The following is a 288,358-nucleotide window of genomic DNA, read 5'->3' as shown; positions in this document are numbered from 1 at the left end:
CATTTTGCTTCTAGTCAAACAGTGTTTTTCACTTAGAGAAACTGGAGCTCACCTAGCAGAGCAGAGAATGAACACATTTATAATTGGTTATCTACATTAGTTTAAGCTTAGCTAAACATGGTTAATAATAAACACCGGATGAATAAAAGGAAATGGGAAATGAAGGCAGAAAACAGTAGTATAGCAGTAATTTTTTAAGAGTCTTTAAAAGCCACCAGAAGTAGATGGAAACACATACAACTCCATTAACAACAACAACAAAAAAAAAGCATGAAGTAGAGTGTGACTATTTCATAGATTTCATAGACATGAGGGGCTGGAAGTGACCTCTTGAGATCACTGAGTCCAGCCCCCCTGCCAGAAGCAGAAAATCTGCAGGGACTGACCAAATGATCCCAGCAAGATAAATATCCAAATGCCTTTTGAAAGAGTCCAGAGTAGTTGCTTGCACCACCTCTCAGGGGAGTTTTTTCCAGACTTTGGACATGCGGACTGTAAAGAAGCTTTTCCTTATATCGAGTCTGAATTGGCATTCTAGAAGTGTGTGGCTGTTAGACCTAGTTATCCCTTTGGGGACAACTGTTCTCCCAGATCTTGATGCACCTCTCTTATATACTTATAGGCAGCCACCAACTCCCCACTCTTTGCCAGGCTGAAGAGTCTCATGTCCCTCAGCCTTTCCTTGTAAGACTTGCTCTCGTAGCCTTTGATCATATGGGTGACTCTTCTCTGGACTCTCTCTTATCCACATCCCTCCTGAAGTGGGGGGGCACAAAACTGGATGCAGTACTCCACCTGTGGCTTCACTAAGGCCAAGTAAAGTGGGAGGATGATGTCCCTGGTTTTGCTTGAGATTCATCAGTGGATGCATACCAGAGTTTGGTTTGCTTTGCCAGCCATGGCATCACATTGGTGGCTCATGTTCACCTTGTGGTTAATCAAGACCCCCAAGTCTCTTTTGGTCACAGTGCTAGCAAGTGTAGTACCTCCAAGCCTATAAGTATGATCCTGTTTTATTCTCCCAAGGTGGAGTACCCTGCACTTCTCTACATTGAATGCCATCAGGTTTTGGTCCACTCACTTTGCAAGCACGTCCAGGTTGGCCTGTATCCTCAGCCTGTCTTCTAGCATGACCACTTTCCGCCATAGTTTAGTTTCATCTGTGAACTTTGCCAGTCTGCATTTGACACCTGAATCCAAATCATTAATGAAGATACTGAAGAACCTGAGCACTGAGCCCTGGGGGACTCCAGTAGTAACCTTGTGCCACACTGATTTGCTCCCATCAACTAGTACCCTTTGAGTCCGACCCCAGAGCCAGTTCCCTAGGCATTGGACCATGAGATGGTCAAGGCCACAGTTCCCCAGCTTGGTCACGAGGACATCATGAGAGATCAAGTCAAAGCACTTCCTGAAATCCAGATAAATTACATCAACCTCATCTCCTTTGTCCAGGCAATGCATCACCTTGTCATAGAAGGAGATGAGCTTGATCAGGCAAGACATTCCAATAAAACGACACTGGCTGGCATTTAGTAGGTTACCTTCCATTAGCCTGTTGCAGATGGATCCCTTGATAATTTTCTCCAAGCTCTTTCCAAGGATGGACATCAGACTGATAGGTCTATAATTCCCTGGATCTTCTTTCCTCCCTTTCTTGAAGAAAGCCACAAGCTTTCAGATATCTTGGCCATAGGGTATGCTATGATGTCCACCAGCTCTTTCAAGACTCTTGGGTACAATCCGTCCAGGCCCACGGACTTATGGATATCAAGCCTCTCAAGGTGTTCTCTCACTTGATCTACAACAATTGTAGGCCCATCTTCTGAGCTCTGGATGCTTTGCGTCTTGTCTGACAGTGTGACACCCTTGGGCAGGTGGAAAACTGATGCAAAGTAATCATTTAGGAGATTAGCCTTTTCTTGGGTGTCAGATGTCAGCTGCCCCATTTGATCTCATAGGGGTCCAATGTTGCCTTTGTTCTTTTTCTGACCTTGAGTCTGATGGCTAGTGTGAGTTCAGTTTCTGCCTTGGCTTTTCTGAGCTGCTTTCTACAGATGCAGGCAAGTGTTGAGTGGTCCTCCTTGGTGATGATTCCAATTTCCCATTTGGTGTAGGCTTCTCTTTTAAAGTTTCAGGAGGTCTTACAGTTCCCTGTTTAGCCAAGGAGGCTTTCCTGCCTGCTGACTGCATTTCCTGTGAAACAGGATGGACTTCCCTTGACCTTCTAGGACTGAGTTCTTAAGGAATAACAATTCCTCATGGACTCCCCTTCCCAAAGGACTATGGTCTCTTAGTGCCTGACTAACCAGTTTCCTGAGTTTGTGAAAGTCTGCCTTCCCAAAGTTGAGGATTTCTATTTTACTGAGGGATTTGCTTACCCTGTGTTGAATGGAGAATGTGATCAAGTCATGGTCACTGTTACCAAGCTTCCCCTCATCCTCAGATTGCTCACCAGAGCACCCCCTTTGGCCAGAACCAGATCCAGCAGTGCTTCTCCCCTAGTCGGCCCATGGACCTCCTGTGTTAGGTAGAGATCATCCATGCAGGTGAGAAAGCTATGCAACTGGTTAGATTTGGCCATGTGCTCTTCCCAGAGGATGTTGGGGAAGTTGAAGTCCCCCATGATAATAATGTATTGGGAGTGTGCGGCCTTAGCCAGTTCCCTCTTGAATTCTCAATCCAGATTTTCTTCTTGGTTGGGAAGTCTGTAGTAGACTCCTACTGTTATATTCCCTTCCCCATGCTCTCCCTTTATTTTAACACAGAGGGTCTCAAGGCATCCTACTTGGTTAGTGAACCCAATTTGTAGGGAGGTGCACTGCTCCTTTATGTAGAGAGCTACACCCCCACTCCTCTTTCCAACACGGTCTTTCCTATACAGGGTATAGCCTTCTATACCCACAGACCACTCGTAGGTGGAGTCCCACTAGGTCTCCATTATCCTTATGAGGTCGTAATCTTTCTTGCACAAGAGGAGGGCCAGTTCCTCTTGCTTCTTCCCGAGCTCCTGGCATTTGTGTACATGCAGTTGAGTCTGCCATGGGAAGCCCTAGGTTTCCTTGTGTTATGGAATGTGACCTTTCCTTGAGCTGTTATCAGAGTGGTCTCCCTTGGGCTACCCAAGCTGATGCTGCTGTGATTGGCATGACCTGGGCTAGAAGTGTTTATTGACTGCCCATCCCCTAGTGATCTTAGTTTAAAGCCCTGTCAAGTAGGTCAGCCATTCTGGCTAAGAAGAGTTTCTACCCTTTCCAGGTGAAGTGGAGGCCATCTTTTCCCAACAGTTCACTACCTCTCTTACTGAAGTGCAAAGTGGGGTCAAAGAAGCCAAACCCCTTGTGATAGCACCATCACTGGAGTCTTCTGTTCACCTCACCGATGCGCCTTTCCCTCTGGGGCTCATGACCCATGACCGGGAGGATCGAGGAAAAAACTCTCTGAGCCCCCTGATCCCTGTAGTTACACATGATCCATGATCTGAGCCATATCATTTGTATCCACATGAATTAGTAGCATGGGAAGGTGGTTGGAGGGTCGGAAGATTTTTTCTGTTACATGTGAAGTCCATGTCAGTGTACTAATTAAATGAGATTGTATTCACTAATTAGAATCATACTTAGAAAGGAATTTTGTATCTGTATAAAGGACCTGTATGAGACCTCATTTCAATTTAAAATCCCATTTAAAATCTAATTTGAGATTTTCCATGAGATTAAAGTGGTGCTTGTACCTTGTGCTGGCCTTTTTGCAAAGAGATTAATGTCACCCTAAGGGCATAAGCTAGAGATAGGATAGGACCTCTTTAAATCATCATTCTGTTCATGACACCAGCTACTGTCCTCTTTACCCTGTCTGTTTCTCCAAGCCAATAACCACTCAACTTTTTATTATGAAACCTTTGTGTGTTTTGTTTACTAATAAGAAAAGATAAAAATGATGAGACATTAAAATAAAAATGTCACCCACAGGGAAAATATAAAGAAAAGTATGATGAGTATATAGAGAGAGAAAGAAATCCCACAGGTTAAAGAAAAAAACCCAGTGAAAATAAATTAAACATATTAGAGCAGATAGTTCTGTGTTATAGAACTGGATAGGTAAAAGCAGCTGTCAACTTTACTATTGATGTGATGCCACAGAACAGTGCTGTTGTTGCCCTGTGGGGTCAGTCTCAGGATCTCAATTTTGCGCTGTTAGACAGGAGGGTGTGACACAATTGCACATATACAAACACACAAATCAATTAGGTACGTACACACACACACACACACACCCACACACACACTCAGGCACATACACATTTGCAAAAGGGAGAGAAATAAAACTTACTACCTAAAATAAAATGTTAAAGCTTATCATACATCTTAGCTTACTTAGACTTGTCTATAGGGAATAGAGAGGGAGAGACAAAGTCAGAAATGGTTGGGGAAGGGGAGGGAATGCATTTTAAAAGGAAAAAAAAAGAAACACTGGGCCTTTTGCTACACTGTGATGAACCTTAGTGAAGCCATAGCTAACATTAATTTTTAGAGTCTCAGAGAAAAAAGGAATAATATAAATCATCATTTTCCCTAGTGACAATCCATATGAGTTCATATTACTAGCAAAAATAGGGATTTAACCTTGATCTGCATTGAACTGTGCTAGCCCAGATGTCTAGATAGATTCCATCTATTAGATTCCTCTGTGAAATCCTATGAAATATGAACTTTCATTTCTACCCAGGAAAACTTTTACAATCTTTTCTCCAATGCCTGATGAAGGGTGTTTGTGCCCAAAAGCTTGCAATTAAAGATTTTTTTTTTGGCAAAAATCTTGTTGGTCTAATAAAAGATAGCATCTCTACTATGAGTCCTGGACATTTAAAGAGTTATTTTAAAACCAATAGAAATGTCATAAAGGAGCAAGGATCCTGCAGCAAATCCTAATGCAGGATGGCAAAGGGAACCTTAAATTGCAATTCAGCAACAGACTTAAGCAATTTAAAGAACTGAGGAATCGCTTTATCTTCAGTGGAACTACCCATGTAAAGTTACTCAAATATTTCCATGCTCTGCTGAACTGGGAACTAAGGGCTAGATTCTGTTCCACCTATTAGGCATTTACGTGAGATCCTATTTCACTCTATTTTGCCCTGAAAATTCATGAATACATCTCCTTTCCAATATACTACCATCTTAGCCTAGATCCTAAGACATAAAAAGTAGCAGGAAAAAGGCTATCCAACTTTTCTAAAAAGAGTTTTTCAGCACTCTGAGAAGGGTAATATAGGATCACACTTAAATTTTGCAAGTTCTCATATGCAACTAATAGCTTCTGGCCTGTAAAGCCCAGCTAAGAAATATCAGTTTGTAAATACTGTACCAGATACAAATAATGGTCAACAGAGTGCATGATGTCTGACTCCATTAAAGCAGAGAGCTCTAACATTAATCAGGTCCCCATCAACTGATCAAAAGTATTAAAGCTGTTATCAATGACCCTTTGCCAGTGGGATTTCAGAATTAATGAATTCATCTTTCAGTTCATGTATGACTGTCCTGACTATACCAAAAGAAACATTTATCTGATTCACTCTTGCCTGAAATCTCTCCATGCTTGTATCTCTGAAATAAGGAACATAAGAAGTTCAACCAAGATTTGGAAATGGAACTGGGGTCAGAAGCTTGGCTCCAAGAAATCTGGTTGAACGAAGATATTCTGACTTTGAAAATGACTTATTTGGTGTAGCAGAAAGAGGATGCTAGTATAGGGGACCCTGGCCAATATACCCAGCATGGGAGTAATCAGTATATTTATCTAATCGTGTGAGCTCTGAGTACACTTTCCTTTTACAATGTCATCACCGCCCTTCGTGTCAGAGGAACTTGTAGGATGAAATGCTGACTTTAGTGATGATGTAAATGGAGTTTTATCATTAACTTCAGTTGAACCAGGAATTCAGTCACAGTCTAGGATTACTTAGCATTTGTAATAACAAAACATAATAATCTAATGCAAACAGTTCCATTGTTACAGCAAGGAGAAAAGACATTGTGTCATTAAGTTCTCTTCTTGCCCTATATTTAAAGCTGATACAAGAATCAAACATGACATTTAATACAGCTTTCATTTGAAATAGCTATTAGTGGTTCTAATAACTTGACAAATGCAGGACAAGTGACATTATATATCGCTTAGAAATATATTCACAACTGAATCTGCAGATAATCTGCAGGAAACTTCCCATTCATACATCCTTGAAAGATCAGGATAAGACTAAGGCCATTTCTACATGGTACATTTATGAAGGCAAATCTACTAAATAGCAATAAGTTAAATCCCATTAAATCTCAGTGAGTGCATCTACATGAACCACCCACTGCACAGTTGTTATTGAGCAGCCATTTAGGATTTGTATAACCAAGTACTAAATGACTGCACAGTAACTGGTGTTACTATACAGTAGAGTTCTGCCACGGTTGCCTAGTAACACTTACTGTGCAGTAGCTCATTACTACTCCCCAGTAGCTCGTTACAGCTGCGCAGTAGTGTCATGTCATGATTTGTGCCTGGCAACGCTACTGCACAGTAGGTAACAAGGTACTTTGCAGTCATAATGAGCTGCTGCACAGTAAGCATGTCATGTAGATGTGCCCTGTGTGGATGGTCTCATTTAAGAGTAAGGTAGCTTTAGATTTTGTAATTTAATTCTTTTTAAGCTGAAGTGACATAAGGTAATTTTGCTTCTAAATGAGAGCATCCACATGGCAGTTTAACATGCTCTAATTGATGCATATTAAAATTGTGAAGTTAAGCCTAAGTACAGACAGTCAGAAAGTCCAAGGCTTAATTGATTCAATCATCACAGGTTAGTCAAAGATACATAGATTGAACCAATAAGCAAGTGAACAGATATTCACTTTTGATTCCAGAAAGGCAGCCACAAGCCTGCAGTGGCTCAGGCAAGAAGCTGGGGTGTCCTAGAGCATGCCTTCCTGCTTGGTTGGAGCAGACAGCTTGGGCCAAGGCTAGCACAGCCACTCTGCAAAGGAGGGTTTGTGGGGGGGGGGGGGGTGCAGAGCATCTTGGGATGCTGGGGGACTGAGTTAACTTGAATCTGGAGGGGATCTAGGACAGAAGTTTAATAAACCAATTTAACTTAAATCAATTAAGTCTAATACTACATCCATCCAAGTTTATCTTAAACCAGTTTTGGCCATTTTGAAAGCAGTTTATGGGCATTGAACTTCTGTTGTGTTACAGATTTGAACTGGTTTATGTGTAATTTGTGTCCCTAGCTTTAATGATTCCCCCTAACTGTCCTAAGTTTCTTTTTTGAAGAAAAACCCTCTAAGTATTAAAAGTGTTTGTTATGAACTGTTTTATAATCAGATAACAAATAAAATAAATCTAGGTTTTAGGGTATCATACTGCACTTCATGGCTTAAATCAAGAAATGAATTAAGTACATTATGAACCCAGCCCTATTTAGCACAGCACTGTTGTAGATGCATAAGTCCTTAAAAACAATGCCTCTTGAATTGAAATCTACAGAACTTGTCTCCCTTCCTAATCCTGAAAGTACCTAAATTCACTAAGTACCTCCCTAGGTGCCTATAATTAATTTACAAGTCCCACTCATACAATTTTACCTGTTTTAAGACAGTAGCTTTGGGCTTGTAGATATTTCTTGCTGGAGCTGAATCAGCTCTGTCTAAATATCTGTCACAAGTTATCTAAGTGGGCTGACTCTACAGGATTCAGCAAGTATTATTTTTCCAAGCATCTTAACAAATTTAACTTTTCATCAAAATAAATGTCTGTAGCTTATCTATACTGGCAATAATAATTTTGAAATGTCAAATAGTGATGTGCTTTTTTTAAATCTGCAAATACCTCTAAGGATATTTGCAAACGGTAGGAACTCATATTAATCAGTACAGTGGGTTTAAAACCCTGTAGGAAATGGTGATCACCTATATGCCAACAACATAAATTATTTCACTGGTGATTAAGTCAGGCAAGAAAAGAAATGCGTTCTTTTTTGGTCCCATTTAGTACCTCAATATGGACTGGGAGAGTACCACTACTTTTTTCTTGGGTCAGTCTCTTCCCATCACTAGCAAAAGCCCTTTTGCTAGTTCTAAAAAACAATATATATATATATATATATATAGCACAGACTGAAATAAACTGTCTTGAACATCTATCAGAAAAAAGGAAGAAATAATTAAGGTTGGTAAATATTTAAATAATTGCTATGGATGATAATTATCGCAACATGTGAGCCACATGTAGGGCTGCTGGTGGGTATTGATCTGTAAAGCAATGCAATCGTGGTGCCCTGTGACCAGTGGGGTCCCTCAAGGCTCTGTCCTTGGACCCATACTGTTCAACATCTTCATTAATGATGTGGACATTGGAGTCAGGAGTGGACTGGCCAAGTTCGCCGATGACACCAAACTTTGGGGCAAAGCATCCACACCAGAAGATAGGCGGGTGATCCAGGCTGACCTGGACAAGCTCAGCAAATGGGCAGACAAGAACCTGATGGTGTTTAACACCAAAAAATGCAAGGTTCTCCACCTTGGGAGGAAAAACCTGCAGCACCCTTATAGGCTCGGCAGTGCTACGTTGGATAGCACTACAGAAGAAAGAGACTTGGGGGTCATCATTGACCACAAGATGAACTTGAGCCTGCAATGCGATGCTGCGGCTAATAAAGCGACTAAAACGCTGGCTTGCATCCATAGATGCTTCTCGAGCAAATCCCAGGACGTCATTCTCCCCTTATACTCGGCCTTGGTGAGGCCACAGCTGGAGTACTGCGTCCAGTTTTGGGCTCCACAATTCAAAAAGGATGTGGAGAAGCTTGAGAGAGTCCAGAGGAGAGCCACACGCATGATCAGAGGTCAGGAAAACAGATCTTACGATGACAGGCTGAGAGACATGGGACTCTTTAGCCTGGAAAAGCGTAGGCTCAGGGGTGATCTGATGGCCACCTATAAGTTTATCAAGAGTGACCACCAGGATCTGGGGGAACGTTTGTTCACCAGAGCGCCCCAAGGGATGACTAGGTCGAACAGTCACAAACTCCTGCAGGACAGTTTCAGGCTGGACATAAGGAAGAATTTCTTTACTGTCCGAGCCCCCAAGGTCTGGAACAGTCTGCCAGCGGAGGTGGTTCAAGCACCTACATTGAACACCTTAAAGAGTAAATTGGATGCTTATCTTGCTGGGATCCTATGACGCCAGCTGACTTCCTGCCCTCTGGGCAGGGGGCTGGACTCGATGTTCTCCCGAGGTCCCTTCCAGCCCTGATGTCTATGAAATCTATGAAACCTAGGCAGCTTCTGCAAACAAAGTATACATACCAAAAGCCACATTATGACCCCATAGTATATTTACTGTCACCTGTTAAAGGAATCATAAGTATCTTGCCAGTCTTCTCCATTACTTCTGGGCTTTGACTTGCAGTAGAGTGTGAAACACAGGATATCAGTGCTGTGAAAATACTTGATTCTCTCATCTACATGGAAATTTATATACACACTGAGATACAAATCTTACTCTAATGTTCCTCCTGAAAAACTGTGTGATGCCAGTGATATTTTTAACAGGATATGGACCAGCGATACTGCTTATAAAGTAACCCAGCTAAGGCATCTGTAGTACTGTATATATAATGGATCATAATGTTAAATGTATAATAGAAAATAATATAGAATAATCATTGGAGTATATTTCATAAACATTAGAGCTGGAAGGGACCTCAAAGTTCAAGTCCAGCCCCATACCCCAGGGGCAGGAAGTCAGCTAGGGTCAAAGGATCCCAGCAAGATAAGCATCCAAATGTATATATGATAACATAAGACAAAACATAGTACTAACATGTCCACTGAGAAATTATATCTAATTATATCATGTAATTGCTCTGTGGGCCTGATTTTAGGTGGTATAAACAGGTGCATATTCACCTTTATTTAAGCAGGCAGAAGACTGGAGATGAAGCACAAAAGAAGGATTTAAGCCCCTAAAATAGGATTTAGGAGGATTTTAGGGACCAGCATCCAAGACTGTAATCTACAGAACACCACCCCCACCCAACTCTGGAGGTAACTAATTTTACTAAGTACCTCCACTAGGTACCTACAATTCTGCTTCTATGCTGGTTCAACCTGCATGAAACAGTTAGGTGTCTAGCCTCCATTAAAAGGATCCATAAATTAGGCAATCAGGCATGTAAAATCAACGGGGAGCCCAAAGTAGTAGAACTGGACCTCCCAGAGAGAAAAGCAGTTGCTTCTTTTTAAAACATGGCCAAAGGAAGGTGCTGTATCCACCTTTTTTATAATAGGCTAGTGGTTAGAACAGTTACCTAGGAAGTGGAAAACATGGTCAATTCCCTCCTTTATCTAAGGGGTTTCAAACCTACATACCAAGAGTATGCCCTAATTTTTCAGCTACTGGCTAGTTTGTCTAGTTCATTCTTTTTGTTAAAACTAGATCACTATGCATCAAAGAATACAAGTTTAATGGGGCCAGAAGAAAAGGGTACAAGAGAAAGTATGTGTAGCTTAGTGGCTCTGGCACTTAGTTAGGAAGGGGGGAAACATGGTGCTGGTTCCTGCTTTAGGACTATTTCTGATTTTTTATCTACTTGGTATGTCTACCTGAGATGCTTTACTACAAAGTAGTATAGATTATTGCACAGAAAGCATGCGTGTCTACACACACACACACACATGCTTACTGCACAGTAAGCTTCACTACTCATACGTAAATTTGCTACCTGCAAATGCAAGTAGCAAATTTACTCATGAGAAGTTACTGCACAGTAATGCATGTGTAGACACCAACCAGGAGCAGATTTGCTCCCAGTCAGACCTGCCACTAAGGGACCAGCCTGAGCTCAGCCCCAGGACCCCAAGGCTGGGAGCTTCTCCTGCCCCAGGGCTGGGCTGCCTCTATGCCTTTAAAAACCTGCAGGCATTTTGAGCCCTAGGACACAACAGCAGGGAGCCTGGGGGGACTCTTGGCTTCTGCTGCCCCTACAAAGGCCACGGGCTACCTACGCCAGCCTGCCTGCTCCTAGGTGCTGCTGTCTGGCTGCCAGGCCCACACTGCCCAGCCCAGCAAGCTGCTGCAGGTTCCTGCCAACCCCTAGCAGCCTGCCTAGACCATGCAGGTGCTGCGAGGCATCGCTCAGTGTGGAGCCCCTAGTCCCGTGCCGTGCCCCTGCGCTGGGTGCTAGAGGCAACTGCTCAGGCCCAGCAGCACAAGGACAGCTGCATGGAAGCCCAGAGAGCCTCTGTGGGAGCCCCAATAGCATTGTCACGACACCATATGCCACCACCAAGGGGCCCAACTGGTCACAGGAGGAGACTGGTGATTTTGTGGCACGGTGGGATGAGGTAGAGGTGCAGTGGTAGTTCATGTGGGGTGTGCACTCCAATGGCTACATCTATGAGGAGGTGTGAGGCCAGATACAGAATCACACGCACAACTGGCCAGTGCAACAGTGCCACATAAAGGTCAAGGCCTTGTGGACACAGTAAGTCAACATTACTGACCACAATGGTTAGTCAGGGAGTGCCTGTAAGTCCATGCCCTTTATGTGGCAACTGGATGCCATGCTTGTGCCCCAGGCTGCAGCTGTGCTTTGTACAGCAACAGGTAGCCTAAGCCCCTACTCTGGCTTAGCACTTGCAGTGACGTGTTGCTGGGGGAGGGCCCCATGTCACCACCAGCAGCACCAGGTCCTCCCCAAGGGAGAAGGAAGGTGGCCCTGCCCAGGTACACGCCATGCTCCATCACCTGACGAATCCACCAGAAGCCTCATTCCATCACCACCAGCAAGGACCAACCAAAGCCACTGGGCATTTCAGCCCTGCCCACATGGTAAGCCCTGCACTGGGCGGAGGGCCCTCCCTGCCCCAGCCTGTGCCCCTGGCCCCAGCCCCAGCATCCCCTCCCTACCCAGCCTGGCAGTGCTACCCTGGACCCTGGGTTCTTCCCCCACAGCGTGCAGGGGATAGGAGACTGCAAAACTTTAGTGAGCAGCCTATGCCCCTGCAGCTAGGCAGTCATGGGCCTCTCAGATGCCGAGGAATGTGTTGATGCTGGCAGTGATGTCCTTCTTGGCCATGGGGCATAGGGACATGTAGCGCAGACACAGGTAGCCCTCCAGGTGCTGGTGGAGGTTGCAGGGCAGACCAGGCTTGCCCCCTGCACCACTGAAGCTCAAGGTCCCATGCCAAGTATGTTGGCTTCAAACAGTTCCATTCAGATTAATGTGATTATCGTATAGATCCTTGACATTGGAAGCTTCAGCATCTTCATCCTCACTTTGATTTTCATCATGCAACAGAATATTATCCTCCTGGAGAAAGGTGGTCAGTCCCCCAATGCCTCTCACCATTCTCCCACAAGTGCACACACCATGGCGAAGCCAGTGGGCAGGGGTCTCATCCAGGGGCAGCGGCGGCAGCTGGTCCTCTGATGCAGGTAGCTCTCCTTCTGGCAGCTAAGTCTATTTTATTTTGTCGCAGACTTTCTTTCACACTTTCACAGACGTGGGTCTTAATCAAGTCCCACATGAGCATAAATTTGGGTTTTAACAGCATGCCAGGGCACGTATTCCACACTCATTGTATCCAAATCTGAATGCCTTCCTTGTCCATCCAGCCTTTTGCGTGAACATGAACAACAATGCCAGTGGGGAATTCTTCTTTCTTGGAGAATGTTTTCCTTTTAAAGATAAGAATTGGTTTGAGTTTTGTCCCATCAGCTGTGCTGGCAAGAGTTACGGTAAAGTTGGTTTTCTCATGGTCCATAGTCTTCAACAGTACACTTTTAGTGCCAGTCATATCCATGGTTCTGTTTGTTGGCATATTGACGCACATGGGTGTTTTGTCCATATTCCCAATTTGGCTGAGATCTTATTCATTTTTCTTTTGGAGGTATAAGATGGAGCTGTGGAATTGGGTTATCTTATCTTCAAGGTCAGTTGGTATTCTTTGTGATATCTTGGTTTCTTGGTGCAGGGAGAGGGAAATCCATTTCAATTGAAAACACCAGGTTGGGTTGTCGGTAACGTATTTCAATCCTTTCTCCATAGCCCACATCTTTGCTTGCAGTCAGATGATGTTTCTTGTTATGATTCTGCCAGACTGTCACTGTTCGTTGACCCAGTCAGTGAGTTCTCTAAGTCTGGCCACTTGCATTACCTTCTGCTTTCTTCACACTTCTTAGAAGACATCATCTTTATGTTGTTGATATTTTTCTGCCAGTCACATACCAATTTCTCATTCACACCAAACTGATGGGCTGCAGAACTGTTATTATTCTTAAGAGCAAAGTTGATGACTCTGGTCTTGAATTCGGCTTCATATTCATTCATTTTGGTGGCATCTTGAATACCGAGTTGTACAAGGAGTGTGGGGTACTGGTAATTAAGTTAATTCAGTCTTTGAAAATGTAATTAGTGTGACCACACCTCATGCAATTAGTGTGACTGTGCCTCAGGCAATTAATGCAACCACACCTCATGCATTCAAATTATCACTAAACTATGTCAGTGACAATTCTTTGCTTTGATACAGTGTATAAGTCAAGGTGGAAAATTAAAAGTAAAAAAAAGAAAATCTAGCTTCAAACCTCAACTTGTATACTGTGAAATATGATACCTTCCCCCTAAAAATTTAGTTGCCAGGAACTGGGGTACATGACTTAAACAAGGAAATGTGGGGAGCAGAGGACCCAGAGTTGTACTCTTTGAGCTTTCCATTGAGCCGGGCAAGCAGCCAGTGGCATCCACTGAGTCAACTGAAGACCTATGCAGCTCAAGGAGTCAAGCAGGATCAGCCCTCAGATGCTTTTACAAGTGTTGCTACCTGAGCCAAAATGCCTGGCACCTCATCTGTTCTTGAGTAGGGTAATCCCTCATCTTATTCAGCAGGCACCACTGGCTCCCCACCTAGTTGGAGAATAGAAGAGAGGCAAGGCAGTGTGGCTCACCCACAAGTGCTCCCTGAATCAGCTGAAGGTTTATCCTGATGGAGTGAAATTTCCTGGCTCCTCTTCTCTTTTCCAGCTGAATGAGTCCTCAGCTGACTTGGGAGGTACTGCTGAACCAAACTGCCTAGCCCCTCTTCTGTTCTCCAGATGGAAGCTCAGCTAGCAGCATCCTGCAGCTAGGGAGTTAACAGAGTAGCCAGAGGATTTTCTCCCCTTCCCATCACTGCAGCTCCCTGTTTTCCTTATGAAAATACCATACTTAAGATTTTCAAGGAAAGATCTTTTATTCTTCAGTCCACCTTTCAAAAAGAAGATGCATGACTTTGGTAATGTGTAGTATGCAGGAACATACAGTATTAACATTGCCTCTTCCTGAAACATTTTCATAGAAAAACAGGCCTGTATTTTAACAGTATTTTAACAGGCCTGTTCAGTTCTCTGAAAGAAGACTTGTAGATACCTACCCTCAGGATGAGGGTCCAGATTCTAGATGATGAATGTATGGAGACATTTGTCCACAGCCCAAATCAAATGTGTTAGCTCCATCCAGGTGTGTAAGCTCCAGGAGTTGACACATTCCCCTGCTTAGTATTTCTTGTTAGTTATCCTGTTCCTATTGGCATCTTCCTACTCAGTGGGCACATCTATGTGAGATGCTAAAAAATACAGTGGATTAATTCAACTGTGCATTAGTGCATGTGACAGAGGGCAAGCTTGGGGCCGAGTCTCACGTCAGCCTACCTACCTGTTTCAAAGGGGCAGTCCACCCAGTCTCACCTGCCATGACTTTGCTGTTCCCATATTTGGTAGAAAATGCAGGAAACTACCCATTACATGCCCAATGGCAGGGGGCACTATCCTCTGCTCCAAACATCCCCTACACAGTGGTCTATGCCTTGCAGATGGCATCCTAGTTCTTAATATCTCTGGGCCCACACTGTACCCCATAACACTAATTTGGACCCCAACTAGATCCCTTCCCATCAGGCAACCTACTCCACCCTCATTCCGGGCTGCGTAGCTCCCTGCACTCTTCTCCGTCTTGGGTGTGGCTCCCCCAGGAACTTTGGCCGCACAGGCCCCGGCCTCGTCTCAAAGGCCAGTTGGAACCCCAGGCCCCCGGCTGTGGGCATCCATCACAGAGGGCCCCTGGCCCTTTGATCCTTCTGGTCCTGGTCCCAGCACTGAGCAATCGAGGGTGCCTCAAGTCAGGCTTCTGAGCAACTAGCTCACACTCTCTTACTTGGGTCCACCTTCTTGGGCCCTACTACAGGGTTACCCACCCAGTTGTGGGGGCTGGGGTTATTAAGGTGCCCAAGCCACCTTTTGTCAGGATAGTAACTGGCCTGGCATTTCCTTGGGGCTTCCACACTACCAGGAGCCCCACCAGGCTACCCATCCCTGGCAGGGTATAGTTTCAAGTTCTACCCAGGACCAAGAGCCCCCCACTCTTACATGCCAGATGTTTTATACAGCAGTTCACCCAAGTGATGTCTCTGTCTGGCTGACAGCAGAAAACTGCTGTGTTTATATACGTGGCCTGTGTTTTAATACAGCTACTACAATCAGGCACCTACTGGCTGCCTGATTCAGCCCGTAAAGTGGCAGGCACTACAAGTGCACTGCTACAGTTCATCATGGCAAAAGCTGTGCTAATGCGCAGTAGAATTAGCCTACTGAGCATTAGTGTCACTTAAAAGATGTGTGCCGGTGTTACTGTGCCTTAGTGCTGATTACCGCACATTTAGTACCTGTTATTAAGTACCAGTAACAGGTAGTAATTAATGCACTGTAATTACGGTGCATTATTGCATGTGTAAATGTGCACAGTGTGTGGGATTTTTGTGGTGCCCTCTTGTGGAGCTTAACTCCCCTTATGCTTTATAGAAGAAGCCTAGACACCAAATACAGTGTTTTGGAGTCTGCCCTGGGGGGGCAGGTACCTAAAAATTAGAGGCTGCAACACATAATTTATAGGTGTCTAAGTCCTTTATTGGATCTTACTGTTGTCCCTATACTCTATAAAGTGACATATCCAGGAACAAGACATGTAGGAATAAAACTCCATATAGTCCTGAGAATATTGGCATCTTTGCTAGCAATAGAGTTACCTCTCAAGTGCTGTGTTTTGTTAAAAAACCTAATGAAAAAAAATCAATACAACTCTTCTATGAAAAAGTAGGAGACAGATCTAATATATAAATCTTTGTAGGTTTAGCTGTTATGGGACTACTTCATAAAGTACCCCACACTAATTTAACTGGCGCACAGCATATAATTTGCAAGTATTATGTTACCTGTATAAGCCATACATATGGCTCAGAATGTTACAGTATAATCAGTCTGTGGGAACCATAATGTATAGTTCTGGAATAATGATGGGGCACATAAATTATGCAAGATATTTCTAATCCCCTCAATATTTCAAGAAATGAGACAGCCATTAGGTAACACGAAATGTCTCCTACACCTTTCTGACAGATGGGACATGAACATTATTACTTCTAGATATTCCTCCAGGGCAGGTCACCCTTCCAGTTCACCATAGTAATGTGCCACTAATTCCCAAGGCTTCATCACTCATTCAGATTTAAACATTTCATTGTGGTTGAGAAACTACTATTTTCTACTTGCTTGATATGAAGTTAATTACTTTTCATCATAGCTGTTCCAAAGGAGTAAGGGTTTGGCTTAAAGTTTACAGTCATTGCATGTGGTTATCAACCATTTTATTGAGACTGGTTTATTAAAAAGGCTCTTATTTACTTTTTTTTTTTTTTTTAAGTGTTCTTTTCTTTGAATGTTGCCATTATGTCATGAAGCATGTAAAATGACAGACTTGGAATAACTGACTTATGGTTAAGCTCTGAAGGGGGACTCAAAAGAGATGGGCTTTGCCACAGACTTACTGTGTGACCTTAGGAAAGTCATTTTATCTTGCTGTGCCTCAGGATCCCAAGCTATCAAACAGCGATAATAATGCTGCTTTTTCTGTTCAGCTAGAAAGGTTGCTGGGACATGGCTAGGCTTATAATGCATATTTGCATATAACTTACACAGTGGGACATATACCCACATCTCAGCTGAAGTGTCTAGCTGCTATAGAATGCAAATAGCAAGTGCTATGTTAACTGGTGACTAGATTGTAGCTAGGACTGCATATGATCCTTTATCTTGAACTTAATTTCATTAAAAAAGAAGCCACTGTAGAACTGCTTTATGAATGGCTTTAAAACTAGCATGCTTTACATATTAAACTACAAGTTTTGCAGTTCTAATGACTGCTTTGATAACACATGCAAGAAATAATGGCAAAAAGTTATTCTGGAATTCCAGGAAATAACTGAAACCTTGGAAAGTATATGTAAGATATGTGGATGGAATTATTATGTATTCCAGAAAGGGATCAAAGCTTATGAATAATAAAGGAAAAAATGTGAAGAAAATTATGTGTACTGTCCCTGAATTACACTGCTGTTTTACCAGTGCATATCAACTTTCTAAAGCCCTAAGCACATCGACATAGATTTCATAAGCTTTAAGGCCAGATGGGACCATAATTATCACCTTGTCTGCGCTCCTGTACATCATAATCTACATAATTTTACCCAGACACCCTATAAAGGACCCACTGAGTTTGGTTAGATTAGAGTCCTCAGGAAACAAAAAAAAAGTTGTGTACATGCAGAGAAAAGAAGAACCCAATGATCACAGGTGAGTTTACACATTAAACTTAAACTATACTAAATCTGTGAGTTGGTAGGCAGTGTTAAAGTTATAATGTGCTGTGAGCAGTTGCACCTTAAGGGTTAATACCGTTTCTTGCCTGCATGGCTCTCACTTGCCATTAAAAGGCTAGTAAGCAGGAGTATTGCTAGGAGCCAGGACACATGGGACATTTATACGCATAGGTTTTGGTCCCACGACACACCAGAGATCAGCTACTTTGGAGCAGACTCAATTAATCCACACGCGAGCTGATGTGTACTGCGCTGCATTGCATGAGGTTGTATCAGCGGTGAAATACATGTCAGTGTGCAGAAAATGGCAATGGCATACCTTTGAACCATCTATGTATTTTAGTTCAAAAGCACGCCACCACCCTTCTCTCAGCACTGACGCGCATTTTGCTGCTTATACAACTGCAAGCATTGCAGTCGGGTGCTTTGCAGGCCTTGCATGTGCAAAAACGCCCATTGGTTCTATTTTTGCTTGGGGTGGGGGGGGGAGGGACAGAGCTGGGAACAGTGCATCCTTGGATGCTGGAGGACTGCAAATTGCTCATTTTACCTCTGTGGTTCAGAATGAAATTACCTTCATGCAAGCTAGATAGTACAGTCCAGAGTTAACCTTTGCCTGAAGTGGCATAACTTTGAGATACTCAGAGACCACGTAGTATGAGTTGATGAGCGTAAAATGTGAGCATTCACGTGTTTAAAGTGCCCTTAGAATAGTCTAAGTGCAACATGTAACTTCATCCCAAGATGCCACCAAGGTCCTGAGGCCATTGCAATAAGGAATTGATTAGGTGAGATACTGTTTCGATGAGTCTAACAAGCAAGCTGTGCCTTATGCTTAATGTTTCTACTACTTTCACTTGGAGGAAATTTCCTTCCTTGACCCTGACCAAAGTTATGACAAGTAATAGTCCAAAAAGCCAAGCAGAAGTAAGCAAACTAGCTTCACTTGCTAGTACCACTGCTGAAAGAGACTTGGGGGTCATGACTGACCACAAGATGAACATGAGCCACCAATGCGATGTTGCAGCTGGCAAAGCAAACAAAATCCTGGCTTGAATCTATAAATGCTTCTCAAGTAAATCTCAGGATGTCATCCTCCCGCTGTACTCGGCCTTGGTGAGGCCGCAGCTGGAGTACTGCATCCAATTCTGGACTCCGCAATTGAAGAAGGATGCCGAGAAGCTTGAGAGCCATTCACATGATCTGGGAATAAGCTTGAGAGGCTGAGAGCCATGGGACTCTTCAGTCTGGAAAAGCGCAGGCTCTGGGGGGACCTGGTGGCTGCCTATAAGTACACAAGGGGTGTTCATCAGGATCTGGGAGAACATCTGTTCACCAGAGCGCCCCAAGGGAAAACAAGGACCAACAGTCATAAACTCCTATAAGACCGTTTTAGGCTGGACGTAAGAAAAAAATGTCTTTACTGTCTGAGCCCCCAAGACCTGGAATAGACTTCCTCCAGATGTGGTGCAGGCACCTTACTCTGAACTTATTCAATAAACACTTGGATGCTTATCTTGCTTGGGTCCTTTGACCCTAGCTGACTTCCTGCCCCTGGGGCAGGAGGCTGGACTTGATCTTTGAGGTCCCTTCCAGAATGTGTATGAAATCTATAAGAATCAGAAGTATAGGACTTACCATTACTGTAAAAGTTGCTAAGTCCAGTGGAGAGTTTCCCAACCAAATATTCACAAGAATATTAAAAATTTTAAATAATATTAAAAATGATAACCTGGCCACAACATCATGCATCATTCTAGGTGGGTGAATTAATGCATAAATAGTGAGTGGTTTCTTGAATAAGGCCTGATACCCTATTCAAGGTAGATAATTTTTAAGAGATTCCTATATGATCTGTTATTCCTTCTGAATTAGGTATTGCCAGTATTTTTGTGTTCTGATAGCTAAATATAATAGGCCTGATTCTCCACTGCCAAATACTTTGTCAACTGAAGTTGTATGAAGTGGTGGTACAAAACTACTTTCCAGGCATATCTACCCAAGATGTTGTGTCACTGTATTGATGAGCTATATCACCATAGTTCATTGCTATGGCAATGTAGGGTCAAGCAGGCATGAACCATGACACTGATGGTATTGCACAGTAGCAACAAGCAGTAGCTCATTTCTATTGCGAAGTAACATTGGAAACAACTCATGCAGTGCGGGGACTGCACGGTAACAACAGTATGTACCAGATACTCTGCAGAGTTCTAAATGACTACCTAAAATGCATAGCAGTATGGACTTTAGACTCATGTGTCTACAGAAGAGATCAGGAGATTAGATTTTGATCAAGGTTAAATAAGAATATTAGTTAAATAACTATAGACTTAAAATATATATGCAAGTATTAGGAAACTGTCCAGAATCATTACAAATCAAAATGTGATTGCTTATTTATGCTTAAAGGTTAATGAAAACGGCAACTTTAATCACTTTTTCTACAATATCTGCCCATAAACCAAACATAACGACCCTTACCTCTACACCAAATTTTCTATAGCAAGTGATCTACTACTGGAATTTTCTATTCATGGAACTAGATTATAAATAGGGATATAATATCTTCAATAAGTTGCAGAAACCATATTCTCTTCAAATATCCTGACTTTGCTAGAGGCTATAATGACAACAGTGAAATAGCTTAGATACCACTGGGACCAATTTGCTGGTGCAGTGCGCAGGGTCCAGTGTTTTCCTGTTTTAATTAGTGAATGGTGAATACTTGCTATTAACTTTGGTTACTATAGAAATTCCAGATACAACCATATATCCACTGACTAGTGAAGTGCATCTAATATATAAACACACTTCACTAGAGGGGGAGCCAGAAACACCTGAGGCATTTATCACATACATACATACATACATAATTATGGGGTGGGGAGAAGGCAGGCATGGAGGTGGGGGGGAAGCTTGCAAATCCTAACCCTCCCCTTTCCATGCCACCACCGCTTCTCAGGAGGCGGGGGTGGGGGTGGAAGGGAGGAGCTTGCCCTGCCATCCCCTCCATCAGCACCCCACACTGCTGCCACCTCCAAGGAGCAGGGCTGTGGAAAGCAATGCCCCACTGGCCTCACATTCTTGCTCTATCCCCACCATCACAGAGGTGCTCCACCACCTCCGGAAAGCAGGGCCTGTGGATGTGGATTGCTGGCCTCGGCCCCCGCTCCATCCTTTCCATCTCTGCTGTCATGGTGGTGCTCTGCTGTGCTGCCTCCTGTTCATAACACTCTTGGAGCACTCTGATTGGTTGGTTCAGTAACAAATCAGAGTGCTCCAATAAGAGCTTTACAGATAGACAGATGGACTAAGCCCTTTATATTAGATACACACATACACATCATGTGCTCTATGCAAATTGTTCCTGTTATTCTATTGCAATTTATTTCACATTTCCAACAATATACTCCAATTGGCAGTGTCAATGCCATATGTTTTTAACATTACTGGGAAAACAGACAAGGAGCGATATGTGACATTATTTTCCCCTCCTCAGTGAAACTGGTATAAAATGTAAGTTATCCCTTAAAGCCAGAAGAGGAAATGTGTGTGAGGATAGCGTGCGATTTCCTGTTACTTTTCCTGTCACATGGAAAAAAAATAGATGCATCTGTCAGCTATTCAAATATGTTTAAATTACAGCCCCTCCTCCAAAAAGAATTTTGCAGGTTGGACTATATCTACATAAAAAACACTGCTTTAAAAATGCTGCACTATTCTACATAAGCGAATGGTTTGAGCAATCATTTCTTTCCTGCATTGCTGTTGATATCACCTCTGACATTTTATACAATAATCTGAGCCCCATCTTGCATGATTGCAGTCAGTGACAAAAATGTGACTGCCTGTGAAGAGAACAGTTTTGAGCTGTATCCAGACAAAACTTATTTTCTCACTTTAACTGGATATATTTCACTAGTCTAAAACAATGTTTTGTTCACAGATATTACTCCTTCAGTTTTAGTCATTATGAGTCATATGCTCTGTGCTTTATTCACCACTTACAGGAGATCAGCATCACAAGGTGTGATAGACATCTAGGCTGCTAGAATGGGGAAGGGTAACTTTTGGCATGCTGCCCTGCCAATATTTCGATCAAACATTTCACATCGAATATATATCACTTTTTTTGTTGAGTATTGGAAGGAGCATAGCTTGGGAAACAATGGGAGGAGCAAAGAGGAAAGTAAGTATCATGTGATGGAAGTATCACAATATAGTGCCACTTTATAAAGAAAATAGATGGCTAGTTAAAATTTCACCATCAGCACTACTTTCCAGACCACAGGTTATGCCAATCTCTGAATCAACATAACTGAGTATCCATGGCCTATGAAGTGTAAAGGCCATGCTGAATCTGATAGTGATAGCACAAACTTCTTGTGGGTGATCAAACTTATTGGTATTAGACTTATCTCCCCAGGTCTTGAAGCATGTTCATGAATGGAAGACAATGAGATTGTTGTGGGGTTAAGCCATGAATAGTGACAAAAGCACAGGTTTCATAGATATACACTGTGATTAAGTTACTTTAATTAGTAGTGGTTTGGCCATATACGGACATCGATAAGTTTATTATAATGGTGGCTAATTGCACTGGCCCTTTTAGCTCAGCAGCATGTTTTAAGATTCAGGGGTCTAAAATCTAACTCTAGTTTCTCCCAACCTGGCTAGAGATGTGGGGTGGTAGCCCAGATGGAGATTTGGGTAGAGTCTCAGAAGAGACTCTGGTGAAGAGCATCATGTAATCCACTTGGCATGATCCTCTGTTGCTCTTTAGTGGAGGAAGGGTTATGGACAGTTTGGTAAATGTACTATTGAATTGACTAACAGCGAGGACTTAGATGAGACATTTGAGGTTCAGAATTTAAGATCCAGAGTGCTATAGTTCAGTCCTCATTGCCAATAACACAATCAGGGGTACATTATAACAGGTGTATAAAGCAGTAGCAGGTGATGTAACCTGGCCTCCTGCATACTGCAGGCTACAGAAATTTGCAGAATTTTCACCTTGCAGCCCGTCAAATAACTTCTGGTTGAATTTAAATGTATATTTTAAAAAGACATCCAGTCTTGATTTAAAGATGCTAGCCAATGGAAAATCCAATAATTAATTACCCTCACTATTAAAAAATTCATCTCGTTTTTATTTGAATATTGCTGACATGAACTTTCTCCCTCTGGATCTTAACTTTGTCTGCTAAGTTAAAAATACAGCTTGGACTATCTTTTAGAAGTATTTTCTTGTCATTAGCCTCAGCAAATTCTCTCTCTTGCCAAAGGGGCATATATGAGACTAATTTTGTACATAACTTCATCTACAGATAAAGGGAAATCATTTCTTCTACTATTTGAGTAACAAAAAAGTAAATATAGTGCTACTTCAGCATGACACTGCAGCATTTAGTTTTTGAAACATTATATTGTCTTTCTTCTCATCTTTTAATGCATGATACCTTTTGAAACTGAACCCTTCTTTGGACAAGTTTAAGTGCTCTGGAGGGAGAAGGTGCTTCCTTGGTTTTAGGGTGGGCAAATTTATAAATCTGAGAACAAAATCCTGTGGAAAGTATACGTGAACTCAGTGTGCCTAATGCCAAACTCTGTAGGTTAGATCATCTTAAGACCTAGGCAGAGATTTGAGGAAGGGGTGTGTGAGGGGAGGGGGGGGTCACAGAATGGCAACCTCCAGGAAGCCTGCTCTGTGGAGTCTGCTGCTACTTTTGCTTGGGGAGACAGTCCCCTAGTCATAGCAGCCAAAGCTAACACCCACTAGCAGGAGCAGCAGTTACTACCATCAGAGTGCTATGGAAGGTAACCCTCTGTCACTCCCCCACCCCAACTTGTTCCGTAGAGGTTGGCATTATATCCCTCCCACAGCCCACCCCTCCAAGGGTGCTAAAATAGCTAGCTATGCCAATGCATAGAAAGAAGGGACCTTGCTTTCTTGCCAGAGAAGAGTGGCCTCCAGACATGAAAGAAAGTAGCCTTTCCCCATCCCTTTCTCTCTCATCCTTTAAAATCTGCAAAACATTCCTCTGTAGATCTTGAGGCTCTCACTTTCCAAGGAGAAATGCTCTCATCAAGAGAGCTGTGGGTGGGTGACATGGGTAACTGCTCAGGGTACCATGTTCCGTGGGACTGCCAAACACACACACACACGAGCAGCCTGCACTCACAGCAGTGATCTCTTCTCCCCAACCCAAGCTGATCTCCACCCCAGGCAGGAGGAGTGGTGCCCAGCTCAGCCCTCCTCCTGCCACTGCTCAGGAGGGACCCGTCCACCTGCCTGCCTGGAGCACCATGCCACCCTACCTCCTTGCCACACTACACCTCATGTCCCTGCCCACGTGCCTGTGCCTCTGCCTGTAGTAGTGCTGCTGACCTGGGGATAGCACCAAAATACAAGTTCATTCAGGGTGCCATTTTTCCTAAGGCGGGCTCTGCTCATCAATAACACCCCACTCTCCTCCTACACAGATTTTTCCACACAGTGGAATGGTAACGACATCTGAATTACAACATGCATAGCCCCTCCTTCAACACACAAAATTAGTTACTGATTTTATGAATTCATAGATGGTGATGTAGGAGAAGATCTTGTTGGAGGCTGGAGGAAGCTGAAGAAGGTTGTATGAAATCTTGAGCTAGGTCTGGTAACAGACTCTCTTCAATCAGGACTGTTTCTTTTTAAGATTCATAAATGCGCTTTCCGTCCTCTCTTGCCTCTCTGCTACATAATGAACGTTTGGAGAATTGAGCTCAAAAAGTATTAGGAATAATGTTACAAAATAATTATCAAATATCATGGATCCCTTCTGAACTCAGCAACTTTCACCTCAGTATGAAGAGTAATGAGACTGAGAGAGACAGAGGTACACATATTAATTGTCTGTAGCATAATGATTTAAAACTCATTTCCCCTGGGCACTCCATCTTTTCCCAGCTGAAAGGGCAAGCTTAGCCCATTGCAACATTAAGCAGCTGATGAATGACCTTGTTGTTACACATGTGAGTCTAGGATTGATCATGTCCAATTAATTCCTGGGAGAAATCAATTGTTCCTACCTAGATCATTTACATTAATAAGAAAGTCCTAATGAATCCACTGCCTATAAATGGTGGAGGTTACAGTTACAACCCACCCTGCTATTTCTGAGTCCTAGTATTTAAGAAGATTTGCCAGTTCTTTTCATGAGAAGAGGGCATAATGAAAGAGTGTCTGATATTTTTCTGGCATTTGACAGTCGGACAGAATTTTGCTCTCTGGTTTTTTTCCTGGTAATTATATCATACGATAATTAAAGATGACTTCTTTGTATATTGGTTTAATCCAATAGAAAACTTGTAGCACTTTACTATTCCTGTAGCATCTTGCAGAAATCATATTGCCATTTTCTGTAATTGCTAGCATTAGAAAGCAAAGACACAACTTTCCACAGAAATGCAGGACCATATAGTAGGATATCCTTTGCAGCTGGTTATAAATTGCAGCATAGCATGAGAGGAATGGTGACATGAATGTTCAGGTTTAAGACTAGGGCTATTTGATTTCTGGAAACAATCCTGAAGAAAGCATCAAACTGAACAATGTTGCAGTGGGATTTAAGAATCTCCACAGTTGCTACAAACCTAACAATGCTTTACAAGATTCTGGAATAAGCTGTTTCCAAGCTCCATGCTGAGAATGCTACATTTTTGAGCAGCTATTTTGGACTGGCTTTATAAAAGGGATAAATGCAGTAGGAAGACGCACTGAGAACTAGATTAAGAATCTGATTGCTACATTCTTTATCCAATGCATAACAGAATCATTTCTGGTAAAATGTTCTAGTTAGGGGTTACAGTAAATTGATCACATAATACTAGAGGAATTTATCATGTAATAGAAGAGGAATTTAAGAGCTGAATACATAATATTATTAATAAAACAGGTCTGCAAGTAGAGACAGTTAAGGATGCAGTTTATGTTACTACTTAAGAGAACTGTCTGCCAAATTCAAGTCCTGGTAAAACCAACATTGAAAGACTAAAGGGGTGAAATTTCTGTGAGGCTTTCCTCATGGAGATTTATCAATGATGAGTCTGTTAGGAAACTTGGATTTGCCTCTCTCACTTCAGGAACTGGATGTGGAGATGGCCTGAAAGCTCTGCTGATCCCTTAAAACAGGTTCCAGAATAAGGCAAACTACCACCCTGAATTTTCCAAGGTAGCCTTGAATTTTAGGGCTGTATCCTGCAGAGTTAGGGGGAAGGTTTATAAATGCATTGCTACAAAAGTAATTGCACAATATATAATTATATGGTGCTTAGTACAACAGAATTGATCTTCGTATACTTTTTGAGTTGGAAAATGTGCTTTCAGACCTTACTTTGGAGCCAGAACAAAAGAAGAATTAGCTTGTTTGGCCTCATTACAAAGAAATTTAATAGAATTTGCTTTGGAAACCGCTGATTATTTTGCTGGCAGTGGCCACACTTTGGACCCAACACCCAAAACCCCTCACCTGCAAGTCTTCACCCCCTGGAGTGGCCAGCTGCCTGCATTTACCCTCTCCACTAATCCCTCCACCCCTTTTCCATGAAGGTAAGCATACATGCAGTGGAACAGCAGGCTATGCAATAGAGGATAGCGTTGTGGATAGGATGGGCAACAAAAGCCACCTTGCCACTGATTCCCCCATGCCAGGTCAAACCCTTGCAGACTGGATCTGGCCTATGGGCTGTAGCTTGCCAATGCCTAAAGTTAATATTTCATTTCAGAGTACTGCAAGAGAAAGGATGATGCCTAAGAAAGTTTTATTATTTCAGATTTTAGAATGACATTTTACATGTTTTTTTCATGTTAACTCACCCCCAAAACATGGAAACTCTGCAAAGGGGCACGGGTGTCATGTCTTTAAATCCAACTCTGCCTCTACAAGTTGAATGACTTGGTAACAATGGAAGGATATTATCTGGTAAACAGGAATGGAGGGGTCTGTCAGTGTGTTTCACAGCTTTTTGCTAGCAAGCAAAGTAATTCTGAGACTTAAGAATAAAGGGGTTTATTTTCAGGAAATAAATTGGTGAGTGTTGCTAGTGATTAAAGGGGTATAGGTTCTAGCCGTGTTGGTTTAAGGACAGAGGCAGACTAGGTTCTTTGGGTAAATCTGATATCTCTTATTAGACAACTCAAAATAGTTGGAAAATTCTTCTAAATACCCTTCATCAGGCTGAGGAAGCATCTGCAGTTGGTGTGTGCTCTTCCTGGATGGAATGAATAGTAAAGCAGTTTTACCACTCCATCCAGGAAGAGCACAGACCATCTGCAGATGCTTCCTCAGCCTGATGAAGGGTGTTTGTGCCCAAAAGCTTGCTAAGAATTTTTCCAACTACTTGAGTTGGTCTAATAAGAGATATACCCAAAGAAACTTGTCAGCCTCTGTCCTTAGACCAACACAGCTACAACCTACACACTAGTGATTAAAAAGCTTTTTGCCCATCAGTTTCTCTCTTCTCTCACTAATTCCTGTATCTGTCTCTCTTTCGCTGTCCCCTGCTACCAAGCTCCTGCATCTACCCCATTTCTTGACCCTGCCTCCAAAACTGCCCAAACCTCTTTCCTTTTTTTTTTATTTTTCTCATGCTGCTCCTGTGCTTCCCTTTTTCAGAAAAATAATGTGTGCACACACACAGCTGTAGACATACATAAATCTTTACTAAATGTGCATGGAGGCTTCACTTAAGTAAAAGGATACAGGTTAAAGTGCTTATATCCTTTAGACATAATCAAGTTCATATATTCATTCACAAACAGCAGCCATTTGCTTAATTATTTTTCTTTGTTAAACATTGTTTTATTTTTTGTTATTTCAGTCTCTTAACATATATCATACAAGAAGGTTGTTCATGAAGTTTAAGAATAGATTTGACAAACGTGGATATAATGGTTTAGATAGGGATGATCCTGCCTTGAGCAGGGAGTAGACTAGATGACCTCTTGAGGTACCTTCCAGTCTTATTTTTCTATGATATCTATGATCACATATTAAACTGTGTGTTTTTCTGTTGTTTATTCCCTGCCCCCCCAACAGTCCTCAAGTAATTGAACCATTACAAAATTATGGCAATTCCACCAAATAAATGAAGAAAAGATTAGTAATATCTCATCAGATTGTGTGCTGTTCTCTCACTAGTAAAAACAAACAAACAAAAAAGGTGTTTTTTCACCTCTTAGTACATTTAACAAAAAAATCACAAGCATTACAAAGAATAGGCTGTTATGGTGAATCTATTGCTACAACTGTTTATTAGCAGTTAAGGAATTGCTTCCTAAATTACTATGCGAAGAAAAGAAACTTATTTTTCACGTAAACAGGATGAGGATGAGAATTATATTACATAGTTTATTTATAGTTTATAAATCAGAATTTCCTGGAAGAATTAAAAAAATGCCATTAAATGTAATAAATAGATAAATAAATAAATAAACAACAAGATTAGTCATTTGTCATCTCTAATACCTTATTTCAGAATTCAGCTGAAATTATTTAGATCCAGTCCTATGGATTGTGTGAGAGAGAGGGGAGTTCAAAATATCACAGAGCTGTCTAAGTAAGGAAGTTTGAAATATCACATTTTTCCTGTATTATTTACTTTTTTAAGAAGATAAGGTAATGTATATAAATTGAGCATAAATTGATGCAGCCTCTTTCAGACTGGATAAGAAATCTGAAACTATTAAAGATTGTGCACTGCCATGTTTATCAAAACCATATGGACTATAGTAGTCTGCTGTCTTGGAATTTGGTGTTCCTCTCCCCCTGCTTCCCCTTGCCCACCCTCCCACCCTGCATGTTACAGAAAGTAACATTTTTGTTATTTTGCTGCAGCCGGGTGCTTACAACTTGATGGCATTTATATGCAACTTGTGTCTTCTTTAGTTTTCTGCGCTAGAAGGAGTTAATTAGATTACAGCAGGGATGTCAAACACACAGCCTGCAGAGTCCTGTCATCTGGCCCCTGATGCTACCCCCTGGATCTTAGAGTAGACCCACAGGCTGCAAGGGCCTAGGATTTGCACCATATAGAACACCCGCCCTGGATACTCTGGGATACACACCACATACAGTGCCAACCCCAGCCACTTGGGGACCTATGCCACAAATAGCACCCCTCCTCTGCTCTGGGATCCATGCTATGGTGTGGATCCTGGACCAGTTAGAACAGTCATTGTGTGCAGGGGGCCTATGGGTGCTGAATCCAGCATGCGGGGAGGGGAAGGAAGGGGAAGGAGTAGTTCGTGGCCCCAATTCAGCCTGTGGACTAATCCTGTGCCACTCATTTGGCCTACAGGGCCAGATGAGTTTGACCTCCCTGGATTATACTATATGCTACATGTACTGCTTCATGGAGACAGGCACTTTCCTCATCTTTCATGTGAACCCTACGTGTACATGGGTTTCCCATTGAGGGAATTTTTGGCAGGGCAGCGTGCTGTGGAGGGACACAACAGCCCACTGGCTGCCTCTGTCCCCTATAGAGTTAGATCCAGTCAATCAATTACTTAACTATGTACAGATTTATTATCACAACAAAACCATTCAAGGGTAAAGACATATATAGATGTACAAGTGTAAAAGTTTACAAAACAATAAACGCTATTATACACACACACACCCCCACCCACCCAGTTGGGGGGAAGGGGGGAGGCTCCCCTGTGGGGACCCTCTCTCCAGGGTAACATACTACTACTCTGCAGTCCCAGAGGGTTGCCTCTTGTTCTCCTGGTCAAGCTCTGTCCCTGCCAGGTTTTTCTGCCACCTGACTCTGCTGCCGCTGAACTGGATTAGGGCCACAGGCACCACTGTGTGTAATGGATGCTTTGCCTTGTGCTAGGGGTTGGAGGCCTGGACAGCCTTGTGCAGCACCGGGGCTCGGTCTATTCCCCGACCTTCTGGGCTGCGTCATCTATATTGAGCTGCTGCCCCATGCCAGCAGCTGTAGACCCGAGCCACCTCAAGCGGCTCCCAGGGTCTGTCACCCCCCGTGCAGCGCCTCCTGCACCGAGCTCCCAGCCTCATTCTGGGGGTTGAGGGCCTGAGCCGCCCCAGGGGCTCCAAAGGTCCTGCTCCATGCACCAGCCTATGCACCGTGTCTCTGTCCGCACACCAGAGGTTGCAGACCTCAGCCGCCTCACACAGTTCCCAGGGTCTGGACACCGTGCACTGTGCTGCACACAAGGACCTAGCCACTGAGCCATCCCCCACTCCCCACTGATAGAAGTCTTCAGAGGCTCTTCCTGGGCTACTGCTTTGCCCTGCTCAGCAGCTCTCCTCAGCTCTTCTACGCCCCACTCTTTTCAGTCCTTGATGCATCTGCCCTTGTGCTGGGCACGCAGCTCCTTTTATATGTTCTGGGGCTCTGCTCCTTAAGTCTTCCGGACTTGACAGTTTACAGTCCTCAGTCAGGTCCAGAAGAGCTCTTTTCCCCCCTCCCCTCAGAAAAGGGGCGTGATGTTATTTCTCTTTCTGCCTCCTGATTGGTGGATGGGCTCCACCAATAAAGACAGCAGGATCTCAAGTCTCAGATTCAACCCAAGCTCTAACAGTAAGCCTGTGACACATGGATCCTGAATCTTAGTGTGACACTGTCAGAAAACTTAAAACATCCAACAGAATACTTGTTATCTACTGTAATACTACAAATAAATTGTTGCAAGTGCTGGCAAAAAAATTTGGGAGGTGAATATGACCAATACGCAGCAAGCATTGCTCTTTATTAAAAAAAAGATCAACTGAACTCTTTAGATGGAAGCTGATGGTTTTACAAAACCAAAAGACAGTTTTATTACATGTCAGTAAACATGAAAGCCCTCCAAACATCAGACTTATAAATAATGAAAATTGATGCAATAAGGATAATAGTGGGAAAAAACCATTAATAATATCCAGGACACTGGATGCAATCCCTGCTGGAATCTGCTGCTGCTAGACAATTTAAAGAAATTCCTCCTTACAGGAATCAGTTGATGAATTTGTTATGGATTCAGATATTTAGAAATAGCTGCTTAGGAAGTTCAGAGGCAATACTAATTCCAAATAAAACTGACAGAACTTTGCATATATCTCCTGCCCAAATTCTATTATTTGTTTAATATGAATAGAGAAGATCCAGACAGGTTTTGCTTTCATTTTGTTGTCAACTGTTAAGGACAAAGGGACAATCAGATGTTACAGGCAGTTTAAATCAACTTTTCTCCTCTGTTTAGAGAACTTTGTACATTAAGCTAGATTTTTTAGAAAAAGCTTACCAATGTTAGGCATTAACAAGCTTATCCAATGTTATGCACATCAAGCGATTCTAATAACATCAAGTTAAGCATTATTATCCCCGTTCGGTAGGGCTGTGTGAAATTCCACCGACTGTTTTGTTTCAGTGCCGTTTCAACTCATATTGAGCAGTGCTTTGTAACAAAATGAAACTCAAAACAAAACAGTGTTCCATCGAAATGGTGAAATGGAAGTCGAAATGAAATGGTGCTGTTTCACACAGCCCTACTTTTCTGCTCATGGAAAAACAATTGGCAGGAATTAATAGACCTGCAAGAACTCACTAGTTGCCTACTCAAACTATGCTTCTGCCACAGGCTTTGAAATAAGGAACTGTCACGGCTTGGGGTCTAGGAGCAGCCGTGATCCTACTAGCGCCCCCTACCATGTCAAGTACATAATCCAGCACCCTCTATCTCGCCCGTCACGTCTTTGATGATATCTGGTTCTATACGGGAGGCTGCCTTTGATTCCCTTGTCCACGATACCCTGCTTACACTGTCCCCATTCCACAATGGAGTGACAAGGTGCACCCACCCTTTAGGGCTACGCGTGCCTCCTACCTCCCCATTAGCATGCCCCAAGCCTCGCAGCTCTTCCGGATGTTATCAGGTCCAATTCCTACCTGCACCTTGCCCGTTGCCCTTGGGCCTGTCACGCAACCGATGCCCCTTCCTCTGGTGCCCCTGGGCTTGCCACGCAACCGACACCCCTTCCTACTGATTAGCCCTATCAGGCTCAGTAATGGTATCCTTTCCCCTGGGCTAGTGGCCCAAGCCTTACCTAGCCCCTGTGTTTCCATCCACAAACTGTATTAATTAGGCTCAGGTGGCCTGAGCCTTACCTGGCCCCTCTGAGCTCCTGTTAACAATCTGTATCCAGTTAGGCTTACCTGGCCCTTTTTGCCCCTCGAGGTTCTCACTGAAGTGGAGCCTCTCTGGGGATCTTTCCTGTCCGTACCTTCTTGGGAAGTTGGTCAGCCACATGCACCCCCCTGTGGGGTTTCTCTCTATACATGTGCCCCACCTCTCTTAAATACGCGCCCGTGCCTACAGCTTCTCGGCACCTTCTCCGGGCTCTATATGGCCACTGACCCGCCCTCGCAGGGCTTGTCGTCTTTACAGCACCCACCCTAGGCTTCCTCTCATGTGGCTCCTATTTCTGGAGCCCAACACAGGGCCCTACAGGCTTCACTCTGGTGCTAGGACCCTTGGTCAGGGTCCTCTGCCTTGCTTGGGCCTCTGACTATCGCCCATACAGGGCTACCCGCTGTGCCACCTCGGCACTGAACAGCTGTGCCTTCTCAGGCACCACTCATGTGCCCACACAAGGCACCTAGAACCCCCAAGCCGCTGGGGAGCCCCTGTGAGGCCTCCTCGCACCCCTACAGCCTCACCCAGCCCTCCGGTGTTTATACAACAAATTAAACAGAACCATCAGCCCACCGGCTGTAACCCAACAACAAGCTTCCTCGCTCAAACATAGGATTTAAGCTCCCTTGCCTCTCTAGTGATTGCCTCCCCATCAGGGTTCCTTCCACCCTTACCATGCAGTAGCTGCTAGGGCGATCAGACAGCAACCATCGGCTCGGCTCTACTGCCAAGCTCCCGCACACCAGGCTGCCAGAAGGGAACTGCCCCTTAGGCTCTGGCCTGGGGCTGTTTATAAGGGCCCGGCCCTGCCCCCTTCTGGTCACATGACCAGCTCAGTTGTCCCGGCAACCATCACCTGGGCTCCCCTTGTGATTGGCAGCCACCCTTCTTCCTATCTAGGAACAGGGCACCTTAGTGTCCCTGTGACAGGAACTACAATTTAGCTAGAAGTTCCTACTTCTACATCCACTCAAGTGAAATTACAAGCATTCATAGCACAGGCATTTCCTCATCATCCTAATACATATAACATTCAACAAAATAAACATCTTAAAAAAATAAGAGAAGAATCCAAGTGCAACACACACATTTAACCATCACAGTGGGAAACTTTGCCCATACTATCAGGCACATTGATTCTTAAGGTATTTATATGATATACAGCATCAGGAAAATACTACTTTTCTCAGGTTCAATTGACTAAAAATAAATAAATAAGTAAAATCCTTTGGGACATTAGTCCTCTCCCCCCCCCCATAGTTGAGATATTTCTTTTAACAAAGCAAATGCATTTCATGTTATATGAAACACTGCCTTCATGAAGGGTGGCTGATTTTAGCCTTGTCACTTTCCAGCCTTATTAAGCAATTGCATTTTTATGAACATTTTCTATCTGAGCTGTTCATATTACTGCTTAGCCCTTTTCTGAAGGGCAAAATGGAAAGAGCCACACACAGGCAAACCCTGTAAGAAAATAAAAATGCCATTAATATTAGTAAAAGGTTGATCATTTAAGGTCAAATCAGTGGATTTTCACCAGTGACAATGATAGGAAACTTAAAACAGGAAATACAGGGTTCTTGTAATTTACTAAGAACCTCCAGATTTTATAGATATAATTTTAGTTGAGTTTATCTTTGTTGTCAAATTCCCATCTATTTTTGAAGGAGCTCAATAGGGCAATAAGGAAAACAGGCTTACCATTATCAAAATTGAAACTCTGTTCTTATAGTAATATTTCAAGAGGGTGATGTGCAAGACCTTGAACGTTCTGGGGCAGAAATTCCTTGCTTTATGACAGCCTCAATATGACTGAAATTGGACTCCCAGTATTATTAGACAAATCAAACTTCACTAAGGAAACTGTTCTTTGTAAGAGCTCCTTTTATTATAATGACTGTAGTGCCATCATAATTAAGAGTCCACATTATAGTTTCCTCTTTTCACAGTATTATGCTCTCCAATTAATTTGGCTAGACTAGCATTTTGGAGCAACCGTAGGTTAAAATGCATTCGCTTACACATACTTTAATGAAGCTCTCATTTTATTGGTGCAGTGTTATGACATTACTCAGAGGGGGCCAGATAATATTTTGCCTCCTCTGCTTTTTTTCACCCTCTGATAAGCAGGGTATTGTCAATACATTTATTAAGCAGCAAGTTTAAAACAAATACAGGGAAGCACAGGAAATTATTAACTCAGGGAACTCACTGCCACAGAACATTGTGGAGGCCAGTGATATAACTGGGTTTCAACAAGAGATTAGACATATGAATGGAGGAGATGGCCAATAATTAGGGACATAACCTACTGAAGATGACCAGGATCTTACAGCAGAAATAAACTGTGTGGAATGATCCCTTGCCTGATTATCATTGTCTAAAGCACATATACTTGCCCCTGTCAGACAGGATAATAGGCTAGACAGACTCTTGATCTGACCCAGCATAGATTTTTTAGCACAGTTAGTCTGAAGTCCATTAGAAGGCAGGGTAGATGGGCACCTTATAGACTATATATAAATTGAGTTAGTTTATATAGGTCAGGGGAGGGCAAAGTATGGGCTGCGAACCAGATCCAGCCCACCAGGTGGGTTTCATCTAGTCCACGAATACCCAATTAATTGTACTCTGCCCAAACCGCATGCTTCACTCCCACCCTCCTGAGCAGAAGGGTCCCTGGCTCTGGCCCAAAGGCTTCCAGGAGAGGCTGCTGCTGCCAGTGCTGCAGCTGCCAGGGGACCTACTCAGCCTCTCCAGACTCCAGCATCTCCTCCTGTGTCCCTGCTGCAGTGCTCACTTCAGGCACCTAGTTGGGAAGCTACAGCTGGGCAGGAACGTGGAGCATGGGGCTGGTGTGAGTGCAGAGCCAAGGGCACCGAGGTCAAGTGGGCAAGTTGTGGGTGTGTGAGGGAGGGTGAAGGGTGTGGGGACCCCCCCAAACCACCCCCATGATGAACAGCCCCTGCACCAGCAACAGCAGAAGGCAGCGTGTCCTTGGGGTGGTCGTGGACTGCACAATTCAGCTGCCAGGCAGCACGTGGCTCCAACCAGCTCTGGGAGCTTCATGTGGAGGCAAGGAGTGGAGCCAAGCCAGCCCACCTCTATTGCGTGGGGCCTACATGCAGCTCCTGGCACTCACACCCAGGGGAGCCCCATGCTATGGAGCCGCTGCCTTCCCTATTTCCTGCCGCCATGTGCAGCTCACGGGACTCCACCAGAAGTGGTGTGGAGCCCCTCCCTTTGCTTTCCCATGGAGTCCCACCAGCAGTAGCATCTGTGCGCCACGGGATGGGAAGGGGGGACAACACCACACTTACCATAAGTCCGGGTTTTCCCGGATATGTCTTCTTTTTGGATCCTCTAATCTCCGTAAGGGCAATTTTAAAAAATATAATCAAATGTCTGGGATTTTGCTCTGCTCTGCATCAATATTTTTCCCAGCACTTCACAGCTTGCCCTAGCAAGGAGCTGCTTGGGGCTCAGACAAGAGGGGAAGGGTGCTTGGAGGCAGGGGGCACCATGAGCATGTGCATGCTCACATGCACATGGCTGACTTGCAGCTAGGCAGGGTGGTGGGAGCAGCCACTGTAGATGTATGCAGGTAAGTCTGTAGGGAGCAGGGGTTGGAAGGCCAGGGCTTGGAGACTATCTGGGGGATTGTGGGGTCATGTGAACTTGTGTGCGTGTGTCAGGGCATGTGGAAGGAATAGGTGTGGAAGAGGGGGGGCAGGTGCCTGCCGGTGCTGGGGGAAACTGTCTGGGCACTGGGGCTGCAGCATGGCTGGAAGAATGGAGGGCGTGGGGGGAGAGGGAGGGGATGCCTGCTCTTCCAGCAGGGAAAGGCAGCAGAAGCGAAAGGGGGGAGCTCTTCAGCAGCAGCAGGGAGCTGGGCTGGTGGCACCAGGGCTGGTGCCCAGGGCTTGCTCGCAGGAGCAGGGCTGTCAGAGCTGGGGGGAACAAGGGGCTGTGGGTCAGGAGTGAGGGGCACCAGCAGGGCTGGGGGACCTGTGGCTTATGAGTGAGGGGCATTAGTATTTCTGGGGGCAGGGCAAAGGGACTTCCACTAGCAAATATCAGGGGTTGTGGGGTTGGGACTTCTGGTCCCAAGATGGCAACCAGGGAGCAGGGCACCTGTCTAGGGGCAGGGCTACCATTGCAGCCCATGACAGCTCACCAAAACACATTAAGCAGCCTTCCAGCTGAAATAATTGCTCACCCTTAATATAGCTGTTAATACACCCTGCCTTCTGCCTAACCCAGTAGGGTAGAGGTTGAAAACTGAGGGTATGTGTAGCCCTAAGGGTACTTGGGAAGGCCCTAGAGGGGTACGTGTGGGCGAGGACAAAGCGCTTCCACCCAGCACCCCGCACCACCACTTCCAAGGAGCAGGGTCCCAGGGGGACAGGGCAGCAGTGCCCCTCTGCAGGCCACACAGGCACTGCCCAGCCAGCCAGATGTGAGTGGTCACACACAACGGCCACTGCCACCACCACCACCACCACTCTGCAACTGGCCATGCCCTCTTCCCCACCCGTTCCGCATCTGGCCGCCAGGGGTACTTATTAAAAAAGGTTGAAAACCCCTACAGTCGGGCAATACTTAGTTGAGCACTCCAGTAACCAACTGCACAGTAATGAGCCAGGAGGCCACAATCTGTCTTTGCATCTATACCAGATTTAAATGGTTCAGCCAAACAGATTTCCTTTACATGTGATGTGTAATAAGATGGCAGGATGTTGCATGCTGCAAGTTAAGTTCCTTCCACTTTCAGAGATGAAATTCCACTTCTTACTGAAATATATATTTTTTAAAAGGGAGATTAGTAATAGCAAATCTCTCTGGCTATACTACCTATTCAATCTTAAAACTCCATGGGGCAATTATGTGCGTATTATGATAATAGCCGCTTTGCAGTTTCCCTCCCATCTCTGTGTAACAAATCATGATTAAATAAGCCAAAGAACTGCAGTGGCAGAACCAAATGAGGCCTCTCACTGAGACTCTAGAAAGGAGATGAAACCTTACTCTCATTTCAACACAGCAGATGTCCAAATGTCATTGAGGATGACAAGCTGAAGGCAACCTTTGTCAGTTTTTGTAACCAATGGCAGATGCCAAGCCTCAATCATGGATCACAGCCAGACCTTCTACTCTTTTTGGTGCTCATTAAAGCAAGTTTGTACACAGATACACTTTATTGAAAACAAAAGTTACTATGAGTAAGATTCAGAAACAGCTGAAGAACCCAAAAGGTTTAATGAAGTTCTCTCATATGTTTTTCATCTCTAACAGTCCAGTTCTTGCTATTAATGAAAAGGAAAGTGAGGACTAATCATCTAGTCTAGATGTTCTAATCAAACAAAGATATTAAGTGTCTCATTCATTCCCATACAGCTTAGAAAAAGAAATGTTCCACATCACAGGAAAATAATAATTAAAAAAAATAAATAAAAGGAAACATACCCCCCCCTTTTTTTTAAATAAGTCTTTGGCTTTTATCCTATTTGGCGCACAGCCACTTCCTCCACCTACTTGCATATAGGCAGATGTGGAGGCTCTTTAGGAGCATGTTGCAGTTCTGGGAAATTAGCAACCACTGGACAACAGAAGGCTGCTCTAAAGGCAGGCCTAAAAATTCTTGCTTGACTTCCAAATACTCTGGTAACAGTAGGATAAAGACACATCTCCCCCCAAAACCCCTGTAGCCATGGCATCATGTAGCTCAACCCCCCTCCACAGGTAAGTCAGTTTCTGTATTGCTGAGGAGCACTTTCCATCAGGTAGGCCCAAAACAGGGACCTGCTTCTTTTTGGTGAGAAGCAGCATGAGAAGAGCCCAACGGCAGAGCTGGGGAGAGAGAGAAGCTGCTGGGGGCACCAGCAGAGGTGGCTTTACAGGGGTGAGGAGCCGCTGGGGGCAGTGGCAGAAGTGGCTTGACAACGGGCAGGCACAGAGATGACTTGGCAGGGGGCAAGGAGCTCCTGGCAACAGTGACAGAGGTGACCTGACAAGGGGTGGGCGCAGAGGTGACTTGCCAAAGGGCAGCCAGGCCCACCTCAGTCCACAGCTTTTGCCGGTGGGAGGTCTCGTCCAGGTGTAGGGCAGTTTTGGAGGCATGGCCCGGGCACAGCTTAGGTGTGAAGGAAGCTCAACCCGGTCGAGGGGCTTGAGACGGCCCCCTGTTCCTGGTCCTCCTCCAAGTCGAGCAGCAGGTCGGTCCAGACGCTGAGGCCGCGCACGCAGAAGCCACCGTCTTGAGCCCTCCGGCGGAGCAGGCAGGCGCGGACAGAGGCCCGCAGCGGCTCCCCCGCCCGCCACAGGCCGCGCCAGCGCTCGCGCAGCTCCTCCCAGGGCCCGTCCCAGCGCCCGCGCAGCGGGTCGTACCGCAGGCGGCTGGCGCGGCCCTCCAGCAGCGCCACGTAGCGCCGGCCCAGCGCCGGGTGCCGGGCGGCGACCTGGGCCGCGAGCGGCGCCGGCAGCGCGGCCAGGCGGCCCGGCAGCCAGGCTAGCAGCGCATCGTCGGGCGCGTCGGGAGGCAGCAGCAGCGCCGCCGCCGCCACCCGCGCCGCGGGCAGCTCCTCCAGCAGCGCCGCCGCCCGGAGCGGCCGCCCCGCGTCCTCCCGCAGCCGCGCAAGCAGCAGCTGCGCCTCGGTGCGCGCCCGCAGGTCGGGCCCGGCGGCGCGCGCCGCGGCCTTGCGGCGGGCCAGCAACGCCGGGGCAGGTAGCAGCGCGGCCAGCAGCGCCGGGGAGGCGGCGGGCGGCGCGGCACGGTTCTCCAGCAGCGCCAGCGCCAGGAGGCGCGGGCAACGGCCTAGGTGCGCGAAGGCGAGCGGCGGGCGGGCGCGGGCCAGGCGCTGCGCCAGCGCGGCGCGGACCCGGGGCCGCGCGCGGAAGCGGCAATGCAGCTGCTGGAAGTAGCGGGCCCAGCGCAGCGCGCGCTGCAGCGCTGCCGCGTCCCAGCGCCCCGCCAGCGCCGAGCGCGCCGCGCCCAGCAGCGCGGGCAGCTGCTCCGCCTGGCCTAGCAGCGCCTCCATGGCCCCGCGCGCCGGCCTTCCCGCCGCCGCTTCAAATCCTGGCGCCGCCTCCCCACCCGATCTCAGCGGCCTGGGTTGCGCGGGGCCGCCACACTGGCTCGCTGCCGCGTCAGTCTGCTCGCCGCGCACTTCCGGAGCCAAGCCCCGCCCCGCCCTTAGCAACAGATCCCGCCCCGCCCCCGCGCACCCTTTGATCCTCCTGTGCCCTCTGACCCCGCCTCGCGCGGTTGCTATGGGAGCGCCTCCTGGGGCTATGCTGCGGACGATACAATAATTCTCAGCGTTATCGGAGCATTTAAGCCCTTGTATAATGTACACTCCGGAAAAGTGTTCCAAATGTATGAGAGACGTATGAAAAAGTTTGCAGAAGAAAAAAATATATATATTTTTTGCAATTTCTCAGTTGGTCCAATATAAGGTGTCACTTGGTTTTGGAATGTCACCATGCATGAGGGATGCCTGTGGTAGCTGTGTTGGTCCGAGACAGAACTCTAGAAGTCTTGGTTCTAAAATGGGGCCTTTTATGAGAACCAAGCACCAGAGATCGTACTCTGTCCCTCCACCCCACCCTTTCCAGGGGCTGGGCTATGGCTCCTTTCCTCACACAGGGCTGGGTTGGGACCTGTTTGTACCCCCTCCACTCAGGGGCAGGCCAGCCCCACGGGCTAGGCCATCCTCACCGTGGGGCTGGCCTGCCCCTGTATGTGGCTGGGTGGTGCCTGCCCTGGGTGCTAGATTGGGACCACTGGCATGATCTAGCCTGCAGAGGGACTGGACACTGCCCATCAAACCTGCAGGTGAATCAAGTTAAACACGGCTGGTTTAGAATCATTGCTGGTCAGGGAGTGGGTAGGAGTTATACAGGGGTAGATCCAGGGGGTACCACCATGCTGTTATACACCTCCCCCGCATCTGCACACACACACACACACATTCCCGGATCACCCAAAATTTAAAAACCAGCTGCCTGGTGGCAGCAACAGCAGCATTTCTATTTAGGCAGCAGTGAGGGAGTCACTTGATTTCATGGCATTATTATCCATCTGATTCCTCCTATACTCCAGTCCATGGGTGTAAACAGCCCTCTCTCCTTTTTAATGGTTTTTAGTAGTTTCACTAACCAAGCTAATCTTTGTTCTGCAATTTTGCTGTCTATTCGCTAGTCCTGGTATTATAACTTCTATTTCACAGCCCTGTAGACTGCTTTTAAAATTCTAGCTAGAAACCTCAGCTCTGGCATGAAAATAACTTTTAGACAGTGCATTTTTAATACTTCACAAGAAGCTCCAGGAGGCTAGATTTTGTTTTATGACTCTGAAAGTGAAGTACATTTAATTTTACTGACTCCAGGACATTTAATAAAGTGTCTTTTCATTATTTTTACCTTGTCTGTTTTGTTATTTGGTTTTTGTTTTTGTTTTTAAACATAATACATAAGAAATTAATGCTCTTTCCAATAAAGTTATATTTGCTTTTGCTTGGATCCCAAACTGAATAATATAGCCCTAGACCTCTAGCTTATTAGTAAAGTTCCTAGTTTTTTACTTTTTTTCCCCCCCCAGGTTAAAAACAAACAAAAAAACCACCCCACAAGTGTTTTCTTATATGCAATGATGCAGTATCTGCACCCTGCTTTTCAAAATCCTGTATCTCCCCATAGACTTAATGCAGGGATCACAGAGTGAAATTCAGTGTCCTGCTGTATGCAGATATGTCAAGTAGATGACTAGATGATCTTTTCTCTCCTTAGATCATATTATTATGGGTCTAGTAGGGGAAGGCAATCATCTTGGGCAGAGAGCCGCTTACCCAGTTTTGGCAGGCTGTCAAGGGCCGCATGGGTAGCCCAACCCCTTGGCGGGTGTCCCACCCCTTAACAAGTGCTCCACCCCCCTCGTCACCATCTTGAGACTAATGTCCCAGGGACAGCAGCAGTGGGACCCAGGCTGGCAAGGGTCTGTGGAGCCGGCCCAGCTCCATAGAGCTTCTGCTGGCTGGGACCCTGTACTGCTCACCAGCACTGGCCCTGGGACACTGGTGCGGGCCCCGTGCTCCTGCTGGCTCCCCACCCACTCATACCCAGTGTCCCCAGACAGGCCCACGCGGGGCACCAGCCATAGGGTGGGCAAGGGGCCACTTTTCTTCATGCAGGGAAGGAGCCTGGGGAAAAGCTGCGTGTGGGGGGGAAGCAGCCCCTCCCTGCCCCATGCCCAGCACGCCACACTGCAGGCGCTTGCAACCCACGTGGGGCTGTCTGGAGCTGGCACAGGCACCCCACATGGGCTGCAAGTAGCTGCAGCACAAGGCACTGGGTGGGGCTTCTGGCTGGGGGATGGAGCTGGGCAGGCCGCTGTTGTTGGAGCCCCCCAGGCTTCCCCTGGGTCCTACTACCCTTGGTTCCTGTCATTTTTGACAGGAACCAAGGGCAGACAAATATTAATTTTCTCCATTTTTTAGGGGCCCTACGGGCCAGATAGAAGGGCCTCCAGCCCGCAGGCTATATGTTGCCCACTCCTGAGTTTAAGGGTTTAAAATCTCAGAGAATACAATCTTTGTGGGTTTTTACTCTTATTCCTTGCTGGAAGAAATATGCAGGTTTATACACCATGAATAAGTCTATAAATTTCACTTCAAAGAAATCAGTCACATTTGTAGCAACAGAAAGCTAACAAAAACAGCTTGGGAAAGTCTGACTGCATTGGAAAAACACCTAAGTAGTGAAGTATCTGGAATATTCCCGTATTTGGGAAGATGGTCTGGGCGCTCCAATAGGTCTCTGGAGCATTAACTGAAAATGATACTTGACTGATGAATTCTGTTGTTATTTCAACATGAAGTCTGCCCCAAACTGGGTTGGGGAAAAAAAAAAAAAAAAAAAAGTCAGAATATCAATTGTTTTATTTGGATGCAAAAAATTTCAACTAAAACTCCAGCACCTACAAAAAAGCTGACAGTATTGTCTAATTATCAAAGGGAAGGCTATTGAGTTTTGCCAAACAACTTATTTCAGCTGTTTGTGATAAGCGGGGATGCTGGCTTTCCTCCCCTAAAAAAACAGCAACAACAACAAAAAACAGACAAATAACCTCCCCCACGTTTTCTGATTAAACTGAAAATCTGCATTTTTCTTTGAATAAAACAAAATACTACTATTGTATATATACACACACACTTTGGCATTTTATTTTGTATTTCCCCCCCATCATGGAATAATCAGAGCTCACCCTGTCCCCTGCGCTCACCAGGATGTGGGTCCAGCTCTGGCTGGTCTCTCCTTGCTCCCACCCCACCCCACCCAATGGTGAGGAGCAACCCTGATATGCCAGTGCCCTACCCCTGCAGTTGCTCCTCACTGCCAAGCCATAACACTCCCAGTGCCCCTTGCTCCTGACCCCCCAGTGTGGAAGGGGGTGGGTGTGTGGGGAGCAGGGGACAGATGCAATACATGGGGGGGGTGGCCCTCCCAGATTTCTGCATCCATAGCAGGGCCCATCCAGGTCAAACCTGCTCTGGGCAGGGTCTGCCTCCATGGCCTAGTGAGCAGAACCCAGTACAGAAGGTTGCCACCGTGGCTGTCACAATGAAGCAAGATTGTTCTTACTTTGGGCTCCGGATACACATGCCTGATCTTGACTGAACCACTAATTCTCTGATTTCTGCTGATCGGATGTGACCATTTTATAGGTAAAAGTAATTGATGACAGATAATTTAAACTAATTATCTGTCCTGCTTGCTTATCTCTTTGTATCCAATACAGAGGTTCTCAAACTACCTGAATGGAGCTTGTAGACCACAGTCTGCAGAAAGGTGACCTAAGGCTAAAGCTGACAAACATTACACCCAACTTCCCAGAACTTTGCTCATAAAAACAGGCACATCCATCACATTAGAAAGGTAAGACTACTGATACTCAAATATGAGTTGTGTGCTTTGATTTGTAGAACAAAAAAGTTTAAGAGGTCCACCAAGAGACTCTGCAGTTTAAGTGGTCTGCAAAAAGAGTTTGAGAACCACTCCTATAGAAAAAGAAGTCTCTTAACACAAACCTTAAATTACTGTAGCTAGAACCATCTTGTACAGTGGCAACTGCTTGTAACCAGAACTTCCTTCTAATGGCCAAGCCTTGTTTCTGTAGTCGGTGGCAAATGCACCTGGCATGCCCCATTCTTCCAATAAGAAGATTCTGCAGTTTGTCCCTATGAACTTTGAGAACAAATATGCCAGGTCCAACTGAGACAAGCACCTTTCACTCAGATCCACTGTTCCCACCTGTCAAGTTCTCCCATGTAGCTGCAAAGAGTTGTTTATTATTCACTGATTTACATTTATTGGAACAGGACTCACAAGGATATGGGCCCCAAAGCACAAATCCCCATACTGAAGCATAATGAAAAGAAATAACCTAACTTGAAGGACTTGTGAGCCAAGCACAAATCTGACAGAGGAAGGAAGGTGGGGGGAGGGGATGAAGGAAGCGGAAGAGGGACAGGTTTCCCCAGGTCCCCTTCCCATTCTAGTAAGAGGGTAGGGGCCTCGTTACATAGTACAACAGGCAATGGTCATGTGACAACAGCTGCCAAAGAGTTCTCATTTCTACTCTCCACTCAGAGGACTCCTTTGTTGTCCCAGTTTTCAGTGCTAATATAACAGGCATGCATCTTTTCCATTTGAGAGTTCATCAGACCTTTTGAAGTCTTCTCCTTCAAAACTAGAGACATTAATGAGCCTAATGTGTTGGTGTAATTCAGAATGTTGATAGGTTGCTTGAGAGAGAGTATGGTTCTCTGTTTTGTATTAAATAAAACATATCAGGTTGTTATTTTGTTTACTAAGAAAAAGAGTAAGCTACAAGGATGTACTTATTATGAAATCTGTTCTGAAACTGTTCTAAGAGCACATAGAAAAAGAAACACTTTCTCTCCCTCCCGGTTTTCTCTGTAAATAAGGAAGTGTGTGGTGGTAGCAGTAGCCAAACATTTAAAATAAATTCATCACACCGATATATGCCTTAACATAATGCAAAATTTGCCTGGTTTTAAGATCAAAGAACCCTCCCCCCCCCACAGAAGAGCAAGCAAACAAAAAAAACCCACACAACAACTTAAAAAAGCCCCAGAAACCCAAGGCCTGGACGTGTTGTGTGTGGCATTTCACATGCCTACACACACGTCTTGAATACCTATAAAGTGGCTAAAATCTCCATTTGGATTCAGGTAGATAACAGTGAGCATGAAAAATAATTCTGTTTTTTTAAAGGAGATTCTAAATATATTTAATATCCTTCAAAAAGGAAATATTCTTTGGGCAAGTGTTTGGCAGTCACTGTATCAAACTGTATTAACAAGAACATTTCTCCTACATCTTAACCTGTATCAGTGTGGCTCCCAGTTGCTGGATGAGAAATTGCTGTAGATTAAAGAACTGAAGAAGTAAGTTCACATCTGTAAGCCCCTCATTGTGGTATGTTCAGAGATTACTTGACCCAAGCAATAATTATTTCAGTTTTTCACACAGCATTCTTTCACTCCTGTGCACCCTTGCCACATAGGAATCAACATAGACACAGATCATACAGGGTAACTTACAGTTCTGAGATCTTTTCCCAGACCCTGAGAACGTATTGCTCATTTCATGCTGCTCTCTATGCCCCAGCCCAGCCCAGCCTTCTTTCTCTCTCATGAGTTCCTTCTCCTAGTTTCATAGTGTTGCTGCCTCCAGCCTTACAGGCCTAGAACTTCATGCCAGATGCCAGAAAAAAAAAAATCCCTGATTTAGTCCTGGTACTATTACCCATGCACCTTCTTTTCTCAGATTCCACCCCAGGAGCCTTTTAGCTTCCTGTGGCCCAGCTAATTATCCACTGCAGCTGATTCACTTCTCCTAGGCAGCCTACAATCAGTGCCTACTGCTTTCAGTTGGGCTGTAATCTCTGCCAACCTGCAGGCTCCTACAGCCAGAAGAGTGTAGGCTGCTGCATGCTTCTGCCAGTCAGCCTGCTACACTCCTCTCCCCCAGATTTTTGTGAACCATACTAGCATTATTTCACAAGTCCCACATTTTCGTGGGTTACTGCTTTACCTAAGCCTGAGTATTCATGCAAAAGATTTATATGAAATTTTATGAAACTGGTGATTTTCATCACTTTTGTTATGGAGCCAATAAAACTTACCCATGCAATGTTGGTTGGTTTTGTAACACAAACTGATCAAAGTTGCCAGGGGTCTGGGATATGTTGTTGATTTTTTTGCTCTCAATAGTTACATCTGCTGTAAAGTGGGAAGACCCTTACCATGCAAACAAAAAAGGAAGCCTGTTCTTGGTTCCCTCATACCTAGTGGTACAAAATGGGAAAGAAAGCGTTGCTATAAAAGAGATTCTTTTCTTTGCATTATTACACACAAGCCTGGCTTGTGAGAGATGTTATCATGTCTCCCATTAATGTCTTATCAAAACTTCCAAAAACTTTTAGCTAGTCAGCAAATAAATTCCATTAATAATAGTATGGGGCCAGCCATGCTGGTGAGAACTGGACAATTATTTTTGGAGCTCTGATCAAATCTCATCTTGTTTCATTGCAATTATCTGCCATAAAATAAAACATCCTTTAACCAGACAGCAACAAATAATATTTCACTACTGTAGTATACTAGAGATGAGACAGATAAGAGCCAGGATTCAAACATCCTTGAAATTGAGAGACATCTGGTACCATGTCCTAACTTTCTGCTGGTTTTGTATCTGGTATCTACATGGGCTAAACTAAAGCTTTCTTTGTTATATTTATCTTCCTGTTTTGTGTGTGTGTGAGAGAGTTCAGATCTGCAGACAATTAAGTAATTTATGCATACAAGTTCAAAGGACCAATAGAACCCATCTGAACCATAAGTAAGTATAGAACAATAAGTGAGCATAACTCCATGTTAAACCTATGACAAAGTCTGTATCACCAGTTGTTGGTACAGTGCAGTGCTAGAGCAATTTAAATAGAGCTAACTTAGCATATAACTTTACACATAACTTTCTTCAGCTACTTTGTTTATAATGTATTATGCTTTAGATTCAGCTCAATCATGAATCTTTGTCTTGAAAGACGTATTCCACACTACTAGCCTAATAGGAAGGCTAACATTCCTGTTACCTTAAGGGAAAACTTGCAGCAGATAGAGCCTGGCAGCAAAAGAGAAGATGGCTGCAAGGGACTAGACAGCGAGAAAGCCCTGTTACTTAGGCAGAGAGCTGCCCCTTAAGGAAAGAGGAGCACCTACAATGGGTTAAGGAAACACTGAAGAGAGTGAGCAGGCTACTGTAGGCAGCCGATAGAGCAGAATGTAGCTGGACAACAAGGAAGCAGCTGTAGCTGTAATTGTAAGCTTCCTTGGTGACTAGATGGCACACCCAGATGAGTCAGCCCTGTGGGTGGCAGGAAGAGTCACTTGACCTGCAGGGACAGAGCTTAGGAATTATGAGAGCCCGTGGCTGGAAAGAAGGTAGTAGTTCTTTTGTGTAGGAAACCTGAGGAGGAGCTCTGTCTTGAAAGGACTATATCAGAGTGACTGGATGAGAGCTGCTTATCCTAAGGACTGTGAGCTGCCAGGAAAGAGCCCTTTTTCTCCAACGGCCTCTAGTTGAGAGGCTTGCTAAGAGTGGCCTGCAATGGTGGTTACAAGGGCCTAAAGTGGGGGCTAGAGCAAATTAGTTGCATAACTGATATGCTTAGAACTTGGGCTGTAGCTGGTGTGCTGATGTTCTAGTTAGTTATGGCTGGTAGATTGGGTTTGGGACTGTAAGGGTGGCTTGGAGGTCCCATTAGTACCTGAGGGGCATGTGATGGCTTTGAGACCTGCCAACGGTCAGGATCAAAGCACTGACAGAGTTAAAAGGGCCCAGAGCCTTAGTGGGGTGGAAAAAGGGGCCAGGGAGACTTGGAGCCCAGCATTGCCCTAAAGAGGCGAGAACCAGGACCAGGGTCCCAAAGCTCATGAGGCATGTAATCATTCTCTGGGAGAGGTGACACAGGGCAGTGGGCCAGATCAACAGGGGCCAATGAGAGCAGAGGAGCAGATGAGAGGTAGCTGAACAGGTCATAAGGCAGTGAGTGCCAAGGTCACATGTGAGCCAAGGGGAGGCTATCTGAAGGACTAGATTTGGCGAGGGGTGTCTGTTAGGGGATCTGCTGGTGAAGGAAAGATGTCTGTGTGATAAAGGTGCTTGGTGAAGGCTCTATGAAGATTAGACCAAGTGTTTTTCTGTATTTGTTTAGATATTAAGCTATATGTTGCTGCTAAGAACCTAATTAAAGTTTAAGATGTAGTAAGGCCTTGTATAAAGTAAGGCCCAGTAAATTTAGCAAAGCCTTGAAGTAGTAAGGCCCTATGGTGTAGTTAAAATTAACTTTATCAAAAGAATGCAAAGCTTGTACTGCTATTGGTCAGTCTATGGCTAGTTGAAGTAAAAAGAATCTGAGTGGCTGTAAGTTCAGAAGTGCACAGTTCAGAAGTTATAAATTGGCTGAAACATCCAGAAATCATTCAGAAGGAAGATACAGCTCTGTGAAAATGATTAATTAGCTGTTGACCTGGATCAGTGGGCCCATGGATCTCAAGGACCCCAAGGACTGAATACCAGGGTCCTTCCCAGTACCTCTCGACAGTGCTGATCGGAGACACCTAACTTCGCTGGACTTTGTGGAAAGAGAAACTTGTACATCAGGTATCGGAGGGGACTGCTGATAAGTTGCCAATGTGAATTGTTCTTGTCTGTCATTGTTTGCCTTGTTACTACGCGTAGTTGTGTTTTTGTTAAGTCAATAAATCTTTCTTACCTTTCTACCCCCGACCATACTCTCAATCCTGAACCCTCCACAGGCAGCTGGGAAAGTTGGTGTTCTAGGATACTTAGGCAGATTTCCTTAGAATAATCCAGCAGTTATCAGTGGTTCCCAATCTGTGGTACAGGTACCACCAGTGGTATGCAGACAACCTGTCAGTGGTATGCATTAACAGGTTTCATATAATTACTTTATATGACAAAAAATTGGTGGTACTTAAGGTTGTATCATTTTAAATTGGTGGTGCATAATTTGTCAGTTTTGGAACTGCTGAGTTGCATCATGGTGTGGCTAGCCAGAACAGAAATACCTAAAAAGGGTGGCGGGGGGGAGATGCAGTAGCCCTTTGGTTACCGGGGGCAGCATAGCCACTCACTCCTGGGGCCTGGTCCTGCTAAAACCAGGCATAAACACTGTTTTTATGCACTACCAAGTGTTTATAAAAGGGGTTTGGTCAACTTGTTTACTAAAAGCCTTGTTCCAATAAGCATAGAAGCTAAAATAGATACATGAAGAGTAATATACGTCAATAGGCCTATTTCCAAAACATTAGTATACCTTCTTCATAGGATCTGTCCCATAGTTTTTACAAGGAAACTCAACCTTTTCAGCCTTTCGGGTCACTAGCATTTTGGATACCATGCCTTCATAAAGAGGCCAAATTTTCAGAGGATGAGTCATTAACTCTTTCTGAAAATAAGAGGCTCATATATGGTGGCTTAGATTGGACTCTCAAAAATGGAGGTATGATAAATCATTGACCATCCTTGGAAAAACATCATTATTTTAACAAATAGGCCTATAGCATGAACGTGTACTCAAGTGCCAGGACTGAGCTCACTCTTGTATTGTTGGCTTACTGCTAGCTACCTCTCTGTACTGAGTAGTGAGCCATTCTGAGTGATCTCAAAATGAATATTTAAGAAATATACAATGTCCTTTTCCACTGGTAGATTTTGTGTTAATGGTATCATTCACAAGAGTATAGAGAGATTCTATAAACACACTTTTCATGTTGGAATCGGTTATAGTTTTCATATATAAAATACAATATAGGACAGCCGTGAATAAGCTATTTATATGTATGTCTGGGTTCCAATAATACAAGGCACTCGAGTTTCACTTGGGTTATCTTGCACTTATAGTCTGGATGAACTGAGAACTCAGCTTTCTATGTAGTATTTTACCATTGAGTGTGCATGTATATTTATGTATAAACAAAGGGCTACACAAATGCACACTGGAGAGAGAGCTTTTCTTTACTCTTACTCCACCAAAAAAAAAAGTTTCTAAGTATCTGTTGTTTCCATTTTCATGTCTCCAAAGCTTTTATGTGAATTCTTCCAGCACATTTCTCATTATTCTCTCAACCTTTCCTCTGTTGGATGGCTGGGGTTTCCAGACATATAACCTGAATGTCCTAGGAGAATTTACATAAAAACAATAAAGACAAGGAAATGGAAACCACAGAATATACACATAATTTTTTTTCAATCTTTGCTAAGAAGCTCATTGGTTCATATTTACAAAGGAATTCAGTTTTCCATATTAACATCCTTTCACTGTGAAACAAATGTGGGGAAAAAGGATGGTAGAAATCATTAGGGTTGGCATTTGTCTAACTATTTAAGTGAATATTCTGGTTGTGTGGAGGGGATGGTTGTATGTTAATCTCATTAATGATTGCAGTTTTATATGCATACATCCCAGTATATCAAGAAGTGCATGCCATGAAAAAAATCATATAAATGTTTGTATCAAGCAAATTTTAATGCATATTTTGGAAGGGATTATTTTTATATTTAAAGAAAGTTGCAGGGTTTTTCTTGAACCTTTTGTAGAGAGTTGTTTTACTGTTCCATATATTTTATAATTTTTCTGGACTCAAACACATTACTGATTTCCTTAGCAAGTTTATCGGTCTTTAAAGTGAAGTAGAAAATCTAAAGTGCCAGCCTGAATTGGGTCCATATTAGCAATAGTTGAAAAGTACCACTGACCACTTTTTTGCGTCTTCATCTATGTGAAATGCCTTGGGTTAATTTTTGTCTTATTCCTAATGATCAGGTGCTCCCATCATGCACACTACCACCATAGCTAATGGCATATAAAACCCTAGCTAGTATTTTCAGCAGCAAAGCCAAGATCAGGGCATGGCCCTAAACAAATACCGGAAAGTAAAGGCTTCTACAGTTTTTAGAGCTCTGCAAATGTGGCTACTTCTAAATGTATGGAGGGCACTTATTGTTTATGGTTTTAGCAGTTCCTTCAACATACTTATTCTTATGTGCTTCCTTTCTGTGTGTTGTTTATCAGTTAATGTAAGCTACTCTGAGCCTTTTGGATAGGACAGAATATAAATCTACATAATACCAATAATGACAACAGTCTTCCCAATTCTTGAGGCTTTTGGCTTAATGTGTTCTTTCATTTAGAAAAAAATAGACTTTCTGTGGAAAATGGGCTATGTCAACAAAAATCCAAGTGCTCCAACACCAAATATTCTAATTCACTGGTGTCACTGTGCTTAATAGGGGTTGTAGTTTAAGTGATTCATGCTCCCACACTTCTCTGTGGGCTGAGCTACCTGCCGTGATTCATCACAATCAGGGATTTCTATAATACATTCACCCCTCCTCCTCTCCCAAAGATGAGAAAGGTGTGTGCATTCCAAGATGCACATAAATCTGGGATTCGTACCAGCTTTCTGAGAAATCTGGAAAATAACAATGCTGGGGGGAAGGATGATGATGTTAAAAAACAGAAGCCACTAGGAAAGATGGGGGGGGGTGGTAATTTTCCCTACCACTACCCTCTTAAGTTCGCCCCTGGGGCAACTGCCTTAGAGACCCTGTCCTGCTTATATCACTGAGAAGAGCATTAGAATTGTCAGAAATTGCACCTGAATAAAGGTGAAGGCCGACAGAAGAAAGATACCAGTATTGGGACTCACAGATCCTTAGGCTTTTGTCTTGGGGTTGCTGCCTGTCATCAGATGTTGTTTAAAACCAGTAAATTGCATAGCTACAGGGATAAAGAATTGGCCTAAAGACCAGGTTTGTTCTTTCCTGAAGAAAAATGTCTACTAATACTGAAACTCCTTCACTTTGACTCAATTTATTCATCCAGAGACCTAATGTGGGCAGAGAAAATTACTTGAAGCCAGTGATAATTATAGAGCATATCCTCAAAGGTACAATGCTGTTAGTTTTGCAGAGAAATGGATTACTAACTGTAGTGGAAGAGGTTACTCTAACACATTTACTAGCTTTTTCATTACTGCCTGGGTGAAAAGAAACTTGCTTATGAAACAATGGTTTCATAAAGTTACTGTCTGATTTTTTTTTCTTTTTGTTTTTGTGTTTAAGTACTGCTGCTCCTACATTGTCTCCCCCTCTTGCCTCTTCTTCCAGAAGCAGCATTTCTTTTCCATTGGCTTCAGTCTACCTCTCCCATTCTTGCTTTTCCCACTCTTCCTTCTACTGTTCATGTTCCCAATCCAGCTCCCATATCTGGTGCATCCTCTTCAACCAACAGTGCATAAGGAGAACTTCTTATGCTGCTGCCCCTCTGCCATGATTCCATCCGTACCTCACTTTCTGGACAGTTTTTGTTTTGAGAGAGTGGATGTACATCCGTTGAGTGATTCTTACCATCTTTGATGACTGGCAACGTTTCTCTTTACTTTGAATGTCAACAATGATCTAATAGGCTTAAAACGAGAGATAGTATATCATGTGGCCTCTCAACAGTAGTTATGCAGGACAAAATATTACAAAGATGCATAGGTGAGTTACCATATTTACTTGATTACAATTACTTGATTACAAGATGAGGTTCCCCCCTTATTTAACATGATGGGAAAGGCCCCTTATCTTGGCATTGAGTATGAGGGTGGGGAGGAAAGGGGTACAGGCAACTACTGCAGCTTTGGCTTTTGCCCCAACTCTGCTTCTGCCTGCTCCCCAGTGCCTCTGCATACCCTGCCTCTTTCCCCCACCTCCACTCCCCTCCCCCCCTGCAGCCTTTGGGGTGGGGGAGAGGGCACTTTCCTTCATCTCCCTGCCACCAAAGCCTCTGCCCCAAGCCTGCTTCCCCCTACTCCTGCTTCCCCCTGCTCTGAACTGGGTCTACACTCAAGCCTGGGGCATAGAGCATTACCCCAGCTTGGCCCCATAGCAGCAGTGCAGGATCCATACAACTCCTAAGAGGCTGGGACAAGAGTGGGGAAGTAGTTTGCTGGCAGGAAGTAAGGCACTGCTGCTATGGAGCCATGCTCTGTGCCCCAGGCTGGAGTAGGGATGGAGCCTGCCAACGCAGATTAAGGGTAAGCAGGGGTAGGGAGGAGCAGGCTTGGGGAAGAGGCTTTGATGGCAAGGAGGCAGGGAAAGGAGTGGGGGGAGAGGTGGGTGCAGAGGCAGCATGCGGCAGGAAGGAGCAGGGGGAGAGAGTGTGTTATCTTGGAATCAAGGAAATATAGTAATTTATATGCATTTTTTTAAACATTTCATCCTATGTAAGGGTTTGGGGTGGGAGGCAGGCTTGAGGCAGAGACCTGGGTGGGGAGGCAGAGGCAGGGTGAAGGCACAAGAGGGGAAGGAGGGGACAAGCAGTAGGAGTTAAGCTTTTAAATTGCAATGCATTAATTGAAATGTGAAGTTATTACCTAAAATTATCCAGAAACACTCGGGATGTTTACAGATGTGCTCCAGGAGTGGGGGGTGGGGGCAGGTTTGCTTTAATTAGAGTGGCTCTGAAAGCTGCTCCAATTAAAGTGCCCAGAGTGTCTTCTGTTTCAGCATCCCCACACTTCCAAACGGCCTTGGGAGTGCTATATCTAAAGCTTTATCAAATGAGCTTGAGATAAAGTGCCCCCCCCCGGCCATCTAGAAGTATGAGGATGCTGATTTATTATTCCAAAACTCTTAAAATTGAACATTTTAACATTATAAAAACTTTTCAAGGGTTGTTTTGTTTTTTTTTCTTTTTCTCCAACAAAATTGCATAACAATATACTATTCCATTAGAAGTTTTCAATTTGGATGAAGTAGTATATTCCAATGAGAAAAAATGAATTGGAATGTTTTAGTGAGCAGCATTCATGCCTGTTTTCTCCTAAGCCCTTTCAGTGGTACAGAGTAAGGGAGAGGTTTTGACAGTCTGAGAGAGTTTGAATTAAATCAAGTAACAGTGTCAGGGTGAAGACTTATTGCCTCTCTTATATACTTCAGCCATAGACTTTACAAAGGTGGTTGTGGGAAGAGCTACAGAAAGGGAAAGAAAAGCAGAATGCCTGGCACAGGTCATGGATTCCTATGTGGGCTCTAATGGTGTCTTTACACATGCTCAGGAGTGGGGTGCTTTAATTAGAGCAGCTCTTAAGAGCTGCTCTAATTAAAGTGCCTTCAGTGTCTCGTATTCAGCATCCCTGTGCTTCAAAATGGCAGGGGGTGCTTTTGAAAGCTCATTCAGTAAGTTTTTGCTGAAGTGCCCCTTGCTGCCATTTTGAAGCTTGTCAAATGAGCTTTAGTTAAAGCACCCTGCAGCCATTTTAAAATTATGTGGGGGCTTAATATACGTGATCCTGTGGCATTTTCATTAGCAGCTTTTCAGGAACCAGTCTGATTTAAAATGCTTCCTTTGCCTCACCGCAGCCCCAGCTTCCAGGCATGTGCATAGGTACCCCAAGAGCTTATCTGAATGGGGAAGGTTTGTTTCTCTCTGCTTATTTTGCTTTGTTTGATTGGTGTTGATAAAGTTCCCCTCTGGTTGAAGGGGAGACTGACCATTGGCATTTTATTTTTTACCATCTTATTCTTTTTTTTTAATTTTTAGTTAGGGGATGGTTTTATCAGATGGATTTAGACCTTGTGCAAAACCTATAGTTGTATGAAGTATACAGATTCTAGTATGTCAAATAACTTGAACTAACCACCTGTTGAAGTATACTTTAGGGTATCTGTCAAAACAACAAATAAGGATGATTGGCTTTTTGTTCGTGGGTATGTTTGAAACTGACTAGCTAATGTTCTGCAATTGCTGCATGTTCTATTAACCAGCATGCCAGCTTGTAAGGTAAAGTGAAACTGGAAGTGCCCACCGTGGCAATTCCAGTTTCTCTGAGCCCCCATGGCCTGGGGCAAAGCAGCCTGCGCTGCCGATCCCTCACGGCCTGGGGCAAAGCAGCCTGCGCTGCCGATCCCTCACAGCCTGGGGCATAGCAGGCTTTGTGAAGCTCGCCTCCCTGTCCCTCAGGGCCCGTGGGAGGGGTGGTAATGCCCCGGATGCAGCGGGAGAAGCGGCTGCCTGAACACACAAAGGCGCCTGTTCGGGCCACTCAGTTAACCGGTATATTTTGTTATCTGGCACTCCCCATTCCCCATGGGTGCCAGATAACAAAGCTTTTACTGTACTACACTGCTCTATTACATAAGATATTTAAGAAAACAGTCTCCTACTGTTTCCTCTGTGCACTAGCCCTACCTTTGCTCTTGGTCCCAACCTGCAGAGGGCTAGGTGAAAGCAGTAGCATAACTGGGGCACTGCCCCCAGGCACTGACTGAGAGGCGACCCCCAGGGAGTGTGCACCAAGGCAGCTGTGGGAAGTGGGGAGCAGCACCTTTGCTGCTCTCTAGTGCTTGCCCCTCTCCTCCCCCTGTTCTCCTCCAGGGTTTTGCCCTGGGCACAAAACTTGTTAGTTCTGCCTCTGGGAAGTTAAAAATCTTGGACTTTGCTCAGGATGTCATAGCAAACTTACTTTGCTCTTGCCTGGTCATGCATCACTGACCACCTGCTGAAAATGCACCCCTTCCCCTGGTGTTGCCTCAGATGATGAAGGTCACATAGTGCATGCAGAATTCAGCTGAGAGCTAAATTCATTGGACAGTTGAATACTGTGCCATTTTGACACTATCCCATAAAGTAGCTCACCAGGCAAGGTGCTTGTGTAGTGAGTGGCAGGAGACCACCTGAACAAAACAGTGCTCCACATCCCTGCCTTGGGTTTTGGAATGAAATGGGACTGCGTATGGGGCCCATAAGTTCTCCTATGTGTAACATTGTATAACTCATATAACTTGTACTTTTTTTTTAATCTATGCATTTTCACACTTCAGAGATCAATTGGAGCATTAGGCAATCCAAAAGAAGTAACTTGGGAACAGAGTACAGTAGAAACTCCTTTAATAGCTTATTGGCTAATGGTGGGTTGGGGAGGGGTCAGTACTATGACATTAACACATGCAGCCAAGGGTTTGTAATGTGCTTTTCCATAGACCTTTGGCTGCTTTACTCTCTTATTCTCACAAATGATTGGATGGTAAGACAGGAGGGCAGGGAGTCAAACACCAGGCAAACTCTTTGTGCAGTGTTTTGGCAGATGTAGGCCAAGCTGCTGGAATTAAAAAAAAAAAAAAAAAAAAAGTCCCCCAAGGCCATGTTGTATGACCACTTGTGGTTGCAGTAGGGCCTTTGTTATATTTTTTTCCCTTTTAACAGGGAAGCAGCATGTGGTAGTGAGCTAACCCCATGACATGAAGTAAAAATTTCCTTTCTGCTCAACAAAATAATTTAAAAAAGAAAGGCAGGCAGCATTTGCTGCACTGAAGTTTGGGAACCAGCTCTGGTGCAGCACTTTCCTCATTGTTACCTCTGAGCAATTTCTTGGGAAGGTTGCTAATGACTTCAAGAACACTGGTGACCCCTGGAGTTTGACTCCAGACTCTTAATTAGTGGGTTCTTCTGCTTCCACTGATATTCAGCAGGCTTCTCAGTGGATACTTTTGCCTGTTCTTTATTTTCTTCAATTAAGAAGGACTCCATGCTTGGCAGAAAGAAAGGGAGCTGACTCAGGCTGAAGGAGGAATTGCTGTTGGCAGACTCAAGAGATCATGCCTTGCAACGTGTATATCTGTTCTGACTATGCTACAGGAAGTAAGGGAGCACATCTGAGGCAGCTGCACACTCAGAGCTCCTATATACATGCAGGATTGGCTGCTCCAATTCTCAGTTAATTGAGTCTGCTAGAGCATGGTAATTACTGCGTTCCAGCAGACTCCAGTGTCATGTGTATCAGTGTCCCTGCACTGAAAATGGGGTGCTTTAAACTAACGCTTGTTTAGCTTTAGTTCAAAGTGCCCTGCTGCCACTTTTCAGCATGGGGACAGTGATTCATGCGATGCCCTGGGTGCTTTAGTTAGCATGGCTCTTGGAGCTGCGTTTATCAAAGTGCCCCTGACTCCGCTCCCCCCAGCCTCCCAGAGCATGTCTATAAACACTCTCAAGTTCTAACTTTTGGGCAAGGTTCCAGGCATGGGCCCAAGTTCTTTTATGGCACAACCTAAGGACATAATAGTACAAATGGTCAGACCATCTAGACTTGTGGCAAACTGGTGGTATACACATGCCCTTTGAGAATACCACCCAATTATATCAACACTATGTGCAAGTCGGTGTCCATGTTAATCGAGGCACGTAATTTTTCTGACTCCTTGCTTTGCTAATGGGAAGATGTAGCCTTATTAAAACTGAAGTCCTGGCCTGTCTCCTTTATTTTGTTTAACATACTTCCAAATATTTCAGCCTGGTTTTACCAAAGCTATTAAAGGTGACCCTGATTTCACTCTTGTTTTTGATATTTTTATGCTGGTACAAATCCTTTGGCTTTAATGAAATTTCTCCTGATTTTCATTATGTAATTGAAGGAAGAAGGCAGCCCAGGGTATTTTCAAGGTTTACCTAAAGCAGTGGGAGGCAACCTTTTTGGCAGGCATGCCACAAATTAGTCCTACACCCTCCCTGAGTGCCAGTGTAATCCCCTTTCTCTGCCAATCTTTTGATCTGCTTTCAGCTACCTATTTTGTGATCTCTTCCCAGCTTCCCCCTCTGTTTTCTGTTTCCTGATCTATCTGCTGATGTGCTGCCAGTCTCCTCCCTGGTTTGCTGAAAGCCACTTGTGGCATTCCTGCCACAGGTTGGCCACTCCTGATCTAGAGAGTTCAGATTATTTTATTTTTATTTTTTTAAAAAAGTTGGGTATGATGGATCACCTTACATAAGTTATGATTTTACCTCTTGACCAGTAAGATTTAGCTTTATAGGTAGACTGTATTTCTTGCTTTACCAGATCATTGGGCATGCCTAGATAGATCATTACATGATCTGCCATTTATCTCTTATTTCTTAACCTCCATTTGGAACAATTACAGGTCATCATTTAAACAATGTAACATTTAATACAGAATTCAGCTATTCCTTGAGGAGGGTTAATTTCCTCCCTCACTCTTGAATATGCTGCCTCCAGCTTCCTTTGTACAGGACAAGATTATTAACATGAAATACCTTAAATTATGCAACCATTATGGCTGTATTATGTCCAAGAGATGTTCAAATTTCATCACAACACACACAAGAGATGTGTTTTTATAAGTCACATTTTGAAGATTAGTTGCTTATGTAACAACAATGCTATATGTATTATTGGTGCCTTCTACCAATAGTACTTCTACTGTGTCTGAGAAAACACAGCTACTTGTTCCTAGTGATTTTTTTTCACCTGTTTAGTGTTTGAAATTATACCCAGGGCTCTTGATTATACCTGAGAGTTATTTTTTTGTTTCAAGGATTTGAATAGGCCCTTTGCCATTTTCAGCTAGTGCCAAATTAAAACCAAGCAACACCTTAAATTAAAGACCCATACTGAATGTTTTGAATCCTAAAATTCTGGTTTTACTCTTATTTTCAAATAACTCTGTGATATTCACAAACAGTGAAACTCTGCCTTACTGTCCATGGCCGCCTTTCCTCATTACTGGCTTTGGGCATCTGGTTTTAAAGTTGGGCTGAAATTTGAGCTTTTTCATATTCTCTCAATGTGCTTTAGCAACATATGTCATTAATGAAGTGAGCTGGATAACTAGTCTCACCATTGTTTGTAATTCATTCTATGACAGGCACCAAGAAAGCAGCTAAAGCTCAGCCAGCTCCAATTAGGAAAACATGCCTAAGGCACAGGCTGTAGTATAAACAGAGACATGACAAGCCTTTCACAAGAGGAAAACCAAAAGTGTGCATTTGGTAAAGATATTTTGCATTCATACTAAACAAGAAACCTGCTGAACAAAACAAACCCCACACGTCGACATCAGTGAGATTCACTGAAAGAATGAAGAACTATTCAGTGAAAAGGAATAAGGAGGCAACACTAGAAAGGAAGACCCTACAAAGGGGGCTGAAATAATATTTAATCTGAACAATAACTTTTAAAAGTTCTATGTAGGAAGTATTTTTATGCTTAGGGCAAATGTAATAAAAAAATACATGTAATAAAACCTAAAAGTGAAGTTGTTACTCAACAACTCAATATGCAGTTGGCTAGCTTGCCACAATTCAGGGAGTAGTGCTACAATTTTAGAAGAGTCCCACCAAAGTAAAAAAGCCATTTTAAGAGCTTGTCCCTTGTGATCTGAAAGGCCATCATCATTAAAGAGTGGATTGTAGAATATGGCAAATTTCTCATACCAAAGCAAACAATGGTAGAACAGAAAAAAAGAAATAAATCAAAATAATATATCATCTTTAGGATTCATAGAATCTTAAAAATGAGATATATTTAATAAATATTATTTTTTAAGCATTACAGCAGTACTGTGAGGTAGATGTTGTAAGCACTAGGTCGGAACCTGGCACCTGGGGGATTAAATTACTTTCCCATGATCACACACAGGTCTCTCATTTGGTTATGAGACCAAGAGCCTGTTGGAGCCAAGATTATTTGCAACTATCCTAACTTCCCTTTTTTAACTACACTATATGGATTGAGAGAAATGGAAGTGGTGAACCAGAAAAACAAAAGCAAAGATAAAGAAAACCTCTGTAAGTGAGGGGACTATAATTAGTGATCAATAAATATATAGCTATTAAGTAAAAGGCAATCAGGACTTGTAGTAGAGAAGATATCTTTTATTAGACCAACAAGATTCTGGAAAAAAAATTCTTTAATTGCAAGCTTTCGGGCACAAACACTCTTCATCAGGTATTGGAGAAAAGATTGTAGAAGTTCTCCTGGGTAGAAATGAAAGTTCATATTTTATAGGATTTCACAGAGGACTCAATAGATGGAAAACTCCTCTGGGCAGTCAGTTCATAGCTGGTATGAAGCCTCTCACCTCTTGTGAGGATCTGTGATGATGCAAATTACCTTATTGCCTTTTCCTCTAGACCAATACTGCTACAACCTGGATAGCTATTAAGTAAAGGCTTTTATTCATAAATGGCAAGCTTCCTTACAGAGAAGTTTTAGTACTATTATACCCCCTTTAGAGAGAGAGAGAGAGATGTAAAGTGGTTCACTGAGGATGAAACAACAGATTAGTGTCAGAGTTGGGAACAGAAACCTATGCCGTGAATCCTCAAGTCCATGCAAGAAACTTAGGCTTGTGAAATGAAGAGGACATCCACCCGTTTCTTTTGGCAGTGTAACACAGCACACATGGAATTATGTTCTTTCCATTCACAATGTTTTGCTGATACTGCTTTAGTAAAAGAACAGAAAGCAATGCTGGGACCCAAAGCATCCCCTGAGGTGTAGGAATGACTATTTGAACTGAGCAGCTGGAGAAAGACTGAGGGGGAAAAAATAGGAACAGGAGCAGTGTCTATTTGAGGAATCAACAGGGAATAACTGAAGAAGAAAAATGATGAAGAAACCATATAAACTGTTGTGGAGAAAGTGTCATGGTGATCTGTATGAAAAATGTTAAAAAGAGTGCATCAAAAGCAGCAGGAAGAAAGAAAGTAGAGGAGAAAAAGAAATAGATCTACCTGAAAACAGAAGTGTGTTCCTTATTCCCCACATACTGCTGTAAGGAATGAATTCTGCCTCTCCCTTCTCCAATGATGAGCTCCACGAGAACAAAAGCCATTTTAACAGCACGTCCTTTGTGCACTGTAAAGTTATCATTGGAGTGGATTGTATAATGCGATAAATTCTTCATAGCAAAGAGAGTGCAGGTAGACAGAGAGAGAAATAAATTGAAACAATAATCTGTAGTATTTTCCTAGAATCTACAATCTGAGATAGCATAGTGTTGAATAGCTAACTTGTTAAATCTCATAATGCACTTGTGAGGCAGATCCTTTGCAGCTCTGAAGTGCAAAGGATTTAAGGAAGTCAGATACCGAGTAAATATGTACCACCTCAGATAGCAGAACCTTGTTTCATAAGAGGCTCCAGCATGACAGCATGAAAATAATGGGTGTGTAGGAGGTTAGGATGAGCAGGGGGATACAGTGATGCCAAAAGAGCTAAATTCCCATATCTTGCCCTGTGTGGGGCTGTATAAAGGATTGCAGAAATTTCTCTAGTGACTAGGCTAAAATAGCTCCCATGGAATGGGTCTGTGCCTACTTTCCAGCTGAGAGAAACAATACACCTCCAGCCCTCCCATATATGCTGAGTGCTCACTTTACCCAATCTGTTTATATACTGGGTTTTATATATGCCTGTGCAGATAAGGGAGTTTGAATTAACATCTAGTTTCATTATAATAAACAAGTCTGCATCTGTATTTTTTTTCTTGACTAAATAAAAACTAAATAAAAGTCTCTCTTGTAAGTGTAAATCTGGTCAGGAGATGATAAAAACAACATGGAGGTGTTTTCAGTATGGAGGTTTGATGTTGCCTCTCTAGAATGGGAAATTTACTTACAAAATTTTTCCAGATTTGGGGTAAGTGCCCATGATTTAGTTCAAATTTTTTGCTGTAAAGAACCAAAGCAAACTTTAAAAAAAATCTAAAATATTAAAATCCAAATAGGTTTCAATGGCAGTTTTTACACTGGTGTTTTTAGGGACTGGACCCTAGATTAAGGATTTCATCAAGAACAGTTTCACACAAGAACAAGTAAACATATGGAATATGTTACTAGGGAAGGAAATTGGAGAAAAGAATATTAATGCATTTAAGAGAAACCTAGATTTGTGTCTGCAGAAGGAATAACTTGAAAGGTAAAGTGAAAGAGCAGGAAGGTAGGATTTTGATGAATCAAGAGAGCAGGTGGTCAGGAATATTGGGCTGTAAATCCACTTTTTATTTAGGAAGAATACAATTTTTTTATAACAATGAATTTGTTTTTCTGGTATCTTTGCTCTGGAATATTTGCTTACCTTTTGAAACAACAGTGACCTACATCTGAGTTATTTGTATAACATGATTAAAATGTGTTTCATGTTGCAACATCTATCAGTTAAATTCTATAAAGAGTAGCTCATCATTCCTTCTCATGCAGCCACTCTACAAGCAGGAAACTCAAAAAGATTCAAAGAATTTCTAATGAGTCATTAGGAATCTCATTTAATGCAATTTGGCATTTTATTTTAGAGACCAGAGTAACAAGTCATGTAATTTATGTTACAGTTGAAACAAATGTTACTAGCTTTGACCCAAATGATTTTATTAGATCTGTGATAGAATTTAACGTTTAGAAGGGATCTTCTCTATTACAATTGATTTCTTTAAGTATGTTTAACAAAAGAAAGTCCTACTTAATGCATCAGAGATCTATTTTGTAGCCATGTCTATTTAATGCATGATATTCTCAGGTAGACAGCTTCCAGATACTTTCTTAAAAAACACCATTCTGTAGGGCCTATTCTGACTTTAGTATGTGCAAAGAATTCCTGTAATCTAAATGCAAATTTTATTTGACCCCATAAAACAGGGATTTTCAATCTTTTTGGGTTCAGTGTACCCCTGGCGGCTAGACACGGAGTGGGGGGAGGGGGTAGCACATGATCAGATGCGGACTGGCAGCAGCCGCTGCGTGCAACCTTCCCCTGCGTGTGGCTGTGCAGGTGGCGCCTGCGCAGTATGGTGTGTGGTGGTGCTTTGTCCCTGCCCGACGATGCATACCCCCCAGGGCCTTCTTAAGTACCCATAGCGGTACACGTACCCCTGGTTGACAACCCCTGCCATAAAAAACTATATGGATTAGAATTCTATTTTTATAATTAAAGTATTTTTAAAGTAGCCTGCAACATCTAAAAATCAAGTAAATCAATTACTACTTAAAAATAAATCAAAATTTGCAGTAAAATTCCCCATAATATAATTCAAAGAGTTCATGGTGAAGAAAGGGCCATAAACTAGAGAAAATATTTTAAATATTAAAGGCCAATCTAGGTTCCTTAAGGAAACATATTCTCTAAGTAACTATGTAATGTTGCTGTTGTAACTCTTGTTCTCCTTTGATCTTTTCTCTCCCGCCTCTGCTTTTCTTGTGTCCACAGTGGCTGGATTCTGACACCCCTGTTTATGTTAAGTATAGCACCTTAGGGACTGGGCAGACAACACACTTACATCAGTATAACTTGCATTGTACATCACTGTAAGTCACACTGGTGTACAGAGTAGATTGCCAGATAGCCAACCTAGGGTAGCTGCAGGTAGCAGGTGCTAATTCGAATTCTTCAAAATTAAGTGTAGATGGGGGAACAGGTTATAGCTTGCTTGCTTGGAGCAAATATCTACTCTGGGATAGAAGCACTGAGCTCTCAAGGCAAATAAACTCAGATTCTAACTAACTAGAGAAGATTAGAGAACCAATGTTCCACACTAAACATGTCTTCCACCCAACAAGTTTCCATGCTGAACACCATTTGTTTAATTTGGGTAACAGTTATATTGGGTATTTCAGTTAATGTGAAGTGTTGTGTTGAATCTTGGAGAGGGTGCTGGTGTTTTAGATGGCCATGGCCGAAGCAATGGAGTTTTATAGACAAGTGTCATCAACCTAAGTTTGTTGAAATGAATAGGGGCCCAACATAGCTGTTGAAAAACTGGTGTGATAAATTCTTATTGTCTAACAGTGTCTAATCCTCTTAAGTGTTTATGTGGTCCTCTCTAATAGATGAGATATTTTAAACAGAGAAAGTGTAAGCAATCTTTTTTCCTTCTCAGCCAGTAAACAATCACAGAATATTAGGGTTGGAAAGGACCTTGGGTCATCTAGTCCAGCCCTCTGCTCAAAGCAGCACCAGCCCTGACTAGATCAAGACCAGCCCCACCCAAGATTATATCATATCACCTATGTAGTTGGAATAGTTTAGATGGTATTTTTGCATACACTTTAAAGACAGATAATGGTAATCTATTCTGATTTGCATAATGCAGACATAGATTTTAATTCCTAATTATTTATTAAAGTAAGTTCTCTCAGGGGTGTTCTGTATCTGTTGTGAAAAGCTAAGTAAAAAATAATTTTCCGTGTAGCTCTGAATGTGTTCATTTTACCTCTGTGAGAATAATTTCCATAATCTGTGTCCAGGTATGCTCTGCATTCTTCATTATTTGTAGCTTATGGGCAGTCTTCAATCACATCTCATTGTAGAGTGCAGTCCAGTCTAAAATCCCATTAAAAAATAACAGGATCATAGTTGCTATGGCAAGCACCCATTTTCCACCATCATGGAGAGAGTCATAGATACTCAGCCAGATGCAGTCCACTAGTTTCTCCTCAACATTACCAAAGATTAGTGAAGGACATTAAAACAAGTAAAGATGCCTTAATGAAACAATCAAGCCCAGGACGCAGAAGAACCAATGTACTTGCCATCCATAACCATCTGGTACTTTCTTTCTCTGCCTGCATACTCTACCAGATAGCTCGACAGTTTGACATACAGCAATAAAACTTAATGGAAATTAGTTATTCTAAATTATGTATAAACTATAGAAAATACGATTTTAGTAAGGCAAATTTACTAGAGGTAAAAGCAATGTTGTATTTCCTTGTAGCCTCAAAAATGTTAGTAGACAGTGGTAGATTCCTAATAATAAATGTAGGAAAACCAATAAATGCTCAGCTAATTGCAAAATATAAGTTTTATGAGAGAGTTAATTTCTGCCATGTGCTTAATTTTTATGACCATTTAAATGAAGAATCCGGGGGGAGGGGAGGCAGTTCTGTTCATGACTGAATTTTTTGACAGTTCCTCCAATCTGAATATATATATATATATATATATAAAAAAAAATAAATAAAAAAAATACATATCCTCTCCAAGCTTGAAAACACAGTGGATATGTACCTATATATAATACATATCCTCTCCAAGCTTGACAACACAGTGGATATGTCCCATATTTACTTGAATCTAAAACTGGGTACTTTTTATCCCTATTCAAGAAGTGGGTAGGGAGGAAATCCCTTGTCTTTGATTTGAGTATAAGCAGGGGGCAGTGGCTGTGGCTCTAATTCCAATTCTGAGCCTAGGGTTGCAATGGGAGTTTGTCACTGCTCCAGCTGCCACCTGCATGCCACAGCCTCTGGTACTCTCTTCCTTTCCTGTGACAGCTCTGGTTCCAACTGGGGCTCTGTTTCAAACCAGAGTACAGAACAAATGATACCAGTGGCAGCTCTGGCTCTGCCTCTGGGGCCAGGCATAGAGGACAGCTATCAGGGAAAGGCAGTGGAGGGGGCGGGGGGCAAAGAGGGAGACAGATTTCAGGGGGCACAGGCACAGTGGAGGCACACAGGAGTGGGGGAGGAGCGGTGAGAGGCAGGATGCAGCAGGTAGGGTGGCAAGTGGCGAAGTACAGAGGAGTGCCAACACTATGAGGGGCAGGCAGGAGGGGAGCAAGTGGTGAGGGACAACCATTAGGGGAACAGGCACTGGGTGAGGTGGGGGAGGCAGCAGGGGAGGAAAGGGGATGGGGGACAGGCTCCCCTGCTGCCTGTGCCCCTGCCATGGCTTAGCTCCCTGCAGTGGGGGAATGACTGATTTAAGACAACCCTCCCAAAATTAGATTATATACATGACAAAAATAATAAAATGTCTAGAATATATGAAGGTCATTTAAAATTTGAAGTTATCTTGGATTTTGGTAAATACAGTACTGCCCTAGATCTATCCATTGAGTTCTCACTGATTTATAGAACCACCTATTATCAAACTATGGATTCTGAGTCCTCACAAATGTGCTACTGGTGCATTATGTTTGTGCAAGCCTTTAACTGGGTCAGTCAGCACACTTCTATTTTGCATCTGGACATACTGATTCATTGCCTACAGTACTAGACCTTTCATATAGGTTTTAATTGTACATTCTTTAATTGGGACCTCATTCCATGTGAGGTCTTAATTGGCAATTCTGCCTAAAGAACTGCAGGATTATGCTTATACTAAGTCCATACAAAGCATTTCCCGTGAGACTACAGAGTTGAGCACTAGTTTCATAAATGGCATAAAATTATCCAACAACTGTTAGTGTTCACTGCTTACCCTCCCTTTTATACAGTCTCTGACAAACATTAATACATATAACAAGAAATATGAACATATTTGAAGTGCACATTTGCCTACACAACACACTTATTATTTTTGTTTTAGATGATTAGGTTGCATAATCTGTTAAAACAAACAATAAGGGACAGAAAAACAGGCAAACAAGGCTTGCTGCCATAAGGCATGAACTAATGGGACACAGGACCCAGGCTCCTGTTCTGAAATGGCCCAAGACCCTTAGCCAGTACTGAAATGAAGCATATGTGATATGTGCCCCCTCATAGGCAAAAATATTCAAGAGTACAAAATGAAAAGAAAACCATAACATGAGTACAGAAATGTACCAACACTCAAATATGTGGTTATACAAAACACCAAAAGTGGACCTTCAAGTATAACCACTATGTTAACTATAATCCTCAATCAACACTGTGCTCTGGGGCTTTCTGAATCCTTACAACTGCCTTCTAATATATCATTTGCTACCTCATTATTCCTCTTTCTTAGGCCTGGTCTGCACTTCAGAGTTTTGTTTTTTGAACTTATGGTCTTCCAGGAAAACTGGAGTGCCTCCATGTTGCCCTTGTGGAAGCACAACCATTTAATGCTGAAAAGAAGGTTTCTGCCATTGCCCAGTGAACAAGAAAAGATGCACATAAACATTCTGCGCTCCCTAAGACAAAACACAAAATGTTTGTTGTGGAAAACTCCATCATGAGGGGGACTGAGGGGGCAATCTGCTGCCTTGACCCCTTAGCTCTGGAAGTCAGCTGCTTCCCAGGAGCCCATATCTGAGACATTGCAGAGAGGATTCCCGAGCTCCTCTGGCCCACTGACCACTACCCCATGCTCCTTATCCATGTGGGCACAAATGACACAGCTCAGAGTGCTCCCAGGCGGGTAATGAAGCGCTACAGGGATTTGCAAGTGGGGCTTAAGGGGTTGGGGGGAACAGGTGGTGTTTACCTCCATCCTCCCGGTTTCTGGCAATGGGCTGAGGAGGGAGAGGAGGATTGAAGTAGTGAACCAAAGACTGCAGTGCTGGTGTCATAGGGAAAGCTTTGGCTTCCATGACCACAGCCCGCTTTTTGGCAAGAGAGGCAGCGAGCTGCTGGGAAGAGATGCTCTACTTCTCTCCGCTGGGGAGGAGGCTCTTCTCAGCCAGACTGGCTGACCTGCTCCACCGGGTTTTAAACTAAGCCTGCCGGAGGATGGGGGGACTACTGCCACTGGTGGCCTGCTGAGCAACCCTTGCAAAGCCAGCAGACCAAGGCACTTAAGGGAGCCTACACCCCAGAGGCCACTTAACATGCCTGTACAAAAATGCCAGGAGCTTGGGGAATAAACAGGAAGAACTTATCCTCCTACTTAACACAAATAATTACAATGTCATAGGGATAACGGAGATGTTGGTTTTCACGTGGTGGGACTCCACCCATGACTGGACCACGGGTATAGATGGCTATACCCTGTACAGGAGAGATCAAGTGCATAAAAGGTGGTGCAGGGTTGTAGCTCTCTATGCCAAGGAGAGCTACATGTCCCTGCAAGCTGACACTGGCACCCAGGGTGGATGACTGGAGACCCTCTGGGTTAAAATCCGTGGGGAACATGGCACTGGGGACACAATGCTGGGAGTTTACTACAGACCTCCTACCCAGGATCAAGAGCTTGACCAGGAGTTTGCCAGGGAATTGGCTAAGGCCAGACGCTCCCAGTGCATGGCTGTTATTGGAGACTTCAACTACCCAGACATCCTGTGGGAAGGGCGCTCAGCCAAATCCAAACGGTCGCAAAGCTTCCTCATATGCATGGATGAGATCTATGCAACACAAGAAGTCTATGGACCAATGAGAGGTAAAGTGCTGCTTGACCTGGTACTGGTGACCAGGGATGACCTAATCAGTGACCTAACAATCAAAGGGAAGCTGGATGACAGTGACCATGAGCTGATCACCTTCACCATCTGCCGTAAAGCTGGCAAGTCAGTCAGTAATTCAGAAGTGCTTGACTTCGGGAAAGCTGACTTTGACAAGCTCAGGAGGCTTGTCGGTGAGGCCCTAAGGGACCATGACCCAAAGGGAAAGGGAGTTCAGAAAGAGTGGTTGCTCCTCAAGGGAATGATCCTGGATGCAGAAGCTAAGTCTGTTCTGTCTTGGAGGAAAGGCAGCAAAAGGGCACAGCAGCCCCCTTGGCTCTGCAGGGAACTAGTGGAGAGCTAAGGAAGAATTTCTTTAATGTCCGAGCCCCCAAAGTCTGGAATAGCCTACCACCAGAGGTGGTTCAAGCACCTACTTTGAATGCCTTCAAGAGAAATTTGGATGGTTATCTTGCTGGGATCCTGTGACCCCAGCTGACTTCCTGCCCCTGGGGCAGGGGGCTGGATTTGATGATCTTCTGAGGTCCCTTCCAGCCCTAATGTCTATGAAGTCTATGAATTGCCATGCTTCCTGTTAATTGCTGAGGCCCTTTTAACAGCTCTGCTTACCAAAAAGTCACTTTGTGCCCTGCTGGCACAGCTGAAGAAGTGAATGCAGGAAGGTGTGCATGATATTGTACTGATATTTTGTGGGTGAAAGACAGTATCAAACCACATCTTTTGCTGGTGAAGTTTTAGGTGTGTTTTTCAGAGTTTTAGATAATGTTTAGAAAATGTTTGGGAGCTTTCACAGCCAGGGACAACCTGCATAAAGCTTGTGCTATCTGTATCTACAGACTTTGGTTAGTCTATAAAGTACAAATCTGCCCTGCCTTCATCCTTCATGAAGGCCATTCAGTGTCACTGACTGATCTGCATATCAAGGTCCATTACTTCTGATTAAGCTGTACTGTGTCTTTTAGAAAAATAACCAATCTTGATTTAAAGCTTCCAAGTAATGGAAGTTTAAGCTGCCCCAAAATAATTGGTTAACTCCCCTACTGTTAAAAATATTTAGTTTATTTTCTTTGCTTTCAGCATTCAGTCATTTGCTCTCACGGTGTATTTGTCTCAGACTAAAGAACCCTCTACTACTGGCTATCTTCTTGCCACATAGAGGGGGGGTCGTGATACTCCATCGCCATAGCAACACACTATGGCACTGTAGCATTGACAGACAAAAACTGTGATGCTGCAGCTATGTCACCATAGCAACGTGCTCCCTCATTATAGCACGCTGCTATGATGACATAGCAGCTAAAAATAACTGTGTGGCTGGCATGATGTAGTATGGGCTGGTACTGCGCCATCATTTAGTACTTCCTTTTAGAAGTACTAAATAATGGTGCAACAACAATGGCACTGTACAGCTATGTGTAGATGCACTCAGGTAGTTAAACCAAGTGACCTCTGATCCTTTTATTTCATAAATAGTGTTCCTTTAGTTCCACACAGTGAGGTACCTCTTTTAGCAACAAAGTAATTTGTATAGCTCTCCTCTGAACCCTAATTTTTAACATCATTTAAAAATGTGGACAGCAGGCCTTATATCACACCCCTACTCTTGAAGTCATGGATGGCCAAGTATAGTGGATATTCCCCTAGATGTGGAAGTAATTTTGGTGTACCAATTGCATAACTTAAATGGAGGAAACATTGACTCAGGTTCTCTACAAAGTCATAGCATCTGAGAATAAGGTTCCTTCTCTACAGTTTTTGTCCAACTCTGCTCTTTCTGTCTGCCCCCACTCCCCCCATCCTTTCTTCATGTTCCTAATATTCCTTTTCTATACATGCCAAATCATCCTCTTGACTCTTTGGAGGAGGTCTGTTTCAGAGACGTTGCAAGAATGTGCATGCACAAAAGCTTTAAAGTTTTGAGGGGCTATGACTGAAGCAAAGGAAACGTGAAGAAAAATGTCAAAAGTTAGCAAAGATTTTACTTCTATAGAAACTTTCATTGTTCTACGAAAAGTTACTTATGTTAAATGTGGAAGCTAAATGTAATCATTAAAGTGGGAAACAGGTTTTTTAGTCCAGTTTTAAGTGCAAATCTCAATGCACTTGTAATTGTGGTGTCACTACTGATACTTCCATAGCGCACATATAATGTACATTTCAGATTGCTTAATTGGCAGTGTGTTTCAACTAGCCCTGCTTGTATAAGATTTGATGGAACTTTACAGTTTTTGTTGGTTTTCACTGTTGTATGGGATATTACATATTACCTTTCTAGTATTTGACAATGTTTTGTGAAATGACTGTGAACAATGAAATCAACCTACAACAGCAACAAAAGCACAGAAAGATTCAGCTTGCATCATTCTTTACTGATACATGTAGTTGGTTGCTGTAAACTCATTGTGGAAAGGATGAGAACATCTCTCTCTCGGATTATAATCCTTCTCACTACCCACAGAACATTAAAATTGATCTAATTTCCTTCAGTCATGTACACAAATACATGTCTGGCTTTTTAATCATCTAGGAAGGAGGCTTAGGCTTTGATTTTTCATGTACGATTTCTCTTAATACTATAGGAAAAAGTCTAATTTCTATCAAATGCATGGATCCTTTGGAGATATTTTTAGAGACACAGCATTGTTTCCATATGAAGTTTTTTAACTTTTCTCCCCAAATACCAGGAAATCCGTAACACGCAAGAACAGCTTGGCAGAATTGTCCTTAAGTCAAAATGATTTTTATTGAGATAGCATGGATTATACATTGTTGCTTGTTATCTTTAAAAGGACTGTTTATCAACATCAGAAAAAACTCCTGCAAAAAAACTAACTGGACTTTGCCTGTCTTCAGATATTAATTTTAATACAGAATGTGTTCTGCTAGTCTGCAGAACAATTCTCTTCTTGGGTATATAACCCAGAAGTTCAGAGGGCTGTGTAGTATCTTGGAACTACCACCGCTTCATTCCTGAGCACCACTTTTGGACAATATACACCCCAATTTTTGCCCTGTGCTTGCTAAGCCAAAGCATCAAGAGTTAAATTAATAATGCAAGCATACTCTAATGGTGCAGCCAGGGTCGTCATAGTTATACACTTCCCCTTGTTGATGAACAGCTTTGATTTAAGGAGCACTCAGCACAGCTTAGTAGTCAATCAGAGCAGAGACTTAGAGCAGCCAAACTGGATGCAATAGTTTGCATAAAATGTGTGCAGGTTGATCTGCTAAAAATAGCCATTAGCCAATTAGAGTACAGGAATATGCTTGCAGTGTTATTTTTGAGAAATAACTCCACATTAATTATATACATCAGATTTCCCAGCAGATCAGTATGGGTCAGTACAAACTGCTTTTCTTCTTTCCAGCTAGCTCAGATACTCGTTTTTAATATAGTGGTACATAAATGTGCACTGACTACAGCTATTGAGCTAAATGGATCTATATTGTAAAAGAAACAAAAAAGGGAGCTATTTGTCTGGAGCTCTCTTATGGAAAGTGATAACATGATGCCATTAGGAAACTCAGCAAGACAATCTACATAAGCTGGGAGAAGCAGAAGTTTGAACATCTGTTTCCCCCTATTGAATTCATGAAAGGGCTTCTCGGCATATAGAATAAATGAGCTAATAAACAACAGTTGGGGAACATTATCTCTGTCGTTTACTATAACATTGAAAATACACTAATAGAACTAAGTGAGGTGAGCAGGTTTATAAATTAAACACCCCCCAAAAGCCACCCCCAGACAAACCCCTAACTTCATCCCAGCTCAGTCAAGTCCAACTTGTTTAAAGTGCAATTTTAAGAGCAGTCATTTTATATGAAAAGTTTGTTTTGATTTGAAATTTTAGAGTTTAGATTTTAGAGTTGTGTGAGATCCTTATGGGGGGGGGGAAGCAAATGAAAGTTTTTTTTCCTAAAAGACACAGGGCTTCACAAGATCTAAAGCTGAAATTATGTCACCTTAGCCAGAAAACTCAGAGATTTTGCAATAAAAATGGTGTTATGAAGTGCTAAGAAGCACTCCTAGCCAGCACGGTTTTTTTCTTTCTTTTTTGGAGGGGGGTGGGGGAGTTTAAACGTAACCTTTTTCACAATCAGCCACTTGGAAGGGGAATCATAATAATAATAAAAGAAGGAGCCCAGGCACCAAGTGCCTGCCAAGGGTTTGTAATATAATATCCCAGCGTTTCAAGGGTAAACCAGTGTCAATTACGTTTGCCGTCCCCCAGAAAAAGTAAGCATTTAACTTCCGTTCAGTCTATGTGGACTGATGAAATGTAGGAAATCTGTTTCTGGAAAAAAAAAATTGCTTTCCCAAAGAGAGCACCAAGTGGAGCGATCAGAAGTATGAAGAGTGGCAGTGCTGCTGCTGGTCTGCTCAGGTTGGGAGAGCAGGACGGGCTGCAGGAGGAGAGAGGCTTTGTGGCTCTGCAAGGAGAAAGTGAGTGAGATTTCTTCCCAGCAAGAGCTCCAGGAGGCTTGGGGTGAGGAATGCTGGCCATTTGAAAGGGCTACAAGGGGGGAGCGAGGGTTCTCTGCTCACAGCTGCAGGCATCTGGCTGCATCTGCAGAGCCCGGGCTGCTTGCAAGTTGGGGCTGGGGGGTGGGTTTGTTTCACTGCAGCCTTTTAATTCCAAGAGCAAAACGTCAAAGTGGGGGAGCTTTTGTTTTCTTTCTCGTAGCCTGAGATGGCAAGAAATCCTACCTCCAAAGGGATTGCGATTCAGACACCCGGCAGGGAAAGCAACCTAGTGCCGCAGTCAGATCTGTCTCCCATCTGCATGCTGGTCCCAGGCTTGGCACTGTCACTTAGGCAATTGGGGAGGGATGGGATGGGAGGGAGAGGAAGAGCAGCGTTAGTGATTAGAGGATCATTATGTCCAGCTGGGGGATTTGCCAGGGGCCGGTTTCTTAGCGTGCATAGTTTGTGCTAAGCCCTCGGATTGATGAATGTTTGCATTGTCTCGCCTCTAATGGGCAGCACTTTGTGGTCTACACACTCATGGCAGAGCCTGATATCAGCCCATGCCTTATGTGCATGGGCCCTGAAGAGAGCACCCAGGATAGTATAGATGAGAGCACTAGTGGTGAGTGTCTGACAGCCACCCAGGCATATGGACCCTGGTAGGCTTGTCATCTTCTGCTTCAGTTGCATGAATGTCTCCTCTACTTTCAGCACATCCTTTCTGCCTGCTTAGGTGTCCAGGGCTCCCTCTGTGCTCTATTGGCTTTTGGGCACTGGTGCTGCAAGGGAAGGGGGACATGGTGGCTGTGTAGAGATGGCAACATTGTGCACTGGAAATATGATCAACTGCATCCAGTGCAGGAACAAGTGTTTTGCTGGGGCAGGCTGCTAAGTTTAGGCAGAGCCAAGCCACTCCAGTGAGGGCAGAAGTCACTTCTCCAAGGTACCCTGGTTGAAACATTAGCTTCAACCCCAGAACAGCTCTTTCAGGCTGCTGCTTGCCTTGTCAGGCAGAGAAGGGGAGGCTTTGACTCGATGCTTGGATTCTTTGCTTTATGGTGGTTTTAGAAAAGATCACTTCTTCAGACTTGCTTTCCTCTTCCTGCAGCAGCTTTGGGGGAGGAGGGGCATCTGGTAGCCTTGGCTGGCTCAACCAAGAAAGGTGAAGGCCTTTGCTGGTCACGGAGAGACGCATTGCAGGCTTCCTCTAATGCAGCTCTAGCAGAGTGCTTGCAACATGTCTTTGAAATGAAAAAAGATGCCTGTCTTTCCATCTCTATGCACATTAAACCTTGGGTTGTTTCTTCACTGCTGAGCGGAGAGGGTGCCAAGTGTAATGGTTTTGCGTTGTGGATTGTGATTGAATAGGAAACTAGCTGACATTCCTAAATTCACTTCATATGGTCCAATAGGCCATCTGATCAGAAATACACTGTGGTACCCTGGTTAAAACCTCCACCAAGCCTGGAGCAAGGAGGTGAGACAGCAAGTGTTGTCCCTGGCTACTTTTGGTGAGATTTGTGCCTTAAAGCTCTATCTATAGGCTCATCATTGCAACTTGGTCAGGATGGAGACAGGCTTAACATTCAGGCACCTATCCTATTCCCCCTAGAGTCAATTAAAGGCTGGCCATTGGTTTCAAAGGAGGCAGGATAAAACCGGATAGAATTACAGAATGGAAGTTTTCACCAAATGAATACAAAATTCTAGGATGTGGTGATTTATTAGCAATAAACCTGTGGCATTGCCCTATATAAACATGCCTATTCTTCTTTAGAAATATAAAGGTAGCTGTACTCATTAAGAGTCCATTTCCTGTTTCTACATACATTTGATAATTTCTTTAGATAAGGGAGATTGATATTTTCATTGGTTTTTTTTTTTATAGAATGTTTTAATATTCATTTTGCTTAGGCAAGTAGGAACCCCTCCCCCCGGATCCTGCTGTCTTTTTGCAGGCAAAAGTAAGAAAAGAAAGAAGCCTAACTTTCTTGACTGGGTCATGAATCAGAAAATGTGTTATTTATCACATTATGTCCAAGAAAATATAGAACATTTCTCAAGTTTTTGTTTGTGCGGGTGAGAGAGATGCAAATAACATGCCTGCTTTCCTTTTGGTGGAACAAACATGCATCAAGACAGCAAACTTTCCTTTGATAGGAACAGTCTTGGAAGCTCCTAGCCTTCCAGGAACCACCTTAAAAGAGGCTTTTATTTTTTCTTGGTTAATTTCATTTGATGCTGGCTTCAAACCAAGACACTTATAGGTCCAGAGTATCAATATACAGTCCTTTGCCAGGTTCCAGATACACTGTGTTTTAAGTACAGCACACATTTTATATCAAATATATTCATAACATAAGGGACAAAGACTTCTTGTGATTAAAGTTTACTTTATCAGTGTAGATCACATTTTGATGTAAGCCCTTAAAAATTCTAATTGATTAATGAGTTTCAGATGGTGGTTCCCCTGCCTTTCCCTTTCCTCTCCTTTTAACATGTAGAGTATGCTCTAAGCTAATCTGGGAGAGCTCCAGAAACCCTGGGCTAAATTGGTTGCGGTATAGTTTATAAGGATAATAAAATAACTAGAAAAATTGAATTTCCTTACACAAATATAATCATGCTTGCTGCATCTCTGTGAGCTTGTTTTATCTTGTTATTTTTTATAGTTTGAAAAGACAATTAAGGTTACAGATATGTGTCTTCAAGGTGATGCAGTTAATAGCGACATATAGTATCTTGTAGAATGTATGGTTCTATAAAGGTTCTTCATGACAATTTATATCATATGGCAACAAAATCAGAAGTTAATGTTAACAGTTTCTATGATCTATGTCATTTTATGAAAGTTGAAGGATTAAATGAGTGATTATTACAATATTCTAGGATCATAACACCTTAGAAATTCATTATGATGACTGCTTGAATCACGTGAAGTTCACCCTACAACATCTGATTGTTCGCTATATTTTCCCTAGTCCTTTGTTCAGTTTAGTTTTAAGTGTCTCAAAATGGGGAAGCTTCTGTTATTTCCCTTGGGAGACTATTCCACTATCTAGCAGACTTTACCATTGATAGCAATTTCCTGACATTAAGGAAAACAATTTCAGAAGTTGTTGATTGTCTCTTGCATTCCGAGGAAGATGTTAATCAATAATATATATTGACATGCACATAAATCAAAGATAATTCCAAACTTACAGTTTACACTGTACTTTCATCTAAGATCTTCTGCATGGGGAAAACCATAAATATTGGGATAAGAACGCTAGCATTTTTGTTTTTAATAATTCAGCCTTTCAAATGTGGGCAGTTTAACTGTATGTACATATCATATGTTTGTACTCGTTAGGGGCGTCTACACGTGCAAGTAATGCGACACAATAAATTCTGGCATGGTTCATGACAGAGTTTATTACTCATGAGCACTGTGTTTGCACATGCATGTGGGATTGCAGCACGTTGAGTCTGTCCAGAGCAGCCCCAGCTGGCAGGGAGCCTGGGAAGGTCAGCCTGATAGTCTGGGGCTGCTCCAACCCAGCTCAAAGTACTGCAGAGGGGCTAGCTGGGGCACGAGGGTGATACATAATTCGGAGAAGATTTGGCTTAATTTGGTGGCTGAGTCTCTGAATCCGAATCGAATCAGGGAACCAATTTAAAGGTCGGAATTTAAAAAGATTCGGAGAGCTTTGATGATTCGGGCAATCCCCGAGGGCTGCAGCAGGGAGCTGCAGCCAGCTCCAAGGTGGTAAGTACTAGGGGTGGGGGAGGGGGAGCTAGGGGAGGAGGGAGGGAGGGGACCATGGAGGTCCCCCATGCCCCCAGCCCCACCATGCCCCTGACCTCCCCAGCTCCCAGTGCTTTTGAAAAAAAAAAAGTCCCAAGTTCACCAGGTGCTGCCGTGTGGGGAGGCGATCCCCACTGCCCCACACTACATGGGGGGCTCTGCATGATCCCCCTGACCCCCTCCTTTCTCCTTCATCCCCCCCATGTGTGCCCCACCTGGGCCAGCTTTGGCTCTTTAAGAAACAAAAACTGAGAGAAGCCCCGGGACTCACTGCTGCTGGAGCAGACTCGGGGCTTTGGGGGCTCATGTAGAGCCCCCCCCACATTGTGTGGGACAATGCAGGGCAGCAGGGATCATCCCCTGCTAGCAGGAGTGGTGAGTCTGGGTTGTTTTTTGATTAAAGGGCTGAAGCTGGCCCGGGCGAGGCACCTGTGGGGGGGTTGGGGGGAGTGGGGAGGGAGTCAGGGCTTGTGCAGAGCTCCCCATGCGGCATGGCAGTGGGGATTGCCCCCCTGCAGTGGCGGACAGCAGGGATCGCCCCCTTGCCCAGCAGCACCTGGTGATTCAGGGCTTTTTTGTGCCAGGAGCTGGGGTGGGTGGGGTTGGGGGAGTGGGCGGGGGATGGGCCTGGCTGATTCAGAGATTCAACAGGAGCTTAATCTCCGAATCAGACTTGGCCAAATTGAATCGGGACAGTGATTCAAATCGCCAAATAGAATCACTGTCTCCTGAATCAGCCGAATTCGAATCCAAAGTGAATACTAGCTGCTTCACACAGGCCTACTAATTAGTCAACTCCGTGTGCAGATTTGTGATTGCATGCAGATCCATGTTTGTTTCCACAAATATGCGTGCAGCCTTTCTGGCCTTAGACATTTTCTGCACTGCAGGGGAGCAGCACGGGAGCAGGGAAGGGAGTTAACCCTGGATATCCAGGGGGCAAAGAAAACTTGCCCCCAAAAAAGCAGTGTGGCGCATGTGGGGGGCAGCGTGTGCCACTTATAACTGGAGCCTGGCCATCTGGGGCCATGCTCTGGCTGCAGGCCAAGGTCCTAGCAGCAAGTTTACTGCTGCTGTAGCCCTAGAAGGCTCCTAGGACCCCAGGTAAGGCTGCTGGGGCCAGCACAGTGCCTCCTCTCCCCCCCGGGGTAACCTGCACAAGGCACATGGCACAGATGTTCCCTGGGGACAAGTAGTGGCAGCACAGTGTGCTGCTGCTGGTTGTTCTTGGGGAAGCAAACGTTCATACTTGTGTGGACGTGGCCTCTGGGTGCAACTTAGTTATAAACCACTTGATCCTTTAAAAGTTATTTCATTTTCAACATCCTTTAATGAACCCTAAATAGAGATCTTATTCTTATTTCAAAATGAGTCAGTCGGTGCTCCAGACACTATATTCAAGTTCTGTTGCAGGGCCAGAACAGTTTTATTCTTTTCCATTCACTTCTTGAGGTGATTAGAACTAGCAGGGAGATCCAGCACAGCCCCTTGCCAGGTACTCATGAGTTCTGTTCTGGCTTTTGATCCTCAGTCTTCTCCCTTTCCAGAATGGCTGCTATCCAATACCATTACCTTCTTTCTAAGACAGCAGGGGATTGTCTGCAGTTGCAGCTGATGCCCCTGTGTGAAAGCCAGTGTGCCTTGTGTAGTGTTGCAGGCTCAAATTCCTGTGATGAAAGCTCTGGCTACTTGTTTCTAAGATATTTTCTGCCCCTGCTACCAGTGACTGAAGCTACTATTATGTATGATGTGAACCTTTACTGGATTCAGCTGCATCCATCTAGTCAGCGTACTGCTTTTTATCTTGTACAGGGAGAAATTCAGTCCACTAACATAAAGGCGGAATATAGTATTGTGAAATAAACTCCTGTAACAGGGTCAAGATACAGTGTCCCCAAACAACACAACTAGGCTGACTGTGCAAAGCATGGGGGCGGCTGGATTATAGCACAAATCCAGTTTTTCTTCTCTTCCCAGTAGCCCTGGCTGAGCTAAGATTACCTGCAAATTGAATTTCTGTTCTTGCCCCAGACAGACCAGCCAAAGCACTACAACAGTGGCTACACAGTGGCTCTGTGCTGCTGCTCACCAGACCAGTCTTCTGCACCTCCTCATGTAAGACTGAAGAGACCTTTGTGCCCAGTTCTCTTCAGCCTTCACAAGAGACATCTGAGGGCAGACCTTGTAGCACCCTTTAGGTTTATCAAGGGAGGACAACAGAGAGTTGGAGATCCGCTATTTACCAGGACACCCCTAGGAGTAACTAGGAGTAATAGGTACAAACTAGTGGACAGTAGATTCAGGTTAGATATTAGGAAGAAATTTTTCACAGTAAGGGTGACCAGAATCTAGAATGGGTTGCCAAGAGGGGTGGTGCTATCACCTAACTTGGAGGTCTTCAAGAGGAGGCTAGATAGGCATCTGGCTGGGGTCGTCTGACCTTGGTCCTTGTCCTGCCTGGGGCAGGGGGTCAGACATGATGATCCTTCGGGATCCCTTCTGACTCTACAATCTATGAATCAGACTCTTTGTTCAGGAAGTATATCACTTGTGGAAATGTTTCGTTTGTCTCAGATGTTTTTTAAGTCTTGCTTTTTGTAACTGAGTGCAAATGCAGTGCAAGGTGCTGGCTTCCTCACTTTGCATACTGAAGTCTTCTGCTACACAAAGCAAATAGTGCATAGAAAGCTACTGAGAAGGATTTCCTGTGGTGCCATTTTACCATATTTTCTTGCATACTGTATGCCCCTAAATAAGACAAGTATCTTGTTTTGGGGAAGGCAGAATGAAGGCAAAACAATTTTTCGACAGAGCTGTATAGAGCAGGGTCAGAGCCTAATCTTTAGCTTGCTCGGTTCCCCTCTCCTACTCAAACAAAAGCTGTAACCCCAATTGCTGAAGATGGGGGTCCATTGCTAGATCTGTGATTTTGAAGAGATAAAAAGTTGGCAAGGCTGTGAACTAGGGGGAGAGAGACTGGGAGTAACAAGCAGGAAAATTGCCAGAAGAAAAGTTAGCTTGATTACTGGGTTATCAAGACCATTAAAAAGGACAGACAATTATTATGCCTGTGGAGTAAAGAACAATCAGTCATTAGGTCAACTGAGTCCCTCAGCTGCCTGAATAGAAATGTCACTACTGCTGCCAGGCAGTTGGTTTGGAGCAGGAACCAAAGTGAGGTGCTTCTATTCCAGGCAAAAAAATCAGCTTTCTTGCTTAAAGTCCTACACCCCAATTTTAGGGGGTGAACCATTTTTGGGGGGTAAAAGGTAGGGTATGTGAGAGAATGCAGTAATCTGTCTGATTTCAAAGTGGAAGAACCACCTATACTTATGGTGCAAGAATTTGATTTGTGGACCTGCTCAATTCTTACTGGATTTTTTTGAGACCACAGACATAGATGTCAAAGATGTCACTGGACAGCTTTCAGCTGGTAATATTTTTTTATTTATAGTCATTATTTACCTGGATGGGTAGAGATGACAGGGAACTACATTGACTTAAATCTCTGGTTAGCTATCTTTGGTACTTTCATGGACCCTTTTACCACACTAACATGAGCATCCAGCTTTAATGTTTTTCTCTTTATAATACCACTTTGAGGTCGAAAACTACCGTTATCCCCATTTTACAGATAAAAAACAGATTTAAGTTCAGGCAAAGCGGGAACTGAGCCCAGCTCTTCAAAGCCAAAGTCTAATGCCTGCTCCACTGGATCATTCCTCTTCTTTCCGCTAAGTTATCTTTTCCATCCATGTAAGTTTTTAACACACAGCAGTGTATTATTCTTTCTTCGTCTTGTATTAGTAATGAATTTAATTGAAAAGCCACCAGAATGACAGAAAATTGCTTATTTGATTCTCCTTGCTTACACCTGATGCTCACTGACAATTATGAACAGATAGCTTAAATTACGCTGCTGGCAAAATACTGTTCTGAGCTACAATACACAGAAAACTAAATGTGCCTCTGTAGAGCAAAATAAAAACTTCACTGTCTGGTGGAAGCAAACAGGGAGGAGTGTAACCTTCCAGCTTGTTGAAACTGTTACATGTCATTAGGTGTACTGTAAACTAGCCTGCACTGAATTCTTTGCCTAGACAATGAGTCTAAGAATTTGAGATGTCTCCTTAGAATGACAAGTGGGGGGTGGAGGGGAGGGGAGGAAGACTACCCTGCATAAATATGACTTGCAACAAAACAGAAGGTTAAAATAGATAAAGTTCTGTCCTAATGTAGGATTGCTTTCAGAAGAGCAGGGGAGAAGTTGTTTCGTGAAGAGTATTAAGGCATTTTAAAGGTAAGTTTTTAAAGTACTTATGCATGTCAGTACTGGATTTAACTAAAGGGGATATTCTGTGACAAGATAAATTTGATATGATTATATAGACTGAGCTCAAAGCTTCCCCCCCCACACCTGATATTATACTGCTTGTATTTCTGATGAGATAAAACAGTGTTTGAAAAAAATATTTACTGGTAAGTTCAAGGGTAGATTGTGCAGTTCTTACTGGAAGGAGGGGAAGGATGGCTTAGAGGTGAGTGTGCCAGCCAGTGACTTTAGAGACTACTTCTGTGACTGTGAAAAGTCAGTTGATCTCTCTGTTTGCTACTTCTTCATCTGTAAATTGAGGATAAAGCTTTCCTACCTCCCAGCTTATATGTAGTGAAGTGTGTAGATGGTATCGTAATGTGAGCATTACATAGGGAGTGAAGAATCCAGTCGTGATTATGGATGTCATTTTAATGGAGCCTCATGGAGTTCGGAAGACAGTTTCCATTGACTTGAGGTTAGATTAAGGTCTGACTCTCTTGCAGTCCTTTGAAAATCCTAGCCAATGAATGTGTAATGAAATTATACATAAAACTACCTGGGGCAGGGGGTCGAACGCGATGATCTACTGAGTTCCCTTCCGAGCCAAACATCTATGAATGCCAGACAACATCTATACAGGTTTCTCTTGCTTTATGCTGTACATGTGTTCCTGGAAAACGGTGCATAACTCACATTTACATAAAGGGAACTCACTTTACAATGTAACAAATAGGGGTACGTTCCAAGACTTCAATTGTACTGACCCCCAAACTCATTTCTACCACATTTACAAGACAACTTTGGTACTCATCAACAGCAGACAGTACACACAAGTACAGGGCACTATCATAATGGAGATGGCAACTACAGAAACACATTGCAGACAGCGAGAGAGGAGCACAGATCCACACAAGACTATATTTGGTGAACGTCACTCTCACAATACACCTCATAAAGCAGCTGATTGTGGGCTTCCACCACACCATTCACATAAAACTGAATTTACCTTGCACATAAAAATTTTTTGGTATAAAAGGGTCATCTCATAAGAGCGAATTTGCATATACAGAACCCGCATAAAGCAAGAGAAACCTGTACTGGATTATGTGTGGACTAGTAAACTTTAACTGAGAAACCAAGAAAACTGTCATGTGTTATCACACAGTTTCTATGGAGGGTTAAATTAAGTTTTGGGAGAGCTTCTTGAACTGCATTTGTGAAAAGCCAGTATCAGCTGGAAAAGCAATAAAGAACTTACCAGCTCTGATTCCATACTGACACCTCAGTAGCACATGGTCAACTATACTGATAGTCTACTGGTGGCATTTAAAAGAGTCATCAATGAAGATACAGGTTGCAATCTTCAGCCCTTTCCTTTTAGGTTGATTTCCTTTTTCTAAGTAAAATATAGAGATGCTGTGGTTTGGAAAACCACAGGGTGATATAGGACAGGTCAGAGGAGAATCAAGAAGGAAATCAGTGAAATTTTCCAAGCAAGGTGAGATTAGAATATTTATTAATATATGACTTTTTCACTGTATTTTCTTCATCCCAAACTCTTCTCTAGGGCTAGGGACAGACATTACACATAAACCGGTTTAAGTGATCAGAAACTGGTTTAAACCTGTAACAGGACAGATGTTCAGTGCACATAAACCAGTTTGAAAATGGCTGAAACTGGTTTGAGATAAACCTGCTTGAATGTAGTATCAGACTTAACTGATTTGGCTCAAAACAGTTTATGCAATGTCTGTCCCTGCCCCCTTGCTGCTTTAAGATAAGCCAGACTCCTCCAGCATCCTGGCATGCTCTCTGCTCCCTGGCTGCTGCTCTGGCACAGACTGTGGGCTGCTCCCTCCTCACCACTCCTTTCTAAGCATGAATTCCCCACTTCCCTTGGCCTTGCTGAGGAGGTGTCTGTGTATTAGCTAGCAGACCACACACTGGCTACAGTCGGTGCTGAATCAACTGGTAGCTGGTAATGTCCCTCAGTTGTTTTCTTAATGGGACGATAAACACTGAGTTAGAGGTGATAAAAATTGTTATCAATTCCCTGCTGGACTAATCCACACATCTTGTCAGGGCCTGGCCATGCTCCCCCTCAGCTCAGTACTGTGGAAGGAAGGGAGGGCTGCTCTAGTGTGCCTCCGGCTTCTAGCCTGAGCCACTGAAGGCATATGTCTGCATTTCTGGGATGTCTGTCTAATTACAAAACTGATTTAGCTTAGCCAGGTTAGACTAACCTGCAAAGATTGAATCAAATCAGGCTCAGGCTTTTTGAATGTCTGTCCCTAGCCAAAAAATATAGCTCTTATCCTAGATTCCCCTCATTTGCATGCATATACCACCAGCTTACAAATGTCTTTATTCCCCTTGCACTTGATCCTATTTTAGTATTTCCCTTTCTCAGATTATAGCTGTTCAAACCCTTCTTGCATCTTTCCAGCTCAGAATTGCCCATGCCACACATTTAAGAAACAACTGTCTTCTTACTTAAACGCTGCTTCACGCAGAACAGTTCCCTCAGCTGCAACTCTTGTCCCTCCTGATACCTGGAAGCTGCACATAAATCCTTCTACATGCATGCACACTAAATTCTTTAGGACCAAACTTATATTCTCTCCTATCTAGCCACCAACAGCAACAGGATCAAGTGGTCAACCTAGAGCCTTCCTCACTTCTTTCTTTGCTGCTGGGTCTGGAAAAGCAGCAGTCAGATTAGCAGAAGGCATATTTAGGAGAGAGTTCTATAGTTCTGCATGGAACTGAAATCGCGCTGCAAATGCCTGAATTCTTTGCTCCATGCCTTTTGGTGCTTGAAGGCTATATGCTTCAAGGGCGCATGTGCAGTTTCTGTCCTATCGTTGATCCTAATGGCTTAGGCTCCACAGAAGGTGGTGTGTTTCTCTTGCAGAAGTTCCCTGGTGGTAGCCCTGTGCAATAAGACTCCAATGGTCAGAACTCTTCCAAGCCTGTGTAGAGTCCGCAAGAGACAACAGTGTATTAGACAGCCACCAGTAGCTCAGACAGAGTTTTGATGTTATAGACAGGGTTCAGCCCCATTAGCACCAGCACATCACAGAGCAGCCCATGGCTTTGGTTGGCCAGATGTATTAAAAACCTGAAAAGGAATTTGCTCCTTTTGGAAATGTTGAGAAGCAACTTCTAAAACTGTCCTGTAATATATTTTCTTTTTTTCTACAGCAGTGATGCTGTTTTCTTGCCATTATAGTTTTGCGTATATGTATTGAAAGAATAAATGAAGTAAAATAAGAACAAACAATAATGATACTGTATTCTAAAGGCGTATCTGTGTACATCAAGGTAGTCTGTAAAAAGACCATACAAAAGCTATTTTACTTTCCTTGGGTATCCTAAATCATACACTTTAATAAGTAAGATAAGTTTTTCCTATTTTTACCACTAATATTAAAGTGCTTATACAACCATGGAAGAGTGAGCTGGATTCAATTCTGGCTCGCACATCATCAACTGAATTCTTAACTGTTGGAGAGAGATTTTTTTACTCCTTCTTAACTTCCAAAGAGGAAGTGTGAGACAGAAGGGTTTAAACCTGACTCTGCCTTAGACTCCCTGTGGAAATGTTGACAAGTAGTTTAACCTTTCTCTGCGCCTTCATTTCTCTGTCTCCAAAATGGTGATAATAATTCTTTCCTACCTTACAGCAGCATTTTGAGGCCCTCAGATACTATGGCGATGAGTGATGCAGAGAACCTTTAAATACACTGTGACTTTACTGCTGGTGATGTCTAAGCCAGAAGAACCCATTTTGAGAGGAGATTCCAGGTTAAGTTAGTAGAGCTAACAGCCTGAAAAAAATCTCCTGCTTGCTTTCTTTTTTTGCTTTTTAAAAAAACCAGCTTATTTGACTTGTATGTACTTAACCAAAAAAATGTAAACCCAAGATGCCATTTTACAAATTCGGTGTTTAGAGCATAGATAAAGTTTAAGTGCATATCTTACTTATTTCAGACTTCTTTGATTTTTCAGGGGAGTTTGGTGTACAGAGAGGTTTTTATCTTTTGCTACCACTACTGTCCAAAAGATAAAATGACTCAGAAACTTAAATTTTTGCTGGCAAAGACGGTCTACTCTCTGTTGTGTTTCATTAGCTAAAAAAGCTGGGCATTTTTCAACAGAAATGTATTTCAAATGAAAGGTGAAACATATGAGCCTATTTATTCTAAATATTTCAGGAAATCTAAAACTTTTGGAAACTCAGGATTTTGAATGAGGAGGGAAGTGATGCACTGCATTCATTGATGGGGGTTAAGCAAGAGATTAACCAGATGTTTTGGCTTAAAAAAGGAGTTATAGTTACCCAGGGTATGGTTACATGAGGGAGGATTGCTTTAATTCATGCATTAAGATATCCCAAATTCAGATGTGTATGAAATATAACAGCATATTTTCAAGAAAAGATTGTGTCACTCTATAGCATTTTTGTTCTCTCTGCATATATAAATACTGCTTTTTGCTTTGTGTATCTTGTTGTATCACAGAATAGTTAATTGATCTTCCTCAATTTAATAAAAAGGTTACATCTGAGCATAGTCCTAACTTTTAGGAATCATGGCCTGACCATGCTCCCTTGGGAACCATCATCATATGCTAGAGGGGAAAGTAGTCCTAACGTGACACTGCTTTAGGTAAGAACCCTGCTATCTTTACAGGGAAAGGAAAGGTTCCTTGATGACCTCTTTTTCCCCTAGCTACAGTTCCAATAGGCACCTTATGCCTTTGACTGTTGTCATGATGTAGAAAAAAGAATGGAAAAAAATGAAGATTTTGTTCAGACCTACAGGTAGCTTTCACAGGTCAGAACTGAGGATTTCTGTAAGGTTTAGGAAAAGGCAAACTTGGACTACAACTTCACTGTGTGAATAAACAATGCCTTCAGGCTGCCATGCTATTTTTGTAGCACAATTCATTAAGCTTATTTAAAAGATTTTTTTCTATATTTCTTCAGCTGTGGAATAAATTGTTTTCATTTGGTAGCCTTGATAGCTGTTTATTGCTAAAAATGGCTTATTGCACTAGCAAAGCCTCTTACTTGTTTTATTCTTAGGCCTGATCCAAAGTAATGGACATTGGATCAGGCCTTCAATAACCGTTAACTGTGTATCTAAAAATGTTTATTTTGATTTGCTTTTAATCATTCCTTGCAGAATAGTTGATTGTGTTGGGATCATGTGTAGCTGGGTGAGTACAAATAAAATGAACATTATCTATTTGAGTGAATCACCAGCAAAATGCTCCATTTGCAAAATTAGGAATTTCATTTTATATGTTGTTTTCATGTGTTAGAGTTGCATCTGTTTGTTTGACATCTTGCATCTGAAAATAATAGCTAGTTCAAAACATTACAAATTATTTCTTTCTCTTTTCCTCCCCTCTCCTTTGTCCTCTCCTCTCTTTCTCCTTTTCTTTCTCCTTTCCTTTGTCTTGTCTTTATATGGTATATTGAGATACTTTTTTTTTTAATTAAAAAACAGGTACGACAAGTGGGTAAACAATGTGCACTGCTCTAAGCCCAAAGGCACGTGGGCCTGGGCTCTCTGACATGCATCAATACAGCCAATGGCTGGCCAGCAGACATGAGGCCAATTTGTTACCGATGAAAGAGGACTTAGCCCTGTGGCTCACAAACCTTCTGGGTAAGATAACCTTTCTCAATTAAAATGCAATCATTGAGATATATCACACTTCCTGGTAAGGTAACACTTTGTCCCTCAAGTCAGCAGAAAATACTGTTTTCCAGATTGTTTTCCCTCTCTGATAGAATAGCTGAATGGCTACCTTTAAATAATGTAGCTATCAACTAGGTCAAAAATGTCTCAAAAATAGCATGCATCCACTTTACTTAGGCAGTATTCCTATGAACTTGGTCCTTACTGGTTATTTTTCCACTGAGTTCATTTTGTGTTCTTCTGTATGCTTCAGTTAATGTCTGCCATCACATGTCTTTGATCAATTACAGACCTCATTGAGATCAATGCAGGACTAACCATCTCTCATTCATGCAAAACAGAATGAATTAACAGGGGCAGTTAAATGTCCTTTTGTAAAACAGTTGCTGAATTGATGGAGAACTGCTGCCCAAGGCAAGGCACGGCATACAGACAAAGCTGATTGGAAACCACGTGAATGAAAGGTTTTTCTTAGTGGACTGATTGCAAATACAGGAGCTTGGGTATTGATTGATTGCAGTTGTATACATCCCGGGCTACAAGATAGACACCGACCAGATAGCAAGGGATAGTGAGAGAAGCAGTGTAATGTATGGTCCATAAGAAAGGGAAGAGTCAGAGCTCCTTGGGATATAGGACTTGCTGGAAAGGCAGGCTTGGAAGGTGAACAAGGGTATGGGCTGCTGTTCCAACTGTGTTTTCGGAAGCAGGACTTGGCAATTTATCAAGATTTTGTCACAGAAGTACTTGATTTGTGTAATCAATCAGTTTCTCACCTGGGAAGACCCCAGATATTGGTTAACCAATAGGGCTATGAAGTGCCGAAATATTAACATAGCTTCTATTCCAGCCCCTATGCTTTTTGTTTCAATTCCTTATTACTTTCTAGGTGTATTGTTTTGTGTCATGAGTGTTCCATTTTTACTCTTGGTTCAAGACACAGTTTTGGGAAAGCAGGGACAAGAAGTTTAAAAAAAAAAAAAAGCATAAGAAAAATACACAGTTCCGTTATTTTCCAATTCGAGTGTATGGTTGTGCCCAATGTAAAAATGGACCAAATTAGAAACCTCAAATTTAGTTTGGCTTATATTCTTCAGTGGAAATCCAGTTAGTTCAGCTTTGACAAATTATACAATTGGCTTTAAATGTGTGAATATGTCAGGCTAGTGGTTCCATGTTTGTGCACCAGAACTTTCCCTATCATCTATTTTTGCATGTGATTACAGAGACAGAAATGTTTTTATCAATGTTTAAATGTTGCACAGCTAGAAAAGTTGCAAGTGCTCAATATGCTAAATATTTGTATCATCTTAAAAATACAGTGAATGCATGTACTTAAAAGGAAAACAAAGGTCTTTTGGTCTGTACAACTTAAGATGATTCAATTTAGAGAGACTATAGGTTTTTGGAGCAGGGAATTATCTTTTTTTTGTATTTAAGCAGCACCCAGTACATCGGGGCCTGGTCCATGAATGAGGCTCAAAGCTCTGCTAAGCTACAAATAATAATAATATTCATTTATCTTGAGTATGCATAGAACTCCTTCTTTGAGAAGCTCAGGGGAGAATTTAGATTAAATAGTTCATTAAGTCAAACTCAAGATGTAGTTTTTTGAGGTCCATATAGGTGAGGCAAGGCATTTTCTGATGAAAGCTGTATTTAAATCTTCTCAAAGATAGTATCGTGTAATAATCCAGTATATCTGCTTCATTTGCTTAACCCCAAACTCTTTATTAGCATTCACTTTGCAACATTTTCTAAGTGAAGGCAAGTATTATGACAAGGAATGGCTGAAAATTAAGTGTCAGTAGGTGGCACTCAGGAACATGCAGCATAGTCCCTTCTTGTGGGACATTAAAACAATGGTCATTTTGTTCTGCCATTGAGGAAAATAAAGACACAACAAAATGAAGTAATACCCAAAAGTCACAAAGAAGGGATTGATCCTTCAAGTCTTCTTCGCATGGCACTTGCATTGAACTTTACGGGAAATTCGAAACCTAAAGTGCCAGAGAGGAGACAAAAATCTAGAATTCCTTACTCTTCACCTCCTTTTGCTACTATGCTAGTTTTCTGTTTTGTTTACATTTAAGTCACAAGAAGCTATGTATGGATTCAACACTAAACATACTAGTTCACTATTAAAGAAGAAAGTACTAATCTGTAATGAAATGAGATGGAAACTTAATTGCATGTGGTAAGACAGAGCTCTCACACTGACAGGATCAAGAATTAGGTCTCTTTTCAGCTAGAAAGTCTCCACCACCAGAAGACTCTGAAATAACAAGCATCATTCAAAATCTTATTTTTTCAAGTGCACATCAAACTGTGAACCTTCTCAATGGTGTTGTGAGAATGCATCTTTTCTTTTATTAAGCAGCACGTACTATTCAACAGGTTAACACATTCTCTCATTTTTTCCACAAATGGACCCTCATTCATTTCTCAGGACTTGACTACATAGAGATACTCAGAAAATGAATCCAAGCTTACTAAAATTCTGAAGTTAAAGTAGGTTATTTAAAATATATTAAATCTCTGCATAGATGCTCTTATTCAGAATTAAAGTGACCTTAATTTGATTTAGTTTAATTCACTTCGAAAGTCAATTGAGCTAAACCAAATTAAATCTACTTTAATTCTGAATAAATGTTTACACAGGGATTTAATATAATTTAAATAATATACTTTAACATTAATTTGGAATACTTTTCCTAATTGTCCTTATTCAGATAAACCTTTGACATCAGATCAGCCCTGCTTTACACCAGAAAGAAGAATCGGGTCAGTGTTTTTAAAAATTGGCTACTCAACTAAGGTTTTTTTATCTGGCTGAATTAGGTTACATCTTGTTTCACCTGGCTCTTGTTCATTCATTTGCATTGTGTACCATTTAGGGTGCATGATAATCAGGGACACTTGTCTCCAACCATGATACATTTTTTTTTTTTTTTTTTTTTTTTTTAACAAACAGAAAAAGGATATTTTATGCAAGCTTGTGGTCTGAATCTTTTATGGTTGATCTGGTTGGTGAAGATGTATGTCTAGGGGTTTTTCTACAGAGGGAAATACATCATACCCAATGCTGATTATCAGTGGAAATTTAGATGAGCGTAATTTTACACCTAGTTATACGGAATTTTTTGAGATCATAATTACAAACTTGAAACATGACAATATGCCAGATGAGATCATTAAAATAAATAAAAGTCTTGACATTAGATTGGAAGAATTAGGCACTGCAACTAGAATAAGTAATCTCAGGTTGATGGGAAATTTGGAAACTTGAGGGCTGTGTACACATACAAAACAAAGTTGGGTTTTGACCATTTAACTCTAAGACGTTTTGCCTTAACTTTGCCTTGATTCAGCAGGAAGACTGCTTTCAAGTTGATTTTGATTGCCTGGTGTGCATTTGGCTTATTATCTGTACAATTATGTCTAAGCAGCATGATGGTCAGAGTGTCTCACAGGGAGATTTCCATTGACCCCACAGCATCTGCATGGAGGTGGCTGCATATTCATTACACATGTATAAATAAACATCCAGAATAAAGTGTGTGGAGGAGGCAGAGGGATTGCTAAATTCCCAAAGGAAGTATTCCAACAGTCAAAACAGTCACTGTTTTTGAGTTCTTAGATTGTTTCATAATGGGGGGGGAGAGAAGGAAGAAGAGGTTCAGTGGAGGAAGGAAGAATGGTTTCAATTCTCTTGAGTAGAGACTGGAAGATTTGTACATTTTTCCTGTTAAATATTTGTAGCTCACATATGGGTATATAGTATGCTTCTATGTGGATTCAGGGTTTTTAGTAATGATTTTTGTTTCATGGCTCTTAAATACACTTTCATTGCCTATTCTCATAAAATATTCTTGACTTTACATTGCCCCTTATAGTTATTATATATTCTGCAATAACAATGAGAGTTTTTTCACGTGCTCTGACCAATGAGTGGATCTAGGTTTTCGCAAGTACTGAGCACTCGGCAGTTCCCATTGTGAGATTATGACCATATTTTCAAATTGGAGGTCAGCATTTGAGTGTCATGAGCTCCTGAAAATCTGGCTATTTAGGCTGCAATGCCAGCTATGTATTTTGAAAAGGGATCATTGTGTGGTTAAAGTTAAGCATGCCCATATAAGAGCTTTGCATAGTTGCTACGCAACCTCTTCCTCCTACACTCTGGATAAATGCAGAAGGAGCTTATTGGGAATGGAGAGCCTCTGTGCCAAGTCTGAAACAGGGATGAGGCACCTGTACTTCTCTCAAACTGGTTGTGTTACCAGGCTTCTGTTCCAGTAGGTAATCTCTAGTAAAGAATAACTTCCATGCCTAGTTACTCCTGCTAGGATTCAAAAGGTATTGAAATTTCTGCCTTTCCAGGTATGAATCTAGGCTGCCAATTCTGAGCCACGGTAGACCACAAATAGAATTTAATGGCGGAGCTTTGTAGCGACTCCTGAACAGTTGGTATTGAACCAACTGTTCAGGAGTTGCTGCAGAGCTCCAGCATTATTGGTGCTGACATAATGTTGTTACTTTAACTGTTGTTACTTTAATGCTGACACTGTATTAGTTGGTGGTTCTCCTTAGCCCTACCCTGCTGTGCTCCATCCAGGGATTCCTGGAATGACAATTTTAATAGGAAAGCTCAACTAGTTGTGTTGTAGGCATTTGTTAATAAAAATAACTTACAGGCTTTGAGTTTTTTTAGCATGTGAGCTTCCTGTAATGCTTATGAAGCACTCAGGGGCCATGATAGGAGGGAAAGCACAGCATATTTTATCAATTTTACAAATGCTCAGTTTCATGGGACTTTTCGTAAGCTTTTCAAACCTTACTGGGCATACTTATGAGCTGAGCACAGGGGTTAGTAAAGTCACACTATACTAACATTACATCAGCATGCTGGCACTGTCCTTGTATGCAGAAGTCAGTGTTCTTGTTCTATATAGCTTTCCCGTAACCTTTTAAAACAACGCAACACAATATATAGCTTGTCTGTTCTAGTTGTACAAAATACACAACATGATATCCCTGCAAAAGAGACAAATGAATATCCTCCTACCATATATCCAGAAGGTGAGAGTGAAGTGATTGCTGGCACAGCTATGCTGGTTAGGGATATTCATTTTTTATATAGTTCTGATAGCCATAGTAAAGCTGGCAAAACTTTGTAGTATAGACCAGTTAGATATTTTCCCATCTCGCATCACTTAATTTACTTATATTTTATTTTGCCTCCATAGGTATTTTGTTGTTTTTTTCCTCAACATATGGCTGCTAATGAAAGTGTTCAAAACTTTCACAGTTTAACAAGTTAATATTTTCAATTTTTCTTAATACTTCACATTTTGATTGAGAAAATAGTGACTTTGATTAGTGCTAGTTGTTAATGTGACCAGGCTTTTTATAACGTGGTTTCAGCCAGAGCTACTTATACTTGCTGGATTTATGTCAGGATCCTCTAAGTGTCCAGCATCTTCCCTCAGCATCCTCCCTCTTCTGCAGCTCACAGCTTCTCCAGCAAATCATGAAAAGCCTCTTCTGTTCCTCCAGATCAGCTTCTTTTGACCTTCATTTATTTGCACAATCAGACACTTTTCCTTTTCTCTTACTTGCACTTCTTTTGTCCCTGCTTCTCTGTGAGTTCCTATGAACCTCCCAAGCCTTGTGGTTTTTAAGACTAGGACTGTATCTTCTTGTTTTGACAATTTTCCATGCTTCAGATCCCAACTTTTCTGTCAACTTTGGTTGGATTGTTTCCCCCGGGCTTCAGTGATCCTACTGGATGCTTGTACATGTGGCGCCATTGCCATGTACACCTGGCAAAAATGTTGCTTTGTGTGGCTTAATGGCATCATGCTCTACACGTGCAGAAGTTTTGGGGATTTAAAATGAGTTTGCATTGTTGCAAACTAAATTACACCCTGATGGAGTTCAGTTTGCAAAGATACGTTGCAGCTATTAGTCAGCTTTCCCCTTGGCCACAGGAGAGGTGGACAGGCTCTGCAGAAAAAAAGGATTGGCCTCAGTGGGCAGGCGCCTCGTGAAGGAAGAAGTAACGAGTGGCCCATTCATAGATTTCATAGACATTAGGGCTGGAAAGGACCTCGCAAGATCATCGGGTCCAGCCCCCTGCCCAAGAGGCAGGAAGTCAGCTAGGGTCAAAGGATCCCAGCATGATAAACGTCCAGACGTTTCTTGAAAGTGTCCAGGGTAGGACACTTGCAGCACCTCTGTGGGCAGTCTGTTCCAGGCCTTGGGGGCTTGGACAGTAAAGAAGTTTTTCCTTATGTCCAGCCTGAAACGGTCTTGCAGGAGTTTGTGACTGTTGGACATTGTCATCCCCTGGGGTTGTCTGGTGAACAGACATTCTCGCAGATCCTTATGCACTTCCCCTTATGTACATATAAAATGCCACCAAGTTCATGAGCCTGTGCTTCCAGCTGATGAGTCTTCATAAAGCCTGTTCTCTTGCCCTCTGATCATGTGCGTGGCTCTCCTCTGGACTCTCTCAAGCTTCTCCACATCCTTCCTAAATTGTGGAGCCCAGAAATAGATGCAGTGCTCCAGATGCAGCCTCACCAGGGGGCCCTGGTCCTTCTCTCCATGGCACTGGTGCAGTGCCCCCTAGGGCCATCTGTGCAAGCTGCTAGTGGCCTGGGTGCTACCTCCGGATCAGGAAAGAGTCGGATCCGGCTGGGTGCTGCCTCTGAGCTGGGGCAGCACCTGGCGTGCTAGCAGCCTGCCTGGTTGTCCTCAGGGGGCACTGCTGCCATGGATGGAAGGAACAGGACCCTCCACAGCTCAGGGGTCCTCAGCCCGTTAGCAGCTTGCCCCCAGCTGCAGGCAGGCTCCTCCAAAAAAAAAAAAAAAAAAAAGGACCTGGCCCCTTGCTGTAACAGTGACGGAAACCCCTAAATTTAAACGTTAGGTTTTCAATTAAAAATTGAGTGCTTCAGTTTAGGAGGCATAGAAGGCAACCCTAAAGGACTTACCCCCCCTCACGTGTACAAGCACTCATTGTTCTAAGGCACTGGTTTTCAACCTTTTTTGGTTGGGGTACCCCGGCAGCCAGTTGATGAATGGGGGTCCTCCGGCAGCTAGTCAGCAATCGTACCCCCAACTGAAAGCCCCTGTTCTAAGGTGCTGTTCTACACCAGAATGGTGCAGCGTGGGTCAGAAGCTGTGGGCAGGCGAACAGAAGGACCTAGCTGCCGCCACCATTTCTCCTTACTACAGCACAGGGGAAGCTCCCCCTGCTGCCACTTCTCACTGCTGCAGAATGACGGAAGCATCCGCCACTGTCACTTCTCCCCACCACTGTGTGCTGAATGCTGCCAGAGCTCCATATCTGTGGGCCAGACCCAATGTCTCTATGGGCTGAATACAGCCTGCAAACCATAGTTGCCAAACCCTGTTGCCATATGAATGAGAGTTATCAAAGTTTAATGAGTCTGCACTGCTGTAGGTTTATGAAAAGAGCACTGCGGCCTTGACAATAGTTGGTTGATTCCACATGCACTGCTGTCCAGCTGGTGGTCTATGGGCTGCTTGTGGTCCCTGAGGGGTGGTCCTGGGGCTCCCAGTCCAGGTGCCTCTACCCAGATTGCTCAACTGATGCTGCTGCCATAGTCTCTAGGCTCCCCATCCATCCTTCTGCTTCCATTTTTTACTTCCATTCCTAGCAATGCCATGAGGAAGTACAGCCTGTGGGTTGGGAGGAACGTGCAAGCAGTTAGATCCATGACCCTAGATCCATGTGCAGCATGGTGGGGGTTGTTCACTATGTAGTGTGGCAGTTGGGAGGAGGGGGACACAGGACACAGTGCTGCTTGGGAAGAGGCATATAGCATGGATGTGAACTGGGTGTCTGTGGCCCCCAACCCCTCAGAAGTTGGCCAGTCCTGCACTAAGGTATTTTTGGTACATCAGTCAACAAAAACGTATAGTTGAATCATGACATAGATCCAGCAACATTCATTTATGTAAGCAATTCTAATCCATGCACAAATAATCCCGATAAAGAAATGGAAAAGCAACAGTTGCAAAATTAGGGATGGAGTTTATTTTCCTGTTTATTTTTACACTTTAGCATCAGTTTTTAAAATTATACAGTGCTATTACCATCTTACAAAACCATTGCAACTGCTTTTTTGTAATTATGGTCCTTTTAGAGGGGTTTTTTTTTTTTTTTAATGTAGTTTAATGTTTTTTCCATCCAAATGTATGAAGCCATTTTTTTCCCCTTAGGCTATGAACATTATTCTTGTTTGAATCAATACATTTCAACTGTTAAATATGTCAGGGTGTCTGTTTTAGCAAAGAAATGCCACCTTTTGGAGCCATAAAATACAGCGAATTGAAAGCTGACACCTAATATATTTTTCATTAGATACAGATGTTCAATGCAAAACTCATTCTTTCAGCATCCATAAAAGGCAGCAGAGCTAAAACGTTCAGCTTAATGTGCAAAATGCAATGATCAAACTGCTAATGCAATTTAGCATTAAAATAATGTCTGTGTATTGTTAAATGGCAATACAAGATAGAAAACTGTTGCTGCTTAATAAGTGAATAGGTTTGATTTTTATTGCCTTAACAATAATAGCAGAATAAGATATATCTATACATTTTAGGACGGCATAAGCATTTAGAACTACAATTGTTTTATGTAAGAAAATTGAAAGGACTCAGTATCTAAAAATAAACCTTTCCATTATGATATAAAATATTTTAAATGGAGATCTACATTTTATTAAAATATAATAATGACTTTTAAAAATAAAACAACTTGTATAGTGTGGCCATTCTTTATATTAGTTTTCTGATCGTTTCATACCTTTTGGCAAAAGTCAAAGGGAGGAAAATTGAAAATATTTTTCATTATTCATAACAGAAAATGTAGGCCAACATGTTGGTGAAGGTATTAAGGTGCTGGGATGCTCACTTTTTGTATCTGGGGGCTATTAATTTCATTTTTGGCTCCAGCTGACTTACATGCACTACTAAAATAATGTCAGTTGTGCATAAGCTACCATTGTGACAAGCACTTGCAGTTCTGCTACTGCTCTTCTGCCACCTGCAGAAGTCATTAAGTACACTAGGGGCTACAATGTAAAATATACAGTGGAGGGAATGGAGGATAAAAATGAAAGGGAAAAAAGTCTTCAAGTTAAACAGATGTTCTTGGAAGTATAAATGTATTAGAAATATCAGATTTAATATGAGCTAGAAGAGGTGTGTATTTGGAGATCACATAAAGGTATTGTATTCATCTTTGGTTTTAACCTACACAATGAAGATTGGGGATTGCTTGCCTGAAGTTTGGTACAGTATTGTCAAACTACCCAATAACTTTCAAAGGGATAGTCAATTCCATCCTACTGCATTATCCTTTTGATTATTTTTCGCTTTTGGTTATTATTGTTTGCACTGCAGCTTCCTCCTCATTAGTAACTGACCCTGATTGCCAGTGCATAAGCTCAACATTAAATGTTGTAGATTTGTACTTTATATTCTTGTTTACCTCAATTATTTTGGAGCTGGTTTAATACAAGCGTTTCCTGAAATGAATAGGATTGTTTCTTTTACTTCTCCCTCTCTTTTTATTTTGAGAAAGTAAAAAAGCACGACCATTTTTTTTTTTAAATCTACTTTTTCTCATTTTTGCCTAGCAATTGGAAGAGAGAGATGTGAAAAATGAGTAGGATTTTTTTTTTATAAATAAAAACCCCCCATCCTTTTTACAAGTACAGACAAATTGGGTTTTAAAACTTTTGAGTGCAAAAAAGAAAAACCCCCAACAATGTTGTTTTGGTCAAAAAGCCATTTTGAGTCAAAACTAATTAACAAAGATGTCACCTTGCTCTAATTGTTAACAAACCTCTATTTTCTTTCTCAAGAAGAATTCTGCAATTTCTAAAAGAAGAAATCGGGAGCTAATAGGGATGGTAATGAAGTAGAGGTCTTTTTTCCTTGAAGTTTCTGGTTTTAACTTTTCCTGAATTGGCAGTGGCAAAAAAAAAAAAAAAAATTTCTGACTGCTGTCCAGTAGGCTAGGTAAAATAAGTTGTTGATCTTAATCTAGTACCTAAATGACTAAGATACACATTACAAAAACAACTATCAATATTAAAAAGGCCAAAGATTGAGGCTAGATCCTATTTTGACGGCAGTGACTTGGCACCACTGAATACTGAAGTGGGACATTTTTTTTTTTTTGTCCCTAAAGGACATTTGGGGAATTTTTTGTCCAGCAGAAATACTGAAAAAATGAAAGAGGAAAAAAGTAGTTTTTATTTAGAAATGCTGTCATGGGGTTTCATGGGTGTTTTTCAGTGTGGGTTTCTCATGCTCCTGTTCCTTTCAGACTACTTCTCATTTGATGTACCTTGATTTCTTCTCTTGGAAAATTAAGATACCATATTAGGGAAATCCCTGACAATGTATTAGGATTTTAACTGGGGTGTGCTAGTGCTCTGCTGGTACTTATAAACCTCTGAGTAGTGGCAATAGAATGCTGATGCCTTAATCTTCCCTGCTTTTTAGCATACATTTCATAGACATTAGGGCTGGAAGGGACCTCAGGAGATCATCGAGTCCAGCCCCCTGCCCAAAGGGCAGGAAGTCAGCTGGGGTCATAGGATCCCAGCAAGGTAAGCATCCAGTTTACTCTTGAAGGTGTTCAATGTAGGTGCTTGAACCACCTCTGCTGGCAGACTGTTCCAGACCTTGGGGGCTCGGACAGTAAAGAAATTCTTCCTTATGTCCAGCCTGAAACGGTCTTGCAGGAGTTTCTGACCGTTCGACCTCGTCATCCCTTGGGGCGCTCTGGTGAACAAACTGTCATGGAAATTTTTTTTTAAGTGTGTGCTGCCAGTACAGAAGAGGTTAAACTGACATGCGCGGTTTGAAGCTGTGAGTGGAAATTTCCAAGGCTCACCCAGTCCTTGCCCCCTGGGTGACCTGCGGAGCTGTCAATCATTGTTGACCTACTTTCCCCACAGACGCATGCTCAGATTGTGTCAGCTCCTGACTGAGAGCATGCTCAGTCAGAACCTGACATGAGGTAATCGGACTAGAAATTTCTCTGCGGAGAGCACGCTGATTGGCTACTAAATTGATATAAAAGTTCTGTGAGCCCCTCCCTCGGGGTGGTGGTGTGTGGGGGGAGATCGCGTGGACGAGAGACAGAGGCTGCTGCTGCAGGGACTGTTCTCTGAGTCAGGCTTCAGGGCCTATTGATCTCCTCCTTTGGCTCCGTGGCTTAGTTCTTTGTATTACTCGTTGTATTGCGGTTTTGACTACGTTCATCTGGCTCCTGACTTACCTTTTGAACTGATTAACGGCTTACGATTTCGGATCACCCTCTGGACCTTGTTTAACCCGGTTCTGGATCATTGACCTCGGCTTACTTCACCAACTACGATTCTGCTCATCCCTCCAACTGACGTCTCCGCTGCATCATCTTCTGGCTACTGATCTCGGCTTCCTCATTCGACTACCCGATTTGTCCATTGCTGTGGACTGGTGTCACACGGTTCATCATCACCATGTTACAGTTCGTTTCTGTTGTTTGTGATCCCCATTTATGAGCTGTTGACCAGCCCTGGGACTAGGTCTTCGGACTGAACCTCGTGGGCCAACAGACCCCTTTGTTGTTAACTGTTTGTTTGTGTTTCAAAACTGTAACTGAAGACCTTTCTGCCTACGCCTGAAGCGTAAGTCAAATAAATTCACCTGTTTTTCTCAACCCGCTCCGAGTCCCTAACTCCAGACTCTACGCCGCTAATCCCACCTGTCCGTATCTAATTGCCACCCCGGCCCACCGTGACCTTGGGGCCCGATCCTTCAGTTTTCCCCGACACAAACGTTCCCCCAGATCCTGGTGGTCACCCCGATAAACTTATAGGTGGTCATCAGATCACCCCTGAGCCTACACTTTTCCAGGCTAAAGAGTCCCATGTCTCTCAGCCTGTCATCGTAAGATCTGTTTTCCTGACCTCGGATCATGCGCGTGGCTCTCCTCTGGACTCTCTCAAGCTTCTCCACATCCTTTTTGAATTGTGGAGCCCAAAACTGGACGCAGTACTCCAGCTGCGGCCTCACCAAGGCCGAGTACAAGGGGAGAATGACGTCCCGGGATTTGCTCGAGAAGCATCTATGGATGCAAGCCAGCGTTTTGATCGCTTTATTAGCCGCAGTATCGCATTGCAGGCTCAAGTTCATCTTGTGGTCAATGATGACCCCCAAGTCTCTTTCTTCTGTAGTGCTAACCAATGTAGCACTGCTGAGCCTATAAGGAAGCTGCAGGTTTTTCCTCCCAAGGTGGAGAACCTTGCATTTTTCGGTGTTAAACACCATCAGGTTCTTGTCTGCCCATTTGCTGAGCTTGTCCAGGTCAACCTGGATCACCCGCCTATCTTCTGGCGTGGATGCTTTGCCCCAAAGTTTGTTGTCATCGGTGAACTTGGCCAGTCCACTCCTGACTCCAGTGTCCACATCATTAATGAAGATGTTGAACAGGATGGGTCCCAGGACAGAGCCTTGAGGGACCCCACTGATCACAGGGCACCATGATGAGTGACTACCATCAATCACAACCCTCTGGGTCTGACCACGGAGCCAGTTTCTCAGTCAGCGGATCGTGGTGGAACCAAGGCCACAACTGACCAGTTTGGCCAAGAGGTGATCATGGGATACCAGATTAAAAGCTTTTTTGAAATCAAGATATATGACATCAATCTCTTCTCCCTTGTCCAGGTGATAGGTCATCTGGTCATAGAAGGAAATGAGATTGGTCAAACAAGACCTACCCACAACAAACCCATGCTGGCTATCCCTTAGGATGTTAGCCTGGGCCAGTCCCTCAAGGATGGCCTCCTTAATAAACTTTTCTAGGATCTTCCCCAGGATAGAAGTCAGGCTAATGGGCCTGTATTTAACCGGATCCACTCTCCTCCCTTTCTTGAAGATCGGCACCACATTGGCCTTCTTCCAGTCTTCGGGCACTACACCAGAGCGCCAGGAGTTTTCAAAGATCCGTGCCAGGGGCTGGGCTCTGACACTCGTCAGCTCCTTGAGTACCCTGCGGTGCAGATTGTCAGGGCCAGCTGACTTGAAGGTATCCAGCTTCTCAAGGTGTTCCTTCACGAGGTCAGCATTTGTGGAGGGTAGGGGATCCCCCTCACCCAGATTTCCCTGTCCCATAGCAGGCATGGGCATCCCATGGGACTGATGAAAGACTGACGCAAAGTACCTATTTAATAGGTTGGCTTTTTCCTGGGCGTCAGTTGTCAGTTGCCCCATCTGGTTTAGCAGGGGTCCAACATTGCCCTTGCTTTTCCTCCGGCTCCCCACATATCTGAAAAAGGACTTTTTGTTGTCCTTGATGCCTGAAGCTAGTTGGAGTTCAGTTGCAGCCTTGGCTTTCCTGGTTTGCTCCCTGCAGGACCGGACCAGTGCAGAATAATCCTCCTTGGAGGTGAATCCTGTCCTCCATCCTTTGTAGGCTTTCCTTTTTAGCTGCAGGGGTCTGCTAGGTCCCTGGAGAGCCAGGAGGGCTGCTGTGCCTTCTTGCTGCCTTTCCTCCATGTTGGAATAGATTTAGCTTGTGCATTGAGGATCGCTTCCTTGAGAAGCAACCACTCTTCTTGAACTCCCATCTCCCTGGGGTCATGGTCCCTGAGGGCCTGACTGACTAGCCTCTTGAGCTTGTGAAAGTCGGCTTTTCTGAAGTCAAGGACTTCTGTGTTGCTGACTGACTTGCCAGCTTTACGGCGGATGGTGAAGGTGATCAGCTCGTGGTCGCTGTCACCCAGCTTCCCGTTGATTACTAGGTCGCCGATTAGGTCGTCCCCCGTAGGCAGTACCAGGTCGAGCAGCACTTTGCCTCTCGTTGGCCCATAGACTTCTTGAGCACTTTGTAGGGTGGGATTTCTTAAATTATTATTATTTTTTATTTTGCTCTCATAAGGTGCTTTGTGTGCATGAGGTGTTTGAGTGGAGAATTTTGTTGGTGCCTAGCAAGATCAAGCCCTAAATTAACACTGAATGGAAACGTTCTGTTCCTCCCTGCTTGGTCTCTGCTCATAGAGAATAAGAAGTGTTGTCAGGTGACCATGTGGGGGAAGATTTCACTTGACAGCCTATGTGTACTTGTTATGAAAATAAATATAAAACATACTGCTAAGCTGTCAATCTGGTATATTTTAATAGTGCTAAAATAAAACTTTGTTCCTACTTAGTCAAAAATAGGTGAAATAGGATTGACACAATCTGTTATGTTATTTAGAGTTGTCTTACAAAACTAGATTGTTAGGTTGAACACTCATGTCAAACAAACACCTTCCGAAAGAAAACATGTTTCTTTCCTTATGTTGTCTCGGTGCCAGAGAATCAGAAAGACTAAGGGCACAGACCAAAGTGACAATTTTCACCTGATCTGGCCACAGAAAGTGGTTTATAGCCATGATCAACACAACTGCGTGGCTTCAGACTGCTTCAAAAACAGCCAATCAGGTAAAAATCTGAACTTTTATTGCATGAGAGGTCAGATGAAGATGTTTTAAAACGGAGTATCTTTTGTAACTTCTGTCTGCGCTGCCTCTCAGCTTATCACTGTTTTCAGAATGGGGGGGGGGAAGGGGGCAGAGGGAGTTTGGTCTGTGGCTTTTTGAGCCCCTGCTGGAGAATGGGGTGGGTGGATTGGAGGCCTCTCTCCACCCCCCAGCAGCTGCAAAATCCTAGAATGAGCTTCCTCCCCTCCCTTTCTTTCCTCCTATTCTGAAACAGGGACAGACTGGGACAGAAGAGGGGTCATTGTTAGGGGAAACTGGCTGCAGTTGGCAGCCAGCAGCTAGACTGCCCTCTCTCCTGCAGCCAACAGTGAACTTCAGTTTGGTCTGGGGTAATACTGTAACTCAGAATGCTTCCTGCAAAGCAGTCTGAGTTACAGCAGGGAGCTGCACTTCTGTCTGCACCTTAAATGATAAAAGCTAAGTACAATGTAAATTATTAATTTAGAGCCTTATTCAAAGCCCACTTACGTCAGTAGAAAGACTTTCATTGACTTCAGTGGCCTTTGGCTAATGCCTTCATTCTTGCAAATCCAGGATTACATTTGCTGACAAAGATTGTGTCCATGTTAATTTTCTTCTTGCTTTTCAGGTAGGGAGATAACAGCAGAAACTTTCATGGAGAAACTGGATAATGGTGCCTTGCTTTGTCGACTGGCTGAAACCCTACAGGAAAAATTTAAAGAAAACAGTTTTGATGCAAACAAACCTGGTAAAGTAAGTAGTAAATAATACATTCATGCTCATAAAATTGTTCCATAATCTAATCTTTCTGAGATGTTCAGAGCTTTTATTTGTGGAATTTCACTATTGCATATCTGGGAGCACTGTTCCCCATTAAAAAAATGGCATAATGTAAATATGCATTCTTTTAAATTCTTTGTATGTTAAAGTTGTTATTTTTTAACAAGTTACGCTATTAGAGCAGTAACTCTGGTGCCTTGACAATTCTATTATGGGGCTCTTCAGCAGCAGCAGTATATCTTTAAACGGCCAGGAAACCACAGCAGAGCACTGAAGTTACTTTCAAATTTATTCTAAATGAATATGCTCCAGAGACTAATGAGAACAATGGAAATCTTTCCAATTACTTCAGTAAATTTTGAATGACTCCCAACATCTGATTCTCCTATGACCATGTAGGAGCAGGATCATAGAATTCCATATTCATTGTTTCTCAGTGACTTCCATATCCAGTGTATTTAGTTTAAAATAAAAAGATATTTTTTCTTTTCTATCTGCCAGTAATGCAAATTCAGCCTGAAGCCTACTCTTCCAACTTCTGCATCATTAGTGTTTGGTAACACCTGGGGGAAGCCTTCTTCTCTTTAGATTATGCTTTCTTTGACCTGTTCAACCTCTGTCTTCACTGTTGTTGCACAGGACTAATGTGTTTCATGTGCTAAGTGATGGGTAACAACATAAGGACTTAATACACATTAAACCAAACTGCCTTTTTCTTAAATCAACTATTTACAGAGCTACTCTAACTACAGATTGAAATACCTAGCTACATACTTAGTACTGTAGTCCTTGTCTCTTCCAGTGCTGGTGTTGATGTTTCCTAGTTTTGTGCAATTTTTACAAGTCAGAAAACTTAATGGATGATGCTGGGTTTTTGGTTGTAGCTGTGTTGGTCTAAGGATATAGGCAGACAAGATTCTTTGGGTACATGCAATATCTTTTATTAGACCAACTGTGTAGTTGGAAAAAAGTTCTTCACAAGCTTTCAGGTGTAATCGCCCTTCTTCAGACTCCCTATGCTTGAAGAAGGGTGATTTGTGCCTGAAAGCTGGCACAGAACTTTTTTTCCAACTACTCAGTTGGTTTAATAAAAGAGATCACATCTCCCCAAAGAACCGTGACTTAATTGATGATACACAGAAGATGGAGGAGAATTCAGAGATGTCAACCTTAGTTGTTGCAAGGCTAACACAGTAGGAAATAGGAACTTTTTTCTCTGGGAGCAGGTCAATTGTATAAGGAATTATCATTTTTACCAGCCTGACAACTTGAGGCACCCCTGGCTACCATTGCTGCAGCTAAGCTGTCACTTATTCATCCAGGCTTCAGAAATAGCTGTAGTTACTACTAGTCACTTAGGATCATTGTAGCTGCTGCTCTGCTGGAGACAAAAAGTCCTGTAATATATCTGTCTCCACTCTCAGCATGTCCCCTATCTTACGACAGAAGGGAAAGAAATACCAAACGGAGACTCAAGCAGCAGGTATAGTCAGCAGAGATAGATGAAAGGCATAATGCTGGCACCTGGCTTCAGCACCTTGTAGCATAACTATACCTACTAACTTGTCTCCTAACTACTGAGCTAAACCTCTTTCCTTCTTAGATTACTCCCAACAGCCTTTTCCAGTCCTTCCAGTCTTGCAAACACCCAGTGTCTTCTGAAAATCCCAAGTTCTGCAGCCTTGTCCTTAGATACCTAACATGTACCAAGTACCCTAAACACTTTCAAGCACCCACCTTCCTCAGACAGTCATGTGCCGTCCATCATCTCATTTGCATCAGAGATCTTTTCACCTACCCATCTACCCTACCAGCCTCTGAGACAAACTCACATGTATACCAGACACAATTACTGAGTTTTCTGGAGTTCAGTGTCTTTTCATACCAGCTGCTTGTGGCAAGGTGGAGGTGGTCATATATTGAAGTCTGTGGTCATATAGAAGGGATTTACATGCCTTACTTCCCCAGAAGCAAACTGTGCATGTGTCACCCTACACACATGCATGTGGTCTGGTGAATAATAGCATTGATGTGTCAGTTCTTCAGAGCAGTCTAGATTGTTTAGTAACCTGGGATCTTTGGAACAAACATATGGATTAGATGTGGGGCCTCCCTGCTTTCCTGCCTGAACCAGGAGGAAGGGGAGCTGTCTCCTAGAGCTGCCTCCTATTCTAGAGCATGGGAGAAGGGCACTCCATCCAGGTGTAGATCAGAGAAAGGGCCAACTTCCTGCCTTGTTCCAAGTCAGTGGTGCTCAACCTTTATGCCCCACAAACTAGATGAGTGGCATGAGGCCTGTCTGCAAGACTTGATCAGGCCCTGGGGCCCTGCCCTGCATAGCATAATTGGACTCTGAGAGCCCAACACCACCTCCTCCATCCTCAGTGCACTAGAATTGGGTCCCAGGGGCCTGGCATCACTTGTTCCCTCCCATCTCCATGCTCTGGGATTTGGTCCTGGGGGCCAGAAATTCCCACTCCCTCCACATACTAGGATTGGGTCCTGGGGGCTCAGTGCCATGCTGAGATTGGGTACACAGTGTGCAGAGTTTCTTATTGATCCAAAGATTACACAGTAAGGGAACAGTACTATCACTCTCCTGCCACCTAATTTATGGACCTGTGGAGCCCCACAGCCTAAATTACATTGTGCCAGGGGTTGGATCTGGCCTGCAAACCTGAGGTTGAACATCCCTGTTGTAGAGCACAGGACAGGGTGGACTGACTGTCTGGTTCCACATTATAGGGCAGGGTAGGCTTTGGGTTCTAGATCGCAGGGGGGGTGGACTTTCTGTCTGGTTTTAGATAGCAGAAGGTGGCAAGTTTTCATTCTGGTTCTAAGTCACAGGATGGGGTGGGCTTTCTGTCTGAGTCAGGATCTCAGGACAGGGCAGTCTGTCAAGGTCTAGATCACAAGGTGTGTGTGGGGGGTCCATCCAGTGACAGACCACAAGGGCATTCCCTCCTGTTCTAGACACAGACCAGGAGGGACTTTCCATCTCAGTAGCACAGCAGCAGAAAGGAATCTCAGAGTCATAGTCAACTCCCAAGATGAACATAAGTTGTCAGTGCGATGAAGTGATCAGTAAAGCTAACCACACTCTGTCATGCATTAGCAGGTGCATCATGAACAGGTCTATTCATTAGCAGGTGTATCACGAATGGGAGGTGATATTTCCCTTCTATGCAGTATTGGCAAGGTCGCAGCTGGAGTACTGTGTTCAGTTTTGGGCACCGCACTTCAAGAGGGATGTGGAAAACCTTGAGAGGGTCCAAAGGAGGGCTAGAGGGACTTGGTTCTCTTCAGCCTTCACAAGAGAAGGCTGAGAGGGGATCTATTGGCTGTCTACAGATTCATCAGGCAGGGACAGCAAGGAATAGGAGATGCCCTGTTTACCTGTTTACCCCTTAGAGTTACTAGAAACAATGGCCGCAAACTGACAGAAAGCAGGTTTAGATTAGACATCAGGAAGAATTTCTTTATGGTAAGAGTTACCAGAATCTGAAATGGGCTTCAAGGGAGGTGATGCTCTCTCCTACCTTGGAGGTCTTTAAGAGGAGACTGGACAAGCACCTGGCTAGGGTCACCTGACCCCAGCGCTCTTTCCTGCCCAGGGCAGGTTGGACTCAATGATCTGCTAAGGTCCCTTCTAATCCTAAACTAATCCTAATTCTAATCCTATGAAATTGATGAAATCTTTTAATGAAGCAAAATGTAATGCCATAGATCTAGGAACTAAGAATGTAGGTCACATACAATATAGGATAGGGAACTGTATTTTGGAAAACAGTGATTCAGAGAAGGATTTACAGGTCATAGTGGATATCATCCTAAGCTATGATCTTACAAAATGGTTGCTGAAATGGCAAATGTGATCCTTGTTTAAGCTGGGAAATGTAGACTAGAGATAGGGAGGTGATATTTCCTCTGTATACAGCATTTGTGAAACCATTAGTGGAATATTATGGCCACTTCCAGTGTCCACACTTTTAACAGTGATGTTATCAGATTGGAAAAGTTTCAGAAAAGAGCTACAAGGATGATCTGATGTCTGAAAAACTTGCTTTTGAGTGAGAAATTAAAGGAGTTGAACAAAAAAAGAAGACTAAGGGGTGTCTTGATCACAGCCTGTAAGTACATGGGGGAAAAGATATCTGATAGCAGATGGCTCTTCATCTAGCAGACAAAAGCATAACAAGGTACAGTGTTTAGTGAATGAAGACAGATAATTTCAGGCTAATACTAATGCAAAAAGTTTTATGGTGCAAATAATTGATCATTTGAAAAAAGTACTTAGGAATGTGGTGCATTCTCCAGCATCTGGAAAATGGGCATTGGATTTCATTTTTAAAGAAACAGTTTACCTGAACCAGAAGTTACCAAGTTGATGCAGATACTGCTTCCCTTCAAGAAAACATGTAACATATTGGAAAGAATCTAGTGAAGAGCAACAGAAAACAGTTTGAGGTCTAGAAGACATGTTTTGCTGGAATAGGTTGGAAGAACTGGAAGATTTGATAGCAATCTTCAAATCATGAAGGATGGCTATGAAAAGGATGGTGATAGACTATTTTAAGTGGCTGAAGGTCAAGAAGCAAAGCTTTTAAATTACAACAGTGGAAATTTAAGTTGGATATTAGGAAAAATTCTCTCACTGTTGTTGTCAATGGATTTATGACCCAGATACCTTGTTCTGGGCAGACCCAAACCTTCAGACCAACCATAACCCCTCCATTTAATAACAGGCAAATTTTATTGATACACAGTGATAACAGATAAAATTAATGTAAACAATTCTATATCTACCACTCCTAGAGCTGTCATCAGGGGGAAGGTACATCTGACCAGTATGCGAGCTTCACCCTGCGGTTCTTTCTTGAATGCCAGATGTCAGCAGCCTGGAGATCAAAGGCTGAGGCCCCTGCTCCAGTGAGACTGGCTGGTAGTCAGCCCTCTGTCTGTGGTGGCCTCAGGTTCCCCAGGACCCTTTGCTGCTCTGAAATCAGGGGGCTGGACTTGATGATCTCCCGAGGTCCCTTCCAGCCCTGATGTCTATAAAATCTATGAAAATCCCTCTTTTTGTATTCTTTCTACCCCTCTAATGACTCTATCTCTGGACATGGTTGATTGGTCTCCCCTTGGTTGTCATACTGTCTGTGTTTGTCTTGTCAGCACATTCCTTTGTTTCACAAACCCATCACATGCACACATCTTAATTTGGGCTTTTACTGGGCCTCCTAATTTGGTCTGTTCCCCAAAACCAGAACTCCTAAGGGCTCTGTAGCTGGGCATTCTGACCTGACCAACGCAGCAGTCCCTTATCTCATGTTATGGAACAGTGTGGTACAAGTCTTCAGTTACCCAGCCAGTGCATCTACTGGCTTTGGGCACAGTGGGCCTTGAAGGACATTTTTTGCAGACAGACTTTTAGAAATCTATTAACTTTTGCCATTTTGCTGGACCACTGCTTTAATGCATTATTTACTTTACTTACATGCCAATTCCCAAAAGCAAGCCTCTAAATACTATTTTCTAGCCATTAGCTATGAACATGGTTAATAGGGGTGTGTGAAGTGGGCCGTATTGGATTCAGATTTGGATTTGGCCCAATTAGCAGGACAATGATTCGATTTGCTTATTCAGATCACTGTACCAATTTGATTCGGCTGAATCTGAATCTGAAGATTCAGTTCTGATTCAGAGAATCAACAATCTGGCCACAGACACAGCTTTATGTTTTATCTACATTCCTCGAGGTACCAGGCGTGGCTCGTGAACATTGAGACGGTGGGGCAGATGGAGCATCCCACAGAAGTCCGGGGGAACCCCCCCATGTGCTCAGCAATAACCCCCCCTGCGGCCCCCTGATTCGGTGATCGGCTGTGAGGGAACCCTGGGTGCCCTTCCAGACCCAGGAGGCACCAATTGCCGAGCTGTGGGGCGGGGTCCCCCACACGCTCCACAGTGGACCTAGAAGTGGACCAGCAGTTCTTCTGGTCCACTTCTGGGTCCACCACCGAGCGTGCTGGAGACCACCCCCCGCCCCGTGCTCCCATGGGATGCTCCATCCGCCCCACCATCTCAGTGTTTATGAGCTGCCTGGTGCTTCGAGGTATGTAGAAAAAAATATAAAGGTGTGTCTATGGCCGAATCGTTGAATCTCTCCAAATTTAATTGGAGGCTTCTGATTCTATTTGGAGTGATTAATGGGTCTCCTGATTCTAGATGGATTTGGAGATTCAGCTGTTGAATCTCTTCTGAATCAAATCAGCAACCAAAGCTTTGCACAGCCCTAATGGTTAAGTGCAAGAACAGGTTACCAAGAGAACTTTTAGAAACTCTGTTGTTGAAGGTTTTTAAGGAAAAGCTAGACGAATCCTTGTATAGTATAGTTTAGACATGGATATTCCTGCCTTGAACAGGAGGTTGGACAAGTCAACCCTCTGGGGATCCCTTCCAGCCCTAATTTTCTGATTCTATTGTTAGTGGAATAAATGGGCTCTGTCATATTTAGCATATTCCTGTTATAGGTAAACAAGGTTTGGAGTTTTAAGTACAGAGACCTTGGCCTGCTGTGGCAAACTATTAAAAAAAAAAAAAAAAATCTTTTTAGCCTTTTAATAAAGATACAGAAAGCAAAAGGAAGAAAATGACCAGAGAATTTGAAATAAAGTGTTAATACTTTCATTTCAACCATATCTTTTGTTCCTTTTCCTTTTAGCTTTACAGTGATTTTATAAGAAAAAAAAAACCCAACCTGTTTGATAATCTTGTTGATGGTGTCCCTTTTATGGAAAGGAGAATTTGATTGAAGTGTTTTGGAAATATTGTTCTTGTTGGGTCTTATCCAGGTACCTTGAAAACAAAACGGGAGAAACAAATAGGAGGAGATAAAGGGAAAAAAAAGTAAGTATCGACAATGAGGTTTCTGTCTGTGGTGATGACTCTTGGACCCATGCTATGGACAGAAACAGGCAGAGCACCCCATCTTATCTGCCCCTCCGAGATCTGTCAAACTACAGCAGCAAATTTTTTAAGACATTGCATCTGGCTGCTTTTTTGGACACTGGCTCACAGCAGTATTGTAAATGAAACTGCCTTGGCTGGCTAAGCTAGATTTCCTAATGTTTAAAATGGGAGGAAAAAAAAAGGACACAGAAAAAAAGAGATGAATAAGATGGGGATGTAGCGTTGTGGCATGAGAGGGAGCAACAACAGAAAACCACACTTGTATTACAGGGCTGTTTCAGAGGAAGTGGGGATGTCATCTAAATCCTTGTTTGATAGTGCCATAACAAGCAGTTAGTGCCTGGGGTGAACCTTGTTGGGGATGAAAGGGGAATGGGTGGGCATGATTCTGATTAGCAGGTATACATGGATTCCAACTGGGAGGAGGGGAACATTATTCTGAGAGTGGGGTAGAGGGTCATGCATGGCTCCAAGATCAGAGGCTGGGGGGGCATCGCTTTGACCCATACTGGGAACTCCTACATAGTTTTGGCTGAGCTGCTCTGTGCATACTGTGCCTGCCCCAGCTGTTTCTGTCAAAGCAGCAGCAGAAACTGGGTCTGGAGTTCCCAGCGTGGGAGTGCTGCTTGGGTGTGTACTCGATGGGGGTTAGGGGTGATTCTGGTGCCTTTTCTACATTAACATCTAGGGCAGGTGCTGCTCACCCACCTCTAGTTATGCTCTTTTTTGGGATTGGCTTGGTCTAGTCAAGTCAGTTTTCAATATCTCAGGATATTGAGAATCCCCCTTGATGTTATGGTAGATGCAGGGGTACCAAGTGGTGGCAAGGGTCCAACCATAATAATGAACCTTGTACCATTCCTCCTGGTTTTGTGTCAAATACTGAAATTCATACTTAATCCTGGCTGGTTTGCTTAATTAAGGACTCGGAAAAGAGATGATTGGTGGAATACCCCGTCTCCTCATTTTGTCCACCAGTATACCAATTTTGATCCTTTTGATTTTTGTTTTGTTGTTGTGCTTCTTCATCAAACCTGATTTTAGCGTGTTCCATAGGGCAGTATCTATAGACTTAAATCTGATCTAGTGTGGTATTTGTCATTTATAATTTTGCTGACTTATACATAGAGGTGCATTGATATATTGGTCACGTTAGATTGTTACCAATAAAAGGAAAATTAACATTATTGGCTTTTTTTGTCTGATGTAGCCATATGCATGCACGCAACAAGGAATGCAGTCAGGCAGCTTGGAGAGCAGAGTCCTGCCGGTAAGTCTGTGGGAGGGAAGGGATGTGAGGATGCAGACTGAGGCCCCAGTTGTGACAGAGGGGGTGGGGCAGGGGCAGGCATTGCCCAGCCAGGGTGGTGAATGGCACCCCAGGCCTGGGAGCAGGACAGAGCCATGGGCAGCTTGTCCAGGGGGCACGGGAGGGTGTCTCTCCACCACTGTGTATGCTCCCAGGGGAGGCATGGGGGACATATGCTCCCCCAGATTTGTGCACAGGGTGAGGGTGGGATGCCTGCTATGGTCTTGGGGCCAGGGGCAGTACTAGCCTTTTTCCACTGGGGGGCTGGGCCAAGGCTGGGAGCAGGGCAGACTCAGCTGCACAGCGTGGGAGGTGGTGGCCCTGGGAGTAGTGACTATGAGGGAGCTATGGGGAGTGGCTGTAGCCCGTCAAGCTCCCCCTATCATTGCCCTTTCTAGGGGCACTCCACTCTGCTGCCTTTCCCTCCGGAGCCGTGTGCTGACTTCATGTCTTCTTCCTGTCGCACACTGCAGGGCTCCCAAGGGAAAGGCAGCAGAGTGTACTGCCCTGAGCAGGGGCAACACGGGGGGGGAGGGCTTCGGGGAGGGCTATAGCCACTCCAAAATTTCTCATAGCTCCCCTGTAGCTGCACTTTCCAGCACCATTGCTGCCACCCACACCGTGCGGCTGAGCTGGCTTGACACCCATCCCCAACCTAGTCCCCTTCCCCTCCCCGGCAAGAGGCTGGCACTGCTCCTGGTCCTGAGTCCACAGTGAGAAGTCTGCATTCATCCTCATTCCACACACAAATCTGGGGGGGCACATAGCCATGGGGAGGAGCCACCCCACCTTTATGTTCCCCCATTCCCCTTAGACTAGCCACCTGCGGCTCTGTCCCATGCCCTGCCCTGGCCCTGGGGTTCCATTCACCACCCGAGCTGGGCAGCTCCTGCCCCTGTCTCTCTCCTTCCCTCACCATGGGGGCTTTGATGTGCACCCCACCACCTCCCTTCCCTCCCCCGCCTCTTTCCCCTCCACAGACTTACTGGCAAGAAGCTGCTCTCTCAGCTACCAGGCTGCATTCCTGGTATCAGCTGTTGGATTGGTATTGGCCGATATAGCTGATTTAATAATCAGTATCAGCCAAGAAAAATTTTACCCTTACTTATACGTATAACTCATGTAATGGGTTGAGTTGGGCTTTTGTGACCTTGGACAACTTGGCTTCTACAAAACATAACTGTTTGTTTAAATTCTATGGTCTGCTGCTATGAAAAAGGTCACATCAAATAATTATAATTGTTCCTCCTACCCTTAAAATATATGAAACACCTAACATTTTATGGAAAAAATAAAATGTGTGGGTTTTTGCAAACCTTATGTGATATTCATTTGATATATCTATTTAATTATTTATTCCTAGATGTGGTTGAAAATACATTGAAAACAACTTTTTGCCCAAAAATGGGACACGTTTTTCAGAAAAGCCAAAGCGGGTTACAGTAGCCCACCTAAGATGCTGGACTAGAGCCACTATTGACCCTACATAGTTCTGATCATTTTGACAGGTTGAATAAAAAGCCAATGAGGTGGGTTTTTTATTTAAAATTTACATCAAGATCAGTTAGAAAATGCTTACACAGCTCTAAAACATTCAATTTCATTCAATTAACATCTCAATAAATCATTCCCACTAGATACCTTTATGTTGGGTTCTAGTATCGGTGAATGCCTTGTTATTTAATGTTAGATGTTATTTGCTGAAGGAAAAGTTGGCAAAGATAAACCATAAATGCTGTGTCCCCATTAGTAGGAACATGCATTCTGTGGTGCCTCAAAGGCTTTTGAAGCACCACAAAATGCATGCAGCACATGAATAGGTTCTCTGCATTGCATATTTGCAGCGTGGAGGCAAAATTGGATACTGGGAAATCCTGTATCTAAAAAAGGCACAGAGGAAAAAAATGTTGCAGTGCACATGGCAGCAACATGTGCCACCCAAAACTGGATCCTCGCTGGCCAGAGCCACACTCCAGCTGCCAGCCAGGCTCTGCACGCCTGGATCACCGCTGTTGCAGCCCCGGGAGGCCCCCAGGCCCTCAGGTAGGGCTGTTGGGGCCAGCCCAGGTGGTGGCCCACAACGCCCCTTACCCCACCTGGGGCAATTTGCTGTATGCCAGGGTGCTTGTGCCAAGGGATTCCCTGGAGACAGCTAGCAGCAGCACATCTATGTGCCGCTGCTAGCTGTTCCTGGGGAAATGCACGTGCCCGCTCATGGCAATGTGCCCAAAGGTTCCAAAAGTCTGGGCTATATTACATTCTGGAGCTGTGCTGTTTTATACCATCTGAGAGTGTCTCCTTAAAAACTGGAACTGGCTGAACTCATCCTTTTGAACCCAAATTATGGGACAATTAGACATTTGCCATCTGTTTTACTGTAATTACTTAGATTTGTAGGTCATTTTCTTTGTCAAACTGGCATAACAGACAGTGAAACAAGACAGAAAAATATCTCGTTCCAGAGCTATTTTCTCAAGGTATATTATTTCATATTTGGTATAGTAAGCATTCAAAGAAGTGGCAGGGGTAACAGCTTTGTGTCATTTGCAGGCTATTAGGGAGCTTTCATGGTGTAATTCTCTTATGTAGCAATCCCAAGCAGTAGACTCCTCTACTGGAAAATCTGACTCTTGGTGCCAAGGAAAGTTGTATGAGTGTATGAAATTTAGCATAGTAAGAATTCCACAATACTCTCCTGAATCGTTGCCATACACCACATTAATAATATATGTGGTATTCTGGAGTCATTAAGCCATTACTGAGTGGGTAGGAATAAAGAATCTTAACAGGTTTTCACACAGCTGCCCTGCTGAAGGTTACTTTTCTTCCAACTGGACCTTTAGACTCCAGGTTCTATTAAAAGTGATAAAGCACTCCTGAATCATAAATGTTTTTCTTTGTAAATAGAGGAAGACTGGTATAAAAAGAATGGCTGCCAGAGAAATTGGTTTTCAGGATCAGCCAGGCCATGCTTAAGTGAGAGGGAGGTTGAGGCACTTTTGGATGAGGCTAGCAGGAGAAGGATAATGGTGGGGGGGGAACCTAGAAAGGTACCTCCATAATCCAAAAGACTTAATCTGTTTCCAAAAAACAAGTTTTCTCTCCTATGTGAGGCGCTGATACTAACAAATGAATTAGAGCAGGGGCATCAAATGTATGGCCTGCAGGCCAGATCTGGCCCATAAACCTCCTCCATCTAGCCTTCAGAGCTCTTGGAAGACCAGGGAATTTGGGGGATGAGTAAGGCCTGTGCCTACACAGATTTGCTCATCTAAGAGCCATTTGGCTTGCAGCTACTTGTCCCACTGCTGTCCTGTGGTTTCTTGGCCCATTGCTACTTGCATTGCTATCACTGTTCCCTCTGCCTCAGCAAGATAATGTTTCCTCCCCACCTTGACCGCTTCTGCTGTTGCCACAGACACTGGCCTTGCGACTTGCCCAACTACTACTGTCTCTGCCGTAACCACTGCTGCAACTGCTTGCTCTGTGAGGACCCTGTGGTCTGGATCTGGTACAGGGAATGCAGTGAATTTGATATCCCTGGATTAGAGGAAGATTCTGTTATCAAGGGTGCGAACTGAGGATCACAGAGTCCTTCTAAAAATCTTTGAGATTGTTTGTTTGCCTTTTGTGTTATGTCTATCAAATGAATGCATACATTGTGTAACAGGGCCACTCTACATACATGCGCATGCACGTGAACACACACACACACATGCACACACATGTATACAGAGCGAGAGAGAAAGATAGCAATTAGTTTGGCAATACTTTATTGGTATATTTATAATGTTAAAGGAATTTGGAAGCCGACCAGAGTCTCTATCATCTTGAAATAAATTCTAAATACCTATATGTCTTGATGTGCGCTTTTGGTTTTCTTTGCACATGATGGGGGGGATGTGGTGTTTGCAGGAAGGGGGTGGGAAGGAGTGTGGAGGAAGGCAGGTGTGTGTGTGAAGGGATGTGGGTTGGTGTGTGGGTAGGTGTGGGGCAATTGCTGGGGAGACTGTGGCTGTGGGAAACCTTGTGGGGGGGGCTGCTCAGGACGGGTGAGTCCCCTGACCCCCACAGTGTGCAGCACCTCCACACAGCCTGTGGAATGCCTCTCCCCCACTCCACAGGGTCTCAGCCCCCCCTGGAGGGTCCCAGCTCCCCTCTGGAGGGACCCAACCCTCCCGCCCAGGGCCCATAACTTGCCTTTTGCAGCAGCAGTGGGAATGGGGTGCTCTAAGCCTGCTGCTGCAGCTCCCAGCTCTCGGGGACCACGTGCCGGGACCAGCCAGGTCCTGCCGGCCCTGGGGCCCCACTGTTGCCCAGCTAGGGCTGCTTGTGGACATCCAGGGATCTAATTTTCTCCCCGCACTGCAAGTTTCCAGTACGGGGAACATTTTTTCATTCCCACATGTGCCTGTAACCCAGTTTCAAAGGGGTTTAAGATGGGGCAGGAGGCATGTACACGCTCCTTTGGACACGCCATGTGAGTGCAAAGACTAGAATTGGGAGAAAGAGAGCGTTATGCCTTGTCCAAGCCTTGAGAATCCTAGTTTCATAGGTGGTAGGGTTGGAAGGGACCTGAGCAGATCATTGAGTCCGACCCCCTGCCATGGGGCAGTAAAGAATGTTGGGGTCAAACAACCCTGGCAAGGTGATTATCTAGCCTTCTTTTGAAAAACTCCAGGGTAGGAGTGAGCACCGCTTTCCTTGGAAGTTGGTTCCAGATCCTAGCCACTATGACTGTGAAGTAGTGCTTCCTGATATCTAGCCTGAACCTACTGTCAGTCAACTTATGGCCATTATTCCTACTCACTCCTGGTAGTGCTCCGGGGAATAGGGTCTCCCCCATTCTCTGCTGGTCCCTCTTGGTAAGTTTATAGATGGCCATCAGATCCCCTCTCAGCCTTTGCTTGTGGAGGCTGAACAGGTTCAGGTCTCGTAGCCTCTCCTCATAGGGCCTGCCCTGCTGCCCCCTGATCATGTGAGTGGTCCTCCTTTGGACCCTCTCGATGCTGTCCACATCCCTCCTGATGTGCGAGACCCAGAACTGGATGCAGTACTCCAACTTCAGTCTGACCAATGTTGCATAGAGGGGGAGGATCACCTCCTTGGACGTGCTTGTGATGCATCGGTGGATGCATGACAAGGTAAGGTTAGCCTTACTGACCGTGTCCCCACATTGGCGGCCCATGTTCATCTTGGAATCAATAGCGATTCCAAGATCCTTTTCTGCCTCTGTGCTGATGAGAAGGGAATTCCCCAGCCTGTAGGTATGCTGCTGGTTCTTCCTCCCTAGGTGCAGTACCTTGCACTTTTCAGTATTGAAACCCACCCTATTCTCATCTGCCCACCCTTGTAACCTGTCCTGGTCTAGTTGTAGCCTTCTAGTCTGCCCACTTCTCCCCACATCTTGGTGTCATCCATGAATTTGATCAAGGTGCTTTTCACCCTCTCATCCAAGTTGCTGATGAAGATGTTGAATAGTGCGGGCCCGAGGACTGAGCCCTGCGGAACCCCACAGCCCGCATCCCTCCAAGTTAAAAATGACCCATCCACCACCTCTCTCTGGGTGCAGCCCTCCAGCCAGTTGGCGACCCATTTGACTGTGTACGTGTCACCACTACAGTCCTCCAGTTTCTTAACGAGAACGGGGTGAGTGACAGTGTCGAAGGCCTTCTGAAAATCCAGAAAGACTATGTCCACTGCTACCCCTGCATCTTAGGATTTGGTGACCAAGTAAAGCGACCAAAACGCTGGCTTGCATCCGTTGCTTCTCGAACAAATCCCGGGACATCATTCTCCCCTTGTACTCGGCCTTGGTGAGGCCGTAGCTGGAGTACTGCGTCCAGTTTTGGGCTCCACAGTTCAAAAAGGATGTGGAGAAGCTTGAGAGAGTCCAGAGGAGAGCCATACGCGTGATCAGAGGTCAGGAAAACAGATCTTACGATGACAGGCTGAGAGCCATGGGACTCTTTAGCTTGGAAAAGCGTAGGCTCAGGGGTGATCTGATGGCCACCTATAAGTTTATTAGGGGTGACCACCAGGATCTGGGGGAACATTTGTTCACCAGAGCACCCCAAGGGATGACGAGGTCGAACGGTCAGAAACTCCTGCAAGACCATTTCAGGCTGGACATAAGGAAGAATTTCTTTACTGTCCGAGCCCCCAAGGTCTGGAACAGTCTGCCAGCGGAGGTGGTTCAAGCGCCTACATTGAACACCTTCAAGAGTAAATTGGATGCTCATCTTGCTGGGATCCTATGACCCCAGCTGACTTCCTGCCCTTTGGGCAGGGGGCTGGACTCGATGATCTCCCGAGGTCCCTTCCAGCCCTAATGTCTATGAAATCTATGACCTGGTCATAGAACGCCATCAGGTTGATCTGACAGGACCTGCCTCTAATGAACCTGTGTTGGTTGCCCCTAAGCATGATCTCCCCTGCTGGTCCCTCGCAGATGTGCTCCGGGATAATTTTCTCAAAGAGCTCCCCCAGGACTGAGGTGAAATTAACGGGCCTATAGTTTTCTGGGTCCTCCTCCTCCTCCTTTTTAAAAATGGGGACCACACTGGCCCTTCTCCAGTCCTCTGGCACCTTGGCAGAACACCATGAGTGCTTGTAAAACTGTGTCAGGGTCCCACAATGAACTCTGCAGCATCCTGGGGTGGAGATTCTCTGGACCTACTGATTTGAATATGTCCAGTCCCATCAGAAGTTCCCGGACGAGGTCCTTTCTGACCCTGGGCTTGGCTGCGCCTCTCCTGAGTCTGTCCAGAATCCCAGTGCGGGGAATGTCCTGGTCCCTGCTCAGAAAAATGGAAGCAAAGAATTTGTTAAAGAGGTCAGCTTTAACGTCTGGTGTGACCACCAGATTGCCAAGCATGTCCTGCAGGGGCATAATGCTACCCAGTGCCTTCTTTTTACTCCATATATATTTAAAAAAGGACTTCTTGTAATCTTTGATCTGGGTCACTAATCCCAGTTTTGTCTCTGCTATAGCCTTCCTAACAGCCCCCCTACAATCTTGAGCAATGGAGGTATAATCCTCCTTGGTGATGGCCCCTCCCTTCCATTGGGTGTACGCTTCCTTTTTAGCTTTCAGACATTCCTGAATGCCACTGGTGAGCCAGGGGGGCTTTTGAGCACTCTTGACCCCTTTGATTCGCGTTGTGACTTTGGGATTGGAGGATCGTCTCCTTAAGGAACAACCGCTCGTCTTGGACTCCCAACTCCCCTCCCCCCCGGGACCTCAGTGCGTCCCCGAGTAATCTCCTTAATTCATAGAAATTGGCCCTCCTGAAGTCAAGGGCAGCTGCCCTGCTGCAGGCCCTTGACACCCTGTGTTGGATGGTGAATTCCAGCAGTCAGTGATCGCTATTGCCTAAGTGGTCAAGAACCCACAGTCCCCACACCAAGTTGTCACCTGTGGCCAGGACCAGGTCCAGCAAGTCATTTCCTTTGGTGGACTGGGCACCTCCTGGGTTAGGTGGAGGTCCTGTATCTTGGCTAGGAACTTACATGAGTGGTCAGACCTGGCTGACTGCTCCTCCCAGCAGATATCCGGGTAATTTGGGTCACCCATGATGACTGTGTCCCTTGACTTAACTGCCTCTGCAAGCTGATCTGAGAATTCCTGGTCCAGCTCTTCCCCCTGGTTGGGTGGTCTGTAGTAGACACCCAGTGTTAAGTCCCTTTCCCCTGACTCCCTTGTATTCTAATCCAGAGCTCTTTAGTCTGCCCCCCCTCTGATCCAGTGCTGTTTATTGAGGATGTGTATTGCTCTTTGTCGTATAGCGCCACTCCCCCACCTTTCCTCCCCATTCTATCCTGCCTGTACAGTCTGTAGCCCTTGATGTTTACAGCCCAATCGTGGGCTGAATCCCACCATGTTTCAGTAAGCCCCCCACTATGTCCGGGTTTGTGTTGGCCAGCAGGAGTGCAGATTCCTCCTGCTTCTTCCCCATACTACAAGCATTAGTGTAGAGGCATTTAAGGCCTCCTGTGGGAGCTTGCACCACCCCCCTTGATCCCAAGGCTATCTGTACCCCTGTCACTTACCTGGGTATTTCTTGTGCTCACTGCCTGTCTTGGCTGGGAAGTGTCGTCATGTCCCCCTGTGGCCCCATCCCCCAGCGAAGCTATTTTAAAGCACGCCATATGAGATCAGACAACCTGGAAGAAAAGACATCCTTGCCTTTAGGGGAAAGGTGAAGCCTATCCCCACCTGAGCATGCCCCCTGCGCAAAAATGCAGGTTGTTGTCAAGGAACCTGAGTCCTGCCTGGTGGCACCAACTCTGAAGCCGCTGGTTGACCACTTCAGTGCAGGCCTCATGGTGCCATCCATGTCTACTTACCAGGAGAATAGAGAATATCACCTGCACCCGTCTCCTTGAGCTTGGCTCCCAGGGCCTTGTAGTCCTTCATGGTGTGGTCTGGACTGCTCCCCGCCATGTTGTTTTTTTTCCCACGTGGATTAGGACCATGGGGTACTGGTCTGAGGGTTGAATGAGGTCCAGGATCTTGCCTATAATGTCTTGAATCTGAGCCCCAGGCAGGCAGCAGACCTCATGCAACATGGGGTCAGGTTGGCAGATGGGATCTTCTGTTCCCCTCAGGATGGAGTCTGCAATGACGAGGACTCAGCATTTCTTCCTCATGGTGTTCCATCCATGTTCAGACTGTGCTGTATGTAGAGTGGCACTTTCCTCCCCAGAGGCATCTTCTTCAACCTTCTCCTCTAATGCTGCCAAAGCCTCGAATCTGTTTTCCAGTTGTACCTGTGGAGCTGCCACCACACTAGCCCGAGCAGCCCTGGTTCTGGTGGTCACCTTCTTCCATTCCTCAGCTGTGCACCTCTCCTGGGAGGTCTCTCTGTTGGAAGACTGATCCTGGTAACGTTAATTTGATTACTTCCTGTTTCATGATATGGAAGCACCCTGTTGTCTCTGGGCAGGGAATACTTCCAAAAGAAAATAGTTGCTAACAGCTTTTGGGAATTGGTTGCTAAGATACTGGAAAGAGAAATATGAAGATAGGAGCTAATGGTATATGGTATAAAAGAATCTTGAGGGATCAACTGGTTTCTTAGGCTAAATTCCTGGCTACTTCTGCAGGCATGCATGGGCAAATTCTTCCTCCTTTAAGGAAAAATAGTGTAGAAAGAAACTCATTCCATCTCCTGAGACGGGGAAAGCATGAGGTCAACAAAATTAGGATGCTAGATTTCAAAAAGGTGGATTTTAATGTGATTTAAGGAGCTAACAGACATGGTCTCATGGGAAGATAGATTGAAGAATAAAGGCTCCCAGGAGGCCTGGGAGCGTCTTATAGACACAGTATTGAAAGCGAAACAAGAAAGCATCCCAACAAAATGGAAGCACAACAAAAATGGCAAGAGACCAATGTAGCTGCACAAGGAGATTCTAAAATGCCTTAAATGCAAAATGAAAGCATATTGTACAAGCAACGGAAGAATGTGCAGGTCACTAAGTACTTGTAGCAGGAAATAGCAAGAACCTAAAAGGACAGAATCGGGAAGGAAGGTAAAGAACGAGCTGCACCTGGCACAGGAGGTTAAGGACAACAAGATGTTTTATAAGTATGTTGGACAGAAAAGAATAACCAAGGAAGCTGTGTGTCCTCTGTTAACAAGCGGGGCGAGCTCCTACTTGGAGATACCAAGAAGGCAGAGATACTCAACAGTTACTTTGCATCAGTGTTCACACAAAAAATTTAAGCTGCCAGGCACCTAATAGGGATTATCTGGATAAGGAAGGGGGCAAGCGGAGGGAGTAGATAACAAAAGAGACAGTCAGAGGGTTTTTGTTGAGTCTGAATGAATTCAAGTCATCAGGGTCAGAGGTGTTTAATCCCAGGGTCCCAAAGGAACTGACAGAGGAGATCTCAGAGCCCTTGGCAATGATCTTTGTGAAGTCCTGGGAGACAAGCCAGATACCACAGGACTGGAAAAGGGCCAATGTAGTGCCCCTCTTTAAAAAAGGCAAGAACTATAGATCAGCCTCACTTCAATACCTGGAAAGTTACTGGAGAATATCATAAGGCCATCTGCAAGCATCTGGAGGAGGAAGGGCTGACTGCAAGCAGCCAGCATGGATTTATGAAAAACAAATTGGTCAAACAAACCTGATCTCCTTTGACAGAGCAACTACTTAGGTGGATGAAGAGAATGCTGTCCATACAGTGTATCTGGACTTCAGCAAGGATTTTGACAAGGTCCCACAGGACTTTCTCATAAACAAATTGGAGAAATGTGGACTGGATAAACCTACTACAAGGTGGATAGATAACTGGCTCAATAACCACAAGCAAAGGATAATTATTAATTGGTCCATGTCAGAATGACAGGAGGTTTCAAGTGGAGTCCCACAGGGATCTGTCCTCAACCCAGTGCTGTTCAATGTGCTTATTAAAAATTTGAATGCTGGCATATGAATTTTCTTGAGCAAGTTTGTGGACAACACAAACACTAGGAAGGATTGTGAACATGTTGGAGGATGCGAGCACAATTTGGAAAGACTGTAAGAGGTAAGTCACATGTTACACTTAGACCATACTAAAGACACTTAAAACATGAGCATATGCACATTACAGCTCATTAACTCATGCCAAGTGCATTCTGAGTATCTCTGGGCTGTGCTACTGAGCTTGTGTTAAGGTAACTTCAGTCTGCTCCACAGAGATAAAACAAGCAACTTTCAGTCCTCCAGCATCTCATGGTGCACTGCTTCTAGCCAACCCCATCTCCATCCCCAGGAACAAAGATAGAGCCCAAGTATACTGGCTCAGCTCTGCTCTCCAGCCGCTAGTGGCAAATCAGAGCTGTGCAGGAAAGAAACAATATTAACCCTTAATATGTAACTGTTCACAGCACATTCATACTTTAACACTGCTTAGACAATGCTTAATCTGTGGTATGTTAAGTGTAACTTCACCTTTGGAAGCCTAAATCCTTATCCCCATTGACTTGGGTTTACAAATCATTCAGGACTAAATTCTTAAATGTATTTAGGTTCCTAAAGATGCAAATTCAATCACTGGTTATTTCAATGGGAGGCAGGTGTGTAGGTGTTTTTCAGAATCTCATCAGGAGTTGCTCAGTTTCTTTAGGTGCCTCAAACCTTTAAAATATGGTCCTTCGGCACTTCTGATTTATTTTTTATTGTGCATATTGATGAGAGATCTGTCTTATTTGAGCCCATCAAAACTCCTTGTGGCTTCAATAAGTACTATGGTAAGAACTGCCATATAGTAGGATCAGGTCACTGTGATCTTTGGGTGTCTTCTGCTGTAAGGGATGACACTTTTCTTTCTTGAGGGATAGTATGTGATTTTTACCTTATCAAAGAATAATAACCCTTTAAACTTACAAAAAGCGTGGGTATGATAGAAACACTGATAAATGCTGGAAATTTGTACAGTAGTAAATGGCTAGAACTACCCAAGTTGCAGCTGCTAATAGCCCACTGTCCAGAAACTACAGGCTTATTATTAGAGCTAGTATGATTCCATGAAAATGATTCATATCATTGGATGCCGTTTTGTAATTTTGTCCCATTGGCTTAGCTTTCATCTTCTTACTCTCCAGGCAGTATTTTATTTCTCCTGACAGATAGTTAATTTGTGAATTTCACAGCTGTACAAACAAACTTAAAGCATCAAGGCACATATGGTATTCACAGTGCCCACATTTGAAATAAATAGTTTTTAAAGAATTTAAGGTAAAATATCAGTATTTTAATGTACAGAGCATAATAGTCTATTCATAGTACCTGAAGCTAGAGCATATTTATGCTATGCTGTTCTTACATTCCGTTGAGGTCATTATGTTTGTATGACAAATAAAAACAGATAAGAGAGTATATCCATTTTTCAGTGTCTGCTCATGGTGTCTGAATCATGCTTGATTTTTTCCTCAGCTCACATAAGGAGCTTTTCAATTCAGCCTGAATTAAATATAAAGGTAGGAATCATGGCTCTGAACCAGATGTGTGGGAGGTTTTGATTTGGGGTTTTGGTCCTACAATAAAAATAATTCTGAGCTGCAAAATAGATCTAGATGTAAATATTCCTAAAGTCTATGTGAGGAGGACATGGGATTCAGATTTGCAATTGATGTATTTCTTATCAGTTAGAATGACTTGATTAGGCTAGAAAAAATATGTAGTGACACATGGCTCCAATATAACATATAGAAATAGTTCTGTGCTTAGAGGCACATATGTGTAGTTCTAGTTTGTGGTTCCACTGTAGTTCCAGTTGTATGCATCTGAAGGCAGGGTTTGAGTCATAGTTATTGAATTTAAATATTGTTAAGACTGTATATTTAAGATAATTCTCTTCTCTCACCCATACTGTACATTTTTTATCCAACAGTACAGGTCTCTAACTTCTTTTGTAATAGTTCCCTGTCTAGACCTTCCAGTTGTGTCTGAAAATCCATACAATGAGTCAGATCCTCAGCAAGGATACATCAGTGCAGCCACACTGATTTCAGTGAAGCCCTTTTGAATTTCATCAGCAAAGGATCTGGACCTGTGTAGAGTATGCATATTGAGGTTTATACTACAGACAAGAACCCAACACTGAGAGTTGGAAAATGGCCCTAAGTTAGGCTGAGACATTGAAGATACAGCTAAGAATTCTTCAGTTGGTTGTGTCATTTGCATTCCTCATGCTGAAAAAATTGTAGGCCTTTAAATTTTTGTGCTACCTTTATTATTTAAAAAGTTTAAAAAGGGACTGCCGTTGGCTTAGCCGCAGTTTGTCCATGACTCCAGAGTGAGATGCACAGGCAGAAGCCTGTTGTGCCCCCATTGAGCCCAGGGACTCCCAGGACCCCTCCAGCAGGACCCCGACACAGATTTCAAGCACAGACAGAGGTAGGTGGGGCCTGCAGCAGGGAGGGAGGGACCCCAATCCCAGACAGCTGCAGGGCAGCTGAGTCTGAGCCGAGGAGGGACACGTCCCCTGCCCCGGCTCCTACTTGGCCCAGCCCCCAGGAAGCCACACGACCGGAACCTTGCAAACAGGCCATGCAAATAGGGGCACTTGTCTGCCTGGCATGCAAGTTAGTGCGGGAGTTTGGGTAGGAGGGCCCGCAGCCCTGCCAGTGCACCCCAGGGTACACAGCCACAGTTAGCCAGACTACCAGCAGTAAAATACGGATGGCCACGCGCCATACCCCGAGGGTCCCCGAGGGGTCTGCAGTGCCCCACTCTGGCTCCTCAGGGGCCTCTACCCAGATAGAGCCCATGGTTCTGGGCTCTACACAGATGGCTCCTCTGGCTCTCAGCTGCAGGGGCTGCCTGACACTTTTTCAGGCTCTGGGGTCCAGGAGCATGGCCACTTCCCTTTGTGAGGTCTACTGCTTTTTGGGGTTTCTGGCACACCAGCTGGAGGAGCTCCAGGCCACAGTCCAGAGACTGCATGCCATCAGGGATGGTGGGAGGGAGATAGACTCCTACTGCCAGGCCCTTCACCCCCTGGGGGCAGAGGGTAGACCAAAGTAGCCTTCCAGGACAAGAGAGGACTTGGGAACCTCCCATTCTATCCAGCCAGGGGGTTGGACCAAGGTGGTCAAGGGCACCAAGGCCTGCTGCACCAAGATCCCCGCCCTGTTAGAGTTTGCAACAACCTCTTGCAGCCCCAGCAGAGCCTGCTAAGCTGCCAGCTCTGGGATGTAAACCGTCAGGGCTGGCAGGCTAATTCCAGACCTTGGAGGCTCGGACGGTAAAGAAATTCTTCCTTATGTCCAGCCTGAAATGCTCTTGCAGTAGTTTATAACTGTTTGACCTTTCCATCCCTTGGGGCAGCCTGTCATTGTAAGGTCTGTTTTCCTGACCTCGGATCACACACGTGGCTCTTCTCTGGACTCTCTCAAGCTTCTCCACAACCTTTTTGAATTGTGGAGCCCAAAACTGGATGCAGTACTCCAGCTGCAGCCTCACCAAGACAGAGTAAAAGGGGAGAATGACATGCCGGGATATGCTTGAGAAGCATCTATGGATGCAAGCCAGCATTTTGGTCGCTTTACTAGCTGCAGCATCGCATTGCAGGCTCAGGTTCATCTTGTGGTCAATGATGACCCCCAAGTCTCTTTCTTCCTTAGTGTTAGCCAGCGTAGCACTGCCGAGCCTATAAGCATGTTGCAGGTTTTTCCTCCCAAGGTGGAGAACCTTGCATTTTTCGGTGTTAAACACCATCAGGTTCTCTTCCGCCCATTTGCTGAGCCTGTCCAGGTCAACCTGGATCACCTTTCTGTCTTCTGATGTGGATGCTTTGCCTCAAAGTTTGGTGTCATCGGTGAACTTGGCCAGTCGACTTTTGATTCCAATGTCCACATCTTCATTAATGATGTTGAACAGGATGGGTCCCAGGACAGAGCCTTGAGGGACCCCACTGGTCACAGGGCACCATGATGATTGACTTCCATCAATTATCACCCTCTGGGTCCAACCACAGAGCCAATTTCCCAGCCAGCAGATCATGGTAGACCCAAGGCCACAACTGGCCAGTTTCACCAAGAGGTGATCGTGGGATACCAGATCGAAGGCTTTTTTGAAGTCATGATATAGGACATCAATCTCTTCTCCCTTGATCAGGTGATAGGTCACCTGGTCGTAGAAGGAAATGAGATTGGTCAAGCAAGACCTACCCACAACAAACCCTTGCTGGCTATGCCTCAGGATATTGGCATCAGCCAGTCCATTAAGGATGGCCTCTTTAATAAAATTTCTAAGACCTTCACCGGAATAGAAGTCAGGCTGATGGACCTATAGTTATCTGGATCCACTTTCCTCCCTTTCTTGAAGATCGGCACCACATTGGCCTTCTTCCAGTCTTCGGGCACTATACCAGAGCACCAGGAGTTTTCAAAGATTTGTGCCAGAGGCTGGGCTATGATACTCGCCAGCTCCTTGAGTACCCTGGGTTGTAGATTGTCAGGGCCAGCTGACTTGAAGGTATCCAGTCTCTCAAGGTGTTTCTTCACAAGGTCAGCATTGAACGAGGGCAGGGGATCTCCCTCACCTGGACCTCCCTGTCCTGTAGTGGGCATGTGCGTCCCATGGGACGGATGAAAGACTGATGCAAAGTACCCATTTAATAGTTTGCCTTTTTCCTGGGCATCAGTTGTCCCATCTGGGTCAGCAGGGGTCCAATGTTGTCCTTGTTTTTCCTTCGGCTCCCCACATATCTGAAAAAGGACTTTTTATTGTCCTTGGTGCTCAAAGCTAGTTGGAGTTCAGTTGCAGCCTTGGCTTTCCTGGTTTGTTCCCTGCAGGACTTGACCAGTGGAGAATATTCCTCCTTGGAGGTGAATCGCATCCTCCATCCTTTGTAGGTCTTTCTTTTTAGCCTCAGGAAGTCTGCTAGATCTCTGGAGAGTCAGGGGGGCTGCTGTGCCCTCTTGCTGCCTTTCCTCCAAGATAAAATAGAATTAGCTTGTGCATTGAGGATTGCTTCCTTGAAGAGCAACCACTCATCCTGAACTCCCCTCTCCCTGGGGTCATGGTCCCTTAGGCCTGACTGACAAGCCTCCTGAGCTTGTCAGAGTTGGCTTTCCTGAAGTCAAGGACTTCCGTGTTGTTGACTGACTTGCCAGCTTTATGGTGGATGGTGAAGGTGATCAGCTTATGGTTGCTGTCACGCAGCTTCCCATTGATCACTAGGTCGCCAATTAGGTCATCCCCAGTAGCCAGTACCAGGTTGATCAACGCTTTGCCTCTTGTTTGCCCGTACAGTTCTTGAGTCAGGTAGTGGTCACTCACGCATGATAGGAAGCTTTGTGACCACTCAGATTTTGCTGAGTGATCCTCCCATGAGATGTCTGGTTAATTGAAGTCACCCATGACATACCATGGTCCTGGAGCATGCAGCTTCAGCCAGTTCCCAGGTGAACTCCTGGTCAAGCTCTTGACTTTGGGTGGGAGGTCTGTAGTAGACGCCCACTGTTGTGCCCCCTGTGTCGTATTCCCCACAGATTTTAACCCAGAGGGTCTCTGGTAGTCCACCCTGGTCGCCAACATCAGCTTGCAGGGACACGTAGCTTTCCTTAACATAGAGAGCTACACCCCCGCCCTTCTTATCTACTCGATCTCTCCTGTACAAGGTATAGCCATCTATACCTGTGGTCCAGTCATGGGTGAAGTCCCACCACGTGTCCGTTATCCCTATGACGTTGTAATTATTTGTGTTAAGCAGTAGGACAAGTTCCTCCTGCTTATTCCCCAGGCACCTGGCATTTGTGTACAGGCAGGTAAGTGTTCCTCTGGGGGCTCTTGCCTTGCCCACAGATTGTACAAGAGCTGGGGTAGGGGTGGGCTCCCTTAAGTGCCTTGGCCTTCTGGCTTTGCAAGGTTTGCTCAGCGGGCCAGCAGTGGTGGTAGTCCACTGTCCCCCAGCGGGCTTAGTTTAAAGCCTGGTGGAGCAGGTCAGCCAGTCTGGCTGAGAAAAGCCTCCTCCCCAGCAGAGAGAGGTGGAGGCCATCTCTTCCTAGCAGCTTGCTACCTCTCTTGCCCAAGAGCAGGCTGCGGTCATGGAAGCCAAAGCCTTCCTGATGACACCTGTCTTTGGTTAACTACCTGGATCCTCCTCTCCCTCCTCAGCCCATACCCTAAGACTGGGAGGATCAAAGAGAACACCACCTGTGCTCCCAGACCCTTTAGTAGATATGCTTGAATGCATGCCTATGTGGAAATAGGGTTAGAATCTTGGCAGTCTATGGAAACTAAGGAACTACTACTAAGGAACTAAGGAATTTTCAGACTTTACCTAAATTCTGTTAATCTTGAATAGAGACTAATTTGTGTTTTGTGGCTAAAGCCCAGTATTGAGAGACTGGAGATATAAGGGTATTTATATATGTATTCTGGGAGTGGTGGAGGGACAGGGGGTGCTTTAATTAGAGCGGTTCTTGGAATGCTGCTAATTAAAATGCCTGGAGTGTCTCATATATCAGTGTCCCCACACTTCAGAATGGAAGCAGGGATGCTTTAGCTAAAGCTTGTCAAATGAGCTTTAGATAAATTGCCCCCACTGCCATTTTGAAGCATGGGGCTGCTGATACATAAGACCTGGGAGGCTGCTGGAGCACTGTAATTGCCACACTCCAACACACTTGATTGTTCAAGTCTGCTCCAGTGCCCTGGAATTTCAGCGCATCAGAGAAACCTCCTTGCTCATGTATAGGCACCCTAAGTTTATAGTCTATCGCAGCTGTGGACTGTCCCTTTGATCTTGGGGGGGAAAAACACCTAACTTTTTTGCTTCCATGTCTGACATCAGTAATTTGGGAATAATAGTTAACTTAAATAATCATTCTGAGGCTTTATTCATCTCAGATTGCTTTGAGATCCTCAAGTAGTTGGCAGTGTACGTTCCATCTTCTTCCCTGAATGCAGTAGAAACAGACAAGGCAATATCCTTGATCACAATTTCCAAGGTTGCATTTCCCAGTGAGTCCAGTATCCCAACAAGTGCTGTATTTGCACATGGTACCTGCTTCAGCCTCTCTGGGACCAGTGTTGTCCATGGGAACCACAGGTGGTGCAAATCCAGGAGTGGCTTGAATGGGCACTGCAGATGGTGCAGTGCAGCCAGGGTGGGTGCCACATGTAGTGCAGTGACTTTTCCAGCTGGTCCACGATCCATGCTACATGTGGCACGTACCCCAGTTGGACTGTAGTATGGATCCTGGTGTGGTTTTAGTGGGCATCACAGACATTGTATCTAGACATAGAGATGGGAAAGAAGTCCATGGGTCCATCATCCTGATCCAGCCCAGAATGAGGCCAGATTAATTTGACATCTCTGAATTATGTTAATACATTTTTCCTTCAAAAATCTAAGTGATATGTTCCAAGCGTTCGGTAAATGGTGGTGGTATCGGGTTATTTGTCATACTTTTGTGAAACCTTAAGTAGTTTCAGATCAGCACTGGGCATTGCAATGGTGGAATATGCTACTGTAATTTTGGTCTGTAAATAATACAAGGACAGTTTAGGCATGAAAAGGGTGAAAGCACTTTGCAGAAAGGATTCTGTGGGATCTAATGAAATAATATTTCAAAGTATAGAAATTGTATGGATACAAAATTCCAAAGCACATATATATGAGCAAGATCATGATGTTAGTTGCTTGAAAAGGAAAAAGTTATTAAGTATACAATAATGAGGGAAATCAAAGAGGAAACTAAGCATGAAAGGATATAGATCCTCATGCCTCAAGGCAGTAATCCAACAGCTATAAAAGGATCATTCAAGCCAGGGAGTCAAAGGTGGACATGATTATTAGCCACATCACTCTGTGGAGTGCCATGGGGTATAGAAATTGATGTGCCTTAACTATATTAGCCATGGTGGGCCATTAGACTCAGGAAGACCTTTGACTTGATTGAATTGAGAGGGTTGGAAGGAAACTTCCATTTTAGGAAGACTGCTCCATAGCTGCCCACTCTGAGATATATCTTGACCTTCCTCTGAAGCCCCTGGACTTAGCTGCTGTTAAAGGCTAAACGGACTATGGATGTGATCAGTGCTAGTGTTCTTCATGTCCTCATTTATGCAAAAAAAAAGTACTAAAACTTTTCTGTACATTATTCTGAATGAAGACTTCCTGGTACAGTGAAGGGAAAGGAAAAAAAAAGAGAACCTTGCAAAGCAGCTTACAAGTGTTAATCCATCTGGATAGAATTATTTTCACAGGGCTATAAAGCTGTTTGTCAGAAAATGCCTAGCACCGTTTTCTGCATTGTCAATAACTTGTTGAACTCATGTTCAGACACACATAGCTGAATTGTAACCAGGTTTATAGCAGATGCTCCAAGAGCATGATCTTGCAGCAGCTTTCCTGCTGGGTCCAGTGAAAGCTTTTCCTGTCTTCTTAAGGACTGCATGGAGATGAAGAGTTGTCCATGCTAGCAAATCAAGAGAAGAGGTTTCTGAACAAGCTTATTATGTGCTGGAGGTACGGTACAGTGTCTTCCATCCATGTAGCACATTCCAGCGAAGGCTCTTAAAGCATTTTACACAATCTCAGAGGCAGGTTGTGGATTTTAAACCACAACACTTCATTACAAGCAGTGCAGATCCCCAGGACTCCAGAGAGAGCACTGAGAGGCACAGTCTCTCTGCTGCTGTTCCTTGCATGTGGAGAAAGCACAATTTGCTTCTTCCACTGGGCTGAAGCAGATTCCTTCTCATAGGGTGTACTTACATGTGCGATTAATGCTGTGGAATAAACTCAGGTGCAGTTTGTGCTGGAGTTTATTGTTCCTAGGCAGGCACTGCATTTGCACATGCACCTGGGACTGCTGTATGTTGGAGCAGCTCCTGCTGGGAACCCCAGGGGTCACCCTGCCAGCCCAGGGATGCTCAAATGTGGCTCAGTCTGCTGCAGGGGGGTGCTGTTTGGGGCACGAAGGTGTTCCAGTGTGGGACTAGCCAGCAGGCAGCCCCTGCACTGAAGCACCCTCATGCCCCAGCCCGCCCCTTCAGCATCTACATGTGCATTGCAGTGGAATAAGTAACTACCATAGGATGGTACTTGTGTCTGGTAGCACTATCCTGCAGTGGAGTTGATTAGTTTACTCCATCCTTATAGCTCTGCTCATGTAGATGATGATATTCACTAGTCAGCTCCATAATAAACATCTTGTGTAGACGTGCCCACAGTGAATTGCCCCTTCTGCTACCAGTTAACTTGGTATAGACAGAGAAGAGCATGGGGATTTCTTGCTTGCCTGGTCCCTACATGACCATGAACAGTTGCTTAGAATCAGGATCTAAAGTTTTAGGGCTAAATCCTTTTTCACCTTTACCTAGCTAAGAGACACTTGCATGTCTGCCTAACGACAATTCTGGGACAAAATCTGGATTTAATTTCCATCTGTGGCAGAATAGACTCACTCTGCATTTTCTGCTGGAAGTGAAATGGAGGAAGATGACCCTCCTACCTTTTAGCCCACGAGTGGCCCAGGGAACCCTAGTTCTCTTTTTGAAGCAGGCCACTGGGAAGCCAGGAGTGTGGCTTAGTGAAATAGATGCTAACATGAATGGGAGGGAGGTCCCTAAATGTGGCCCTGGCCCCTTCCTCCAGTGTGTCAGAAAGTACCCCACTGTTTTTTATCCAATTAATATTAAATGCAAGGTATGGTAGGCCTGTTTCAGGAATAGGGGCTGGAATGCTCTTTGGACAGTGCCTAGTTATGGCCTGGTGGTTGGAGCACTTTGCTGGGAAACAGCAAATACAAGTTCAGTTTCCACCTACATGAGGGGAGCCTGGAACCCAGAGGTGCTGCTACCCCCTAGACTGTTAGACTGTTGTTTGAGCAAAACCTCTTCCTTCTCTAGTGACAAACATCTGCTCAGTGTGCTTTTTCTGTGAGTACATTTTTTGACTCACACAGCTATTTTTTTTTTTTTTGAAATGTCATGTCTTAGGCCAAATCAGTTCTGAATTTTATCGAGTGAGCAGAGCTTAATCATTCCAGTCTGTGTAGTGTCACCACTGGCAAGTATCCTACCTACCAACCAGATTCTTCAGCCTGGGGATTCAGATACTCCCAAATCTATGGCAGGCATCCTGCATGCAAGCCCCAAGCCCAGATGCCTTCAAGTTCAGATGCCGCCTAGTTTTGCTTGCCCCTAGCTAAAAGGCCAAAGGAGCAAGCTTGAGGGAAAGCCTGAGAGCAATTCACCATCTATAAGCACATGTACAGGCACCTTTTTTCCCCTGGGCATCTACCCAGTCACAGTGCAACCCAGTGCACACGTTTAGCTGGGAAAGGTAGGGTGAGTGTAGCTATGTAGAATTCAAATTGTGCACAAGTGTCAAAAATTGCAGTTGTGCAGCTAAGTGCATGTGTGGTTTACACCCAAGTGCCTCTTAAATACATAAAGATGGACAAGAATTTAGCTCTTAATTCTCACAAAACTCATGGGAGCTTGGTCTAGCATTCCTGTTTTACATTTGGTGAAACTGAGGCAACAAGGATTTTCAAAGCAGCTAAAGTAGTTGGTTCCCACACCCCGTTGGGACTGACTTCCAGTAGGCATTGGAAATTAAGCAGTTGGAATTAAGCAGTTAACTCCTCTATGTACTTTTGAGATGATCCTAAGTGACTTCCTGGAAGTCAGACTTCATGTCTCTGGCATATCAAAGAATACAAGAACCATGTTTTTTTTTTTTAAATTTGTAATCATAATTGGTGTTATGCCTCTTTCATGGTATTGCTAATAGTAAAATACTAAAATTGGTGAGATTTTTAAAATATATCTATTGTAAAATACTTACTCTTGCCTAAATATTATGAAGATAGAGGAATTAATATTACTGTAGACAGATTCATTCTTTAATTTATAGACATTATTTATATTCTTTTTTTATACTAAATGCATGGTACCAGTTTATCATAACAGAGATCCTGGTTTTCTCTGTTGTAAAATTGCAAATTTTCTGATATAAATTTCTGAAAAAATTCTCTGATTAAAAAACCCCCAAAGCCTGCATTTTTCCATAATTAAAATGAAACACTATTATATATATAGGTATCAGTTGAACACAATGTTTTATTGACATATTTACAATTTTAAAGCAATTTGGAGGCTTCCTACTGCCTTAATCACTATAATAAAATAAATTCTAAATATCTGTACATTTTGGAGTTTGATTTTGGGTTTTTAATCATGGAAGATCAGGGTGTCCCCTGCCCCCTTTGCTCACCAGGATGTGGGTACAGCTGCAGTTGTTCCCTCTCCCCTCCACCCCCTGCTTTGTGGCACTGAGCAGCCCTGATATGCCAGGACTCTGCCCATGCCATTGCCCTTCAGTCCCAAGACACAGCCCCCAAGCCCTATTGGTGCCCCTCACTCCTGACCCACAGCCTCCCAGCCCTGCAAGTGCCCCTCACTCCCCACCCACAGCCCTCTTCTCCCCCAGCCACCAGGGCTACAGGGCCAGGAACCCAGGTCTTCAGACTGCTGTACGCCTCAGCAGCCCCCAAGCCCCAGCTGGTGCCCATGGGTGGGGAGGCTTGATGCCACTGCTGGGAGCCCTGCACTGCCATGGCAAGGTGCTTTTGGCCCACCCAGCAGCAGTGGGGGGCACAACTCCATGCCACCACCCCACTGCTTGCCAGGTAGACAGGGGCATCTCAACATAGGGCTCTGGGCAACAGCCTCAAGCCTCCCCTACCTTGCTGTGCTGCACTGTGCCAGGTCCTGCTCACTGGGCTGTGGAGGCGCTGGGGGAGGGCAGCTGAGCCTGCAGCCACCAGCATGCCTCCACCCCGTATATACATTTGGGAGGCATGTGCCTCCCATGGCCCCCAGTGGGAATGCGCCCTGTGGCAGGGATCCAGTCTCTCTCCATCCCCAAATAAGCTGCCTGCAGCTCCAGCTCTGCAGGGCCCTACAGCCACCCATTCCCACCCTGGGCCCAGGCCCCATGCTCCTCCCCAGCTGGGCTGCACTGCAGCCCCAGCCCCAGCCCAAACTCTGCCCACCTCCCTCCCTCACTATGGGGGCCTTAAATCCCCGCCCCCCGCAACTTACCTGTGGGGAGCTGCAGGAGCTGCTCTGCATGCTGCCTGGCTGCCACGTGCATGATCACATGCAGCCACCAGCCTGATCACACTCCTCCCACTCCCCACAGCCCCTTGGATCCCTGATCATAATGTATTCTCTTAACCATCTCAAAGTAATTAATAATCATCTTAATAATGGTATAGCACATCTCGATATGGGGTTATTCATGCTATAGAGTGTAACTGCAGGATATGTGCTTAAATGTTTATATTTTTGCGTTTTAGATTCCTGTGAACTCATCAAGAACAAACAATGGACTGTTATTGCAGTCCTTAGGTCAGGTCAGATTCCTGTGGACATCACTAGTTTTGACTGAATAGTGAGTGAGCAAAAACTACAAGATTTGTTTTTTCGTGAATAGAACCCAGTTTTTATGTAATTCACAAAAGTGGGTGGAAAGGCAGGAGCTGGGAATGAGAAGCCACAAGTGGGTGTTATAGGGCAAGAAAGGGAATAAATGTTAATTACATATTTGAATGTGGAATCTGAATTGTGTATGCATTGGTTGTTCACTGATCTAATTATTTTATTGGTATATGTGCTTATTTTTGTTGGATCTGTAAATGTATACCTCTATCAGCAAATGGACGTACACAAGAACATTTACTTATTATTTCAGATGCTGATTTAAGCTGGTTTTGAAATCTGGCTCCACAGGTTAACATTCCAACATGTTTTTCAAATCATAGAAGTTTTTTAAAAATCCTGTCCAACCTAGAATTCCCAAAGCTCCAGCTGCTTCCTTGTGGTTTCTAATTGGAAAACTTGCAGAAAATCAGAGGCTTTATCATAACGGCAAAGACTTTTGTTTAAATGGGCTTTGGAAAATCAAACTAAACTTCAGTGAGTTATGCATGAAATTCCAGATGAACATTTCATATCAACATAAAAGTTATATCTTTGTTGAACATCTGGAAATCTGAAAAGCAAACAGATAAAGTAACATCAGAAAATAGGAAATTATCTCTTCCTTTAGACTGTATAGATCACTATCTTTAGTCTATTTCTTGACACTTGGCTCATGTTAGGTAAAGCGCCATTTGGAACTAATCTTGCAAGAAGAGCCACATTTCAAAGAATCACAGGGCATGAGGTTGATCATTGAAAGAAAACTAGGAAGAGTGAGAGGAGGGGAGAGGAAGGAGAAGAGACTTGACTTTAACATAGCATTATATACTAGGCCATGATAACTCCATCTAAGAATTTGAATACATTCCTATGTTTGTTACTCTGACTGCCTTTGATAGGTAATCTCCCAATTTATTTAGTAAATTAGTGTAAAATATTAGCTTTTTTGAGCAGAACAGCACTGTGAAGCTGTAGCAATGTCTGTCTTAAGGTGGCTAATGCATTCCAACCAAGCCTCTGTTTTCAGTCCTTTATAACTTTGATGGACTTTAACTGTTCAGGCTAAAGAAGTTCCAAGTTTGGTTCCTGTCTCAGCCTGATTTCTGGGAAGACTGAAGAGGGAAAAAAAGTTGTGTTGATAATGAAGCTAGTGCACTGTTTTGCCAAAGTTTAAATTGTTTGGAACTTAGGTAAGTTTTAAGAGAACTAGCACCTCCAACTCTTGGAATAGACATTTAAGATTTGGCAAGAGATTGTCCAGGGGTTGATGAGGTGGCTTTTGGCATCCTTGTGAAAATCCAGTCAATTTAGCTGATTCACATGCTGTGGAAAATCATCAATTTATACATACCAATAGCATTTCTTCTTTCATTTACTAAATGCCACAAGTTCAATTAATACGTTCACATATTTTCTCCTCCTCCTGCTCCATCCTTGCATGATTGTGAAGCAGCCATGACAAATTAAAGCATTTGTTGGAACACAGACAGAATTCATTTCATTGATTTTTTTTTTTTCTGTTTTTCCCCATCAGATTAGCCCGTTTTTTTAATGTTTGGGGAGAAATAAACAAAAACCTAGCCCTTATCATGAAGAATAGAAACCCTCTTGCAAATACGAAGCCAATTTTGTCTTCCTGAGTCAGTACACATCCTGAAATAAGAATACTGAGAATAATCCCATTCTTCTTGTAGAAACATAAAGATTACAATGCCAGTATTAATATTGGTTTTCATTGTCACTGTAAATAGGAACATCCTTCAAATGTGCTTATACCACAACTCCAAACTGTTCATTTTCTTTCTCACTTTACTCAAAAGCCTAGCTATTGACCAATCATATGCTAAATGCTTGAGTTTTCTTGTTATGAAAGTTTTCATAACACACTTATGCATTGTCCCTAAAAAAAAAAATTGCAGCACCTTGAAACCTGAAAGTGTAAGAACAGCATAATATGAACTAGATCTTATATCAAAACAAATGCCTGAACCTTCTGCATAATTCTAGTCTTCTACCTCTGCAGAGCTACAGAATTCACTTCACTTTCCTTAGATGTGCGTGGTCTTGTGGTTCAGATATTACTGTTGGACAGTTACAATTCCGGTTTAGTTCTTGTCTCTGCCATAGACTCCCTGCATGACGTTGAACAAAGCATTTTATTTCCCTGTGCCTTCATCTCAAATATTAATAGTACTTCATTTGTCTGACTTGCCTACTTAACTTGTAATCTCTTTGGAATAGACTGTCTCTCACTATATGTCTTCACAGTACATTATAATAGGGACGTTGGTATTGTTTTTTGGTCCATAGGCACTACTACAATGCAAATAATCTGAATCCTTGTGGCTGCAAAGAAGACTTTTTAATACTTGTCATAGGACACTTCATATGTCCCCTGTGACAAGTTCCATAAGCATTTTTTTTAAGAGTTCATCCCTTCTGTGTTTGTCCAGCTCTCAAGAAACCACTGCCATTGGAGGTATGTGCCTTCATTTCTGACATGTCCCAAATATTTCCATCTTCTTTTCCACATGATTTTTGGAGAGATGGAATTGCTGAACACTGATAAATCTCAATACTTGATATAATTTAATTCCATTTAACACACAGTCATTTTCTGAGGCATTTGGTCTTTAAAGGCATTTTTATATCTGTCTGTACCTCTGGTGGATTTCCAGCTTTCACTTCCATATGTTAAGATGGAAATTGTATTTGAGTTGAAGATTTATAGTTGGTCTTTAAATAGTAGATTTTTGGTGACCATCCTTGTTCAAGCTGGTGAATGGAGCTGCCACCTTGCCAAGTATGACATTATTTCCTTTTGGCTATCTTCATCGGCCTGTACATTACTGCCAAAGTATGTGAATTGAATCACCTCTCGTATTCCTTTGCCTTCTAATGTAATGTCTGTGTTGACAGTTGCTGGGGTTCTCATTAAATTTGTTTTTTGTAACTGATTATTAACCCCATCTTTTCTTGTAATGCTGGTTAGTATTTTGGTCTTTGCCTGATGCTGACTGACTAGTCACCTAACAGAGTCATCAGCAAAGTCTAGCTCTTCTCATATTCTATTATTAAGTCATGTGATGCCTGTGTTCTTTCCATCTAGACTTTTTCAGTCAACAAGAATACCAAGCAGGAGAAATGAGAGAATGCGTCTTTTTGACACCTATGTCAAACCTATATGCTGATGATTTTGTTTTGTGTGCTTACTCAGTTAAGAGCTCCAGATCACTTTTGATTTCATCTATGAAGCATATGAAATCCTTGTACTCACTGTCAGCTTCACAAAAAACTTCAACAACAACCAGTTGCCAATTAGAGGGCAATCTTTGTAGAAGTTGAACATTTCCCTACCTGGATATCCACCTTTCCCAAAAAGTAAACATAGACAATTGTATTTAACACCAGATAAAATCTGCACATGGTGGCTTTGGACATCTCCAAAATCATGTCTTTGATCATGACATCAGGACCGAAACAACTTCTTGTTTATCAGGCTGTTGTTATCCCTACCTGGTTGCGTGGGTGTGAAATCTGGATGACATATCAGAAAAAAACTGAAAGGTTTCAAATGTTTCTAATACATCATTCAGAAATAATTAGGTTTCTATATGGCAAGAATGACTTTTGTTGGCATAATATAGTATATCCAGTTACATTGAAACAGTAGTGCCCACAAATACAATGTCGTGAAAACAGTTACCTAGTTACACTCCTTTTACAATCTTGTCTCATTTATGTGATGGTAACATCAGTAGCGTCTTCAGAAAAAAAAGCTCTTTATCAACTGCATCCACACCAGAAGACAGAAAGTGGATTCAGGCTGACCTGGACAGGCTCAGTAAATGGGCGGATGAGAACCTGATGATGTTTAAGGCTGAAAAATGCAAGGTTCTCCTCGTTGGGAGGAAAAAACCTGCAGCATCCTTATAGGCTTGGCAGTGCTACACTGGCTAGGGCTACGGAAGAAAGAAACTTGGGGGTCATCATTGACCACAAGATGAACGTGAGCCTGCAATGTGATGCTGTGGCTAGTAGAGCGACCAGAACACTGGCTTGCATCCATAGATGCTTCTCAAGCAAATCCCAGAATGTCATTCTCTGCTGTACTCGGCCTTGGTGAGACTTTGGCTGGAGTACTGCTTCCAGTTTTGTGCTCCACAATTCAAAAAGGATGTGGAGAAGCTTGAGGGAGTCCAGAGAAGAGCCACGTGCATGATCAGAGGACAGGAAAACAGACCTTATGATGACAAGCTGAGAGCCATGGGGCTCTTTAGCCTGGAAAAGCACAGGCTCAGGGGTGATCTGATGGCCTATAAGTTTCTCAGGGGTGACCACCAGTATCTGGGGGAACATTTGTTCACCAGAGCTTCCCAAGGGTTGACAAGGTCGAATGGTTATAAGCTACTGCAAGACTGTTTCAGGCTGGACATAAGGAAGAATATTTTTACTGTCCAAGCCCCCAGGGTCTGGAACAGCCTGCCATCGGAGGTGGTTCAAGCACCTACGTTGAACGCCTTCAAGAGCAAACTGGATGGTTATCTTGCTGGGATCCTATGATGCCAGCTAACTTCCTGCGCTTTGGGTGGGGGGCTGGATTCGATGATCTTTCGAGGTCCCTCCTGGCCCTAATGTCTATGAAATTGGAAGGACAGAAGAATGAATGCCACCGTTCTGGCTTAAGTAAACACCACAAACATTGAATCTATGTTTACATGGCACCAGCTTCATTGGCCAGGACACATCCAAAGAATGCGTCACAACCAGCTCCCAAAACAGATCCTATATGCTCCAACTCACTGATGGTCAATGCACTAGGGTTGGGTAAAAGAAGAGATTCAAGAACATTTTGAAGGCCAATCTGAAGAAATTCAATATTAACTTTAATACCTGGGAGACGCAAGCACTGAATCTGTCTCAGTTTTGCTGTGATGTACAAGACAGCAATCATTTTGAACAAACTCATGTTCCTAAGGCGGTGGGTAGATGACAGAGATAAAAAGGACAGAGCTGTCAGGATCATCAGGATGTACTTATGTAATGAGGCCACTCCAGAAACCCTGGACCCAGCTGGTTTCAGTCAGGATATTAGGGCAAGTCATCCCCTGAGCAAGCACCACCTGCAGCAAATGCAGGGCTGTGCCCTGGTCCCAGCTGGGCTGAGTGAGGTAATCAGGGCAACACGGGATTTTCTGTTCTAGCTTGAAAGCTACCTGGCTCTTCCATTAGTACCCCTTCCTCTGCAATGCTTAAGATGATAAAGTAGAACATTTCCAGTCACTGAGAAGAGTTTTATGAGTTGCTGACTATTGAAGTCACTTAAGTCACTCTTTTTTGTTGTTTTGAGTATAATGACATTTTTTTCTGTTGTTCTGGAGTCTTCTCCTGAGTCTATGCTTTGATTTGACCAGCTTTCACAGACTTCCAGCATTTTTTATCTTTACCTGAAGGGTTTCTAGTTTTTAACCTTTTAGTGCATTTTTCCTTTCTTGTTTGTGGTGTGAAATGTTTCAGTGTCTAACTCTGCGTATTTAAATTCTTGGTAAAAGGCAATAGTTTCTTGTGGTTATTGGTCTGTTTATTACCTCTTAAAATTTTTCTAGCTAACAATAAATGAATAAAAAAGAATGGTGCTCTAGCTTTCCAAAGTATATGTGTATATATAGGAGATTTTTTTTACCCCACTAAATGTTCTCTGATGGATTTATTCATTCCTACGCACCTAGATTTAAAAGTTGACCGTTTGCCAAATTAGGATCTGTATCCTAAGCAGAGTACGGCAATCAGAGATGACTTTGTTTTTCCTGCACTCAAGTGAATTGAGCCAGGGGCAACATTTTTGTGGTTTGTGGGTGGGGACAGAATTTTTTAAGAGGGGTTTTTAGGAATGTGAATATAACAACTGCATAAATGGTGTTTGGTTTTAACTAGTGTTATTTATTAATCCACGTGTAATATTTACTATGCATAAAACAGTGTAATGACATGTTCTTGTATTTTTTAGCACACTGTGTACTACTGTGACAAGTCGTGTAATAGTAAGTCTTTTCAGGAATAAGCCTTCAGTGCATTTGATACTTTAGAAATTTATGAAGGACAAATGCACTGAAGGCTTATTCCAGAAAAGACTTACTATTACAGGATTTGTCTCAGGAAAGAGCCAATACAGACAACATATCAGAATTACAATTAGAAGGTGACCAGAGCAATTTTTTAAAGAAGGTAGCTAGAAAGGAGAGCGGCAGGAAAGAACAGCCTGTTTCAAGCATAGGTAACAGAATGAAAGAAAACACAAAGATGATTGTGTTCCTCCTTTATACTTGATTGTGAATTTACATTTTGAATTGTTGAATAGCTATCAGAGAGACACAGCTGTAGTCAGATGCTAAGTATCTTCAGTATTTTCCCCTCTGCTTTGATAGTGTAGGTTGTTGAAAACATAGGAAGAGCTGTTTGGTTTGGAGCATCTAATCTGTGGCACAGGCTGCGCAAGTAACACAGGCAGCCTCTGTGTGTGGCGTACAGAAGGTCGGGTGGGAAGGCAGCACAGTGCTGGAAACAGAAAGCAAAGCAGCAAATTGGGCCAGGAGGTCAGGGGAGGAAACAAAAAAACCAGGGCAGCAGGTCAGGCAGGGGAAGGGAATCAGTGGCACTCAGGGAGGGTGGCAAAATCAATTTATAGCACACCTGCCAAAAAGGTTGGCCTCAACTGGCCTAGTCAGCCATACGCCCTATCCTTAGGAAGACAGGTGGCTATTTCTTATTCTTTGAAGTAAAAACAAAGGAGAGTTAAAAAAATTGTGAAACCACCTTTTCAAGTAATATGATTGTTATCAGGAGCCTTTAAACCATTATTTGAGTCTGCCCAAAGAAAATCCATGGGTTTTTTTCCCCCTTTATAACATTTATTTATGGACCTGCATTTTGGGAAAAAGTATATAAATGCATTTCTTTTTCCATGTGATATCACAGCATCAGTGAAACAGGGTCCCTCTTGGGCTGAGAAGTGAACCTGACAGCATTTTTCCATGATTACATCATGTGTTTCTCTCACACTTTCACATCCTGCATTAAACCACATGCATGCACATCAACAAGACAAGATTGTAAAAGGAGTGTAACTGGGGAACTGTTTTCATGATATTTGATAGGAGTAATTGTGGGCACTGCTGTTTCAAAGTAACTCTGGATATATTATACTATGTCAACAAAAGTCACTCTTGCCATATGGAAACCTAATTATTTCTGAATGATCTGTTAGAAAACACTTTTGAGACATTCGGAGCACTTAAACAAGAATATTTGCACATAAAATCTTTCTTTAATAACAGCTTTCACTTGTTCTGGAGCTGGACATTAACAGTAGTAGATCTGAAAATAGTGAAAGGCAACCTTTCAAAGTGGTGGGGATGTTTATTAAGTGATAAGAAAATATGGGGATTTCACTATGAGTCTTCCATAGTAGTTTACCTCCATTGCACAGGGTCCAGTGGGAATAAAATTCAGTGCTAAATTTGTGGACGGTAGGGTAGAATGTAATGTGATATATTTCAGTCAAATGGTCTATGGTTTTAGCATGTAAAATTATCTAAAATGTGTTTGCCATTTGTCAGGCTTATTCTTAAGAATCATTTGATGATAATATCATTTTTACTCATAATTTCAGTAAATGCAAAAAATGTTGTGAATTATAAGGCAAAGCATCCCTTTCACCCCATTCTAGCATACATTTTGTGTTTCCTTGCCATTACTTGTCATTTCTGATTTCATCCTTCTTTAGGCCTCCTGTGCAGCTGAAAGGTTACTGATATCCAACAGGCTTCAGAACACTACACTGGTCAGATCTGCTTCATTATAGGGACCTAGACTCTTAAGCAATTGGCCTGTAGTATACCTTAATATAAGATATAAAATCTAGAAACAAGACTTCTATTTTTCATAGTTTCACTGGTGGATTTAAAGTGATGTCTCAGGTGTCAAGGTGGATGAATGTAATTTATAAAATAAAAAAATACAGTAAATAAACATCCAGTTTTAGATACTTTGTATACTGGAACTAACTGGAACTGATATGTTAACAGGAAATTCTGAATAGTTGGACTCAGTTCCATTTCTTTTATCCAGTTATTGCCATTTACTTCAATCAGGAAGCACAGAGCATTTAGACCCAGATTTAAGTGCATGTTGGTAATGATGCAAAACCACAGGACTGCTGGCAAGAACTCCAGAAATATTGTGTCTCAGCAAGGCACGATGCCTCTGCATGATCACATATGCTGCAGTTCTCTCTTGAGAGTGCATCTTACTTTCTCCTTGACATCTAGAAACCTAGGCTGCTAATTTTTAAAGAGAAAATGAGCTTGTGATTCTATCTCCTTCCCTTCCCTTATGGATGTAGCTGGCTCTTGGAGACTATGAGCATAGGGATTATAGCTTTGTCTTGCTCCTATAGCAGATGACCAAGGGGAAAATGCCTTGCATCTTTCTCTTTGCTTACTATCATGTTTTTTTTATACCATCAGCTCAGGTACAATAAATTCACTTCTCTCTGCTGACTAGATCTAAAGTAACTCACAATGTCTCTCATCTGGCTCCATGTCAGTAGAGTCATATAAGCAGTACCAGATTGCAGGATTTCTGATGTTTTGTGCACGTATCATTGTTTTGTGGACGTATACTCGAACATAGTCAAATTAAGAAATATCATCAGCAAAAAAAAATATCTGAAGTTATTATAAATGGTTTTGTTATAAGCCCTTTAAATAATTCTGATATCACTAACATTTGGTTTTCCACCAGTTGGCTTCACTTCCATTGTGCAATTCAGGGGTAAGCTTAATATTGTCAGTGAAGTAAGTTTTACGTGTATCCATTTAAATTATAGTAGTGAAAATGTTGGCATTATTTGTATGCAGTAGGAAATCATAATTATCCAGAAGTCAGTTTTAGAAAACAAAACATTTTTCTCTCTTTTGATGACTTTCACATGGATACAGGTTGGCCCACATGTCCTTGCTCAGGCAAACCACCATAGAATTTTAACTAGCTGTCACTCTTTTTACTGTGCTTTTAAGAAATCCAGTACATTCACCTAAGAAGGGGATGCAGTATTGGACTGAGATGGATGAATGCTCCATTACCTCACAGAAAGGGTGAAAGTCACGAAGGAGAATCAAATTGAAAATGTGATGTAGTTGGTATTTTAAAGTGAGAATTTGCCTCAGGATATAGATGCTTGCTTGCTCTTTTTAACTGGTATGAAATAAAGAAGGTATTACTCTAGAAACTTGTCTGGTGTTAACAGATATATTGTGAAGGCCCATTCCTATAAGGAGCTAAACTTCATTGCATTCAACTCAACACTTACAGCTTTGGCAACCAAAGACAGAGTAGTAAGGGACAACAGCATTATTCTGGGGAAGGGGAAACAGCTAAGAAGAATGAAATGGATTTCAAGCAAATTCTTTAGAAATGTAAGTATTACTCCCATGTCCTTTCTCTACTCTGGAACTTTCCCCAAGGAATAATGCCTAATAATGTACCACTATTTCAGTATGCCAGCACAAAGTGTGACATAAAAATAATGAAATTGGCATAAAATTATAAGATTCAAACAAAAGATGATAAATTAGCATGCTTTTTACGTCATTCCTAGTGGTTGAGACAGGGATTCATTTTTTAAAGTTTTCCTTTGTAACAGTGAGGCCTAGAAATTTACTTTTAAATCAAATGAATGCCAAGATTGTCATATAATCATATGACTCCTGGAGATGCAGCATTCAGAAAAAAAAAATGTCATGAAACGTGCCATAAGATCATGAGCTGTTAATGCTGTACACCAGTCTCTATCTGTTTTTGGACTTCTATTTTGCTATCTATCACCATAGTGTTTGAGCACTTCTGATGTCAAAACAACTACGATAGCAAAGCCCTTATCCAAATTCATTGAGTCTTTCAAGCACATTTTTATTTAAAGTAATGATTCTCAAGCCTGGAGTGTCAGGAGATCCTTTAGGGGTGCCACAGGGCCTACGCACAGCCATTATACATGCATTGGTTTAAGTGATCAGAAACTGGTTTAACCCTGTAACGGAACAGACATTCAGTGCACATAAACAAGTTTCAAAATAGCCAAAACCAAAACTGGTTTGAGATAAACCTGGTTGAATGTAGTATGAGATGTAACTGATTTAGCTCAAACCAGTTTATGTAATGTCTGTCCCAGACCAGGTTGTTACAATATTAGCACTGTTAGGTGTATAAACACCTACAGATGATTTACAAGATAAACCCAAAGATTTCAAAGAGTGTCATAGTATGACCTGTTGTGATCTTTCTGAGTTTTTTGCAGCAGAATTGCTGCATTGTTTTTCCATAGTTAAGAAATGAGTGAAAGGTAAGAGCTGTCACATTCTGAGAGGTACCCTGAATCTCATGAGGGCTGCCCCGAGTCTAAAAATGGTTGAGAACCACTGATCAACTATATAGGATCAAAACTCTGCTTGGTATAAATTTTGGTGAGCTGAGTCAAGGAGGGGTTTGGAAATGTAAAGAATGTTTGAATAGCTAGTGTTAGTTATAATTAGAAAATATTCTTAAAAGCATTTTTTTTCCCTGATTGCTAGAAAGTTGTTGCATGTGCTGGTGCCCAATGTTCTGTGCCTGATGAAGAGAATCTTGACTTCTATCTCTCTCATGCCTTGTCTTGAACATTTCACGCTCTGTACTGTTACAGAGGATTACACCTGTTTGGTGGTTCATAGATCAGAATTTGGTCTTTGGTCAGATTAGAGTTGGGTGTGAAACCATTAATGAAAAGTAGGACTTAGAACTGTATCTCGCATGAAAAATTGACTGCAAGGCAGTGGGAATTTAAACGTAGGCCTGAAGCATTCACAGCAACACAGGGTACAGCAAAGGTACCAGCTGTTTCTGTACCTGCTGGAATCTGCTAAATGTTTTCACATTCAGCTATAGACTATAGACACAAGGACTGAGAGACAAAGCTCAGTACATTAGCCTAAAGCAATCTGACAATTGCATGCAATGAGATGAGCAGGCTCTGCACTGGAAAGTAGGAATTTGGAAGTGTGACTAATTAAACCTTGATTTATCCACTTTTGAGACGAGCTCAAATGTTTGTATGTATTATGTCACATCTCTTTATCTGAGGACAACTTCAGTTGCTATTGTTTCATGCATTTATGTGTCCTTTACCCCATACAGTGAATTACAGTTAACAAGCCTGCAGGTTATAAATCATAGGTTTGGAAGGGGCCTCAAAGGTCCAATACATGGGTTATTACAGCCCATCAGCCCATGTGAGGAAGGAATCGAGTAAGGCAGAGGTGAAAGGATAGGATATTTGGGAACAAAATGTTATTGGTCATCTGAGTTTAGTGAAGAGTTAAACAGGACCCCAAAGTATCACACCACATTGGTGAATACGACTGTATTCCTTTGATAGAAGGTGGAGATGACATCTTGGCCAGCTCTTTGAAGCATTGCCCCTTTCTGATCATTTCAGTCGTGATCATTTCAGTTCAGTTTTTAGCTTCTTCCTCAGTCAAGTACTTCTGTTTTCCTCGCAGCCAGTGACTACCTGACCAGCCACGTTTTGTTTAGGACACCCATCCCCCCACACACGTGAAGCAGTTTTCCCATAACCTCGCACAGACCATCAAAGTTACCCTGTTTATGTGTTTGAGGCTTTCAAAGAAGACCTAAATCCTACTCAAAGTCAATGGGACTGGGGTGTCTAACTTCCTTGGATTAAGTTAAAAATCATTATTTATGAAGAGAAGAGCCCCTAAAACATCTCTCTAAATAGAGGCTCTAGTCCCAGGATAGGCTAGGAGGTGACATTTCTATCATTTCATGGTTGGTTTCTAAGACAAATGGATATCACACATAGTTAGATGTTCTTTTCACATAGTAGACAGAATCTATAGAACTATGGAATCATAATCCTTTAAATCTTATAAACTGAACATATTATTTTTCTTTTTCTGCCTCAAGGGATTAAAACCTGGAAGAAAATACAGTTATAACAAGAACCTTGCAGAAATAAAATCTAGGTTATAATCTAAGAACAATGTCTCCACATTTATTGTCACTGGAAATGTATTCCTTAAAAGATGGGCAGAAATGGCTAAAATGGTCATTAGCATTCCACTTGATATTTGTTTAGTTTGTCATGTATGTAGAGGTTGTCAGTGATATATACCAGGACACCAAAGCTTTGCAGCATTGAAGTAAATGGACCTCTGAAGGGGAACCATAAGTCAGCTGTTTCTAAATCCTGCAATTAGCATGCTGCCAGGAGCTGAGGTCCAGTGAAGCCTACTAAATCCATTTGAGGATTTTTTCCCCTTCAGTGTTTTATGTGAATCTTCCAAGAATTATTTGGACTGTTGAGGGTAACTTCTGGATATAGAGCTGGAAACTGCTACAGACACCATTTGCACTTTCCTAGCTTTTAGCTTATTGGCTCTTGAGTCTAATAACCAGCTCCAGAACAGAAGCTGATACTCCATAAATCAGCTTAATGGCAAAGCTGCACAATCATACCCAGTTTGGGGCTGAATTCCTCTGGGATCGGGAGACTTTGTAAAGTTATGGGATAACAGTGGTCAGTTCTCACTTTATTTGGCCTGGTGTTGCAGAAATCTATCCATATCATAAAAATGAGCTTTACTTGAAAACTCAAATGTTGATGTATGCTTTGTATGTCCTTATTGGCAAGCACATTCAGGGTTTTTTTTTGTGTGTGTTGGTCATTCTGCTTGGATTAGAATCTGATATTAGCTACATTGGACTATATCTGGACTAACTCTTCTGAAGTCAGTGGTATAAATTAGAATTACCTTGGTACAACTGAAAAGATAATTGCCTCTGAGTTGATCTGTGATTGTGAAATTACTGGATTATATTAGTATGTTTTGTTTAGTGAGCCTGTAAAGTCAGTGAATGAGAGAATTTAGGTTATACAAACTGTCACTGCTAAGATTCTTACAGACTCTAGCATGTACAACGTTATACATGCTGGCCCCTCGTGGACCTGGCTGGTCCACAAGGGGTCAGCAAGGGAGATTATGCTTAGGGGCAAACAACACGGGTTCATTAAGGGAAGGTCCTGTGAGACCAACCTGGTAGCCTTCTATGACGAGGTCACCAAATCCTTAGATGCAGGGGTAGCAGTGGACATAGTCTTTCTGGACTTTCGGAAGGCCTTCAACGCTGTCTCTCACCCCGTTCTCATTAAAAAACTGGGGGACTGTGGTATTGACACTTACACAACCAAATGGGTCGCCAGCTCTCTGGAGGGCCACACCCAGAGAGTGGTGGTGGATGGGTCATTTTCGACCTGGAGGGATGAGGGCAGTGGGGTTCCTCAGGGCTCGGTCCTCCGGCCTGCACTGTTCAACATCTTCATCAGTGACTTGGACAAGGGGGTAAATAGCACCCTGTTCAAATTTGCTGATGACACTAAGATCTGGGGGGATGTGGGCACGCTAGAAGGGAAGAATAGGCTACAATCAGACCTAGACAGGTTACAGGGGTGGGTGGATGAGAATAAGATGGGATTCAACACAGACAAGTGCAAGGTGCTGCTGGGGAGGAAGAACCAGCATCATACCTACAGGCTGGGGAACTCCTTTCTCATCAGTACAGAGACAGAAAAGGATCTTGGAATTGTCATTGATGCCAAGATGAATATGGGCCAGCAGTGTGGAGATGCAGTCAGGAAGGCCAACCGCACCTTATCATGCATCCACAGATGCATCTCAAGCAGGTCCAAGGAGGTGATCCTCCCCCTCTATGCAGCACTGGTCAGGCCACAGCTGGAGTACTGCGTCCAGTTCTGGGTGCCGTCCTTCAGGAGGGATGTGGACAACATGGAGAGGGTCCGGAGGAGGGCCACTCGCATGATCAGGGTGTAGCAGGGCAGGCCCTATGAGGAGAGGCTACGGGACCTGAACCTGTTCAGCCTCCACAAGAGAAGGCTGAGGGGGGATCTAGTGGCCTGTTACAAACTAGTTAGAGGGCACCAGCAGGCATTGGGGGAGTCCCTGTTTCCCCGAGCGGTACCAAGAGTGACTAGAAATAACGGTCACAAGCTGGCAGAGGACAAATTCAGGTTAGACATCAGGAGGCGCTACTTCATGGTCAGGGTGGCTAGGATCTGGAACCAACTTCCAAGCAAAGTGGTGCTGGCTCCTACCCTGGGAGACTTTAAGACAAAGCTTGACAATCACCTTGCTGGGGTTGTCTAACCGTAGTACTGCACTGTTCAACATCTCTTTCCTGCCCTGGCAGGGGGTTGGACTTGATGATCTGCTCAGGTCCCTTCCGGGCCTACTAAGTATGAAACTATACCTTTCCATAAGGGGTTTCATAGTTTGCTATGAAATACAGGAACATTTTTGTTATCTTCATACATGGGCCAAAACTAGGTCTCCACTTATCCCAGTGTGGGGAAAGTTCAGATGCCTGGCTTTTTATTCTGTGAGCTAGCGCCAAAGCTTCCAAGCAAAGGGAAAGAGCAAACATCCATCCAGATCTAAACATTTCTTCAAAGGTCCATCTCTTCATAATTTTAAAGGAACTCACAGGTGGAAGTCTTCATGTTACATGGATTGCACTGTTGATTTGCCTTTCAGCTATAATTGTTTAGTGCAAAAGTAAGAGTGATGTTTATTCCATGCTAAATATCTAGGCTATCCTTACAAGTTCTGACTTTGTATTTCCTATGTACAAAGACTGCCTCACCAAATATTATGCACCTAGTAGAAGATCTTTGTTTGCTTTTTTTTGGTTTTTTAGACCTTACCAGTGCGGAAGATTCCATGCAAAGCCAATGCTCCTTCAGGTTCTTTTTTTGCACGAGACAACACAGCAAATTTCTTATCTTGGTGCAGAGATGTCGGGGTGGATGACACCTGCCTATTTGAATCAGAAGGTTTGGGTAAGTGTTTTCTATATGGTAATCCACAACATGATAGGGAGATTTGCGTTTATATTTCTGTACCAAATAATTGGTGCAGCCATGTTCCAAATAATTTGAATGGAGTCAGATGAAACTGCTAAGTCAGAATCACAGCTTTTATAACTGAAGTGAACATCTTCTCATTCTGGTGGATTTTTGCAGACAATTAGTTTACATAATTACCTTGTCATGTATGTTCAAAGTGAAGTGTGATGTACTAAGCTGTTTGAAATACTGTATTCGTTTAAAAAGCAAACATTGGGACGAAAAATACCCACAGGACACTTTTGTAGCCTGGAAATACAAGTTGTATAAACCCTGATTCTGCAGCCCTTACTTGAGATAAATTCCCATTAATTTTACCTTACGTTTAAGTTATAACTTTTTAGCCAGGACTGACACTAGATACCCTAGATTCCTAACTCATTTTTACGTGAGCGTGGGAAGGAGCACCCTTAATGAAATTTTAGCTAAATTAGAATCGTCTGAAGCTATGAATCACAGCCACTGTTACTACTCTGCTAGGTTGGGACAAGTATCCTTGAAGGGGTAAAGGAGCACACATTCTACAGGTACCAAATTAATACCTGCATATATAAGACCATATAATTTTAGATACATCATTTGAATTTATGGCCAAATTCTATCCTGGTACACTAGATTTAGATGGTTGTGTTCAAATGGATTGAATTTTTTAAAAATCTGTTTTTGCACTAGATCTTTAGCCTTGTCCAGAAAATTTTAATGATCTATTAATTTGTGAAACACCAAAACCAAAATTATTGCATCTTAAATAGCATTTTGCATTGCAGGTAGAGGCAATTAAATTTCATCTTGTGATAACTAGAAGTGCTGCTGTGACAGGAATTAGAAAGCAGTCCATTGCCTGTGAAGTTCCTGAAATTACGTTCACCCCATGTTGGAGATGAGCTCAATTAGTCTGCATCACTTTACTCTCATGCAAGCCTTATTTCAGTGGGAGATAAGCGATTCACAGATTCAGGCCCAGGTCTTGTACCGAGTATTGGCGCAAATACATTTTTTCGTTGTAGAAATCTCATACATTTGAGTGATGGAGTGCTTGCTCCTTAGTTCAGCAGTAAGAGCATCCTTTTTGTTTCTGGAGATTACAATTGTGCTCACAGTTTTGTCAGAAGGCATTTGGTATTTCAAAATTAGTGGGTAGTTGAGGCAGGGGAAGAATTCAGAATTCTTCTCTGCATGCTGCACTGACCTCTTTTCAGCTGATTCCTCCGTGCTACTGAAAAACAGAATGTTATCCAACATTCATGCCTCGGGCTGCTTCTCTCAAAGAATGGACTATTTAACACAGTCATCATCCAAACAGTACTTTCTCCTTCATATCTTGTACTCTTCTCTTTTGAAAGAAAATTTAGGATGACATTTGCCTCAAGATTGCATTTCGATAGAAAACATGGGATGAAGAGAATCAATTGTTTGCTTGCCATTTGAATGAACATAAAAGTGTAAAGCTGTTTTGATGAAAGACAAATCTGTTTGTACAGAGGTTAAATGAACACACTGTGCTGTATGAAGAGGCTTCTGTATTCAGTTGCTCAAAAGGTCTTTGACTATGTAAGTGAAGTCCTTATCTCTGTTGCACCTGATCTGTTCCCCCTCTGTTCTCTGAAAGGATCCTGCTTCCCTTGTCACTTGATCTGTTCTATTCTTGTGCTACTTTGTTTAATAAACACAGTTGTTGCATTTCCCTAGGCAAAAATCTTTTGTAGAAAAAAACAGCATGTGTTTAGGAAGATTAGTTAGAGGATATTGCTAAAAAGACATGTGTTGTCTTTTCTTACATTTTGTGTTTGTTGATCCTTGGGTTTACATTTCCTACCACATGAAAAATCATATGGAAGACAAATAATTACCATATTTTCACTATTTGAAGCTCTGGAGGCCCTTAGACATCATGCTATTTTTGGAGGAGAAGTGTGCAGACCTGGAAGAAGCAGGAGGAATGGCACTCTACATGTATGACTACTTTAGGATGGATCTCTGACTAATCTGCTGTATGTATGAACCATAAGCTTTCCTGTACTGCTTCCCCATGGTTCATTCAAACATTGTAATGCCAGTAGCTTTCTGCCTCATCCTTTCCCATTTTATTGAAATACAAATTGTTTTAAACACATTGTCAAACTTTCTGAGCAGCAAAACTTGTAGAAAAGACCTCCCTTACTAGACATCTTCCTCTCCTAAAAGACCCAGATGAGATACCTTCTTGGGGGTCAAACCTAATTCAGATTCTACCGTTACTAGGATAATTTAAGCAAGAGCTTTGTCACTTGTCTGAGTGTTTTGCAACCAGATTTGCAGATTTTTTTTTCTCTGAGTACTATCATCTAGTAAGATATTCATGTTCTGGGAAAGAAATCTTGGAAGAATTGATAGGTGACTCAGTATTTTGAGTCATTTTCTGGAACTGATTAGGTTACAGATTGATGGTGTTCCTTCAATTACAGTGTTTCAGGAAATGAATATTAGTAACTACTTTTCCTCTCTCTTTTAAAATTCTTAATATAATGGAGTCTTGATCTTAGGGACTTTGAATGCTAAGGCAATAGAAATAGCAATGAATGGTAAAACAATTTGCTGTTATAAACCTTAATGTCCACCTTCCACCACCTCTGTAAAACAAAAAAACACTCTATCCCCATCTAGCACATAAAAATTCAGCCAAGGTAAGGAATGTAAAAGGTTCTTTTCTAAGTTAGTAAGAAATATGCATGCACATGACATAACAGTGTTTACATTGCTTTATTAAAGATCTTTGTTTATATGAGACTGAATAGGTCTGGTGATGTGGTGGTTACTAAGGGAACAACCTTGTCATGAATAATAAACTACATTTATGTGTAAAGCCTATATTCAATTTTCAGTAGAACTATAAGTGTTTGTCTTATCTATTTCTTTAGTATTTTGTTGTTCTTAATTTACCTAATTTTTCTGCCCCTTTTCCCATTTCATTTTTCTTGCCTCCACTGTGACATGTAAAACTTGATTTATCCAATTATATTTATTATTACGCCTGTGTTTAGAACACCCCCTTTTTCTCTCTCTATCCCGTTTTTTTGATGTTTAAGCTAATTGCTATTTATGCCACTCGTATGGTTGGGGGCCTCAGTGGCCAGCCCTATGAGAAGAGACTGAGGGACCTAAATCTCTTCAGTCTCCTCAGGAGGAGACGGGGGGGGGGGGGATCTTGTGGCTCTCTACAACCTTATCAGGGGCCACCAGCAGGGGCTCGGGGAAAGTCTGTTCAATAGGGCCCCCCTTGGAGTCACCAGGAACAATGGCCACAAGCTGAGGGAGGATAGGTTTAGGTTAGATATTAGGAAGAACTACTTCATTGTAAGGGTGACCAGAGCCTGGAATAGGCTTCCCAGAGAGGTGGTGCTCTCACCTTCCCTGGAAATCTGCAAAAGGAGACTGGATAGACACCTGGCTGGAGTCTTATGACCCCCTCCAACCCCCAGTGCTCCTTCCTGCCCATGGCAGGGGGTCGGACTAGATGATCTATCTAGGTCCCTTCCGACTCATTGATTTTATGATTTAATGAAAAAAGATGGCACAACCATGATGGGAGGCTCTTGCACAATTCTGAGACATACTTGATGAATAGTAATATATAATTCTGTTGATTATTGTGTTGTTGCTTTTTATTAAACTTGGATCCTATGGAAAGAGGGACAAAATTATTTAATAAATCATGAGTATTATAACTTTATCCCAATTGTGTACTGCTTGTGTATCCATAGCTCCCATTAATATAACTGAAGTTCGTTGTAATCACTAGCAGATATCCCCAACAGAAGAGGACAATGTATAAACACGGAAGCAGATAAATTTCATATCCCCAGAAGCTTATGAACTATTGATGTTAATGGAGTTTTGGGCAGCGTCTCCCAGTCCCCTACCTCAGCTCGCTTTCTGTGCTTGCTTCCAGGGCCAGGGGAGCGAGGGTAGAGGTGCCCCTCTGTGGGCCACACATGTGCAACCTGGATGGCCATATGGTGGGGGAGGGGGGCTCCACATGGCAGCAGCCACCGCCGCCACCACCATCCCGTGTGGCTGCATGCCATGCCACTTTCTCACGGCCAGTTGCACATGTGGCTCCATGGGTTGGTGATGGTCGGTACGCAATTGCCTGGACATTGGGCCCTCACCAGCCTGTGGAGCTGTATGTGTGACTGCCCATGAGAAAATGGTGCTGGGTGTGGAGGTGGCATGAGGCAGTGGCAGTCCAGCCTGTATCAGTCACTGCCTCAACCCTTCGCAGAGATCTGGGGGGCACAAACCCCCTGGGCCTCTGCTGGGAAGTGTTTAGCAGCGGGAGCTGCCCCCGTCCTCCTGGACAAACCACTCTTGCAGCTCTGTCCCTCACTCCAACCCAGCTGTGCAGCACCTTCCCAAGCCCTACTCCCTTCCTTACCATGGGGGTCTTGCTCTGCACTACCCCTCCCACCCCTTAAAAACCAGAGAAAAATATAAAGGGGTACATGAAGTGAAACTTTGAGGCAGAAGGGGTACACTTGTTAAAAATGTCATGACAGGTACTAAACTTAATGTGCTGTAATTACTTCATACTGCTTGATTTTTTTACTTGCTTGGTCCTTGCAATTTGTAATCTAGAATTTGTAAACACATTCTTTATATTCACTGGGCTTGATCAGGGAACACAACTTAAAATTACTTCTGATTCATACTAGTATAATGGAAGAAGGGATCAGGTTTGTAAAATAATTTCAGTGATTTATGATGAACTCAAATGCTTTCAGAGCTTTCTGGAATCTGTTGTAAAAGTGGTGCTGAGCTGGCTCGCTTAAGTGTGAACTCTGGGGTGTATATATGATTGAAACCTTGAATTTCTATTTTACGAAAAGCTTTGAATTTCAGAACTTGGTTTTGTTTGGAATCATAATGGAATCAGCACTTTTTAAAAATGCCATGTGATATGAATATTTTAAAAAATTGGAAGAAAATGATTTATTTTCTATTTTAAAATTCAATTTTAAATGTAAATTTTAAAACTGGAACCTTAAATTTGTTCAGGAAAATGTATATGCGTAGGTTTTCCATTTTACATTTATTTTTTCATGAAAAGTCGCATCATATTATGCTACTACAATTACTAATTCATCACTTCCAAACAAAATGTCACATAATATGACATAAACATTTAAATATTTTCATTTTATTAAAAATAAATGTTAAATGGATCTGTTCCTTAGTACAAGTTGATACATCTCATTTTACTTTGTAGATGAATAAATCATTTTTGAACTTTGGCACTTTTATTATTATACAAACATCTGCCCTTAATGTTTGCTCAAATACAGATATAAAAGAATAAATTATCATGACTCTGTCATATCATGATAAGATATGCCATATGGACCCCTGGCAGATATGACACTTAAAATATGATTAATCTGTTAATCCCATTTTAAATAGTAACCCAGCCACACATTCAGGTAATTAATGCCACTACAAAATGTACAGTCAGTCATAAAATTATTCCAAGTATTTTGGAATATGTAGAATAATTTTGTGGCTGCTTGCCATTGTGCCTTACAGTGAACATCCTGATGCTGACTGTATGGCAGGACTTGGCTGACAGCTCCCCCAGCCCCAGGACTGCACCAGAGTCTCAGGCTGGCTCTAGTCTGGTCTGAGGGCTGGGACCCACAATCAGCTGATTGTCAGTCTCAGCCCTGAGGACTACATGGGATTCTTGAATTAGCTGGAGTATACTTGCAGGGTTCAGACCAACAATCAGCACCCCAGGACCACATGAGTCTCAAGCTATCTCCACTGTGGTCCCAGGACTGGAATCAACAATCAATTTATTGTCGAGTCCAGCCTTGGACTGCACTGAAGCTAGTTCAAGACTCCATTGAGTCCTGAGGCTGGAACCAATGATCAGCTAATTGTCCATCTCAGCCCATGGACTGCACCGAAGTCAGTATGAGACTGTGGTGCAGCCCCAGGGCCAGGACCCTCAATCAGCTGATTATCGGTCCCTGCTCTGGGACAACATGGGGCTGGCTGGAGATTCCTATGGCATGATAGGAGGTGCAATTGTTGGGATCTGGGAAAAAATCTCACCACGCAGGGACTGTTGTGACAACCTGAGGTGGTATGACATGTAAAATACCCTACTATTTTTACTACTGATATTGCATGGAATAACATAAAATAAAGTTTTAAATGAAAACTTCATATTGAAATTACATTTTGAAATTTTCCAAATCAAATTGTGAAAACTTGTTTTACAGCAAGTTTTGTCAAAATTGAAGTTTTCACAAAACCTATTTTTATCCAAATGACATTTTCCAGTGGAAAGCTGCCTTGATGACAATTTTTGACCAGATCTATTTTTGCACCTCACATGGACCCAGGAAGCATAAGTCTTCCTGCTTCACCCTATTGCATTTGTTTACTTCTGTGTAAAGCTAGGTATGAACTGCCATCAGAGTAGAGTGGCAGCATTCATATTCACTTTAAAGTTAGTGTGCGCAGACATTATGACATAAGGGGCAAGAGAGGAAAGAATCTAGTTGATGCCTTTGGTTAAGAGGAGAATAAGCCCCTATTGCCTTACCCACAATCTATTCTGTCAAATCCATAGTATTGACAATATCATGAAGCAACATTGAACATGACTGTGACTAGTGCTGGTACAGATACACAAGAACAGGTAACTTCTTGCACTGTACTCAGCCCTCACCAACAAATTCATTTTTCCCAACCGTGTCTTTTATGAACATCATATATAAAGAGTTACAGAATCAGTCTTATTTAGCAACACCTTCTATTATTGTCTAGGCCACTGGTGCCCAAACTTCCTGGGATACAGGCTGGATGAGTGGTGTGGGGTCGATTCACAGACTGGATCTGATCCAGGATAAGGTCAGTGCCACGGGTGGGATCCAGTGTACGGCCTCTGTCCTGCGCACTTAATTGGACCCCAGCCAGCATGCCAGATCAGGTCTGCTGCCTTAGCCCGGCCCTGGTAAAAGCCTAGGCCCCAGTCCTGCACATGCTAGATTGGGCCCCGGTTCTGGCCCTGGCCTGAACCCTGGCCCCAACCTTATGCACAGAACCACAAAATGTAGCTTTGGGGCCTGGAAATTTGGTGGCATAGGGCAGCATTAATTGAAACTGCTTCATTTCCCCCAAATTTCCAGATTTTGTAGGGAGCCCTATGGGCCAGGTGACACAGGTCCTCAGGCTAGATCTGGTCCACAGTCCAGAGTGCACCACTGGTTTAGACACATCTTTAATCATGCAACCTTTATATGGGATCTCTGCAGTTATGGATCAGGGATATAGTTTAGTTCCTTATACTTACAACACAAACATGATGCATTCAGTGTTGTAGTACACAGATTTTAGTATGGTCTGCACCTAGATGTTCCCTTAAGTAGGGGTTTAAGCTAGTAGATCCACATGGCTGTGATCATTTACTGATAGAAGTCTGAACTCCAGACTGAGGTTATTTTGCTCAGGCCTGAAGAATGTTTTACTTTGGAAAAATTCTTTTTGGCTTCAGGAGTTTTGCCAGAGTAAGAATTGTAGAATTTGGCCTGAGGCACATAGTTAAAGTTATGAACTCTTTGTTAGGAATGACTTTGTCTATACCCTAATGTTATTGGATGGTTATAGGATCTGGAGCCAACGAATCTTCTTCAGCTCTTTCTTCGAAAAACAATCTACCCAGCAAGTAAAGGGTTTGCCATCAACTGTGCCAGCATGCTAATGTGTGTGCTTTTTTTAGAACTGTTTGGCATTCTTGTGTTCATCTTTTGTGTTTTTATATTCTGTATATATTGTATACATATTTATGATATGTTGCACTGGCTTTTTTTGATGCAATGACTCAGCCACCATTTACTGGACCAGGCTTTGTAAACAGTGATCTGTATACCACCATTTACTGGACCAGGCTTTGTAAACAGTGATCTGTGTTGTTTTAATATTAGTGCTAGAGTGAAACACAGACACCTCTACCTTCCATTTGAGTATTGCTTTTTCACTTCTGTTAAAAATATTAAAGCACATTTTGATTGCGTAACATTTTATATGTACATATTTGAGCAGTTTTTTCATTGCAGTAGCATTCTGTATATTTTCTCAAATTAATTTCACATTGAAAAGAAAGTATTGATTTGGCCACTCTTTTTCAAATGATATATTTCAAGTTCCCAACATTTAGTTATATATCAGATGCAGTTGCATCAGAATAAGACTTTGTTTCTGTCCTTCACAATGTTTGAGAAAATGATCCACATAATTGTTGAGTGTTTTTTGTCAATTGAGGACTATAGAAGCATCTTGGACTATTTAATAGCACTGTGAAATTAAGTTAATGTAAATCAATATATCAAAAGTGCTTGGATTATTTGTAAGACATTCCATGCTGTGTATGTCATAGTCACTATTTTAGTCCAGCATATATTGCATTTGAACAGCTTTTTTAAAAATTGAGATTCCTATGACAAATACAGGATTAAATTTGACATAAAAGTTGAGAAGTAATTCTTTTTATCTGAAGAATAAGTAGTGTCATGGTATCATGCTTTCTAGTAATATGAAATAACTTGCGTTTGAAACAGAAAGGCTAGAAACAGACATTTCCAAATGAAGTGTGTCAGCTGTGCTGGGATTTGTCTTGGCACAGCTGATCTGCTTCAGTGGGCGAAACGCACCTCTCCCGTTGTTCCAGCTGCTGATCTTGGGGGACAAAGGGCAATGTATTCCCCACTTCCAGAGAGACACCCCTGGCAATCTCAGCCCTGGAACCAGACTGGAGTGTTGAACTTGCTCCAGTATGATTTGAAGGCTGAGACTGTCAGTCAGCTGATTGACAGCCCCAGGACCACACCAGAATGTCCTGGCTTTCCCCATTAACAGAGACCCACTTCTGGTATTTCTGGGCTGCATCTCTGGAAGTAGGTAAAGTTGGGATTTCCCACTTGCAGAGATGTGTGCCTGGCAGTCTTCAGGGTAAGTCTGTGGAAGCAGGAAACCCTGACTTTCTCTGCTTCCAGAAACATACCTTGGAGATTGCTACACATGCATCTCTGGAAGTTGAGGGGAAAGTTTAGCAGGTGCCTCTGGGGCTTGAAGGGCCTGAACCTGTGCAGGAATTCCTGGTGTGTGTAGAACCAGAGCCTTCAAACTCCAGAAGCACCTGCCTCTGGCAGCAGGAGAGTGCAGGCAGCTCCAGCTGTGCACACTCTCTTGACATAAAGCCAATAGATGTCCACCACAACAAGGCAGCACACTTTATTACTACCTTTTCCTGCAGCCACATTGTGGTGTAACAAGTGTTTTGGACATCTATTTGTTGACACTTTGTGTTACCAAAAGTGACAAAAGGTGAGGCTTGCCCAAAGAATGAATTGGGGAAGATTTTGAAAGAAGGGTGTGTTATGTTTACAAATCAAGTGCAAAGGAAAGTTAGTTTTGTTGAATGAAGGGAAAGGAAGTTAAGGAAGCCAGAGAAGAAAAGGTTATAGTAGCTTACAGTAAAATTATTTATAATATTTGGGGTTGTTTATTTCATAAATTTATGAATGTTAAAGGATATCAACCTCTTTGGTGATTATGAGAAGGCAACAGTATAATCAGAATAGGATTTAAAAAAATACCAATGAGAATAAAATTATTAATTTCCTTTGCAGGTCACTGATAAGTGTCTATGTGCCTTTGGAAGTCTTCCCCAAAAGGTCAAGGAGTGGCTTAGGAAAATCCATACTACAATAATGCAATCACAAAACCAGTTGTAATATGTTAATTTTGTTGTTCTAAGCCTTTTAAATTGATAGTGAAATCTGTAGTTGACCTCTCCATATACTTTCCATTATAAGACTTTGTGGGTGTGTCTACACGAGATGCTTTACTGCCCATTAAACTAATCCAATATGCAGTAAAGTATTACCATGTATGCATACTCTGGACTTACTGAACATTAAATTAGTCTAATGCACCATTTTCTAGTACCACCACATACAGGTACTAGATAAATGGTGCATTAGATAACGTGCAATAGCACATGTGTAAATGCTGACCAGGAGTAGTTTTGTTAAGCCCCAGTGCAGGGGGAGCTGTGCCAGCTGCAGGAACAGCTGTCTCCCAGCCCCATGCACAATGGGATAAGCCCCTATGCAGGGAGGCAGAGCTTATAATTTTATCATACTTAAAGTACTTGGGCTGAAATTTTCCATGTTGATTCAGGCAGAATTATTTTTTGGAAAGTTTTATCTAAAACAGTTTAGTTATTCCTGAGAATAAGAATTAGAGAAAATACTGCATGAGGCAGGAGTAGGGAAAGCACTAGTACTAACTGAACTAGCACTAACACAGTTGTGCCTGGGGAACTAAATTGTGTCCCTGCCTCTGCCATACAGTTCCTCTGGACAGCTGGGGAAATCACTTAAACCTCAGTTTTTTCCAGAATTAATTGTGTACATCTTATTTTCTGGGTGCCTGTCCTGGGGCTTTAGGGGTGCCTGTACATGTACTCCTTCTTGTTCTAATTAGAATGCATTGGGGCAGACTTGATTAACTGAATCTGTTCTGCATTCTAATTAGAACAGTCCAGTATTGATGCAGCATCATGTGTATTAAGCCCCTGCTTTTTTTTAAATGGCTGCAGGATGCTTTATCTCAACTTATTTGAATGAGTTTTAGATAAAGCATCTTGTGGCTATTTTTAAATGCATGGGGGCTGAATACATGTGACACTGGCTTTTTAATTAGCGTGACTGTCTGAGAACTGCTCTAATTAAAATTCTCCTTCTCTCCCACCTCTGAGCACATGTTATAGGCAGCTTAAGGTTTTCATTGTAGAAGCACTGTACGCTTATCCCTGCAACAGAGCTCAATGGGAGCTCTGTGTAAAGTGCTACAAAATGCTAAATATTCTAAGCATCTCAGGTGGGGCACTAAAATTAGTTGGTTATTTAGACCACTAGTTTTCATCCTATGGTCTGCAGAACCCTGAGTATATGCAGACTATGTCTAAGGGATCTGTGAAAGATGACTAGGATCAATCAGAAGTATGTGATGACCACTTACAATTCAAAGGGATCCATACCTCCATTCAGAATTTTTTTAGGGGTCCACAAATGAAAAAAAGGTTGAAAGCCACTGGTTTAAACTTTAATCACTTACTCTCTCATTTCAGCATACCTCATGGGAGCAATGAGCCTCACAGGACCATAGAAATTGTGGATGCATCTACATGTGCATTAATGCACTTTAGTAAATGTGCATTAAATCTAGTACCTCCATAGTGAGGTACTAGGAGAATGCACATTAGCCTGTCTTAGTGCACATTAATTAAAGAGCATGGGGAACTTATACACGTGCTTTGAGGGTGGGGGTTGGCTCTTTAATTAGAGTAGCTCTGAGAGCCACTCTAATTAAAGCACCATGGCATTTTGTGTATTAGCATCCCTGTGCTTAAAAATGGCAATGGGAGTGTTTGAATTAAAACTTTTTCAATGAGCTTTAGTTCAAGCACCCCTGCCACCATTTTGAACCATGAGGATACTGATACCTGAGTCGCAGAGGCTGGTTTAGAGCACGGTAATTACCACACTCTACCAGATTTGAGTAATCTAGTCTTCTCTGATGCACTGTAATTACAGTGCATTGGAGCAGCCTCTGCACTTATGGTTTTTAACTAATGCTTTATGCACATTAGCCTATATTAATGCCTATTAACTAAAGAGCATGGTTTTTAGTGACATTTTAATGAGCATTAAAATAGGTCACTGTGCATTAAAGTGCATATGTAGATGCATCCAGGAAGTTCATTAGTATTTTATAAAGGACTAAGATAAGTACACTGTAGAAAAGTTTGTGTAAAAATCAGTAATCCTATATTTCAGGAGAAGATTTGGATGGTGTACAGCAAATTATACGTGTGAATACATATTGCCCTAAGAGGATAAAAAAATGTTTAATAGCTGTCAATCAAATGAATGCCATCTCTCTGGTGTACAGAATGACCCAAAGTTCCTGCATCATAATGGAAATGCATACAAGTCTAACTTAAAGTTACATGAACAACCTTAACTTTATCATTTCTAATCCTGGATTACGTGCTTGATTTTTTTCAACCTCAGCAATTTTTTTACTATATTTTTGTGGTATCAGATATGTTACAGTTTGGTCATAACTGTCTTAGTGCTAGTTTATAATGTTGCTATCCTATTATTATTAGAAAAGAGTTAAATATGTGTAGTAAGAAAATTAATTTCAAATACAACTTTTTTTTCAAAATAATTAATCACAGATATTGATAACAGTTCCCCAACAGAAGTTTTCTTGTATTTATATGCAAAATACATAAGGGATTAAAAAGTCATACGAGCTAGGTAAGTTTGTAAAATAATAAGAAACATATATTCTCGTAATGGTATACTTCTGAAAGGCAGAGTGAATTGTTGGCAAGGAATTTTGAATATCTCCTTCTTTATATTTATGCATCCATACTAACCAGGGGTATAAATGAGAAGAGAACTTGTCCCTAAGTAAAGGCAGAATGGTCTTTACTTACTTTGGTTTAATTCTGTTGACATAGTATAGTGCATTAGAAATTAATTTGTACCTTCAGTCTTATTTTGCTGCTTATAATTCCTGGATTGTCAAACTGAATATTAGTTATAGTTGTAATAAATATGGTATTTATTCATGTATGCAGCTTTATGTATATAAGATCAGATAAACTTTCAGGTCAGAAATTTGAAGTGTTAGTTCTAATTTAAGGGCCTATCTTAATTCAGATTCCAGTAAGTAATTCAGAAAATTATGAATGCAGTTCCCACAGGAAGCAAAAGCACACCATAAGTACAGATGTTAGATTTCTATCTGAATCTGTAATCACTCACTCCAAAAAGGAATTTCCTCTAATCCATGAACTGTATTACTTGTTTTTATATAATATATAGCATATAATTCTGTATGATAATGAAAATGCATGAGAGGCTAAATTCTATATTAAAAAAATAAATATGTAAATTTATGTGCTGCTATCACAGAGCTGGTTTTAACCCTTGAGTATAGATTTATTAAACAATATTCCTAACTTATTGCAGTTTAGGTAATATGTAAGCATTCAGCTCAAACCCACAGACAGCTATCCATTTCCCTGTTCATTTCCACATTATCATTCAGATATGTTTGCTTTCATAGCATTTTCAAATGAAAAAGTAAATGGACTTCACACTAACAAGAAAGATTTCAGAGGATTTGCGTATACCTTTTATCAAAGATACAAAACATTTATAAACATTATGTTTAGCCTCATAGCATCTCTGTGAGAAGTTATTTGTCTCATTTTGCAGAAGAGCAAAGTAGAGAACAACCAGTATTTAAAAGTAGGTAACAATATTGGGTTCCTCTTGGTTTTTGGGAAGTAAAAGTTGTCCCAAGTTGAGCATCCAAAATTGAAGCACTTCAAATCATTGCTCATTGAAATTTTTGCTTGTAATGACTTTCCCAAGGTCTCATAGAAAGTTTGTAAGAGCGATAGGAGTAAAACACTGGTCTTTTGACTCTAGATCAGTGGTTCACAACCAGACTGTCATGAAATCCTTTAAAGGGTACTGTGGGATGCTGCACAATATAAGCAGTTAGGTGTACAAGCACTCTGCATATGATTCACAAGATAAACCCAACAATTTCAAATAGGAATCCACAATGTCCAAAACATTCTGACCTGTTGTGGTCTTTTTTTGCAACAGAAGAATTGATTTATTATTTTTCTGTTGTCAAAAAATGAATGCAAGCTAAGAGCTGTCGTTTTTTGAAGAGTGCCTCGAGTCTCAGAAGGTTGAGAACCATTGCTTTAAGGTCTTCACTTAACTCCTAATCTCACAGATTTACTGGCAATAAATAGGCAATTAAACAGAGCTTCTTGTAATGTAAGAATTTTGTTTTGAGAATCTAAATGATTCTAGTAGGCCCTGTATTCTATACAGAATTTTTGTTTTCCTCTGAACTTCCTGAATTTGCATGCCTGTATAGTCCTCAGGAATGCTAACATGTGCTGTTAGAAGTATTGCATCACTGTTTTCTTATCACATCACCAGATGTTTGTTTTTATGGTTGGTCATTGCCTGCACAGCTTGCCATGCTCTAACAATGATTTCACTGTTTCACGTTGATCATCATGAAATGCATGAAATGTGTCTGGAATATTGTGAGTCTCACTGAAGTGCATTGCTTTAATTTGATAAGTGGAAGTTTGAATACTGACACAGACTTTGCTTTTTTTTCACTGAAACCTTCTCCCTATTATGTTTACAAATATTTTGACCAAAACTACACGACTCAGATTTTCCCTCAACCTTCAGTAAAATGTGTGTATGTATAAGCTGGAAATGGCTTTCCATTTTTAGCTGGAGGTATATTTAACACTGAGATACATTTTGTATAACTGACCTTTTTTTTTTTTTTTAAAATCAAAATAGTATTGTCAAGTAAAAATAGCAGAACGTGAATCTGGTGCCATGAGTGTAACTTTTTTTAATATTACAACTCCTTGATCAGATTAAGTCTTTTATATATAATTTTTTTGAGGCAAGGAAGGATTTTGAGAAAGAACAACTGGCCACGTCTTTACGTCTCTTATCCTAATAACAGATGGCTATATGGTGGAAATTCTTTTCCCAGAGCCCTGCCTCTATACTTTTATGCTAAGCAATTTTCCTTCTGGAAATGGGGGAAAATGCATTGATTTTTTTTTTTCTAGGTACTGCAGCATGAATGAAACTATAAAAGTCTGTAAGCCAGATCATTAGTTCATGTAAATGATCATGTTTCCATTAAGGCCAATGGCACAATGAAAATTTATATCAAGTGGGGATCTGTCCTTCTTTGAATATCTTGTTTTAGGAGATACCTAGCTCTCATACCTTTAGTACTTTTGGCCATTGGCATTTTTTTTTTCCTGTTTGAGTCAGATCAGTCTGCTAATTCCTTAAGTATTCCAGCATGTCCAACACAGAAGCTTCTTCTCTGCTGGTTCATGTGAAAATAATTTGTTTATTTTTTAAGAACTAGATCCTGTTTCTGGGCATGGATCCATGGGAAACTTGTCCATATCTAGCTATGCCTAAAGTTATCTGCAAGAGCAGGATTCCATTATAGCAGGTATTTCTTGAGAAAAGGAAACAATGCACCTATAACTTTTATTGTCTGATGCTGCATAATCAAATAGATTGCCACTATCCAGTATGCCTCTTTGCACAATTTTGGTATATTTTTCCTTATATATTTCACCTGACCTTTCTGGGAGGAGTTATCTCTGAGTTTTGCAAAGCAAAGACCATGGAACATAGTGGAACTTCTACCTAAGAGATTCATAACATGCTACAGCTGCTTCCAAAGCTTAAATTTTCAAAACTTTGGGATGTTTCTTCTGGTCTTGCCCTGGACTCAGGCATGACAACTTGTCTAGATGCATCTCATTAGGGAGCAAGTATTAAAGGTAAGTATATTTCTTTTAAGGACTGGGTAAGTTCATTGAATACCCTGCACTCCATTAGAAAGCAACATGAGTTTTGTATGCGTAAGGAATTCATGACCATGTTTGCAGAACATTTTTCTTTCAGTTATACATTTTTAATATTTGCTGCTTTAACTAAATGGAGAAAAATGATATCCTGTGGAACACTAACTTTTTAAATTATAAAAAGTGATACAGAATTTCTTTGACGTGTCATTAGGTTTCATTGTTCAGTAGGAATACTCCATTCGTTTTATATGGTTATGAACAATTTGTATCTCATTGAATAGTATAAGCATTTTTATCTGGTGGTATTTTCAGTGGAACTTGAGGAAAATTTTAGAGTGTCTAAACGCCTTAGATCCTTTGAAAACATCAGTCTTGAGTCTTAATTCTGTAATAATTCAGTCAAAACTGGTTTGGAAGCCAGAGGATAATTTGCCTGAGAAGGGGTTCAGAGTTAAGAAGTTGATAATGGTCACTAATAAACTTATCACCAAGATCCTTAAAATACCCTTTTTGTAAAATAGTTTTTCATTTCTATTTTGCTTTTACAGTCCTTCACAAGCAGCCAAGAGAAGTATGTCTTTGTTTGTTGGAACTTGGAAGGATTGCATCCAGGTAGGCAAAAACATTTAAAGAATATTTACATTTTAAACAGGATCAGCTACTGAGAGACCTACCAGATTCAGCATGTCTTCATGCTAACATTTAGATTAGCCAAGATCAAGGCAAATGCCAATCAAGGGTTACATAAAACAACTTGTGGGCAGTTGTTCAAATAATGTAATCTAACCTGCATTACTATAATGATGATATTTGTCTGCTGAATTCATATTATGAGGGGAAGTATGGGGGAACAGAGATGAAAAATTTAGTTTTGAACAGGAATTAAGGTTGAATTCTTTTTTTCTTACAATATTCAATTCTATTCCTTTTTTAAAAGTAACTGAGACAATTTTCTCTGTAAATTTGCTGTTACTCCAGGGTCTAAACCTGATTCTTCTGTATCTTTTGGACTGATTTCAGTCATAACAGATTTGGCTTTCATATGTCTTGATCTGGCTTCATTGGAGGATTATTGTAAGGAACTATTCAGTGTGAAAAGGATTTTGCAAGCTGGCCCAATGTTATTATAATTCAACAAAGAATTACTATTTATTATTCTTTTAAAGAAAAAGTTTGCATTTAAGCCTAAACCAAACCAGAAATGTTTTGGAGCCTGAAACTGGTCAGACTAGTAACAAAAGCAGTGAAAAAGACAAGAATTGCAATTTCAGTCAGCAGCTGCAAGACATTCTCTATTTCTCTGGCTCTCTGGTACACCTGCCAATGCACTACTTGGATGTGGAAACCCTGCAGCTTTCAGGGTCCACTGTCTGCAGGAGGCCGGCCAGCTTCATCTACCCTAGGTGTGGGGACCATACAACCCCACAGTAGACTTTCCAGGAATCCAGGCAGGATTGCTTTCAATGAAAGTTCACTGAATCCAAGATGTTTCAAACAAAACATTTGGAGCTCAAAAAATTTCTGCATTGGGAAATCTCCCATCATCTCTATAAGAGAACAAATACAGAATTTTATCTACAACATATGATTTTTCCACATTGGGTTGTATATTTTGGATTCTCCCGTTTGAACTGTTTTCCAGTACTCCACAAATGCAAAAAATAAATGCTAAGCCATATTGTACTATCCCTTATTAAGCACTGCTCCTCTTGCCTTAAAAAGAAACACAACAGTTTGATTAATCTATTTATCATTCCGTAGTCAATGGGAATTTAATTAAACAAAAAAAGCCAAGATATGGCCCATAATTCATCCCTGATTTAAACTAGCTTGGGAATAGAATAACATGTAATTGCTCCTCCTTTTGAATTGTTGCTCTTCCCAACCTCCCGTTTCCAAAAATATTCTGCCCCAGTTTGGGACCTGCATATTCTCCGTAGTCTACTAAATTTCAGAACAGAAAACACTGGGAAGGAAAAATATCAGTATTATGTAATTTAAGTGACAGGTATGTAATAGCAGTGTTGCTTTAACTATGCTAAAATCTAGCTACAGGGGAAATAAGCATGATTAGAACAGGGTCTGTATTTAGTATGGTCGTGAGATTTAACATAGTTTTATTAACATTTTCTATCACTTCTATGATACTGCTTTAAATTACCCATAAGAAAAAAAACGTTAAGTAGGCATTGGCTTTGCTTGTTTTAAAACCTGTTTAATCAAAATATCAATGTAACTATACTGACACTCTTTGGGGCCTACTTCTCAAAAGAGGAATTCAAAGCTATGGTACTAAAAAGGAGTCTCAACAGATTCCTAAGTAGCTAGAGAAGAAAGAGGCACCCAGCATAAGTGTATTCCTCTTTCTCTCCTTGAAAACAGAGAGACTTATCAATTCACCATTATGTTCCTCCCGTGAATGTCTCAAAACACACTTTTCTCAGACTACTGCTGGTGTGTAGAAATCAATAAAACTCCCATTCAAGTAAATGAGACTTAAGTTCATGGTCGGCTTGTTACTCTGAAGTCAAGTAGGAGGCAGGGTACATTTGAGTTTTATAAATTAACTAAAGTGTGTGTGTGTACATCAGTTTGTTCTCTCTCGCTCTCTCTCTGATTAGTCTATAAGGTCTAAACCTACCCTGCCTTCTAGCTGGATCATGCCCAAGATATGTGACACACAACACAGGTGGTTTAGGTAAAGAAAAAATAACTTACACTGGCCTAGCAAACTTGAAATCTTTCTACAACAAAACCTTTTAAAGTTCTGAAATGACTGGAGACTTTTTCTGGCTATGAAAGGAAGACAGAGGAAACAAACAAGCGAAAATATCTGCTGCCATTTAAAGAGGCTTAGGGTAATTATTGAAGTCAACAGAGTTATTCCAGAATTGCACCACTGAATTTATCCCTGAAGTTTTCTCAAGATAGTGTCGTATTTTGTAAATCAGGGGTCTGAAGTAAATTTTGGTTCACTGAAGCTTATGCTCTCTCTCTCTCTCTAAATAATCTTATTAATCAGTCTGTAAAGGTACATATTTACTTTGCCTTCTTTCTTTTCACTTACATCAATGTATCTCTGTTGACTTCGGTGGAATTTTGGTAGTTTATACTGGTATTCCGTAGGGGAGAAACAAATGGTCATCAGTATTCAATAGCCCTGAAAAACTCCCGGACTTCTGATTGTATAGGAAACAGAATTCTGACCTTCAATTATATTGTGCAGTTTCAATACATGCAGTGGGCCAAACTGTATACACAGACTACTTTCACATGAGTGAATTGACAGCCTTTGGGAAAGACAGATGAATTTCACAGGGGATGAAACTGAGTTGTGCAACCAACAACAGTCTCTTTCCAATCAATAGGACTGTGCAGATCCAATTTTCTAAGTATAAAGTAAGAGTGGCTCCAGTGAAATCACTGGTATTTCACTGATGCAAAAATGATGCAAGAAAAGCAGGATCTGTCTCCATATGTGTGAAGATCCTAAAGAAAGTTTACATTCTAGAAAACAAAATTATATGCAAATATATGTGTGTATACAAGATCTACTGTTTTTCTGGTGATATAATACACTGCAGCTAAGCTGTCTGCTCAGCAAAAAGAATGGAAATTCCTCTTACGTGGCTATAAAACCTTTTTTTCCCTTTGGTACATCAGCCCCCAGATGTCGTTCGTTCAGAAATTATAGTCTATTGAGCAGTTTCAATATCTTTCTGTTATTGTACTTAATTTTTCCTTGGGAAAAATAGGAAATAGTGCTCTTAGAAGTCTATCAGGGATCACCTTGCAGTCTCTATTTGTACTTATGGATAAGCCAGGCCAGAAAGAAGGAGAGAAGGAAATTCCCAACATAGCTCTCAGAACGGGCCTTCCAGCTCATTTGAATGGCAAAACTCTCTGAGATAAATAGGAAGATTTCTTGTGTCAGTTTAAACCTCCAATGATTTTGTTAGATTCTGGTGCAAAGTGTGGAGACCTTTGGTTTAAATTTAATTTCAGCTGATGAATGGAAGGACATTTGAATATAATTAGTATGCATAATTTTCTTACAGTCTGTAGTAACAATCAAAATCTGAGGTGGATTAGATTATGAAAAGCTGCAGAAGCAAAGCAGCAGCATTCCTTAGAAGAGTGGGAAAGGTTTATTTGATGAGTAAGGCTGCATGCAGGTGTAGGCTTAGGGCCCAGTGGGAATGTAATGATTTACAGCCTGTCGGCATCTGCAGACAGACAGGAAGTGAATGGATCGTATATAAGTGTTCTCTCCAATGTTGGCTGACTTTTCATTAAGCAGACTGCACCCAGTTGCAGCCAATACAAGCACAGATTTGGTTCATAGTTTTCTGTATATTAATTCACTGTGCAGTAGTGTGAGTAAATTGTGATTTATAATGAAAAAATACAAGAGCCAATACATGTAGAGATGCTCTTTCCAGATATGACTTTTTAGCTCTATGATTATGTTAATTTCCAATCATTTCCTTATTTTTGGTTCAGCATTTTAGTCCCCAAGTCTTTCTTTGGTATAAATCAGCACAGTTTTAAATCTGACCCTGGGTTTGAAATTGTACAATAAACAATATGTTTTCTTTCAAGAAATAGTGTCTGTAAAAACTTGTGTTTAGTATGATGGGCTTAAGCTTTAAAGAAATTAGTATTTAAACAAAGATACTTGTTTTGCTTTTGTTGTTTAGTGTTTGCATAGAGAAAAAAAAGGGGATGTTATGCAATGATTAGGACAAAATAAAATGGGCATCAGAACTCCAGGATTCTATTCTCAGCTCTCCTGTTGATATTTGTCAGGTCACTTACAGCTAAACTGTCAAAAGAGCCAATGAATTTCAGTGCCTCACTTTTGGAGTGCCCAGCTGGAGATGCTTGTTGGCCTCAATTTCTGTATCTGTTTATCCATCTTTAAACAAGTTATAGTACCTGTCATACTTGTGTGCAGGCTTAAAAAATTCACCTTTGTTAATCAGTCTTCTCTCAGATACATTAAATTTAAAGCTACTGTTGAGCAACTTAAGTTGTCGTGCTTCTTTCAGAAGCTCCAAGGGGAAAAGGTAAATAAAATCCAGAGCAATGCTGTTAAATATGTACATGTAGTATAACATTTTTGCAAAGTGTTGATGACAAGCTATTCATACACCAAATAAAAGAGCATGTGTGTATAGATAGTTCAGTAACAAACAGAACACTGAATTATAATTACATTTATTGTAAATGTGATTCAGTTAATCGGTGTCACGTTAATTTCCCTGTACATACTGTATATACTCAAATACAGGATGACCCTGAATATAAGATGACTTCCAATAGATTCTACATATGGAAAATTTATTAAATTATTATAATTTTCCAAGTCTAGAATCTAATTATCAGAGTGTTGCCTTGATTTTATCCCCCTCCCACTGCTACAGCAGGGAAGACTTTGGATGAGGGAGAGGGGTCCAGAGCCCTCTTGCCCTCTGCACTCCCAAATTCTTCCTACTGAATCCTTCCTGCCTCCCCTTTCTGTGAGACTCAAGCTCTGTTCCCTCCCCAGCTACAACATGGAAATGAGCTACATGTACAGAGAGGGGATGGGACAGAGAGGAAGGCAGAAACTCGGGAGGGAAACAGGAGGCTGCTGTGCATCTGACTCTTGCCCCAACCCTGACTGCTGCAAATTTTAGCACTCTATAAACAACTTTATACCTACTTATACATGGTACAAATTATGCATAATATTAGTCCAGAGCCAAAAAGCTCATGACTTTTCCTATAGTTCATTGGGTTGGATCAACAGTATTTCAAGCTATACACATCCAAACAGTGCTTAGTTATGTGTATACTCCAGATACCCTGACAAAGGATCTATGTGCTAATTAGTTCCCTCACTTGTGACTAGAATCAGGTCTTGGGACCCTCCAAAATGTATATGCAGATCAGGGGCAGGGTTGCCTGGTCTGTCTCCACCCCATAGAGGGTGGGAGTGACACTAACCAATGACCTAGAAGATGGTATGGAGTACACCATCAGCTAGTTTGCAGATGATGCCAAGCTGGGGGGAATAGTAGATATGGTGGAGGGTTGGGCTAGGATTCAGAGAGACATGGACAAATTGGAGGATTGGGCCAAAATAAATCTTTTCAGATTCAGTAAAGACAAGTGCAGGGTCCTGTACTGAGGATGGGACATTCCCATTCACCGGTACATGCTGGGGACCAACTGGCTAAGCAACAGCTCTGCAGAAGAGGACCTATGGGTTATACTGAACAATAGGCTGAAAGTGAGCCAACAGTATGCCTTTGTGAAGAAGGTTAACAGCATCCTGTTTTGCACTGGTGAGCCCACATCTGGAGTACTGTATCCAGTTTTGGGCCCCCCACTACAGAAAGGATGTGGACAAATTAGAAAGTGTCCAACAGAGGGCAACAAAAGTGGTAGTGAGCTGAGGCACATGACTTACAAGGAGCAGATGAGGAAACTGGGCTCATTTAGTTTGGAGAAGAGGAGACTGAGAAGGAACTTAATAACAGTCTTCAACTTCCTAAAGGGTGGTTCCAAGGAGGATGGAGCTGGACTGTTTTATGTGGTGGGAGATAACAAAATAAGAAGCAGTGGTGTCAAGTTGCAACAAGGGAAGTTTAGGTTAAATATAAGGAAAAACTTTCTCACTCTTAGGGTAGTAAAACACTGGAATATGTTATCCAGAGAGGTTGAGGAGTCTTCATCCTTGGAGGTTGTGAAGACCCAGCTAGACAGAGCTTTGGCTGGGATGGTCTAGCTGGGGCTGGTCCTGCTTTGAGCAGGGGGTTGAACTAGATGACCCCACGAGGTCCCTTCCAACCTTCATTATGTATAATTCTGTGATTCTACAATCACATGTGACAGGCTGAGAGATGGGATGACAGAGCCTCCCAACTACACAGAAGTTTGGTGGTGTTTGTCAGACATTTAAGGCTCATGAATAAATGGGAATCATTGAAAATGGGAAAGAAAGATGCTGCTCATCTGTGGGAGTGAAGAGGAAGTTGAAATGCATTTGAAGCAGTGGCTCACCTTGACTTGGAAAAAGGATTGGTGCTGAGAGGGAACTGAGAAAAATGGGCACTAACCTATCTTTTGGTACCAGGGGAGGGTGTCAGAGTTTTCTCTGGCCTGATACTGCAGTATCTCCAGGCCTGGTGCTTGTTCCCTCCTGGGGGAGCAACTGTAACACACGCATGCACACACACATACATGGATTCCCATCAGCATCTCAGCCTTTTTGGCTGAGATCAAATGTAGCATCTCTGGGGAGGGTATCAGAGCTTGCTCTGGCCTTTCCAAAAGCTGGAGAGCTTGCAGTACCCCTGGGAACAACTGCCCATTTTTTAAAAGAACACCCCCCCCACACACACACCCACACACCCCATCAGTGTGTTTGCCCAGTATGGGCCATGTGTTTTATCAGCAGGCTCAGCATGGGCTACATTCAGTCAACTTCACACAGTAGTTGGTTTCCATGACTGAGCACCATAGCAACAGTTTAATGATTGTCAATGTATTTAATAGGGAGCATGGAGTTTTCCTGGTATGGAAATATAAGATGAGGGGCTTTTCTGCTCATGGTAATTGGAGGGAAAAAAACCCTCATCATACATTCAAGTAAATGTGGTATTTATTAAAGGAAATTATTTCAGTTATTGTATCATATGGAGTGCTCATTCTTTTCTTCGTGGGTTTAGCAACTCAGTATTGCATTCTCTCTATATATAAAGGGCTTAGTCCATCTGTCTGTGTGTCTGTCAGTTTGTCCATAACACTCTTGTGGGGCACAGTTGCAGTCAGTGCTGTGTACGGGACAAATTGCCCATCAAGAATGACGGTGGGGATGGAGCGCTGCCATGATGGGGACAGAGGAGAGGTGGCACGGAGCCAGATGTGGAGTTTGGCAGGGGGAATGACAGCCTCCTCCCCCGCCACTCCCCACCCCCCCTCCCGGCCTTGCTCCTTGGAGTCAGTGGCAGTGCAGGGTGGTATCAGCACAGCACTGGCCTCACCCCCACCCGCTCTGTCCCCGTCATCATGGCAGCACTCCCTCCCTGCTGTTATTCTTGATGGGCAGTTTGCTAGTAGTAATATAAAATGTGTGAAGTTTGCGTATCTTATGATATGAAATATTTTGTTAATTTTGTTTGCATGTTTTCAAAAGGTTTGGTGTAGAACCTCCTGGTTTAATAAAGCTGGAGAAAGAGATTGAACAAGAAGAAACACTTTCAACACCTCTTCCCTCTCCTTCACCCTCCCCAACAAAGTCTCCAGGGAAAAAGAGCACAGGAAAACTGTTGGATGATGCTGTAAGTGTGCTTGGGCAAATTTCTATGCTTCTTCTCTGCTACACAAATGGACTAACACCTGCCTGACACAATCTGACATATCCCTTATTGGTGAAAGATATAAAGGCCTGGTTTTGACTAAAGGTTCTTGACCTCCAACTAAAGGTCAAGCTGCATGATTTTCAGGCATCTGCAATTAATGTTACTGTGGCCACAGTTATTAACATCTGCAGATTACTTGGAAAATGTTAGCTGATGCTGGAAATTGGCAATTAGGCTCAGATTTGTACTGTCAGCTGGTGTTCTGTCTGAAAAAAGATTGATTCAGGACTGTAGGATTTTGACCGTGTTGGTTTATGTATTTTTCAAAACACCTCTGAGTTATTGAAGTCTTTTTTTATGCTATAGGGCCAGGATTCAGATTACTACTTTAGGCACCTAAATAGGACTTTAGTGGAAGTGAGCCATCTAAGTTCATTAGACACTTTCATTTGGACTACAGAGTTCCCTAAGCACTTATACTAAAAGATCTTCCATATTTTAGAAGCGATTTAGATGGTACATCTATGAGCATTATAATGCCTGACTCCTGCAATGCACTATTGAAAATCAGTTTGTTGTTAGGAAATACCTAAGCAGTCTGAGTCTATAGAGAAGCTTTCAGTAGGCACCCCAAAGCAAGACTTAACTCAGATTAGTAAATTTGAATTCAGTACCAAGATGGCATTTTTGTAACCCACCTTTTGCCCAATGGCCTTATGATTAGAACTTGCCTAAGAAGTTGGAGGCCTACGTTTTCGTTCTTGTTCAACCTGAAGAAATTCAAACCCTCATATCCGCCATAGTTAGGCAAGTACTCTAACCATACCAAGCTATAGAATAGGCTATGCAAGGGCACTCTGTACCACTGCTGAACTTGCGTAACTGGGCTCCTGCCCAATGTGCAAGAGTCAAACCCAGAATGAGATCAAACTAGAGGTGGCCTGACTCTGTGGTGTAGTAGTAATGGTATTTCTCTGAGACAGGTAAATCCTGTGTTCCTGTCCCTACTGCCAAGGCTATTTCTAATATATAACAAATGCCCGTCTAAATTGTAAGTGCCTAAACAATGCTGAGAGCAACCTGTAATCTAGCAGTTAGGTCACTCAGCTGGCAGCAAGGAGTCCTGGGCTCCATTTCCTGCTGTTAGGATCACGAGGTTTCTGTGTTCAGAAACTGCTAAGGACCAGATTCCGTTTGACATACTGGTAGTCTAAATTGACTCAGTCACACCTATATGTGATTCTATTCTAGTTTTTCAAGTCCCGAAAAATTCATTAATGCTTTTTCCGTAGTTCAGTCTGGTTGCCTGCAGGCTGTATGAGCAGTAGTTTGGAGATGCCTGTTCTTCCCATTCTAAGCAAAGAGCACATAAGCCCCTAAACCCAAATCATTCTTAAATGCCTCAGAAACCTCTCATTGACTCTGTAAGGATCCCAGACCTTGTCAAACTGAACTGCCCTCCGTACATGTTATATTACCGAAAGAACAAATATGAAGCCTGGCCTACCTTTGTAAGTTTCTTGCACAGTTTAAAAAAAAAAACCAGAACAGAAAAAAGTGCAAAATGGTTTTTTTCCTCACTGTTAGAAAGGAAGGTATTTTGCTTTGTAATTCATCAACGCCCCCTTGCATTACACTGTACAGTCATTTCTCAGTTATGTACCTCTGGTGAAGTTCACTTTGAAATAGCTGGTATCAGATAAAAAGAGACATTTTGAGATCCTGAAGAGGTTAAATAGGAAAGTACAAATGTGTTCTAAAAAAAGAAAGAGTTACTATAGTAACTGCTATATCACATGGTAGATATGCCACCTGGGAGTTGCAAAACCCTTCTTGAAAAACCCACATGCCATTTTTTGTTTTACAATGAGCAGATGGAATATAATGTTCATTTTTTTTATAAAATACTTTGTTCTTTTCAAATGGAAGTAAGTTCCATTTAACTTTTGTGTTTCTTCTCTAGCTGTGGCCACCCAATCAAGGCTGCTATTTGAGCTTTTAAAAATATTCTTGTGTGCAAAAAAAAAGAAGATTGCATATCTCGGGGGAAAAGGAAAGGACGATATGAAAGCTATCTCCAGCCACCTCCTTTAATTTAAAAGGCAGCAGGGATAGAGAGAGAATGGAATTCATACAGCTATATTCCTAACCTTTGATGCCCAGACACACACATTATAAGCTACTACCAGTGCTCTTACAGTCCAGACACAAAATAAAATTAGGTTTAATTCTGCCCTCCAATTCTTCACGTGATCTCCAAATCCTCCTGTATATGTCTGTACTTTTTGGGACAGTTGATACTCTGGAAGTAGCAGTGGTAAGATCAACAGTAGGATCTGAATAGCTTTTGTTTTATACCAGTTTTATATTAGTGTAAATTTGTTGGCTATAATGTTAGATGCAAAGGATAGAAGAAGTAATTGTCCAGTGCCACCACTTGTTCTGCAAAACAGCTAAAGGCTTGATTCTAAAGGGTGTGTTCCCTGTACCAGGACGTCCCTCCACCCCCACTTCCAAGTAGCCTTCCCATAGAGTCAGCAGATATGTGGGGGGAAAGAAGCCTACATGAAGATTATGCCCACTTTCTGGGTATTGATACTCCCCAGAACTGAGTCTGCTTTACATTGCTTGCTCCAATGGAAGCAGTTATAAAGTGTCCTGACTTCATAATTGGAAGATTTTCCCTACTTAGTTGAATGGTTGATACAGACCTCTTAAAACAGTTCCTGAACTACAGGTCTCTTGTCTTCTTATGCAAGGAGTGTCTCTGTCCTGGTTGTCAGAGGCCACAGGCAACAATATCAGGGTAGCTTCTAGAAGCTAATTTCTAGTGGTTCCAGAATAAGGGGAAGCAGATATCCGTATATATTCTTTGTTTCTCCTCCAGTCTGCAGAAGATATCCCTCACTGACCTTAGTAAAGTCATTTCCAAGTTATGGTGATGGTAGAGCTCTTGAGTCAAACTCTCAGAGCCCTATTACATGTTCAAATTAAAGCTGGATAGTAGCTAGCTATAAAGTTGTTACACATTGTCAAGCACTAACTTATGGCTGATTGCTTTTTTTAATATCTGGATAGTCTTTTTTATGCATAATAATTACTTTGCACATGTGGCTTGTCTAAATTTATTGTGCAGTTTACCAGTTAATAAGGTGATAATTATTTTGTCTTTGTGACCCGTCTTACTTTGCATGTGTGGCCGGTCTAAATTTATTGCACAATATACCACTTAATTATGTAACATGTAGCAGGAGCCTGAATATCAGAAGTGTGTAATCGCCAGATACTATGGCTAATTATCCTATTTTCATATATAGTATAGATCAAGAGTGTTTCCATTCAAGTCACTGGAGTTACTCTGATGGTAATACAGCTCAGTGACAGCTGAAGTCTTATGAAATTCATGTAATGCTTGCAGATCATTTTTGATACAATTAGTACCAAAAACATATCTCTGTTGTCCGGGCCTAATTTCAAGCTACAAGGTGTATTTCACAAAGTCATTGCTGCTCATTTTCAAGAGAGGTTCTCATTAACTGTTCTGGAAGGTGAGAAAAAGCTGAGTAGGTAATAGCACTGGATAATTTTAGCAGTGAGATGGAAAACTTTCAAATTTGTTGAAATTGACTTAATGTCTTTCAGAGTCACTTGACGTTCTCTTCTCATCCATCCTGTCCATTACAAAATAAATGCTGGACACTGTATACATTGCTTCTTCTATCTCTGTTGCCATATACTTTCCAGCAAAAGAAAAAATAAAATTTGGCACATCATAATATCCCTGAATGGCAAAGCTAAAACACTATGCAGTGCAGTCCTTTTTTTTTTTTGAATTTTTGAAAAAAACCATAAAAACCGAGCTGCAAGACATGAGCCTGATTTTTTTTTCCTTTATAAGACAGTAGAAGAGACAAACTTTCACCAGTAAGTTATTCTAGCAACATTCTTGTGTTCTTAGTTTCTTTTTCAAACTAGTTTTGAAAAGGTCTGAGTATTATCTGAAGTGGACAAAATCTTTAGAAAGTGCCTCTTGCATTTTGTTTCATTTGACACAAACATAGTAGGTCAGATTTTACCCAAGAGAACTACAGCATGTGGAACTGATCATCTTCTTGCCCTTGTCATTGTTGTTTCTTAGCAGCAGTACTACCTGAATATCAAATTTGAGTTCACTCAGCCAGATCTGGTCTTGGACAGGCATATTATATTCAAATAACCCCAAAAAATCAGAATTTACTAAACATTAATGGAACTGAGATCCTATACAAAGCTAAATTTTTATCACAGTTAATATCTACTGGAATGCAACTGAGGAGGGCACAAACATAGATGATGAATAGGGGAAGCATGGGAGGGCACATGCCCCCTCTGAGAGTGATGGTGCCCTCCCTCACAGTGAGTGCTCCAGCTAGTAGGGGGGCATGGAAAGCACTTGTGCCCCACCTAAAATTGGTTCCACTGATGGTGGAACTGCGAATGGTGGAAGTGCCAGCACTTCCACTGCCACTGTACTGCTGCTGTGCTCGGCAACCGGCTGCTGGGGTACCCCCTCCAGTCACCCCTCCCCCACTGGCCACTGGAGGACTCCCCCCCAGTTGTGCTCCAGTGGTGCCCCCCACCCCCAGACAAAGGAGGCACCAGTCGCCCATGGGCACAAAAGTACCTTTTCAGCTGCCTTTGGGCATAGGCATGCAAACATATACTATGCATCAACTGCTCTGTAGTGACTGCTAGTTAAAAAGTTTAGAAGTTAAACTGCAGTAACATAGCTCTGCTTTCCACCCACTCCAAATTCTTAGGGCTTCAGGGTCCTTTTTCAACTTTGTTAACATAGAGCAGCCTTAATGCTACTCTAAATTACATATGATAGAAACAGTGGGCAAACTTAGCAGCTGGGGGTCAGCATCAGTGCTGAGAAACATCTCAGTATTGAGCTTCCTGAGGATTTGGTGAAAAGACATCTTTATTTCTGCAACCAGAGTAACTAGGCACGTCTACACATGCACCTGACTGCGCAGTAACTGCTGGTACTGTGCAGTCTTGGCACCACAGTACCTCATTGCTATAGTGCAGTAGGAGCAATATTATGGCTCATGCCTGCTGATGCTATGCCACTGTAGCAATGAGTTACATCACCATAGCTTGTCACTACATTGATGTAGCAACTTGTGTAGACCACCCTGTGTCACTGAGTTCAGCATTAAATTCCACTTTTTTTTAATAAGGACAAATGATTATGCAGAATGGAAGCAATGGACAATCGGAGAGCCTCTGCCTGTATACTGAAGAAATGTTAAGTTTAATAAGAAAATTGCAGACAAGAAATTATTGCATAGGAGTATGACACCTGGAATTCCTTTACATTTAATGAGAGAGTCTTTCTGTTTGGATTTTTAGAGAAAAGCTACAAAAACCAAAACCAACCAAACAAAAACTTATTCAGTTGAGTTCACTAGCATGTATACTCTGTTAGCGTCTGACGGAACCTTGACCAAGTTCATCAATCAGTAATACAGTGGAATTTCATGGTGAACTATGTGGATTTGGGCACATGTTGGCACCCCTATGCTACCTTTCCACATCTGGGAACTCCCTTTTGGCCTTGGTATCAATACAGTCTTCGATTTCATTGATGTCATAATTGTATTTAAAAAAAACTGGTGATTATTTAATGTTAGCATGTTATGTAATTAAGTTCATGTAGTTTACATATATGTTTTAAGTATGACACATGGTCCAGTCCTTGAGTCTGGCTGAACTTGGCCCAGCAATCAAAGGATGAGAGATGTAATTTGTGTTTCACTTCCAAGTGATGCCAGAGGTGGTAGGTGCAAGGACCCCTTCCATATAATCTGAGATTAATAGTGTCTTTTGGATCCTCAGGCTATACCAGAAACTCTGCTTGGCCATCAGAGTAAACCAGTGGCTCTGAAAAGGCTGTGAATCACAGAAGGTTTTTTGTTTCCTTTCCATACAGATTTACATAAGAAGAAAACATCTGTTGCTAATCTCTGAATCCCAGTGAGGTATATTAATATGATATTCAAACCTATACCATTGGGTCAGATCTTGAAATAGTTATTCAGTTTTTCCTCATTCTAAATTGCAAATTCAGGCAAAACTTCCATTCTATTTATTCGATATTTTACTTAGCTGAGGACTGAGTATTTTACCTATTAGTAGCAGCCGTACTGAAAATCATGCCTTAGAAATCACTCAACACCAAACTATTAAAAAATTAGACTTGAAGTGGGAAAACAAGTAAGACAATTTCAGCAATAAAGTCCTGATGAAAAGCCTGAAGAAATGTTTGGAACAAGTCATTTATCTTGAAGGGAGAGTATAAATCAAACATACAGTGTTATGGCAGCTGCCCTTTTGGAGCAGTTTGCTACAAATGCAAAAATAACTTCTTGTTTTTTAGGTCAAGCACATTTCTGAAGATCCTCCTTGTAAATGCCCAAGTAAATTCTGTGTGGAGCGTCTTTCACAGGGAAGATACAGAGTTGGAGAGAAGATCCTCTTTATTAGGGTAAGAAATTTTTTCTTTTAATTTTTTTGGCATATCATTCTGAAAGATCACATCCGTCTCATTAGCAACATTTTTTAATGTATGGACTCCAACTTTTCCCTATAGCAATATTGTGTAACAGGAAATTTTTTCTCTCTGACATGTACAGACTCTGTTCCACATCAAAATCTGGACTATGTAATCCATGGGTAGGGCAGGTGGGCCTGGGGAGTTAATATGGTAGACCCTTTTAGCCCTAGGTCATTGACTTAATTCTGTCCACAATCTATGAGGAGTAAAAGACTTCACAATTTGGATTGATGGTCTCTTCTCACTTTTTTTTTTTGACGGAGTATCCACTTAACAAAAGGGATGTCTCACTTTGTATTAATCTGGTACTTTTTTTAGTTTTAGGAAAAAGTAAAAGACTTAAACAACATGGAGCCTCCAGCTGAGGTACTTTGGTAGGACAATGTGGGCAAAGCTTGCACCACTAATGTGTCTTTTTTTGCAGATTAACAGAAATGTTCAAATTGCTGTTGGCAGTTACGTGACTTTTATAAGTACTAAATTATTGCACAGATGGTAAAAATTTATCAGTAATATAAATGGTTCCTAGCATCAATACATGGATATGACCTCTTCCCAAAAGATATTATCTGACTGTCATTCTGAACTACTTAATCTTTCCTATATCTACTAATTTTGAAACTACCTTATCTATTTTACAAAATAAAGAGCTATATTCTGCCTGGTTTTACATCTTTACTCCAAACTTGTGGAACCCAGGCAGTACTCCCAGAGGCACCCCTTCTCCAATTGAAGGGATCGAAGTAGGTGCACAAGAGCTGTGGGAGGTGTAGGGACTCTCCTCCCCTATAGAGCAGAGCCAGACCACCAATGGGGACTTAACCATATACGTTTTAATACTGGGAACATAACAGGCATAAATCAGAGGGTATAGTGGACATTACAACACCCCAAGGGGGCAGGATTCAACAAAGGTTAGACACTTACAATCATTGACAAAAAACAGGGTTAACAAAATATAAAACTCAAACAGCAGAACAAACAATACAGGTTGGTAAAATACAAGAAGGCACAAAATGCAAAATGTCAAATGACAAGGAAATATAGGGCCTTGGTACCTGGAGGGGGAGAAAGCGGGGGAAACATAGTGGCCCCTTTCCACTGCAAGAAGATTTGCTTCTTGTCATCTCACTCACTCCAAGACACCACAGCTGGGACTTGAACCCAGATGTCTACATGGTAGACAGGAACACTGCCACACAACCACCACTGGTGGCACTGCTCCAGCCTGCTAGGGGTCTTGACCTTCCCAGAGCCCCGACCTCATGTTAAGCTGCCTGGCCTCTGATTGGAGGAGCTGGAAGCAGAGCTGGGAACCCCTCAGGTCGCTGCTCAGATCCTTCCTGGAGCTGGGGAGCCTCTCCTGCTGGCTGCAGCCTCTCCTTGGGGATCCTGGAGCCCAGTGGGGGGCCTCTCCTGCCAGTGATGTGCTACGCTGCCGAGGGTCCCACTGCAGCCTGCAGGTCCTGGTCTTTCAGGCTCTTCTGGGGCGCTGCTCCTGTCCCCCTGGCTCAACTCTTACCAGCTCTGTGAAGCCCCTTCCTTGTTGTCCCTCACTGGTCTCTTCCCTGAGTCAGCCCATGCTGCCCCTTTTATCTCCCTCCAGGTGACCCAAGGGGCCAATCAGGACACAGGAGAGTGAGTCTCTGGGGCCTGATTGGTGCGAAAAGGGAATCCCAAGTCCTCCAATCAACTTTCACCCCTTCAAAACCCCTGGGCCAAATCATTACCAGATTGGTGAGGAAAGGGAATCCCAAATCCTCCCATCATCTTTTGCCCTTTCAAAACCCCTGGGCCAGGTCACTGCCAGCCAGCCCATTACATCTGTATCATTCCTGAATAAAAGCCAGGTAGAATTCCTGTCCTTGAATTCAAGGAAATAAATGAACTGTACTGCTTCTGCTAAGGGATGCATAGCTCTGCTCTGGCATAATTAAAGATTTAAGGCCTGATCCAAAATCTTAAGAATGACAGCGAGATTCTTTTCAGACTACAGAAATTAATGATAATCTTTGTCTTTATATATTATTTCTTTATGGATCTAATCTTGTGTTCCTTTACCACTACCTTCCTATTTCAGGAAAGGATTAAAGCACTAGAGGGCTGATTTTAACTCTAAGCATGTGCTTAAGTTAACGAAAGGACCTATATCAGAAATTTTGTTATGTAATTTACGTTGTCCTCTGTTATACTTCATGTTTCATGTATCAATGTTAGCCCAATTGAAAACAGATTCTTAACAATGGAAAATGAATAAGTGCGGCTTTTCAGCTACATTCTTAAAACCGTCTTGTATGAAATTGGTATTTTGTAGCCAGTTTTCCCTTCTCCTTGCTTCCTTTGAGGCCCTTTCTGATCATGCAGGTAAAGGTGTGATGAAATCTGATGCAAGATTCACACAATCGGAGGATTGGAGGATCGTGCATTACATCCCATCATACTTTATTGCAGGTGCAGGGGGAGCCTGATCTCAGCTCTGCCGCTAGAAACCCCACACACCCCAGCTGAGGGCTTCCAGCCATGTGGGAACCCCATGCATCCTCAGGACTGAAGGATCACTTCTGTGGTGATCCTCCCATCCAGGGGGTGCAGGAAAACCCCTGGGGCTGGAGAATGATTCTCCAACCCTGGGGGTTTTCTGCAACCCTGCAGCAATCCTGGGGGTTCCCTGTACCCTGGGGCCCTAGGGATCATGGCAACTGCAATCTCCAGGGTCCAGTGGTTTCCCACACCCCCAGGGAGGGGGGATAACCACTGCAGCAAATCTCTGGCCCCAGGGGTTTCCTGTATCTCAGACCTGTACCTTGCACCCTGAGGAAACTCGCATGGCTGTCACACCCCGTGGCTACTACAATCCCTATTACTTGGGGATGGATGCAAGATCATGGCTGCTGCAATGATCCCTAGGCTGGGGAATGGGTGAAACCCCTGGGCCCTGGGGATCACGGCTGCCATGATCCTTAAGGGTTGGGGGTGCATAAAACGCCTAGACCCTGGGGATTGCTAGGGCTCAGGGGTTTTCCTCTGGGTATGGTGCACCCTTGTGGCTGGGAGCTCCTTCTACATGTGCAAATTAAAGCTTGATAGAAACCAGCTGTAAAGTAAGTACACATTTTTAAGGTCTAACTTTATAGCTGGTTGGAGCTTTTTATGGTGTGATAGCTACTTTGCACATGTAGCTAGTCTTCAGGTAATTGCACAATTAACCAGGTAATTGTGTGATACCTGTAACATGTAGAGGGAGCCTTACTTTTAGATCACAACTACCTAAGTATTCTTAAGTTTCTACTTCTTATAAACTGCAAGATTTTCTCCCAAAATACTGTGTCAAATTCCCCACTTCTGGCTTCTCTTATAAAGTTCAATCCAAGTCAACTATCCATTCCAAGTGTGCAAACAAAACACCCCTTTCATATCATGCTACTGCATTCCAGGTCGAATTATGCCAAAAAACGTAATAGTAATATGAGTTAGACATTAAACTGTAGTATTAGGGCTAGATCCTCCACTAGTGATGTCAATGGAATTTTTACCATTAACTTTACATAAAACAGGCATGGACCCGAGGGTTTAAATCTGAGGTACAATAGTGTCTGGTTGTCAATAAAATCTGCCTCTAAGTATTCCAGTGGGTAAAAATAATTCTTCTCCTGCCTATCTGCACCCATCAACCCATGAGTTTTTCATACCTAGATTTGTATGCAAACTTTTTGAACCATTTGGCCACTTTTTTATTTATTGCAGAAATACACTTAATTGATATTTATTTTCCAACTCCTCATGCTGATGGTAATAATTTCTGCATCTGCTTCATATATGGAAGAAGAGATGTTCCCAGGCACTGCCATTCTCTGTGTCTTGCACATAAAATAACTGGATAATTATTAAACTTGCAGAGTAGTCTGTTTCAGTAGTCTGGATATATCACTGCCTCTTTACAGCTGAACCTAGTTCAGCAGAAACTGGTATAAAAAAAACTTTTCCTAATTTCATTTGATCCAGGCTTGGAGTTTTACTTAACAGTGAAAATATGTTCTTGTAGTATAGCTAGCTGGAAGAATTTCAGTAAAACATTTTTGTCAGAATTTAACAGTTCATCAACATTTAACTGTTCTATGAAGATGGTTCAATTTTGATGAATTTCTTCTAGATCTCAGACAGGATTGCTATAAAACCTTCCTCATTTCCTGCCAACTAACTTTCCTGGCTCCCTGGCAGCCTGGGTTGCAGGGGTCTATGGCTCTGGGGCAGCCTACCATGCAAATTTCCATGGATCGGGGACTCAGAGTTCATGGGCTACAGCTCCAGAGCAGTCAGCCCTACCAGGTAAATTACCCCAGTTTCACAGGGACTGTTCAGGGAGAATTTCAAACTTTGTGGTTTTCTTTCCATGTTGTAGCAAACCGAATTTTGATGTATGAATGACTTTTAAAAAATGGAATTACTGTTTCCCATACAGCTTTAATGGGTGATTGCTCTGTAAGGCTTTATTCCTCTCATGGAGATGCCTGAAGTTAAGTCAAGAGCTTTGTTTGGTTCTGAAATTTTATGTCTCATTAGATAAATCTACATGAGATGTTTACTGCGGCGTTGCCTAACTAGCTGCACAGTAAAGTCTCAGCATCTACATGTGCGGCCCTATTAGGCTGCAGTAAACTAATAAACACCACTGCAAGTTAGTACATGTAAACACAAATACTGTCCTGCAGTGGCATTATTTGGTGAATCACAACACACGTGTAGATGTTCATGGGGCTAGCTGGGGCATAAAGGTGCTTCAGTGCAGGGGCTGCCTGCCAGCTAGCCATGCAATGGAGCACCCTCATGCCCCAGTCAGTGCCTCCACAGCATGCTGAGCTGGTTCAGAGCAGCCCCAGGCTGGTAGGTTGACCTCTCAGGCCACCTGCCAGCCGGGGCTGCTCTGACCCAGCTCAGTGTGCTGCAGTCCCAAGAGCACATGGAACTAGTGTGCCCACGTGCAATAAACTCTAGTGCAAACTGCACTGGAGTTTATTCAGTCAAATTAATTTCATGTGTAGATGTGCCCACTTATAACTAATTTACATCAGATATTACAATAACAGTTTCAGATGTGCCTAAGTGACCTAGAAAATCAAGGGGTGTTAAGCATCCAATGTCTTTACAAATCTCTTGTAGATAGGTACATAAATAACTTTGGCTCTCAACATCCAAATCATTTGGGAATACAGGCTTCTAAATTTATCCTCAATCTGATGTTCACCTTACTTGAAGGAAGTGGGCTAAATGGATCTATATATATCTCTCTTCCTGTCACTTTAAAATGTCACCTCTCTTCAGTGACACCTAGATGATGTTATAGACAGAAAATGCCTGAGAATTTATAAGGTTATATTTTAAAAGTGCTACAATATTATTTAGATATGATAAAAGTATATTATAGCCACTGTAATACTATATGTATGCAAATGAGGGTATATACAAGGGCTACATTTCTGCCAGTGGAATCACAGTTCCACCAGTAGCAATCCTAGGTGGCTGTACCAGCATTTAAGCAGTTTCTGCAGGCCAAAAATGATGGGCCTGGTAGAAATTCTTACTGCCACCAATGAGGTTAGAAGTGACCTTTGGTAGCATTTCTACTGGAGAAATGAACACTTGTACACTTACCTCTCCAATAGAAGCTGCAATAATGTCCTCCAGCATCCCAAAGTGCATTGCTCTGCCTCCCTCTTCCCTCCAGAGAGACAGTCTGTAACTCAGGATGCACTCTACTGCTGCAGACCAAGACGTGGCAAACCACTCTCCCTGATAGCTGAGAGACTGTGAAAACCCAGTCCCTCTCCATAGCCTTGGGGCTGTGAAGATGTCAGGTCCCCCACCCACCTGCATCCAACCTCAAACTCCCCAGACCACCCCACTTCCTTCACTCCATGGCCAGATTTATGGGGCTTTGGCCATGGTGGCAGGGCTTCCCAAGGTGACAGCCTACACCTAGTGAGATCCGGGGTACTGGCAGCCACAAAGCACTGTGGCCAAAGCCTCAGCTCTGGTTGCAGTGGTGGGGCTTCCTACGGTAGCAGCAAGCACCTGACCCTGAGCAGATTTACCCAACTTGTGCTGGAAGTACGTCTGTTGGCTTGTGCCAGAGGGGTAAGGATCCACTGTGGCTGCTGGGAGGGATATTGAGAGGCTTGAAAAGACAGCAGATATACTCTGGGTTTGCTGCCTGAAAGCCTGACAGTGAGAGGGAGGGGGTTTTGTGGGGAATGGGGGTATAATCCCATAGTACTGCAAGCCGATCAGTTTTGGCCTGATCCCTTTGGTGCTGTCAGCAGTCCCCAGCCAGACAGGGTGGTGTGTACTTAGCACTGCTGTCTGAGTGCTGTCAGTAGTACAAGCTGTCTGTAGAGCATTAGCTGGGCCCTGTAATGTTAGTTCGGCATTTCATTGGTAGGGTTTCCAACTGCTTAAACTAAACTGCTAAAAGTTCACTGGTTCATTTGAATGCTGATACACCCCTTGAGTTCATTATTGTTTATCATTCCATAATAATCATCACTTATAATGATGAAACCTTGAGAAAAATATTCCAAGCCCTATGACTTTCAAACAATCCACCAACCTTGCCCAACTCAGCATCAGAAGCAAACCCCCCACTGGTCAATAGACATCAAATGGTACAGAGCTTTGCCTTAGAAATAGTACATTTCTGCTGGTACTACAGTCAACACCCCCCGTAAAAAATCCCTCAGAATCCACAGATCCTATGCTTGCCTTTCTCAAAATGTGATCTATCTGATCCAGTTCACAAAATGCCCTCATGGTAAGTACATGGGTGAAATTAAACCATTACTACACACCAAAATTAACTCTCACAGAAAAAAAATAAGGAGGACAAAGATGCACCTGTCAGTAGGATCACATTTTTCACAAAACAGGCACTCCCTTTCTGACCTCACTATCCTTGCGCTCAAGGGAAATCTACTTTGTAAGAGGTGAACTTGTGAACAAAAATGCATAAAGACCTAAGAACCAAGGACTAAACACTGATATTGATTTTTGACACATTAAAAATTTACCTGATCCCTACACGCAATAAGTATTAATGATCTCCCTTCTTTCCCCCTTCCCTCACCATTTCCTTTTTGATAAGTCTTGATCTCCCAGTAATTAGCTGCTTTTTATGCTAATTGTTTGTCTGCTACCTCTGGGAATTCCCCTCCCCCTTTAATTTCAAAGATCTACTCTCTTGTTTTAACATTTAGTCTGCTTGCTTCTCTCCTCAGACTTGATAATGTCTCATATTCAAAAGCTTGTTGAACTTTATTCCAAACATGCAGTTGGTCCAGTAAAAGATATCCTTGCCTTTCAAAATGATTGTTTAATAATAATGGTAATATCCCTTTTGTAAAAATAAGCTGTTCTATTCTGGATCCATACCTTTTTTATGGCAACAGATTACAAATACTTCTATATTCTGATTTCTAAAAGGCGTAATGCTGCTATTTCTAGAACAAGGAACAGAACCAGCAATGTAAAACAAAAAATTTCCTTCGTGCATAACATATGCAAAATTGGTATCTGTTTATCTGTAGTATTTACCACAGAAAAGGAACAAAAACCAATTAGCCTGTAGGGTTTGCCAGATTAGGCCTCAAATCTTTTGCCTTTCTTTTATTCGGTGGTGTTCCTTTGTATGTGAAACCAAGAGACAGCAAATTTTGAACAATGGAAATCTTTAAAACATTAAGAAAACACAAAGCGGGTGACAAGGACCTGTGTGACAAGGCAGGGTAGCTAAGATGTGTTTCCCAGATCAGACTTACTTGAGTCCAGGAAATTAATAGATTCAATTTCAGGCTATGCATAAACTAAGCAAGACTACCATAATGTGGACAAGACAGTTTTAATATTTAAAACAGATTTATTTGAAGTAAGACGTGTGCCTTGTCTTAAATTTTCTTCTTTCTAATTTATTTATCCTATGTTGCCAGCCTTTGAGCAAACGATTTTAAATGCCACTAAGTGCTAGAAACAGAAGCCATGCTTTACAATAATGCATGGCTAATTACTTAAGTAAAGGAAATGACTGTATCCAATTTAATAATGTATAAACCTGATACTTTGGCTTAATATTAACATGCCATCTACACATGTGCAAACTATATATACCGAAGTGCCTACACATTAGCCGTTGCACATTAAATCCCATTGCTGTGCTGTTAAGTGGTTTTATGATGCTTGACTGTTGCTTAATCAGCCTCAATCCTTCAGCTAAACTATTTAAGTTATTGGCATGCTTTTTTTAAATAAATGAAATAATGACATGATGAATACTTTATGTTTCACAAATGGAAGCCTTCAGTAACTAAATAGATACCTTTTTGTAGATCCCTTGGAGTTAAATAATTAAGGCCTGGGGTACTGAACACCTTTTGATTTCCACTGAAGTCATTGAACAATGAGTGCTTCTCTCCTTGATTTGGGACAGGCATTATATGTCTAGCAGAAGAATTGTTGCCCTCTAGCTAGAGATTGCCAGCATTCAAGCCACCATTAAGAGGAAACATGCCCCATCTGCAAGAAAGGTCTTCTATTTTGATACCTGGAAGACTTCCCTAGCATGAGAGTTTTACTAGAATGAATGCCTATACATTTGCACTTGAGTCCTCTGTGGTGAGGGAAAGTTGTACTGTTGCTGCTTTCCGAGGTCCCCTTGGGCCAGGGAAAATTTAGAGAGGAGCAGAACCTCAAATTTTCCCTGATTACTAGGGATACCTCAATCAGGGGAACGTGTGGGGGCATTTCCCCACAGCTCGGCTCCTATGGTGGGAAGGAGTTGAGTTTCCATTGCCTCTCTGTGCCTTCCCTAGACCAGGGGGAGTCCAGTCTGGGGGAAACACAGGAAGCTTTTCCTTGCTGCTTCTCTTTTCCCAGGTCCTGGGAAGAGTGGAGCAGCAGCTGCTTGTTGTGCCTTCTGTGAACTGGGGTCACCCTGGTCTGGGGAAGACAGGGAGAGCAGGAGGAAGGAGGTATCTGCAGACTGGAACACCTGGATGCTCCCTCTTGCAAACAGATTTCCCCAAAATTTACAATGGTAGAAATAATCACCTGTCTGTGAGTCTTGGGCAAGGTACCAAAGTACTTTATACTAACCAAAATAGTCCTAACAAGAACCCCTACCTTATTAAGCACATTCAGATTAGAAATAAGATGTATATTAACAGTGAGGGTGTTTAACCAAGATAAATGATGAATACTGTCTTTCTTGAAGTTTTCCAAACATGAGTGTATGCCTTTCCAGAATATATGGTATAGTCAAACACAGGGTATTGGTCTCAGTACAGGATGGCACTCTATGTCCTATGCTATAATGGAAGTCAGACCACTCTCTTTTTGGTTATACATACCTGAAAGATATAAGCTGTCGAGGAAAAGGCAATTTCTAGTTACAGTCCAAGAGTTTTGTGGTTAGGGCACTTGCGCAGGGTGCAGGAGATGCAGATTCTGTCCCCCATCCAGAAACAGTTTGAGCCTACATCTCCCACTTTTTAGCACAGTGTTTTTAATCACCAGGGCTACAAGCTAGGTATTATACACAGTGTTCTTCAGCTGTCTTCTAGAAACTGGGTGGCCAGAAAAGCGAGATGTCGGGGGCCAGGAGGAGAAGCACGAATAAAAGGAAAGCTGGCTCAGAGCATCTTTTTGTCTCACTGGAGGAGAGGGGGGCCCTGGCCTCTTTTCCAACTGGGATATAACTTCCCCCTGTTCTTTATCCATTTTAGCCAATGAATATTAAAAGCAAAGCAAATGTTGTTGCTTGCATTTGGAAGACGGATATTATTGTACTTTCTCAATTTAAATATAAGCTCAAAAAAGCGGTACTTATAAAAGTATAGATCAATATATTCTAATCATGTTCCCTCTACTCTGCTTAGGCACAAGGGAGGTAAGTACTAAATTTACAATCACGATGATATTTCATGGGTTATGTTTTAGCTCCTAGACAGACTAATCAATAATTCAATGCCATAATGTATTATGTATAAATGTCTCATTCTTTACCTACTCTGCACCAGAAAACCTTAGTCTCTGCATATTTTTAAAATGAATATATTAATTTGCATTATTTGCTATTGCTACTTCAAAAGGAGCTGAAGTATTTTAGCGTGTTGGAACATAAAACTATAGACCTAAGAAATGTCACAGCTGCCAGGCAAACTATTTATTTTAGATTTTATCATAATTTAACTTAGATGAAGAGGCCTCCTAATGTCCCATAACAATATTTAAAAGTGAAATTATTTGGTAATTTAGAAGACAATGTAAAATAAATGTAAGCCCCTAGGCTGTTTACTTCAAGAAATCAAGGTCATTTTTTATTATTAAATATAAATGTATCCATGAGGAAGTGCATAGGAAAAAAATACTTGGCTTCCAATGCACTTGATCTTAGTTATGGGTTTTAATTATTTAGACAAAATAGAACATGGGAGGCTTCACAGGGAGACTCCAAAGGGTAAAAGTAAGAATTAGGCACCCACCTAGCACTGACTTTCAACAGGATCTTGGGTATTTGACAGCCCTTTGTGCCAATAGTCTTTTTCCTTCAAACAAGACAGGCTTCAAAATCAAGTCCTCCATAACATTTCTGTTATGTGAGAAAGATAAATTCTAACATGCATCTTAAAGTTTTTAAAAAAAGAATCAGTAACAGTAGTGATTATTTTTTCTCCGTTTGCCCCCTTTCTCTCTGTAGAGGATATTTAAAAAGATCTGCAATCATACACATCTTGTCCAGTGGTGTGCCCCTTGGTCATTTTTTTTCCTGGTGTATTTCTGTTAAAATTGCTGCCAATATCTTTCCAGTATTTCATTCAAAGTCAAGAGATTTTTGGAACAAAGTTTAATAGCTGCTACTGTTCACAGGTCGAAGAGGGCATATGAGCCCCCTCTACACAAGCAGGTAAAGGTGTGATGGGATCTAATGCATGATTCGCATAATCATGCTATGCATGCATGGTAGAAGACACAATTGCAGGATCATGCATTAGATCCCATCATGCCTTACTGATTGTGTAGGAGGAGCCCAATCCCAGGCTGCCCCTGCACTAGAAGGAGCAAACTACCATGGCTGGGAGCCCCATGCACCCCAGGTGAGGGGCTCCAAGCTGCAGGAGTGCCCCAGGGCACAGGGATCATGATCTCCCTGCCTTGTGGGTGTGGGAAACCCCCAAGGCCAGAGGACTGCTGCAGGGTGCTGCTACATGTGCAAATTAAAGCTCACCAGCAACCAGTTATATAGTATACATTTTTTTTTAAGGTCTTTCTTTATAGCTGGTTGGACCTTTTAATTGTTTGATAAGTACTTTGCAAGTGTACCTGGTCTCGGAGTATTTGGGCAATTAACCAGTTAATTGCATGATACTAGTAATGTGTAGTGGGGCCACAGAGGCACACAGGACGGATTCTGATGACTTTATTCATGGTCAGTAGTACAAATGAGTCCAGGTTAGAACTGACAAGGCTGTCACTCCAATGGCGAATGACAGAAGCAAAATGTTGTCCTGATTGATACCCATAGCTGTAATGCAATGTCCTACAGAAATCAATAGCTTTACTTATGGGGAAATAAAGCCTATTGCAAGCAAAGAGATAAGCAAAAAATAAAATAATAATTTCTGCAAAATAAATATGGACTCACTTAGTAGGACATGGATTTATTTTTGAGATTTTTGGACTATTATACAGAATGGGCAACTTTCAGAGAGCTGTAAAAATGCACTTGAATATATTGTTTCTATTTCAGCAGCAGGACCAAACCACATATCTTTAAACAATCTGAACACTATATACTATCTTGCCAAACCACTGGCCAATTCAATTCTTATTATGCAGTAATGTCATTCTTAAGTCTGAGTGGAAATCCCAATACAAACTATGTGTTTCTGCAAGAATACTCAGAACCAAAACATGGCCATAATTCCATAGAACAACAAACATTTTACAATTAAATGGTACACTTATGCAGGAGTCTTGAATGCATAATGAGAATCTCATAGCAGGACAGAAATAAATTAGCTGGCCTGTTGAAATAAATGAGATCTGCTGAAAAATCACTTGTTTTTCTCAACTGTTTAAAAGAATTCCATATATAGTCACAGTATGAAAGTAACCCCTTTAGTAGTTTATGCTGTATGAATTCAAATACCTGAAGGGTCATTATAGACAGGATGGAGAGGTGCTTTTTTCTGTGGCCATAGAGGAGAGGACTAGGAACAACAGCTTCGAACTGCAGCAGAGGAAAGGTGTATACAAGAAGATGTGGAATCTCCATCCCTGCAAATTTTCACAAGCAGGTTATGCAGACACCTGGCTGGGATGGTTTAGTCAGGAACAATCTTGCCTTGAGCAGGAAGCTGGACTATATGACCTTGTGAGGTCCCTTCTGGCCTACTTTCCTGTGATCCTAATTAAATCTAATATCATAAATAATTTCAACAATTTGTGAAAACAGCCACAGGACCATCATTCTTCAAATGTAGTAAAATGTCTCAATTTTAATTTAGTCCCCAAGATATTTCAGTAGTTAGATTATAATACATGGAGTCTTCTACTTAGACCATGTTGAATTCTGTCCAAATTACCCGCACATGGGAACATCCCCATTTTACTAGGTAAATAAGATGCTTGTTGTTTTCATCCTTAAAATATGACACCCAAAGAATAGCATGTATTCTTGCTTCACAGGATCAGATTTTAAAATTCCAAAATGTGAAAGGTAATCACTGTCTGCTCCCTCATACAATATGTGTTCTTATAGTATGACTTGATACTCTTCCAGTTATTTATGGCATATTACCGTAAAAATATAATTAAACCAGAAGGGAATTCTCTACCACTTTTTCTTGCTGGGCAAGCTTATTGTTCCACAGGAGGAAACAGAATCCAAACTTTTGCAAAATTGCCAGAAGTTGACATTATAGAACTAAGCGAGTGTCACTTAAGCTAGTGAATATGAAATAAAGTTTATAGCCCTTTGTGTGGGTAGCTTAGGTGCCTGCCAAAATATATTCATGCCTAAAAATGTGGCCGTAAAGCAGTACACAAGATGTCACTGGCAATATCAATGCTAGAACTCCTTAGCTTTTGTATTTCGCTTCCTGTTTTAAATTACTAACCAGTTCTGTTACCCCCATTAAAGCAGATAAAGATAACTGAATCAAGTGTTGTATTCTTCCTAACTGAAACAAATAGCCAATTTCACACCTTTGTGGTGGAATCACATTCCTTGCAGTCTCATGGGTTTCTGGACCTGGAAATCTGACAGCAGGGGAGTGAATTTAGGTGAACTGGTTTGGGTAAATTACGATCCACCTAATGGAAAGATGGTATAGAACAGCGGTGCTCAACTTTCTGTGATCCAGAAGTAATGATGCAGGGTTGATCCATGGGCCAGATCATGTGTGCTGGATCCAGCTGCATACTGGCCTCACCCTGTGCACCAGCCATTTCTGTGTGCTTGATATAGCTGCATGCCAGTCTGGCCTTAAGCTTTTAACCCAGCCATGGAGTGAGCCTGGCTACCAGCCCCAATGTGGAACAGTGACGAAGCATGTAGGGCCCATGGATTTGGATATTTGGGAGCAAGGCAATTCAAATTGTTATCACTATCTCACTTCAAAATTTCCAGACTGGGTGACATGGGTCTGCAGGCTGGATCTGGCCTACAGGCCAGAGATTGAGCATCACTGATATAGAAATTGAAGCACTGGACTAGGACACAGAAAATCTGAATTTCGTTTTTAGCTGTGCTACGGAATTTTTGTAGGCCATTGGCTAAGTCACTTAAATTCTTCCTCAGTGGAGTAGATGATTTTGTGAGGTCCCATCCAGCCATAGATGTCTCTGATTTAAAGATCCTTGGAAGCAGATGTGTGAAATAACATCATCATAAGTAGTTTTCCACATTAAGCAGTGTTAAGATAATATTTATATTATTTTTTGTGCTTAAGGCTCTGGCAGATAGTATATTTAGTGTGTGATTAAATTGTAACATGCCACGCTACACATTTAGCTGATTTACGGTGCTGTAAAATAGCGAACCAGCTACAGCAGTGTTCTACATTTAATGTGGAAAAACTTTGTATCTGGTTTGTATTGAGCTACAAATTGAACATGTGACATGTGTCCTTGACTGGAGATGCACCTTGCCAGATGCCAACAATCCTCTGTTTGTCAGAATCAGGCAGGGGGCAGCCCCAGGGTCTGCGACTCAATGACCCCATGACTGATTTCAATGATCAACTGATTGTTGTGATTGGGAAGAAGCCAGCCCTGAGGCCTGGGACACAGCTATAAATCCCATTGATCAGCTGCTACAGTCACCATGCCAGGCTGCACTGCATTGCCTTTCAACTTGCCAAAATACTGGAAGTGCAGGACTGGGAACCCGATACTAGGTAACTCACAGGTTGGAAACTTGAAGGTACACCATGGACCTTTAAACAGTGTGCAAAACTGGGGATTAGGGAGCTTCCCTATTCCTAGCTGCGTGTCTTTACTATTATGTAATTGGAGTTTTAGGAATTTTATGCCCCATCCCAAAAATTGCATACTGTGCTGTGTGCATTTGGCATGACAGGATATGCAGTTTTTCAGATCTGGAATAAAATTCCTTAAATCTAATTTGTACAATTATATTAACATCTGCCAGGCAACTAACACTTCTTTATGTTCTAATGTAGCTACTTCTTAAGCAGCGTAAGGCCAAGTGGGACCTCAGTCATGCCTGCAGAAAACTTGCTGAAGTCATTAAGAACTAAAAATGCATGATAAGGTCACAGTTTGGAGCTTATTTTGTGTTTTGCTTAGTCTTTGATTTTCCCTTGGTCTTTTCATTTCTTTGTGGCATCATCACTATAGCACTTGACCATTTGAACCTGTCTGCTTGTCTCGTACACCAGCTGTCAATGGATTTTAGCAAGCATCATTTACTAAAGATTGACCTTACTTTTGGAATGGAGTATTAATAATGCAATAATTAAAGTCTTCTCACTGCTACCAAATGCCTATAATTAATCATGAAAATGGTTATGGTGTGGCCTGCAACCAAGAAGCAGATTAGCTGGCATTCATTGTTATAATTCTACTCAAGTCAATAGAAGTTCATAGAAGACCGTGGAACATTGTCACTCTAGCCTCTAGTTTCTAGTTTTTGCTAATGTGACGTGTATTATTAAGATTTGTTCAAGTTCTTTTGGAACCCACAATCATTACTGGTTCAATTACTGGTAATTAATTCTCAGCATTTTGAAATAATTTTCTTAGAGACTAAAAATCTCCAGTCTTGAGCTGAGCTTAACTTTTTGGAGTTGTTTTGAGGTGATATTTTGATTTAGGACCTTTTAGTTCAGATGCTTCCTTCATATGTTTTGATCTGAAATATTAAATGCACCAATCAACCAGATTTGTTCAAATTTTACTTGTTTTTTGGTCAAATCGTGCCTAAAAGAGTTTTTGAAGAAAATTTGTTTGGAAGTTTTAAAGTGATAAGCATTCAGAATCCATTCACATATGGCATCATCTAGGGGAGGGGGATGTTTTGTTTTTGTTTTTTTTATTTTTTAAGTTATACAGTATTTTTCACTAGACCAAATCCATGAAACATGAGTCCTATGTTCTTCAAGGGAAGTATGATGAAATGTGGAGTTTTTCCACCTCATGTGGGAATGTTTGTTCACATTGTAGTTTGTGTATTTCAAAAAAAGAAAAGAACAAACCCTGGAATTGAAGGACAGATCGAGATTATGGCATGTTTGCATTCACCTTATTCTAAATCAGCACCAGCTGGCCCAAGCTGTTTCATGCCATGCTGTCATTCCCTGGTTCTATATCCAAAGAATGGATTTAACTAAAATGATAAGTGCACACCAGTTTGTTGAAACCACACAATTTTTTCAATCTGTTTTTCGATCCTGGGGACAGAAGCTGCTGTTCTTACTCAGCTTTTACTCTGTCTCGATTTAGGAAAACTCGTACCACGATAAAAATTGATCTAGTCATTGTGCATAATTTTGTTGTTAGAAATGTGCCTTTTGGCTACATAAAAGGATGAATACATACTTTACATAAGTTTATAAAAAGCACATGTGTGATGGAACTAATTGCTGTAAACGTGATGCCCGTAGCTAGACTTTGGGTGGCAAATGTACAAAGTTGAAATTATTTTAGAGTAACGTTGTTAATCTGTATGAAAAGCTCTCTTTAAACCTATTGTTGCAGAATATACAGGGGAAATGCAATGACTCATGTCGTATTTACTTCATATAGCCTGCAACAATTTTGAACTTCTAAATATTACCATTTTTCAGCATAAACATCCTAACAAACAATTACATGCATGTGAAGTTAAGAACAATGTTTTGTTCATAAGGAAACCTGTCCGTATCTATCTGTGTAATACGGAGCCAAAAGGGTACCTCTTATTTAAAGGGAGGCCCCAAAATTTCCAAACAGACCATTTTTTAAAATATATAGAGAAAGATTCTGTGTTCTCAGTTTGCAAGAGTTATGGTCTTATGATAAAAGTTATAAAGAGCTCTCTCTGATAAAAACTGCCCCAATGAATAGGGATACTTTCTTTCCTTCCTTCATCCATTTTGTTTAAGAGCTTACCACACCTTTGATCCAAGACATTTCTTCTTCCAAAAGGCAATTCCTTTTTTGCTCAACTGCAGATCATAGTTGAGTGCCTGTCAGAAGTTGGTCCAAATAAACCATCTGAAATAGACATCTTTGAATCATAGAGGAATTCATTCATTCAATTCCCTGTTCCCCCGAGCACTGCCAGGAGTGACCAGGAATACTGGTCACAAGCTGGCAGAGGGTAGATTTAGGCTAGATATCAGGAGGCGCTACTTCACGGTCAGGGCAGCTAGGGTCTGGAACCAACTTCCAAGAGAAGTGGTGCTGGCTCCTACCCTGGAGGTCTTTAAGAGGAGGCTAGATGTACACCTTGCTGGGGTTGTTTGACCCCAGTACTCTTTCTTGCCATCGCAGGGGGTCGGACTAGATGATCTACTCAGGTCCCTTCTGACCCTAGAAACTATGAAACTATAATTTGTGGGTCTGCACTTTGTAGTTTGGGCCCTTTTACAGTGCATGCATAATTCAGAATCTTTCCAGCAGAGGTAACATTGCTGCAGTGATGCAAAGGATTTTGGCATGCATCTGAAGCACAAAATAAGAGTTTCCATTATCAAATCTAACATCTTGGCCAAGTATTTTAATAGTTTTGGTGCCACACGTTGGAAGGGGCAGAAGTGCTCAGAGAGAAAAATACATCATCTGCTAGATGCATGCTTTAAGTCAAATGAATCATTAAATTTTCTTTTCACAGGGTGGCTTCATGCCCTACAGTCTCCAAACATGTTTAATAGGAGCTCATTACAAAGGGCTAAAATTACAGCAAATATTACTGCATATTCAGATCAAAATCCGCTCTTTCTTTCTGCATTACAGCCATGAAATATTTTATCATCAGTTATTTCCTTGGCCATTTTTATTGAATATTTCAATTAAAGCTTCACATAAAGTAGTTAAGCAGCGGATGTGTCAACATGAGATGCTTTACTGCTCAGTAAACTAATCTACTGGGGTCCCAAGCCCCACATGGTCAGGAGAGGTGTCCTTGCCTGGCAGCTATGTGGGGACCTTGTGGAAATTGTAAGACTTCTAAATTAATCTTGAACATCCTTGTAACTATTTTTCTTTTCGAGGGGTTGTTTGTTTGTTTTGCCTATTCATTAAGGCAATGAACTCACAAATTTCCTTACTCTACTGGTTTTCATTTTGCCTCACTATATCTTCTTGGAGCACAGAAAAACAAGCAATGATTCAAGGGAGCTCTGCTGATTTACATAATCTAAGGAAATGATTCAGTATTTCCATTAAGCAATCTTAACTTGCTACTGACATTTTCACATTCCTTTCTCTTTCCTTTTTTTCTTTCTTTTTTGGTTTCTTTACTATCAAAGTAAATAGAGTCTCATAGAAAAGTGGATACAGTTAGCAGTGCATGGATGAGAGTAAGCATCATTTGGAGTGCTTACAAAACTGACGAGAAAGTTTTGATTCTTTGGATGCCATCCAACAGTGAAATAAAGATACCTGGGCAACTATATCCTAGAGCAAAGTATTTCACTATGGGTGCATCTACACGTGTGCTTTACCATGCAGTAGACTAATTTACTGTACAGTAAAGCCTCACCGTATACGCATGCACAGCAGTTGGGCCAGTGTAGACTAATTTACAGTGCCGTCAGATAGTCCTGTCAGACGCAGGTACTCTCTGATGGAGAAATCAATTACTCTGCATAAATGCATGTGTGGACAGTGACATTGGGATTAGTTTATTCTGGCTGCTCAGATTGCACTGGAGTTTATTCAGTCACATTAATTACACATGTAGACATGTCCTATTAGTATGAGATGGGGTAGCTTAATTTAATGATACCCTACGTACTTTCCAGTATCTTCAGATTTTATAATCTAAGGACAAATAGGTAGGTATACAGAGGTCAAAAGGAGGAGAACAATAAATACGTGGTGTTTATACACATCCTTTAGATTTTATGTAGGCAGTAAAACAGAAGTAGGTCTTTAACGGGTACTCATATGAAGATAAAGTAAAGTTCTGACAAAAACCATATGATTAAATTCAGACAAAAATGTGACCCATTCAGTGTAGAACCTGATGTTACCTGAAAGTTAACTAATATTTATCAAGCAAGTCAGAGAGAAGCTGGACAACCTTTAGATATTTAATTTAGTAGACATAAAAGTGATTGCAAGTAGCAGCTACTCATTGTTTTCTTTTTCTGTTACTTAAGAAGTTTCAAACAGATTCTCATAACTTTTTTAAATTGTTGCTTTTCTGTCCAGGGAAAAACCTGTCAAAATCAACTTCTTAACATATTTTCACTAATCTTGTTACTAAGCTTTTAGATGTCACTGGGTTTTTTAACCAATTATTGATTAGTCCATCTTGAGCTGTCTAATCTAGCAGTATCTCCTGGAGGACAGTTTAGTAAGAAAAAAGGAAAGAAAAGAAAGGTAACATGCTGATTTTGGACTGTCAACAGATTTCTGGCTGGTATAGCAGTCCTCTGGAAGCCAAGATGTCATAATTTCCACTGGTAAATATGGTCAGTTTCTCTACTTTGAAACGATTAGACCGGTGTGAGTTTTTTACATATAGTTAAATGTACTTCTAATCTGTTCCTAATTGAAACAAAAAAACACTAGATACCAATGTTATCTGCAAGTGGGAAGTAAAATTAACACCTAAAATGAAAGAGCCAGTTACAGCTGTAGGTAAAAATCATAGTGTTAGAGCTCAGATATTACACTGCGTTATGCTCTTTATCTATGCACAGAAGGTAGATAAATCTGATTCAAATAAGGTAAAGAAAGCCCCTGTCTGGTTTAAAGATTTTCCACTGGCAGGAGGAGGCAGGGGTTTTATTAAAAGTGATCAGTACTCCATTTGTATTTCAGTTCTAGAACTATAGTGGCATTCAGGATCCTGTGTAGGAACTGTCAGCCTGAGTCAAATAAATCAGTTAAACCTACCTTTCAGAAATAATTATGTTATGGTTTTGTGCTAATTTGTTGCTTCATGGTTCATGTTACCTAACTGCTTCTCTGTGATTTAGTAAGGGCAGCGGAGGGGTGTCATTTGGCATTTCATAAGGGTAGAAAGAACGCTGTTTCTGTTCCCCATTCCCGAACTATATACATTGGCAAGCCAAAGAGTGATATCATGGCCTTTGCATGCTGAAAGTGTACATTGTTCTCAGACCGCCCTTTTCCCCAGAGTGCTCTTTGTAGTGTTTCTTTTTTTTCTAAGTGAATTTAGTGTTTTTGAGAGGCACCTTAGAAAACACCTCCAGAAGACAGTTCTGAGCATGACCCATAGTGGGGAAGGGGTGGGTTGAGGGTCATTTAAAACATAGGCCAGGTGCCTTTGAAAATTATGTTTGAGCTCTTCCATTGAGTCTAGGTGTAAAACTGAGGGTGTTAACTCTGTCCAGAATCACCATCCTACAGTTACTGACAGGAGTGCAAAGGCTGGCCTGACTTCAGAAGCCATTTTTTATTTTAAACAGAACTTCAAACCATAGTCAATCTATGCTCCCAAAAGAGAAAGGTTAAAATTGTTTAAAACATTCAGTGTTGATTTAATGCTGCTCCCAGGAAGTCAGTAGTAAAACTCCCACTGAAAATGCTGAGTACTTTTAAAAATCCTTCCTAGAAAATGGAAAACTAGAGATGAAAAGTATGCTGATAGCTGCTTACAGATGTGAAAAAAACAACAACAGTGCTTTTCTTTCAAGTTAGTGTGCCCCCCTGCCAAGCACAGCGCATGACCAGAAGAAGTGTCATGTTAGTTTGACCCAGCTTACCTAAAGTCTATGTAGATTGCACTCTTCAGCAGAGCTTTTTGGCACAATCAGCTATTAGATAAAAGCACCAAAAAGCCCCACTGAAGTGCCCAGTCTATACAGACGCTGATAAGCTGGGTAAAATTGACACGCTTCCTCTTCTGCTAAAGTGCTGTTTGTTTGGGGTTTTTTCCTTTGCATTTGTTAACGGCCAAAGGCTGCAACTCAGAACTTTAAATCCTGTTTAGTGCCTAGACTGAAGAGCCAATAATTCTGAATGTGTTGAATATTTAAGGAAAAAAGCAAAATGAATGTTTGTTTATGTTTCATCCTACCCAGTGGACTGTACATCCAAACATCTTGTTTCAGCTAGTAAAGAACATTGTTGTGTTCATAAAATGATTCTAACATTTCTGGATACGTTTGCAATATTATTTTTCACTCCTCTTGGCTGACTTAACTGTCTTTGCTCTGATCACACTTCTTTCCACATGGCCGGGCTGATTATTTGAGAGTATCAGCAAGATGAGACACCTTCAAGCATAGCTGACTCATCTTGTGTAAAAGGGTGTTTGTGGTTAAAAAAAAGTCTATATTGGACAAATCTCTCATGTAGCAAGGCCTGGCAACTTCAAGAAAATTTAATCATCCGAGAGTTTTGTATCAGTGCTAGAGAATACTAATGTGTATAATCTCCCTTATGCAACAAAACAAGTGAAGTAGATGTGTCTTACTTTAGAGATGGAATAATTAAAAATTAATAGGTAATTTAGGCATAGCCATTTAGACCATATGGGTAACCAGTGTCAAAACTCGAATTTAAACACACTTTTAATCCTCTGTTGAGCTCACTAGATGAGACTGCCTTTCACGTTACTTAGCTGGTCAGTATAGACATAAACCTTATTATATGTAGAGGATTCATAGCATGTCATGAATATTTTCTTGAGTTTTACTGTACTAGTATGGCATGTGTGGTCTTCTTGGAAAGCCAATGTTATCCTATTATCACTATATAGATTATGTTATGCTGTCTGCATTAGGCCTGTGCGATCAGGGAGGTATTCGATTTGGATTTGGATTTGGCTGATTTGGGGGACAGTGATTCGATTTGGAGATTCAGATCACTGTCCCAAATTGATTTGGCTGAATTGGCTTTGGAAGATTCAGTGCTGATTCGGAGATTTAGCCATAGACTATAATGGAGAATCACTGAAATACCTATAACTTTTGTCATTTTTGGATGAAAACAGCAGGAATGGTAGCCCCTTCTGAGGACATGAAGCCTCACAAGTTTCAAGGAGGTAAGTGCAGGGGTTTTTGGGAAACTGCACCTCAAACTGGTCAAAGCAAAACTTGTGATGTAGGACTGTGTGCGCATGTTAAGGCACAGCAGGATAAAAAAAGCAGGGATGGCAGCCTGTAACAGGGGGCCTTCCTGGTGCTGAGCCAGAAACAGCTCACAAAAGGGACAGAAAACCTGCAGACAGAGGCTTATATGATGTTTCTAAGTCCTTCCCCAAGAGCACTGTGATTGGAGGGGGACTCAGGGAAAGATCACAGTCACTGGCCAACTCCAGATGTCAATCTTTCCTCCCTGCTCCCCCTCCCTCTTCTCAGTTTCTGTTCCTCTGCAAGACCGCCTCCTGAATCTCTGAATCTTTTTCCGAATCTCTTCTAAATTGATTTGGGAGGCTCCAAATTAATTTGGAGGGGGGTTTTTTGTCTCCTAATTCAGTTCAGATTTGATGATTCAACCTTCGAATTAGGCTGAATGTTCTCTGAATCGAATGGGCTAATGAAGATTCACACATGTCTAGTCTGCATATATCTTTATGGTTTGGGTTATGGTTTAGTCAAGGAAAGGAAGTAGTTAAGGGGGAAGTTAAATCTTACTGTTGTGTCTTGGGCAAGAAGAATTGCCACTCCCAGACACAAGCAGAAGGGATTGGGCCCCAAGGTATTGTAATGAAGGAATCAGCTCCACTGTAGCAAAAGCATCTGAGAAGAATGGCCCACCCAGCCAAAAGAAATCCAGGTACCTCAGGCTGATCAGTACTCTCTAGACAGTTCTTGTGATGGTTGTGAATGCTTGCTGGGGGCTGATTGGAAGGATTTAGGTATTTAGCTGTGGGTTAGGAAGGGTCACAAAGGTCCCAATGGTCAGAGATGGCAGAAATCAGCAGGAAGGATGATTTCTGGACATGTTGGCAAGACTCTCAGGAAGGCTAGGGTATAACTAGATGAGATGGTCAGGAAAGTTTCATGTTCTGCTTTTCTGTCTCCAAATCTATAGTCCATTTTGCTTAAGTAAACCCTTTATTCTATGTAAGAAATCTTTTGGGCTCCTACTAATTGCCTGTGGAAAGAGTGATTTTTAGGGGAGTGATATTTTAGGATAGCTCTCTTCTCAGAGAAAGGGACTAGAATTCTAGGGACTAAAAAGGGAATAGAAATCTTTCATGAGCATACGGGATGGCTACTTAGGGCTGGCAGAAATTCCCTCCCTGTAACTGCAGGGGCCAGTATGAGACAAGTGAAGCTGAGGCTTGCTGGGGTATGGAACCATCCCAGTGATACCTCCATCTGGTCCTTAGAGCAAGCAGCAACACAGTGGAGAGAAATTCAGGGCTGTTGGAGCCTCCAGCAGTCTGGTTTGTGACAAGTATGCACAGTAACTGCTCAAGAGAACTACTTAACTGCAGAAAATGATTGGGAGGAAGCGCACAGTGGTTCCTGCCCAGCTGGCAAATTCCCCACCTTTCTGTCTATAGGAGTTATTGTGTGAGGTTAGTGAATAACAACCTATAACCCAAGGAAAAATTGGAGATTAACTGAACTTGAAATTAACTTTATAGAACTCCAGTGGTAGAGAAGTGACCACACCAATGTCTGGCCCTAATTATTATATAGTACTGAAAAAAATGTCTGGGGAAACCACCTCAGCTGACCAAAAAAAAAAAAGCAAGAATTTTTTTGGCGTTTAGGAACCCTTGTCTGTATTAATGGAGGTGTCTCTAGCATAGGAGAAACCCTGCCAATTTATTTTTTTTTATGTATGTGTGCAAAAGTATTCTTTCAGATATAAGTTCAAACTTTAATCACATTTCTTACCAAGTAAAATTAAATACAAAATTATAGCACCACTTGAAATTTTGTTTTTCTGAACTTTCTAATTTATTTCCAAATTAGTATTAATCTTGGCTTTTATGATCGATTACTATAGCATTTCTAGTGTAGCATCTCAGGTATTTTGCAGTATTCAAAGATGGAGATATGTGGAAATGTTGCAATCACACATTTCTGTTCACAGAATAACTGCTGAAATCAGGATTTATAGATTTTTTACAGGCAACTGCTTCCAGCAAATTCATTCCTAGGAGTTCTGATATATGTTGTGTGTGTGTGAGCTCTGTGTATTAGGAGCAATTCTAAAAGGAAAGTCAACCCTTCAGTGAATATAGTAGCAGTATGGAGAGGCCCTCTGTAGGCATGAGAAAAATTTTAACATTTCTGGACATTTTTACACTGCTGTTGGATGCAGCGTCAGACATTTTAAATTAGTGCGGCTTGCTTTTTAAAGTGTATCGGCATCCCTGCAAGTCCCTGTGCTGAAAAAATGGTGGTGTGTCACTTTGAACTAAAGCTCATTGGACATGTTTTATTTCAAAGGGCCCCACTGCCATTTTTTAGTGCAGAGATGCATGGGGACGCTGATACATGTGATGAAGAAGGCTGCCAAGTACATCAATTTCCATGCTCCAGCAGACTCGATTAATTGAGTCTGTTCTAACGTGCTGGATTTACAGTGCATTAGAGCAGGCTCCTCGCACGTGTTAACATATATAAAATATATTTCACCCTTAAGATTTCACAGTTTCACAAACTGCATATTATAACAATGTAGAAGAGTGGCAGAACAGAGGACGCTGCCCATGAATTCAGGGAAGGGATATTTAGAGCAACTGTGTTTGAGCAAACCACTATACTCATAAAGAATGTAAAGGAACCATTAGTATCTGATTTTCAAAAGGTTAGGCATCAAATATATTGAAGTCAATATAGCTAAGAAGATGTTCCTGTTCAAATGTGCATTACGAGTATAATCAGCAGTTGTGACTGGTCATTCTGTTTGGGTTTCTAGGCAGGATCAACTTTGGCTTTTAAGGTCTCACTGGGTATGTCTACACAAGATGCTTACTGCACAATAAACTAATTAGCTGCACAGTAAATGTGTCAGTGTCTACACATGCGCCCCTATTAAGCTGGAGTAAACCAATTTACTTTGTAGCAGAATAGTACTTGTAAATACAGTAGTACACTTATATCCACTGCCCAGCTGGCTGGGGCATGAGGGTGCTTCAGTAAGGGGCTGCCTGCTGGCTAGCCTCACTCTAAAGCACTCTTGTGCCCCAGCCAGCCCCTCCGTAGCACGATGCCAGGGGAGTATCCCTGGACTGGCAGACTGACCCTCTGGGCCCCCTGTTAGCTGGGGCTGCTTCAACCTGGCTCAATGTACTGCAATCCCAGGCACATATTCAAATGACAATAAACTCTGGAGTTTTATTGCTTTGCATTAATTGCATATGTAGATGTGCCCACTGGGAATGCAAACGTATCTTTTGACTTACAAGTAGGGTTGAACTTGTTGAATTTGAACTTATGGTTTCAGGAACTCAAGATATTACAAATCTGCTGCTTAGACATGTATATTTGTTTAATGCTCTGTGAACCAGCTAATAGGCCCCATAGACATTATAAGGCTTTATGGCTATAATAGATTTACTATCCTAAGTTCGATATTGCACTTGCAATAACAAAAACTCCTTCTGGTTATCATACTAATATAGGAGTACTTGAGAAGGAATCCAGAAATATCTCTACAGTCCTCATTACAGCATTTCTTAAATTATGGTTAGTTGAAAAATACCAGAGACAGACAAATAGATATGTCATCGTTATACAGCATTTACTTGCAGACATTTGTTTCTTAAAACATTCTCTGTGAGAGTAATGTCTGAGGAGAGAGTAATGTCTGAGGAAGGTCTAGATTTATGCTAGACTAACTAAGCAAGAGAACAGCTCTCTGAGGGAGATGGAACTAAAAGACAAAGTATATAGGCAGGAAATATCATGCTGAGAATGCCTGCAGGTAGATGTCTTTAAATCAAGAGAAAAACAAGGGCAAAAGGATTATTTTCCAGGTATAGAAGTTATGGGAAGAAGAACATATGTAATGTAGTAGCTTTTCTTTCCCTTCTGAATGCATCCTGTCCAATTCCTCTAAAAACAGAAACAATCTACATAAAATATGGGACAATTCACAATTGACTGAAGTGACCCTGTAACTCAGGATAGCAAAGACACCCGTAACTAAGCTACACACAAGTTATCAGTGAGGAAACACCTTCTGTCACAAGGCCTATTTCTACAGCAGAATCTAGCTTTTCATATTGAAAGCAAAAGGATAAAAGCAACAGGATATTCTGTTACAGTAATCAGTATTTTTCTGGCAGTTAGAACCTGTTCTAATTCCAAGACTTTTGCCAGAGCCTAAAAAGATTTTTTTTTCTGGTATAGGAAGAAAGGTATAAAACTGACGAATGCAAAGACATCCAACATACTAGAATTTCTGCAATGGGATTTCCATGGGACTAAACTGAAGCATCATCAGGTTACAATTGGCAACTATCAGAACTGAACTAGACCCTTAACACTAAATTCAGAAAATTCATTCTCATGTCAAGAGAGTTATCAGAACCATAAGGCTATCAAATCACCCCAAGATTAGAAAAAATATATCATGGAAACTCAATCTGCAGCTTGAGGCATACACTGCATCTTACTGTGAGCCCGTCATTTCTATATGTAACCTTTCACATAAGGAAAGAGGTTTTTTTGGTAGCAGTCACATCACTTAGATGGATTGCAGGGCTTGGCACCTTGTCAGTCACTCATCAGTGCTGCAAGAATAAAGTAGCGAAGAGAACTTGTTCCAAAGATACATGCAGGTTCCAAAGAACAAAAGGGATAATAATACCATGTTTTTTTCCTGGATCCTTCCCATGGAAAGGAGAAGATTAGGTGCAAACTCAATATCAGACATGCTGTCAAAGCATGAAGGATGGATGATTTTTGGCAAACCATCTGCATTCTTTTTCTTTGTCACCCAAAACACACAAAGGCCAACCTTGCCTGGTTTCAAGTCCATATAAAATACATGGTTTCATTTCTAAACCAAAGCCAGATGAAACACTTTATTTTAAATTGAATTTTACATTGATGTTTGGGGTTAATTCAAACAGAAATGCATAGAAAAATTCTGAAGATGCAAATCAATGTAGATTGAAACAAAATAAGTCTTGCATAAGCCCTGGTAGGTTAACATTATGGAGTTTTGCATACCCAGTGATATTCAGCAGTGATATAACTTAGTGGTGTGGGTTACATATTGAGTGTTGGTCAAGTAGTCAGAAAATGGGTATGCTTTCTGTGGCAGTGTAGTATAATTTACATCAAACTGGCTTCTTGACATGAAAAACTTACATGCTGATGGGCAAATTTACCACTCAGTTACACGTTGCATTGTCATTAGAGAATTTTGAATGTACATTTGTGGGAATAAAAACAAATATGGCCCTGAGGAGAAAGGAGTGAATAGCGTAAGAAAAGTAGGTAACAGAACAACATAACAGAAAGCAGCTTTTCCAGCTTATGTCCATGTTAATTTATATTAACTCCATCTGAAAGCTGAAATTCAGTTACCCTTGTTTTACACAAGTGTATGGGGATAAGAATTTAGTTGACTGAGGGAAATTTGCTTTCAAATTTGCTTTGCTAAATGTTGTCCTCATTGAAATTTCACATCAGTGCAAGTTACACTACTTTGCTCACTTATTCCTCTTCTCAGGCTCAATATACCATTTTCACCATTATCTCACTGCTGAATCTGGTCTGGAGATTTCTAGGCAAGATTCTCCCTTTAGAGCTATGTGACCTTTGATGGACTAGAATTTGGCTATATTTGGGGCTGTATTTGACTGCATTGGTTAATTTTGACAAGTGCCATGACAGGACTAAATAATAATTACTATTAGCTAGTAGGTATATACCTTTATATTCATTTTACTTAAAGTTGTGTATTCCATTTAGACTGCTACTTTTGCAATAGTACTATAACCTGCTTCAATGTAGCTTTAGCCAATTATTTTATATGTTGCTTTCATAGATTTGTACTGACATCATTTCATTCCAACATGGTAATATCATAGCCCATACACTTGCACTGACATCACCTTAAAAACTTTGTGAGGATGCTTTGTACCATTTAAAGGAAATGAGGCCTAAACATAAACATTACTTAAATGGTGTTGCCTTGATTCTACTTCCATTTAAACCACTATAAGTCATGATTAATTGTGATAATATCAGCTCAACCAGTTGAAAAAAAAGGATAAGAAAGTACATTAACTTCCCAAGTGTTACTTGTGATTTTAATCCAAGCGAGGTCAGATATCAGAATCAGTCCCTAAAAGGCTTTCTGGGTTCAATTATTTTGGCAAACATGTAAAAGTTGCCAAGAAATTTGAAACTGAAAAGTCTTTAGGGAAAGATTCTGATAGCAAATACATATAAAAGGGGGCTAGATTGGTATGAAAAAAAAGAAGGGATCTTTCTAAGTCTCCCAAAGTGTTTAAGGGGATATGTGATCCCATCTACATGCAGGTTGGTGGGCCTGTGACTATGTAGTCTGGCTTTGCTTCCTTGGGAACTGGTCAGCCAGTCCTCTTAATGCAAATAATAATCATTGCCCCAAACAAACAAAGGAGTCACACAAAACCCTTAGCTTTTCTCCACATAATAGGAGAGGTCCACTTAACTCTGGCCTCTTTCTAAAAGCAAGCTTATCTGGTCTGCATTCTTCCTCCAGGCTGCAAACTGCTTCTTCCCCAACTCAAACTTCCTCTTGGGCTTTTAACTTCCAGTTAATAATGCACAGTTGGGCTCCTACCACCGGCCTATCTGCCCCACTAATGCACAGTTGGACTCCTACCCCACTGTTACATCATCCCTATAGCAACATTGATAAAAAAAAATAAAAGATTTAAGAGTCTTATTCTTTCTGCTTCCTTTTAGATTGCAATTAAAAAAATTCAGACCTACATTCCCAGCTACAGTTCAGGAGCACAAAGCACAGATAAAAGAGGCAAGTTCAAAGATGGCTAGAAGAAGCTCCCAAGGGCTGTCTGAGCCTCATTCCAGTTTCCTTATATAGCTCAGAGAAGCCTGACATCTATTCTAAATGCAACTCGTCAGCAGTGGTCCCATTTCTGGAGCACAACCTGATGAAGAGCCATTTCTGTGTCACTTGTAGGTTAGCAACCAGTGAGGTGGTATAGGATAATACAAGATGATTCTCCTACAGTGGGGTCCCCTCTACACAGGTATCATGCAATTAACTGGTTAATTGCACAATTACCTGGAGACGAGGTACAAAGTAGCTATTGTGCAAAGTAGCTATCACATGATAAAAACTTCTAACCAGTTATGTTAGACTTCAAAAATGTGTACTAATTTTATAACTGATTTCTGTTGAGCTTTAATTTACTAGTGTAGCAGGGTCTCCCCGATGGCTGGGATCCCATCAGCTGACGGGGCTCCCCACCAAAGTGATGCAACCCCCATGGCTGGGGATTGCAGCTACTGTGATCTCCAAAGGTTGCGGGGGGTGGTGAATCCCACAGGCCCACATGGGGCTCTCAGTTCAGGCTGTGCCTTATGGGACCAGGAGTCCTGCATCAGATGGGGCTGTAGGTATCAACTGTATTTCACACATGGCCTGGACCTAGAGCCCTGTCAGCTGCATGTGGCCTCTGTGGCTGGAACCCCCTCAGCAAAGGGGGCTCTCAACTGAGGGTGCCTGCTTCTTGCCAATGAAGGGAGAGCACACAATTAGACTCCCTCTACACTGGAAAAAAGGCCTGATTGGATCTAATGCACAGTCCCACAATTACCCCTCCTTCCATGCACGTGTGGTATGACATGAGGCTGATTATGTGACTCATGCATTAAATAAGGGATAGGCAATTATTTGGGCCCATTGGCCACATAGGGAGTTTTGCTGAGCTGAGAGCACAGGTTTGGGGGATAGCCAATCTGCTGCCCACACGATCCTGCAACGGGCACTGGTTCTGCTAGCCAGGGCATGCAGGGGGCAGATTGTGGCTCTGCCCCAGTCCCCAGCCTAATGCTGTCACTGTCTGAAGATCCCAGACTCAGCCCTGGACACAACTTCCTCCCATCTGCCTGGCTGCACACCCTGCCTGCGTGGGTCCTGGGTAGTCTCCACAAAGACCCCAGGATCAGGGGGCCAGGGCACAGCTGCGTTCTACTTCTCACAGGTCCTGTCCTCGGCCCCAGCCCTGTGCTGTCACTGCCTGTGATTCTGAGGCCTCCATGGAAACTGGCTGAGAAGCATTTAGGCAGGGCGTGAGGTTGGGCAGATGAGATGGGGCTGCGGGTGAGCTGGTACCTGCATCTGCGGCCAGATCCAGGATCTTGAGACATTGACAGCATGAGGCCAGAGCAGAGCCATGACCCACTCCTCACAGAACTAGCTCCCATTGCAGGGGTGTGCAAGCAGTGGATCACAGCCCTGCCCTGGCCCCTGGCCCCTGGCCCTGCACTGTCAACTGCAGAACTGTCCTTCCCCCCAGCCCTGCTACCTGCGCTGGTCCAGGGCTGTCAGAGAGGAGGGAGGGAGATGGGGGAGCAGCAGGCAGCTGCCAGCTGGGCTTTGCTGGGCCAGAGTGGGAGGGGGTGCAGGGTGGACTAGAATACCCTTGTCTCGTGGGCCTGGCCTCACTCCCTGCTATACGCCATGTGGGGCTGCTGAGGAGGGCACATGAGGTGAGGGGGCTCCATTCCATCCTGTCCTCCATCAAGGTCCAGCCAGGTAAAGCCCAGTCAGCATCTGCCTTCTGTTCCCTTCCTCCCTCTCCCCTCTTGCTGATGGCTCCAGGGGCAGGGCTGGGCTGGTACTGACTGGCGTGAGCACCAGCCCAGCCCCACAAAGGACCTAAAAATTAACCTTCAAGGAAACACAAGTTCCCTAGGGCACTCTGTTACAGAGCACCTTCAGCTAATAGCTGATTTTTCAAAGGTTAATTTTTCATGTGATCATCTATTTTAAGAGGGCTCTGCAGCCCTGCATTATATTATGTCACAGCTGTAGATGCTTTTAGAGGCCCAATTTCGTGAAACATTTAACTTGTGTAAACGCCCATAATTACTTTCTGCTGTAAGCCCAGTGCAAAAAGGATGAGCTTCAGAGTAGACACAAGGCTTTATTTCGTCATCTTTATTTTTCCCTCTTCCGTTATACAATTTTCTTACAATGCTTAGCTCTTTTGTATCTTTTACCTCTTCTGGATTGCATATAGGACACTGGGATGGGACAAGAAATAATGGGCTTTAATTTTAACAAGAGGAATCTAGGTAAAACATTAGGATACTCAGTGCAATGGTGGTTAAGCACTAAAATAGATTACCTAGAGAAGTTGTGGTTCTTTGTCATTGGGATTGTTCAAGAGCAAGCTAGACAACCTTTGGGAATGATTGAGACAGTTGATCCTGCTTTGGGGTAGGCACATTACCTGGATGACCTCCAAAAGTCTCTTCCATTCCTATTATCTGTGATGCTATGATCAAATAAGAAAGTTAAAAGTTATAGTCTTACTCGTAACCTCAAAAAAACCCCTCAGTCTTAAGTATGACAGCACTGCTGCTATCAAATTATTAAAAAATATATAGTGGTTGTATGACATGAATTTGTATTAGGGTGACAAGCCCAAAAATAAATATAGCTCTCCGTGTCTTGACTTAGGCTGCTTAGCATACCAGCCTAGGTGAACAGCCTGTGAAATACAGTATGAATTCTGGATCATTTCAAAGACAACTGCCATGCACTAGAAAAAAATTCCATATAAATTTGATTTGAATTTGCATTAATTACATTATTCAGGATTAATTTGTAAAAAAATTACTCCTAAGTGTCAAGAGTTGCACTGCAATTTTAAAATAATGAATTCCCACTTAATAACCTCTTTCAGTTTATCACCTGTGTATCAAGATAGATAAGATACTGGGGAAGAGATCTACATATCATGACCTTCAATCCTTAAGAAATTATATAATCACTGGGCGGACTTTCATTTTCTTTAACCTGACCTATAACTGAGCAGTTTTAGTCAAAGCTGTGGGAGTTTTAGGATGGAGGAAGGCTGTAGTATAGTGGGGCCAGATTAGAACTGAGTGGGTGCATCTACATATGCATTTGATCCAGGATCAGTTTACTTGCAAAAAAGCACTTCTGAGCAGGCATCTACATATGCAGAGAAGTGGGAGCAGATTTGCTGCTACTGGCAGCAAACTGCTCCCACTTCCTGGGGTCTTGCAGTCGGCCCCTGCCACCACCAGGGAGAGCTGTAGGCTCCCCCTGGGTGCTAGCCCAAGGGCTGGCTTGGAGCACTGGGCTAGGAGACAGCAGTTTCCTGGTCAGGGCTGGGACATTATAACCTGCCCCCAGGGAGCTGACTGCTGCTGAGGCAGGGACAATGTCCTTCTTTATCAGCAGCCAGCAGCTCCTGGTCCTGGCTCCCTGATCAGGGGCAGGGCACTTTGAAAGAGCTGCAAGGGAGGGGCAGGTCCCAGCCCCCTGCCCTGGTGCACCAGTGGGGCAGCTGGCAGCTACCTCAGTGGTAGCTGCTCCATCAGCAGATTGGGGTGGAGTGCTGGGACTTACCCTAACCTTGAAGCTCTTTCCAAGCCCCATGCCTCAATCACCTAATTAGGACATAGGGCTGGGACTGCCCATGACCAGAACAGGTCCTAGCCCCCACCCTGTGCACAGGGTAGAGGCTGGGGTCCTTGTTCCCTGCTCAGCTCCACAGTGCAGAGTGGGATAGAGAATAAGCTAGGGAGCTTGTTCCCCACTCAGCTGTGCAGCATGGAGCTGGATGGGGAACAAGCTGGGAAACTGGCTGGGGAGCTTGTTCCTCGCTCAGCTGCATGAGTGCAGAGCTGGGTGGTGAATAGTCTGGGGAACTGGGTAGGGAACAGGATCCCCATCCCCCACCAACAGGGAGCTCCCAGTGCCAGCTCCGCACTACGAGGCCAGTGTTGGGAGACCCTTATCTCCCAGCCTTAGCTCCACAGTCATGGGGCTCAGGTGGGAAACCCGTATCTCCAAGCAGCTCCATGACCATGTGGCCAGTGCTTGGAGACCCTTATATAAGGATCTCCCAACCCCTACTCCCTAGTCATGATCTCAGAGCAGGAGGCTTGGGGCCACCCCAGCAGCAAGCAACTCCCAGGGGCAGGGAGCAATCTCCCGCCCTCTGGTGGATGGCTGATAGGGAGTAGATTTGCTCCCAGTCTGTTGTCCACATGAGCGCTACTATGCCATTTCTGATAGAAAAGAATTTTTCTACTTGCATTTGCAGGTGACAGATTTACTCATGATTAGCATAGTAAGCATGTGCACATGTAGACTCATATGCTTACTTCACAGTAACATATGATACTCTGCAGTTAAATGTCTCTTGTAGAGACTGTGCCCAGGAAGTCTGAATAAAGCACCTTTCCCCTCCTTAAACATCCTGCCCTTTATCAATCCTTCTGAGCCCCCACCACAAACAATTTTCTGCCACTTCCATATTATGAGTATTAGGAGGACAGACTGGAGATAACAGGATGTTTGTATAGAGGCTAAATAGACCGTAAGCATGCTAGCTGTAGTGGGTGAGGAACATAAAGTTATCAGTCTAAAATGATTGTCTTACAAAACTCATCAAGAAATGAGTTAAAGGCTGGATTAATAGAAAAGAGAAAGAGAGGGAATAAACTTTCAGCCTGTGGTGGGTTATGAGTAGAAGAAGAGGGAAGGGAGGTCAGTTGGAGCAAACAAGTCAGCCAATCACTGTTTCAAAGGAGAAAGTCTGTTTCAGAAGACTAAAAATCTGTTTGTATCATCACAGGTCAGATTTTACTATTAAGGCATATGCCTGAATTTGGCAACAAAGCAGCCCTGAACCATCCTAGATGGTGTTGTGAGAAGTGTTGGGGCCTTGTGGAGCTCAGCATGCCAGGATACTAGCATGATTATGGGTGATGCATGGCAATGTGTTATCCTTCTCCATCCCTCCTTAGATGTATGAACTATCCTTAGTATCCTTAGTCGAACTAGTAAAGAGCAACCCTGAATGAAGGACTCATTGCCTGCTTCCTCCCATAGGCAAAACCTATTCCTTAGCTCACTTTAAGGTATTAGTGTTTTTCTACACAGAATACAGGCTTTCCACTAGCTACAAAATATGGAAAAGTAAGAAAAAAATCCTAGGGCAAAGAAGGGAGAGCTAAATTACAGAAAATATAACCCATTGTTAGCATGATACATTTGCTAAGCTTCCTGCCAGGGAAATAGAATCTGAAACCAATATTTAAAAAATAAGACACTAAGAGGATGATACAAGAGAATTATACTCCTTTCTAAAGAGGTGGTATGTTTAAGTATGCTTAATGGAAAGATTGGGCACTGAAGCTTTAATTCATTATTTACTGAAGCACTAAAGAAAAAGTAACAAGTAACCCTCTGAAAAGGAGGGCAGCATAAAGGCCCAATGAGCATCTTGTCCTTATTCCAGTGTCACTAAGCAACCAAGGACAAACTGCTTTGCATTTTATTTGGTATATCGTGTTGTCTTTAAAGGTCTCTACAATAACATTGTATGGTATAGAACTAAATTGAATTCAAGGATATTATTACTCTTCTCAAATAATTTCTGTTTTCTGACACTTCATCTCCACCAGGTCAGAGCAATCCCACAGCTGGGGCTCCACTGGCTTCAGGCTTCTCACTTACTGGTTTAATTAAAATTTCTAGTCATCTCAGTCTGTCATTTTTCTTTTCTAAGCTGCTGTATCTGAGAGAGGGAGGTGTTGTGCATGCTGCAATTGTGAAGTACAGGCATTGTGTCTTTGGTTGTATTTAGTACCTAGCGAGCTGCATACAAAAGTATAATTCCCATTTTAATTGAAAGCACTCAGTGAAAAGGCTTTATATGCCATTTGCCCTCTATCCATTGTTTTATTATTAATGTCTCCTTCCTCACAGAACTAAAAAACTGCTTTTTATAATACAATATTAGATACCTTATTATTAGTTTTACAGTGGTCCTTACAGAAGCTTTGATGTGGTTGATGTTGTATCTGTGTATAGTTAGAGACAGTCCTGGCCCAAAGAGTTTACAGTCAAAATTTATGCAGGGCAGGAAAAACAAAGTCATCTGATCTCTACTTTGGAGAACTGAGGCAGAGATATTTAATGTCTTACTTAAGGTCACGTAAGTCCATGTTGGAGCCTAGATCTCTTGATTCAGTCTAGGAAATGAAATGCAGTAAGATAGCCCTGTCCAATTGATGGCTTGCAGGGCATGTATGGCCCCTGAAGAGTTAATACGTGGCCTCAGGTTCCCAGTATGGGTGCCACTCTCCACTTTCCTGTTGTGGCCACTAGAGTTGCCAGGTTCCCCATCACTCTTACAGCTTCCACTCCCTGTCTCTGCCCTGGGGAGAAGGGTGGAGTGCTGTGGTTTGTGGGGCTGATGGAGCCTGTGGCCAGGGAGCTCAGGAGGACCTGGGGACCTTGTGCAGTAGTGACACTGGTACATTGCAACAGGAATTGCCTACTTCATGGCAGGAGGCCAGCTGGTGCATCCGCATGGGATGGTAAGGTGGGCCTGTGCCCCAGGAGTCTTGTGCAGTGTAGGGGAACAGGCTTTGGAAGTGCATGCAGTGTATCAGGGACCCACACAAGTGTGGCACCATAGTGGCTGCGTAGTACTGCATGCAACCATCATGGTCTGTGGCTGATGAGCCTGCAGCCCTGGCCACTCAAAAGTTAGACAGGCCTGCAATAAGAAATATCCTGTGGATCCTAGTTTCCTGTGGTCCAAGTGTCAGACCAGACATCACAGACTAATTCTCCTCTAGGGGATGTATGGAAAGGAACAGGAGGATCTGTAAGACTATAGCCTTTGACCTTGCCCTGTTACCAAAAAAAACCTTAGGAAATCTCTGGTCTCAATGATGCTGTAAGAGCATGCAAAGCCCTTTTCCCCCTTTACACACTTGTTTTGTTGCATTTGGGAGCCCTATGTATTGATGACAGAGGGCTGGTCATTTAGTTTTGAATACTATGTATAGCCTCTTGCTGCTTTGTTGTACCATATTACTACTTCTCAAGTGTAATATTGGCCTTCTAACGTCCGGGTTGAAGGCATCAGGAATGACTGTCTCTTGTACAGTCATGTAGCATCATGCTTTTCCTTTCAGGAGTGCAATGACTTTATTTTCAGTTGAGCCAGAAATGTGTTGAAACAGCTCCCTGCTGCTGTTTGTCTCATCTGGTATAGTTCAGATCCTGGAAGTCAAAATTTTAGGGAAAGGGAGAGAGTCTAGTCCATCCATTTTTTTTTTTTAATTCCCAGAAGTTAGAGATGGGTCAAATATGGAATTCCAGAAATATACACCGTTAACTGTAGTGTTGGGGTGTATATTCTGGTTTGAATGTAAAAGCTAAGAAACATCAAATTCTCCTTCCAGAGTTTAGAAGCAGAAATTAGTCCTTGTACCCAAGATTCTTGTATCATGGGGACTCAGACTGCTGAAGACTTATGGGCCTTCACCTCACCCCTCAGCTTTGGAGGAGGGGATGCTATCTGGCTACTACCTACTCTGACTTTTCAGGAGGGTTGCAAGGTCTGGCCTTTACCATTTTGTTTCACAATGATGAACCAAGGTGTTTGCTTGCCTCTGAATTTGCAGAGGCTGCTGCAATTCAGGGGGATTCATGTACTTGCTCAAGTGCATTCACTGCATGAATGCAGAGGCTATAAATAATGAGCTCATAGGTGCAGCAGAAAGCTAAATTGTGTCCCCTACTTCTTATTTCAACACAGACCTGAAACCATACGCTGCATGGTACTAAGCCACTTGGAATCCATTCAAGGTATCTTAGGTATTTCAGACCTTGGTCTTGACAATATAAGCAGAAGAAAGCCTAAAACTTCATCACGTCTTCACTTTATCATTCTCCCTTTAGATCATCAGATACCTCAAAGACAGCTTCTTCCTGGTATAGGTATTTTGGCTGTGGTGCTTGTCTGCCACCCAGTGACTTGCTTGATAACTACAGCTCCAAAGTCTTTTTCTTTCTTTCTTTCTTTTTTGATTTCCCCACAAGGCTGAGCAAAAAGGCTTAGTGCCTGTTAATCAGTTAAAATGCAGTGACGTGTCTGGGCCTACAGTTATTTATTTATTTCTCAGGAGCATGTAGGCGTGAATCACTTGACAGTCTCACACTGGGAGGCTGGTTAATGAATGGATGAGCACATTGTTGCACTTTGTCATCATGTTTCTTTGCCTAAGTGTCAAGATGATCCAAGTGGAACAGCTCATCTTCCCATTGCTGACTGGATTTAAAATCTTATGACTCAGCAAGCATATGTTGCTTTCTCAATTATGCCAGCCTGAACATGTCTCAGTCTATCCACCTAACTTTTGTTTCCCATGATATTTTGCTACTCTGGGCAGTTGCTCATTTCTTTTTGGTACTACAGTATGTGAGAAAGTGAGCCCTAGAAATTGTGTATATGCCTTGTGGATGTCGGCAGCTCAGGCATGGTAATTCTGTTCAGCTAGAGACTGTTGAAAAGAAGGTGGGTGGATCTGGATCCCATTGCTGCGAAATCCCAACATTCAGAATATTTGAACAAAATGATTCCAATCTGTGTCCTTGCCTTTAAGGGCAAAATCTTGGAATGGTTCTGTTTTTGATAAGCTTCCTAGTTCAGTTTAAGTTTTACAAACCAGAAAAAATGGTCCCATTTATTGTTATTAAATAATATCAATAGTCATTTTATAGTAGTGCCTTCACCAAAATGAGGCCTCTCTTGTACTATACATGGTAAGAATCTGACATCACTCCACAGAGCTTGCAATCTAAATGGATAATACAGGCAAGGCGGAGGGGGAGGTGATATATAGAGAGGTACAGTTACTCCATCAAGGTCATAGAAATAGCCAAACAGGTGCCCTACCTTTAAGACCAGGTATGGCCAACCTATGGCATATGTACCACAAATGGAATAGATTACCTATTGTGTGCAAGAATAGCTGCTGTGTGCGCTATGAGTCCTGGACTCTCAGTAAAGGGAGGTGCTGGAATAGAGGGAGTGGAGCTGAAGAAGCTGCTTCAAGTGGAGTTGTCAGTTGTCACCAGCAAATTCAAAGCTTAGGATCCTTGCTGCCTTCAGAGGTGCTGAATAAGTGTGGGCCAAAGGACCCTGGCCCCTTCTGGAAGAGGGCTGTCACCTGAAATGCATAAAACTTTTCACACGTCCATCATCTTAAGCCCCCTAGCAAAAATAAAATTTGGCACCTGTGGCTGGCTTTATAAAACTGCAGCAGTTGTGGGGACAGGGAAGGGAGAAAAACACATATATGGGGAAACTGAACCAAGGTCACTCCACTCACAAGACAAATATTTCCATGATAGACAGACAGTAGATCAGTGATGGGAAGGAACTAGGAAGAAACAAGAAAGAAGATAAACAGGGCATTTTAACTCCAACTCCTAAGATTACATTATATATACTACAGAGTAAAAACAAACACAAACAAGCCAAGAATGAAAAAGAAAATGTCAAAAGCAGCTGAAGGTTTGGAATGCTAAAGTAGATCTCAGCAGAGACAGATTAATGTGCAAACAGTCCACTCATAAAAATGTGATAAATTACACGGGCCTATGCTAAGTTTATCATGTATCTGTGCCATTCATCACCTGTACACTACCTCCGTATCAAGCACCAGGACATGGTGTCAACATGCCCTTAGTTTCTTCAAATAAAGGTAAATATTGGGGGACATAAATAAATAGGTAGCATCCTTTTAAATTAATTCCTCTGTGTTTTTGCAACAGTGGGTTTCTTATCAATACAACTGGATATTGTTTTTTTAGTTAGGGCCAGTTTCTGCCATTTTTGCTCATGCTGACTAGTACCAAACTCCTTTGGTTGATTTTGGTAGGACTCCTGGAAGAGAAATGCTTGCTCAGCCCAAGTGTGTCTGGCAGAATTATTTATTTGCTTAATTATTTAATTACTTGCTCTTTTAAAAGTAAGGCTGTAAATACTTGCATGGATATCGCAAATATAGTACTCCGGATAAATGTCCTTATCCATAGTTAAGAAGGGACATGATTGTTTTTGCTTTAAAGATTATAGTTTACAATTCTTTTTTACCATTATATGCACTTTGGTTTGATGCTTGTATTTTTGCCGTGTACTGTGCCTTTCAGAAAAAATACAATCCCATATTATTTAAATGTAATACATCTAGTTTTTCATGACTGTCCAACAGTTGCCAGTTAGCAATTTGTCTTCCCACTTAACTTCATCATCTCTCTCCTTGTCTTCATTTTCCATATTTAATCTCGTCAGCATATCACCTTTTCTGCTACACATTACATGAAATATTTGTTAGGAGTCACTGCTCTGGGTGGACATGTACAGCAGCTTGCTAGTTAGGTTTCTTTTGATGGAGCACTTTGGTCTACATTTTGGCAGGCCCCTCCATGCATGTTTGGAAGGGAATTACATGAAAAAATTCTATCCTTTTGCACCTCAAGTCTACTGAAGTCAATGAATACTGTATCAAACCCACATGTCCCTGAGCCTTGTCTAACACTAGAAGTGGCAATATGGGGCTGTGAAGTACTGTGGAAATGGAAAATGCAATTCTGAGTGTATGATTGCCCCATCCCATTAAGTTTGCTTCACACCTGGTTCCTCTTACTCATTGCCTGAGAAGCCCAAAGCTTCACTTGTCAGAAATTCACTTGCCTCCTAATGAATAAATAAGTGTGTTTCCTTCTTCCTACATCTGAATCATTTCTCACATACGAGGTATTCGCCCACACATATGCTTCCCTTCTTTCCAGCAGGAACTAAGCTTTGGTGCTAATTAGATATCCAAAAGAAGAATATTCCCAGCCCTAAACTGAAAAAAGCAAAGTGCCAGACACAATCTCAACATAAGTGCAAGGAACTGTAAATCCCAAAAGGCCATATCCTGATGATGTTTACACCAATCTCCATCCTGACCAATCCCATTAACTTGAGAGAGCAGCAGAGTATGACCCAATTACTACAAAGAGTTGATACACTCTAAAACCTAAGAAATGTAGAATTAAGATGCGTTGGCTTGGGAATATCCCCACAAATTCTGCATGTATAATGCAGACAATACGCTGGACTTCTGTAACGCTTTTTCATTTAGAAATGCTTGTTCTGGCATTCCTATCCTTGAAAACAGACTTCACAATTTTTCTACTGTCTGTTCTACAGTAACATTTTTCATACTGAAAACTTACGGCCATTTGGAGTGGACATCCACAGCCACTAGGTACATCTTCCCTAAAATGGCCCTGCAAAATCAATATGGGCTGTTGCTAGGGAATGAGCAGCCATTCCTACATGTGAAATGGTGCTCATTTGGCCAAGTGCACCTGCTGGTGTCCCATATATTCCTTTAAAAAGGTGTTGTTTGTTGGTCAGTACCTAATCACCACAAAGCTTCTGGCCAATGCCTTCATTTTTACAACTCCTGGATGCCCTATTGTACAGCTCTTCTAAAAATTGTGTGTGTTGTTTCTAGATATAACAACATGAATCTCCCACGATACATCCTTGATGCATATAGCACGTTCATCTTTGCCTGCATAAAAAGGTGTTAAGTGAGGTTAGTCTGTATATTTCCAACTTTTCAGGGTGGCTTCATACATATGTGCCAGTGTGGGATCTTTCTTGGTTTCTTGCCCAGTCACACTGCAGGTCACTAGGGCATACTCCAGCTCAAATAACAATTTCAGTAGAGTCTATTTCTACTACAGAAGACTTTCACAGGTAAATGAGACTATCCATCAACATTTCCATATGCCTTTATTCTTTGGTATTTAGTTTCATAAGTGCCACTGCCTAAAAAGATAACCCACCATTAGACAGATGTGTGCCACATTTGTCCTGATCATTCTTTTCTTAGGATGGAGAATTGAGACTAAGGGTTGGTGACCTGTGACCAGTGTAACCTTTCTTTCATATGGGCAATTGGTTAAATTTCTTCACTCCCCACACCAGACTTAAGCTTCTTTGTCTTTCCATGCATAATTCTGTTCTGCTGCTGTAAGTAATTTTGATGCGATACTATGGTCCATTTACTACCATCAGCCATGGTATCTGAGATGACGGTCCCAATGCTACATAAGGGTGCCTCACATGCTAACTTGAGAGGCAACATCAGGTTAAAATGATCCGACAAGCTATTAGATGTCATCAGCCTTTTTGCTTCTGGGAAAGCTTTCTGACACTCACATGACTAAATCCATTTATGGTTCATTTGCAGCAAACAATTTAAAGGATACATTACAGTTGCTAGGTTTGGTACAAATCTACCATAATAATGAATAAATCTTGTAAAAGATCTAAGTTGTGAAACATCTTTTTTGCTGTGGAGCATCCAGAACTGCTTTAATCTTTTCTTGAGATTTATTTAGGCCTTGTGCATCAAAAACATGTCCACAATAAGCAATTGACTTTTTGAAAAATTCATATTTTGCATGATTTGCTTACAACCCACATTTTCTTAGATGTTCTAATATTCTTTTCACAGTTCTCAAACATTCTTCATCATTTTCACCAGTTATGATAATATCATCCAAATAATACTGTGTTCTTGGAATGCCTTAAAACAAACACTGCTTGTTGTGTTGCCCTCTGTCATATAGCAAAAAAGGAGACAATGCCAAACCGCTACTCTGTTATATTAGTATAACCATTTTTGCATGCTTACGGACAGGTAAACCTTTGAATCTTCTACTTCTATCTGAAAGTAAGCTTTCACTGAAGTGATTTTGCTAAATCACTTGTCTTTATACGTGGCAAAAATATCTTTAATACAAAGTAGGAGATATTTCCAACATTCAGTACAGGATTTATAGTAACTCTAAAGTCCCCACAGACTCTTACTGCACTACAGTTTTTTTTTAATAGTTGGCACTATAGGCATGCCAGGATATTGCTGAAGATATGCTTTCTGTTTCTGGGCAGTCCGATTCAGCATCTGCCTTGGCACTCAGGCCATAAGGCACTGGCTAAGCTTTGTGAAACTTAGCCTGGTCATTTTCCTTTGAGTTTTGAAGTCCTGTGCTTTCCCTGAACACTTCAAAGGCCTAGTTTAATATATTTTCTAATTATTATTTAATTGTTTCTGCAGGGACCTTTGAAACCACTTGCAACATCTTTACAAAACTCCAGTCCCGGAGAATCTTTTTTAACCATCACAATCCCACAGAGTAGGTCCCCTCTTTTCAATGATACAGAAACCCAAGAACCAGCACGTATTATTCTACTCTACAAGCACTGACATCACGCACTTGGGCACAAACTTCTCTCCTGTATATATTTTTAATGACACTGGTGTCTTCTTTAATTTATATTTTTAAAAGCTTTTTCATACTTGAATAAGAGATAAAAGACCCTGCAGCAATTGTATCCAAGTCCATTCTAAGGACTTTCCCAGAAACCTGTGGCATTGGTCCAACGGCTAATTTATCACCTTTGTTCACAAGGTATAGGCCCAGACTAGCTACTCCATTCTTGCGATCTGTGTCACTACCGTCCCTATCTACATATTTCTTTTCTAGTCTCTTTATTTCTCTTAATGGGGCACACTTCCTGGATATGTCTCTTTTTATTGCAACCTTGGCAGCAGTCCCATAAACCAGCAATTAGCTGGGCTCTGGGACCCCTTTCCATACTGATAGCACACATCTGACTGATACCTCTCATGGCTCTTCTGTTACTTATCTAATAGCTCATTCATTCTTATTTCCATAGGCACTTCTCCATACAAGTTTATAGTGTCCCTTGCCTCAGTATCTGTAGCTACTCCAATCATAACAGCACATTTAAAGGTGAGGCATTTCTCGGTTACATGCCTCTTTGGTATGGCTTTATCAAGTAGCCCACACACAGACCTACATCTGAGGGCCTCATTAAGTCATTAAGTCCATCCTTAAAATTACAGTGTCTGATAATTTCTGTAGCTGTTACAAAAGAGGGAACAGATTCACCATCAAGTTAATTTCTCTTCGGGAACCTTAACCTTTCTGCAGTATTCATTGAGTTGCGGGTGCCAGATGCAATTTGCACTGATTCTTTAAAGGTTTTTGATTGCTGGCTTTTCTGTGGTGAATTAGCTGTGTAGTAAACTATATGTTTTTTTCCTATCTCTCAGCTAGGTGGCTGCATGTTTTTGTGGAGGAATCTCACTTGCTTCAAAGAACTCATTAAAAAAATGGGGGACTGTGATGTCAACACCTACACAGTCAAATGGGTCAACAACTGGCTGGAGGGCCGCACCCAGAGAGTGGTGGTGGATGGGTCTTATATGACCTGGAAGGATGTGGCCAGTGGGGTTCCACAGGGCTCAGTCCTCGGGCCTGCACTATTCAACATCTTCATCAGTGACTTGGACAAGGGGGTAAAAAGCACCCTGTTCAAATTTGCTGATGACACTAAGATGTGGGGGGATGTGGGCACGCTAGAAGGGAGGAATAGGCTACAATCAGACCTAGACAGGTTACAGGGGTGGGCGGAGGAGAATAGGATGGGATTCAACACTGACAAGTGCAAGGTGATGCACCTGGGGAAGAAGAACCAGCAGCATACCTACAGGCTGGGGAACTCCCTTCTCATCAGTGCAGAGGCAGAAAAGGATCTTGGAGTCATCACTGATGCCAGGATGAACATGGGCCGGCAGCGTGGGGATGCAGTCAGGAAGGCCAACCGCACCTTGTCATGTATCCATGGATGCATCTCAAGCAGGTCCAAGGACGTGATACTCCTCCTCTATGCGGCACTGGTCAGGCTGCAGCTGGAGTATTGCATCCAGTTCTGGGTGCCGCACTTCAAGGGGGATATGGATAACATGGAAAGGGTCCAGAGGAGGGCCACTCGCATAATCAGGGAGCAGCAGGGCAGGCCCTACAAGGAGAAGCTATGGGACCTGAACCTGTTCAGCCTCCACAAGAGAAGGCTGAGGGGGGATCTAGTGGCCTGTTACAAACTAGTCAGAAGGGACCAGCAGGCATTGAGGGAGTCCCTGTTCCCCCAAGCACTACCAGACTAGGAATAACGGTCACAAGCTGGCAGAGGGTAGATTCAGATTAGAAATCAGGAGGTGCTACTTCGCTGTCAGGGCGGCTAGGATCTGGAACCAACTTCCAAGTGAAGTGGTGCTGGCTCCGACCCTGGGAGTCTTTAAGACAAGGCTAGACAGTCACCTTACTGGGGTTGTTTGATCCCAGTACTCTTTCCTGCCATGGCAGGGGGTCGGACTTGATGATCTGCTCAGGTCCCTTCTGACCCTACAAACTATGAAACTAAGAAACTGCTCAGCCACTCTGTATATGTAAGCCAGTTTTCCAGGTGCGTTTGGAAGCTTCTCTTTTTCCAATATAAGCAGCTATTTGGGGTTCAAATAATCACAATTAAAGCAATTTCTTCAATTTGATTTAATACTTGCCTGACTTGTGGGATCCCATCCTCATTTCCAGTTGTTACATTTGTCCCAGGGTTTTCATAAATAAATAATGCTAGCCACAAGTGTGGGAAAGAGTGCTCCCAGACTGGCAAGTGCAGAATGTATTATAAACATAAAGCAAAGCTATGCATTAATTGACATTAGCAAATTCAGCAGAAAGCAACTTTAGATTTAGACGTGAGATTCAACACATTCACGTATATCAAACTGATGCAAAGTTTGGTTTCATTTCACAATACCGTGACCCTCACTCATTTGATGAGGGGACATCTCCTCCTATACAACTAAACGCACATTAAGACCAGGTGCACATGAGTGTGGACATTTGGCTTCCTAGGGACAACTAGCAGCAGGATACCTTGTGCCATGTGCGCTCTGGTGTGTGGCAAGTTACTGCAGGTGGGATAGGGGAGGCTAGGGCTAGCACTCGCCTGGGGGCCGCCTGGGGTGGCAGCTGCAGTGTGGCTTCAGCCAGCCAGGCTGTGGTTTTGAGCGGCGCACACTGCCCCTGTATGCGCTGGTCCACTTCTTTTTTGGGCGTTTTTTTTTACCCCTGGATAGCTAGGGGTCAGCCCCTCCCCTGCACTGTTCCCTTGCAGCATGGAGAATAACTAAATGTGCAGTACGTAGTGCTGTAGACGTTTCTGCAGTGCCACATACCACACAGCCACACTCATCTGAACGTGATCTCAGAGGGCACTGTTTATACCCAACATGGAGCCTATGTATAATCAACAAGAGATCTGGGGTCCCTGACATCTCTGCTCTCAAAGATAAAACATTTAAAAGAATTGAGGAACCTCTACTTCCTTCCTGTTAATGAAGAGCTAAAACTGATGTGGTACTATTTTGTCAAAAGGATATGTTCAGTGTATCAGAATTAAAGGTCATTTTTCTTCAACAGGTGCCACAATAATATATGTCACACCTACTATGTCACTGTTAAATATGCAGTGTTTGCCATTAAACACTGGTAATTTGGATTCCACATGATATATCGAACACCTGTTTTCCTGTTCCTCAGTGTTCAGCAGGAAGCAAATTTTCTCAGTTCTCAGTCGCATCAACTCAACAGCCTTATGTTAAGAATGTGCCATCTTAGACTAATGTTTCATAAAATGCAATTAAAAAAATGTTACACCATAAAGTGTATAACAATTTGTATGAAAATCAGAAGTCTAAATTGAAAAATGGGGGGAAAAGTCTCACTTGAGGTACAAAGAGCCTGTAAAGACAACTTGCAAATAACATAAATCAGGTGTCTGAAAACACATCATAGTGAATCCCAAAAGGCAAAAGCATTCTAAAATTTAGGTCAGCTTTCTTTATGCCCCCGCTCTTAAAGACTGACTAGCTCATAAAAGAGGTTTCTTGCAAATGAAAGTAGTTGCAAAATGGATAGTAATCTGAGCCTGGAGGAAAGGGAAGCAATATAAAAGCAAAATTGTTGTCTGATCAATTAAATAAAGGGAAAGCATGTAAAAAACCATTCATCCCACGCTTGTTATGTAACAGAAACTTCAAGTTCTACAATAAGGAAACTAATATTTTAAAGTGATCAAACCCTGGCAGACAATACATTTGTCATGGAATATATGTGAGTTTCTCACAATTTGTAATATGACACATGTTAAAGGAATTTGCCCCAGGTTATAAATGCCTGGTCTGCCACAAAATGTCAAATCCATAACAAGTTGCTTTTCCGCAATCCAAGAGAATTGTTTGTCTAACCCACAGGTGTCAAAAATACGGCCCACAGTAAAGGGGTGCAAAATGGGCTGTATTTGATTTGGATTTGGACCAAATCGGGGACAGAGATTCAATTCATTGATTCGGATCACTGTTCCCAATTCAGTTAATCCAAATCTGAAGTTTCAATGCTGATTCGGAGAATCAATTATTTGTTTCATAGATTTCATAGACATTAGGGCTGGAAGGGACCTCGGGAGATCATCGAGTCCAGCCGCCTGCCCAAAGGGCAGGAAGTCAGCTGGGTTCATAGGATCCCAGCAAGATAAGCATCCAATTTACTCTTGAAGGTGTTCAGTGTAGGTGCTTGAACCACCTCCACTGGCAGACTGTTCCAGACCTTGGGGGCTTGGACAGTAAAGAAATTCTTCCTTATATCCAGCCTGAAACAGTCTTGCAGGAGTTTGTGACCATTCGACCTCGTCATCCCTTGGGGCGCTCTGGTGAACAGACGTTCCCCCAGATCCTGGTGGTCACCCCTGATAAACTTATAGGTGGCCATCAGATCACGCCTGAGCCTGCGCTTTTCCAGGCTAAAGAGTCCCATGGCTCTCAGCCTGTCATTGTAAGATCTGTTTTCCTGACCTCTGATCATGCGTGTGGCTCTCCTCTGGACTCTGTCAAGCTTCTCCACATCCTTTTTGAATTGTGGAGCCCAAAACTGGACACAGTACTCCAGCTGCGGCCTCACCAAGGCCGAGTATAAGGGGAGAATGACGTCCTGGGATTTGCTCGAGAAGCATCTATGGATGCAAGCCAGCATTTTCGTTGCTTTACTAGCCACAGCATCGCATTGGAAGCTTATGTTGATCTTGTAGTCAATGATGACCCCAAAGTCTCTTTCTTCTGTAGTGCTAAGCAACGTAGCACTGCCGAGCCTATAAGGGTGCTGCAGGTTTTTCCTCCCAAGGTGGAGAACCTTGCATTTTTCGGTGTTAAACACCATGAGGTTCTCGTCTGCCCATTTGCTGAGCTTGTCCAGGTCAGCCTGGATCACCCGCCTATCTTCTGGCGTGGATGCTTTGCCCCAAAGTTTGGTGTCATCGGCGAACTTGGCCAGTCCACTCCTGACTCCAATGTCCACATCGTTAATGAAGATGTTGAACAGTATGGGTCCCAGGACAGAGCCTTGAGGGACCCCACTGGTCACAGGGCACCATGATGAGTTGCTGCCATCAATCACAACCCTCTGGGGCCGACCACGAAGCCAATTTCCCAGCCAGCAGATCGTGGTGGAGCCAAGGCCACAACTGGGCAGTTTGGCCAAGAGGTGATCATGGGATACCAGACTGAAGGCTTTTTTGAAGTCAAGATATATGACATCAATCTCTTCTCCCTTGTCCAGGTGATAGGTCACCTGGTCATAGAAGGAAATGAGATTGGTCAAACAAGACCTACCCGCAACAAACCCGTGCTGGCTGTCTCTTAGAATGTTAGCCTGGGCCAGTCCCTCAAGGATGGCCTCCTTAATAAACTTTTCTAAGATCTTCCCCAGGATAGAAGTCAGGATAATGGGCCTGTAGTTAGCCGGATCTACTCTCCTCCCTTTCTTGAAGATCGGCACCACATTGGCCTTCTTCCAGTCTTTGGGCACTACACCAGAGCGCCAGGAGTTTTCAAAGATCCGTGCCAGGGGCTGGGCTATGACGCTCGCCAGCTCCTTGAGTACCCTGCGGTGCAGATTGTCAGTGCCAGCTGACTTGAAGGTATCCAGCTTCTCAAGGTGTTCCTTTACGAGGTCAGCGTTGATGGAGGGTAGGGGATCCCCCTCACCCAGATTTCCCTGTCCCATAGCAGGCATGGGCATCCCGTGTGACTGATGAAAGACTGACGCAAAGTACCTATTTAATAGGTTGGCTTTTTCCTGGGCGTCAGTTGTCAGTTGCCCCATCTGGTTTAGCAGAGGTCCAACATTGCCCTGGCTTTTCCTCCGTCTCCCCACATATCTGAAAAAGGACTTTTTGTTGTCCTTGATGCCTGAAGCTAGTTGGAGTTCAGTTGCAGCCTTGGCTTTCCTGGTTTGGTCCCTGCAGGACCGGACCAGCGCGGAGTAATCCTCCTTGGAGGTGAATCCCGTCCTCCATCCTTTGTAGGCTTTCCTTTTTAGCCACAGTAGGTCCGCTAGGTCTCTGGAGAGCCAGGGGGGCTGCTGTGCCTTCTTGCTGCCTTTCCTCCATGTTGGAATAGATTTAGCTTGTGCACTGAGGATCGCTTCCTTGAGAAGCAACCACTCTTCTTGAACTCCCATCTCCCTGGGGTCATGGTCCCTGAGGGCCTGACCGACTAGCCTCTTGAGCTTGTCAAAGTCGGCTTTTCTGAAGTCAAGGACTTCTGTGTTGCTGACTGACTTGCCAGCTTTACGGCGGATGGTGAAGGTGATCAGCTCGTGGTCGCTGTCACCCAACTTCCCATCAATCACTAGGTTGCCGATTAGGTCGTCCCCCGTAGCCAGTACCAGGTCAAGCAGTGTTTTGCCTCTCGTTGGCCCATAGACTTCTTGAGTCAGCTTTCCAGTCTCTGAGCTGGGGGGACATGGGGGAGAAGAGCCCTCGGCACGCTCCCCGGTAGACCCAGAAGTGCTTCTGGTCCATTTCTGGGTCTGCTGCCAAGCGTGCTGGGGAGCCCCCCGCACTCCTGTGGGACGCTGCATCCTCCCCAGCATCACAGCACTTATGAGTCCCTGGTTCCTTGAGTTATGTAGAAAAAACATTTAAAGCTGTATCTATGTCCGAATCGCCAGATCTTTCCGAATCAAGTCAGAGGGTTCCAATTCGATTCAGAGAGATTAAAGGGTCTCCTGATTTGATTCTGATTTGGAGATTCTACCACCAAATCAGGCTGAATCACTGCCAAATTGAATCAGCGACTGAAGCTTCGCACAGCCCTAGCCCACAGGCCACATCCAGCCACATCTGAGGGCACTAGGAATATGGGGCTGGCCTACTTCTGAATTCTGAAGTACAGAGCTCTGTTGCGGATACATGTCAGTATTGTATGGGCAAGTGAAACTACATTAATCCTTATGGCTCCTTGATGTTGCTGACTGAGCTACTGCAGGTGGGTCCTGATCTTGTGAGCCTCCCTGTGGTACAAAAGTGGCCCTAAGTGCCAAGGGAGTTTGACACCTAACCGTACTACAAAACTTCCATTGTTGGAGATTACGGCATGTTCTCTAGGTTTTCTGTTCCAGTTCCTAACTATCCCCAGAGTAAAAAAATTCTTCCTAACATCTAACCCTAATCTCCCTTGTGGCAATTTAAGTTTATTGATACTTGTCCTTTCGCTATGGGTATTGAGAACACTGTTTATATATCCATCTACTTTATAATATTCATTTCTGTATTTGAAGACTTCTCAAATCACTCCTCACCTAAAGAATTCCAGTTCTCCCAGCCTTTCCTCATATGTCCTGTTCTCTAGTTTTAAAAAGAAAAATGTTGCTTTTCTCTGGACTCTTTCCAATTTATGTGTTGTTTTGAAGAGTAGTACCCAAATTTGGACACAGTACTTCAGACAGGATTTCTGAAAAGCTAAATACTGTGGGAAAATCACTTTCTATTTGACACTGGGCAGTATGCTTTTTTTGGGTAACATGTTGATTCATATTCAGGACTCTAATCAAGAGGTTATTTGCTGCAGTATTGAAATCTAGCAATTTATTCTCCATTTTGCGTTTGTGCATTTGCTTTTTGCTTCCTAAGTGTAGTACTGTACACCTGCCCTCATATAATCTTTTTCTTTCAGACCATTTTTCTTGATGTACCAAAGTATTTCTGAATTCTAATCTCATCCTCTGCAGCATCTGCTACCCCAGCTAACCCATTGGTAACCCATTGTTATCCACTAATTTAGTGAGTGTAAAGTAAACTTCATTTCACCCTCCGAATCATTACTAAAGATATTGAATATTTTGTTAATGACTTGGAGAGTAGCAGATGGGAAACAGATAAGAATTCAGTCACTGTGATCAAATAGGAACATGAATCTGTTTGTTGTCAAACAGCTTTATTTTCCAGAAGTCATTTTCACTTTGACTTTCTCTCTCACTTAAAGAAAAATGTTTATAAAACCTTACTAACCTTGAAAAAAGCGTAAGAGTCAAGAGCAGAGCTGTGGTTATTAACTGGTTTTCTGCTGACATTGATTCAGTAAGCTTCTTGATTTGGCAAAAAAAAAGATCTTGTCCTTCTGCATGCAACCAATATTTCCATTTCTTCAACATTAAATCTGTTTAGATGCTTTTATATCTGAAAATCAACAGCTTGCCTCAGGAAAATAATTTTTTAATGCCTTAAGCAGCTAACACTTTACAACTACTCAGAGAATCTCAATGTTATTGAGACCTGCCTATTTGGCTGAAAGGAATGGCATGCTTGGTGGAGGAAAAAAATCCTTAATCAAAATACAGTTTGTCATAATTTAAAAGTCCAAGCATTTGCCCTTGGATACAGTGGTGAGCTCTTTTGTTGATTGTTCTCTAGAGCTTATGAATATTTCATTGTGTCCTACCATAGCAGGAGATTAATGTTTTTTCTTTCAGGCCACAAACCAACTTTGAAGTTGTAACCATACTGCAAGACATTATCATCATCATTACTGTTAAGATTATTGTATCTATTTAAATACAGTAACTATCATTATTACTTTTATCTATTTAAATAGATTTTTTCTAGGATCTTTCTAAATAAGGCTGCATGCAGATGTTAAAAGAAAACGAAACAAAAAAAACCCGCACTTTTTACCAGAAGAAGAGGCGCATTACTTTGATCTGGCTCTGCAGCATCTGCATAGTTTGGGCACTTCAGCAGGGCTTTTTGGTGCTTTTAGCTAAAGCTGATTCAAGCAGCTGCTAAATAAAAGCACCAAAAAAGCCCCACTAAAACACACAATCTGTACAGATGTCAGGCAAGCCAGATCTAACGAATGCACTGTCTCTTCTGGGCACCTATTAAGAAGGTGCCTTGAATATAGTTTAATAATAATCCTTATTTAGAAAAACGTGCTGAATTTAGCATTCTGATTAGTTTTGCAGAGAATCTCTCTCCTAATGATATTTAGGTTATACTTTTAGGGTGAGGCTGCAGTCCTCTGTCATCTTGTCCTTGGCTGACATCCCAAACTGATCTATTATCTCCTCAAAGATAATGATTAGTAGACCCCCATGAATGATGTCCCTCCAGTGACTGATATTTATGGCTAAATTCTGGAAAGGGCAGGAACAGATATCTGTTTTACAGTTCCTATAATTGCATTTGAAGTTTGGTATTTGCATACTTGCAAAGTTTGGTATTTGCATATTTGCATATAGGGTGGCCATTATAGAGGACAGTCCAACTGTCCTCTGTCCTCTATTTATACAAACCCAATGCCTTTATGTCCTCTATTTTTCTCTTGAAGAAGAAAAAAAGAGGACATAAAGGCGTTGGATTTCATATCAATAGAGGACAGAGTAGCAGAATCCTGGAATGTTCTCTATGATGGTCACCCTATTGCATACAAAAAAGTATATTTAGCTATCTAGTAAGCTGTTGGTATTTACAGTTAGTGAATTGTGAATTCAAATACTGTCGCCTTACGTTGCTTTCAAAATCCAGACATAAATTAACATGGAAGAAATATCAGAGGACTCAGGTTATATATGGCCAGTGAATTCCTTACCCTAGAGTTGTCTATCATAGTTAAATGTTATATAGGTGTTAGTAGTTGAAAGTGAATGGTGGGCTCTGTGGCTTCCTGGCGGGGAAGGCTATAGAGCTTCAGTGAATCAGCAACCAAGTTCCTTCCATCTGGATAGCAGTCTTAGCACTTTCTTAATGATCAAGTCATTGAAACACAAACCAGGACTAAAAGAGACCTCAAGAAGTCATTTAGTCCAACAGTCTTTTCAAGGTAGGAACATCCCTGTCTAAAAAAATGCATGTCTAACCAGCACTTCAAAACTTACAGTGATAGAGATTTTACACTATCCCCGGCTCATCTGTTACAGTGCTTAATCAGCATAAGTAAAACCATTTTTCCAAATATATAACCTAACTCTTTTATTGTAATTTCAATCTTATTTCTGGTCCTGGACCTCCATGGACACAGAACAACAAAGCACTATCCTCCTTTTAACCGCACTTCCTATATTCAAAGACTTAAAACACACCTCAATTTTCTCTTTCCTAGAGTAATCAGTTACATTTCTTCCAAATTGTTCTCATCTATCATATTATTAAACCTTTACTAATTATTTAGTTTTCTTCTGTAATCTTTCTGATTTGTTCATAGCTGTCTTAAAGTATAGTGCTTAAAACATAGGATGTTGCAGAGGCCAATGGTACAAGTTTTAAAGAGGGATTAGATGCATTCAGAGGGATCAAGAGCTATTAAAAACAACACTTAGATACTGTCCAATGTGGACACAGGAATTTTTGAGTCTTTTTAGAAGGAGAATGTTTTAAAAGGGGAGCAGCTGGTGTGTTTGAATTGTTACGTGTGAATGAGCTGAAGATGATTCAAATGTAGCAAACCTGCTCCAACTTTAACTTTGCTTCCCCTTTTGAAAGGACTCCAGCTGTTTGTATGTCCTTATGACAGGGCACTAACTTCATTTCTAATACTTTTTAGCACCCATTACTTGCCACCATCAGTGATAGGTTACTACTCTTGAAAGCCTTTTGGTCTGACCTAGTATGACAATTCTTACATATTTATGTTCTAATTGGATAAAATCCCTCAGTTGAAGTCTAATCAGATTCATAGATGTTTGGGTCAGAAGGGACCTTAGCAGATCATTGAGTCCAACCCCCGGTCCTGGGCAGGAAAGAGCACTGGAGTCAGACGATCCCAGCCAGATGCTTGTCCAGTCTCCTCTTGAAGACCCCCAAGGTAGGGGAGAGCACCACCTCCCTTGGAAGCCCATTCCAGATTTTGGCAACCCTTACCATGAAGAAATTCTTCCTGGATGAGAAGGGTAGAAGAATCACTACTGACTATCATGTAACTATGTTGTTATATATCGCAGTACACTATTAGCCTTTTTTTCTGCAACAATATGACACTGAGAAATACTAAACATATGGTCCAGTATAATGCTTAGTTAGCCATTACCCATTTTGTATTTGTGTACTTGATGGTTTGATTGTGACTTTGTTTGATCATGACTTTGTTGAGTTTTCTTCTTTATATTTTCCAAATTTATCAAGGACATTTTGAATTATTATCCTTTCCTCTATAGTGCCTAAGGTCAATGTAGTAATAGTTGTTCATTTAAAGCTTTTATTAAAAACAGTACAATAAAATTAGCAATACAAATTACATGCAGTGAAACAACATCTATACAGTTCTTGCTAGAAACACACACTATGATTATATGTTCTACAAGTCTAGGCAAAATTAAAACAGAACATACTGTTTGATGAAATAAAAGAAAAAGTGAAAGAATATAGATGTTATTTAGCCATTCAAACCAGGGTTTTTTGGTACAAGGGAGGCTTCTAGAATGCACTTTTTGGGGTATCTGATAGGCATAAAATATCTAATTTTCATCCAGTAGAATTCTGAACTGAACGAAGGTGCTCACACTTTAGACATGGAAGTAGAAAGATGTTGAAATATAAAAGGTTACAGTGAAAGTGGTAGGGATACTGCAAAATGCTGCCATCCTGCTTTATATTCCATGAGAAATGACTACAGCAGAATAATGAATATTCACATGTGATTGGCTCTGGAACAGTTGATTTAAATCAATGAATCTAAGTCTGAAATATTTAACAGCAGTACTTTCCCAGCCTGTTCTTTGTATATATATTATACCCTGAAATCTTCAGAGCTAACACTAACGCATTGTTTTGATAAATAAGGTAGAGACATTGTGATGTGTTTGACAGAGTCTAAAGACTCCAAAATTATTAGAAAATTCTTTAAAATTATGGAGCAAAATACAGTATTGTTTATTAAGAAAACTCACTTTTTGGTGCAGCCAAGGAATTACCTGGATTTCTGCAAATCTATAAAGATGTTTTTTGGACTGAACTGTATTATATGGTATTTTTTTTCTTAAGTTATAAGAGATTCATGTGATTATACATGTAAATCCCCTAGCACCAAGCTGGAAACATTAGCCCAAACAGCTCACTCTTCTGTGTGTTGTCTTTCCCTTAAGGGAAAAGATGGCTTTTCTGATACTTCCTTCAGAGAAAGGTAATTTTTTTAATTGCTTGAAATAATCCATAGTCATCTTGAAGTGGTAACAAAAGCTGCATCACTTGGCTGCATCACTTGAGACATTTAGAGCAAGAAGCGATAAAAAACCTTGGAAAACAGTTAATAACACACAACAAACACTTTATAACAGTCCCACATTGACAGGAAGCTAGATAAAATGTGACTTACTGACACTTCTTTTTGACTGGAATGAGAAAAAAAAAGAAAATTAATGCTTCTGCTTCCAGTTCTGTCAAAGTTGGGAAATGCCTTTTTTTTTTTGCTTACAATTTCTTTACAATTGGATGCAATTCCATACAGTTTTTGCTTACAACTTTGCCCTGCAGGGTCTGTCCCTGTTGTAGTGTTGGAGCTGCAATTGTCACTGCTACTGGGCCAGGCTGGAGATGAAGCAAACACATCTACTATCCCTGCTGCCTGCCCCCATCACTTGCTCCTCCACCAGTCCCCTCCACCTGCCTGGTACTATCTGCTCCCCCCATCCTGTCCCCACTACCTACCCCCCACATTACCTGGCCCTGTGCCACTGAATTTAAGATAACTTTCCAATAATTAGATTATATACATGGAAATATTATAACAAATTTATAAATGTTCCATGTATAGAATCTAATTATTGTGGGTAGGCGGGAAGAGGTACTTGGTCCTCTTGGATTCAGGTAAATATGGTCCTTCCAATGTGTTATCTCCTAGAGATTTTTGCAATACAAACTATTTAGTATTGGAGGCAGCAGTTTAATTAACAATGTTTATCTTTACTAGAATGGCCCATATTTTTGTGAAAAATGGTATCATTTTCTGTTATTTACAACTCCATAAAATAGTAGTCCAAATCTTTTGTAAATCTTAATACCATAATATTTAGAATACTGCTGAGGGTGACATAGCTAATACAAATGGTAACAGCAGCTGTTACCGCTGAAGGAGTAGTAACATTTTTGTTATTTTTTGAGGAATTTCAAATTCAACCATTAGATAGACTTGTTAAACAAAAGTTGATCCGGATGTCGCTTTGCATAATACTTACAGCATATCAGAGGAATTGCACAGTCATTTTATGTTGCATTTTTTCTCTCTGTGCTGGTGTAATGCAAGTAATAACCATATTCCTTTCCCAATATGGAAATAAGATACAGAGGTATGTGGAAGTCACAAGAGTGTCTGTCTGCTCAATTTATTCAAACTCCTCTATGAGCAGAGGGTCAATATAAAGATTGTATATCACCTGCCTCCCACTTACCTTCTTACTATAAGGTTCAAGTGTGACTTTAAGTGGTACATAGAGCTTGTGATGGCCTCTGGCCAGAATGATTTTTGAACAGCATCTAGCCTGAGATACCATGTAATTTTTCCATTACAAAGATAAGGGCATGGATGCATTGTGATGGCTTCAGACATCTAGAATTATAGCTTGCTGTACATTTTTATGCAGGTCACATTTATAAATCTGATTTATTTTTCATTTTATGATGCATGTATTTCAGCATCTAAGAATCTTTTGCAGGATTATATATTGGTAAGAAATTTCACATCAAGAAATAATTCAAATGACTACCCTCCAGGCTAGTGAACAGAGGACCGAATAACTTTTCTGAACCAAGAGCTAGAGCCAAATTTCATATCCTTATATTTTCAGCTGTGTAAAATTCAGATTCAGATCTGGTTTAGGTGGCTTGAACCTTTATGCCTAATAAATTTTCCATCTTCTTGAAAATCAGAGAAGCAGCATTACTCAGGAGTTAAGGACTATTCATTGTATATGTGCCATCAACTGTATTCTAATGGTTTTATGAAGTATGCCATTTTCTTAGAGAGTTGCCAACAGCCGTTTTAATATTATCATATTACTTTGCAGTTTGTTTTACCAGTCATAGCTTGCATCCGCACTAGGAAGGTTAGCTGGCATAGGACCACCAGTAAAGCTTTCTGAGTGTAAACTAGGCCTTTGGGCTTGTCCATACTGCCTCCATGTCAAATTCAGGCGTGCTGCAAAAAATCACTCCCTGTATATTTGTTTCTGCTGTGTGTGCGCCAAATACTGAAAATGAGGCAGTTTAGCTGCAGTAGAGAAACATGGATCATTCATGCAGAACTCTCTGTCTGTCCTGTACTTATTGGTGCATGCTCAGGACCACGTTGCCTCATTTTGGGGATCTGGGGTTGAAGTGGGTAGGGAATGGGACATGCTCCTTGACAGTATTCTTGGGCTTGGTTGAGGCAGTACAGTCATACCCCAGGAATTACAATCGCCAGACTCCTCTAGTCAAACAGGTCCCACTGCTAATGAAAGATTTGAAGAGTGGCTTTAGGGACAGGAGATGTTTTTACTCCAATTAGCCCATTTAAAAAAAAGAAAAGATGACGGTAAAAAATGCAGATTCTTTAAAAATACTAAGAGTCACTTTTGGCCGTCAGTTCCTGAGGTATAAATAGAAACTAACCCCACTGATTTTGATCAGTAATATTTGTCTGCTTTTAAATCATTGATATTATTCTAAATGAATGATAGAAAACGCTGACCATTAGTCTTTCAAATTGTCAGAATAATTCACAATATTTTGGGGAAACGTTATCGAAACTCATTAGCAGTTTCAATGAGTACTCAATCAGTATTGTCTCTATATTCATTCTGGAAAATGTCATTTGCTTGCTTTTCTATTTGGATCAGTTGGCATGATCCAAATTACTTAAACATGCAGATTTGTTTACCTGCTGTTTTATCGAACACATGGTTGGATAAGCACATTAAGTCATAAAACACATGGTTGTTCCTTCCACTGTATTATCTAGTGCTCTGTCTACTCTAGAGTTAAAGGCCTCCATGGGTGAGTGTCTTCTCTTTTGCTCCAAGTTAGCTTCACCTGGAAAAAGAGTTTTATCTGGTATATAACTTAAATGGTTCTTTTCTTCACTTAATGTCACTATTCTGTAGCCCGTATTTTTTTCTTCATGATTATCTTTCATAATCTAATAGTAGGACTTTATTTCCACTCAGGAAATATTTAATCATACATTAGTGAATAATAAATATAATATTCTGCTAGTTCATGGTGTTCCCTGTGGGTGAACTGAATAAATAGAATGGTAGCTATGATTCTACCAAATATACATTACACATTTTTTAAAAAGATGATTAACTCTCACATATTTTTTTTTAATTTGATGAGACTGAAGGACCTCAGGGAAAAGAATATGACTGATTCTAGTGATAAACTTGTAAAATTTCTGCTAATAAGATTTTTTAGAAATCTATATTAAGTGGCTCACAACAATTCATCTGTCAGTCATTAAACATGCCTGATGGCATTTGAAGCTTGCTACATTCACAAGAGAGCTTAAAATGCAATTATAGTAATAATTACCTGCAGACTTCTAAAAGGCCACTTTCTTATTTGAATACATTGAGACTATCTTGAAAAGAGCCTTGTACAGAAGTGGATGGGAAAGAGCTACTGATCTTGGGAGATGAAGTATAAATACAAAGCCAGTTGGCTATCAAATTGATGCTAAATGAACTTTCAAATCACTTTGTATATAGGTTTTTTTAGTAATTTAAGAGCATGATATTTTATAAGTGTAAATCAAACTAATAGGTGTATTATTCCCTGGCTGATGAATACACTGATTGTTTATTTTATACACAAATTACATTGTCATGGGACTGGTAGATGTATTCCAGCTTTTAATTTGCATGACAGAAAGGAAAATTTGGGCTATTTTCTTTCATTTCAAAGTGGCAGCGGAAGGAGAATTTTCTGTTGACTTTTTGTTTTAGTTTTGAAGCACAATAGCTCTTGGGAAGAACAACCTGACCTTTGCAATTTAAGAAAAAGTTAATTCTGAAGTGATTTGTAAGTACATCTCTGTGCGTTAAATTCCCCATAAAATCTAAATATTAAAGTTGAGCCATTATGGAAAAAATAACTCACAATTTTCACATATTTAAATGTATTTGTATTCAGAGCCACACTCCTTTTGTGTGTACTTTTTGTGAATATTCCGGGCAATGAAATTTCTGGCACTTCATAAAAAAACTAGAAGTGAACAATGCAGAATATGCATAGAACTGGAACTCTCCAATTTAGCTGCAAACATTGGTACTCTAAGACTAACTTTAAGACTTCACATTTTCCAGTCAGGATATAGAACCATACCACATGACTTAAGTGTGGTTCAATTGTGAATATTCAATTGTCAAAGAAATCCCTGTGATTGTGAACAACTACCTCTGCAGTCCATGTTGGCAGCTGTTTAGAACATTATTATTCTCCTCGTCTTCTCATCTTATTACAGCAAAAACTGCCAGACTTGCAGGGTAGAATATTAATTGTCTTCCTGTTAGTGCTGTTTTATTAACAGCTCTAAATCTGACTAGGTACTGTCAATTTCCAGCTTACTGTTAAGGGTAAGGCTCCCTGTGACCATCTTTAATGAAGTGGAAATAGCTGAGCCTAGGCTGGGCTCATCAAGGAATGGAGTATTAATAAGGTGTGAAAAGCTGAGAACAGAGTTCCTGTGCAAATTAGCAAGCACACTGAATCAGCTCAAACTGGTCCTTTAATCTTGAGATCAAGGGGATCTGGCAAATGGTTAGTGCCATTTGCACAGTTTGCTAGCTGCCCACCTTACCCATGGCATCTTAAGTGATTTATACTGTATGTAATAATAAGACGGGTTATACTGGACCTTTGTGGGAATTGTGGTTCTGAGTCCTTTTCAGAAGGGCACCTCCTGGTGCCAAACTGTGTTGAATGGGAGTTGCACCTCATTCTGACAAGAATGTGTTTGATCAAAAGATCCACACTCAGGTGTAATGACTTAGGGAGGCTTTGATCATTATCTTACATAGTTTTGCTAGTACTTTGTCCTGCTGTACGCATTTTCATCATTTCAGCATGCAGCTTTCCCTCATGTTGTACAACCACTGAATCTAACAGTGGTTAGACACCCATGCATGACTTGACCAATTCACACCACTCACATGCATGCGTGACATGACCAATATATGCCCAGCCTTTTTGCCACCATGTACGAGAAAACTGACAAACTCTGGCGTAGGGGCTGCCATAGAAGCTTACCTCAATTTATTCCAGGCAGCATTTTTACTGAATTTGGCTTCTGGAACCATTTCCAGTTCTTGTTAGTGGATGGGATTCTTTCCATGGGTTTTAATGGCAGTTGGGTCAGATCCACAGTGTGTAATTCTCTCCCCTGTCCCCTAGAGTATTTTTGCATAAAGCTGTAACATAGTCTAGAGAATAACAACACGGGGCCAGATCTTCAGCTCTCATAAACCAACACTGTTCCATTCAAGCCAATGGAGTTTTTCTGTTTTACATGAGCTATGGTGTATGGCCCAATATCTTTTTAATGAGCTATAAAGTTCTCTATAAATTAATTCATGTGAAAAACAGATCCATTTTAACTGTATTTCACTGCAGCTCCGAAGTCCCATATAACGACAATTCAGACCACATAATTCATACTGCAAATGTTCCCTTGCACATTTATTTTGTGTTACCTCTTGAGATGGCTTTAATGCATACTGCAGTGGTACATAATTTATATATTCCTCTGTGCCACTGGTGTCTATTAAGGCTGCTTTCTCATATTTTCACTATAGCACAGACCCTCCTATACTAATTCAAACGCAGATTCAGGAGAAAATAGTTCTCTTGTGGCAGCCTTGTTTCTTAATAAATAGCAAATAATAAAGATTTATATCATTCATAAACATCTCTTGGAATTTATTGTATAGTAAAGATTTTCTCATTTCAGTTTTCATTCACTTGATGGCAATGTGAAAATTGATGAATGTCATGAATGTATTTCATGTTGTAAGTTGACTACTAAGCTTCACAATTACGGTATCCACATTTTTTCTGCCTCTAAATTCTCATGCAACAGAATCACTGAATCTGGTCAACAATAACATCTCAAGCAACAAAATAGATCCCCACTTCTTTGTAAAATTAAAATGCTTTTGCAAGTACCATATGTTATTTCTTTTATTGATTAATATAAAATGTCCAGATTGTGACTACATTTACACAACTGTGATTCGGGAGTAATTCTGCAGGTAGCAGAGGTTCTGGATTTGTGTACGTGTAGATAAGATTAGAATGTGGCCCACATGATTTTATTAGAGTTGCCATGTTACTGTGTAGTATAGAACAGTGAACTCATTTAGGATATAACATTATATATATATATAAAAAGAATAGGCAATAAATGCATTACATTATTTTACTGCAAGCAATAATAAAACACAAAAGACGGAAAAGGCAGGAAAAAAAGGCATGTTTAGGCTGAATACCAGGAAATAACTTACCAACAGAGAGTTTTATTAGTCTATAGGACAGACTCTAAAGGGAATTGTCAAGGCAGCGACCCTAATATGCTCTGCCAAATTTCCATCTCTGATGTGCATTACAAAATCAAAAGTGCAGATATTAACTGCTTTCAAGAGGGACAAAATTTAGAAGCCTTATCTAAGCATCAGTAGAAAAATATCACAGCAATACAGAATGGTTTAACAAACAAGGCCTAGGCATGAAGGGCCTGAAAAAGACTCTGTTGGTTTTTGGATAATTTTTTAAAGGCTTATTCAGGGTATCTTACCCCAGGGGCAGCTTCTGAAGAGAGTGCTGTATTCCCCCCTTTCTACCAGGTCAGGTTACAGTCTAAGCCCTGTTTCTTCCAACTTTATGCACAACTAAGAAATGTTTAATTTGTGATATACAAGATTTGACACTGTAAGTCCAGTGCTTTAAGGTCTGCAATCAAAAGCTAAGCTTTGGAGGAAAGAAAAAAGGTGTGACTGAACATTTGAGGTCAGATTCTGCTCTCACACCTATGTAAAGCTCCAGGTGGCTACGGGCTTATTTTGGAATAGAGTTTGTTTGTTTTGTTGCAGGACTTGGTGGCTCATTCCAGCAGTTTATACATCTATACTATTTGAGTGACTTTCATAAATGTGGGTCACCTAGTTGTGCTCCCAGTTAAATGAGCATGAATCAGGAGTATCTGTTCAAAGTCAAGGTATTTTTACCAGTGTGAAAATAATCCAAAGGCAGAGGAGAGCTGCACCTTATGTAGACTAACTGACCGTGTCTACATGAGCAGTGGACTGCGTAGTTGTTACTACACGGTCATTTTAGTACATGGTTATGTAGGGTCCCTGCACAGCTTTTTTTCTGATACTACTGTGCAGTAGTTCATTTCTACTGCGCAGTAGTGTCACATCATAGTTACTGCCCTCCTACGAGGGCAGTAGCAACGAGTAGCTTGTTTGCACTTCACAGTAGCATCTCATGGAAATGTGGCCACTGAGTCAGAGCTACAGAAGCGTTTGTGAGCACAGTAGTTAATAATATCTGACAAAGTGAGCTGCTGCTCAAAAAAGTTTTTGCATTTATGATTCAGGTAGTATAGAAGATGCAATTCTCCACTGCTTCCTGCCTGCCTTCTAACACAAGTAACTACTTTATCAGTGTAAAAATAGGGTAAGGGGGGAGATCAGTAAGGTTAAAAATTTTTGCCTTCGTCTTGGAGTTAGTAAACATTGTTCTGTTCTGGAATAGAAATACTTACCAAGTCAAGTCTCACCGACTATTTTGGAATGAAAATGTGTTTTAAAAAATAAAAAAATGTTTTCCATTTCTACATAAGAGAACTTTTACAATCTTTGCAATCTCTTGTGCCTGATGAAGGGTGCCTGTGCCTGAAAGCTTGCAAATAAATTATTTTTGCAAATATCAAGTTGGTCTAATAAAGGTTATCACCTCTGCATGCATTTTGATTCCTTTTGCCTCTAGACCTATATGGCTACAACCTGGATACGTGAAAAATGTTTGTTTTTTTTCATTTTTTGATTATTGACTGTTTGGGAATTGTAAGTTTTCCATTGAAAAAATGAAAATGTTGAAAGAAATATCACTTTGTTTGGGAAAAAGGCTCCTTAACATGCATTCATTCTCTAAAAAATGGCAACCATTTTTAATTTTTGGCTGCAACTATTTATTGAAACGAGGAGCTTGATTAATTATAAATGTATCCCCTTCTCACACTTCAGACATCCTGGCAGCTTTGCTGGTTTCCATATATGCTTAATTTATCAAAACAGAATCATAGCCCCCACAGAATACCAACATAACGTAAGATAAAAATAATATCTTTGTAGGCTGAGAATGTGAAAAAAAAATCAGCACTGCAACATTTCCATTATCTATTTTTTCTCTTTTCCGGTTAGTGGTTTAAAAAAACATGCAGGACAAATTTTCTCTTGTGCAGTATTCTGGAAACAGATCTATGCACTGCTGAAGTCTCACTCATGTCCTCAAAACACTGTGCCCTCAAGGGAATTTCAGGGATACAGAATTTCACACACGTCCATCACAGCTATAAATCAAAGTGTCATTATTCAGACTATTTAAATATGCTTCAGCATGCTGTCTGAGGAAGTTTGCACAAAGCTGGAACTTGCTTTGCAAGTTAGTATTCTAATTTCTTAGTCTGTGAGAAATGTTTAGTATTTTGAGTGTATATCAATCAAAGCATTTTTCATGATCTGAATCATGTTGCGGCTTTCATAGAACATGCAGGTTTATGATTCCCAGCTGACATTTGTTTTACTGTTCTGTATAGGAAATGAGATGAAAGAAATCAGAGTGAATTTACCAGCTGAAACAACAGGTGCAGACATTAGAGAAGTTACATTTTGCTTAGATGGGAAATGTGGCTGTTTTACAGGGACCACTCACTGCATCAGGAAAAAGAAAAGATTTTTAACTATTAAGATTGCAGCATTCCACCATTTAACTGTGACTGATAAAAAAAAATATTTATTGAAGTCTACATTTTAAAATATAAATACGTATGAAAATAAAAAGAAATCTGAGTTTTAATTGGAACTAATTAGTGTTCATGTTTCCATAAATATGTCTGCTGAGGAAGGTAAATCTTGACCAGCAACACACTTGTTTCTCAGTCAACATAGGTTGGACCTAACTGAGCATTGCAGCTCCTAATTTATAGCTGCCTCGTGGAATTTACAGGGTCCATGTTAGCATCCCTGTATAGTATTTGGGGAAAGTTAGGATACATCTAGATGCCACTGTCAAGGACAACCTACCCACCTACTTCCACTCACACATGCCAAACCCATAAATGAGGCACAAAAGTTTCTTTGGAGGTGCCCTCTGCTGTCACTGTTGAATGCTCACTCTTTCTCTAATGAATACTGGCAAGTCTTAGGCAAGACCTAGGAACTGAGTTAATGGTAGTGTTAAAACTGAGATAGATCTAGCCTGCCCAGATTGGGAAGTTTACTTCAATACTGGAAACTTTAAGCACCAACAGAGTTTAAGTACTTCCAGGGTTGGACGGAAGCTGAGTAGTTTTGAAGTTCTAAATTTTGGATTTAGTAGTGGATACATAGTAGGCACATTTACACATTCATGAATGTACTTTAAGTAGTACACATTAAATTTAGTACTTCCTTTGTAAGGTACTAGAAAAAGGCACGTTAGCCTATTCTGTGCAGATTAGCGAAAGGACATGGTTTTTTTGATGCTTTAATGCACATTAAAATAGGCCAATGAGCATTAAAGTGTATGTGTACATGTACTGTTAGTACTTAAGTCTTTTGGCGCTTTAATCCTAAACATGTCCCAAATAAAGATTATAAAAATAAAAAAGTAGTTGTTTTTAAACCTGTACACATTCCCCCTGAAAGATTTCACTTGAAACTTATTTTTTCTGAGACTTCCATATCTTTGTTATTTTCAGATGTCCCTCATTTTAGGCCCATAATATATCCACCTGGCTTTTTTAACATACTTTATTATTTCTGTATTTGACTGTTGCACATTCCAGTGCATGTCGGAAGTGCTAAATCATGAAACTGATGTCAGAGAAAGTATATTTTATGGAAGAAATTAATTCTACATTTCACTCTTAATCACATTTTTGAGGCAGAAGAGATTATTTTGGATGTTTTCCCCCACTTAGACCTTTTATAATCCTAGAGCCTTTTCCTCATAAGGGGAAGCCATTTTCAAGACAGAATATTCTTAATCTTTACTAATGAATCTTTCAACAAAAAAAACAAAAACACATCCAGTTTCTTTAAGAAGTTTGTAACGAAATATATAGAAAACAACATCATCCCCTGCTGGAGGGAGAATAGTATGTAGTGACATTTTTAAAACCTGTGGAGAATCTATAATAATTGTTGCTTTCTCATGTCCTTGCATACAGTTACTTTTCAGTATATATTTTTTGGTGCTAACTAGTGGTACAAATGCCATAGCTGCTTCCCACCTGATGGCTAGCAGATGTGTATTACTTGTAATTAAGAGTACAGACAACATTTTCAAACAGGGATGTGATTTTTAAGTTAATGTTTCTCCTTCATTGCTTTTTTTCCCCCCAGATGCTACACAACAAACACGTGATGGTTCGTGTAGGAGGAGGATGGGAGACTTTTGCAGGATATTTGCTGAAACATGACCCATGCCGAATGCTGCAAATCTCTCGGGTCGATGGGAAAACCTCTCCAATCCAAAGCAAGTCTCCAACCATCAAGGACATGAGTCCAGATAATTACCTGGTTGTCTCTGCCCATTACAAGACCAAGAAAGAAATTAAGTGAAATTAGGTTCTTATGAGATTGGGACTATGTATAAGTAGGTCCAAATTATCTTCTCAAGTGTAGTAAAATTAGTTCATGCTTTGAAAGGACTTCCGAAAATTTAACACAGGCTGAAAATGACAACCTGTTTTGAAGACTGTAGAACTATTTATTTCTAGTACTGTACCTTTTTAGCAAATTACCCTTCATAGGCAAATTACTACAATCAGATAAGAAATAAACATATATTTTAGCCATATTATTACTCTTTAATATGTGAATGTATACTTAGAATGACTTAAAGGATATGCTTCATGTTAAAGGCAGAAATTTTGCAGTATATTTTGTATGTAAAACCTATGACATTGAATCCTTGGCCATTTGTTAGATCAGTTAGAAAAGTTATATGCAGGTGTATTCAGGTGGATAAAAATTACTTGCTAAATCAAGCAAGTTGGAAACTAAAATAAAACTGGACTATGTTTAAGGCTCCAAGATGCCTCTAGCCTATGAAAGAAATATTAAAATAGTGTGTTAAAATGGCTAACTTAAAAAAATATGGTGTCCTCTTGAAAGCTAGCTTGAAAAAGTTTACACTAAGTGCCAGGGTCTCACTAGGTGCTTACGTGGGCATCTAGTGATGGGAGGATGTCAAAAGCCATTCAACAGTACAGGTTTTGCTCCTTCCTCTATCAGACAATAAAAATGACTCATTGGAGAGTTGTCAGCTACCACACAAAAAAGGGTGCAGCAACAGGCATACAGCCTGTAACCACCTTGGAGCTCCAGGAGACATACCTCCTCCCTCAGTCAGAATGATTCCTCATGCTTCTCTCGTGGTGACTCATCTCTGTATTGCCCCTTATTCTTTAACCACGTGGTACAGTCTAGCTCTATTTGTATGCAGTTGTTGGGGATACAATGAAATATGCATTGTCCATTCTTAGGAGTAATTCAAATTCTTGTAAATCATTCACACAGCTCTAAAATTTACTTTGGGATTCTTGGGTTGGGTTTATAATTTTGCTATTTTTCTTTGTTTATATTTGGTGCCTTCTGTGCCTTGTAACTTCCTAGAAAAATCATTTTATAGGGATATTTGAATGACTACATACATTTGAGAAGAACTCAGCTGTTTCATTAGCAATAAAATAGAAACTTTTTGTAAAAAACAATACCCACAAATTGTTTGAAAGTCTCATTCTTTTGTTTACACTCCATGTGCCCTGTAATCATGCACACTCAAAACACAGGCTCAAAGCACATAGTGGAAAACAGGAGCAAACATTGATAGATCAGGCAACATAGAAATGATATAGGTTAGGAGTGTGAGAAGCTTCAGTTGCTGATTCAATTTGGACAAGATTTGGCCTGATTTAGAGGCTGAGTCCCCAAATCTGAATTGAATCGGGAGACAAAAAAACCCCTCCAAATCAATTTGGAAAAGATTTGGAAAAAGATTTGGAGATTCAGAAGGCAGTCTTTCAGGGGAACAGAACCTAAGACGGAGGGGGAAGCAGGGGGAGAAAGACTAACATCTGTAGCTGGCCAGTGACTGTGATCCTTCCCTGAGTCCCCTTCCAATCACAGTGCTCTGGGGAGGGGCATAGAAACATCACATAAGCCTCTGTCTGCAGCTTTTCTGTCCCTTTTGTGAGCTGTTTCTGCCTGAGCACTGGGAAAGCCCCCTGTTACAGGCTACCATCCCTACTGGTTTCATCCCACTGTGCCTTAACACACACACACAAAGTCACACATCACAAGTTTTCTTTTCAGAAGCTTGAGGTGCAGTTTCCCAGGAAACCCTATCTCCTTGAAACCTGGCAGGCTTCATGGCCTTATCAGGGGCTACCATGCCTGCTGTTTTCACCCTGCTGCACCTTAACACACACACATCCACATACACAAGAGTTTTGCTTGTCAGCACCTTGAGGTGCAGTTTCCCAGAAACCCCTGCACCTATCTCCTTGAAACTTGGCAGGCCTTGTGCCCTCAGAGGGAGCTACCATCGCTGCTGTTTTCATCCAACTCTGCCAAAAAATGACAAAGTTATAGGTATTTCAGTGATTCCCCATGATAGTCTATGGCTGAATCTCCGAATCTCTCCAAATCAGCACTGAATCTTCCAAAGCCGATTCAGCCGAGTCAATTCAGGACAGTTTTCCGAATCTCTGAATTGAATCACTGTTCTCCGAATTGGCTGAATCCGAATCAAATACTTCCCTATTTGCACAGACCTAGTATGGGTTCAGCTGAGGGTCTCTTGTATGATACTTTTTCGTTATTGGGAGGAGAGATGAAGGAGTTGAATTTAGTTTCTTAAAACCATGTTTTAAGCAACAATCAAGTTGTTTTCAGGTTAAATTTGACAACTGAAATTCCTAGATATGGTTCTGACTTCATTCCCACTAAATCAAAGGCACTACCAGTACTAGGCAGGATCAAACCCTCGTGCACATAACAAATGAAGTCCTGGCCCCTCATTAAAATCAACGGTAATTTTACTTGCGTCTTCAATGGAGCAAGCATCACCCCTATGTCCTTACTAAGTACAGAGAGCACACATTTTAAAATGAAAAATTGTACACAGTATTGCATCTGAATCTTGTTCTAAAGAAATTTTCTATTGACAGTAAATCCTAGGTACTCAGGTAATTTCCTTTGATAGACAGTAAGATAATTTCCCTCTGGAGGGGCCCAATACCGAGAAGAGCAAAAGAACTGCACTTCTTATTGAGTGATAGGTGTTCAGTCCTTCCCAAAAACAGGCTATTAGTAATACTAGTATAAAAATTCTGTGTGGCTGGAGAGACATTTTCTTAGTGACGCAGCAAAAGACCTATTTTAAATAGAGTCAAAAATGGGGAGGACAAACCTTTCAAAATTAAGTTTAAGTTTATGTCAACATTTTATTGTAAAATAAGGAAAAATGTTCATTCAACCAGTAAATTGAACTGGTTTAGTCCAGTGGTTCTCAACCTTTTGCACTTTATGTCCCACCAACCATTTTGTCAGAAAACCCTGATCCCACCATGATAAAAACAAAACCCCACAAAATTGCACTGTTCAAGATATTTGTTGATTCATCTATTTGAAGTGCAAACAACTGTTTTTTTTCAATTGGGCAATGAGTTCCCACCTACACAACCTTCGAGTCCCACCAGTGGGACATGTCCTACTGGTAGTCAATTGCGAACCTAAACTTCAAATTGTGTATTAAAAATGTTTTCTTGCAAAATAGCAAAATTTCTGGAAAAAGTTTTGTTTTTGTAGCAGGCACTAATAATAAGACAACAAAATTGTCCTAGGTTTGTTCCTTTTAATAATGTACATTTAATGGTTGCTGCAACAAATCACCCTGACAGGGTAGAACATTGAACCTCAACCAAGGAAGTGCAGCATGCGATATCTTCTTAATTTTTAGGGTCCAGTTATGCTTGGTTGCCAGAACAGCTGTCTCTGAGTTAGACCACCCTTTAGGCAGCTCTGACTTACACTCCACAAGTTGGCTGTCGTGGAGTGACTGGGCTCTTGAAAGAGATCTGAACCACTTTTCATAGGTGTCTGATACCAAAGACAGGATTAAGTGGTTACTTAGGGATTTGATGAACAATGGCAAAGTGAGTGACCTCCCTTAACATACCCGAAATGGGCGTGATTGGCTGAGAGGATTTAAACAGGATGTTCAGGCATGCAAAGTTAACTGTATAAGTACTGGATCAGTATCCAGAGAACAATATGCAGGTCAGACAAATTAGGAATAGGGACTGAAATCGTTATAAAGACCCTGGAAAGAATGGAACTGCTCAAGGGGTGTTCCTTTTTTTTGTCTGTCATTTCATTGGGTGGAACAGAGATCCCCAAAAGACCCAGTATTTCAAAAGACAGTGTCAGCTTTGCTAGATGTGTTAAGATTGAGCTAGCAGGCTAGCTTCTTTGTGGAAGGCCATCTGAAGGAACATGAGAAAAAGAGAAAGGAAGTAAAAAACTAATTGTAGTGTAATTGTAGCCTAATGTTTCAGTCCAGGAAAACATTAGGAAACAAAACTCCCATAGGTGGGATATGAAAGAAATGTCCATTTAAAATCCTAGTGTAAGTCACAGCAAGCAATCAATACATGAGATGACTGGGAGTCTTGACAAATCTTTATTAGTCAGTTCTTTATTTCATGTCAACATAACATTACCTCATCAGAAAATTACAGTATTATTTGAAAACCCCAGAAGAGGGAATTTGGTGTTTTAGCTAAATGGTTACTCTGGAACAGACTCCCCCCAAAGGTGGTGCAAGCAGCTACTCTGGGCACTTTCAAGAAACGTGTGGATGTTTATCTTGCTGGGATCATTTGACCCCAGCTGACTTCCTGCCCCTTGGGCAGGGACCTAGATCCAGTGATCTGGCGAGGTCCCTTCTAGCCCAAATGTCTACGAAATCTATGAAGGCCATGCATTACTAGCTACTACCATTCATGCACCTGGCTAGGGCACATCCTGCCCTCGCAGAACAGCCTATACAGCCAACTAGGGATTTGCCTCTCCTTAAATTTCTTATAAACTCTGAGAATGTCTATTGAGGGTAATTACCAGGGTGAGATCAGCACACTCAAGTTGACAGAGCTTAGAGTTATGTTCACTCTTTTATATTGTGACTTTAGTAGCTCACAAAATGCTTTACCAAGGTCACTATCTTCTCCCCACTGCAGAGATGGGGAAATGAAGTGCAGGAGTGGAGTGCAGTGCTCAGGGTCACTCAGTGGGCAGCGGCAGAGTTGGGAATAAAACCTAAGCCTCCAGAGTTACAGTCTGATGCTCTGCTAGATTATGTTGCTTTCCCACAGGAACACACATGCTGCAGCCAGTCAGATGTTGCCTGATGTACTCTTTTTCTACTTTTCTTTCCCTCAGTAGACCAGAAAGAAGGCTGTGGAGAGTTGAGTTTCAATTTCAGAACCAGATGGAAGTAGAATGGAGGTGTGAGATGGATGTACTGGGGGGATGAGTTAAGCAGCCCAGCCCAACTATTGACACCATCTCTTCTTGGTCAGGCTTGATGTTTTCCTGCATCCAGATCTGACATAGTATAAGCTCATACCCTCCCAGAAACTCAGAGTTCCCAGTACAGCACACAGCTCCTGAGTAATAATTTTTCCAGAGTTGTCTCAAATTCTTGAGTGGCTTATGTTCTGCAGGGTCTTTTCTATCTGGCATCTTCTTCCAAAGACTCCATCCAGTGACTCCATCTACCTGCTGTGCCCAGCACTGCTGTCCCCTCTGTACATCTTGACAAAGGAAGAGAAATGCCTTTCTCTCAAAGATGGTACTTCCTGCTTTTAAATTACATGCTTAAGCAATGTCTGGTAACCCCTGCAGTTTCAGTTTGCCCTTCACTTTCTCCAACTAAAGACCTTTAGGAGCATGACACTTCGTATTTAATCTCCAAACGTGTAACGTATGTAAATGGCCACAGGAATGTAGTCTGTAATTCATCCTCGTAAGTAGTGCATCATTTTAGCCTATGATAAAACTTCCCCAAGTCTAAATTCCAAGCTATAATTTTTAACAAGTAGCAGTCTCTACCGTTTTCGATGAAAGATTTAAGAGCAACTAGGTGTACTGAGGTTGCATTACTGGGTTTTCATCATTTTTATAAATGAAAGCTACTGAATTTCCTAATATTCTGTGGACTGTTAAAACTAAAATACATTTCCTGACACCACCAGCGTCCCCTGGAGTACATATAAAAGTGACTTTAGTGTAAAAATGCTCTTTTCCTGTGTCTCTAGGCTACAAGCTCTCTAAACTTTTAGATTAACCCCTTTGGAAACAACAGGGCAGGAGAGAGAAACATGGACTTCTCAAACTACTGTTGGTACTCAAGACTTACAGGTCTTTAAGTCCCGGCACACAGTTTGGTTGCACCCTTCCATGAATCCAAGATTTCAGTGTTTCAGGCTAGCAGACTCTTTCCTGCTTTCTGTCTCTCCAGCCAGTCCTTTTTTGCACATGGCAATAAGTTCAGCCCTAGTCCTCAGAAAATGTTTTTTTTACAACTGAATCACCTCTCCATTTTCCACTGCTCAGCAAAACTAGTCTCTTCCCCTCTCTCAAATTCCTGGTTTGGAAAACATGGCAGCAGAGGGAAGCGGCCAAGACACAATCAAAGTAGATGGCCTTGGACTACCGTCTTGACGTTTTCTGTATGGCAGCCTTTAAACAATGAATCAAATACAATTCTTGTGCAGGGCAGTGATATAGAATACAATACAAAAAGCTTGCCTTTGGCAATAGAGACATTTTACTCTGTCTCACAGAGTTCTGTTAAGGCAAAAGCCCTGTACAACTGTCCCAAGCTTGTGTTTTTGCTGGGTATATTGGAGCAATTACTTCTAAGGACATGGCCTCTCCTTGTAGCAGTCCATTAGCCAATGGTGTGAACAAACTCTAGCTCCTAAAAATATGAAGAATTTAACACTGGACATAGAGAAAGGCTTTACACATGGAAAAATCTAAGGTGGCAGAAGCAACGGTAAGGGACAGCATACCAGAGAAGAAAATAATTATTTTCTTTCTTATGGCTGTAAACGTAACACAGTATAATTAAAGCTTTCTTCATGCGATGTTTAAATACATCACTGTTTCAAATTTAAGGTTCTATTTCAGGATTCATCTTGGTTTTATAAGTAGTTCTCATTCTTATGAATATAAAGCAGTACATGATTCTAAACAATATACAAGGACCTGATAAAATCAGTTTTGCATTAGACAAAAAATGTATTCTGAAGTCTTCCTGCAAACAATGATTTAATTAAATTATGGTCATACTGTAAGTCAAAGTTAATACTTGTATTTGATCTTCATGGCCTTGATCTACTTCTACAAGATGACCTTGGTGCTTAGTATTATTTGGTGAGAGCTACAGTGCATCAAAGGCAGGCACCAGAATCCAAAGTTAGGCCCCATATGGGTAGAATTAGAGGTGCACTGATAAACCGGTTGGGAATTGGATCACCACCGATAAAAGGAAAATGAACATTATCAGCTATCAGCTTTTTCTTGGCTGTTGTAGCTGATAATGTTGTCCGATAATTAATTATGTCAGGGCCCCTGGACACCCAGGTTACCTCTTGCCGAGTCGCGGACTTGGTGGGGAGGGGGGAGGCTATAATCACCCCAAAATTCACCTTAGCTCTCCCATAGCCGCCTCTCCCAGCACTGCCACTGCCCTCTCCATGCAGCTGAGCCCACTCCACTCCTGCCAACTGTGAGCCCAGCCCTGGCACAGCTTCCTATCAGGAAGAGGCTGGCGCCACCCCTGCTGGGAGCACCATACCTTCGCAGGTTCAGCAGAGCTGTGTGGGCAGGCAGGCTCAGCTATGTGGGGTAGGCAGCACCGGTGCTGGGAGGGGGTGGGGCTACAGCAAATTTTGGGATGGCTATAGCCCCACAATCCCTCCCCCCACTGCCACCCCAGCCTTAGCCTGAATGGCAGGGGCTTCAAGTGGCACTGCTCTGGGAATGGGCGGGAGTAATGTTTTAATCAGAGTCGCTCTGAGAGCAGCTCTAATTAAAGTGCTGCTGTATCTCTTGTATCAGCATACCCACGCTTAGAGAGGGCAGTGGGTCACTTGAACTAAAGCTTATTTGTTGAGCTTTATTACTAAATATTGGCTATTGGATCAGTATTGGCCTATATGGTTGGTTAATAATAAGCTATTGGTATCAGCCAAGAAAATCTTTATTGATGCACCTCTAGGTAGAATAGGTTCTACAGACATAAGCACACTGAGTAGGGATAGAGGAAGAAGGGAATGTTCCAAGTTCTGCCCCTTTCCAGGGCTTAGGTGCCCAACGTTGGGATTCACAATTTCAAATCCTGTCCTGCAGTAGGCACCAGTGCCAGCTCCAGCCCTTTCTTATAACCTGGAGCTATAGCAGGTGCCCTTTTTATTAACAGCTCTGTGGTTAGAGAACCCACCGAGGGGGTGTGTCTACACCTCATCCTATGGTGATGTGGTGATGTAGCAACGCCCTACAGTAACATAGCAATCACATGGGTTGATCCCTCAAGCAAGTACTAAATCACAGCATGGTACTACCGTCACCATACAGCAATTTGTAGACACACCTAGCATGTGGGACACGCCATTGAATGCGTATCAATTGTCTCTTTTCCTCCTCCTGCTTGAGAAAAGCAGTGGTAGCATTTCTCTTGCAAGATGCTAATCAACGGATACCAATCATAAATTCCAAGAACTAAGCAAAGTGACACTTCAATAACATAAATAGCCTCTGAGCACACACCACACTGTAGGATGCCTGGTGCATTAGGAATCCCAGAATGAAAGTCACATTACAGATTAATTATGACACACGGTTTTTTGTAGATTCTGTAACAAACTACTTTCCACTGAGTCCTAATTCAGTGACACACACTAATAAAACAGTGAGGAGAACAAATGCCCCAAATCACGAGGAAAGACAAGGGTATTCTATTATATTCTGTCAAGTCCACAGTTTTTGGCACTAAACTAATATTAATATACTATTTTTAAAATTTCCTTCTGGCATCATGAATTATTTGGCAAAAACCAAAATGTTGTTTTTTTTTCCAAGAGGACTTCTCAAATAAGTCTGGAGCAGTACTATGCTTAGCCCTCCAGGGAGAAAGATGGGCTACTTAACTGAACTAACACTTCCAGAATCTAAACTGGATCAAAAACAGAATCAGCAAGACACTGACGCCAAACTTAACATGCTCCAGGGAAAAATAAAAACTGTGCTTTTAGAATTTATCCTGTTGCAATATATTCCCCTCATCTATTAAAATGGTAGCCTGAGGTCACTCCTAGTTTTGAAAGCTGGTCACATAATACACCATAGTTTAGTTAGCTTTACATAATCAAAAGCAGTCTCACATTCGGGAAAAGGATTATGGGCAGCACTGGATACAAATGAACAGTAATAGTGCTTCTGGTCCTTGGCAAGTATTATTTTACTATATATAATTAAACCACCCAGATAGTACAGAAGCTTTTAGGAAATAACCATCCAAGAGATGACCTAAGAGGCTTTTCCTTTTTCTGTTTTCCACCATATTCAGAAGCACAGCATTGCCCTCTAATGGTACAAAATAAAGCATTTAGCCAACAGTTTTTGTTGCTTAGATAATTAGTGTTAACTTCCAGCATGTGTGTTTGTAAATTCATAGCAAATACATTTATACACTCAAAAATCCATAATTAGAAAATCAGGGAAGAGAGAAAACCAAAACTAAACCACATAATAAAATATTTACACCTTAGTATGAGTATACAAAGGGATTATTACAAATAAATTTTAAAAGAAAAGAATCACAAAATGTTTCCGTTTACAGAAGCCAAGCTTATCCAAGTAGTTTCTTGGGGTTTTTTAAAGGCACTAAATGATTCACCAATCATTAGAAGTAGGAAACTGAAGAGATGGACAGGAGTACATTTATTTCATTACAAATATTTTGGAAAGAAGCTTTTGTGGCAGAAAAGTTTAATTGAAGAACTTTAAATATTGAAAAGAAAATCAATTATGATTTCCTACGCTGTGCATACAGTTTGTTTCAGAAGCAGAAGTATCATACATCAACCCCATTTTTCATTCCTGTACAAGAGTGAATTTCCTCTACCCCATCAAGAAACCAAGTAGAAACATGCAAAATTAAAGCAAATGGAGATTCTGAAATTTAAGTAACAAGTTTTGGCCTTTTTTTTTTTTTTTTTTAAACATTCTGAGGTTTTTGTCTGAAAAAGTTCTTGATCTACAGTTCTATCACTGGCCTTGCTACAATGGCAAAGTACAGCTCAATCTTCATATGCAAACAACAGCAAAAGCCACACAATGAATAGATTCCACTCAGCTGCAGAAACTGGCAAGTTTTTGGCAGTAAACTTTGACCTTCTTCCCAGAAACCATTCTTCTTTATCCAAGCTGCCACTAAAAAAAACATACATATATGCAGTAAATTGACAGTAATTTCTTACAGTTCAAGTGTTTTTTCATTCAAACTCATCAGTAATGTTTTTGTGCAAAGCAGAGAACCACAATTTGCTTAGCCTAGTCCACACAAACAAGATGACAGCCCCTGTCCCAAAGAATTCACAATCTGACTGTACAACTAAATAGCATGGCCCACAGCCACATGGAGATACCTGAGCTATCACTGAGTGAGATAGTGTGGGTACCAGAAGCAAAGCATATTAGCCTGGGCAGAGCATCTGCTACCCAAACTAGCTGGTACACAACGTATCTTGAGTGTCTTTGAACAGCACTGCACTGTGCCATGTATATAAACCTGAAAAGGAGAGCCATCATATTCTACAAATATGGGCAGGAGATGCAATCAGTATATACATACAGACTGCATTTTCTGACCTTTTAAAAAAACATATACATATGTTTGTAAAAAATACATAAAGCTTTCAAAAGATACATATGTGCTGCTTAAATTATTTGGTTGCCTAATTTCTTGTAAACTGAGGAAAAAAGGAGCACCTTCATAAGCTATTTGAAAGACGGACTGATCTTATAAATCAGGTGAAGTATCCTATAGTCAGAGAGCACGTGGATTAAGTTAATTGTGAGACACGAGGATAAATGAGTAGTTTGATGGGGAACCTAAACATGTGCCAGATTTCTGCTTCAACACATGCTAATTAGCATGCCTCAGAGCAGACTCAATTAATCCAGCAGGTAATGCTAGAACGTACTAATTAACGTGCTCCAGCAGCCCCCACGTCCCTGCACTTCAAGATGACTGTGGAGGTACTTTAACACATGACACCGTGGATGGAGCATGTGCATTGACACCTATGAATATTAATGGCAAAGTACAGAGGAAACTTGTGACGAAACTTTAGAATGAGGTCATAATGCTTGAACTTCCGTTGTTCAAAAGGGTGACTTACTAGTTGAATTCAAAGAAGAGTATGACATAACAGGATCATGATACATTTTGAACAGATTGGAGTGAGAATGGTGAAATGGCTGTTGGAGGAGCCACAAGAGGAAGTAGCTGTAATAATCAATATGACGGGTAAGGACATGAACAAGAGTCTTTGCTTTGGGAGTGCAAAGAAGAGGATGCTTCTTAGAAATATTATGAAGGCAAAAGTGACATGATTTGGATATTTGTAATATGTCAAAGAAGAAAAAACAACTGAAAAGCACTCTCAAATTATGGGCTCTAGGGATGAGGATGGTGGAATTGTCAGTAATTGACAATACAAGTGGATGAGGAGCAGCTGCATTCAGTTCATTTGTATTTATCCTCTCCCTGATTTGTACAGATACTTCCCCTAAGGAAGAAAAAGTTAAAAGGTTAAAACAAAATATTTTAAAAGGGATTTAACATTAAGTAAATGTTAAAACTTACCCGAAGTCCTCCTCCTTCTCCTACAGAGCCTGAAGATGCAAGTCTTTTTTCCATTTCTTCCTGTTTCTTTTTCTTTTGCTCCACGGAAAAAGGGTTTTTAACACCCCGAGAGGAGGCCTTTGGGGAAATAAAGTTGGGTAAATGTACATACTTCAGTCCCCTTATTTTCCAGAGAAATAAAATCTTGGCGACTATTTGGTGGGTTTTGGTTTGTGTAAGGAGTACTGAAACAGTAACTAATACCACTATTATGTAATACAGCAGGGTAATTTTTAAAGGTGCTTTTTCATATTGTAAGTGTTAGTCAGCGCTGGCCATAGGGCATTCTCTTATTTCATTTTATATGTATATCCAGGTGGGCATAATTTAAACATGATTAAATGCATATGGTTTATATCCAAATTGTAGAACTAAATCTTTTTCCCCTTTCTATAAGCCCCATACGTTTTAATCCCAAATTTTTCCTGCTGACATATTCTCTATGTTCTTGCCTTCACCATCAAAATCCTAACCAATTTAAAAGCAATGGTCCAGGCAGTCAGCAGGTTCCAATAAACAAAATTGTTATTTTATTATAAGTTCACTGGTCCAACTTCTTTTCTTACCAAATGGATGCCTGCAATTAGAGTACATGCAATAGCTAACTGAGGAATGCTAGCGAGGAAGTCTTATTACAATTTACTGTAAGTGCATCAGAAGACACAAAATACTGAGTTTCCAAATCTATAGTCTTGATGTGCTGAACTATGAATTAAGTCAACAGGACTCTAATGGGCATAAAAACTAGATAGACTAGTAACTCGAGTGCTAGCAGAGCTGTGAAAAACCTGGGTCCAGTTCATGCTATATGGCAACACTGTATGGGGTACTGGTTAAGTCACTAAAGTTTTCATTTGCTTTGAATCTTTCTGTGTAACATGGGGATACTAATACTTTTCTAAAGTGTGGGGGGGGCAGGGGATGATGACATACATATATTAAAAATACTGTGATGCACTTTGATGCAGTGATAATGGGGCTATAGAATGGAAGGATCCAAAATGGGAATATGATTATCTTTTTTCCCCTCACCAAGGTCTCCCTAGGGTTTTTTTTTTAATGCATTTCTAGTTCCTTGTTTCAGGTTATGGTCTTATGGTTTGAGCAAAGGGGAAGAAGTCAAACTTGTGTTGGGAGGAAAGAAAAACAGACCATCAGTATAAACTGAAGGTGCTGCTGACTGACGATGACAGCCAAAGGAGAACTGCGCCAAGGCAAGCCAACAGACAAAGCTGTAATGTGAAAAGGCATAAAGCTGTCAGTGCAATACAAAATATCAAATAAAGAAACAGGGTAATCTGAACAGTTTTTAGAATAGCTTTCACTTGCACAGAATTACAGTGCAACTGCTCAGGCATGATGGGAGCTCAGGACAGGAAGTCTTAGTTCTAATTCCAGTTTTGACACCAACTCACTTAATATGATTCAGTTACTTAGGGCAGATCTAGGGGTATTTTTACATGTGTTCCCAATGTGGCGCCGGGCACTTTTAATTAGCGAGCTATGCTAATTAAAAGTGCCCAGCGCTGTGTCGGAAACACATGCATCAGCGACACAGAGCGCCTCCCTGCTGAGAAAATGGTATGAACTAAAGAACTTTGAACATGTTTTAGTTCAAAGCACATCGCTGTCATTTTCTTGCCGTGGAGGTGTGTTGCACTGCTGATACACATGACAGGTGAGGCTGCTAGAACACATATATTTATGTGCTTCCTGCATGTATGTAAGTGCCCTATGTTACTATGTTTTGCTGATGTAGCTGTTAGGCATTTGAAAAAAAAAATCACCCCTAAAAATGCAGAGATATCCCAGAAATTCCCATTATCTGGACATAACTTATAGTGGCCAGTCTTTCTGAATTCCACCCCTTTCACTGATATATGCTGCATCTCCAGGGCGCTTCACAGATATGAAACTGCAAGTAGAGCTATACTGGTAACATCTCTGGAATGTACTGCAGCTCTGCACCCGCAATCACCTAAATTAAACCCACATCATTTTACATATTACTATTGGAATCAAAAGACTACTTGTACAAGTTGCACGCACACACACGCACTTGAAATCTGCAGTGCTGTATCCTGTTTCTCCTGTTTAAAAAGAAAAAAAAGCACCTGTCTGATGAAAAGATAAACATTTAGAAAGCACTTTTGAAGCCAAAGAACTATAAAACACACTCAGTATCTTTCAGAACTTTTGAAACAGCTGCATAGCTCAGCAAAAACCAAAGACGCATTTAATAGAAAGGTTTATTTAGTTGTGCGCCTTCCATCCCTGTGAATCATGATCTTTTAAACAGAAACAAAACAAGCCCTTACCAATAACCACTAACGTAGATGTTAATAAAATGCACACATTCATTTATCTTCTTAGTTCAGCTGCATATTTAAAATTCATAAGCAAATTATGAGGAGAATTTATATAATACAACATTTAAAAAAAAAGGACAGTTCAAAATGGACTAGTGTTATTGTTCCAATAGTGGTAGACATCATATCTCTAACTTCTTAGGGATTTCCACATTCTACTTACATTTTTTTAACACTGAAGCTGAGAGAACGTAACCCTTCAATCAAAATTACTGTTCACCCTGAAATGTGCAAGAAGTTGATACTACAGTGATAGGAACAGAGTGACTCCAGTTCTCTCATATTAATGCAGCTAGTAGACTGAGCTCTTTTGAGCTTATTTAGAATTGCCATGAAAGCAACCAGATTATAAAACTTTGAAAAACATCTGCAGAACTATTTTTTAGCTTTTGTTTTTAAAGCGTGACACAAAAATACTGCCAGTCAGTTTCTTCACTGGTTTCAAAAGAATTATGTCATTCTAGGGATTTTCAAAGGACCCTAAAAGTTAAATGACAGTGGGAGAAAGATAACTATTTTAAGTTCCTTTGACTATCCAAAACATTCTTACACATTATCAAAAGATAATCAGATAGACACAACGTTAGTACTGCTACAGACAGATGTAATAATGCATACTTCTTGCCAAGAGTCCATATAAACTGCTCAGCTGAATTTTTGAAGGCACCTGCCATTTTCCATGTTAATACTATTAGTTATTTTAAAATATTCTGAACAAGGTAATTTTATTGACAAACTTAATGTTACCTCCATCTGCCTCTTTTCTGCAGCTTCTGCAAGTTGTCTTCTTTTAATTTCCTAAAGAAAATCAAAAGGCAAACTATTACGTAAATGTGTTAGACAAAACAGTTAGGTATACATAAAAACCTGAATATAATTTAAAATTTCAATTACTTTGACAAAGGATCTAAAAATATTACGCGTGCTCCTGCATGGCTATTCTTAATAAAGGAAAATTGACTGATCAAGTACTAAGCTTAACTCAAACAGATGCCCTCTCTCCATTACAAGTAGATAACGTTATCAGAGAACTGCATACAGGCAATATGCTTTTTTAGTTACAAACATGGTAGAAAGTAGCGGCCACTCTGAAACTGTCCAGTAGTTGTGTGCCAACTGATAGGGTTGTGCAGGTATATCTGTTACACATCTGTATTTCAACTGACTTCATATATATGGCACAGGATATAGAAGAAAGTCTGTAAAATGTTTTTGTCATTGAAGAAAGAAATAGGAGGTCTTTATATAAAACAGTGGTTCCCCTGAGAGCCCCACAAAAATGAGGCATGTATCTCATGAGGATATTTGCAGCACAAATATTTTGAACAACAAACCTTGAGGAATCTCTTATAGTGAAAGCTCATTCCTATTTTGCTTATAAAATAGCTGATGCCAAAACTGCTACCAGCACATGAACACAATTCTGCTATATATGCATGTTCACAAGAAATGGCTCTACTATACCCCCCTTATTAGAAAAGCTCATTTTTATAATGTTCCCTAACACAGACATCTTCTACTCCCTGAAAGTACCACTGACTTAGAAGTTTCTGGCCTTCCACACGAATGCAGAGGCCCATCCTCAGAAACTGTGCTGGAAGATTAGCACCTATGATACTAGCAACCAAGACTGATTACTGTTCGATGGATCTCTGATGACCCATGTGAAATGACTTAATTTCAGTAAGGCTTCTATGTAGTGTCTCACAGAGCAACCCAAAAATCGACACAAATACCCTGTCCTTGAAAGTCATCCCTCCAAAATGTTCATCCTGCAGTAGGTACTTTTGAGCAGATCAGATCTACTCCACTGTTTTTGTTCTGTTTGCTTTCTGATGTGAGGTTGCAATCATACAATAAATTAAAGAAATTATGGCCCAATGAGCAAAGGACCATAGCACATTTGCTGACAATTTAAAATAATAGTAACAGCTTTCTAAGCTTTAACAACAAATATTTAAACTGACCAATTTAAGAAAATCTATATTTAATGGTACAGTACACGTATAAACTGATTTTTTTTTCTTAAATACCTATTTTCAGTTAGGAAACATTTTATTTTGCAACCTCCAGGATTTTTATCGTCTCCCCATCAAGAATCATAGATGTTGATGGCAAAAACATGTGAAAGGTTTGTAGCATGAGCTCAAGCGACTCTGATACACATCCCATGCAACCCAAGATAAAATTGGGGGGGGAGAGGATGAGAGGACGGAGCAAGATGTACTTTCCCACCAACTATTTTTAAGTGGAATAACAACTAACAGCAGTTATCAACCTTTTTGGACTCAATCCACCCCTTGGAGGAGCCTTCCAGTCTTAGTTCTATACAACACCCTCTACATGTTACAGGTATTGCATGATTAAATACATAATTGCCTTAAGACCACCTACATGTGTAACGTATTAATTACACAATAAAAAGTTCCAAACAGTTATAAAGGTAGATCTTGAAAATGCGTACTAACTTTATAGCTGGTTGCTACTGAACTTTAATTTGCACTTGTAGCAGGGTCTCTCTTCCTTGTGGCTGGGAGCCCCACCAGCTGACAGGACTCTTGCTTAACCGCAGAAGTGCACCATACCTAGTATAAAACCCCAGGGTCCTGGGGGAGTTTCACACACCCTGAGCCCTAGGGATTGTAGCAGGGATTCACACTCTCATGCCTTGAAGATTGCAGCTGCTGGGATCCCCCAGCCCTGGGGGTGTGTGGGAACACTCCCATGGCTGGAAGCCCCCCAACTGAGGGGATACCCAGCAGCGAAAGGTTGCCTCCAGCAATAAGACGTGATGGGACTGAATGTATGATCCCATAATCGTGCCTGTTGCCAGGCACGTGCAGCATGACAAGAGGTGCGGTTGGGTGCATCATGCATTAGATCCCATTGCACTTTTACCTGCATGTGTGGAAGGGTGACTTTGCAACTTATGTGAACTGTGGCTTCTTACAGACATAAAAAAGAAAAAAAAAGAAAAATAATGAGCACTTTAAGCTTGGTACAGCCCTGCACCAAGCACAGCTCATACCCAGAAGAGGCATTTCATTAGTTTGACCCGGCTCACCCAACATCTGTACAGATCAGGAGCTCCAATGGGGCTTTTTGGTGCTTTTAATGAATAGCTGATTGAATCAGCTTTAGATAAAAGTGCCAAAAAGCCCTGCCGATGCACCTGATCTATACAAACATTGGGCAGCCAGGTCAACCTAATGTGCTTCCTCTTCTGGTAAAGCGCCATTCTTTTTTCATTTCTGTCAGCAACCTTAATGGCATGCCATTTCACAAAACAATTAATCACTTACAATGTTTGCCTCCTTGCAGAGGGGACTGGCAAAGGGAATGGGGGCTCACCCCATTTGGGATAAGCCCGCACCTGTGCTCCTCTGCTTAATTCATCTGCTTTCTAAGGAAGATGTTTCATGTCAAGTATCCCATGTTGGCAGGGGCAGTAGGAATCAAGAGGTAGTGAGTGATGGACTCTCTGTCCCCCCACTAGCTTTTGATTCCTACTGCCCCTGCCAACATGGGTCCTTGACATGAAACACCCCCCCCAGAATGACAGACCTCCAGTCATTTGCAACTTAAATGTCTCCCCAGGGTGCCGACAGATCTTTATTTTTTTTTTTTGGAAGGGCAGCAGGAGCTGGGAGATCAGGGAGGTGGTTAAGGGGAGAAGCAGATGAATTCAGCATAGGAGCGCAGGTGCGGGCTTGTTTTTAAGACCCAGCTGGACAAAGTCTTGGGTGGGATGATCCAGCTGGGGCTGGTCCTGTTCTGAGCAGGGGGCTGGACTAGATGGGCCCCCCGAGGTCCCTTCCCACCCGCGTATCTCTAACCTGAGCTCCCCCGGCTGCCGCTGGAGACACTGCTCCTCGCCCTGTCACCTGCCACCAGGGAGAGGGCCAGCCCAGCCCCATCGGTGCAGCCACCCTTCAAGCTGCTACGAAATCCCCGCTTCTCTCCGCCGGGCTGAAACCAAGCCCGTCCCCTCAGCCTCCCCTGCAAGGCCACGTGCTGAATCACAGCCTTCGGCTCCCCGGGCCGGAATGACCCCCTGAACCCCCACGGAGGTGAGGCGCGCGGGGGGTCCCGCCGGGCCTGGCCGGGATCACCTGACACGGCGGGGCAGGGGGGGCACGACGCAGCAAACAGCGGCGGGAGGCGGCGGCGGAGACCGAGGCCCTGCCCTGCCCCGCACTCACCGGGTCGGGCGTCTCCACCACGTCCTCGGCGGCACCCCCCAGGCAGGGCAGGCACAGCCCCATGCCGCCGCCCGCAGCGCCCCTCCACCGAGCGAGCAGCGCCCGCCCCGCCCCGCCCCGCAGCGCCCCGGGCACGGCGCCACCTGGCGCCCCGGAGCCGCCGCGGCCTGGGACCGCCCAGCACCGCCCCGCGGGCCGCCCGCGCTCCGGGGCGGGGGTTGGTCGCCGGCGGTGCGGAGCAGAGCGTGGGGGTTGCGGAGGGCGCGGTGCGGAGCCCGGAGTAGAGGAGACAGTGCGGCACAGAGGATGCAGAGTACAGGGTACACAATACGCAGCACATTCTCCAGAATACGCAGTACAGAGCATGGGCTTCGTAGTGACTGATAGTCCAGAATGGTGCAGAGTATGGCGTACATGGACCATTATACGTAGTACAGAGTACAGACTGCATAGTACAAAGCACATAGGGTACAGAGGATAGAATACATAGTGAATAATAGTACAAAATATATAGTATATTATACAGGCATACCTCGGAGATATTGCAGGTTCGGTTCCAGTCCACCGCAATAAAGCGAGTCACACGAATTTATTGGTTTCCCAGTGCATATAAAAGTTATGTTTACACTATACTGTAGTCTATTAAGTGTGCAATAGCATTATGTCTAAAAAAATGTACATACTTTAATTAAAAAATACTTTATTGCTAAAAAGGCTAACCATCATGGAAAAATGGCGCCGATAGACTTGCTCAACGCAGGGTTGCCACAAACCTTCAATTTGTAAAAAATGCAATATCTGCGAAGCGCAATTAAGCAAAGCGCAATAAAACAAGGTATGCCTGTACATAGTACAGAGTACATAGTGCAGAATATATAGTGCATTATACGTAGTACAGAGTACAGAATACATACTGTAATACATAGTACAGAATACATAGTACACAGTAGTACAGAATACATAGTACAGAATACATAGCTGCATTATACATAGTATAGAATACTATTTCATTATACAGATTACATAGTACATAGTAGTACAGAATACACAGTGCATTATACATAATACATAGTACGTAGTAGTACAGGGTACGTAGTACAGAATACGTAACACATAGTACAAAATACAGGCAACCCCTCACTGAACTCTGTTTTGCTTAGCACTCTTTCACTATAACGCTCATTTTAAATTGATACCTGGTTTCACTTAGCAGTCAGCGAGTTTTGCTATAACGCTCGCGGTCACCATCTTGCGTCATTAAAAGCAACTGCAGTCATCATCTTGTGTCGTCAAATACTTTCGGTTTCGCTTAGCACTCGTTTCGCTGAATGCTTGGATTTTCAGGAACCAATTAAGAGCACTAAGCGGGGGTTGCGTGTACATAGTACAGAATAGTATGGAATACATAAGACAAAGATTAGTGTTGGTCTAATAAAGGATATCATCTCTACCAGGAGTCCTGATTGCTTAACACAAAGTACAGAATACATAGTATATAATAGTACAGAATACTTAATACATAGTACGTTATACATAGTTACAGAATACATGGTACATAGCAAAAATTACATAATACAGTACATAGTACAGAATATGTAGTACAGAATAGTACAGAATAGATAATACATAGTACATTATACATAGTTACAGAATACATAATATACATTATACAGAATACATTATACACAGGACATAGTACAAAATACATAATGCAGTTCATAGTACATAATACATAGTACTGAATACAGAATAGATAGTACAGATAGTACAGAATTCATAATACATACCACAGAATACATAATACAGAAGTAGGGCCAGACAGCATCGGAAGAGGTCATGTAGTGCAGCGTTTCTCAACTCATGGGTAAAGACCCAAAAGTAGATCACAGGAATATATGAAAGGGTCCTGAACCCTCTAGGGAGTCCCTAGAGAGAGAGCCTGAAGGGGCAGGGTGGAGCTTATGGCATCACAGGGAAGCAGGGCTGGAAGAGACCCTCACAAAATGGGTCCAGTTATCTGCTGGAGGCAGGTGCATCCCTGACTAAACCATGCCAGAAAAGTGTCTATCTGACCTGCTCTTGGAAACTTTTAAGGATGGAGAGTCCATAGTTTCTTTAGGGAGCCCATGCCAATGCTTGATCAGCCTCCTAGTCAGACAGCATCCTGTCATATCCAACGTAATCTTCCCCTGCTGCAGCTTGCAGCCACTGCTCCTCGTCCTATCCTGTATTGTCATAGAGAAAAGCCAAATACAATATCCTTAAAGAAGGGGTGTCACTCTCACCTCAAGGCCACCAACAGGATCCAGCCCATGGGGCACCTTGTGGGCACAGGCAGATTAACACACAGGCCTGCAGGGCCCAGCCCCAGCAGCTTCTGCTAATCAGGGGTCCTTTGATGCCTGGGTTCTCTTGGGAAACGGCGGGTTTCCCTGTGCATGTGGGTAGCGTTCTAGCCTGCAAGGGGTCCTGCTTGGGGCTGCCAAGAGTGAGCCACAGGGGGCACTGCATGCATGTGTGTGGCCACATGCATGCACACGGGCAGGAATGCAGCTGAGTAGCATGAAGAGCAACTCCCTGCAGGTAAGTGAGGAAAGGGTGTGGAAGATGGAAGGGTGCAGGGGGTACAGATTGAGGTCCCTATGTTGAAGAAGAGAGTGGGGCAGGGGTTGTGGGCACTGCCCAGCATTGGCGACACATAGGGGCTGCCTCTAAGATTGGCCATACACCCCCTGGAAGCACCAGCCATGAAACCAGAAGTGCACCCCTGGGACCTTCCCCCTGGTGGGGGAGGCACCAGTCATCCATGCTGCCCAGCCATGGTGGTGCATGGGATCTGGGGTGTTGCAAAAAGCAGAATGGAGCCATGGGTGGCTCATCCAGGGGGCGCGGAGAAGAAGGGGGGAAAGCTGTCTGCTGCTGCATGCACCCACTAGGGGTGGCATGAGGGACATGTTTGTGCACATGGCAAATGTGGGCTGCTGGCTGTGGGCTTGGGGCTCTCCACTCTGCTGCCTTTTCCTTGGGAACCTTGCAGTGACAGCGCACCCTCTGCCCACCCAGCAGCAGTGGGGGCAACAAGTTGTGCCCTCTGCTGCTGGATGGGCAGTGGGCACACAGCTGGCGCAGGGCTCCCAAGTTAGAGGCAACAGAGCCGAGAGCCCCAAACCCACAGCCAGCAGCCCACATCTGCCCTCGCCCTGCTCAGATGTGCTCTGGATGTGGCAGGAGGGCAGGGAGCAGGGAGGAGAGGTAGGCATGTGCCACCTCACCCCCATCCCTGGCGGGGCATGGAGTCCTGGCCTGCCCTTCACAGCGGCAGCTCCAGGAAAGGAAGGGGCCCCTCCTCCCGCTGGAGTCCATACGTTCATGTTTATAATGGGCTGTGGGGAGCCTCCAATTTTCTGTTTGCCCAGAGCTCCAATAAATCTCAGTCCAACACTGCTGGTGGGTTGGACCCAAGCTGTGCAGGAGGACAGCTGCAGCACTGGCAGTGGTGTGATATCCACAGGCAGCAGCAGCATGAGGGAGGCAGGGGCAGGTGGTCCTGCTGAGGCAACCCATGCTCAGTGCCAAGTGGCCGTGTGCCCAGAGGAGCTCAAATGATCACATTTCTAGTGCCCTCCAGGAGCCCAGTGGACTAGGTAGAAGCTCATCAGCTTAGACTGTACTAAGGGCACCTCAGATGTAAGCATCTGCAGGTTAAACCTCAGTAACTTTCTAGGCCTATATATGCCTATAGCTTACCATGAGTATTACCCATGCTTCTGGACTTTGCTGGTTTCAGCCCTGCTTCCCTTGTCTGCTGTTTTTAAGCCTCCCTCAGAGGCACTGGGTGTTGGCTACAGTCAAGGCTGGGGACTTTGCCTAATATGTGTCAATGCTCCTGCTGGGAGTGAAGACAGAGGTTCCTGGCTGGGGGGGATCTTGCCCCCCCCCCAGCCAGGAACCTCTCAGGGTCAGACTGATCACCATATTTGGGGTCAGAAGGAATTTTACCCCATGGTCAGATTGGTATGGACTGTGGGGGGTTTTGCCTTCCTCCATAGTGAGCGGCGTGGCCCTCTATCTGGGACCTCTCGAGGGTATATTGGCAACATTTCATAGAAGCGGATGTTGGCTGCTGTGGTTCCCCTGCTTTACCTGTGGCAGGGTGGGGTGCTAGATTCATAGATTCATAGATTCATAGATGCTAGGGTCGGAAGGGACCTCAATAGATCATCGAGTCCGACCCCCTGCATAAGCAGGAAAGAGTGCTGGGCCTACATTACCCCAGCTAGATACACATCTAGCCTTCGCTTGAAGACCCCCAGGGTAGGGGAGAGCACCACCTCCCTTGGGAGCCCGTTCCAGACCTTGGCCACTCGAACTGTGAAGAAGTTCCTCCTAATATCCAATCTAAATCTGCTCTCTTCTAGCTTGTGGCCATTATTTCTTGTAACCCCCGGGGGGGCCTTGGTGAATAAATACTCACCAATTCCCTTCTGTGCCCCCCTGATGAACTTATAGGCAGCCACCAGGTCGCCTCTCAACCTTCTCTTGCGGAGGCTGAACAGGTCCAGTTTCTCTAGTCTCTCCTCGTAGGGCTTGGCCTGCAGGCCCTTAACCATACGAGTGGCCCTTCTCTGGACCCTCTCCAGATTATCCGCATCCTTCGTGAAATGCGGCGCCCAGAATTGCATGCAGTACTCCAGCTGCGGTCTGACCAGCGCCCGATAGAGGGGAAGTATCACCTCCTTGGACCTATTTATCATGCATCTGCTGATGCACGATAAAGTGCCATTTGCTTTTCTGATGGTTTCGTCACACTGCCGACTCATGTTCATCTTGGAGTCCACTAGGACTCCAAGATCCCTTTCCACTTCCGTGCCACCCAGCAGTTCATTTCCTAGGCTGTAGGTGTGCTGGACATTTTTCCTTCCTAGATGCAGCACTTTGCATTTCTCCTTGTTGAACTGCATTCTGTTGTTTTCTGCCCACTTGTCTAACCTGTCCAGGTCTGCTTGCAGCTGCTCCCTGCCCTCCGGCGTGTCCACTTTGCCCCATAGCTTAGTGTCATCTGCAAACTTGGACAGAGTACATTTCACCCCCTCATCCAAGTCGCTGATGAAGACATTAAAGAGTATCGGTCCAAGGACCGAGCCCTGCGGGACCCCACTGCCCACACTCTTCCAGGTCGAAACCGACCCATCCACCACGACTCTCTGGGTGCGACCCTTCAGCCAATTCTCCACCCACCGGACTGTGCAGTCATCCAAGTCACAGCCCCTTAACTTGTTCACCAGTATGGGGTGGGATACCGTATCAAAGGCCTTCCTGAAGTCCAAGTATACGACATCCACCCCTCCTCCTGCGTCGAGGCGTTTTGTAACCTGGTCATAAAAAGAGACTAGACTGGTCAGGCATGATCTGCCTGCCACGAACCCATGCTGGTTTCCCCTCAGCATAATTTGTCCTGCCGGGCTCTCACAAATGTGAGCCTTGATAATTTTTTCAAAGACTTTGCCAAGGATGGAGGTGAGACTAACTGGCCTATAGTTACCCGGGTCCTCCTTCCTCCCCTTCTTGAAAATGGGAACCACATTGGCCCTTTTCCAGTCCTCCGGGACTTGACCCGTGCGCCACGAGCGTTCAAATATTCCCGCCAGTGGCTCTGCAATGATGTCAGCCAGTGCCTTCAGTACCCTCGGATGGAGCTCATCCGGGCCTGCCGACTTAAAGGCATCCAGTTCTTCCAAGTGACCCTGCACCACCTCAGGGTCCACGCATGGAAGTCTGGTGCCTTGCTGCTGCCTCCCTACACTCCCAGTGAGAGACTTGTCATGCCTCTCGCTTAGGAACACTGAGGCGAAGAACTCGTTGAGGAGTTCAGCCTTGTCCCCTCTGTCCGTCACCAATTGTTTCTGCCCATTTAGCAGAGGTCCTATTCCTCCCTGGGCCTTCCTTTTACTCCCTATATATCTAAAAAACAATTTCTTATTGTCTTTTACTTGGGTTGCCGTCCTCAGCTCCATGGTAGCTTTGGCCTGTCTAACTGCCTCCCTACAAGCACGAGCAGAAGAGGTATATTCCTCTTTGGTGATCTCTCCCTGTTTCCACTTTTTATGTGCTCCCCTTTTGGCCCTTAGTCTGCCCTGGATTTCTCTGGTCAGCCAGGGAAGCCTCCTGGCCCCTTTCCCTCTTTTACCTCTCACGGGGATTGTCTCGCTTTGTGCTCAAAGGATAGTTTCCTTATGGCACAGCCACCCTTCTTGGGCTCCCATCATTTCAAAACTACTACTCTGTAGTGCGTCCTTCACTAACGCCTGAGTTCACTGAAATCAGCTTTCCTAAAGTCCAGCACGTTCACCCTACTAGTTACCTTACCCACTCGATGCCTTATGTTGAATTGTATTTTTAGGTGATCACTGTCCCCCAGATGGCTACCGATCTATAGGTCCCCTACTATGTCATCCCCCGTTGCCAATGCCAGATCCAGTAAGGCATTCCCCCTAGTGGGACCATGTACCTCCTGCGTCAGGTGGAGGTCCTGTACACAGGTTAGAAACCTGCGTGAGCGGTGGGACTTTGCTGCCTGTGTCTCCCAACAGATGTCCGGGTAGGTCTGTGTTGTGTCAGGGTTGATGGTAGTCTTTTATGTAGAGTTTAGATGATAGATTGTACAGGATGGCTTGGATAGGAATGATCCTGCCTCAGGCAGGGGGTTGCACTAGGTGACCTCTAGAGGCCCCATCCAGCCCTTCTTTATGACTATACGACTAACTTGTGCTATGTGCCCTCTGAGTGCCTCAAAGTTCAGGCAAGGGGTTGGATGTGCAACCTAGCTCATGTGGGGGTAACTTCAGTATGCTCCACAGAGATAAAACAACCAATTTGCAGTCCTCCAGCATCCTAGGATGCTCCCAGCGCCCCCTCCGTCCAGAGCAGGGATGGAGCCCAGGTGTCCTGGCTCATAGCCATGCTCCTGATTGCCAGCACTCTAGAGACAGGGAAAGAAAAGGTGTGCAGACAAGAGACAGTATTAGACTTTGGCATGCAACTGCTCATGGCACGTTCTAACTAATAACGCTTAACATTGTGCAGATTTAGTATGGTCTAAGTGTAGCGTGTAACTTCACCCTTAGAGTGTTTATAGACACGGGTAGGGCTCCAGAAGGTGGCAGGGAGGGGCGCTTTAATTAGCGCAGCTCCAAGAGCCACACTAATTAAAAGTACCCGGAACATCACGTGTATCAGTGTCTCCCCACTGAAAAATGGTAGCAAGGAGCTTTGAACTAAAGCTTGTTGAATGAGCTTTAGTTTAAAGCTTCCTGTTGCCATTTTTCAGCATGGAGACGCTGATACACATGACTCTGAGGCCTGTTGAGAGGTAATCCCCGTGCTCCAGCAGACTTGATTGATCGAGTTTGCTCCAACATGCTGGAATTACAGCACATCAGAGCAGCCTCCCTGCACATATATAGGACCCCTTCAATGCCTTCCACATTCAGGAAGGCATGAGCTTTCATAGGTAACAACATCAGATGAAGTAGGCTGTTGCCTATGAAACCTTACGCCTTTCTGCATGAATCAGTCTCTAAGGTGCCACCCTGCCCTACCTTGCCCTATCTTACATTAATGTAAACCTTATTAGCTGTTTTCCTCGAGCCTTTGCCTTAATGAAATAATGTGATAAATTTGGGGGGCAGACACACAACACATTTTTGTAGGTAGAACACCTAAGTACGAAGCCACTGTAAGTCACACCTGTGGCCAGAAGGGCCAGATGGCCACCCTTTCCTTGGTAGTTTCTTGTAGGAAGTACTGGTGTAACGCCTCACCAGTAGACGGTGGGGGAGTTGGCAATAACTTGCCTGCACTAAGCAAAAGGCTACCCCACATCAAAGCTGAGTAGCACTGTAGACTCACAACCTGGGCACTTATACCAGTGTGTCATTACTTATAATATTCTGAGGTGTAACTTTCTCCCAGAGTAGAATGACTTATACTGGTATCAGGATGTCTGTTGTCTCCATATTTACATTAGTGCACCAGTATAAATGTGACGTGTGTCCTGTATCTGCAGGAGATGTTAAATGATGTTTCAAATCATGCTTGCTAATTCCATTTTTTTTTACAGCACTTTTTCCTGGAATATTCTTCTTATAGACAGATACACACACCAACATTTTGGAACAGTTTGCCAGACTTGGTGGTCTGTGCCTAGATTTCAGTTGACTTTGAAAACTATATAGTATGGATGCTATTTCAGTTCAGAGTGATTCAGCTCTATGTGTGGTTAATTTTCCATATTCCTCTGTAGATTCCTTTCTCCTTCCAATGACTTCCTCAGTTTCCCCGTAATATCTCTATATGGCTCTCAGACATTGGAGTCAATGTGGGTTTTATCACTGTCTTTAGTGAGAGATGTTAAGACCAATGGAGTGTTTTGAAAATCTCACTTGTCAACAATCCCAAACTACTGATGAGAATAATAAAATGTATTTGGAAATTCTCATCAAAGGCATTTTGGAGGTAGTCATCCAAAAAGTTCAATTTGGCCTGTGACCCTGCCCATCTATACATCTGACGTATGGAACTATAAGTGGATCAAATAGAGTTTAGCGAAGTGGTACAGAAGTGGAAATAATGGTCAGGTTTATAATAAAAGGCCAACCAACTTCCAGTGTGTTGATGAATTGAGTCTGAGTATCCTCAGTTAGGGAGTATAACTTCTGCCACAGACCATAATATTTGAGTGGGTTTGAAATTAGGCAAAATTACATTTATTATCACTAATAGCAAAAGGCTTGATCTAAAACCTTGAAGATAATGAAAATATTGCCATTTATCTCAAAGGGAAAGTCAACTGAATCAGGCCAAAAGCACACTTGTTATTTTGTATCAAGATGAAAAACCTTGATACAATAATAACATTTATTTTAAATTTCATCCTCCCTCCCAAATATTAGAACAGATGGAAAGAGTAGACACTGAGTTACTCTAAATGAAAGTGTTTTGAAAGAGCTTCTAAGCATAACAGTGTAAGATATAAACCTGCACCTGTTCTGGGAAATTACTTTTGATGAACTGTAAGATCTCTTCTGGCCATAACTTTTTGATTCTAGGTAATAACAATTATTTAGCTAGAAAATGATTGTGTGCACTTACGGCTTTATTCAATTACCATCACTGGGTGTAAAAGATTGCCTTCATTTAGTGCTTTTTTAAATCACAGTTTGAATGGCCTTAGACAAACTAGGTCTCAGAGTATGTCGCTATATAAATAATAGCCAAGCAACACTGACAAGTGTGGGGATTGATACATGCCTTTAGTAACCACTTCAAAAGGGTAAAAGGATATTTCATTTTCAATTTGCTGCTTTTTTATTCATCCCATACTGCCTCTCATATGCAATTGTTCCAGATGCCTAGTCATCCAGGGACAAGGGAAGTAAATCTAATGGAAATTAAACACAGATTGAAAAAAAGTGTCATTTTATTAGGGACAAAGGAAAATGTCCTAATTAATTTCAAAATCACTCTAGTGAAGCATAGACTGAAATTTGGCTTCTACCTGCAACTAACTAAAACTGTAATAAACTCTTTAACACAGTTTTTTCAGTTACTTAGATTAAGCTGGCATCGATGGCAGTTAACACTCACTGATGTATGTGCACATTTTTTGGCAATAAAACATTTATTAATACTAGGTGCTGGATGGAGGCTCTTCTGGGATCTTCTTAGAGGGATCCCAGATCTAGCCCACAAGTCTCAGGGTGTCCCTTTGTCCCTGGCCAGCTCCATTTGGGAATGCAGCAAATAACCCCATGAATGAACACCTCTCTCAATTCTAAAACAAGGCTGTTATTTAAGCAGAACAAGCTCTTACTCCATACAGGAAAAACCTCCTACAGGAAGTCACACATTAGGGTTGCCAACCCTCCCGGAGTGGCAGAGAATCGACCGGAATCGGCAATGATCTCCCAGTGACTATTGAAAGCAATCTTGGAGATGGATGTTGTGAACAGGTTGAACAGTACAATTAATGGCATTGTGTCATGCTGGGGAAAAAAACCTCTCTTGGAATAGCTTCAGTCAGAATTAGCAACCATATCACACATGCACATTTCCCAGCTGTAATACAAAGTTTCCAGGCTCTGGCATCTAACCAATTCTGGTTAATTCTGACCTAATATATAGTTCTAGTAACCTCTGCTATTGGATAAAAAAAAAAATCCTTTGCCCTAGTCATTGATGAGATTCCCATCAATGAATTTCTTGAAGACTTGATTTTGAGTTTTGTTGCCTGGACCGTCCCTCTCTATTGCTTCTTGGTTAGTTTGGCCCTCCGGCCTGAGTCCAGGTGCTCTGTACAGCCACCTCTTTGTGCAGCTTCCCTGCTCACAGTTAGATCCAGATGTTCTCTGGATTGAGTTGCTCTTTCAGTCTTCTTGGTTGAGGATTCAGACCCCTCTCTGTGGTTCCCTTGGAGCCTTGACTGACATGGGGACTACCAGATAATATTCTCTGTAGATTTTGGAATGACAGTTGCATCCTGAAGTAACCAGCAGACAACCCCTCACTTCTCCTCTGCAATGCAAATCTCCTCAATTGTTTGAGTGTAGTAATGTAGCATGTGCACAGTCATAGGTTAAAGGTGTTATGTTATATGTTAATACCCTCTCTAATGCGTAGCTCTGACTTCTATGCTGCTAAATCTTCTCTATGCCTGACTGGCTTGCCAGCTTCCTAGTGGCATAGTTGGCCCCAACTGGTTCCTGTCAGCTCAGATCAGGCCGATGTCTCTCCTGCTGGCCTACATCAGGCCCCTACTGGCCCAGATTGGGGCACATTTTCCCCACCAGCCAGGACCTGGACCCCTGCCAGCCTGGTTTAGGCCCATGTTGCTCCTGCTGGGTACTGAAGCTGCCTAACAGTCCTTACAATCATAGAATCAATGAGCCGGAAGGGACCTAGACAGATCATCTAGTTCAACCCCCTGCCATGGGCAGAAAGGGGCACTGGGGGTGACAGGGGTCATAAGACCCCAGCCAGGTGCCTATCCAGTCTCCTCTTGAAGATTTCCAGGGAAGGTGAGAGCACCACCTCTCTGGGGAGCCTATTCCAGGCTCTGGCTACCCTTACAATGAAGTAGTTCTTCCTAATATCTAACCTAAACCTATCCTCCCTCAGCTTGTGGCCATTGTTCCTGGTGACTCCAAGGGGGGCCCTATTGAACAGACTTTCCCTGAGTCTGGAGGGGTGGGTTTGGAGAGGAACTATCAGGCAGCCACAGAGCCTGTTGGAGCAGCATGGGTTTGATCAAGCAAACAGAGAGCTGCCAGGCCTACCCACATTTGCCTGGCAGCTCTCAGCCCAGTCCTGCCCCCTCCCCTCCATCCAACATGCTCTGCAGGGAGCAGCTAAGCAGCATGGGCTCAGTCCAGGTGTGCAGGGGACTGCAGGGCCCATTCGCCCTGCTCTCATGGCTGCTTGGTAGCTCCCTGCCCCCTGCCCACCTGTTCCCAATCCTTAAACCCTCCTCTCCTCCCCCTATCCTCCTTTCTCCCTTCATTCATGCCCCCCTTGCCCACCTCCCTGCCCTGTCTCACCCCTTTCCTTCCCCCACCCCACTCAACACTTCCCCATGCACCCACTGCCACTCAGCTGTTCCCAGCTGTGAGTTGGGGCAGTAAAGATCTGGATGATAGCTTGTCCATGCTGGGAGCAGTGCCACCTGGGATACTAGGGCAATGCAAATTGCTGGTTGCAGCATCATAAAGCAGACTGAAGTTACTGTGACATGAGCTCTCTAACACTAACAGATAATCCTTGCCTGAACAGCATTATAAGACACCAAGAAGGTCTTAGCTCATCTTTTTCTTCCTTAATGTGTAGATGCTCCAATTTTAAGAGCATATTTGAAAGGTAATATGTAACTACACCCTTAGCTAATCTTCTGTCCTGCTGTCCCCACAACGTAGAATGGAACTCCTGGTGGGAACTCTAGAGGGCGGTCACTCCCCTGCCCAGCGGTGATGAGTAGGGGGTGCATGAAGGTGCATGTGCACCACCTGAGAGTGCTGGTGCACCCCCTCACAGCCAGCGCTCCTTGCTTAGGCAACAGGTGTGGGGGGGAGGGGGCAGGCAGGATTACCAGTGCTCCCCCTATGAGTGCCAGCCAGAGAGTGGGGGCTCCAGAAGAAGCACTGCTGGAACTTCCAGGAGTGCTGCTGGCACACCTGGGTGCCCCGCTTGCACTTCCTGGTCAGCGCGATAGGCCATGGTCAGTGAGATTGGTGGGGGACCCCCCCCAGTAGGTGAGATTGGCCATGGCCCACCCCCCTGTTGCTGACTGGCTGCTGGGAGTGGAGGCACGTGCCCCCCTGACACAGGAGGCACCAGTCGCCCATGCCCCTGCCTCTACCCAATCATAGCTTTAAGGAGCAGGTCTGTGTCTTTCCATGGTGCAACAATAGATAAGAGTTTCTCCTGTATTAATACACATACCACGCATGCCCTTTTCCCCAAAACTCAGCTCTCTAAAATTGGAGTGCTTGTCTTAAGCAGGGAAGATGAGTATTCTTTGTTGGAATAGAAGTATGGAAGAACAGAAGCAGGGAGACAGTGCTGCAAGATGGCCAGTCTCAGGGAGACAAGTGGTAGTTCATCCTTCAGGGTTGGAGTTAGTGTTAATCCTCACAGACGTATCCACAGTGATCAAGATCCTGTGCAGTCATATTCAATTATGACTGGAAAAATCTTTTGTTCATTTTGCCTTCCCAAAAAAAGATGCATGTCTTATTTAGGAGTGTATGATATGACATGATATGGCATGTCTTATGTAGGCAAGAAAATATGGCATGTTAATTTCAGAATGGTTTGTTACATGTGGATGGATAACTCAACTAGATTTGGATTGTCTATAAAAATAGATGTGCAGGTTTAGTGTAACTGAAAAGGACCGTTTTATAGGTAATTCTAGTATGCTATAGGCATTAGGCTTTAAGTGTTCTTTTGAAAGTCAGAAATATATTTTCCATAATATCTAAACTACATTTTTTGTTGTTGAAATTAATCCAATTCCTTCTTGTTCTACCCCGCCTCAGGGGAGTGGGAGAACAATTGATCACTGTCATCTCTATAGTAACCTTTAACACATTGAGAAAAAATTTCAGACTGTATCCCCCAGCACACACATATTCATGCACTAAAAAAATAATTACCTCTCATTTATTTTACATTGCATCCCCAGAATAAGACTGGCCTTTTTTTCCTTTGCAAGAGCGTCTCACTGTTGACTCAGTTTGTGGTTCAGTATAACAGCAAATATTTTTTCTGTAGTGCTGCTTCCTATCCAGATATTTTCAGTGGTTGTATTTGATTTCTTCTTATTAAACCTGGTACTTTGCACATGCACTTATTAAACTTCATCTTGTTGATTTATCACAATCCTGTGTTCAAAATGTTTGAGACCTTTTCCAACTTGGTGTCTGTCATCCACAGATTTTATAGGTATACTTCATGTTCCAGCATCTAAGTCATTAAAGCAAAAAAATTTTAGAACTGGTTCTAGACAGACACCTCTAAGACCGTGGTAGAAATTAGGTCTGTGCAAAATGGCTAGTCGTCACTTTGGATTCGGATTTGGCCAATTTGGGGGACAGGGATTCAATTCAGTGATTCAAATCACTGTCCCGATTTGATTCAGCTGAATCTGATTCAGAGCTTTGGCAACAGCTGAATCTCCAAATCTCTGAATTAGCCAGGCCAGGCCCATTCCCCACTCCTCTCCCAGCCTAGCAATGGCTGCCCCAGCTCCCGGCACTTATAAAATAAAATGCCCGAGCTCACCGGGTGCTGCTGGGCAGCAGGCCATCCCTGCTGTTCCCCACTGCCCCATGCTGCATGGAAGGTGCTGCACGAGCCCCCTGACTCCCCGCCCTTGCTCTCACAGCCCTCCCCACAGGTGCCCCACCCAGGCCAGCTCCGGCCTTAAAAAAAACAAAAAACACAAAAAAAACCCTGGGACTCACTGCTCCTGCTGGTGGGGGTGATCCCCGCTGCCACACCCAGCCCTGTGCCACATAGGGGGCTCTGCACAAGCCCCCAAAGCCCCGAGGTTGCTGCAGGAGTGGTGAGTCCTGGGGCTTTTCTTGGCTTTTTTTTTCTTAAAGGGCTGGAGCTGGCCTGGGTAGGGCACCAGTGGAGGGACTGGGCGGGTGAGGGGGGAGGTCCGGGGGCTCATGGAAGAGCCCCCCATGCAGCATGAGGCAGTGGGGGGAGGCAGCAGGGATCACCTCCCCACCCAGCAGCACCCGGTGAGCACCGGGGCTTTTTTTTAAAGTACAGAGCTGGGGTGGGACGGGGCAGCCATGAGGGGTTGGGAGAGTGGAGGGGGTCAGGGGTTGGCAGGTTTCCCTCCATGGTCCTGCCCCTCCTCCCCCACTCCTACTACTTACCAGCTTGAGTCAGCTGCAGTTCCCTGCCGCAGCCACCAGGGACTGCCCAAATCATCAAAGCTCTCCGAATCTTCTCCAAAGATTCGGCGAGCTTTGAATGGATTCAGACTTTTAAATTGGTCCCCTGATTCAATTTGGATTCAGAGATTCAGCCACTGAATTGGGCCAAATCTCCTCCAAATTGAATCACCACGCAAACCTTCACACAGCCCTGGTAGAAATACTTTCTTATTTGATAGCAAACCATTGATAACTATTTTTTAACATGGTATTTCAACAAATTGTACACCCAGCCATGGGTGCTTTCATGTGGACACACATTTATACATTTTTTATAAGGATGTAATGTATGACAGTGTCAAAAATCTTATCAAATTCAAGGTATTCCCCATTACTCACTAGGCCTTTCAAAGAACATTTGATGTGGCCTGTTCTTGGTCAGTCCATGTTGGATGTTGTTTATTTAATATATTATTTTCTAGGTGATTTTTTTGTTTGTTTGTTTGTTCATTCTAGTATCTCCTTGAGTATTAAGTTATGTAGACATAGCTATAATTATACTAATACATAATCTATGGTTCCTCCTTATTCCTTTTTAAGCTTCCTGCTGTATTTGTTCTTCTCCAATCCTGTAGAGTCTTCCCTTCACAAGTTCTCTGAGATAATAGATAATGGTTCAAAAGCTCTTCAGCTAAATTATTCTATGGTGAATTCCTTCAGGTTTTCCTGACTTGAATACAGTTACCTACTCTAATTATTCTTTAAAAATTATTTTATTAATCTTTCCTGCTTTCTAATCCTTGTTAAAATTAATTATGTTAAAAGTATCTGGTTACAATTAATTTTTGTTTTAGTTCCCCCCCACCATCAAAACAGAAGTAAAAAAGGTATTGAACAGTCTGTTCTTGTTGTTTGCTTTTCTTCCCTATTAAGTAATGGACTGTTACCTTCTTCATCTTTTTCTTTCTTTTACTGTTGTTAAAACATTTTTGCTTTTTGTCTTTTATGACCTGATGTTTTTTTCTTTCTCTTTTTATCCCTGCATGCTTCTGCTGATCCTTTATACTCATCATGAGTCACGTGTCCATTTTGAGTCATTCACTTTTGATTTCCTTGTCATTAAAGAGTTCCTGATGCAGATACTTTGGTATTTTGCTCCCCTACACTACTTTTTTCCTCCCCCAAATCTTTCCTTTATACTTTTCTTAACAAACTGCTTGAGTTTGCTTTTTGTTTGCTTTTATTTATTTATTTTTTTGGAAGCCCATAGTCCTTCATTGTCTATTGTCCTTGTTCAGCTATTTTAATTTTTTCATTTTTATCAAATCAAGGGCTAAGTACAGATGTTCAAAAAGCCCCTGGAGGAACTGCTCTTATTTACTGCACTTTATTTAAAGTGTGATATGTTAGACTGGGAGCCAACCAAATGTTCAGTGGAGGAGGGGATCACAGCCTGCCTGCATTGGCTGCTAGGGGTGCTCCTGCATGCTTCCCGGGAAGCTGCCAGAGTGGCCTGTCTCCTCATCCTCTCCCCGCACCATAGCTGGGAGGAAACACAAAGGGGCAAAGGAAATGTAACTCCACCACCATGAGCCTTGCTGCATGGGGAAGGTCTCCATTCCCACGCCTACCGTCTTGACAGCTGCACCCAGCAGCTGCACTGTGGTGTAATGTGGCCCAGCTGGGGCTGCTGCAGGGACATAGACCCTAGAGCCTTTCCTCTGTAGTACTGAGTCAGGTCAGTGACAGCTAGGGAGGAGGGCAAGGCCAGCCCAGGCTCAGGCAGAGCCTTCCTGAGAAGCTCAGGATGAGCTCTGCCTGAGACTGGAGCATAGTGTTATGCAGTGCTGCCTGGGACGTCAGCAGTTATACTCTAAATTAACCCTTGATGGGTTCTGGCACAAAGTTTGATAAAACACTCTAACAGAAAGCACTTCAGGTTAGTTATGACAAAGAAGCTGAATTGTGGCTGGTCACCATACCAGCCTGCCCTTCTGTCTAGGATAGTCTGCTCTGTCTCGCCTGCCATGACTTGTTGTAAGTAAACTTGATGTACAATACAGGAGGCTGTCCACTTAATGTCCCGATGCCTAGGGCGTTGCACACAGCTCTGACCTTCCCTATACCATGTTCCATGCCTCGCAGGTGGTATCCATATTGCACAGTGTCACAGGACAACACGTGCTCCAGGGTCTCACATGGGACTCTCGCTCCCCCTGGAGCTCACCATCTCTATACTGCCACACTGTGCTCCAAGCTACCCACCGTAACTCCCCTGGCCCCTTACTGGCTTCCCTCAGCCTTTGGCTCTGCTTGCCTCAGGTATCCTCAGTTGTGTACTACGCATCCTCTTGCTGAAGCCCAACTCTGCCTCTGGCCCACTTTTCCACCTCTTGCTGGGGCTACTCCTCTGCCCTGTCGCTGGGGAAACAATTTACTTCCCTCACTGGGGCACACTCAGCCAAGATTGGGGACATCACAGGGAAGATCACTGACCTCATCTGGCCTTCTAACTACTATCCTATGGTCCTCATCCATGTGGGAACCAATGATGCAGCCCAGAGTAGACTAGACCACATCATGGATAACTACAGGGCTTTGGGGGCCAAGCTTAGAGAGTTGGGGGCCCAGGTGGTCTTTTTGTTCCTCCTCCCGGTTAGTGGAGGCCATCAGTGGCACAGCGCCTGCATCCGTGAGGTGAACCGGCACCTCCGGAGTTGGTGTTGTCATGCTGGATTTGGCTTCCTGGACCATGACACGCACTTCAGATCAGAGGGCATCCTGGGGCACGATGGTCTCCATCTCTCCCCCAAAGTTAAGAGTTTTTTTTCTTACAGGCGAGTTGACCTCCTCTGGCGGGCTTTAAACTAAGTTTGTCGGGAGATGGGGATCCACAGGAGTAAAAGAAAACTCAACCAGGTGTAGGACCTGCCCAGGTAAGAGCTCAGGTATATACCAAGGGCCCAGTTGTCTGTCAGGTAGGGGGCGGTGCCCAGGGCTCCCTCGGGGGGGTTAAGGTGTCTTTTCACTAATGCAAGAAGCATGGGGAACAAGCAGGAGGAGCTTGCTCTCCTGCTTGCAAGTAGTAAAATCAACCTGGTTGGCCTAGTGGAGACATTGTGGAATGAAAGATTTGACTGGGCATTAGACATAGAGGGCTATAGGCTGTTTAGAAAAGATAGGGAGGGGAAAAAAGGTGGGGGGGTTGCACTCTATGTTAAAGAACAGTATACCAGTTCTACCTTTCAAATGGGACCAGAGAAAGGCTTAACTGAGTCCCTGTGAGTCAAACTTCAAGGAGAATGCGGGGAGAGCGATCTGGTGGTAGGGGTTTACTACAGGCCACCACATCAGGAGGAAGAGCTGGATCTGGAAATTTCCAGGCAGCCTGGGGAGGCCGTGCGTGCAAAGGATGTTGTGGTCATGGGTGATATGAATTACCCTAACATCAACTGGGAGGAGCAGTCGGCCAGGTCTAGCCACTCACAAAGGTTCCTGACATGTATACAGGACCTACACCTTGTGCAGCAGGTACTCGTCCCCACTAGGGAAAACGCCATAGTGGATCTGGTATTAGCCTCTGGGAAGTGATGTTGAGGGGTAAACAACACGGGTTCATGTCAGGCCAATCCTACCTGACTAACCTGGTCTCTTTCTATGACCAGGTAACAAAGAGCTTAGATGTGAAGGAGGAAGTTGATGTCATCTTCTTGGACTTCCAAAAGGCCTTCGACACAGTGTCCCATCCAATTCTGGTGGGCAAGCTGAGGGGCTGCGGCATTGATGAACGCACAGTCACATGGGTGACAAACTGACTCCAGGGGCGCATCCAGAGGTAGGTGGTGGATGGGTCGATGTTGACCTGGGAGCAGAGTCCCCCAGGGCTCAGTCCCTGGACCGGTGCTGTTCAACATCTTCATTAGCGACCTGGATGAGGGTGTGGAGAGCACTCTGTTCAAGTTTGCTGATGACACCAAGCTGTGGGGTAAAGAGAATACACCAGCAGGCAGGGACCGCATCCAGGCAGACCTGGATAGGTTAGAGAAGTGGGTGGATCTGAACAGGATGCGGTTCAACAAGGACAAGTGCAGAGTGCTGCACCTGGGAAGAGGGAACCAGCATTATGGTTATAAGTTAGGGGCTGACCCTCTTAGCAGCACAGAAGCAGAGAGGGATTTTGGAGTCATGATTGACTCCAGGATGAATATGAGTTGCCAATGTGATGAAGCAATAGGCAGAGCCAACCGCACCCTGTCATGCATCAACTGGGGAATCACTAACAGGTCCAGAGAGGTCTTGCTCCCCCTCTATGTGGTGCTGGTCAGGCCGCAGCTGGAGTACTGTGTCCAGTTCTGAGCGCCGCACTTCAAGAAGGACATGGAAAACCTGGAGAGGGTCCAAAGGAGGGTCACTCGTATGGTTGAGGGCCTCCGTGGCCAGCCCTATGAGGAGAGGCTGAGGGACCTGAATCTCTTCAGTCTCCACAAGAGGAGACTGAGGGGGGGATCTTGTGGCTGCCTACAACCTTATCAGGGGCCACCAGCAGGGACTCGGGGAAAGTCTGTTCACCAGGGCCCCCCTTGGAGTCACCAGGAACAATGGCCACAAGCTGAGGGAGGATAGGTTTAGGTTAGATATTAGGAAGAACTACTTCACTGTAAGGGTGGCCAGAGCCTGGAATAGGCTTCCCAGAGAGGCGGTGCTCTCACCTTTCCTGGAAATCTTCAAAAGGAGACTCAATGGGCACCTGGCTGTGGTCTTATGACCCCTCTTACACCCAGTGCTCCTTCCTGCCCATGGAAGGGGGTCAGACTAGATGATCTGTCTAGGTCCCTTCCGACTCATTGATTCTATGATTCTATGATTCAAAGAACTACTTCAGTGCAGCCCTTCAGCTTGTCCCTTACAACTCTAATCTGCACCAACTACCGCATATCCCTTCAGGCCTCCCTTGTGGGCCTGCTCCACACAGCCTCTTCTCCTGCTGCGTCCCTTCACTAGGACAAAGACCTCTTCCCCTATGCTGGGGCCTCAGGGTCTTACATCCCCATGGGCTCAGGTGTCCAGAGATGTGCCTGGCCCCACTGCTTCTGGGGGCTGGGGTTATAAGGCGCCCCTACCCACCTTTCACTGGGGAGGCAGCTAGTTAAACTATCCACCATGGATAGTCCCACCAAGTCACCCTTCCCCAGCAGGGTTTAGTTTTTCAGTCCAGGACTAGGAGCCTTCTGCCATCCCCATAGCTTCTGCCCTTACCTCCAAGATGTCATGAGCAGCAGCTCCAGCTAGGTGGTGTTCTTCCAGCTCCTCGCAGCAAACTTATGTCTCAGTCCTGAAGGCCTGGATCTAAAATGGAGGCTGCTCTGTCCTCTTCCAATCCCAGGGCCCTCCTGCAGTCATGTGACTGCCTCATTATCCTGGCACACACCTGCCATCTGTCTTGATGCCTACTCTGGCCCTTAAAGTGGCAGGCACCAAAGGTGCTCTGCCATGTTAGCACACATCCATCCAGAGTTAACCTTGAGTGGGAACCACCATTTTTAAAGCTCTTTATGTGCTATGAACATCTGTACTGTTATGGCTGTGAAGTGCTTTCTACACATTTAAAGCATGGGCACAAATGATATGGCTCAGAGCAATTCCAGCAGAGTCATAGCCACTCCCCTCCTATCCCCTATAGAGTAGAGCCAAGACCAGTTGGAACTTAACCATATGCAGGTTTAATAGGGAAAGAACCAGGGTTTGACCCACAGGTGGGAGGGGGTGGGGGGCAATGGATGCAGGAGAACAAGAAGGGATTCAGTAAAGGGAGGGTACACTTATACATCTAGCAGAGGCAAATCAACTATGAAACTAACAAGAATCTTGAGGTGCAAGGTTTCACAAAATATAAGGCGCAGGTTCACAAAATATAAGATGCAGGTTAACAAAATATGAGTCGCAGGTACTCCGGAGGGGCAGGGAGAAAAGAGATGAGGAAAGCCAGCTCCAAGGTGGGGATTCCCTCTTCAATCAACGCACCCCTCAGTTGCTTGGCTCAGAAATTGAATCTTTGTCTCCAGTGCAGCAAGCAGAGATTTCCCCTCTAAACCATCAAAACCAGAATTGCTGGCTGTAGCTCAGACTTTTATCCTTCAGGGAACCTTTGCATGCTGAAGGGGCTGCACACCACACCACTCGTCCTCTCTCTGGGGAATTGGAACCCTGAGCCACCCCTGCAGCTCCAAGGCTGGGGTTCCCTGCTGGGGATTCCCCGGACGCCGCCCTGCACGCTGAAGAGAAACACCAACTACGTGTTTCCAGTTAAGCTGCCCCTGGAGTTTTGAGGCCAGGGTCCCTGCTGGGGATTCCCTCCATGCTGGCCCTGTGCACCAAAGGAAATGCTGCCTGGGTTTCCAGCCTAGCTGCCACCTGCAGATCCGAGGCTGCTGCCTGCATCGGGGCTCTTCTGGGGCAACTGCTCTGCCCTGACTGGCAAACTCTCACCAGCTCTTCAAAGCCCCTCTTCTTTGTCCGTCATTGATCTCTTCTACCCAGCGTCAGGAGCACTGCCCCTTATATCCCCCTCCAGGTGGCTGTCAGGACCTATCAAGAGACATAAGAGGTGAGTCTACTCTCAGGCCCGATTTCCCTACCTGGCCCCTGGATGAGGGGGGACAAGTCCTCTCCTTTTCCTGGGGATTGACTGGTGGGGAAAAGGAAATTCCCCTCCCACCAATCATTTTTGAACTTTTCGAATCTCTAGGCCAAGCCTCCATGGGCTAGCCTACCACAAGTGCATTAAGTGTAGCATCTTTATCTAGCCATAATCTCTGTTTTGTGATTACTTTCTCCTAATAGGACCAAATTTCAAATAGTTGCCCCTCTATTAAATTCTTCCAAACTCTGAAGCAAAATGTTGCCCCCCAAACATTTTTAAGAACTTGGTTGTTTCTAACTTGGTATGTTTGGTACTTGGTATGTTTCTAAGACCATATTGTTTTTCCTACAGATACCTGGGTAATTATAATTCCCACCCGGGACCACAAGATGATTCTTTTAATTGATCAACGCTCCAAGCTCCCTTCCTGAAAAAGTAACAAACATAAAATACAAAGAAGCCTAACAATACCTCATTCGCATTGTTACCAGGCTCTCTTATCAGTTACTCATCCTCCCTGGCAAACTCGCCTGCCACACCTTGATGGGAGATAAAAGAAATGAAACACAAGTGAAAGGAGTTCTCAGTGATCTCTTTTACTCAGTAACAAGGTGATGTTGCTGATTACTTCTGTATTTATGGAGAAATTGCATAACATGCCCTGTGAGTTTTACCCCTTGGCCCAGTCAGTAGGTACATCAGTCAACCTACGTCCTGTCTTCTGACTTGTCTCCCACTTCCTTTTGTTTCAGGTTGCACCTCTGCATTGCCCCGCTCTGAGGAAGAAGCTACAGCCTGTTCATGTAAGGAATGGCATAAATGCCTACCACTCTCGCAACCTCGCGGTTAATTCTTGTAGCATATCTTCTCACTTGTCCAGCATCTGCCCATTGAAGACTTTAACTTCACTCACAGTCAATCTCTCAATCCATTGTTCGTCACCTACTGGAGGCCAAACTCTCAGGCAGATCCTCCTTTTATCTGCTGGTTACCTATAGTATTGGCAATCAGCTTGGAACTCGCCGCCAGTGTGTCTTGTTTTGTTCCTCCGTCTTTGCCCCTCACAGGCTCCTCAGCTGTTCTAATTTTAGTGTTGCTCCCCTTAGTAACAGGACTGCTTCCCTGTTACACACATCTTTCTCTTGATTTAGTGTTTTATAGTAGACCTGTAGTCTATAGTAGTTCACTGTGACAGTGCTCCTTTTTACCTTCAGCCAGGGACATTCAGTGGCATTCAACAAATTTGCCTTCACATTTGCATAACTTTCAGAGCACATATATTATACTTTATTCACACTGCAACCCTTAATCATTTTTCCTGTCTCTCCTGCTTGAAAATATAATATTCTTTATACTAGTATTTCCAGTCCTAGGTTTTATCCTATTAAAGCTTTGTGCTACCAATTAAGTCATAATTATGTCCTAAGATTTCAAGTTCTTCCTGTTTATTATTATTGCATTTTCTGAAGTCATCCATCAAAACTTTCATTGGCATTTATTGAGAGAAGAATCTGATCCATGGGGGAGGTGAAGAATGAAATGAAAGTGGTGGGATGGCCATATGTTCCTCTTCACTTAACACCAAATCTGGAATTACTTGTGGGAGTGCACACAGAGCTGTAGCTAGATAGTTCTGGCCTATGTGGCTTCCTCTGAGAGCTCTGTCCCCGTTAGCACGGTGAATTGTAAGTCACCATTTAGCCATCTCTCCATCATTTTGAAAGGGTATTTTTTTGAAATCTTAAAGTAGTGTGGAACTAAAGAATTACTAACTTTTATTTTACAACAGGATGAAGTAAGTCACAGACTGGTGAGGTTGCTTATCCAATGCCAAACACCTCTTTTTTTCCAATACATCTAATTAGAACTCATGAATTCCTGGCTCAAAATCCCACATTGAATCTTTCAGATATCCACTCTACAATAAATAAATTATTTACCTTGTCTAATGTTCTGCATCCAGCAGTGCCAAATGATGTTTTTGAGAAACATTTTCTGTATTGGAGAGAATATTGCTATGGTGTGGGGAGAATGGGTATTTGACAGCAGGACCTGATAAGAAACAAAGCTAAGTGTGGAAAACAAAACTTAAGCTGTTTAGGATAACAGTTTATCCAGGCTTAAGGGAGTCGTTTAGTTTAAAAGCTGCTAGAAAGATACTTAGGGATTTGCCCTGCCATATTTTGAAAGAATTCCTGAACTGTAGGGTCTAGTCTCATAGGTGACTTCTTACAAAGAGAAACTTAAGTACAAAAATGGTGCTATGTAAAGAATGACAGCAGTTGCTGTTTATGGAGCTATAAAGGTCATCTCTGCAAAGGAGGAAGAATAAGCAAACTGTTTCATGAAAATAAATGAACAGAAAATCCTTTGTGAAACATTTCCAAGAATTTCTGTTGCTGTTCTGTTGTGAATCTGTGTGTGATCTTTTCACAAAAGTTTGTTGTTCAAAGATGAACAAACACACATTAAATTGATAAACCCCCTAATTCCTCTGCAATACATAGCTAGAAAAACATATTTTAGCTAATCTTAGCTATATTTTTGACTAATCTTTATGAGAGGGTAAAGAGCTATTAAGTCATGTAGTTCATGCCTCTTACTAGTCCAGGGTTGTTCCCTGCAATCTTTTTTCTGCTTCTTTGATCTAGTCTACAGAGATGGAGCATTCACTACTTTGGCATTTACAAGCACTTTACACTTACTGGCATTACAGGTCAGATTGCATACTAAGTATATGGCATTGCTCCAGTGCCAAACTGTCCCATAGGAGCACACTCTGTCTTAAAGGGCCCCATAATTCATAAAAGCCAAGTGACTTCAGGTGTATTAATTGACTTCAGGTTGTCTGCTTGTGACATCTTGGGATGAGTTTTAAGATGTCTTAAAAACACCTAGTTCTGTCAAATGATAACAGGAGTTGAGATTGTTGTTATTCATCTAAATCAGTGGCAGCTCTCAAGAATTTCACTTAATGTCAATGTCCCCGCTTTCTTCATGGTACTGAGTGAATCAACAGTGTAGACACTGTGTGAATGAAGCATGATGTCTCAGGGCACTAAGGTGTGCCTGCTCCTCCAAGAGCAGAAGCAGAGGAGCTAAAGAGAGCTAGGCAGTGCTCCACAGCTGCAGGTAGCCTTGGCAGCAGGCTAATGAGGGAACTAGCTAGCACCTGCACCCAGTCAGCTGACCAGAAGGAGACAGGACCCTGGGCACATCTAAGCCTCAGGGCTGGGGCTGGCAGGAGCTAGATCTCTGGCAGTAGGGGGAATAAGCTCTTGCAGAAAAAGCTATTTGGAAATGCTGGGTTACCTATTCTGCTACTGGTAAGACTGATGGGTTCTAGGAGCTCCTGAAGTACCTGGGTCTTGGAGGCACACATTGCTGTGGGAGAAGGGGCAGAGGGTCCTCATATTACATTGTTATTTGAACCGGTAGACCACGATAGGCTAACTGGGGAGGAGGAGGCCTCATTGGGGCATACGACCATGTAGAGCCCTAGCACCAGTGGAGGCATAGCAGAAATAGGGAAGCAAAGAGCCCAGCCCTGGGGGAGGGCGCAGAGACAGGGCTGCAGAGAACCTAGCGCCAGAGAGGGTGCAACTCCATGGGCCAAGGGTTCAGTGACAACTGGAGGCTGTGCTAAACTGAGGCATCAACAAGTGGGACAACGTTTAAATACCACCTGCAAGGCATGGGGTGTGGCAAAGGGGAGGTTTTGGAGCCACGCACCTAGCCCATAAGGCTTACGGTGTCCCATTAAGCATCTACTCAGAGCAGGACCCAGCAAGGGGTCCATGAACCCACAAGGTCCAGTGGGGTCACCAGACCATGACCGAACAGACACTCGTGGGCAGCCTTCTCATTTATTAGTTGTATCAACAAGACATGGCAGGGGAGGAAAAAAAGGCACCTGCAGGGTAGAACTGACAGTCACAGAGCCCTAGGGGACCCCGTACCATGACATATGAATATGGAAAATTCATCCCTTGCTCAGGGCCTGTGCAGAGGCCATACAGCTACTATTCTAGTCTGTGGAACAACCACTGGTTTTCTATGTTTCAATCTATTACCACTTTGCTTCTCACACAGCTTGACCCCAAACTGATCTGCTTTGCTGTCTTAGGAGAAGTCTAGAGACAATTTCAGTAACATCTGGTAGGGTTCTGGATTTGTACAGCAGTGTTTAGGCCCCTTTATGGAGTACAGGTGGTATAAAGGGCCTTCAGCTGGCTGCCTGGATCAGGGAAATTTCACCTTCAAATGAATAGTATAGCAGTGATCATTTAACTTATCTAGGTTAGCAGTGCTTTTCTCAATTACACAAAGCACTGGGTTTTGCTAATTGCCTGCTGAGTACATCTTGACACTGGGGTCAAGAAGGTTAATGCCTAGTGGCTCCTAACAGAAGACAGTTTTTACAGTAATGGTGAAACAGAGTGATTGCATTAGTTAATTATTTAATCTACCTTTTAAAAAATTATTCCATAATGTGACTGAGCAGTTTCTTTTCAACAATATTATCAGCAACTGCACATATTTTTAAAAATGTATTACCATGACAGGTTTTTATTAATATGATTAATGGTGTGTAGTGGATTTTGAGCATCTGCTCTAACAAGGAGTGTAATTTTGACATTCCAGCTCTGTGCAAATTTTTGGCAACATTTTAAAATAGGTGGCAATTCATTATCACTTCATTTGGAGCACATTAGTCATGATGGTATTTATGTAGGCGTGATATTTTGTTTCTTAAAAATCTGACTTATTTAGCATGAAATATCAGCTTTTCTTTTCCTCCATAAATCCAGCAGATGGTGCTCTTTGCTCAGGGATCTTCTATTATTTCAAAACCCATTACCACAACTACAATCTATCATCATTTTGCTTTAGTTTTCATAAACATGCTGTTATGGATCACATGGCTTTGAATAGCAATGAAGATGTTAATATGTGTTAGATTTCTAAATCCTATCAAAAAGTTTTTTTTCCCACTAAACTGTGACAAGATATGGACAAAAACATTGAAATTTTGCCCTTTATAAGGATGGCTGTTTGGGAGAGAGACAGTGAGAAAGATGCCTTTAGCAGAGTTGAAAATGTCACACAGATGTCAGGAAACGATATAAACCTCTATATTTCAGGGCATAAAGCGATCTATGACTAATGAGGTTAGGCAGAAACATTCCCTGGTGTCAGATTAACCCATAATTGCTTTCTGGAATACTTGTTTTATTTCCTTCTGGACACCTGCTTCTGGCCACTAGTGGAGTGAAGATTTTGGAATAGGACTTGTGGTCTAATGGAATCTAATGTAGCAATCCTAGTTTGAGCCTGAAGTTTCCTGATCATATGATTTTTCTGTGCTAACCCTATGAGGAAAAAAGGACGTGGGTGACTGTGTGTTAACTTTTTTGCTGCATCGTTCTATCACGTTATTTCATTAAAAACCTAATAAAAAAACAATCTCAAAGTTCCTATGACAAGAAATTATATAGACCAAATTAAGGATACTGGGAGATTTGCTGGAGTTAAAAATTACTGCAGGACTGTAATTTAAAAATTATTAATTTTTTAACTGTCTGCCAAGGTGACGTAATCCAATATTTTGTAATTTTTGTATTTTTAATGCTGTAAGTCTGTTTCTGAAATAAAAGGAGTATAGTATACATGAGAGTGGTTTTGAGTTAATCACAACTCTGATTTGCATAACATAGTTGTCTACTATCTCCAGAACCACTAGTGCTGTATTGGTTAAAATGATAATAAGTAAACAAATGCAAGCTACACATACTTACATGGGTATGCATAGAGTTGAAAAGACTTTAACAATATATTATTTCTATAGCATGCACAGTTTTAAATAGGCTACAAACTCCATGCACTCATTTTAAAGATCTGAAATGATGAGGAAATCCCAGATGATCTCAGGGACTCCATGATCATGACAATCTTAAAGGAGGCAGGTCTGACTGTGGAAATTACAGAGGGATTGCTTTGCTTGCTACCCATCACAGAAAAGGTCACTGCAAGAACCCTCCTGAAACATTTCCTTCTCCTAGCTAAAGTGCTCCTCCCAGAATCTCAAGGTGGGTTGAGGGCATCAAAAAACTCAGCTGACATGGTCTTCATTGCTCACCAGCTGCAGGAGTAATGTTGGGAACAACATAAACCTTTCCATATGGCCTTATTTGACCCCATGAAAGCCATTGACTATGTCAGCCGAGAAGTGCTGTGGAGGGTCCTTCTGAGGTACGGATACCCACTGAAATTTGCCACCATTCTTTGCCTACTCCATGATAGTATGTGAGCAGTGGTTCTTAGTAGAGGATCTATCATAGATTCCTTTGAGGTTAAGACTTGAGTTAAGCAAGTTTACGCCATTGCTTCAACAGTCTTCTCAATATTCGTTACCACAGTGCTACATTTGACCACCAATAAGCTTCCAGTCAGAGTGGAGCTAAATTACTGAATGGATGGTAAATTGTTTTATCTCAGCTGACTCGTGAGCCAAAACCAAGACTACCCTGACCTCAGTCATCAAGCTCCAGTACACTGATGATTCTGACGTGTGTGCTCACTTAGAAGCAGATCTTCTTTGTGCAATTGTCAACATCTTTACCAAGGTATACAAGAAAATGGGACTGCTTAACATTCTGTTTAACATTCAGAAGACTAAGGTTCTCCATCAACAAGCTTTTAATGAGCAGTTCTCAGCTCCAGTAGTTCGAGTTTATGGTGAGACTCTGGAGAACGTTGAGTATTTCCCATATCTTGGAATCCATATCTTGCAGAAGGTTGACATCAACAAAGAAATTCAACATCACCTCAGATGTGCAAGTGCAGCCCTTGGACACCTGAAGAAATTGGTCTTTGAAGATTGCAACATTGGATTCAAAAGAAAGCTCATGGTTTATCAGGCAATTATGATCCCTACCTTACTGTACGGAGCTGAGACATGAACAAGATATAGGAGACACCTCAAGTTGCTGGAGTAGTACCATCAATAATGCCTGCAAGAAGATCCTTTGAATCCAGTAGGAAGACAGATTCACCAATGTTAGTGACCTCTCACAATCAAACACTAGGAGCACTGAGGCGATGAACATCCAACAGCAACTTTGCTGGGGTAGCCACATCATGCAGATGTCTGACTACAGATTCCCAAACCAAATTTTATTTTCTCAGCTGTGTCGAGGCATATACTCAAGAG

General features: G+C 42.5%; 3 protein-coding genes and 1 long non-coding RNA gene across 6 annotated transcripts; 2 read left to right on the top strand and 2 right to left on the bottom strand.

Annotated features, from left to right (window-relative positions):
* Positions 1–37,170: 37,170 nt before the first annotated feature.
* FANCF (FA complementation group F) lies at positions 37,171–39,118 on the bottom strand. The gene has a single exon (XM_090034948.1). It carries the CDS (start codon positions 38,970–38,972, stop codon positions 38,070–38,072), a length of 903 nt encoding a protein of 300 aa, XP_089891074.1. The 5' UTR covers positions 38,973–39,118; the 3' UTR covers positions 37,171–38,069.
* A 32,080-nt stretch (positions 39,119–71,198) lies between these two features.
* GAS2 (growth arrest specific 2) lies at positions 71,199–243,224 on the top strand. Of its 2 annotated transcripts, none has more exons than XM_090032841.1 (8): positions 71,199–71,410; positions 85,056–85,217; positions 100,425–100,549; positions 146,631–146,772; positions 162,904–162,967; positions 170,541–170,685; positions 177,131–177,238; positions 241,850–243,224. In XM_090032841.1, the coding sequence occupies exons 2-8, from the start codon at positions 85,076–85,078 to the stop codon at positions 242,066–242,068; spliced, it is 945 nt and encodes a 314-aa protein (XP_089888967.1). In that variant the 5' UTR covers positions 71,199–71,410; positions 85,056–85,075; the 3' UTR covers positions 242,069–243,224. The 2 variants fall into 2 exon arrangements, with proteins under 2 accessions (XP_089888967.1, XP_089888966.1); XM_090032840.1 differs by having other exon boundaries at positions 71,199–71,453.
* An 8,278-nt stretch (positions 243,225–251,502) lies between these two features.
* SVIP (small VCP interacting protein) lies at positions 251,503–260,206 on the bottom strand. Of its 2 annotated transcripts, none has more exons than XM_090032843.1 (4): positions 260,062–260,206; positions 256,607–256,657; positions 253,452–253,568; positions 251,503–252,013 (listed from the first exon to the last, which is right to left on the bottom strand). In XM_090032843.1, exons 1-4 carry the CDS (start codon positions 260,122–260,124, stop codon positions 251,999–252,001), a joined length of 246 nt encoding a protein of 81 aa, XP_089888969.1. In that variant the 5' UTR covers positions 260,125–260,206; the 3' UTR covers positions 251,503–251,998. The 2 variants fall into 2 exon arrangements, with proteins under 2 accessions (XP_089888969.1, XP_089888968.1); XM_090032842.1 differs by having other exon boundaries at positions 259,972–260,205.
* LOC149871608 (uncharacterized) lies at positions 259,547–282,519 on the top strand. Its single transcript, XR_016440275.1, has 4 exons — positions 259,547–259,929; positions 277,343–277,441; positions 278,171–278,340; positions 281,898–282,519. It is a non-coding gene; the product is annotated as an uncharacterized LOC149871608 (long non-coding RNA).
* The last annotated feature ends 5,839 nt before the right edge of the window (positions 282,520–288,358 follow it).

This window comes from Crocodylus siamensis, chromosome 2, assembly GCF_052110815.1.
Source record: "Crocodylus siamensis isolate JL-2025a chromosome 2, ASM5211081v1, whole genome shotgun sequence".
Taxonomy (NCBI): domain Eukaryota; kingdom Metazoa; phylum Chordata; order Crocodylia; family Crocodylidae; genus Crocodylus; species Crocodylus siamensis.
Note: the sequence above shows the minus strand (reverse complement) of the source record. Positions and strands in the feature narration are given on the sequence as shown.

Coding starts and splice junctions, on each gene's coding strand:
- FANCF (XM_090034948.1), bottom strand. CDS start 38,972: ATGGAGGCGCTGCTAGGCCAGGCGGAGCAGCTGCCCGCGCTGCTGGGC.
- GAS2 (XM_090032841.1), top strand. CDS start 85,076: ATGTGCACTGCTCTAAGCCCAAAGGCACGTGGGCCTGGGCTCTCTGAC. Junction 85,218..100,424: donor GTGGCTCACAAACCTTCTGG/GTAAGATAACCT, acceptor CTTGCTTTTCAG/GTAGGGAGATAACAGCAGAA. Junction 170,686..177,130: donor GAAAACTGTTGGATGATGCT/GTAAGTGTGCTT, acceptor CTTGTTTTTTAG/GTCAAGCACATTTCTGAAGA.
- SVIP (XM_090032842.1), bottom strand. CDS start 260,124: ATGGGGCTGTGCCTGCCCTGCCTGGGGGGTGCCGCCGAGGACGTGGTG. Junction 256,658..259,971: donor CCCCTGCCCCGCCGTGTCAG/GTGATCCCGGCC, acceptor GATTTTCTTTAG/GAAATTAAAAGAAGACAACT. Junction 253,569..256,606: donor CAGAAAAGAGGCAGATGGAG/GTAACATTAAGT, acceptor ATTTCCCCAAAG/GCCTCCTCTCGGGGTGTTAA.